At 39.5% G+C, this 288,358-nt stretch overlaps 1 protein-coding gene across 2 annotated transcripts; it reads left to right on the plus strand.

Annotated features, from left to right (window-relative positions):
- Positions 1-5,587: 5,587 nt before the first annotated feature.
- Positions 5,588-165,291, plus strand: LOC149244628 (uncharacterized). Of its 2 annotated transcripts, XM_089374928.1 has the most exons (7): positions 5,592-6,757; positions 55,312-55,391; positions 111,638-111,736; positions 112,096-112,194; positions 163,662-163,760; positions 163,843-163,941; positions 164,974-165,291. In XM_089374928.1, exons 1-7 carry the CDS (start codon positions 6,388-6,390, stop codon positions 165,073-165,075), a joined length of 948 nt encoding a protein of 315 aa, XP_089231054.1. In that variant the 5' UTR covers positions 5,592-6,387; the 3' UTR covers positions 165,076-165,291. The 2 variants fall into 2 exon arrangements, with proteins under 2 accessions (XP_089231055.1, XP_089231054.1); XM_089374929.1 differs by lacking the exon at positions 163,662-163,760 and having other exon boundaries at positions 5,588-6,757.
- Positions 165,292-288,358: the final 123,067 nt, after the last annotated feature.

The following is a 288,358-nucleotide window of genomic DNA, read 5'->3' on the forward strand; positions in this document are numbered from 1 at the left end:
ACAAGGAGAAAAGAAAACAGAATTGGAAAGCAAGGAAGGCTAACACTGCACAGAAAACCAAAGCTTCATGCACTCACTGTAAAAAGGAGGGGCATGATGATGAGCATTGTTGGATTCTGCATCCAGAGCTAAGACCTAAGAAGTCCGAGGGCAAGAAGAAGAAGACAGCCGTAGCTGTTCAGAGAGATTTGGGATCAGACTCAGGAGATGAAACAACCATAGCAGCCACAGGTATAAAAGGTTGTCTGCTTTAGAGAATGCTGAAATCAAGAAGCAGGTGTAGGAGTTGCTTGAGAAGGGCTTCATCAGGCCTAGCACATTACCATGTGGGACACCTATAGTTTTGGTGAGAAAGAAAGATGGCTCGTGGAAAATGTGCATTGATTACCGAGCACTGAATAAGATAACAATTAAGAATCGTTATCCCCTTCCTCGCATAGATGATCTCTTAGATCAATTAAAAGAAGCTGTTTATTTCACCAAGCTGGATTTGCATAGTGGATACCATCAAGTCAGAGTTGCAGAGCAAGATGCATGGAAGACTGCTTTCAAAACAAAGCAGGGATTGTATGAATGGCTAGTTATGCCTTTTGGCTTAACTAATGCTCCTGCTACTTTCATGAGATTAATGAATGATGTACTCAGACCTTTTCTTGATGATTTTGTTATTGTGTATCTGGATGACATTCTAATTTTTAGTAAAACGTGGGAATAACATTTAAAGCATGTTAAGCAGACATTAGATGTTTTGAAAAGAGAAAAACTTTATGTTCAACTCTCAAAATGTGAATTTGGCAAAACATCTTTAAACTACTTGGGTCACATAGTAGGGGGAGGTGAATTGAAAATAGATCCCTCTAAAGTGGCAGTCATTGTAAACTGGCCTAAACCCAGGTCTGCTACAGAAGTGAGAAGCTTCTTAGGAGCAGCACAATATTGGAGGAATTTCATCTCTAACTTCTCCACGATTGCAGCTCCCTTACATGCTTTAACAGGATTGAATAAGGTGTTTCAGTGGGGAGGCAAACATCAGAAAGCCTTCGACACCTTGAAAGACAAAATAAGTACAACACCTGTACTAGCACTGCCAGATTTGCAAAGACCATTTGAGATCCAAACTGATGCCAGTGACTATGCCATGGGAGCAGTGTTGACACAGCACGACAAACCCATATGTTATCATTCTGAGACTTTTAATCCTGCAGTAGTTAACTATCCTACATATGATAAAGAATTGTATGCATTAGTTCAAAGTGTGAAAAAGTGGAAACATTACTTAATGGGCAAAGAGACAGTAATACATACTAATCACCGGCCACTCCAATATCTACACTCCCAAACTAAGTTGCAACAATCAAGACATTACAGGTGGATGGGTTTTCTACAACAATTTCACTTAGTCATCAAATATAAAAAGGGCATACATAACAAGGTTGCAGACATGTTATCTAGACCCATTATAAATGCATCTACCATACTTAAGCATAATTATGTACTACATGAAAGCTACCTAGAACAATATGCTCAGGATATGGACTTTAAAGATGTATATGCAACTTTCAGTCAAGGCAAAAGAGTAGAAGAATTGTACTATCATATAAAGGACCGACTCTTATACCATTGTGGGAAACTCTGCATTCCACAAACTGAGAGGATAGAGATAATTAGGGAAGCACACACTTATTTGATATCAGGTCACTTTGGGGTAAGCAAAACAATTGTACAGCTACAAAGATTCTGCTATTGGCCGAAAATGAATGAGACAATTTATAGATATGTAAGAGGGTGTACCATGTGTGCTAAAAGCAAGCCCAACAATAGAAAACTAGGCTTGTACACTCCATTGCCAGTCCCTTCTCACCCTTGGGAAAGCGTTTCCATGGATTTTGTAGGGGGACTGCCTAAATCTAGGAAAGGTCATGATTATCTATACGTTGTTGTGGATAGGTTCAACAAAATGTGCATTTTGATACCTTGTAGTAAACAGGTCACAACCGAACAGATTGCAAAATTGTTCTTTGAACATGTATGGGTTCATTTCGGATTACCCACTTCCATTCTATCTGATCGATACACCCGATTTGTGGGGAAGTTTTGGTCTAGTTTGTGGGAACTGATGGACACCAAGTTAAAGAAAAGCACAACTTTTCATCCACAAACAGATGGCTAGACAGAAGTAGTAAACAGGACTGTGATCCAGTTACTGAGAGGATATTGCAGTAAACATCCTAAGCTTTGGGATGAACACTTGTGTTATGTGCAGCATGCTTACAACAGAGCCAAACACTCTTCTACACAGAGATCTCCTTTTGAGACCTGCTTTGGTTTCACACCAAGGTCTCCTTTGGATTTTGTCTTTGGTAAAGATACCATGGTTGATGGGCACAGTGATGTGGATAAGGCAACCAGGTTCATTGAATAGATCTAGGAGATCTATCAGGCGGTACAGGAACAACTGGAAAAGAGCCAGGCCAAGTATAAAGCTAGGCATGATAAGTATCGGATGGAGCATAGTTTTCAAGTTGGAGACCAAGTTTGGCTGTATATCAACAAGGACGGGATGCAAGGTGAAGGTAAAAAGCTAAAGCCTATCAGGAATGGACCTTTCAGGATACTTGAGAAGATTGGTGAAAATGCGTTTCGCCTTGATCTACCAGCTTACATGCACATTTACTTAGTCGTAAATGCAGATCGTTTGAGATTGTTTGAACCTTCAATGATTGAGGACCCTGAAGAGCAAAGTCAATTGCCTTCTATTGATGACCTGCTACCTGAATACCTCAATGAGTTGCAGGAAGACACAGTGCTGGACAGGAAGGTGAGGACAACGCGCAGGGGAGAAGTTGAGTACCTCAGGATTGGGCTCAAAGGTTCAAAGCCGAGCAGCGCAAAGTGGATTGAGATTGGACAAGTGAAGAAACAGTATCCTCACTTAGTTGATGCTTGAAAACCAACTTTTGGTGGTCCAAAAGCTTTTTCAGTAGGGAGGCCGTGATCCGAATTGGATCCATAGAAAGACTGTCAAGAACCATGACTGAATCAGGTTGAACAAATCTCTAATGAAATCCAAAACAGTATCAAAAACACCCTAAACCAGTGGCCATGGCAGCCGATGTGGAACGACGAGGACCTCGGTCAAAGCGCGCTAACCGAGGCCCATGGAGACCGCGCAGGAGGCCAAAGTAGCCCCTGGGAGCCCCGGAATGGAAAAAGGGCGAGGTTTTTGATGCACGAACAGGGCCAAAATGGGAAAGCCCGAGCACCCGGTCGCGTGGGGGAACCGGAGGACCACGGGCGGGAAAAGGTAAAAGCGCTAAAGTACAAAGGCGGGACCCGCGCTCTGGAAACCAACGGTTTTGATCGGGGCGCCCTTGAACGGTAAGAGGTTTTGGACAGGAGCGGAGCGATTCCATACACCGATCGACGCATGGTAGGCGGAGGTGAGAGAAAACTGATGTTGATCGCGTGCTATTGGTTGAGCAAGTCAATCGCGCGAAACATGCGTATGGCGTCAGATCTGGAGGGCCCAGATCGGACGGCTGAGATTGCGCCCGATGGAAAGAAGCGGAATCAACAGGGAATTAAGCCGCGTTCTAAAGGGATTTGGAATCTGTTTGACCGCCACGGTGGAGGAAGAACGCATCCATGGCGTAACTGAAGAAACGAACCGACGAAGCATGCTGGCACCATTTAGAGGAGGACAAGTGGCCACTCCCTGAGCGTTCATGATGACACCGAACGCAGGGAACTCCAAGCGCAGCTACAGAAGGTGAATCGACACAGGCGGAAGAGGAACCGAACAGGCATAGGGATCGAATGGCTAAAGCCATGAACAGAGACAGTCGAACCAGTAAGAGTTGATTTGGAATCAGAATTGAGAAGAGTCCAAGCGACCAAGAGAGACAGTGAACAACGAACCCTGAGAGGAGGACTGAACACAGAGAACAGTAAAGCCAAGCAGAAGAGACAGAGGGCCGAGCTGACCACAGGCAGCGTCGAGCACCAGAGAGCTTGAAGATTCAAGCCTTCCCATAGAGGAATCTGTTTGGATTGAGCATCACATTTGGCTCTTTCCACTGTAGACCAAGGGTCACAGAGCTGGTAGGAAGAAGAAGAGTCTGTGTACTCCGAGTGGCTTGGGGAATCCAAGAACCACCCTGCCAAGCAAAATCTACTTCAGGAGAACTCATATTGAGTCCCTATATTGTAATTTCTCTGCTGAAAGACACAATAAAACAAGGCCACCACTGAAGCTAGACCGGAGACGTAGCCCTGGAGAATAGGGTGAACTCCTTATTAAAATTGTTTGTGTCTTTTTGTTGCTTACTGTATTTCTCTGCTATCTTTCCATTTTATTTTCTGTGTATTGGCAATCTTATTGATCCGTTGTTTCAATAACACAGAACACACACACCGACACATGAGTCTGTAATACCTTTAGTTTAATAAATCTTTCGCTGATGGCACTCATAGGGTGAATATCAGATCACTTGAAGAGGCCAGTGAACATTGCTTCGATATCAATAAGGGTATAATATTTTGGTTCATACTGTCCATTGTGTTTACTGTTCTTTTTCTTCCTGTAATATATTTGAGTAATATTTGTAACTTTAGCTTTGAATCTCTCTGTTTGCTACATCACAAGTTCTTAATGATAGAATAATCACAAAGCCATGATTATTATGTCCAAGATGAAGAACATAGAATAGAAAGTGAAATCACAAAGTATCTGCCAATGAAGTGAGTGGACCATAAGTCCCTTATTTACAAATCAATGCATATATATGTGGAGTTTTTTCTACATCAATGACTAGTTATTGTCGCAAGTTGCAACTTGTTGTAACAAGTTTGCATGCTGGAACTCCAAACTTGTAAATTGAAATGATATGTTTAGACATCTTACACTAGATTTCCTAACTATATAACATTCCAAACTTGAAAATTAGAATCACATACTTATGCATCAAAGGTTTTGCATGATAAAAATGTGTAATTACTCTTTACCTTCTCTTGAATTTGTATATTTGCACGTTGGAACTCCAAACTTGTAAATTGAAATGATATGTTTAGACATCTTACACTAGATTTCATAACTATATAACATTCCAAACTTGAAAATTAGAATCACATACTTATACATCAAAGGTTTTGCATGATAAAAATGTGTAATTACTTTTTACCTTCTCTTGAATTTGTATATTCTTTTCATTTATTTTATTCCCTTTAATACTTTATTTCACCAAATTTCACTTTCAATTTCATCATAAATTCCAATTTCAACTAAAATATGATTTTTAAAATTAAATTCACCAAAAAATAACATAAACATATTAAAATTCACAACATAATAATAATTATGATTAAATAAATTAAAATTCTCAAACAAAATTTAACTTATTCTAGAATTAACTACTGTGATTCATTCTAAAAACAAACCATCCGAAGACAAAATAGATAACAAAAACTATAACTTTCATAACTATTATTATAGAGTAATAAAGACAGTTATCATTCAAATAGATTACTTTCTCAACGCACAACTTGGGATACCCAAAGATTAAAGAATACAAATGCTCCATTAATCAAATCTAGAACGAATACGAAAGTCGAGAATTGAACCACCGCTGGCGCCTCATCGCACCTCCCTGACAAAAACAAAGACAACGTATGGATAGAATTACTGTGAAGCTTGAACATTTTAACAAAACAGAGTTTTGGTTTAAACCAACTGAAATCACATTCCAGGCAAGAGACGGCTGGGCCTGTGGAAGCGAAATTATTGAGTTAAATCGAAGGTAACTGTATTCCCGTATAAGCGGACCATTCTGCTAAAGAGATCATCGATTCGCTGAAGAAGACGGCAGTGAAGGGCAGAAAAAGGGGTTACCAGCGTAACACAGAGAAATCAGATCTCCTGTTTGCTAGTTGCTGCGTGAGAGACTGAGTTTTAAAGCAGAACTAAATTTCCTTTTCCGTGTGAGCTGTGCGATGGATTGGGCATTGTTCTCTTAAAATCTGAGCAGCGAGATTAGTTTGTTTTCGACCGTGTGATGTGTGAGAAACTGGATGCTGTGCTATGTGTGAGACTAAGTGTTCTGAGTCTGGAGTTAAAGTATTAACACAGCACTGGATGCTTTGCTATGAAGAATTGAAATGACTCTGTATTTGTGTTTCAGTAATTTGAATTCATAAGATACAAGTAAAATTACGTTATTGTTGTCAAAAAGAATACCCCTCGTGAATTCTTAATTGCTTCCAATTTGGCACTGTGTACTCTGCATGTGATCTGTAGCGGAATCCTCTGATTCTGTTTTCTGCCCACATTAGATTTCCCCTGCCATCAATAAACACTCCGCTCAAAACAAAAGCAGAAACCTTGCAAATACAATGTTTCTGGTCATCCAAATTGCCAATCCCAACATTTTTTCTCACAAACCTTCCAGTGTCCATGTACTCAATAACCCCATTTCTTCATATTTATCCTTTCTTAGACCGAAGGGTGGATCCCAACAATATCCTCATCCCGTGTCACGCAAAGCTCAGAATAATAGCAGTCTTGGAATCATCAATTGGGTGTTGCAGAAACCCACAAATGCAGGGTCTTCACGGTCTGTTACTATTCCCTATGTCTGGGAAGAGCCTGCCGTGTATGACAGCGAAGAGGAAGGTTCAATTCAGGGTTTAAGTCCCTTAGAGTTTATTAGAGAGAATGACAACAAAACAAGGATGGCAGAAGAAAATGAGCAGCTGATGAAAGGTAAATATTCTAGTACAATATTTATGTTTTTACCGTTTAATTAAAGACGACATGAATATTACTTGCATGAACCTTTGGCTTCAGTCTGTAATTGTGATGCATTATGTTACACAAACACATATACTATTTCCGAAAGTATCTACATTATAGAAAGTCTTCACAGCAGGCCTGAGCATCCCAAAACCAGGGCTCACAGATCATAATCGCCCTTTCGGACTACGACAGTTGGTATTTTAATGAAAACAAATCGAAAGTCTAAGGCCGAAAACCAATTTTTAAAACCTAGCAGCCGCACACTGAATATAACAGACAGGTCATAGAAGTTCAAAAAAACAGTAAGCCCTATGTTCACGTCTGCTACAAGGCTGGAGGGCTCTGAAGGAAATCATGCTCCAAGAAGGTGCTTCTTCTCCTTCTCTGGGACTCGCTCTTCTTCGACAATAACACGATCCTATCGCTCAGTCACATAGTCAACATGATCCTGGCTTTATTACAGGTTTTCATGCTATTGATACTGTTAGCTTTTTCCTTTCTGCTGCCAGTAATATAAATCTGCTATTAGAACTACCTCCTACGAGTTTTTTCTGTGTCATTGCTATACCCGTGGTTGTTGGTCTATTTCCATGTATTCCGTCGGTTCAATTTTGCAACAAAATATGGGAAAACAAAAAAATGTTTCAAATAAACAGCAGCAACATCATCTGCAACAGATGTTTCTGCACCCAGAATTTGGCAACTACATCAAATACTGCAGGCTTCACAAGCATTATTACAGCCACAGGTCAGAATCACAGCAGCAGTTGCGAAAGTACCATCAACTTCGGTCCCAATTACTGTTTCAACCACAACAATTGCAACACTTGTTGGTTTGAATGTGGTTGCTGTAACAATAACAAATACGGTTGCAGCAACCGTTGGTTTGAATTTTGAGTGTGGTTGTTGCAACAAATATTATTGCAGCAACCACATTCAAACCAACAAGAGGTGCAGCACGGGCTTTGAACATCTGATAGTTTGTTACAGCAGGAGAACGCTCCTAAATATTACAATCAGTCTTCACAGCAAAGAGGGCTTCAGGAGGCTTCTTCAACCTCTAATGATTCATCTGGTCAAACTAGATGGCTAACTATTGATGTTGAGGACTGGCAAGAGAAGAATTTTCAAAAACTAGAGAGTTTAAAGGAGGTGTATTATCCTCAATTAAAAGAACTACATGACGGAATTGTGGATAAGCGTCAACACCCTTTACCACCTGAGCAACTGGAAATACTCAAATTCTGCAAGAATTCATTACCAACGCATGGGGGCATGTTGTCAAGTACCAAGGAGTGTTGCCACCTGAGCAACTGGAAATACTCAAATTCTTCAAGAATTCATTACCAACGCATGGGGGCATGTTGTCAAGTACCAAGGAGTGGTATTCCACAAGGGTTCATTGAAGAGAAATTGCTTACCTTTGAGAAACAGATGAAAGGATTTCAAAATTCTCTTAGGTTGTGAAAGCCTGACTTATATCAACAGGAGGGACAACAATGCAATCACAAACTTGCAATAAATTGCAATCTGTGCAACAGCCCTCTCTGCCCCAAATATCTCAGGTTCAGCAACTAGGAGAAGAATGCGCTTCAGCAACAACAACTACTCAGTTGACGGGTTTCTACTATCCTACAAGATCCAGAAAGGGCGCATGAAGATAAAAACAGATACACATTTTCAGGCAAAATGATTTTCTACAAGAACTGTATATTTCTTACACCTAATTCTAGGTCCAAAAAGAAGCTCTTAGCTGATTATCGTTCTTCAGTTACTGCTGGTTACAATTCTGATTTTAAAGGATCTGCTGGTCACTATCATAATTCTTTTCTTACTTATCTTACTATTTTTTGCTTTCTGAATTAAGATATGAGTTGGTATGCCATCAATCCTGTGTTTTCGTTCATGGCTGACAGTTACATTGACTTTATTACTCCTCTTGTCATCCGGGGTACATAGATTATTTCAGTGCAGCATTCATCACCATTGTAAGCCCAAGGTCACAACTTAAAATCCATATAGAAAACTATGCGAGGCCCTGTATTAGGCGTCCTAGACTTGTGTCTTGTTAGTATAAATCTGTATTTCAGTCGTTTGGTCAGACCATGCCCTATCCCTTGAAAGCTCCACTCAAGCACATTCCCTAATTGGATTGGATGGTGTTTGGTGCACTGCTCTTGATGACTCATGGTTTTCTAGTAGCATTCATTTTGTAGGGGTGATCACAGGTGTATGGGTCAGTCCAGCCCGTGTCAAGGTGCACCTATGTCATTCCACATGGTTAGAGTCTTATCAAGTCGTAGGTGACCTTGGCCTTGGTGGGGTATTCCTCATGACATCTCTCATAGCATAGTAGTCTCATTTGAACATTTTCATGTTTTTCAAGGTACTTCACAGTTTCCGATGCAAAATGGCCATGTGGTCAAAAAGTCAACCTAGTCTCAGATTGCAGAGGATGAGACTAGTGGATTCCATTCCACGTGGAAGTTTTCCGTTGAGGGAATTTGGTGAAAAGTTATGGCTTGGTTAAACCTGGTCAATAGTATAGGGAAAGTTCCCAGGGGTTTTTTTGTTGAAAATTTAGGCAGCTCAGGGAGAAATTTCGCCATAGGGAAACCATCCTTGCCCCAAAGAAAGAATAAATTATTTAATGTGGCAAATAATCTTGGGAAGTAGAAAAATATTTTTATATTATTAGAAGGGAATTTGAATTTGCATTTGCCTCCAAAGCAAATTGACTTCATATCACTCATGTCGGCCTACTCTAATGGATGCGACTGCTCACATTGAAACAACTATATAAACCCGTCAATATTCCTCCATTCAACATTCAGATCTTTGAGGTTCATTTTATTATATAATGGTCGCTCTTGTGGTTTGTTGGATTCATAACTCGCATTACATGTGATTCGTTTTGTCCTCTACTCGCATAGCATTCTATGGCACATGTTACAAATGGCTCGCACTACACTCTACTCTATGTGACTTGCATTCAATGACAGAGTCTCGCATATTCATCTCTGAGGCTTGTCGCATATCACAGTGGCTCAATGGCACAACGACTCAGTGATTTGCATATGTTTCTGTGGTTCAAATCAGGGTTGCCAGGGAGCGCCGCCCCCTCCCCCCACCTCCCTCGAACTCGCTCTTGAAGCACACTCCCTTAAAAAAGTTTCGCTCCTTGGTTTTTTGGGAGTGAACAAAGGAGCGATTGAGGAGCGTTCGCTCCTTGACCGCTCCCATTCGCTCTGGAGTAGAGCTCCCGCCTAAAAAATTTGCTCCCCATGGGCGAAAAAGACGCAGCTGCGTGGGGTTTTTTGGAGGAAGGGGAGGGGAAAAAGAAATAAAAGGCCCTCCTCCTCTCCCACAATTCACCATTTGCATATGAGAGAGCAAGGAGAGGGCTTTTGGAATTGAAGCTTGAGTTGAGGAGAAAGATTGAGATGGTTGTTTGGGAGCTTGTAAGGGAGATTGGAGCTTGGGATTTAAGGCCAAAGAGGTAGGATCTAGACTCTAATCTAGCATTTTTGTTTTTTATATATTCATTGTTAAATGATAATGTTCTCTTCTCTCTTTCAAGTTTCCCATTCCCATTCCTCCATTTTATTGCATGCAAGAAACTATAACTCCACCAAAGTTCAAAGAATCAAAACTTCAAACATCATGGCTATATGGCTTGGCATTCTCTTGATGTTAGTTCCTTTTTATGTTATTATGGTGTTGGAGAGTAGAAGGAGGAGGGTTGATGAAGAGGATGAAGAAGTGGGTAGTGGATTTGAAAACCCTGGAGAGGAGGAGTACCTTGGTGAGGAGGAGGAGGAGAGTGGAGATGATGAGGGCACAAAAACCAAATCAGACCAAACCCCATTGTGGAAATATGTTTCTAGGCCTAAAGGAGGGAAAGGGGGTGGAACCACTAAATTTACATGCCTCCATTGCAAAAACACTTACACAAGTTCATACACCTGTGCTAGAAAGCATCTTTGTGGGAAAATGCCATGGGATGGAAATAAACAAATAGGAATCAAAACTTGTGGAAGTGTGTCACAACATCAAAGAGCCAAATACATAAGGGAAGAGGAGGAAGCCCAATACAAATCTAAAAGATCAAAGGGTGACTTTGAACATGACACCACTAGCCCACATTCACATAGACTAAGAACTCCATCAGCATCCTCCCATGGTAGTGGATATGGAGGCACGCGAACAAACATCCCTTTAAGGCGTAGAACCATATCATATTTCCTTGACAAAGTGTGTAGGAATGCCATGGATTAAAAAATTTACTGGTTTCTTTATGCATGTGGGATACCATTCAATGTTCTTCGCTCACCTTATTGACATGAAATGGTTTCCGCCATTAATGATGCCCCCAAAGGATACAAGGGCCCTGGGTATGACAAGGCTGGTACTGTGGGACTTGATCATGAAAAAAGTAAAAATAGCACATGCTTTGGGTAAAATGATAAGTTCTTGGAATGACCATGGGGTATCCATTGTATTTGATGGCTGGACAAATGTAAATGACAAGCCATTGATAAGTGTTCTTGTTGTGTCTACTAGTGGTGCGGTCTTCCTTTTAGCAAATGATTACTTAAAAAAGTTCAAGACTGCCGTCAACATTGCACAACCATTACTTCAAACAATTGAAAGTATTGGGCCATACAATGTCATCCAAGTCATCACTAATAATGCTTCTAATTGTAAGGCAGTGGGAATAATTATTAAGGATAGAAACCCCAACATATTTTGGTCTGGGTGTTTGGTTCACACAATGAACCTTTTGATGCATGATATTATTAAGAACAAACACCCTTAATACAAATAGATTGGTGATTTGTACCAAAGAGGCAAGAGAATGATAAAATTTAACCTTTTGATGCATGATATTATTAAGAACAAACACCCTCAATACAAATGGATTGGTGATTTGTACAAAAGAGGCAAGAGAATGATAAAATTTATTATCAATCCTAGCAATACCCATGGGATTTTCCGCAGTCTTGGAGCTTTTGAAGATTGCGAAACTAGATTTTTAGCTATTACCTCACCTTTAGGCTCCTTTTGAAGGTAAGAGAGTCATTGGCTAGCATGGTATCAAGTCAACACTGACAGGTATTAAAGGACAGGGCTCCAACCGCAGTTGACAAGCAAGGTTTTGAAGAGGTGGAGGACACCGCTCTTGATGGTTTGTTTTGGGCACGTGTGAGGGAAGTTTTGCAATTCACCAAGCCCATTTATAACATGATTTGTTTTGCAAATACATATGCACCAATGATTGGGGAGGTGTATGAGCAGATGGATAACATGTTGGGGAAAATAAAAGATATTGTTCAGGAAAAAGATCCCAACTTGTATGATATTATTCACAAATTTGTGTGTGCATGGTGGGATAAACTTAATGTTCCACTACATGCCTTGACATATATCCTTATGCCAAAATACTACTTGTTGATTTTGGGTAGCATCAGATGTGCTATAGCCTTGAAATTTGGTGGAGAGGCTAAGTCATATGAGATCTCCAAGACCCAGAAATCATTTGGAGAAATTCCACCCGGATGAGGAGTTATTAAAATAATTATTATTTTTAATGGGTTCCTAAGTCTAAACTTAGGAAAATAAAAATATTAATGGGTATTAATAAAGATAAGGGTGAAAAGCTTCTAAGAGACGAGGATCAAGTTTGTTTTAATCTTAGCCGTTGATTAGAGACTTAATCTCGGCTGTTGATTCATCAACAGGAAAAGTATAAGAGAAGACTTGAGGATCATTTGGAGACACACCGACAGATACTCAATATCCCAAGGAAAATCGATTCTCAAAGAGAAGGAGATCGATTTCAGAGGGAGGGTTGCAGGGTGGAGGAAGAGGAGGGCATCGACAGCAGTCAGTGGGTCACCGGGGCATTGAGAGACAATGCAGAGGGAGACACAACCCTCACGTTGGTTGACGCAAAGGGATGCAGAACCACGCAAAGTGACGCAAAAGTGGGAGAAGGGTCTCCAGGGTGTCAGAAAGTTTCCAGGGGAAAGTCTTAGGTGTTTTCTCTCAGTTTCTCTGTAAAATCATTCCTTGTAAAGCGATTGTTGCTGAAGATTAATAAAACCCTCATCTGCTGCACCGGTTTTCCCACATTGGGTTTTTCTGGGGACAATTGTCCAAAAACAACTGTGTTGATGTGATTGGTTCTTGTGCATGTATATCGCTGTTATTTTCTTTGTGTAATTATGTGATAACTGCAGTAGAATTTATTTTAATGTTTGCTGAAGGGATTTCGTAAATAACTTATTGTGAAGAATAAGTAGGTGAAATAAATCAGTTGCTGCAGTAGAATTTCAGGTTAGAAATTGTCACACTACTCTCCATCTTGGTTGTGAAAACCTGCACTTGGGGGTGGGGTTAGGGCCAAACCCCATACAGATTTAGAGGTACAAAATGGGTATATGACAACATTAGACAAGCTAGTCCCTGACAGGGAGGAGTGTGCTAGATTGCGTCTTGAATTAGGCAGATACTTCACTAGCGCTATAATGTTTGGTTTTTTGCATGCAATGGAAGATAGGGACATATTTGATGCTATCACATGGTGGGGCATGTATGGCGGCCAGGGATTTTTGCCAAAATTGGCAAAAAAAGTGCTTTCACAGGTTGTAAATACTTCTTCTGCAGAGAGGTGTTGGAGCACCTATAGCTTCATCCATAATGTGAGAAGAAATAGACTCAATGAAAACCGGATAGAAAGGTTGGTTTATTTGCACTACAACTTGAGGTTGTTGAGTCATTATTGTGATTGGGCTCAAGATGATACATCATATACAACTTGGGACAACAACCCAAAGGAAGATAATTTGGAGGATGGTGCTCTACATCTAGAGGAATTGGAAACAAAACTTTTGAAAGATGATGAATAAGCAACAACAACCATGCCATCTCCATCATCCAGTAGCAGTGCTCCAGTTCCACAATCTTTGCCTTTGCTGCTGCCACCTCCATCTACATCTAGATCCTCGCGTGGAGGTCATGTGCCTTCTGGTTCTAGTCGTCCAACTACGCGGGAGGAGACTCCCAGTAGACCACCACGACCTTCTCAGAAACTAGACATTTCTCGTGGCAAGAGGCCCAAGCATTAGCAGTAGATAATGGATTTACTTGTCTTTTCTAGTTGCTAGTAGTTTTTATAACTGTTGACTCTTTCATATTTATTATGATATTTTTTGTAAACAATATATGACAATTTAAGTTTGAAGTTTGAAATGGGCAATTATAACTCATTTGTAATGAATTATGAATATATTATATGATGCTTCGTGAAAGTTGAAACATTTGATTTCACGTTAGATATTCTTTGTTATTGTTTGGTTACTTTGTAATGGTAATGGCTACAAGTACAAGTTACAACTTTAGTGATCAATGATGATAAATGTTATATATTGAATTTTGAAAGCTTGAAACTTTAAGATTGATGAATCATGAGACTTGATATGTTGTATGTTACTGACTTGTGGACGTGGTTGATGAAGATTATAACTCTTAGATGATTGATGTTATATGGTTCAATCCATGTTTTTATGCTTTTTTATATCTATTTCATCATTCTACATGCTTTTGTTGCCATATATGCATCAAAATGTATAAAAATATATATTATATAAAAATTTGCTCTCGATTCGCTTTCGAACTGGGAGCTTTTGAAAATGTCACTCCCCACTCCCCCTCCCACTTCCAAGTAACCTTGGTTCGAATTATATATTGGCTCGTATTTGTTATAGTTAGGCTCACACTTGATATATTACAAAGGCTCCATGGTAGCTCGCATTCTTCCTGTGGCACAAATTTGTAGCTCGATATCGTGCCTTGTTGGTTCACATCTTCCTCTGGTGGCTCGCTCATCGATTTTCTGTGGTTCGTAGTATCTATAGTCACTTGCTCTATGGTGTTGTGACTAGCTACACATATATTTATATACTCTATGATATAGTGACCTGGTTCGTATCTATACTCTTAGTGATACAATTATAGTGGCTCAGTTCTATTCTATGATTCACTCCTATAGTAACTCACATTGGTTACTCATTATGGACCACATTTCTTTATCTCTTTATTGGGAAACTCATCTCTATATGTGGCATTGCATTTCTATGAGACTAGACATTGACTAGGACAATGACTGGAATATATATGACACTGACTTGGACAGTGACTGGAATATATATGACATTGTCTTGGACAGTGACTTGTATAAATGACATTGGCTTGGACAATGACTTGATCTTAATTTATCTGACAATGAGGAGACATGACCATGATTTACATGCCTATGACCTAATCTTGATCTGGACACACACACACACACACACATGGCATGACAAGAACCCTCATATGGCAGTGACCTAGATGATATATGATAGTGATCTAGATAGTGACCTTGTGTGACTGTGACCCTTGATAGTGACATGTGACAGTGATCTTGTACTTATGATATACACTATGACAGTGACCATGAATGATGCATAACAAAGATCTTGATATAATAGTGTCCATGACATGAAAATATGGTTGTAACAGTGATCTTGATGATGGCATACTCTTGATGAAAATGACAACATGATGGATGGCTGATGTGACAGTGACCCTATGGCAGATGTGATATTGTAGCAATTCTCTTGGACTTGTTTCATTCAGTTCACAAACAAAGTTGTGAACTGACTTGGTTTGGCCTTAGGAGGCCTGATGTGATCATTATATCTCATGCTCATTGTACTTTGTATCTCAGCTAAACAATTGATGAATATCTAATAGAAGAAGAATTTGATTGGGTTTTCCTTGGTCTCTGACCTATATCCTGGTGTCTCTATTTGTGCATGCTTTTCTTTTGTTGTTCTTTATTTTTCTGCTGCATTGTTGATTTTTCTCTCTATATATTTGCTAATGATGTCATGATGTTATGGGGTGAATGTAATATGTAAATGATGACGAAGTTTATAAATGCAATTATCTTCAACAGAGAACAATCTAGCCCTAAAATTAACATGGTATCATAGCTGGGATGAAGAAAAGTCATTGAGAACACCCCCTTGAAGACACCAATAATGGAAGCAAATGAAGATGGTAGAGACCCTAGGGAAGCTTTGTTCTTACAAGAGAAGGTTAGGGGTTGGAGAAACCCTTGAAGTGACCTTGGATATGGCTCAGGTTTTAGAGCATTGAAACCCTAGTGTGAAGCAAAATCTTCTTGATTAGTGAGAAGCCATTGAGTTCTTCAAGTACCTATGACAAATTTAGAGAAACCCTAGTTTGACTTGTCTCCTACCTAATGGGAGATGATGTGTTGTAGTGATTATCTTGTAACTGGGCTTGAAAGGATCAGAAAGAGAATACAGGTGATACTCAAGAGGATGCATTTCTTCTGAAGACAACATTGGCATATGATCGATGGATAGTGGTGCCTCTTGAGTAAGAGGAAGACAAGATCAAGAGGGAGCTGAGAGCCTCCTACAATCTACATTAAAGATAAGTACTTTCAAGACTTATGTCATTTCTTTGTGTCACTATTCTTGTGAATTTATTATTTTCGATTATTGGTGATTCTTCCTGCATGAGTATTTTATTTGTTTCACTAACTTCTTGGATGAGGATGTGATCCATCTTGAGGATCATCAAGATGCAGAGTAGTGCAGGAAGGGTTAGCTCCAAGAGGGAGCTGGTGTAGGAAAATGAAGGAGCCACTCTTACATCTAGAAAAGAAAGACAATCCTGCCTCATCACTAGGTACACTTTCATTATGATTATTTACTTTGCTATTATTTCTTTTGGTCTTGTTCTGGGGTCACAAGTATATCTAGTGAATGTGAGGACTACGTCCTCTATATCGAGATTGAGGAAGATGTAGAACTGTGCCATTATTAGAAAGACACTCAAAAATGGACAAGAGCTCAAGACCTCAAAGGAAGGGTTGCAGTCTCCTTGGTTGATAACTATGATTGAAGAAGCTTCCTATTCAGAGGGAGTAGATTGAGTGCAATAGTCTGATATGATGTTGATAGCGATATGTCCTTCATGCAAGGACCATTCTTGATGACGAAGATGTAGCAGTGTTTGATGCTTTTGTGATATGGTTCAAACTATGATGAGATCCTAGTTCCTGTTGCCAAATGCATTATTATTAGATGTACGTGAAGTAAGCTTCCTCTATGGAGGAAGGAACATATTTGTAGTTATCTCAAAACTTCAAGGGCATGAATAGTAGACTCATGATTGCAGATTGAAGAAAGCTCCATATGGACTCTAGCAAGTCCCGTGGGCTTAACATGCTTGGAATGATATGTGAAAATTTCTAGATAGAAATCCAACTGCAATGATTGATATTATTTCTTCTACTTATTAATTCAGAAATAAGTTATTCACAGTGTTTCTACGACAAATATCGAAATAAATTCTAGTGCAACCTTCACAATTAAAATACTGTGGAAAATAAATGCAAGGAAAAATACTAGCACAAGTACAATCACAATAACACAGTTATTTTTGGACAATTGTCCCCAGAAAAGTCTAATGCAGGAAAACCAGTGCAGCAGATGAGGGTTTCTTTATTAGTCTTCAACCAAATCTCATGTACAAAATACAACTAGCGGAATAGAAGAGAAATCTTTGTGAGAAATTTACTGACAGTTCTCTCACACTTCCTGGCGAGATTTTGATTCAGGAGAGGACTTGCTGCCCCCTCTGCTTCTCACCGCGTCAGCTTCTGCGTGAGGACTGCACAGTCCCAGTGTCAGCCTCTGCGCTATCCCTCTGCGTCACAGCTTCTGCGTTGCCCCTTCTCTGCTCTGCGTCTTCTGCTCTTGCACTCCCGACTAATGCTGCTACCCTCTCTCTCCTCACTTGCAACTCTCCCTCTGAATCGATTTCCTCATGCCGAACTTCGACCAATGAGAAAATCGATTTTATTCGGGTAACTAAGAATCCGCGTGGTGTGTTTTCCAAATGCCCATCGAAGTCCTTATAATCCTCTAGTTGAGAACTTACGACCCAGATTAGATTCTAATCAATGACTCAGATCATTTGGACTCGATCTCCATCTTCTTCTAGAAGTTTCACCCACAATTTAGATTAATACCCTTTAATTGTTTTAATTCCCTAAGTTTAGACTGAGGCCTCCATTAAAAATAATTAATTATTTTAATAAAACTGTCTCCGGATGGAATTTCCCGAAATGTTTCTGGAATACATGTGTCCAAGCCTCCCTGCAAATTTTGAGGCTTAGAGCACATTCGATGCTACCATAAATCAACATGATAAACATCTGATGCAAACCCTGGTTTCTCTTCATAATTGAAGGTATGTCTTTGATATTCGGTTTTGCTAACTATTTATTTCTGACAAGATCAAGATCATCTCAGCATTCAGTACCAGAGGGAGTTGACTCCTGAAACCAAGATGATCCACTTCTTGAGATTAGAAGTGTAACAAAGAGATGATGAGGACTTCCTTGCCAAGGGAAGTATGATGTCAAAGACTTGGCATGATGATTTACACTAAGCAGTTGAGAGAGCTCCTCCGCAAATACAATCTTGATGGATTTTTGATTTGTAGTATGTTCATTGAGCCATATAGAGTCTAGATATGTATATTGGAATGTTGCAAAATTGGTATTGGGATACCTAGATAATGTTGTCATTCATGAACTGAGACAGACTACCGGGTACATGAGACTTTATGGATACACTGATGCTGAGAATGTTGTTGATTGGAAGAGCACATTTGAGTGTTGCCTTAGGTCTGCCCTGGTTTCTTGGATGATGTCTATTGAAAAATGTAACTAGTGTTGATCTTCATAATTTTATTTGAGTCATGAGGTATTGTATTTGTCAAAAGAAAGATAAATAAATTTTATTGTAAAAGAAAATGACTTATTAAAGCATGGGTTTCATGCTTGGGTCAATGGTTAATAGGTCAAAGCCTCCATTGCAGGCTTCTAGGGTTTGTGTCAAGAGTCCTTGCCCTTGTCATAATGTAATAAACCCTTCTTAGGCTTCTTGAGTCAAGAAAGAAATTTATTTTAGTGTCAAATAGATCATTTAGACCCCTCCACCAAGTCGGCCTCATCAAGGGAATTCGACCTCACGTATTCAGTATATAAAGGCAACAATTTGACCTCACTTGGAGCACCAAACAAGAAGTTCGATCTGCAGTCGCTGGAAGCAGTAATAGGGTGCGAAATTCAAGGAAGGAGGAAAGACTAGCGAAGGAGAAGGAAGTCTTTGGCAAGCAAAAGTAATTGAATTTTCTCTCTCTTTGGCTCACACGTGCGAGGGAGCTGAAGTTACAGGAGGGCAGAAATTGCAGAACTGACGCTGGGCCGAAATTCTGAAGTAGTTGGGTTGAAATTCTCAAGTAGCTGGGTTGAAATTCCGTCTTTAATGCAGTATTGATGCAATATTGTTGCATTTGATCTTTGGAGTCTAGAAGGATAGTTTGAGGGCTAACATGGTGGAGTGAGAAAAGTCTTTTGTTAGGTCTAAGGTCTTGGTCTACGGTCTACCTCAATTTTATTAGTGCAAGAGTTTGACTGGTTTTTCCCCTAGAGGGGGGTTTTAGCCCGGCCGAGTGCCTACATCTGGTGTCGTTGATCTTCTTGTTTTGATTTGATGATTGCTTGATGAAATGAAAATAAAAGAAGAACATAAAGAAATTTAATAAGAATACAAGAATATCACAAGTAATTATCAACATAAGAGCATCTTTCTGCCTTTCTAATTTTCTAACAATTTCCTAGAGTAGAAATTTGTTGCTTTGAGAGACAATGTGCATTGTCGCTAGCATGGTTGGCTGTGAGACAATATGGTTGAGAAAGCTCTTTGGAAGATACACTGTGACATATTATGGGTTCCAACATGTAGAGAATCATGTGTTCCATGACAGGTTCAAGTAGATTGAGATCATATATCACTATATCCGGGATATGGTGCAAAAAGGGGCAATGAGACTCCATCACATTTTTATTGATGAACAATAAGCCAATTGGATCCTTGTGTTGCAACATGTAAGCTTGTGGTTGACCCAATATTCCTAGGTGTCATACATTATGGCCAACACTAACAGCCGTAAGCCTAGTGAAGGCATTGATGAGAGGAAGGGGTCACAGCTGATCAAGGACACTAAGTTATGCTCCTCTCCCCTGTTTGAGCTCCCAGGGAAAGGAATTGAGTCTTAGAGCTCTTGGGGTTGAGGGAACTTTGGACAATAGGATAGGTTGTGATCCAAGGCTACGGGAGAGCGCCCCCCTCGAATTTTCTCCTGAAGTGTGCTTCGAGTGGGAGCGACCTAGGAGCGTACCCAAAATTCGCTTCAGAGTGAATTTCAGGAGTGCGTTCATGCAAAAAAAAAATGCTCCCTGCCTTTCTTCACAAAGATGTTCCAAACGCAATTTTTTTCAAAGAAACAAGAGTTTTTGAGTGGGGCGACCTAATATTCAATCCTATGGCCCTAGTATTGATATGCAATTCATGGTAATATTAAATTCTTAAAGTAAAAGTGACATTCTCCATTATCTTTCATTTTCATCCTTTTACTTAAATTTTTAAAATTACCATGAAATGACTCAGATGTTTGAGAGTGGTTCTGACCTCATTGGATTTCATATGGAGAAAGTAGAATTTTAAATCTCACTCAAAATCCAGCAGAATAATCAGTTTTCAAGATTTCAGGATTGGGGGAATTACAATGTTTCCATTGGATTTTGTCATGTACTAGGGTATGGAATTCACATTTAATCAAGAGCACCAAGCCATCTATGTACCTTGATGTTAGTGACATTGGTTGTCAAACTCCTCTATCACGACCCTACTAAAAATGTACCCATCACTCAAACAAAATCTTGACTTGACACGCTACGTTTTTTCTATTTTATGTTAATGCTTAGAGGGTGATATTAATGACAAAGATCCCAAGATAGGCAATGCTTTGATGATATGTAGGTATTTGTTGTAGGATGATTTTTTTGGATGCTAGAGGCCATCTAGAGCCTATTTGTTGATGTATTTTCAGTTCAAAGATGGATTGCACTCTATGCTATTTTGGTTATGTGCACCCTTACATGCTATATAAATGAGAACTTGTAATTTGTGGACTTGTGGTTGATGAATATTAAAGTACTAGATGAATGATGTTATATGGTTTAATCCATGTTTTCATGTTTTTTTTATCACTAATTCATCATTCTACATGCTTTTGTTGACATATATGCATCATAATATATACTATATAAAATTTGCTCCCAAAATCGCTTCCGACCTGAGAGCTTTTGAAAATGTCGCTCCCCGCTCCCGCTTCTGCTCCCGCTCCCAAGCAGCGATGGTGTGATCCTCACGCTTGTGGTAAGTAGATCTCGCTAGGGTGTGTGTGTGATCGTTGTCATTTATGACAAATGGTTATCTCCCCCTACCATCAAGCTTGGGTCTTGGCAAAGTATACCCCAGTTGGCATCCTACCCACAACCTGGTCTTGTTGGGATTGTTCCTCACCATTTGGCCAATGGGTTGAGGAGAGTTGGGTGCATGTGTGATCCTAACCTTTTATGGTAAGTGTGTGTCTCCCCCAAGTTAGAGAGGATGCAGGTGTTCTACCACTTGACTCATGAGGGTCAAGGTGGGAAGGATTAACATACAATAGGATAGAGCGTGATCCGTACCTCTTATGGTAAGTAGATCTCGCTTATTGTCACAGGTCAATAGGATAGAGTGTGATCCTTACCCTTGTGGTAAGTGGATATCGCCTATTGTCCTTGGATATAGGGTGGTAGCTGGAGCTCCCCTATGATGATTCTTCTTCTTCAGATAGAGACATCATTGTTCAACTGATGATCAAATGGGTCAAGTTAAAACAAAATCTGATGAGAGGGATGACTTGCTGATATTGCTGAGATGAAGGTCATGGAACTTGACCTAAAGACTAGTAGGGTTTGGAGGTTCTAATCAATCACCCCCCTACCATTGGTTGTGGATTGTTCTTCTTCTTTGAGACAAGACGAGTCAAGATGAGTCATGATGTAGCAAGCATGTACATCCGAGAATTGAGGCAACTCAGGGAGAAATTTCCCCATAGGGAAACCCTCCTTGCCCCAAAGAAAGAATAAATTATTTAATGTGGCAAATAATCTTGGGCAAGTAGAAAAATATTTTTTATATTATTAAAAGGGAATTTTTATATTTTTATATCACTCATGTCGGCCTAACTCTAATGGATGTGACCGCTCACATTGAAACAACTATATAAACCTGTCAATATTCCTCCATTCGACATTGGTGTTTTATTGTATAATGGTTTCTCCTTTGGTTCATTGGATTCATAACTCACATTACTTGTGATTCGTTTTATCCTTGGCTCGCATAGCATTCTATGGCACATGTTGCAAATGGCTCGCAATACACTCTACTATGTATGACTCGCATCCAATGACAAAGTCTTGCATATTCATCTTTCAGGCATGTCGCATATCATAGTGGCTCGATTGCTCAACGACTCTGTGATTTGCATATGTTTATGTGGTTCTAATTATATATTGGCTTGTATCTGTTACAGTGAGGCTCACTCTTGATATATTACGAAGGCTCCACTGTAGCTCGCATTCTTCTTGTGGCACGAATTTGTAGCTTGATATCGTGGCTTGTTGTTTCGCATCTTCCTTTGGTAGCTCGCTCATCAATTCTCTGTGGTTCGTAGTATCTATAGTGACTCGCTCTATGGTGTAGTGACTCACTACACATGTATATTTATATACTTTGATACAGTGACCTGGTTCATATCTATACTCTCTGTGATACAATTACAGTGGCTTAGTGCTATTCTATGATTCACTCCTATACTAACTCGCACTAGTTATTCATTATGGATCTCATTTCTTTCTTTGTATTGGGAATCACATCTCTATATGTGGCATCGTATTACTATACTCAGTATGCTCTGGCATCATCGCTATACTGTATACAAAATGGCATTGCATTTTTATGAGGTTGGACATTGACTGGAATATATGACATTGACTTGGATAGTGGCTAGAATATATATGATATTGTCTTGAACAATGACTTGGATAAATGACATTGACTTGATCTTAATCTATATGATAGTGAGGAGACATGACCATGATTTACATGCCTATGACCTAATCTTGACCTGGGCACACACACACACACACACACACAATGGCATGACAAGCACCTTCATATGGCAGTGACCTAGATGATATATGACAGTGATCTAGACAGTTACCTTATGTGACTATGACCCTTGATAGTGACATGTGACAATAATCTTGTTCTTATGATATACATGATGAGAGTGACCGTGAATGATGCATAACAAAGATCTTGATATAACAGTGTCCATGACATGACAATATGGCTGTAACGGTGATCTTGATGATGACATACTCTTGATGACAGTGACAACATGATGGATGGTTGATGTGATAGTGACCCCATGACAAATGTGATATTGTAGCAACTATCTTGGACTTGTTTCGTTTAGTTCACAAACAAAGTTGTGAACTGACTTGGGTTGGCCCTGTTGAAATGTGTAACTAGGTTCGGTCTTCATAATGTCTAATGTAATTATGATTATATGTATTTGATGTAAAGAGATTTTTTTATTATTATTATTATTTTGTAGCATGGGTTTCATGCTCAAGGTTATCTTATTTGTAGGTCTTGCACCCATTGAGTGCTTCTAGGGATTTGTCATAAGTCTAGGAGTAAATTGAGTCATTATAATTTTTATAAGATCCATTTGGGCATCATGTTTCAAGTCAAAGAAATTTATTGTAAAGTCAAAATGTCAAAAGATACCCTCCAAGACAAGTCAACCTTCAAGAAGAGATGTCGGCCTACAAGCAGGGATAATTCGGCCTATAGAGATGTCAAGTTGGCTTAATTAGGGCTCCAAAGAAAGCATATATATAGGAGGTATTCGACTTCATTTTTGAGACAAGTAAGAAGTTCGATCGACCATAAGAAGCACAAGAATAACCAACGAAGGAGAGGAGAATAAAAGGAGGAAGAACTGAATTGTTTTTAGGGCTACTTCACCTCACACGTGTGAAATTATTAGGGAATCTTTCATTGCAGTAAATTGAGTTGTAGAGCTGTCAAGAAATTGAGATTTGGTACCAAGGGTCCAAGTGGTGGAATGAACGCTGCCATGACATCGTACAAGTCCTGGGACACTTGCCAAGAGTGTGGGGCTCTTGTGGGGGCGTGTTGGGCATAATGTACAAAGCATATCACCATCATCCCAAAAGTGGATTGCTAGTAGTCTCTGAGTATCCATGAAGATCCATGGAGTGTTGTCTGCTGCTGTGGAAGCCCATGGCTCTCTGTGCACACCCTACATGTGCCAATGTAGACCTCTGGGGGTGAGGATCTCATATAGGGAAACCAAATGGAAACCACCTGTAATCCTGCATAAGATCCAATACATCTCCTAGGTTTCTAGTACAACCAATCATTAAAATAATCGGGTAAATGAGCATACAAATCACGGATAACAAAGTGGCACTTCATAATGGCATGCCCTTCTGTAGTGGGGTTTAGCATGTGCTAGCGTCTCCAAGCTCCAAAGAGGGTTAGCCAAGTACCTTATTAGGTGGTTTCAGGCCTTAAAGGGGATAACATGTCCAAGGTACATCCCTCTAATGGGGGTGGCAAGTGACAAATAAGTGAGATGGAATAGGGAGTGAGAAGGGCAGTCCTTGGCCACATAGTGGGGTATAGGGGTAACTAGATAAGGGGAGGCCCACACGTGGGTATGTAATGTATAGGAGGGAGCAATCATGGTACATGAGGTGCCCTTGCCTTGATTTTTCCACCATTATGTTGATTTCTAATAGCATTGGATGTGATCTTAGCCCCAAAATTTGCAGGGAGGCTAGGACACATGGATTCCACAATACCCAGAAATCGTTTTGGGAAATTCCACCCGGAGACAGTTTTATTAAAATAATTAATTATTTTTAGTGGGTGCCTAAGTCTAAACTTAGGAAATTAAAATAATTAAAGGGTATTAATCAAACTGAGGGTGAAACTTCTAGAAGAAGGATCGAGTCGAAAGGATCTGAGCCATTGATTAGAATCTTATATGGGCCATTGATTACTCAACTGGAGGATTATAAGGACTTCGATGGGCATTTGGAAAACACATCGGGGAGAGATCTAGAGATCAGATTTCTCAAAAAGGGCAGTGCAACAGTTGCTAGAGAATCGATCGAGGAGATTTCTTGCAGTGAGGGGCAGAGATAGTTTTCGGAGGGACGCTTTCCTAGTATGGAGAGTACAAGGCAGAGAGTGCAGAAAGACGTCCAGAGACGCTGACGCAGGGCCACACAGAGCTACGCTATGGCAGCGCAAAGCTTCAAAGGGAGATCGAAATTTTGCTGAGGAGCAGTCAGGATCTATTGTCGAAGCTGGGGTGTGACACTGTGAGGCCAAAGAGCTGAAGTTTCCAGCCAACAGAGGATCAGAAGGAGGTGTAGCGCAGTCCCAGCTGTAGTGACTGCGTGGGGTTGACGCAGAACTGCGTAGAGGCTCATCTCCAGTGCAGATCAATGTCGGTTCTTCTAGTCACAGGGTGAGATCATCTCACTATATTTTTTGCCTAGTTTCTCTCTGTATCGGATAGCCAGTTGGCCATCCAACAAATTGTATTCAGAAAACTACTGCTTAATAATACAAACCCTCAACTGTTGCAACGATTTTCTCGCATTGGGTTTTCCGGGGACATTTGTCCAAAAATAACGGTGTCATGTGTTGTGTATTTCTTTCTTGCTCAGTTTCTTGTTTTTGCAATTAAATTTAATTGGTGAAGGTTGCAGTATATTAGTTTCGGTATTTGTTGTAGGATGTAGTAAATAGTTCAGTAATTTAACAAATAGAAGAAACTTAATCAGTTGCTGCAACATAAATCTGGGTCTTCCAAATTTTCACATGGTATCAGAGCATAGGTGAAGCAAGAGAGCAGAGCTGGAAGAGGCCAGTGCTGAAGAGAAGGAGGGAAGTTGTTAAATTATGGTATGTTCTATGCTTAGAGCAGTTTACTTATTTTTCTTCTTGTTAGCCACAGATTAGCAATCACATATACATTAAGTAAAGTGCAGATAGAACATTAAATGATCAACAAAAAACAAGCCAAGACAAGAGACACAAGTGTGGTGGCTAGCCACGGACAAACCCCAATGCAGGGAAACCCTTTCATCAAATCTTCTTTTATCTTCAATAGTTCAGCAGAGAGAAATAGTACAAAATTTGAATTCTATAATTTTATATTAGCAGTAGCAAACCCTAGATCAGCAAAGTCAAACTTGGTCAAACTAGCTTAAATTGACCTCTAAAATACTTGGTCAATTTCTGGTCAACTTGTCCTCGAACAGCCTGAAGAAACAACCCTTGAACAACCCCAAAAGTTCAGTCAATATGCAGATTTCTGAAGTCAACTGTAGCCCTAAACTAGGGCAGTCAATACCAGTCAAACCAGAGGTCAGATCGCCTCGATTTTCGTGCCAAAAATTGCGGCTTGCTTATGAGAGGCAACCACACCCAATTTGCACTTCTGGAAGGTCAACGCTTGGTCAATGATGGTCAAAGAGATGACCTGCTTCCCTAGCGCCCTTTTTGCGTCTTCTTTGCCCTAGGACATCCTCCTTTTCATCCACACGTGTGAGAGAGAGAGAGGCTCCTTTTATGCGTAGGAGAGAGAGAGAGAGAGAAGATGAGTGAATTGAACTGTCCAAATGAGGAGAATGCTCCTTGTATTTATATGCAAACGTTGAGGTTGAATAGACATCACTGTTGGGCTTCTGAGCCTACATAAGTTTGCTGCCCGACCTTGACAATTTGTCCATAATCAAAATAAATTCATATCTCCATAAATACTTATCGGAATCGGATGATCTTTAGATCAATCCTACACCTCTCAATGAGAGGAATCTAGGAAAAATATCAGAAGCCATAAATAAGGTGATCCACATGGAGTTTGGCCCTAGTTGCCAATTTTAACACTCCCTCTCAACTAGGAAGAACTTCATCTGCAATCCGTTAGACCGTCGCTGCTATCCATCCATTAAATGCACTGTCCTGTACAGCGTAACCCCACTCTGCTCTGCTCTGCTTTGCTCGAACTATGAAGAAAAAGAAATGATCGAGGATGTATCATACCATCCTCCACTGACCCGAAGTCAGTCTCAGAGTGTGAACCACTCTCACTGATCCCAGATCAATGGAGGTCATCCTAGCATATGGAGTACGGTAGATACAATGATGCGTCCATCGATAGTACTAGTATGGTTCCTATCCTCATTTCCCTGCTCATTGATCAGATGAGAGGTACTTCCCATGAGTCCCAGACTACATGGGTAGGATGCCTCGACAAGAGAACTAATCATTTTGTCCACAGGAGAACGAATCATCTTGTCCAGTGGATGCCACGGAGAACTAATCATCCTGGCCTACAGGAGAACTAATCATCCTGCTCCACAGTCGCCATAGAGAACGAATCATCCTGGCCCACAGGAGAACTAATCATCTTGTTCCACAGTCGCCATGCGGTGTCACAGGGGAAGGTTGAACCTTTACCTTGTAGATAGTGCACCACCAAGGGATGGTGAGTCACCCTGTGGTTACATGTCGCTTCAAGAAGAAGTACCCCGCACCCCCCTAGAGCTCCCAGAGCTCAATACATCATACTCGACCCTCATAAGAGGGCCTCTGAACGACACCAAGTCGTTCTCGGAAAGTCAGGAATTTGACTTTTCCTAGGGTCTTTTTCAAAATGTCGACGACCTGTTCATCTGTACTAATATGTTGGAGCCTTATTGCTCCTCACTGCACCATATCTCGAATATAGTGGTACCTGATATTGATATGCTTGGAGCGATCATGAAATGCGAGATTCTCTAATAAACGGATCTCGCTCTAGTTGTCACACAGAATTGCGGTGGTATCCAATGTAAATCCAAACAGCTCACTGAAGAGCTTTCGCAACCAGACTGTCTCATAGGAGGCCATGCTAGTAGCACTGTACTCTGCCTCGGCGGTGCTCAAAGCCACCAACTTCTGCTTTCTGCTCATGCAGGACATTGAGGCAGATCCCAAAGAGAAACAACACTCGGAAGTACTCTTCCGGTCCACCACACTGCCTGCCCAATTAGCATACATCTTCGGTAGTGTATCTCAACCCATGAGTGATTGTGCCACGAAGATATCTCAACAGATTCTTGGCACCAATCCAATGTGAGTGGTGAGGCTCAACCATATGTTGACTCAATGTGTTGACTGCAAAGCATATATCCGGATAGGAGTTCACCAAGAACATTAATGCTCCGACGAGTTGACGATACTCGGTAGCATTTCGTAAAACAGGTCCGGCAACACTACCGCTTAACTTCTTGAAGTCAAGCTCCATCGGGGTAGTTACGGGCTTGCAGTCCACCATGCCGAATTTCTCCAATATCTTCACCACATATTTTCCTTGAGATTGGAAAATCTCCCCTGGTTTCTGCCAGACGTCCAGTCCTTGGAAATAGTGCATAAGTCCTATGTCTTTCATCTCAAACTCAGAAGCCAGTTCCCTCTTACATTCGTGAATGAGAGGGTCTGCACCTGTTAGAAAGAGGTCATCAACATATAGCACCAGTATGAGAGGCTTGTCATCTATAACCTTAAAGTAAAGGTTAGGGTCGGCTTCACTCCTAGTGAATCCCAACGTCATCAAGTAGCTATCTATTGTCTCATACCATGCTCGGGGTGCTTGCTTTAGCCCATAAAGGGCCTTCTTCAACCTGCACACATGAGATTCTCGATCATAAATCTCAAATCCTTTGGGTTGCTCCACATAGACCTCTTTTTTGATTGAACCATGTAAGAACGCAGTCTTGACATCCATCTGATGTAGGTTCCATCCTTGCGAAGCAACAAGGGCTATGATCGAGCGGATGGTGGTATATCGGGCAATAGGTGCAAATATATTGTCATAGTCTATACCTTCCTTCTGGGAGAAGCCACGAGCAACAAAACAAGCCTTATACTTTTCCGCACTTCCATCAACTGCATGCTTTATCTTGTAAAGCCATTTTGAAGTGACAACTGCTTTGTCTTGGGGTCTGGGGACCACCTCCCAAACATCGTTTTTCATAATGGACTTATATTCCTCGGTCATAGCATCCTTCCATACTTGATGCTTGACAGCATCTATGAATGACGAAGGCTCATTTTGGATGATCGTGCTCGTGATGGTCAGGTATCCCTGATACCTGTTCGGCTTCTTACTTTCACGGAAGGTTCCTCGGGGTGCAATGTGTCCTTCAGCATCATCAAGTGTCCCCCTAAGCCATGAAGGCCTCTTCCTAGAAGAGGAAGGCTCTTGCGGAGGAGGATTAATAGGATCCATAGGTTCTTCCACATCGGGCATCGTCTCATCTTCCTTTTTCTTCGGTTCCCCGATGTCAGCTTCTTTAGATCCCCTTAAAGTAGGAAGATTGTCTACTTTGCTAAGAGCCATATCTTCGTCAAAGGTGACATCATGACTAATCTCGACTTCCCTTTGACCAACTACATAGATTCTATACTATATAGCCCTTAGTATTTTTGCTATAGCCCATAAAGATTCCTTTCTTTCTAGATGCACCCAATTTATTCCTTTTCTCTTTTGGCACATGAAAATATATAGGGCTTCCAAAAATTCTAAAATGAGATATGTTAGGTTTCTTATCAGTGAACATTTCTTCGGGAGTCTTGGAACCCAATGCTTGATGAGGGCATCGGTTATATACGGCGGTATTTGTAGCTTCGACCCATAGAAACTTCAGAAGTCTTTGATCATGGAGCATAGCGCGGACAACTTCCACAATTGTACGATTCTTCCTTTCTGCCACACCATTCTGCTCAGGAGTATATGGTGTAGTAGTCTCCCTCTTGATGCCAACCTCTTTACAAAAGTCATGAAACTCATTGGATTCATATTCAGTCCCATTATCAGTCCTTAAGATATTGATCTTCTTTTCGGTTTGTTTCTCGATCAAGGCTTTGAAGTGCCAAAACCAGGAGAACACTTCATCCTTCTTTTTCAAGAAGGATATCCAAGTCTTGCGAGAATAATCATCTGTAAAAGTGAGGTAATATAACAGGAATTATACCGGATATGTCTGAGTGAACCAACTGCAATATATCGGAGGTCTTGCTTTGGCTTGAGGGGAATTTTGAGCTTTCCTTCAGCACATCCTGGACATACACCTTCTTGCTCTCATCTGAACTCGGGCATCTCGGTCACCATTTTTCTTACATTGGGTAGAGCTTTATAATGAAGGTGAGCAAACCTCTGATGCCATAGTTCGGATTGAAGAGATGTGTTACAAGACATGACACCCAGCGGACTTCCTCCGACCTGATATAATGAATCAACTCGAAACCGAAGAGTAAAAACATCTTTAAAGTTCTTTTTCCATACATGTACCTTGCCATCGCTGAAAGCCACCTTGTAGCCTTTATCTTCCATTGCCGAAATGGACACCAGGTTCTTTTTGAGATTAGGTACATATAATACATCTTGTAAGTGAATGGTATTACCCTGATTCAATTGAAGAGTGACATTTCCTACGCCTTTCATGAGTATTTTGAATTATCTCCAAGAACAATTTCCAGGTTGGTCTCCTTCTCTATCAGATTATAGAGAGCTTCTTTGTAACCAGTGAAGTGCCTTGAGGCACCACTATCAATAAGCCAATTTCCCAGCGAATCTGGGGGAGTAGTAGTAGATAGAGCAGCTGGTAGATAATATTCATCTTGCTTATTGTTAACAATGTTAGATTCATACCTGGAATTTCTTGCCTTCTTGAGTGGTTGTCCTCTTCCTTGATTTCCGACACCTTTTTTTACCTCTGCCATTTGACCTGCCATTCCTTTGATTGCTTTGAGAGGGATTTTGATCATCGTGTCGGTGTGAGTCCCCTTTATCAGAGCACTCCCTTGCATAATGACCTGTTTTATTACAATTGTAACATTGTCCTTTTCTTCCACCCTTTGGTCCAGCCTTTCCTTTGAATTTAGCTCCGGAATTGTTTCTTCTTTTAGTATGAGAAGAAAAGGCAGAGGGATCACCTTTAGGTATGGGCATTTCTTGCTCTTCCATCCTCGTTTCTTCTTGAATGCATCTGGCCATTAATTCCTCAAATCCAGGAATTACGTAATTGTTGAGAAGAGTAGTCCTGAATATATACCGTAACCATTTAGATGGCAGTCCTCCAAGAGTTGTGAGTGTCATTTCCCTGTCAAGAATTACTTCCCCAATGGATAGGAGATCGTTCTTGATATCGGTGATCCTTAAGAAATATGCTTGCATACTCTCATCTTTTCCCTTCTTAATTTACTTCAACTTATTTCTAAGAAACAAGACTTGATTTGCATTATTAACTTTAAATAAACTCACCCGTTTATCGTAGATTTCCTTGGAGGTGTTCAGCTCGGAAACATAGGCCACCAAGCGCTTGTCGATAGAGTCCCGGATGATCTTCCTTGCTTTGACTTCTCCCTTGGTCCATTTGTTCCTAGCAGTAGCGGATGCATTTGATGGAGGCTCAACAATCCCGTCTCTCACATGGTCCAACACTTCCTGCTCTTCTAATGTTAGATCAAGAGACATCTTCCATCTGTGATAGTCGGACTTCTCACGGAGTTTGTCTTCAGCAGGGAAGCGTGTTGAGGAGCCCATGATTTCCTTTTTAAGATAGCCTTGCCAACCTTCTCTTCGGTGATTGCTCTTGCTCTTGCTCTTGCTTGGGCTTTGTCTTCACCTCAGCTCTGATACCATGTTAAATTATGGTATGTTCTATGCTTAGAGCAATTTACTTATTTTTCTTCTTATTAGCCACAGATTAGCAATCATATATACATTAAGTAAAGTGCAGATAGAACATTAAATGATCAACAGAAAACAAGCCAAGACAAGAGACACAAGATGTGGTGGCTAGCTAGGGACAAACCCCAATGCGGGGAAACCCTTTGATCAAATCTTCTTTTATCTTCAATAGTTCAGCAGAGAGAAATAGTACAAAATCTGAATTCTGTAATTCTATATCAGCAGCAACAAACCCTAGATCAGCAAAGTCAAACTTGGTCAAACTAGCTGAAATTGACCTTTAAAATACTTGGTCAATTTCTGATCAACTTGTCCTCAAACAACCTGAAGAAACAACCCTTGAATAGCCCCAAAAGTTCAGTCAATATGCAGATTTCTGAAGTCAACTGCAGCCCTAAACTAGGGCAATGAATACCGGTCAAACCAGAGGTCAGATCGCCTCGATTTTCATGCCAAAAATTGCGGCCTGCCTAGGAGAGGCAACCACACCCAATCCGCACTTCTGGAAGGTCAACACTGGTCAAAGAGATGACCTGCTTCCCTACCGTTCTTCTTTCTGCGTCTTCTTTGCCCTAGGACTTCTTCCTTTTCATCCACATGTGTGTGAGAGAGAGAGGCTCCTTTTATGCGTAGGGGAGAGAGAGAGAAGATGAGTGAATTGAATTGTCCAAATGAGGAGAATGCTCCTTGTATTTATATGCAAACGTTGAGGTTGAATAGACATGACTGTTGGGCTTTTGAGCCTACATAAGTTTGCTGGCCAACCTTAACAATTTGTCCATAATCAAAATAAATTCATATCTCCATAAATACTTATCGGAATCGGATGATCTTTAGATCTATCCTACACCTCTCAATGAGAGGAATCTAGGAAAAATATCAGAAGCCACAAATAAGGTGATCCACATGGAGTTTGGCCCTAGTTTCCAATTTTAACAAAAGTTGAAGAGCTGCATAGGCAACAAATCAAATCCCTAGAGGGATTGCATAGTCTAGGACAGAAGGGAAAATTTTTCGTAGGAAAATCTTTTTTTGAGTGAGTCGACAGAGAGATAGATTTCCAGATTGAAGTTTGCAAGTGTCAGAGGGAGCAACGTAAAAGCATCAACGTAGGAGTTTTCTGCAGAAGTTGTTGGGGCAGAAAAACGTCAGAAGGAAGAAGGAAACACTGTTGATGGAATTTCTTCCTCAGAGAATTCCTAGCCATTGAATTCGATTTCTCTATTGCTGAGCAGCAACAAAGAAGTGCAGATTTGCTAACTCCAGCAGGGAGTGCGTAGGTTAGCCTAGTGTTGCGCAGAGGAGAGAGGAGGTAGTCCAACATTTCGTTGGCAGAGATGGCAACTAGTAGGTTAAGAGATCATGATCGGTTGGAAGGTGTATCCAATTATTTGACCTAGAAGGCAAGGATCTCATGCCTTCTGGATGAGCACGATCTCAAAACCTATGTCGACAGTGTTGTAGCTGTTCCTGCGGATTCAGATCCACTCAAGAAGTACAAGGCTGAAATGGCGAAGGCCAAACGATTGATCCTCGACGGAGTGAGAGATCACATAGTATGTCACATTGCTGACAAGGATACTGCTCGGGAGATGTGGGAAGCATTGGCCATGCTATACGAAGTATCTTTCGAGAAATGAAAGATGTACTTGGAGCAGAAGTTGAGATCCACGCAGATGGAGAAGGGGGAACACATTGATCCGTTCCTAACGAAGCTTTAGGAGATCCGTGACTCGTTGGCAGCTCTGGGGTCAACACCTCAACCTACTGATATGGTGAGGCTAGCCCTAAATTTAGTCTCAGAAGAATGGCAAGTGTTTGTCCAGAGTATATTGGGCAAAGAAAGATTTCCGGATTGGGAAGTAATGTGGGCCGCTCTTCAGCAGGAAGAGATGAGGAGAGACTTAGTCAAGTGCAAACTTGGTAGCATCAACAGAAGTGGGATGAAGCCCAAGGAGGACGAAGAAAATGCAGCTCTTGCATCAAAGGGGAAACAGGAGTAGCAGAGAAAGAAGAAGGACGTCTCGAAGATCAAGTGCTTCCGGTGTGGTGAATTTGGTCACTACGCTACACAATGTCCTCTCAAGAAGAAGGACAAAGACGAGAAGCATGATCCAAAGCCTGCATTCGCAAAGATTGAGGAGGAGGAGTTTGCCATGGTTACCCAGATACCTCGAGGGGAGAGGTGGGGTGATCTAGTACTGTAGTTCGGAAGAACTGTAGATGGGCGGGATCCTTGAGGAGTCCACCTCTCGGATCAATACCTTGCTATGGGAGCCCAGATTAGAAGTAGCAGGATGGACCAATGTCAGTTGGTGCATAGAAGTGTTGGAGTGACAGTTGCAGTGGCTAGAAGCGCCAGAAACTGAGCAGCGCAAAGCAAAGTTGGTAGTAGTGCAGAGTCAGCAACAGCACAGAGGCTTCAGAAGGTCAGCGTTGAGACTAGCAGTAGTCAAAACTCCAACAACAGATGCATCATGCTGAACCCTTGTTTAGTAATTTTGGATGCTTTTCCGTTGCTGATGCAGTAGTGGCAGTAGTTGGAGAAGGTTGCAGTGCAGATGCAGTGTTGGCAGTGGCAGTGCTAGCAGCAACACAAATGCAAAACTTATGAGGGTTGCAATATATGCAGTGTTGATAATGGTAGGGTTAGCAACAGTACAGATGCAACATTTGCGCAGTAGTTGGTGGGCAACGATGTCAGACATTAGCAACGCAGAGGGAGATGTTATAGAGAATGGTGATGCTTCAACGAGTTGCATTACTTGAGCACATTCCTTGTTAAGAGGGAGTCTTGATTTCTGGTAGCATCAGATGTGCTCTTAGCATCAAAATTTGCAGGGAGGCTAGGACACATGTATTCCACAATACCCATAAATCGTTTTGGGAAATTCCACCCGTAAACAGTGTTATTAAAATAATTAATTATTTTAAATGGGTGTCTAAGTCTAAACTTAGGAAATTAAAATAATTAAAGGGTATTAATCAAACTGAGGGTGAAACTTCTAGAAGAAGATGGAGATCGAGTTGAAATGATTTGAGCCATTTATTAGAATCTAATTTGGGCTGTTGATTACTCAACTGGAGGATTATAAGAAGGACTTCGATGGGCATTTGGAAAACACATTAGGGAGAGATCAAGAGATCGAAGTTCTCAGAGAAAGCATCACAACAGTTGCGAGAGAATTGGTCAAGGAGATTTCTTGTAGTGAGCAGTAGAGATAGTTTCCAGAGGGAAGTTTTTTTGGTCTGGAGAGTACAAGGAAGAGAGGGAAGAAAGACGTTTAGAGAGGCTAACGCAGGGCCACGAGAGCTACGTTGTGATAGCACAGAGCTTCAGAAGGAGATCGAAATTTTGCTGAGGAGCAATCAGGATATAGTGCCGGAGCCAGGGTGTGAGATCGGGAGGCTAGAGAGCTGAAGTTTCCGGCCAGCAGAGGATCAGAAGGAGGTGCAACGCAGTCCCAGCTGCAGTGACAGTGACTGCATGGGGTTGACACAGAACTGTGCAGAGGCTCATCTCTAGCGCAGATCAATGCTGGTTCTTACAGTGACAGTGTGAGATCATCTCACTATATTTTTTGCCTAGTTTCTCTCTGTATCAGATAGCCAGTTGGGCATCCAACGAATTGTATTCAGAAAATTACTGCTTAATAATATGAACCCTCAGCTACTGCACCAGTTTTTCCGCATTGGGTTTTTTCGGGGACATTTGTCCAAAAATAATGGTGTCATGTGTTGTGTAAATCTTTCTTGGTTAGTTTCTTGTTTCTGTAATTAAATTAAATTGGTGAAGGCTCCAGTGTATTAGTTTCAATATTTGCTATAGGATGCAGTGGATTATTTGTTCAGTGATTTAACAAATAGAAGAAACTTAATCAGTTGCTGCGGTAGAATTTTTGGTCTTCCAAATTTTCACACCTTCTTCATATACCTTTTGCCTTTTATGAATTTTCTTTAATTAACTGCTCGAGGCTCAAAGTACAAGAGCAATATGTGTAAGATATAGCAATGATTACCCCCTTTAGGTAGGGCGGTTCATTGCCCTCTAGGGGTTGGGACAATCATGGGTTCCTGAATGATAGAGGAGGCTCATCTAGGGCCTATGGAACCAAGGTGATGACCATAGATTCAGGTAGAACTCATGCAATGGATTTTGCCCACGTGCTAATTATTTTTGTCCCAACCATCTTTTGCATTTTGTGTTACAATTTCCTGTTAAATGTGGCCAATTAGGCTTTTCACTTTTTGTTTTAATTGCTTCAAGCTTTGGGGCATTATTCTAGGCCTGATCCAAGGTGGGGGCAAGGGGATAAGGGAGGCTAGCCCTATGTGGACCCAGAATGGGAATGTGGACCCAGGTGGGAGAAAAGATGAATGGGGGTATAGTGAGTGGAAAGGGAGTAATATGTGTGGGTAAAGGAGCAGGACCATGCACCTAAAGTCGGGGTTTCCCAAGTAGTACCACCCTAGAACCAAATGGTCAATAAATGAAATCCCACAGGACTAAGATCCAAGGGTAACAACCAAAAGAGATCAAGGGGACGAGCACAAACGAAGCCCACTCTTTCCGCCAAACCCCCCCATCAATCCATACCCAGAAGTATCCATGATAAGTAAACCCAATACTCAATTACCAAATGACAAGGCATACCTTTAGATCTGGGAGGCCCACCTTCAAACATATGATCAATACAGGTGGGTGAGGGACCACATGGCTGGCTCAGGTGGCAGATAAATGGCACAACGAGCTAGTAGGAGGCATCAAGGGGCTGCCAGTTGAGGCTCATCATGGAGAAAAAATTCTCTTGGAGACATCACCCACAAAGTGGTGGGTAACAGTACCCACCAGACCTACTGCTGTTATGAATATAATTCATAACAAAATAAATAAATATAAATAATATAAATACTAAGTAATCAAGTAGTGATTATGTTAAGAAGTCATTAGTTAACTGAAAAGGCATGTCTAAAAGACATGCCTAATCATGAAAGGTCACCTGCTTAGGTATAAAAGCAGGGCTTCATTGTAACATTCAAATCACTTGTACATTTTTATATACTAATAAATTATTATTAAATACCTTGTGTATTTTTACATTCAAGCCTTCAAGCTATCAGTTTTTATGCTTTAGTGGTATTAGAGCTATGGCGCACAATATAATCATGTGGGTCTTTGAACGTTGTTCGCCGCACAATGTGCCATTACGTTCGCGTCCTGAAGTCGTTGAGCAGTTTAGTAAAATTCAAGAAGCATTTTGGCGTTTAGAAAAATCATATGCAAAAGTTAAAGCATGTCGAAAGGATATCAATAATAAGGAAGATGATCGCGATGGTGAAAAGAAACAAGGTGAAGCATTAGATGATTTAAATGTTGAAAATGAAGATGTTGCAGGAAATGATCAAGATGATGATCCAAATGAAGATGTTGATGATGGTAAAATTTTAGCAATTGAGGAAGTCAAGAAGGATATTAATGCGTTAACAAAAGAGCAGCAAATGGAAGTTGTAATGAGTGATGCTCCAAAGTTAGTGGGGCTGCTATCAAAATTTAAGGTTGGACTTGATAACCTGAAAATTGTTCAGGTTCTACTGCAGAAGGTGAAATATTTAGTGAGTGGACTTAGCGAAGAAGTTGTGTTGGGTGAAGTTGTTCCTCGGCTGTGTAAATTGCCATGGAATGAAAGGCCACTTCTGAGGACATTAAACCAATCGTGGAATAATGCCCTAGAGAAGCGTTTCCCAATCTATCACCAACGTATTCACAACCCTCCAAATATTCTGTCCAATGCTCTCATTCTCTCCCATAACAAAAAACCCCAGCCAGGGGCGAGGAGGGTTCCTATAGGCTGCTAGGTATTTGGGTGTGCAAATCCGGTAACAACAATGCCAACATTAGCGAGTCTGCTATCACAATAAGGCTACCTAAACATCCACAAATTGAAGTACAGAAATACACAAAATTTGTCTGCGACAATCATCGTGTATTTTCGCTCACACCATCAGTTGTAACAGAAGAATCCAATGTCCCTCAAAATATTTACAATGTGTGGATGCTTGATTTAAGAGACTTCAACCTTCATTGGAAGAGACTTCCAGCGTTACCAAAGTTGGGGAATTGTGTGTATGCTTCCTCTTCATTAAATGGAGATTACGACAGCTATATATGGCAAAGAGGACACAGTGATTCCTTGGAGACAGAGGGCTGGAAATTGAGGCGGGGAGACAACGACATGAATTCATTGAATTGTGAATGGCATTGGGCTTATTTTAATGTTAATACTCGGCCTCCCAGAAGCTTACGTTCTGATACAATATCTGAGAGGCTCCCACATTATGTTGAGATCGAATTGCGTGTTGAACAAGAAGTTGCTAAAACACTTTTTAGGAAATGCCCGATCCCTGAATACACTCTCAATAAGTCCGATTATCGTAGTTACGTTTTCATGCTTCTTGATGACAAAAACAACGGTATTGGTGAGTGCAATTTGTGCTACATCACAGTTGAGGGCAGCAAGGTTTGCATATTGAAGGTGGGATTGGATGGGGAGAGAACCAAAATTTTGGAAGAGCAGGGATGGAATGATTTTGTGGAATATTGGAATAATCGAATGAGAGTTCGAGGTGCGTTTGAGAGGCCTGACAAATGGCAAGTCCACTCTTGAGAAAGGAGCGCAATCAAATTTTTCTTGGAGGCTAATCGACGGAGCATAAGATAAGAACTTGAACTTGTAGAATCACCACGTGATGAGGCTATAAATAAGCACTCCATTATCCGTCAACTGCTCCATTGCGTCCTCTATCCCTGTTGTCTGTGTGGTTTGCCAGACCCTTGTGTTGTCTCTCATCGACCCAACCTTCACCCATTCCAACAAGATTAAACGCTACAATCTCCGTTGTCAAACACTGTGTCCAAAGTCAAGCGCGACGTCCGTTGGTAAATCGTAACCCATTAATGAAGAAAATCGTAACCATCAGTCACATCTATATTAATTCGTTTAAAAAAAATAACATTAACATAGTTTTACATGGGTTGATAATCTTATATATATATTATTAAATATAAACTATATTAAATAATATTAATATGGTTATATATATTAATATATTTATTTATAAGATTATTTATTATTAAAAAAATGATATATAAATTATATAATTACATATTAATTATAACTTATATATTATAACTATATATATATATATATATATATATAATTTATAATATATATATATATATATATCTTTTAAAAAAATAATTATTATTTATTACAAAAAAATAAATTAGAGTTATTAAAAAAAGAAAAAATCGATAAGCCTGGACTCAAATCAGAGTTACCAGTGAATCATAGAAGATGAGCTACCAATGACACAATCGAATGAAGAAAGTATTAGCGGTCAAGTGAAGAGAAGGCATTTGTAGCAGATAAGAGATCGAATCCTTTCATCAACAAGCTTTGAGGACAAAGCTTCTGAAGGAAGGGGCTATGTTATGAATATGATTCATAACAAAATAAATAAATATAAATACTAAGTAATCAAGTAGTGATTATGTTAAGTAGTCATTAGTTAACTGAAAAGGAATGTCTAAAAGACATGCCTAATCATGAAAGGTCACCTGCTTAGGTATAAAAGCAGGGCCTCATTGTAACATTCAAATCACTTGTACATTTTTATATATTAATAAATTATTATTAAATACCTCGTGTATTTTTACATTCAAGCCTTCAAGCTATCAGTTTTTTGCTTCAATTGCCCTAGAGGGGAATTGAAACATTCGCCCCCCTTAGAGGGAGAGTGGCTGTGGCCATTTGGATGAGGAGACTAAGAGGGATCTTAGGAGGAGGAAGCTCCGTTTCATGTGCCAAGAGCCTTGAGTACAAGTGCACCAAGGATAAGGCCCATTACATTGAGGTGTATTTAGATAGTGAGTCGGATGATGAGGTTGAGCTAGGGGTAGGCTAGGGAGATGAGGGGGCATAGTCATTAGGGGGAGCACCACCACCACCCCAGGGAAGAGGACCATTCTCTCCATCTGGCAGGGTTCTAGCTTCACTTCAGGGAGTTCTAAAGTACTTGACACTCAGGATCAGAGGTATTGTATAGGGGCAACTTGTCAGTCCTAGTAGACAGTGGGGCCACCCACAACTTTATCGATGCTTAGATGGTGGGGCAGAGGGGCATTCACACAGAGACACTTGAGGGGTTCTTAGTGTTGGTGCCAGGAGACCGGATGATGCAGTGCAAGAAGTATGTTCCCAGCTTGACTCTGACAATGGGGAACTACTTCGTCACTGACATTTTCTTTGTGGTTGATGTTCCAAACACCAGCATGGTGTTGGGTGTCTAGTGGTTGTACTCATTGGGGAGGGTCACCATTGATTGGCAAAAGTTGGTGATGGAGTTTACGGGCCCAGATGGGAAGCCGGTAGTGCTGAGGGGAATGCACTCCTACCCACCCCAGACAGCCTCCGCTCATCGGATGGAGGCAAATTTGCGACATGGGGACATAAAGTGGGATGTGGAGCTTAGGATTTCCAATACAGAGACTCAAACCTGGATTTCTTAGCTTTGCTGGAGAGGCATCAACGGGTTTTTGGCGAGATTCCTCCAAGCAGACCACCAGACAGAGGATTCGAGCACATTATTGAGCTGGAGGAGGGGGTGCATGCGTTCTTTACTACTCCCTATAAGCACCCCAAAGCCTATCGGGGCGAGATTGAAAGGGCGATACCGGAGCTATTGAGATTGGGGCACATCAGGCCTAGTTCGAGTCCCTTTGCTTCTTTCGTGGTGTTGGTGAAGAAGAAAGATGGGACCCTCCACATGTGTATAGACTACAGGGCCCTCAACAAGAAGATGTTGAAGAATAGATACCCCATCCCGCGCATTGATGAGCTGATGGATGAGCTTAGAGGAGCTAAATACTTCTCTAAGATAGACTTGCGCTTCGGGTATCACTAGATCTGGGTGAAGGTGCAGGACATCCCCAAGACTGCCTTTCGCTATCACTATGGGCACTTTGAGTTTTTGGTGATGCCCTTTGGGCTAACCAATGCCCCAACCACATTTCAGTCCTGTATGAACCATGTGTTCTGTGGGTAGTTGTGACGTTATGTCCTTGTCTTCTTTGACGACATTTTGGTATATAATCGGACTTGGGAGGAGCACCTCCAAATCCTAGAGGAGGTACTGCGCATATTGGAGGAGCAACAATTGTATGTGAAGATGTCCAAGTGTGAGTTTGGACTGACTAAGATGTTGTACCTTGGGCACGTGATAGGGCAGGATGGAGTGAAGGTACACCAGGAGAAGATCAGGGCCATCTTAGATTGGCTTACGCCCAAGAATGTGACGGAGCCGAGGGTATTCTTGGGAATTTGCACATACTACAGGAGGTTTGTGAGGGGATTTTCACAGCTGGCAACACTCGTCACGGATTTGATGAAGAAGGGAGATTTTGAGTGGACTCAAGTGGCACAGAAGGCATTTGAGCGCCTCAAGAAGGTAATGAGCAACTGTCTCGTTTTTGCTTTGCCGTATTTCACGCAGTCGTTTGTGCTGGAGTGTGACGCCTCTTGTGAAGGGGTTGGGGTTGTGTTGACGCAGGAAGTCACCCCATAGCATTTGAGAGCAGGAAACTGCTACCCCATAAGCGGTTGTACTCTATTTACGACAAAGTGAAGTTGGCAGTTATGCATGCAGTGACAAGGTTTAGACAGTACCTAATGGGAAACCGGTTCAAGGTGAAGACTGACCACAACAGTCTTCGGTTTTTCCTAGAGAATCAGACCTTGCAGGATATGCAGCAAAAATGGGTGAGCAAGATTCAGGCATACGACTTTGAGATCAAGTATGTCAAGGGCAAGCAAAATGTAGTAGGGGTCGCCCTTTCCCGAAGGCTCGCGTCACTCTCTCTGATGGATATCACAGAGGACTAGAGGGCACAGTGACTAGTTGAGTACTCCAAGAATCAACATGCATGCGAGATTTTGGATGGTGCCCATGGGGATGACGAATACATGGTGATGGACGAGATCATATACTACAAGGACATGATCTATTTAGTGTCGAGGTCGCAGTCGAGGGAGAAGATCCTACGTCCTGCACATGAGTCGCCCTTGGCGGGGCACTAGGGGTTCCTTAAGACGCACAAAACTGTTAGAGAGTGTTTCACTTGGTGGGGGCTCAAGGAGGACGTCTTGAGGCATGTGCGGGAGTGCTATGCCTGCTAGAGGAACAAGCTAAAGAACTCATCCAACAGGGATTTTGCAACCTCTCCCCATTCCCGAGCGGAAGTGGGAGAGTATATCGTTGGATTTTATCATGGGGTTGCCGACAGTTCAGGGGCGAGATTGCATTTATGTGGTGGTAGACAAGTTGATGAAGTTCACTCATTTCTTTGCCATTCCAGCCAAATACTCAACTTCTCAGGTGGTCGAGTTATTTTTTCAGGGAGGTGTTTACGCTACATGGGCTGCCTAAGATTATTGTTAGCGACAGGGATAACAGGTTCATGAGTTGGTTTTGGCAGGAGATTTTTCGCTTAGTGGGCACGGAGCTTACAACCATTACGCGTTACCATCCTCAGACAGACGACCAGACAGAGATTGTGAACAAATGGTTGGAGGGCTACCTACGCAACTATGTGATTGGGCAGTAGAGAGCATGGGTGAAGTGGCTGTACCTCGGGGAGTACTGCTACAACACTACGTACCATATGTCCATAGGTATGATGCCCTTTTGGGCTCTTTACGTTTATGATGCACTAACATTTGTTTATGTGATATTTAGATACAGCAGGGCCCCAGGGGCAAAGGATTGGGTGTAGGAAAGCCAAGATATCCTTAGAGCTCTTAAGGATAATTTATAGACTGCTTAAAACCAACAAAAAATGTATGCAGACAAGGGTCGAGTGGAGAGGCAGTTTGAGGTGGGTGACATGGTATTTTTGAGGTTGCAGCCGTATAAGTTGTTGATCAGTGGTTGTCATTGATGTCAATCCAAGCAGCACCAGGGGCTACCCTGATCTTGCATGGACATTTTGACTTGAAAACTCATATTATTTTGCGTCAAAGATCTTCTCGATGGATTCTACTCGTCGAGATTGTTTCGTGGATATATGGTACGCCTCCTTGTTCTTCACGGTTTGAGAGTTATTTGCGTTTGAAGTCGGAAATCCCATTAGTGGGCTAAAACCCCAAGGGTTGAGACATCACCTTATTCCCCAACGATTGTCAATATATGACAGGGATTCTCACCATAATTTCACCACGTATAAGTTGAATGTATTGAAAATCCAAAGGCAGTGAACCAATCATTGACTTGATACATTCATGTGTCACCTACAAGCACACCAAAAAGGGTTAGTGTACAAATTCCTTAGAGCTTAAACAAACAATTTATCAAAAACTATTAAATTAAATTAATTTTATTAAAAAAAACAAATAGAAAATTAAAATGAAGCCCTATCCAATAATTATGGAGCCCATATTTGCTCTCCAACGTTCACCTTATGGACCCCTCTTATATCTATAAATATAGAGCCCTTCCTCATCTCTAAATATATTTACTTTCAACGAATAATCTTGTGAGTAGAACACTGTAATTTTCAGTCACCTCTGAGCATCTAATGCAGAAATCACAGAAGGATTAGGACTGGGTATTAGTTACTGTTTTGGGACAAGCATCTTGTTTCAAGGGCAGTGAAGGATCAAGGCACTCTTCTGGACATTCTTTGGCATCTTTAGGACAGTTTTGAGGTTCATCTATGTTAAAATTGGCAACTAGGGCCAAACTCCATGTGGGTCATCTTATTCATAGCTGATAATATTTTTATTAGATTTCTCTCGTCAAGAGGTGTAGGATTAATCTAAAGATCATCCGATTCCGATAAGTATTTATGGAGATATGAATTTATTTTGATTATGGAATAATTATCAAGCCGACCTGCAACTCGTTTACGCTCAGAATCCCAACAGACGCATCTATTCATCATTGATTTTCTTGCGATTGGAGAAATCATATCTGACAGGGAACTTACTATCACTACCCTTGGAGGACTCCCACCCGAGTGGTATATATTTAGAACCACTATTCTCAATAATGATCGAATTCCAGGGTTTGAATAATTGATATCGAAATGCATTCAAGAAGAAACAAGAATGGTGGAGCATGAAATGCCTTTTACTAAAGGCAACCCTACTGCATTCTCCGCTCATGCCAAAAGGAGAAACAATGCAGGGACTAAAGGTCATTTCCATGGAAACCCTGGATCTAAGGGAGGAAGGAAAGGCAAATTCTTTGCTTGCAATAAGTTTAGCCACTATGCAAGGGAGTGCCCAAATAGAAGGGACACATCACATGATGATGATCACAATCATTCCAAGGGCAACTTCAACAACAACGATCGAAGGAATGACAAGTACAATGGAAAAGGAAAAAGGAATGTGGGACATCAAGGAAATGGTCGACCCTCCAAGAAAGCAAAGAACTCCAGGTACGAAGAATCAAATGTTGTTAACAATAAGCAAAAGGAGTATTATCTTATATCGACCCTCTCCATTACCTCACCTCCGGACACTTTGGGGAATTTGCTTATTGATAGTGGTGCTTCAAGGCACTTCATTGGATACAAGGAAGCTCTCTCTAATTTGATAGAGAAGGAAGCAAACTTGGAGATTATTCTTAGAGACAATGCCACCTATCCCGTAAAGGGTGTAGGGAAGACAAAGGTTACAATGTGGCATTCATCTATGGTAAGGTACGTGTTTGGAAAAGAAATTTTAAAGATGCTTTTACTCTTGGGTTCAGGGTTGGTGCATTGTATCAAGTTGCAGGAAGTCCATTGGGGGCCATGTCTTGTGACACATCTCTACAATTTGAACTATGGCACTGGAGGTTTGCCCATATTCATTACAAGGCCCTACCCGATATGAGACATATGGTGACAGGGATGCTCGAGTTCAAGGAAGAGCATGAAGGTATATGTTCGGGATGTACCGAGGGAAAACTTACAAGGGTGTTCATTGGGGTAGCATCAAATGTGCTCTAGCCATGAAAATTGGTGGAGAGGCTAAAGCACATGAGATCTCCAAGACCTAGAAATGGTTTGGGCAGATTCTACTTGGTTAAGGAGACATTAAAATAATTAATATTTTTAATGGAGTTCTTAAGTCTAAACTTAGGAAAAATAAATATTAATGGGTATTAATATAAAACTGGGTTAGAAGGTTTTAAATGACATGGATCAAGCCAAATCTAATCTTAGTTGTTGATTAGAGATGTAATCTCGGCCATTGAAGGACCAACAGGAAAAGTATAAGAGGAGGCTTGAGGATTAGTTCGAGAACACACCAGAGTGATCAGTCATTCGATTTTCTAGAGCGGGGTTTGCTAAGTGAAATCGAATCAGTGATCAGTTTGCAGCAAGGGGTAGTTAGTACGAGGCAAAGATAGTGCCAAAAGACTAGCGCAGAGGCAGAGAGGTAGACGCAGAGGTAGAGGGAGCCATGCAGAGGCAACGGAGACTGCGCAGAGGCCAGAAGGGCCTGCATCATCCACATAGAGGCTGTAGGAGTGACGCAAATAGCCAAATAGGTTGCGTAGAGCCTCAGAAGGCTGACGGAGAGGGTTTCAGGTTGACATAGAGGCTAGGAGGGTTGATGCTGAGCTTCAGATTGTGCTGGAGAGGGTTTCGTGGGGCAAAATTTCAGAATATCTGCTTCCAAAGAGAGAGGTATTATTGTCAGATTATTTTCTCTGTCGGGTGAGCCAGTTTGGCACCCAGTTGTATTTAGAAAGACTGTATAATAATATAACCCTTAAAATTGCTGCACAGGTTTTCCCAATTTGGGTTTTTCTAAGGACGATTGTTGAAAAATAATGGTGTCCCTTACGTGTTTGTCTATTTCTTTCAGTTGTTGATTTGTAGATGGTCGAGACTGTATTGCGTTTATTTCAGTGTTTATATGGTTAAATAAATTGTTGGTAATTAAACAAGTAGGCGAAATAAACCAGAGAATACAAATAAAATTTCTAACGGGTAATACTTGGAAATTTCAACATGATATCAGAGCGTTGCAGATCACAGGAGAGTTGAAGGCACCAACTGAATTAGAGCATTTATAACAGAAACAACTTTCCCGAGTGATAGAAGCTGTTCCTAGCAGAAAGCAGTAGAGAAGGGTTGAAGCAGAGGGCTTGCGTCATCAATTCGAGCCAGAAAGAGGCCAGTGCAGAGGCTCACGAAGAGCCACGCAGAGACCAGGGGGGTTGACGCAGTTGGCTAGTGGAGCAATTAAGCTAGTGCCGAGATTGCACAGAGCCTAGAGGCTCAATCCTTGTAGTTGTTGGGGCATAGGGAGCTGTGGGCAGATTGCGGGGAGTGAAGCTGGTGGCGTGCTATCGCTGCTGAGACATAATAGTACCTAACGAGGCAAAACCAAGGTAGAGGGATTTGCTACCGAGGCAAATTTATAGCCAAGAAATCGAAATCAGTGTTGTAGGTGCATAGGAGATCAGAGAGGTACGATTCGACGGTTGGCAGGAGGATTTCTAGGAGGGAAATCGAGACTCAGAGGGAGTCTAGCAGAGAACTTCCAGGCAGGAAGTAGAGACTTAGAGGGAGTCGAAGAGAGAACTTCCAGAGGGAAGTAGAGACTCGGAGGAGTCGAAAAGAAGAGCAGAGAAATGGCCATGAACGGACTGAGGGATCAAGATAGGCTGGATGGGGCGTCCAACTTTGTGACTTGGAAGGCTAGGATCTTGTCCGTTCTAGATAGACATCACATCAAGGCCTTCGCCTTGAGAACTGTGGCTATCCCTGTCGACCCAGCTGATAATGAAAAGTACGAGGATGCGATGGCCAAGGCAAAATGCATAATCCTTGATGGGGTCAAGGATCATGTGGTCCAGCATATTGCCGAGAAGGAGATGGCAAAGGAAATACGTTGAAGACATTGTATCAAGGCACTTCCATGCAGAGGAAGATGCTACTGGAGAATCAACTGCAGTCGTACCATATGCAGAAGGGGGGGTAGATAGATCACTTCCTTAGCAGGTTGCAGGAGATCCGGGACCAACTGACTTCCGTAGGGGCTACGCTGGATTAGGAGTTAATGGTGAGGACCGCCCTGAACGCAGTCTCCGAGGAGTGGGAGACGTTCGTCCGAAGCATTTTGGGCAAAGCGAATCTTCTAGGATGGGAAGAATTGTGGGCAACTCTTCGCCAAGAAGAGATCAGATGGCTGACCAAGATAGGAAGTAGTAGCAATGGGGCCCGGATCAAGAAAGAGGAGGAAGAGGATGCAGCTCTGGCATCTGCGGGAGAGCATGGGAAGAGGAAGAAAAAGGATCTCTCCAAGATTAAGTGCTTCAATTGTGGGGAACTGGGGCATTGTGTGAACCAGTGTCTGAGGAAGAAAAATAAGGGAGAGGTGTCTGACTCCAAGGCAGCGCCAGCGAAGGCAGAAAAGGAGGTAGAGGAGGATGATGATTGTGCCATGAGTGCTCATGTACCTCTAGAGAAGAGGTGGGGAGACATCGAGCTGTAGTCAGAAGGACTATAGGCGATGAGAGGCAGGATCCTTGAGGTACCCAAACTCTCAGATTATACTTGGCTATGGAAGCCCCGAAGTGAGAGTTGCAGGATGGCAGATGTTGGTAGAAACGGATGCCGATGAAGCGGCAGAGAGTGCTAGAAGTGCAGAAGTCCCTAGCAGCGCAGAGAGGCTTGCAGCAGTGCGAGAGGCACAGAGGAGGTTGCAACAATGTGAGAGGCACAAAGGAGGTTGCAGCAGTGTAGGATGACACAAAGAAGTTTGCAGTGGTGCGAGAGGCAAGGGGTTGTTGCAGCATCGCAGAGGCAACAAAGGGAGCACAATATAGTGGCAGAGAGAGCTTCAACATCGGGAGTGTTTCTAGCCTGACAGGGATGTGAATTAGTTACTTACTTCTCAGTAACTAAGTTGCAGTGCAGTAGCAGTAGCAGTAGCACGATGCAACATGATGAGAGGGGGTTGCAGTGCAGATGCAGTATTGGGAGAAAGGACCAACAACAGCATGGATGCAGAGGGAGCTGCCGTACAGATGTAGCAGTGGCAGTGGCAGAGCCATGGGAAATAGTACAGGATGCAATAGTGCAGAGGATGTTGGGCAGGGAGGCCTAGCATCAGCACAAGTACCAGTGCTGTAAAATCAGGGTGATGCTTAGTATGGAGTATTACTAGAGCATAGTCCTCGCTAAGAGGGAGTGTTGATTTGGGGTAGCATCGGATGTGATCTAGCCATGAAAATTGGTGGAGAGGCTAAAGCACATGAGATCTCCAAGACCCAGAAATGGTTTGGGCAGATTCTACCCGGTTAAGGAGATATTAAAATAATTAATATTTTTAATTAGGTTCCTAAGTCTAAAATTTGGAAAAATAAAATGGGTATTAATATAAAACTGGGTTAGAAGGTTCTAAATGACATGGATCAAGCCAAATCTAATCTTAGCCGTTGATTAAAGATGTAATCTCGGTCGTTGAAGGACCAACAGAAAAAGTATAAGAGGAGGCTTGAGGGTCAGTTGGAGAACACACAGAGTGATCAGTCATTCGATTTTCTAGAGTGGGGTTTGCTAAGTGAAATTGAATCAGTGATCAGTTTGCAGCGAAGGGTAGTGAGTACAAGGCAGAGAGGCGGAGATAGAGCTGGAAGACCAACGCAGAGGCAGAGAGGCAGACGTAGAGCGAGAGGGAGCCACGTAGAGCTGCAGGAGTGACGCAAAGAGCTAGAGAGGCTACGCAGAGCCTCAGAAAGCTGACACAGAGGGTTTTAGGCTGACGCAGAGGCCAGGAGGGCTGACGCTGAGCTTCAAATTGCGCTGGAGAGGGTTTCGTGGGGCAGACTTTTAGAATATCTGCTTCCAAAGAGAGAGTTATTACTGTCAGATTATTTTCTCTGTCGGGTGAGCTAGTTTGGCACCCAGTTGTACTTAGAAAAACTGCATAATAATATAACCCTCATAATTGCTGCACTGATTTTCCCAAGTTGGGTTTTTCCGGGGACAATTGTCCAAAAATAACGGTGTCCCTTGTGTGTTTGTCTATTTCTTTCAGCTATTGATCTGTAGATTTTTGAGACTGTATTGCGTTTATTTCAGTGTTTATCTAGTTAAATAACTTGTTAGTAATTAAATAAGTAGGCGAAATAAACCAGAGAATACAGATAAAATTTCTAACGGGTAATAATTAGAAATTTCAACAAAGGGGACTATTCCCCTCAAGTAATAGCAAGACCATATATGTGGAACAACCCGAGGGGTTTGAGGTTCATGGCCAGGAATCTCATATATGCAGGTTGAAGAAAGCTATCTATGGATTGAAGCAAGCACCCCGGGCTTGGTATGAGAGGATTGATAGCTATCTGATGAAGCTGAGATTCACTAGGAGTGAAGCCGATCCAAACCTTTACTTTAAGGTTGAGGATGATAAACCTCTCATACTGGTACTTTATATGGATGACCTCTTTCTGACAGGTGTAGACCTTCTTATTCACAAATGTAAGAGGGAGTTGGCTTCCGAATTTGAGATGAAGGACCTAGGACTGATGCACTACTTCCTAGGGTTGGAGGTTTGGCAAAAGCCAGGAGAAATTTTCCTATCTCAAGGAAAATATGTTGTGAAGATATTGGAAAGATTTGGGATGGTGGACTGCAAGCCTGTGACTACCCCGATGGAGCTTAACTTCAAGAAGTTATGCGGTAGTGCTGCCGGACCTGAATTGGGAAATGCTTCTGAGTATCATCAACTCATAGGAGCACTGATGTTCTTGGTGAACTCCCGTCTAGATATATGTTTTGTAGTTAACACGTTGAGCCAATATATGGTTGAGCCTCATCACTCACATTGGATTGGTGCCAAGAATCTTCTGAGATATCTTCGGGGCACAATCACTCATGGATTGAGATACACTGCTGAAGATGTGAGGCTGCATGGTTATTCTGATACTGATTGGGCAAGTAGTGTGGTGGATCGCAATAGCACTTCTAGGTGCTGTTTCTCTTTGGGTTCTGCTTCGATATCCTGGATGAGCAGGAAGTAGAAGTCTGTTGCTTTGAGCACCGCTAAGGCCGAATACATAGCTGTGAGTATGGCCTCTTGTGAAACTGTCTGGTTGAGGAAGCTCTTCAGTGAGCTGTTTCGACATGTGCTGGATACCACCGTGATCCTCTGCGACAACCAGAGTGGAATCCGATTACCAGAGAATCCCATATTTCATGATTGCTCTAAGCACATAGACATCAGGTACCACTTTATTTGGGAGATGGTACAATGAGGAGCAATAAGGCTCCAACACATTGGGACTGATGAGCAGGTCGCCGATATTCTGACGAAGCCCCTAGGAAAGGTCAAATTCTTGACTTTCCGAGAACGTCTAGGAGTCATGGAGAGACCCTCTTATGAGGGTCCTGTATGATATGGATATTGAGCTCTGGGGGGCTTGGGGTACTTCTTGGAGCGATGACCAACCAGAGGGTGAGTGGTTCAAACTTCCCCTAATGGTTTGCTATGTAGGCAGGATGAGTGGTTCATCCTTCTCCTGCTGAGACACAATCATAGGGTGAGTGGTCCAACCTTCCCCTAGTGATTTGTTGCGTACAGGGTGAGTGGTTCAGCCTTCCCTTGTGATACCCCATGGCGACATGTAGGGAAGATGAGTGGTTCGTCCTTCTCCTGATGAGACATCCTACCCATGTAGTCTGGAACTCATGGGAAGTACCTCTCATCTGGCCAATGAGTAGGGAAATGAGGATAGGGACCATAGTACTACAAATGGATGCATTGTGTACTATCGTACTCCCTATGCTAGGATGATATTGATTTGGGATCAATTGGAACTGACTTTCGGTCAGTAAGAGTGGTATGGCACACTCTCTTTATTGGAAGACTTCAAGTTAGTATGACTGGTATGAGACACCCTCTTTTATCTGGGAGTGACTTCGGGTCAGTGGAGAATGGTATGATACATTCTTGATCACTTCTTCTTCTTCATAGTTCAGCAGAGCAGAGCAGTGTATTGATGGCAGAGATAGCATCGACTGACAGATGGATTAGCAGATGGAGTTCTCCCTAGTTGAGAGTGAGTGTTAAAATTGGCAACTAGGGTCAAACTCTATGTGGGTAATCTTATTTATGGCAGCTGATATTTTTTTTGGATTCCTCTCTTTGAGAGGTGTAGGATTGATCTAAAGATCATCCGATTCCAACATGTATTTATGGAGATATGAATTTATTCATATTATTGACAATTTGTCAAGGTCGGCCAGCGCGCTAAACAAACACTTTTACCCCCAGCTCAACCTCAACGTTGCATTTAAATAGAGGAGACCTCAAGTCATTTGAGGAGCACATCATCTCATGATCTCTCTCTCCATTTGTTTGGGTATGTCTTCTCACAAGGAGGACGTGGTGGAAAGAGAGATCTAAGGAGCCCTAGCCGCAGTCAAGTGGACATCTAGTCGCAATCAAGAGAGGAGACCTAGCCAATATCTAGGGGAGCCCTAGCTGTAGAAAAGGAGCCTTATCCGCAACCAAAGGAAGTCCCAGCCACAGCAAGGAGAGGACTGGACAACGAAGGCATTTAAGGGCTGTTTCAGGGGTCCGTTTAGAGGACAAAGCTGCTGGTTGGAGGGCCGAGGCCCTGTTCTTGGAGGCCGACACAAGGAGGTATGTTTGAGGACTTGCTGGAGGGTGGACAATCCTCCTAAGAGGCTGCCGCAGGCCCAGTTAAATTCTTGTAGGGTGCCGCAACTGTTTTAGGGAGACAAGTCTATGCGTTGGGATTGATACTACCTAAAGGAGCATCATGGAGGGCAACATCCCTTTGGAGGACAACTGCAACCAATAAGAGCAATTATGGGCCAGTTTGATGGGCTGTTAGGGACTGTGGTTAGTGCTCTAACCAGTCCCAGAATTGCAGCATTGCAGCAAGTTCAAAACAATAGTGTTGGCGTGGCTTAAATGCTGTTGCGTTAATGGTGGTTGAGCACTATTTTGAAGATGTTTGCTACAAGGGTTGCCATGTGCTAGGCCACAGGCCATCGCACCATAGCAAGGGCTGCATAGGGCAGTCTAGGATGTGCCACAACATCATAGCAAAGGAAGGAGTTACTAAAGGGTATGCTGCAGTTCTCTTACGACTGTCAAGGAAGTTTACGGCTGCTACAAGTGCCCTAACCAGAACAACAATCAAGTAGAATCAAATCAGAACTATGAGTAGTGTTTAGGCTGATTAAGCTAACTGCTAAAGGCCGAAGTTGATTGGGCTTGACCAAGTCACCTAGAGGAAGTTTTCCATCCTGTTTGATCAACATTGATATTTTTGATCTAGGCTTTTCTACTGCTGTCATAAAATATCAGATTTGTATATTTGTACTATCTCTCTCTCTCTCTCTCTCTACTGAACTATTGAAGAATATAAGAAGAATTGATCAGGGGTTTCCCCACATTGGGGTTTGTCCCTGGATGGTGCCACATCTTGTGTCCTCTTGTCTTGACTTGTTTTCTACTGTTTATGTTATGTTCTATATGCATTTTACCATCATGCTGATGTGATTACTAAACTGGATATTGATATTGGGCTAACAAGAAAATTGAAGTAAATTGCTCTTAAGCATAGAACATACCAAAAATTAATAGCAGTCTTGGGCCACATAGTGGGGCATAAGGGTAGATAGTTAAGGGGAAGCCCATACTTGGGTATGTAATGTATAGAAGGGAACAATTGTGGTACATGAGGTGCCCCGACCTTGATTTTTCCACCCTTCTTCATATACCTTTTGCCTTTTATGATTTTTCTTTAATTAACTGCTTAGGGCTCAAAGGACAAGAGCATGATGTGCAAGATATAGTAGTGATTACCGCCTTTTAGGTAGGGTGGTTTATTGCCCTCCAGGGGTTGGGACAATCATGGGTTCCTAAATGATAGAGGAGGCTCATCTAGGGCCTTTGGAACTAGGGTGATCGCCAATGTTTGGGGTAGAGTTCATGTAATAGCTTTTGCCCACATGCTAATTATTTTTGTCCCGACCATCTTTTGCTTTTTGTGGTACAATCCTGTTAAATGTGGCCATTTATGCTTTTCACTTTTTCTTTTAATTGCTTCAACCTTTGGGGCATTATTCTAGGCCTGACCCAAGGTGGGGGCAAGGGTGTAGGGAGGCTAGCCCTATGTGGACCTAAAATGGGAATGTGGACCTAGGTGGGAGAAAATATGAATGGGGGTATAGTGAATGGAAAGGGAGTGATATGTGCGGATAAAGGAGCGAGACCACGCACCCAAAATCGGGGTTTCCCAAGTAGTACCACCCTAGAACCAAATGGTCAATAAAGGAGATCCCACGGGACTAAGATCCAAGGGTAACAACCAAAAGAGATCAAGGGAACATGAGCACAAACTAAGCCCATTGTTTCTGCCAAATCCCCCCATCGTTCCATACCCAAAAATATCCATGATAAGTAAACCCAATACTCAATTACCAAATGACAAGACATACCTTTATATTTGGGAGGCCCACCTTCAAACATACAATCAATATAGGTGGATGAGGGACCACATGGCTGGCTCAAGTGGCAGAGAAATGGCACAACGAGCTAGTAGGAGGCATCAAGGGGTTGTTGGTTGCCAGTTGGGGCTTATCATGGAGAAAAATTTCTCCTAGGGATATCACCGACGAAGTGGTGGGTAACATGGACCACATGAGGAAGAGGAGAGCAACTACAGAAGGCAAAGGCAAGCTCATTTTTGGGGTTCTTTGTTCATTCATCTAACTTGAGAGTTTGCTTGTGCTAATAGCCAAGTCAACCCATACTTTGAGCACAGGGATTTCCATGGGGAAATTCCAACCTCTCTTTCGGTGGACTTCGAGTGCCATCCTAAAAAGGAATTTTTGAACTTAGTGGGAGACAATTTCGCTGGACATTGCAGGTCAGTTCAGCCTTTCCTTCAACCAGTTCGAACTTCTAGGAGGACAGAGGAGCAAAGTCGTACCATTGAGTTGAGGGAGATTCAAGGGGTATTTTGGCCGGAGAATTTAGCAGAAATTTCACTCAAGTTGGACCAGCAATTGTGGAGAATTTCAAGGCCCGGAGTTGTTGCTTTTAGGAGAGATCAACTCACCAGTTTAGGGCCTGCGCATTAGTGTTTCTGAGCAGAATTCACGGGGCTAGATTCATCCCACTTGTGCCGGATTTTGGAAGGGAATTTTCAATTCACTCAGTTCTTCCAAACGGATTTTTCAGGGGATTCTACAGCTATTTGAGGGGGGATAAGTGGCATATTTAGCAGTTGTGGTTGTGGGGGACGTAGAAACCTGCCAGGGAGGGTGTAGCACCAAAATTTGGGTAATTTTGGGAGGGTCAGAATTAGCCAAATCATTTCTGGGTTTTGTTGGAATGGTCTCAAAGAGTATAATCCTAATTTTGCAGAATTTTTGGAGGTGATTTGGGCTCTCAAACTTCAGTTCACCTATAACAGTAGTGCATAAATCTTCTGGGTAAAATGTATAGCCTTGAGGAGCCATTTTGAGAGGAGATTTGAAGCTATTCTCACCTGGGTATTTGCTTTTTTCCCTAGCAAGCCAAGGTGCACACTTTCCATTCCCATTGTAATCAAATTCCATGGTTTATAAATAGAATGGCTCAGAATCATTGTTGCTGCACAATGTAGTTTTAATTTATTGCTGCATGTGTCATTTTCAGAATTATATGGTTGTTCGTATGCTGTAGCTAGTGCATGTCTTTGGTATTCTATTGTAAATTTCTATTAGGAATATTACAATTTTTCAGAGATCCAATTCTTAATTGTGAGCTTTTTGATAAGATCAGGAGGGGGATCTGGTCTCAACCACCATACTAAAAAATCCTAGATTTAAAAGGCCTCTTCTCCACTTGGCTCCAAATGATGCCATAATTAACAAGGCATAGCTTGCTAAACATTTTTCCTAATATGTGATCAAATATCTGTGTGTGTGTGCATCTGCTGCTAAAACCTATTCTCATAGTGTTCATGACACTTCTTACTTTCCCACACTTCATTCGCATTTTTCATTTTGGTCATTCAGAATTGTTTAGAAGCTCTTTGGAACTCTTTGACAACCTTTTTTTATAGTGATCTCTCCTAATGGCTATTTTCTGTACACGATATAACTTGTTTTCCTTGTAATTCCTATTTCACACTTTTTTCCTTGTGTTTCTCCTTGTAATTCCTATTTCACATTGTTAATACACTAAACCCAAGACCTATGTGGGATTTGTATTTCATATAATGTTGGATAGGCCTACCTTGACTGCCTTTCCTGTTTATTTCTGATGTGGTTGCCAAAAGAGCAGTTCAATATTTTCATCACATGTTTCAATTGGGATCTTAAATATTTTTGACTTGCATTGTGATTTTAGAAAACTAAAAAGCAGTATTTTTTTTCCTTTAGAGCGGATAGTAGTTATGATTCTACTGTCAGTATATTTTTGAGGTATCATCTTAGCCATGTATATCTATTTTGTCTTTTATGACACTTTCCTTTAGAAATCCTTGGAGAAATTTTTAGCATTGGGAGACTAATTTTTTCCTGATACTTGTAGAAGTAGAGCAATTATTAGAACCAGAGGAAAAGGCTATTTTGCAAAAGAATGAAGTTCCTGATTTCACCAAGTTGACTTCGGTTAGTCCAAGTTCTTCCCAATTTTTTTATGATATGAATTACTGGGCTGATTTGTGCTTTATTTTCTCACATGTCATGTTATATTATATCCAAAATGGTGATGTTGTCACTTGTATGCTTGGGTGTTGATTGGTTGAGTTTGTTGATTATATCTTTCTAATTTTTTAGACAGAAGCAGACTGAGTAAAAAGAATCAAATTTCCATTTTTTTCGTACTCGTGGGTTGAAATTTGCAGCAAATTTGTACAGCCATTTGTTATTCTCTGGTTGGAATGTTCAAGTGAAACCAACTTTCTGTGTGGAATGCAACTCATCGTTATCCCAGCTGATTTTCATAAAACTTTTTACTATGAATCCAATTCTGTTGTGGATATTATTGTGGGAAGTTCATGGAATTCGGAGTTCAGAATTTTCACCTCTTAAAGAGAGATTTCCTGGATTCCAACCTTGTAAATTCAGCCTTAGTTCTGTTATTAAATACAAAACAAAACAGCAGTGGCAACAGACAATATTTCAATTATTAACAACCCCAAATTTTTAGGCAATTTAAGAGAAAAGATACCCAAAGTTCTTTCATAAGTTTCAAGCCTCTAGGGAAATATTATTATTAATAAATCAGATCTGAAAACTTTTATTTACATTAGTAAATACAGCAGTAAAACAACCCTTATCTTCCACTATTGCAATTTTAAATCACTTAATATAACTACCCTTCACTTATGTCAAATCAGCAAGACATACATCGCTGGAAACTCTAACCCGTGAAGAACATAGTTGGCTGGCTTGAAATTAAATTTGCAATTTACACAAGTCTTGGACAGCTGGGAACTTCATTAATATGCATAAGATGAAGTTCATGTATGTACGATAGCCGTATTACAAAGCTAGTACAATCCACTAGCTCTCCAAAACTTTAGCCAGGGAAAACAATGAAAAACTCCAGCTCAACCAAGGAGATCCAACAAGCATGAATCACTCAAGCAAATTCTCCATGGCAAGATGTCTCCTCCTCTTCTTCGCTTCTCCAAGTACAGCCTGGGGTTTCATCTCAATACCCTAATCTCCAAATCTCCAAGGGATGAAACCCAAACCCTAGACTTAAAAAATTCTCCAACAAGATTAAGAAACCCTAACAACTTAGAGAGAGAGAGTACATAATAAGATCTGAGCGAGAGGAGAGGTGGTGTGTGTGAAATTTTCAATTATTGCAGCAGCTGGAAATTATTCTTCTAACTGAATATTATTATGTGCAGTTTATTTGTTGTTATGACAAACAACAAATAAAATTACAACTGCAGTTTTCACCAAAAATAAAATGCACTGAAGAAATAAAACTGGAATTGAGAAAATAGAGAACATACAAAATAAAAATGACACCGGTATTTTTGGACAAAAGTCCCCGGGAAAACCCAATGTGGGAAAACCAATGCTATGGGTGAGGGTTTTATTATTATTATTCAACAACAAAAATCTGAGTATAATATCTAAATGGCCAACTGACAATCCTCTCCTGAGAAATGATTGGCAAAATTATCTGAGAGAATTTTTCTTTCTCCTGACCTGATCTGGCCTCACAAACTGGCCTGATTTGGCCCCACAATCAACTCCTAACCTGTCTTTGCATCAACCTCTGCGCAAGCATTGTGCAAGCTAAAACTCGCACTGCTTGGAATAACTGCGATCTGCTTTTGTTGACTGTCTATGCCACTGAGAAGGATTTGTTGGCCCTCTGGAAGAATTTTCCTAGCACTCTGCTACTAAATTGATCTCTCCTGTGGTTCAATCAAACTGCCTCCTTGAGGCTCTGCGCAAGCCCCTGCATAACCTCCTATGGAATAACTCAGCCTCCTTTGGCTGACTCTTCCGGAACTGGAAATCTCCTTTGGAATCTTTCTGCTGCTGCTCCTCAATTTCTGCTACTCTATCATTATCTCAAATTCTTCCCTAGCTGAATCTTTGCTCTCTAGGAAATTTGATCTGCCTTGATCTCCCTCTCACTCGATGTGTCTTCTCCATCACCATCGTCCTGCTCTTATAATTTCTTGTTGGTGAACCAACGACCATGATTAGATCCCCATCACAACTAAGATCATCTCAAACTCAATCTGTGTGAGTTTCTAAAGCATTCTTATATTTCCTTAATTAATTACTATTAATTAACCATTTTTCATAAGTTAAACTTTGGAAAAATTTAAATGATGAATAATTAATTTAATTAAGGCGTTCACAATCTTATCTCGCGAAACCTTTTCAGGGTTTTGAAGATATTGTGTTCTTAGCCTCTTTCACACAAATCGAGACTAGAACACCTATCCAATACTACAAAAACTAATACTCCCTTTTAGCGAGGAAGGTGTTCTACTGTCTTCACCTGTAACATCTTCTCTCATGTTGTTGATGCTTGACCTCTGTGACATCTTGCCACTGTCCACCAAGCCACTGCGCATACTCTGATTCATCTCCCAACTCTGTAGCTGAACTATCCTACATCTGCGCTGCTGCTGACACTGCACTGTGCCATCCTGCACTACTGTGAACACTACTCTGCGCTGCGTTGTCGCCTAAAGTGTTGATTTTGGGTAGCATCGAATGTGCTCTAGCTTCGAAATTTTGTGGAGGGGCTAGAACGCATGAGATCTCCAAGTCCCAGAAATCGTTTGGGGGAATTCCACCCGGATGAGGAGTTATTAAAATAATTGATATTTTTAATGGGTTCCTAAGTCTAAACTTTGAAAAATAAAAATATTAATGGGTATTAATAAGAATATGGGTGAGAAACATTTAAGTGACGAGGATCAAGTCTGTTTTAATCTTAGCTGTCGATTAGGGACTTAATCTCGGCCGTTGATTCATCAACAACAAAAGTATAAGAGGAGGCTTGAGGGTCAGTTGGAGACACACCAAGTGATCAATCAACTCGATTTTTCTAGGGCGAGGTTTGCTGAGAAAATCGAGTAGGTGATCTGAGTTGCAGTGAGGGGCAGTAGCAGAGAGTTGGATTGGAAGGGAGTTTCGAGCCAACGAGTACCAGGCAGAGAGGTAGCAGTGGCATCAGAGAGGCAGCGCAGAGGCCTACGCAACCCAGGAAGGGGCTCACGCAGAGCTGACATAGGCCAAAAGGGTTCTTGTAGTGGCAGTGTGAGATAATCATCGGAAGTTCAAGATTTCGCTGGGAGTTTGATGTTCTGAGGCGGGAGGGCTAAATTCGAAGCTCTTGAGAGCAAATCGATCCAACAGAGAAGTGACACAGTCTCCTAGAGGCAAGACGCTGGCCCACACAGAGCAAATTGTGTTGGGATTTTTGCAGTGCTTGCCTGGGTCAGCGATTCAGTGGATCAGTTGTGACTTAGAGAACGAGGTAAACCCTCGTATGTATCAATATTTCTCTAAAAGGTTAGCTGGTGTGAGAGGCAACCTGTTGTACTCATATTCTGCTTGCTTAATAATACAAACCCTCTATATGCTGCACTGGTTTTCCCGCATTGGGTTTTTCCAGGGACGTTTGTCTAAAAATAACGGCGTCCCTTGTGTGATTGTCTCATATCTATTTTAGTTTATGATCTATATGTCAGTGTAGTCTGCAATAGTGTTTTTCATCATTGTTTAAATAACTTGTTGAATGTAAAAACAAGTAGGAGATGATAAACAAGTGTTTGCAATAGGATTTCTGATGTGTAGATTTAGAAATTTTCACATGGTATCAGAGCATTGCAGATCATAGGACGCTGAAGACATCTGCCAGGAGATCCAGTGAATTTGCTGCAGACTAGCAGTTGCCCTGAGTGACAGTGTTGTTTTAGAGGCAAAGGAACAGCTCAAGGAGTGACACAGAGCTAGAGAAGTGACGCAGAGGCTCACACAGTGCCTGCGTTAGCATTTTGAGCTTGTAGAGGGTAACGCAGTACCTGAGAAGAGCTCACGCAGTGACTGCGTCAACTATCTGGGCTAGCGCAGAGCCTGAGAGGCTCAAATCAGTTAGTTGCCGGGGCTGGAGGAGTAGAGCAGATACAATCAATGGAGCTGGTGGGACGCTGTTGCCGTTGTTGCAGAACAACGTCTTTGGAGACAAAGACGAGGTAGAGGGAGTCATTGCCTTGACAAATTTCTAGCCAAAGAAATCTAGATCCGAGTTGCAGCAACAAAGGAGGATTGGAGAGGAGTGATTCGACATTTGGCGGGAGGATTTCCATGAAGGAAATCAGGACTCAGAGGGAGTCTAGAGGAGCTTGTTCCTTAGAGGATTTCTAGTGCCAAAGAAATCCAGATTCGAGTCTTGCTGGATTAACAACAGGAGAGGGAGAAGAGAACCAATCCTATATTTGTTGAGAAGAGACGGCTGTAAATGGATTGAGGGATTAGGACAGATTGATGGAGCATCCAATTTTGTCATTTGGAAGGCTAGGATCCTGGCAGTCCTAGACAAGAAGCACATCAAGGACTATGCCTTGAAGGTAGTTTTTGTTCTAGTCAACGTTGATCCGCCGTAGAACTACGAGGAGGCCCAGGCGAAGGCTAAATGCATGATTCTAGACGGGGTCAAAGATCATGTGGTCCCACACATTGCTAAGGACACAACAAGGGAGATGTGGGAAACACTGACCACCTTGTACCAGGGGACTTCCATTCAACGGAAGATGCTATTGGAGAATCAGCTGAGACAGTACCAGATGCAGAAGGGAGAAGGGATCGATCCCTTCTTTCTCAAGTTACAAGGGATTCGAGACCAGTTGACTTCTGTGGGGTCTACACCAGATCTTGAGTTCATGGTCAGGACTACCTTGAATGTAGTCACCGAAGACTGGGAGATATTTGTCCAGAGTATCTTGGGCAGAGCTTCTCTCCCCAGTTGGGAGGAAATGTGGGAAGCTCTTTGACAGGAAGAGATAAGGATGCTAAGGTAGGAAGCAGTGACAAAGGAGCCCTGGTCAAGAAGGAGGAGGATGCAACTCTCGCATCATCGAGACAACATGGGCAACCAAAAAGGAAGAAAAAGGATATAACCAAGGTCAGATGCTTCAGGTGTGGTGAACTAGGACATTTCGCCACTCAGTGCCCCCGGAAGAAGGGCAAGGAAGAGGCTTTTGACTCGAAGGCTGCTCCAGCAAAGGCTGACAAGGAGGATGATGACGAGGATTGTGCCATGAGTGCTCATGCACCTCTAGAGAAGAGGTGGGGTGACATCGAGCTGTAGTCAGGGTGACTACACAAAGGGGCAGGATCCTTGAGGTGCCCAAACTCTTGGATCACATACGGCTACAGGAGCCCTTAACGACAGTAGTAGAATGACGAGAGTCAGTTCGTGCGAGGGATGATGGAGCAACAATTGCAAAGCTAGAGTGCAAGAGTCTGATGCAGTGCAATGGAGGTTGCAGCAGTGCGGGAGGCACATCACAGATTGCAACAGTGCAGTAGCAGCAAAGGGTCAGCACAGATTAGCAATAGAGGTAGCTTCAGCATCATGAGGTATCTAGATTGACCAATATGTCAGCGTTTGGGTGGCTTTTCAGTTGCTTACTTCTCAACAACTGAGTTTCAGTGCAGCAATTAGCAGTGGCAGTGTTATGGGCAACATGGTGCAGCATATTGAGAGGGCGCTGTAGTACAGATGTAGCAGTGACAATGGCAGTGTCATGGGCATCAATATAGGATGCAGCAGTGCAGTGGATCAAGGGCAGCAGGTCAAGCATCAACAACACAGAGGACCAATGCAGTGGATCAGTGTAATACTATTATTGAGAATTATTGCTAGAGCACATTCCTTGCTAATAGGGAGTGTTGATTTTGGGTAGCATCGAATGTGCTCTAACTCCGAAATTTCGTGGAGGGGCTACAAAACATGAGATCTCCAAGACCCAGAAATCATTTGGAGAAATTCCACCCGGATGAGGAGTTACTAAAATAATTAATATTTTTAATGGGTTCCTAAGTCTAAACTTAGGAAAGTAAAAATATTAATGGATATTAATAAGAATATGGGTGAGAAACATCTAAGTGAGGAGGATCAAGTTTGTTTTAATCTTAACCGTCAATTAGGGACTTAATCTCAGACATTGATTCATCAACAGGAAAAGTATAAGAGGAGGCTTGAGGGTTAGTTGGAGACACACCAAGAGATCAGTCAATTCGATTTTTCTGGGGCGAGGTTTGTTGAGAAAATCAAATAGGTGATCTGAGTTGCAGTGGCAGAGTGTTGGATCGGAAGGGAGATCCAAGCCAATGAGTACCACGCAGAGAGCCAACAGTAGCATCAGAGAGGTAGCGCAGAGGCCTATGTAGCCCAAGAAGGGGCTCACGCAGAGCACGCAGGCCAAAAGGTTTCTTGCGGTGGTATTGTTGAGATAATCATTGGAAGTTTGAGATTTTGCTAGGAGTTCGATGTTCTAAGCCGGGAGGGCTGAAGTCGAAGCTCTTGAGAGCAAATCGATCCAGCAGAGAAGTGACGCAGTCTCCTAGAGGCAAGACGCTGGCCCACACAGAGTAGATTGTGCTGGGATTTTCGCAGTGCTTGCCGGAGTCAACCATTCAGTGGATCAGTTGTGACTTAGAGAACGAGGTAAACCCTCGTATGTATTTCTTGCTGCCGATATTTCTCTGAAAGGTTAGCTGGTGTGAGAGGAAACCTGTTGTACTCAGATTCTGCTTGCTTAATAATACAAACTCTCTATATGCTGCACCAGTTTTCCCGCATTGGGTTTTTCCGGAGACGTTTGTCCAAAAATAACGGTGTCCCTTGTGTGATTCTCATATCTATTTCAGTTTATGATTTGTATGTCAGTGTAGTCTGCAGTAGTGTTTTTTGACTGAAAATCTGTGTTAGAAATGAGGTCAGATCCATGTATTTATAGTGTTTTTTGCTAGTAAAATCGAAGGGACACGTCTACATAAAGTGGGCCGACATGGATGACAAGTGTAGGTCAGCTAGCCTGCAATTTCATATTTTTTACCTTAAAAATTCATTATCTCATGAACTACTGGGAGTTTTGTAGCAAGGGCTCATTGGAAAGAGGAAAAAATCCTCTTTAAGATGGTTTAGGTCCCATTGAGAAAAGATGCCTCTAAGTTGGCAAAAAATAATTTTCTTTGTGACTGTCCTTAAATTTTATGCATAAAAAGTTTAGGACAACATGAGTAATGTTTGGGACAACGGTTTCTTCATTGTTATCAATGTATGAGTGTGTCATCATGTAGGAGTGCTGCATTTATTTCATCACGAGTGTATGCAATAATGCGTGTATCATCTCGTGTCATCATATAATGGTGCAGTGATATGTTGTAGGCAGTATCATTAGGAAAGTCTCTTTCAATCATCAGTCACGTCATCACTTAGTCTTCCAACCCTCATCAAGCACCATCATTAAGTGTGGACATATAAGAGTATAACATCATCACAAGTATGGCTTCATTAAGTGTAGTTCTTCACATCAAGGGCTTGTACCTAGGGACTAGATCACCAATCAGACACTTGGCAACTTCTTAGGGCAAGACATCATCATCTAGAACTAGGCTTCTCAAGAGTATTGACACCTCAGTCAATGCCATATTGACATCAATGACAACCTAGATTAACAATCTCCCCCTTTGTCATTGATGGCAATATTCTTGCCCTTCCAACATTCTCTCCCCCTTTGACATCAATGGAAAATGGGGTGCCCAAGAACTCCCCATGTCAAGCTACTACTTTTCTTCACGATTAGTAGTTCTTCAAAGGTATGTTACTCCCCTTGTACCGGTGCTCTTCTTTCTGGCAATGTGGTCCATGATATGTTTGCATTTCTTCATTTGGTGAACCAACTCCCCCTGTTTGCACGACCTCCTCTAGCCCATGAAAGATTACTTGTTTAGTGATCAAGTGGAAGAGATCTTCAATAATAGTTCATGGATGAGTAAGGGATCATGTTCTTCGATGGATTTTCTCCCAAGAGATGATCTTTTAAAGGATGATTGTCCATGTGGCTCATCAAGGATTTCATAGGGCCCATTCATGGATAGCTTTTGCAAGAATGCCTAATCATCATAAGCTCCCCCTAACTGTATGCATGGTCTTCTTTCTGACAGAGTCTCCCCATCAAATACTTAGATTATCAAAGCTCAGGTCAACAACATGTGTTGTTGGCTGGAGAGTTCAAGAGATTTTCGAATTGTATTTGCTTCCTTCTCCATACTTGTGTAACTTTCTTCTCTGGCATAGTTCTAGCTTGAGTAGGTGCCCAAGTCAAGTTACAATCACGTGCCATATGTCCAATGTTATGACACTTGAAGCACTCTATGTTGTTCTTGAATAAGAATTCATGACTTCTTCTTGCAAAATTGCTTCTCGGAGATTGACGGGGACCATTATATTTATCTTTGTGATATGCCCTACAATCTTTTGCCATGTGCCCAAAGTTTGTACAAGAATAATAATAACCAAGAAATAAACTTTGGTACCTGGGAGATGGAGATTTCCTTGATGTACTTCTGAAGCCTTTCTGCCTTAGGATTCCTTGATAATATTCATCGCCTTTTGTATTCTTGACATTATCTGCAAGTCTTCTTGGAGCGGGATTTCTTCCATTGTTGCCTTGACTCTTCTCCTTGCCTTTGCTGGAACAGGGAGCATCATTATTTCCACCAGACTTCCTCATGTTCTTGTTGTTTGAAGTATGGTCATCCTTGCTTGAAGATTCACCTTCATAGCCAAGACCTGATTTATCAAATGGAGATCTTTGATGGCTGAGCATGTCATCCAAGGCTTGAGAGCTCTTCGAGATTTTGTCCATCCCTTCAACCTTTTTCCTAAGGGAGACATTCTCTTCTTCCAATCTTTCGCAATCATTATTCTTCTTAGCAAGTTGTTTCTCAAACTCTGCCTTGATACGTATTGCTTCATTTGCTTCTATTTTAAGGGAGATGATATCTGACTTCATTTTGAAGATTTCTTCATTTTCCTTTGCTAGACCGCTCTCCATTTCTTCCTTGATCCTTGTAGCTTTACATGTTTCAGCCTTGAGAGGGTTGATGTCAGATTTTAGTTTGAAGATTTCTTCATCCTTTGCTTTTAGTTGACATATCATGGTGTCTCTCCTTTTCTGCTTCATCAACCTGTCCTTCTATGATTGCCAATGCTTCCATTGTCTTCTCAACTCCTTGTACTAGCTTTCTTGCTTTCTCTAGTTGAGATTTAAGAGAGGAGACCTCTACCTTGTATTGATCAATCTCTGCTTCAAGTTTGTTCAATCTCTTGTGCCTTTGTTGAAGGTGACTTGACAAGGTATTTTGCCGTTTCTTTGCCTTATCCAATTGATTTGTCATGGATATGACTTCTTCATGATGCTTTCTTTTGTTTTGATGAAATTCCTCCTTGAGCTTGGCAAGCTCTTCATTTCTTTCTTGTACTTGAAGCTTGACAAGGTCAACTTCCTTCCTTGTTTGGTCTTGGTCACCAACTTGCACTTTCTTCTTGAGTTCCTCATTTTCCATTTTCAAATTGATAATCTCTCCCATGGCAGCCATAAGTTTAGTAAGGAGATTTTCTTCAAAATCGTCTTCATCCTCTTCATCTACTAGGTTTCCCTTAGTCTTATTGTCATCATTCTTATCTTCATCTATCTTGATGGTCTTTGGATTTCCTTCTTGCAATACATCATCTTCTTGATTAGTGATCAATGCTCCTTTTGAGTGAAGATCATGAAGTTTGTCCCATAAACCTTTTGCTGACGAACATTTTTCCAAATTAACCTTGATTAAGTTTGGTAGCCCATTCAAGATTGTCTTCATAGCTCTTGCATCGTACTCCTTGGATTCTTCATTCACTGGGTCATCAGTAATCACTGATTTCCATACATCAATGCCTTGAGTTACTAGGAAATTCCTCATTCTCATCTTCCATATCTCAAAATTTCCATTGAATACTGGAATCTTTTCAAATTGACATCTTGTGTCCTCTTGTCTTGGCTTGTCTTTTGCGATTTATGTTTATGTTCTATTTGCAGTTTACTTTAATGTTGATGTGATTGCTAATCTGGAAAAGATATTGAGCTAACTGTTAAAATTGAAATAAATTGCTCTAAGCATAGAACATACCTAAAATTAACAAGGTCGTTACATACATGACATGGATCTGTTGAGATTATTTATATTATACACATGCAGAAAGGGTTTACATAACATCTTGGAAGTCAAGTTGATGATGATAGTTGTATGGCACGAACACATCGATCAGGCGCTATCCCTTTTGCAAAAAATGGGGTGTACTGCTATGGGTCGTTGACACGTAGTGGTCAACAACATGTACTTACAACTCTTATGCCAGTAGATCTGCATGAACTCATCCAGATATTATTCAAGAAATGAAAAATAACATTAAATCAAATTGTACCTTTCGAGATGTCTCTTCATCATGACATCTTCCTGTAGGTATCAACATCCTGCATACATGTTGAGACATCTCCCAAAGATATCCATTGTCAAGGGTCTTCATTTTTTTCTGACTTTCATCAGAGTCTTCATATCTTTCCAGGATATTTCTTAGTCAAAACTTCTTGGTCATTTGGATGTTGATCATCTTCATCATGGTTGCATATCTCATGATCTCTCGCTTCCTCACACATTCCATTTTCAGGAGCTTTCAATCAGAGCTTCTTAGTTAACTACCTCATACTTCATATTGTTGATTTTGGGTAGCATCGGATGTGCTCTAGCTCCAAAATTTTGTGGAGGGACTAGAACAGATGAGATCTTCGAGACCCAGAATGTTGGGTTGTGTTATATTCTTTCCATGACTAACCCACGTAGTGAACGGGGGGGTTAGAGGGGGGCGGGTAGCCCCCCTCTACGGGGTCCGGGGCAGCGCCCCGGAAATTTTTTTTTTGGACCCTATATTAGGTTGGGCGAACCTACCGACGGTTTTCGGTCCATGGTTTTGGACGCGACGGTTTTCGGTCCATGGTATTGGATGCTTCGGCATGTATAAATATGTATTGTAACATTGAAAGGAATATAATGAAAAATCAAGCTGGTAGTCCCGGTTTTGGGATCCAGGGGAAAATCTCCGTGTATATGTGTTTTATGTGTTATGCTCTCGCATTGTTTATTTTTCTGTGATTTAGAATTCGTATGCAGGTAATTTCTGTACGGGGTTAAAACCTACATTTGGTATCGGAGCTGTTTTGGCTTCAAGGGGACGCCTTTGTTGCTGAGGGGTTTCGCTTGGGCCTGTGGTAGACCCTGTTCAGTGGGAGATCTGCGAGATCGATTCTGGTGGTGAAAGAAGATGGCGAGCAGCAGAAAGATAGAGATCGAGAAGTTCAATGGTCAGAGTTTTGAGTTGTGGAAACTCAAGATGGAGGATCTGTTGGTGGATAAAGATTAGTGGATCGCGGTAGATCCAAGTACTAAACCAACGGGAGTGACCGATGAAGAATGGAAGAAGTTGGATCGGAAGGCAAAGAGCACAATACGATTGTGTGTCTCAGATTCAGTATTGTTGAATGTATTAGGGGAAGCTACGGCGAAGGCTTTGTGGGACAAGTTAGGGAATTTGTACCAATCTAAGTCTCTGGTGAATAAACTGTTCCTGCGGAAAAAGCTGTATAACGTGAGGATGAAAGTTGGAGACTCGGTGACAGAGCATCTGAACGCATTTAATATTGTGGTAAGTCAGTTAGTGTCTGTTGATATTAAAATTTCAGATGAAGATAAGTGCATCAGTTTGTTGTGTTCTCTACCAGATTCGTGGGATAGTCTGGTTATTGCAATAGGTAGCAATGCAACTGCTTTGCAGTTTGATGAAATAGTCTCAGCCTTGTTGATGGAGGAGATGAGACGGAAAAATATGGAGAGCCAGAATGGTGATGCCTTGTCTGTACGAGGACGGTCCCAGAATAGAAACAAAAATAAGTCATCGAGTGGGAGATCTAAATCTAGAGGGAGATCTAAATCTCGAGGAAAACCTGTAAAGGTGGTGTGCTGGAAATGCGGAAAGGAAGGACACTTCAAAAGGGACTGTAAATCTAAAGCTCCTGATAAAGGAAAGGGATCTGATGATGCTCCTTCTACAGAGGCGAAAACCACCTCAGATGAAGGTGGGGATGTGTACTTGGCTTCTTCAAGTACACATGTAGATCATGAGGCATGGTTGATTGACTCAGGTGCATTCTTTCACTTCACTCCCCATAGAGAGTGGTTCTGCGAGTATGAGAAATACGATGGTGGTGATGTCTTCTTAGGAGATGATAGGAAGGTTAGAATCATTGGTCGCGGAAAAGTAAAGTTGAAGTTGCAAGGTGGAAGGGTTAGAACACTTCCGGGTGTTCTGCATATTCCTGCGTTGGCCAGAAATCTGATTTCTGTAAGCAAGTTGGATGATGCAGGTGTAAAAACAGTGTTCGAGAAGGATACCTGCAAGATGGTTCAGGGAGCACTGGTATTGATGCGGGGAGTTCGGACTGGAACTCTGTACAAGCTGCAAGGTAGCACTGTTGTTGATGGGTGCAACAGTTTTGTGGTCCCTGAAAGTGGAGCTGAAAATCTAGTGGTCTCTGGAGAGAAGACCATGCTGTGGCATCAAAGGCTTGGACATATTGGAGAGAAGGGCCTTCGAATACTTCATGGTAAAGGTATGGTAGAAGGTATGAGTAATAGCTCTCTAGATTTTGATTTCTGTGAAAATTGTGTATATGGGAAGCAGAATCGGGTGAGTTTCCCCTCTGGTGCTAAGAGGGTGAAACAGATATTAGAGCTTGTGCACAGTGATGTGTTTGGACCTGTGAAGGTTCCATCACTGGGTAAGTCTGTGTACTATGTATCATTTATAGATGACTTCTCAAAGAATACATGGATATATTTCCTTAAGAAGAAATCTGAAGTCTTTGACAGGTTTAAAGAATTTAAGGCTCTGGTGGAAAATCAGACAGAGAAGAAGATAAAGGTGTTGAGGACAGATAATGGTGGAGAGTTTTGCAGCAAGGAATTTGAAGAATTCTGTAAGAAGTGTGGTATAGCACGACAGAAGACTACTCCATATACACCTCAGCGAAATGGAGTCGCAGAAAGGATGAACAAGACATTGATGGAAAGGGCAAGAAGCATGCTCAGTGGTGCCGGGTTAGGACAGGAATTTTGGGCAGAGGCGGTGGATACTGCATGTTACTTGGTCAACAGGTCACCTTCATCAGTGTTGGAGGATAAGACTCCACAAGAAGTATGGACTGGTAATAAACCCTCTCTTTCACATCTGAGGGTATTTGGATGTGATGCATATGTACATGTTCCAAAGGAGAAACGAACCAAGTTGGATAGTAAATCTGAAAAGTGCATCTTTATTGGGTATAAGGATGGTTTAAAGGGTTATAAGCTTTGGAACCCAGTCACACGGAAGGTTGTGTACAACCGAGATGTGGTGTTCAGAGAGGTAAAAGATGTTATTAAGCATGAAGTCCAACCAAAGGAACTTGAGAAGATAGAGTTTGAACTAAAGGAGGAAGAATTGGACTCTGTGGCAGAGGAGGAATCAGAAGATGAAGAGCCACAAACTCCGGCTGTGAGAAGATCAGTTCGAGAAAGAAGGCAGCCAGAAAGGTATAGTCCTTCTGCTTTCTGTTCAAATTTTGCTTTGTCTGTTACTGATGATGATCCCATAACTGTGAAGGAAGCAGTAGATTCAGAGGATGGAAAACTCTGGAAAGAGGCCATGGTTGATGAAATGGCATCTTTTCACAAAAATGAGGCTTGGGATCTGGTGGAGTTGCCGGCTGGAAGGAAACCCATTGGCAGCAAATGGGTGTTTAAAAAGAAGACAAATGCAGAAGGGAAGGTGGAGAAATACAAAGCTCGGTTGGTAGCAAAAGGTTATTCCCAGGTGCCGGGAATTGATTTTGGTGATATTTTTTCTCCTGTTGCCAAGGTGACTTCTATTAGGTTACTTTTATCTGTTGCTGCTGCTTTTGATTTTGAGGTAGAACAGATGGATGTGAAGACAGCATTTCTTCACGGGGATTTGAAAGAGGAGATCTACATGAAGCAACCTGAAGGCTTTGCGGTGAAGGGTAAGAAAGAACTGGTATGCAAGTTAAAGAAGTCTTTGTATGGGTTAAAACAGTCACAAGGATGTGGTATCAGAAATTTGATACATTTATACGGGGACTTGGCTTCACCAGAAGCAAAGCAGATCACTATTTTAAATTAATTGGTGACCGTGTTATTTATTTGGTCTTGTATGTGGATGATATGTTGCTGGTTGGAAATGACAAAGAAATTATCCAGGATTTAAAGACCCAATTGTCCTCCAAATTCGACATGAAAGATCTTGGTGCTGCAAACTATATTTTGGGCATGGAAATTAAAAGAGATCGGGCAAAGAGGAAGCTTTGGTTAAACCAAAGGAAGTATGTCGAGACAATACTGCAGAGGTTTAATATGCAGGATAGTAAACTGGTGAAGGTTCCTATTCCTGTAGGTGTGAGGTTATCTACTGAACAGTGTCCCAAGACACAAGAAGAGGAAGAGGACATGTCTCGTGTTCCATATGCAAGTGCAGTCGGTAGCCTGATGTATGCAATGGTCTGTACTAGACCAGACATTGCACATGCAGTGGGAGTATTGAGCAGGTTTATGTCAAAACCAGGGAAGGAGCACTGGACAGCAGTGAAGCGGGTTTTCAAGTATTTGCGTGGCACTAGTGATTATGGTTTGTGCTACCAAGGAAGACCAGGATTGGACAGAGTGTTGGATATTCGTGGCTTTGTTGATGCAGACTGGGCTGGAGATCTGGATCAGAGAAGATCTACAAGTGGGTATGTGTTTAACCTATTTGGAGGTGCAGTCAGTTGGATGAGTAAGAAACAATCTGTAGTGGCACTATCAACTACAGAGGCAGAATACATGGCAGCCACTCATGCAAGCAAGGAAGCAGTTTGGTTGCAGAGATTGTGTTCAAGTATGGGGTTAGTATAGGGAGCTATAAAAATAGACTGTGACAGCCAAAGTGCAATTTTCTTGGCAAAGAACCCTGCTTATCATTCAAAGACAAAGCACATTGATGTTCAGTATCACTTTGTGAGGGATATGATAGAAGACAAAAAGGTGTTGCTGGTAAAGGTGGACACTTTGAAGAATACTGCAGATGCATTGACAAAATCTGTGAGCTCTGAGAAGTTCTCTTGGTGTAGAGAAACAATGGGCATTTCAGAGCTGGAAAAATGACTAAGCTCTCCTGTGGCCCCTTGTGGAAAGAAAACAACAAGTGGGAGATTATTGGGTTGTGTTATATTCTTTCCACGACTAACCCACGTAGTGAACCGGGGGGTTAGAGGGGGGGTGGAGCCCCCCTTCGTTGCGCCGATTACGCAGCAGGGGGGCGGGTAGGCCCCCTCTACGGGGTCCGGGGCAGCGCCCCGGGAATTTTTTTTTTTGGACCCTATATTAGGTTGGGCGAACCTACCTATGGTTTTCGGTCCATGGTTTTGGACGCGACAGTTTTTGGTCCATGGTATTGGATGCTTCGGCATGTATAAATATGTATTGTAACATTGAAAGGAATATAATGAAAAATCAAGCTGGTAGTTCCGGTTTTGGGATCAAGGGGAAAATCTCTGTGTATATGTGTTTTATGTGTTATGCTCTCGCATTGTTTATTTTTCTGTGCTTTAGAATTCGTATGCAGGTAATTTCTGTACGGGGTTAAAACCTACACAGAAATCGTTTGGAGAAATTCCACCTGGATGAGGAGTTATTAAAATAATTAATATTTTTAATGTGTTCTTAAGTCTAAATTTAGGAAAATAAAAATATTAATGGGTATTGTTGTCGCACAGAATGTCTAGGCACTGCAACAATGACTCAGATTGGGGGCTGTCACAGTGATCCCCAATCATTTCGTTTGAGTTGTCTTCCAATAGTAGACATAAGGGGGGTAGACCCTAAGGAAATGGAAAATTGAATGATTAGTTGAGAACCAACCAACCTGGGAGACACAACTAAGCAACCAATACCTGTTTTAGATTGCGCAAGATTTTAAGGATTCAAAATGATTTGAAGAAAGTGATACCAGTGCCTTGTGGAGTCAAATATCTTGCGAATAAAATAAGGTTCAAGTAAAGGATGGGAAACTGCTGCTAAAAAGACTCGACTGTCTCATATGCAAATGCAAAATTAAAACTATGTGAAATGCAAAGACTTGGTTAATTTTAGTTAGTGAGAGCTTAAAATTATTTCTGAAATATGTCTTAAATGTTACTTAACTTAAGGCTCAGAAAAGTAGTGATCTAAACGTGAAAGCAAATACTTATACTAACATTGCAAAATGTAAAATCTGCACAAATAATTACTGAATTGCACAATGGATTGAAATGTAAAATGATGGAATAAAACACCTTTAAATTCAAAAATTCATTTATATGAAATACCCAACCAAGATCATTAGATGCATAAGTAAAATTAGATTAGTCCTACTTGCATAAGCATGTAAAAAACAAATGAACTTCATAAATTAAACTAAATGTTTTAAACTCAGATCACATTAATGAAATATCAATCTAGTAATCTGCTCTTACATCAAATGTTAAAACCAACAATATATTCTAAAACAACAGTTCTGTAACCATGCAATATTAAGAAATTTCTATGTATAACAACAAAAATTTTTAAATGACAAACTGATAACTACAATTCAGAAAATTTTTGAGTTTAATTCTTTCTGATCTATTGATGTATTGGATTTAAAAAACTCAGAAATAAACTACTGAACAACAGTAAAACAATTTGCAGAAATTTGTTTGCAAAAGTTACTGAAACTAATTTTTATTTCTGCAATTAAACAACAGTAAAAATGTAAATTAAATTTGCTGCTAAATTCAGAATATTTATGAGTTTAATTCTTTCTGATCTATTGATGTATTTGATCTAAAAACTCGGAAAATTACTGAAAAAAAACAATGAAATAATATTCAGAAAATAACATGCAAATTTTTTTAAAAGTAATTATATTTTTGAAATGTAATGCAGTGAAAGATGACAACTAATTTGCTGCTAAATTTCAGATAACTAAAATTTTATGCCAGTATTAATCCTACTTTCTATTAGTTCAATGAAAAAGGTAACGGTTTAGAGGATGTGCACCAGTTATCCCTTAGGGGCTTGAAGACACCTGAAGATATGCTGCCCGAATCACTGAAAATCCTCAACTCATAATTTTTTTTGTGAAAAACTTCGTTAAATTTTTTTTGGGAAATTTTTAGGAAAAAATTTAGGAAAAATTAGTGAGAGAATTTTGGTGAAAGAGAGGAGGCCATAAGGCTGAAAGGGAGGCCGAGAAAGAGGCTGGAGATGGCCAGCGCAAGGCCTCAAGGACCTAAAATTTTTTTGCCCACGATCTTCTTGATATTTATCTTCAACCTGCAAACAAAATAGAGATGTCCTTTGGGGCTTAGATCTTTCTCCGGAATCCACAAAAATCACCTGCAATTTTCAGATTTGTTCCTGTACAATAAAAGATAGAAAAAACCCTAAAGCATGTATATACAAAAATATGAAATACCCAGAACCCCCAATGAATTAAAAAATTTGATATTTACAAATCTACAATAATATTCCATAGATCTAACAGATCTGCAGATCAAAGTCCTCTATTAGCTAGACTTAAACAAAGTTTTGCACAATATTTATAAATAAATTCAAAATTTTAAAGAGGCACAAGCCCAAGAAAAACCCTAAGTAAAATATTCTATAAAATGACTTCAGAAATGAAAAAAATAGTGGGCTCTTTTAGATTCCGTAAACTGAGAGTCAGTTGGTCCAGCTGAGGACTTCCCCAAATGCCCAAATTCTGAATAATAACTTCTGGACACTTAAATTTTCTTGTTAGATTAATAGAGATTTAAAAAATGATCATAAAATTATCAAGAAATAGAGATATCTGCTACTTCTAAAAAATTAAAATGATATTCTAAAAAAACCCATAAATTTGTGCAAGATACCTGTACATAGATCAATCCTCAAAGACTATTAACCAGCAAATGCAAATAAAAACAACAAAGTATTAAGAACAATATTACCACATAAATCTAAAAGAGGAACACCACGATTTGAAACCCCAAAGTCTTTGCGTTTTATTAACCAGAAAAAAGTTACAAGAGCTTTCTTAGAGCAAGTACATGATTCAAAAATCGGATGCAAATAATGGAGAGAGGCCTCTCATTTATAGGAAAATTCTCCAACGGCTAGTTGGCTTGATCCCCGTCAAAGAAATCTCAACTGTTGATGAAGATCAAATGATTTTTTAATCATCACCGTTGAAATAAAGTTACTTTTTGAGGAAATTCGAATTTCACTTTTAATTAACTCAAAATTGATTATTTTGATTTAATCGCCGCAAAAAGTTGACTTTGACTGAACTACTATGGCCCAAGGGTTCAAAATATCGTGAAATTTTCAATATTCCTTTCGCCGAGACCTCCAACAATTAAAAACTTTAAACCTACGAATTTTAAATGTTGGAGAATTTAATTTTTCTTAGGACCTAAATTAATTAAATTTCTGGCTTTAGCATTTTAATTTATTTTAGCCAGAAATTTTAATTAATTGACTCATGAGGAGATTATTAATTTTTCCAACCCTCTAATATTTAGCCATGGTGTCTAACTATGAGGGACCATGCACTAAATATTTTTTACATGAAATATTACATTTCTAACCCATGAAGGAGAAACACCCATTCGTTATAGACCCTCAATAATTATCCATTTCTGTGACACAAGATATGATCTAGTAGACTAAGTGACTTGTAATAAAATAATCTAACCAAATAGTTAGAATTATTTCCAAATCACTTTTACAAAGACTCGATAAATAACACTAGGACTCATTTAAAATCCTGACGACAAAATCCACCCTAGCTTTGGGGTGAGGCTGGAGGGAAAAACTTTGCCGATCATCCGTGTTTAGAAACACACATGAATCGGTGAGACTAAAAACCTCCTAGGATAGAAATCATCATCAGAAAAATAAATTTACCTAGGTTGTTATATGCATTTGTCTTACTAGGATCATTTACATTACAAAATGCAGAATGGGTTTACAAAACTCCAGTGTACATATCGCTGATCATAATGAATCTGTGGATCATCTGAGTGTTCGGACATGATGGAAATCCATGCGCGAAAAGATGTATAGCTATGGGGTAGTTGACATGGAGTGGTCAACAGGTATTAATAAAGATATGGGCGAGAAGCTTCTAAGAGACGAGGATCAAGTCTGTTTTAATCTTAGTCGTTGATTAGAGACTTAATCTCGGTCGTTGATTCATCAATAGGAAAAGTATAAGAGAAGACTTGAGAGTCATTTGGAGACACACCAGGCAAATACTCATTATCCTGAGGGAAACCGATTCTCAAGGAGAAGGAGTTCGATTTCAGAGGGAGAGTTGCAGGGTGAAGGAAGAGGGAGATAACTGACATAGTTACGCAGAGGGAGAGTAGTGACCTAGTGACGCAGAGGGAGAGCAATGACGTAGAAGAAGAGCTCTGATGCAGTGGCGCAGAGGGAGAGCTCTGACGCAGTGTCATAGTGAAACAACTCTTAGAGAAGGTGACTCAGTTCCAACGCAGAGCTTGGAGCAGCCATCGCTGCCCAGCGCTGGGAACAACGCAGTCACCTATTGGGTTTGTTCATCTGTCTCTGGATAAAGGTACTTTTGCCGGGTTTATTCTCTGTTGGGTGAGCCAGATTTTGTGAAAATTCTATCATTACAGCGACTGATTTACTTATCCTACTTTTTTCATCACAAGTTATTCATGAAATTACTTCAACAAACATTAAAATAAATACTACTGCAGATATCACACTGTAATACAGAGACAAACATATGCACACATTGACACAGTTATTTTGGACTAATGTCCCCGGAAAAACCCAATGTGGGAAAACCGGTGCAGCAAGGGAGGATTTTATTATTCAGCAATTTTCTAGTACAACAAGGTGCCAAACTGGCTTACCCATAAATAGACAAATTTCTAGCAGTTCTTTTGATCCAGCGTAGGCCCTATTGACCTCTGCGTCAGCCTGAAACCCTTTGCGTTAGTCTGAAACCCTTTGCGTCAGCCTACTGAGGCTCTGCGCAACCTCTTTGGCCTTCTGCTTCACTTCTGCATGGATAACGCAGGCCCTTTTGGCTCTGCGTAGTCTCTGTTGCCTCTGCGTGGCTTCCTCTGGTTCTGTGTTTGCCTCTTCTCCTCTTCCGCCTCTGCGCTGATCTCCTGTCTCTCTGTTCCGTACTTGCTGCCTCCTGACTGCTCTCCAGAGCATTGGTTCAATTTCTCAGCAAACCCTGCTCTAGAAATTGAATTGACTGGTCTCCCTCAGTGTGTTTTCCGAGTGCCCCTCAAGCCTCCTCTTATACTTTTCTTGTTGACATCTCAATGGCCAAGATTAAGTCCCTAATCAACGGCTAAGATTATATCTGGCTTGATCCATGTCTTTTGGACCATTCTAACACAGATTCATATTAATACACATTAATATTTTATTTTCCCTAAGTTTAGACTTAGGGACTCCATTAAAAATATTAATTATTTTAATATCTCCTGATTTGTTTATAATCTGCCCAAACCGTTTCTGGTTATTGGAGATCTTATGTGCCCCAACCTCTCCACCAAATTTCGTGGCTAGAACACATCCAATGCTACCGCAAATCAACACTCGCTCTTAGCGAGGACTGTGCTCTAGCAATACTCCTCACTGAGTATTACTCTGATCATCCGACATCGGTACCTGTGCTGATGCTAGGCCTTCCTGCCCAACATCCTCTGCACTGCTGCTTCCTGTACTGCTACCCATGACTGCCATTGCCACTGCTGCATCTGTACGACAGTTCCCTCTGCATTCGTGCTGCTGTTGCTCCTTTCTCCCAACACTGCATCCGCACTACAACTCCCTCTTCATTTGTGCTGCTGTTGGTCCTTTCTCCCAACACTGCATCTACACTGCAACTCCCTTTTCATTCGTGCTGCTAACACACTACTTTTGAAAGGGGTTCTTTACCATCCCCATCTTTTCCCTGAAGTAGTCAAATTTTGACTTTCCAAGGGCCTTGGTGAGGATATCTGCCACTTGTTCCCCTATAGGAGTGTAGCTCTGTTAAATTGGCAACTAGGGCCAAACTCCATGTGGGTTGGCTTATTTATGGCAGCTGATATTTTTATTGGATCCCTCTTGTCGAGAGGTGTAGGATTGATCCAAAGATCATCCGATTCCGATAAGTATTTATGGAGATATGAATTTATTTTGTTTATGTAATTATAGTCAAGCCGACCAGCTCTTATGTAGGCTCTAGAAGCCCAACCGACGTGTCTATTCATCATCCTCATTTTGGTATAAATAGATGAGGATTTGATATCATTTGCACACACGTATTCTTGAGGTGATCTCCTCTCCACGTCTTGGGTTTTTGGAGAAGGAGAGAACAAAAAGAATACGCTGGCCTACAAGTCTTGAAGAAGAAGGTATTAATCGCAGTAAAGGAAAAGGTATTAAACGCAGCCCTAAACTACAGCCATGTGATGCCCTAGCAGCAGTAAGCTGCAGGCTTATATGGAAATATAATACGCTGTCCAATAGCACTTATATGCAGTCAAAAGATGGAGGATCTAATACATTGTTATACGCTGCCAAAGAAGGAGCCTTTAACACGCTGTTTGTTGAAGCCTAAACGCAGTCCTGTCATGCAAATAAATAGAGACTTGTTTATGTTGACGTAGCTTAAGAAGATGAACACAACTCGCAAATTCTCTCTGAAATTTCACATATACTAGAAGGAGCAGAGCCGCAGGGTTTTTTGGTGAAGGGCTTGACTGCACCTCGGATGGGTATAAGGTGCAGTCAAGCTAGATCTCGGTTGGATAGAACAGAAGGAACCTCAGATGGATAGATAATCTCAGCATAAAGATATCTCTGCTCTTTCAGAGGTACAATATTGACATAATAACTAACCACAGTAATAACAATGATCCTACAGTTGCTATGACAATCTCGACATATATATATATATATATATATATATATATATTATCTTAGTCACTGTCTCGGTATACATTCTCGGCATAATCATGACAACCTCGACATTACAATGAAGGGTATTCAATCTTAGAAGCAACCTCGGATAAGAGTCTCCGCATTCAAATCTGTAATGATATTAACGTTCAAGTTAGATGCAACATATGATCACTGTATATATTGATATCAAGGAATGATCTCTGTGATATACAATCTTATGATAGTTAAAGGATCATGAGTCCTGATCTCGATACAACTCTTTGAATGGTGGTATGAAAGATGATCTCACAAATTTGATCTCAGTGGCATTAATGTGAATGTACATCAACGATGATCTCAGTGAAAGGAACAAGTAGTGAAGATGTAGCAATAAGGTGTTGTCATACGCTTGGTAGCAGTGATGATGGTGATCTCAACATTCGCAGAATAAGGGATTGATGTCTTGGTCAAGAAGGATGTATATACGCAGCTAGGACAGGCCTTCTATATGCTTCTCATACGCTGTCCTAAGCCGCAGTAAGGAGGCCTAGAAGAGGCCCTAATCTCAGACTTGAAGGTGCCCTAATCCGCTGTCACAACTACAACTATCTAAGGGAGCTTCTATACGTTGCAAATGAAGCCTAGCCGCAACATAAAGGAGACATATATCAGCGTAAAGGAGCAGCATGGAAATCGCTGTAACAACGTGTTAAATACTGCTGTTCTAAGGCATGGATAAGGTACGTTTGGGATCAACAGTCACTAGATTAGAAGACAGGGCAATGCTGCTATTTAGGATCTTGTTTAGACCCGTTGAAGGAGTCTACAGCTACAGCTAGCTGCTTTGCTAGGCTGCAAGCCATAGCAAGCAGCTAAGGCTGTGCCAAGGCAGTATTACAGTTTGCTTTGAGTTCGGATGGCAGCATGGATTAGGAGAGACTCTCCTAGGTGGACTGAAGCCCTTGAAGGGCTTAGTTATTTAATAGCTTGAAAGCATGATGTTGAATGCAGCATAATGATGGACGCAGCATGGTGAATTAGTTGAAGTATGAGGATTGAGAAGTGTGCCTTCACCTGAGTTCAGATCTGCAGTCCTTGTCATCAGAACTATCCTGTCATCTTCATGATGAAATATCTCTGATGTCTGATCTCTTATTTTGGCTAGTCAAAGTGTTGACTTCAAATGTATTTGTACCATCTCTCTCTCTGCTGAACTTTTAAGATAAAAGAAGAATTGATCAAGGGTTTCCCCACACATTGTGGGGTTTGTCCCTGGCTCGTGCCATATCTTGTGTCCTCTTGTCTTGGCTTGTCTTCTGCGATTTTATATTTATGTTCTATCTGCAGTTTATTGTAATGTTGATGTGATTGCTAACTGTGAAAATTTAAATAAATTGCTCTAGCATAGAACATACCTAAACTTAACATGGTATCAGAGCTGAGGTGAAGACAATGCCCAAGCAAGAGTGAAAGAGCAATCACCAAATACAGTTGGGACAAGACAAAAGGATCAATGGGTTCCTCATAATTCACCTAGGGTGAAGTTGAAGCAGAGAATGTTATTAGAATGGCGCAGCAAAACTTCTGATGGCATCACTTCATTGGGAAGTTTAGATCTAAGGGTAGGAAGGAAAGGTAGATGTCTTGGTTATGAGTTCGACCCTTATGCGAAGGAGTGCCCGAATGACAGAGATGCAGGTCATCAAAGACAATGGTCGACTCTTCCACGAAAGCAAGGAACCCCTAAATCTCTTTTATGTACCTGATTGAACCTGGTGTCCATCTCGGAAATGGAAGTCAAAGGTTACAAGGTGGCACTTATTGATGGAAAGGTACGTGTTTTGAAAATAGATCTTTTAGAGATGTTTTTGAGTTCAGGGTTGTATCAAGTTGCAGGAAGTCCACTGGGGACCATGTCCATTGACTCAGCACCGGAGGTCTGTGAGACAGATGGTGACTAGGATGCTTGAATTCAAAAAGAAGCATGAAGGTACATGTCTGAAATGTACCGAAGGAAAATATTATAAGGGGACCATTCCCCTCATGCAGCAGGTTCACAGGTTTGGAACAACCCAAGGAGTTTGAGAATCATGATCAAGGAATCTCATGTATACAGGTGGAAGAAAGCCCTCTATGGCTTGAAGAAAAACACCTCGGGCATAGTATGAGAGGATTGATAGCTGTCTAATGCAGCTGAGATTCACTAGGAGTGAAACCGATCCAAACCATTACTCGAAGGTTGTGGATGATAAACCTCTCGTACCAGCACCTATGTCTGACAGGTGCAAACCCTCTCATTTATAGGAGACAGAGGGAGTTGGATTCAGAATGTGGGAAGATAAGCTGCAAGCTTGTGACTGCCTCGAGGATCTTAACTTTCAGAAGTTATATGGTAATGATGTCGGACCAGATTTGGGAAATGCCTTTGAGTTTCATAAACTCATTCGCATTGATGTTCTTGGAGAACCTCCGTTCGAACATATGTGTTGCAGTTAGCATGGTGAGCTCATATTTGGTTGAGCCTCACTGGATTGGTACCAAGAATCTTCTGAGATATCTTCAGGGCACAATCTGTCATGGATTGAGATACACTGCCGGAAATATGAAACCACATGATTATGAAGGGTGGGCAGGCAGTGTGGAGGATCACTAGAGCACTTCTCAGTGCTGTTTCTCTTTGGAATCTGCCTCGTTATCCTGGATGAGCAGGAAGTAGAAGTCGGTGACTCTGAGCACCACCAAGGCAGAATACATTGCTGATAGTATGGCCTTCTGTGAGGCGGTCTGGTTGCTGAAGCTCTTCAGTGAGCTGTTTGTACACATGATGAATACCACTGTGATTCTCTGTGACAACCAGAGATGGGATTCGATTATTGAGGAATCCCGTATTTGACAATTGCTCCAGCAGATAGACATCAAATACTGCCTTATCTGGGATATGGTAAGTCGATGATCAAGGAGGCTCCATCGCATTAAGATGATGTTCAGGTTAGAGCCCCGTGGAAAGACCAAATTTGTGATTTTCCCGAATGACTTGGAGTCGTCGAGAGACCTTTGTAAAAGGGTCCTGCATACATTGAGCTCTAGGAGCTTTGGGGGGCTTGCAGTTCTATTGGAGCAACATACGACCACAGGGTGACTCACCCTCCCCTGGTGGTGCGCGCTGGAACAAGATGATTCGCTCTCTTGTGGGACAAGATGATTCGCTCTCTTGTGTAGCAGGATGATTAGTTCTCCTGTGAGGCCTGGATTGATGTGTTCTCCATGGCGATTGTAGCAGGATTGATGTGTTCTCCTGTGAGGCCTGGATTGATGTGTTCTCCATGGCGATTGTAGCAGGATTGATGTGTTCTCCTGTGAGGCCTGGATTGATGTGTTCTCCATGGCGATTGTAGTAGGATTGATGTGTTCTCCATGGCGATTGTAGCAGGATTGATGTGTTCTCCTGTGAGGCCTGGATTGATGTGTTCTCCATGGCAGCCTGGATTGATGTGTTCTCCATGGCGATTGTAGCAGGATTGATGTGTTCTCCTGTGAGGACAGGATTGATTAAGTTCTCCTGTCGAGGCATCCTACCCATGCAGTCTGGGACTCATGGGAAGTACCTCTCATCTGATCAATGAGCAGGGAAATGAAGTTAGGGACCATAGTAGTACCGATGGACGCATCGTTGTATCTACCGTACTCCCTACGCTAGGATGTACTCTATTGATCTGGGATCAATGATACTGGTCTGGGACCAGTGGTAGGAGTTGTACATACTATGACGCTGACTTCGGGTCGGCTGAGACTGGTCTGGGACCAGTGGTACATACTCCGAGACTGACTTCGTGTCAGTGCAGGACTGGTCTGGGACCAGTGAGAGTCGTACCTACTATGATGCTGACTTTGGGTCGGTTGAGACTGGTCTAGGACCAGTGTTACGCACTCTGAGTCTGACTTCGGGTCAGTGGAGAATGGTATGAGACATTCTCGATCAATTCTTCTTCTTCTTCATAGTTCAGCAGAGCTGAGCAGAGCAGAGCCAGCAGAGCTGAGCAAAGCAGAGCAGAGCTAGCAGAGCCAACAGAGCTGAGCAGAGCAGAGCCAGCAGAGCTGAGCAGAGCTAAGCAAAGCCAGCAGAGCTGAGTAGAGTAGAGCAGAGCCAGCAGAGCTGAGCAAAGATGGGTAGAGCAGTGCAGGGCACTGATGGCAGAGATAGTACAGTCAGACATATGGATCAGCAAATGGAGTTCCCCCTAGTTGAGAGGGAGTGTTAAATTGGCAACTAGGGCCAAACTCCATGTGGGTCGGCTTATTTATGGCAGCTGATATTTTTATTGGATCCCTCTCGTCGAGAGGTGTAGGATTGATCCAAAGATCATCCGATTCCGATAAGTATTTATGGAGATATGAATTTATTTTGTTTATGTAATTATAGTCAAGCCGACCAGCTCTTATGTAGGCTCTAGAAGCCCAACCGACGTGTCTATTCATCATCCTCATTTTGGTATAAATAGATGAGGATTTGATATCATTTGCACACGTATTCTTGAGGTGATCTCCTCTCCACGTCTTGGGTTTTTGGAGAAGGAGAGAACAAAAAGAATACGCTGGCCTACAAGTCTTGAAGAAGAAGGTATTAATCACAGTAAAGGAAAAGGTATTAAACGCAGCCCTAAACTACAGCCACGTGATGCCCTAGCAGCAATAAGCTGCAGGCTTATATGGAAATATAATACGCTGTCCAATAGCACTTATATGCAGTCAAAAGATGGAGGATCTAATACATTGTTATACGCTGCCAAAGAAGGAGCCTTTAACACGCTGTTTGTTGAAGCCTAAACGCAGTCCTATCATGCAAATAAATAGAGACTTGTTTATGTTGACGTAGCTTAAGAAGATGAACACAACTCGCAAATTCTCTCTGAAATTTCACATATACTAGAAGGAGCAGAGCCGCAGGGTTTTTCGGTGAAGGGCTTGACTGCACCTCGGATGGGTATAAGGTGCAGTCAAGCTAGATCTCGGTTGGATAGAACAGAAGGAACCTCAAATGGATAGATAATCTCAGCATAAAGATATCTCTGCTCTTTCAGAGGTACAGTATTGACATAATAACTAACCGCAGTAATAACAATGATCCTACAGTTGCTATGACAATCTCGACATATATATATATATATATATATATATATTATCTTAGTCACTATCTCGGTATACATTCTCGGCATAATCATGACAACCTCGACATTACAATGAAGGGTATTCAATCTCAGAAGCAACCTCGGATAAGGGTCTCGACATTCAAATATGTAATGATATTAACGTTCAAGTTAGATGCAACATATGATCACTGTATATATTGATATCAAGGAATGATCTCTGTGATATACAATCTTATGATAGTTATAGGATCATGAGTCCTGATCTCGATACAACTCTTTGAATGGTGGTATGAAAGATGATCTCACAAATTTGATCTCAGTGGCACTAATGTGAATGTACATCAACGATGATCTCAGTGAAAGGAACAACAAGTGAAGATGTAGCAATAGGGTGTTGTCATACGCTTGGTAGCAGTGATGATGGTGATCTCAACATTCGCAGAATAAGGGATTGATGTCTTGGTCAAGAAGGATGTATATACGCAGCTAGGACAGGCCTTCTATATGCTTCTCATACGCTGTCCTAAGCCGCAGTAAGGAGGCCTAGAAGAGGCCCTAATCTCAGACTTGAAGGTGCCCTAATCCGCTGTCACAACTACAACTATCTAAGGGAGCTTCTATACGTTGCAAATGAAGCCTAGCCGCAACATAAAGGAGACATATATCAGCGTAAAGGAGCAGCATGGAAATCGCTGTAACAACGTGTTAAATACTGCTGTTCTAAGGCATGGATAAGGTACGTTTGGGATCAACAGTCACTAGATTAGAAGACAGGGCAATGCTGCTATTTAGGATCTTGTTTAGGCCTGTTGAAGGAGTCTACAGCTACAGCTAGCTGCTTTGCTAGGCTGCAAGCCATAGCAAGCAGCTAAGGCTGTTCCAAGGCAGTATTACAGTTTGCTTTGAGTTCGGATGGCAGCATGGATTAGGAGAGACTCTCCTAGGTGGACTGAAGCCCTTGAAGGGCTTAGTTATTTAATAGCTTGAAAGCATGATGTTGAATGCAGCATAATGATGGACGCAGCATGGTGAATCAGTTGAAGTATGAGGATTGAGAAGTGTGCCTTCACCTGAGTTCAGATCTGCAGTCCTTGTCATCAGAACTATCCTGTCATCTTCATGATGAAATATCTCTGATGTCTGATCTCTTATTTTGGCTAGTCAAAGTGTTGACTTCAAATGTATTTGTACCATCTCTCTCTGTTGAACTTTGAAGATAAAAGAAGAATTGATCAAGGGTTCCCCACACATTGTGGGGTTTGTCCCTGGCTCGCGCCATATCTTGTGTCCTCTTGTCTTGGCTTGTCTTCTGCGATTTTATATTTATGTTCTATCTGCAGTTTATTGTAATGTTGATGTGATTGCTAACTGTGAAAATTTAAATAAATTGCTCTAGCATAGAACATACCTAAACTTAACAAGCTCAACTGTACAACTCCTCATTGGACACAATCTCTGACAAAGTGACATCGGATATCAATATGCTTCGACCTATCATGGAATACTGGATTCTCAGAGAGTTTGATGCAACTCTAATTATCACACATGATCCTGGTCACCTCCATATTTCTTCTGAATAGGTTTACCAACATCTTTCTAAGCCATATGGCCTCACACGAAGCTGTGCTTGCTGCCATATATTCTTCCTCAGACGAGTTCAGAGCCACGGACTTCTGTTTCCTACTGCACCAGGAGGTCATTCTTGATCCAATGTTGAAACAATACTCAGAGGTACTTTTCCAATCGACTGAACTTCCTGTCCAATTTGCATCTGTAAATCCACTCAACCTAATATCCTTCCCCTTGTTGTACAAGAGCCCATAATCCACTGTTCCCTGTAAATACCTTAGAACATGCGTGGCTGCTGCTCGGTGAGCCCTCTTTGGTTCCACCATGAACTGACTAAGGGTGTTGATAGCGTAGCAAATATCTGGCCTGGTATTGACTAGATACATCAGGGACCCTATGAGCTGTCGGTATAGGGTGGGATCGACATCCTTGTCTTCTGATGCATCAATCTTCTTCCAGTTGGTGATCATTGGCGTAGCCATAGGTCTACAGTCTCCCATCCCGAACCTTTTCAGGATTTCTATAGCATACCTTCCTTGCCCAAGGAAGATTTCTCCTTTTTGCTGCCAAACTTCCAACCCTAGGAAATAGTGCATTCGTCCTAGATCCTTCATATCGAACTCTGTGGCTAGATTCTTCTTGCAGTCTTCAATGATTCTGGATGATCCTGTCAAGAAGAGATCATCCACATATAATACTAATATAAGTGGCTTACTCTCTACGACCAGATAGTAGAGATTCGGATTTGCGTCACTCTTGACAAACCCCATCTTCTGCAAGTAGCCATCTATTCGACCATACCATGCTCTTGGTCCCTACTTCAGCCCATACAAGGTTTTCTTCAGTCTACATACATGAGACTGCGTCTCATGAGTTTAAAGCCCTCTGGTTGTTCAATGTATACTTCTTCTTCTATTACCCCGTTCAGAAATGTCGTCTTGACATCCATCTGATGGATTTCCCATCCCATCTGGGCTGCAAGAGATATCACGGTCCTAATAGATGTATACCTGGCTACCGGGCGAAGGTTTCTTCATAGTCAATCCCTTTCTTTTGAGCATACCCCTTAGCCACAAACCTGGCTTTGTATTTTTCAATACTGCCGTCCGCAGCATATTTGATCTTGTAGATCCATCTTGAACCTACCACAGATCTGTGTTGAGGCCTTGACACCACCTCCCAAACATCGTTTATCATTATGGAGTTATACTCCTCCACCATCGCATCTAGCCAGACTTGAAGCTGAGCTGCCTCCTTGAAGCTGGTAGGCTCTCCATCCTGAGCTACTAACGCCTGATACTTGTCTGGCTGTTTTTGCTCCCTTTTACTGTTCCTTGGCTCTCTGATGAAGTTCTCTGCATCACGCAAAATCGGACGAAGTTCTCTGCTGGTTCTTCCTCTACCAACAGGTTCTTCTGTTCACTCCTCTTCCTCATCCTGAGAATCTCCCTAATTTGAGGAAGGATTTTTCACTTCCGTTGGTTGAAGAGGCATGACCAACGGATCCTCTTTCAACTGCTCCTTGGAAGGCATTTTGTGAGATCTTCTGAAGGCTTTGTCCTCCATGAACTTTACATCTCGTCGTATTACTACCTTCCTGCTCCCTAGAAGAGATCCTGTATGCCTTAGCATTCTCGCTATAGCCTGCCAGATACCCCTTTTCAGCAGTCTGATCCAGCTTCTTCTTCTTTTCTTCGGGTATGCGACAATATGCCAAACTCTCAAATATCCTGAAATGACTGACTTCAGGTTTCTTCCCAGTGAAGACTTTCTCTGGAGTAATCTTGCCCAATGCCCGATGAGGAGTTCTATTCTGAACGTAGACAGCTGTGTTGCATGCTTCCACCCACAGGAATTTTGGCATATCTTGATCATACAGCATGGCCCTAGCTGCCTCTACAATAGTCCTGTTTTTCCTTTTTGTCACCCCACTCTACTCCATATTGTAGGGAGCTGTCCACTCTCTTTCGATGCCCTCCTTAGCGCAATAATCGGTGAAGTCCTTATTGACATACTCTCCACCATCATCTGAGCGCAAGACTTTTATTTTCTTACCTGTCAGATTCTCCACTAGAGCCTTGAATTCCTTGAATCGACAAAAAACCTCATCCTTGGTTTTCAGAAAATAGATCCAAGTTTTCCTCGAGTGGTCATCAATGAAGGTAAGGAAATACTTGGCACCACTGAGAGCTTTGATGGACATAGGTCTGCAAATATCTGAGTGTATCAATCCTAGTACACCCTTGACCTTGTGGTTGCTCGTAGGAAATGTTGCCTTGGCATACTTTCCTAGAGTGCATCCCTTGCATACATCATCTCGTTCCGTACTCAGATCTGGAACTCCTATTACAGTGCTCCTGGGAATTCTCAGAGCTCGATGGTGCAAGTGATCCATCCTTTTGTGCCATAGTTCGTTCAGGTCTTTGTCCTCATGACTGCCTATTAGTGCCATTGGAGATTCTAGTTGTAATCTATACAACCGATTACTTTTGATCCCGATCTGCACTTTCTTTTTCCAGCTTGGGTGTTTGACGTATACCTTTTCCTTGATGAAGTAGCCGTCATAGCCCTTGCCTTGTAGTTGTGACACGAAAAGTAAGTTCATCCCCAATCCTGATACATGCAGTACATTTGTGGCACAAAACCGCTCTCCCGATTTTGTCTGAAAAACTATGGTACCCTTTCCTATTGGAGTACACTTTACCTTGTTTCTCATGGTGATCTGAAAGTTCATCTTCTCTTCTCGATATTTTGAGAAACATTCCCTGATTCCCGTCATATGCCACGAGGCTTCACTGTCTATATACCATACTTCTGATGGTGCAGCACTAGTCATGCATGCCACTTCTTCTTCCAACCTGGAAGCCAACATAGAGAAATCGAAATCTCTCTATTGTGCAATCTTCTGAAAATCTGCGAGAGTCCCCTCAGGTGGATGCCTCTGCATCGTGGTCTCGACCCATAACTGATTTTCCCTTTCTGTCTCTAATTACTTCCTCTGATACCATGTGAAAATTCTATCACTGCATCAACTGATTTACTTATCCTACTTATTTTGTCATAAGTTATTCATGAAATTACTTCAACAAACATTAAAATAAATACTGCTGCAGATATCACACTGTAATACAGAAACAAACATATGCACACATTGACACAGTTATTTTGGACTAATGTCCCCGAAAAAACCCAATGTGGGAAAACTAGTGCAGCAAGGGAGGATTTTATTATTCAACAATTTTCTAGTACAACAGGGTGACAAACTGGCTTACCCACAGATAGACAAATTTCTAGTAGTTCTTTTGATCCAACGTAGGCCCTACTGACCTCTGCGTTAGTCTAAAACCATCTGCGTTAGCCTACTGAGGCTTTGCGCAACCTTTCTGGCCTTCTGTGTCACTTCTACAGCCTCTGCGTGGATGACGCAGGCCCTTCTGGCTCTGTACAGTCTTTGTTGCCTTTGCGTGGCTTCCTCTGGATCTGCGTTTGCCTCTTCTCCTCTTCTGCCTCTGTGCTGATCTCCCGTCTGTCTGTTTCGTACTTGCTACCTCCTGATCGCTCTCCTGACCACTGGTTCAATTTCTCAGCAAACCTCGCTTCAGAAATTGAATTGACTGGTCTCCCTTAGTGTGTTCTCCAAGTGCCCCTCAAGCCTCCTCTTATACTTTTCCTGTTGACATCTCAACAGTCGAGATTAAGTCCTTAATCAACGGCTAAGATTAGATTTGGCATGATCCATATCTTTTGGACCATTATAACACATATTCATATTAATACACATTAATATTTTATTTTCCCTAAGTTTAAACTTAGGGACTCCATTAAAAATATTAATTATTTTAATATCTCCTGATCTATTCAGAATCTGCCCAATCCCTTTTTGGGTATTGGAGATTTTATGTCCCCCAACCTCTCCACCAAATTTCGTGGCTAGAGCACATCCGATGCTACCCCAAATCAACAGATTTGGCACCCTAGTTGTATTTTGAAATCTATTTAATAATACAAACCCTCTATATGCTGCACCGGTTTTCCCGAATTTGGTTTTTTCGAGGGCAATTGTCCAAAAACAACTGTGTTGATGTGATTGATTCTTGTGCTTGTATATCACTGTTATTTTTTCTATGTAATTATGTGATAACTGCAGTAGAATTTATTTTAATGTTTATTGAAGGGTTTCGTAAATAACTTATTTTGGGAAATAAGTAGGAGAAATAAATCAGTTACTGCAGTAGAATTTCGTGTTAGAAAATTTCACATGGTATCAGAGCAGAGATCGGACAACAGGATTGAAGAATCTGCTATGAGTCAGGAGCATGATGTCACGGCATCAACTCAGAGGGACTCACGCAGATCTCCAGAGAAAGAAGAGAGCACGAAGAATATGGATCATGATTATTCTATGTTAGCTTCCAGACTGGAAGAAGAAGTCGCTTGCCTAGCAAGTTCTGCCTCCTCTCAGGTTTGGTATATAGATAGTGAAGCTCCCTGGCATATGACAAGAATACGAGAATGTTTTTTGAATTATCAGGAAGAAATGATGAACTTCTAGATCACCATGGGAAATAAGTCAAAATGTACCCCCGTAGGAAGAGGTACTGTAGTCTTTCAAACAAAATCAGGGGATCGGCTTCGAGCAACCAATTTGTTGCATGTGCCAGGATTGGGGATGAACTTACTGTCTGTATCTCAGCTTCAAAACAAGGGCTATGACGTTTTCTTCATTAAGAAGAAAGTATATGTCAAACACCTGAGTTGGAAAAAGAAGGCCCAGATTGGTGTCAGAAGTAACAGGGTGTATAGATTACAACTAGAATCTCTAATGGCACTGATAGGCAACAGTGGGGAAAAAGATTTGAATGAACTATGGTACAGGAGGATGGGACACTTACACCATGGGGCTCTAAGAATTCTCGGGAGAACAGTATCAGGAGTTCCAGAATTAAGTACCGAACGAGATGATGTATGCAGAGGATGTGCACTAGCCAGGTACGCCAAGGCAACATTTTCTGGAAGCAACAATAGGGCTAAGAGTGTTTTGGGATTGATACACTAAGATATTTGAAGACCCATGTCCACAAAAGCTCTTAGTGGTGTCGAATACTTCGTCACCTTCATTGATGACCATTCCAGAAAGACTTGGATCTACTTTCTTAAAAGCAAGGATGAGGTTTTCGGTCGATTCAAAGAGTTTAAGGCTCTAGTTGAGAATTTGACAGGAAAGAAGATAAAGATATTGCGCTCAGACAATGGTGGAGAATACATCGACAAGGACTTCACTGATTTTTGCGCAAGGGAAGGCATGAAAAGGGAGTGGACAACCCCCTATAATCCGGAGCATAATAGAGTAGCAGAAAGGAAGAACTGCACTATTGTTGAAGCAACCAGGGCGATGTTGTATGATCAAGATATGCCCAAGTTTCTATGGCAGAAGCATGCAACACGACAGTGTATGTCCAGAACAGGACTCCTCGCAGGGCATTAGGTAAGATTACTCCGGAGAGTGTCTTCACCGGTAAGAAGCCTGAGGTAAGTCATTTCAGGATATTTCGGAGTTTGGCATACTGCCATGTACCCAAAGAAAAGAGGGAGAAATTAGATAAGGTTGCGGAGAAAGGATATCTTGTGGGATATAGCGAGAATGCTAAGGCATATAGAGTCTATCCTACGGGAATAGGAATATCGTAATTCGACGGGATGTAAAGTTCATGGAGGACAGAGCTTTCAAGAAATCCCAAGAAATGCCTTTCGGACAGCAGTCAAAGGATGATTCATTGGGCCAACCACTTCGACCAACAGAAACTAGCACTAGTATTTCTCTTAAAGGCAAAACTCTAGAGATGGAGCCTTAGGAAGAGGAGGAGAAGATAGATATACCCACTACTAGTGGTAGAACAAGCCAGGAACTTCGACAGATACTACGAGATGCAGAGGATTTTGTCGGGGCACCCAGGAACGAGAAAAGGGAGCATAGACAGCCAGACAGATACCAAGCCTTGGTGGCTCAGGTTGGAGAACCCTCCAGTTTTCAAGAGGCCGTTCAGCATCAAGTATGGGTAGATGTTATGGTGGAGGAATACAGTTCCATAATGGTCACTGATGTCTGGGAAGTGGTACCTAGGCCTTAGGACAGGTCAGTGGTAGGGCCGAGATGGCTCTACAAAGTCAAATACGCTGCAAATGGCAGTGTGGAAAAATACAAAGCCAGGTTTGTGGCTAAGGGGTTTGCTCAGAAGGAAGGGATAGACTACGAAGAAACCTTCGCCCCAGTAGCCAGGTATACTTCTATTAGATCCGTGATATCCCTTGCAGCACAGATGGGGTGGGAGATTCACCAGATGGATGTCAAGACAACGTTCTTGAACGAGGTGATAAAAGAAGAAATATACATTGAATAACCAGATGGTTTTGAGACGCATGAGAAGAAATATCATGTATGCAGGTTGAAGAAAGCTCTGTATGGGCTTAAACAGGCACCTAAAGCATGGTATGGTCAAATTGATGGCTACTTGCAGAAGATGGGATTCGTCAAGAGTGACGCAGATCCTAACCTCTACTATCTGGTTGTAGAGAATGAGCCTTTAATTCTGGTTTTATATGTGGATGATCTCTTTTTGACAGGCTCATCCAGGTTCATCAAAGATTGCAAGGAGAACCTAGCCACATAATTCAACATGAAGGATTTGGGACGAATGCATTATTTCCTGGGGTTGGAAGTTTGGCAGTAGAAGGGTGAATTTTTCCTTGGGCAAGGGAGATACACTATAGAGATTTTGAAAAGGTTAAGAATGCAGGACTGTAGACCTATGGCTACTCCAATGATCACCAACTGGAAGAAGATTGATGCATCCGAAGATAAAGAAGTCAATCCCACCTTGTATAGGCAGCTCATAGGGTCCCTGATGTATCTGGTTAATACCAGGCCGGAAATTTGTTACGCTGTCAACACCCTCAGTCAGTTCATGGTGGAACCAAAGAGGGTGCACTGGGCAACAGTCAAGCATGTTCTCAGATATATACGAGGAACATTCGAGCATGGACTAATGTACACCCAAGGTAATGACATCAGGTTGAGTGGGTTCACTGATGTAGATTGGGCTGGAAGTTCAGTACATCGGTAAAGTACCACTGGGTACTGTTTCAACATTGGATCAAGAATGACCTCCTGGTGTAGTAGGAAACGAAAATCCGTGGTTCTAAGCTCAGTTGAAGCTGAATATATGGCAGCAAGCACAGCTTCGTGCGAAGCCATATGGCTTAGGAAATTGCTTGTCAATCTATTCAAGAGAAAGATGCAAGAAACCAATATTTTGTGTGATAATCAAAGTTGCATCAAGCTCTCTGAGAATCCAGTCTTTCATGATCGGTCAAAGCACATTGATATCAGGTGTCACTTTATCAGAGACTGTGTCCAACGAGGGGCAGTACAGTTGAGGTACACCCCAACAAGAGAACATGTGGCAGGCATTCTCACCAAGGCTCTAGGAAGAACAAAGTTTGTTTACTTCAGGGAGAAGATGGGGATGGTGAAGAATCCGTTCCAGTAGCAAAAGCGGATAGTATAAGGAGTTGCAATGCAATAGTTAGCAGTGGCAGTGCTATGGGCAACATGATGCAACATATTCAGAGGGAGTTGCAGTACAGATGTAGCAGTGACAGTTGCAGTGTCATGGGCAGCAGTACAGGTTGCAATGGATGATGGGCAGTTGGCCAAGCATCAACAACATAGAGGACCGATGTCGTGGGTCAGTGTGATGCTTCTATTGGGAAGTATTGCTAGAGCACATTCCTCGCTAAGAGGGAGTGTTGATTTTAGGTAGCATCGGATGTGCTCTAGCTTCGAAATTTTGTGGAGAAACTAGAACACATGAGATCTCCAAGACCCATAAATCATTTGGAGAAATTCTACACGGATGAGGAGTTATTAAAATAATTAATATTTTTAATGTGTTCCTAAGTCTAAACTTAGGAAAATAAAAATATTAATGGGTATTAATAAAGATATGGGTGAGAAGCTTCTAAGAGACGAGGATCAAGTCTGTTTTAATCTTAACCTTTGATTAGAGACTTAATCTCGGTCGTTGATTCATCAACAGGGAAAGTATAAGAGAAGACTTGAGAGTCATTTGGAGACACACCAGGCAAATACTTAGTATCCCGAGGGAAATCGATTCTCAAGGAGGAGTTCGATTTCAGAGGGAGAGTTGTAGGGTGAGGGAAGAGGGAGAACAGTGATGCAGTGTTGCAGTGATGCAGAGGGAGAGCTTTGACGCAGTGTCGCGGCTCCTAGAGGAGGTGATGCAGTTCCAACGCAGAGCTTGGAGCAACCATCGTTGCCCAGCATTGGGAACAACGTAGTCACCTGTGGGGTTTGTTCATCTATCTCTGGATAGAGGTACTTCTGCCGGGTTTATTCTCTGTTGGGTGAGCCGGATTTGGCACCCTAGTTGTATTCAGAAATCTGCTTAATAATACAAACCCTCTATATGTTGCACAAGTTTCCCTGATTTGGGTTTTTCCGAGGACAATTGTCCAAAAACAATTGTGTTGATGTGATTGATTCTTGTGCTTGTATATCGCTGCTATTTTCTCTATGTAATTATGTGATAACTGTAGTATAATTTATTTTAATGTTTACTGAAGGGTTTCGTATATAACTTATTGTGGGAAATAAGTAGGAGAAATAAATCAGTTACTATAGTAGAATTTTGTATTAGAAATTTTCACACATATGGGGACATATTATGTTGATTTCATCTAGTGTGCCTTATGCCTTCTTGCATTCTTTCAGAAGAGAAGATCCTTTTTCTCTTGATCATGCTTCTCAAGATAGAAGTAATGATCCATGTTACTTGCAACCATATGACATGACATTATAATACTAAATACAAGCATACATACCTCATTTTACCTTTAGGTCATCTAGGCTTCTTCCAACAGCTTCCTTGATTGAAAAGATCTTCAATCCCTTGATCTGCTTCATGTCATCACACCATCATCCCATGAATTCCATAAGTTGGAGTTCTTGATGAAACACTTGCTTCCTCTCTAGATTAGTGAACCCTCTGATGAGGATTCCATTAGAGAACCTTGAGGATCTTGCATATCCCCATCTGGTAGATGTTTCCTTTTTGCCTTGATGTATGATGAGCCTTGTTCTGGATGACATCTGTCTTTCCTTCAATGTTCAATGAGATTCCCAAGAGTTATATCCTTCATGTTTGACTGCCATGGATTTTTGATCCGGACTTAAATAGGAACGCAACAAATTACAGAGATAACCATAAACACAGATATGCAACAGAAATAATAGTTCATTTCATTAATGTAAAACACTGAAATATGCTTACAAACAATAATAGAAATAAACTAGCTAGGGCGATGGTAGCTTATCTTTGAGAAGAGATGTGGTGGCTACATGCCTCTGAACTATGTTACAATGAGGCTTGAAGGCCTATTTATTGTTGAGAAACAATGGAAAACCCTTAACATTCCAAAACCTAACCCTAGAAGATGAAACGCCAAACTGTGGGCCCTGTTTGGGTAAATTGGTACACCAACTTCCCGGGGTCGTAATTTTGGCATACGATCTCCGTTTGACGCGTACAATAGCTCGTTAGAAAGATCTATCCGAGCACTACCACTTTGGGAGGCCCATGTTGCTCCAGAATTCCCAAAAAACGTCGTTTAGGGCCTCAAAACGGCTCTGGAAGTTCAAGACCCGAAAAACTGCTAAAAAATAGTAAGTTGTGCTACAATTAAGGAAACTGAAAATGTTGAGAGAGACAATGGTGGGGGTCCAGGTGGACTTGGCAGGTGGCCACCAATATCCACCTGGATCATTCCTCCCCCCTTAGGAAGCAATGGTCCCCATTGCGTTGAGTTCCTCCATGACATGAGGAAACTTTTGCTGAACTTGTTCCTTGGTGAGCCACTTGCCCTGGTGAAGGAGTTGGCTTGCTTTGACAACTCGATACAGTTGGATATTTTGTTGGCGAGTGTTCTTGATCTGTGTGTCCATGATCCGATTAGTTGCAGCTTGTTCCATGCAATCTGGATTTAATTCTGTGGGTGTGAGCTGTTCTGCAATGTCGAATGTGTCTAGCAATGGTGGAAAGTATGGCCGAAGGCGGTCCACATTGAACACTAGGTGCAGGCCAAGGAATGGGGGAATGCTAAGCTCAAATGCATTGTCTCCCATAGCCTTAGTAATGGTGTAAGGACCATATCGGAGTGGTCTCAGTTTCCGATAGGCTCCAGTAAGGCGTTCCTTTTGCAAATGCAACCAGACTTTGTCGCCCACCTGAAACTTGTGTGGCACCCGATGTTGATCATGTCGCTGCTTGTACTTGGCATTTGATTTCTCCAGAATGTCATGGACCTGCTGGCGAATATGTTGGATGCGCTCAATGAAGCTGGTGGGCTTATCTGTTTCGGACTGGACATGTGCTGAATTTATGTGAGTAGCTGCAAGTGGCATGGCCACATCAATGGGGCATAGTGGCTGGAATCCCAAACCCACCTGAAAAGGGCTATGGCCAGTGGAGCTGTGAAGAGCTCGGTTGTAGCTGTGCTGAACTAGGGGAGGCTCTCGTCCCATGTGCGTGGATGCTTTGAGTTATACATGCGCAGAATGTGCACAATCATCCTATTGACAACCTCTGTCTGGCCATCAGTTTGAGGATGGAAGGCTATGGACTTCGTGAGTTTGGTGTCCAACATTGACTAGAGACTGGACCAAAATGTGCTGAGGAACTGACTGTCCCGATCTGAGATGATAGACTGTGGGATCCCAAAGTGCACCCACACTCGTTCAAAGAAGAGTTTAGCAGTGGCTTCTGCTGTGATATTCTTCTTGCAGGCCGCCATAATGGCCATCTTCGAGAACCTGTCGACGACCACAAAAACGCAGTCATTTCCATGCTTAGTGGAAGGAAGGCTTGACATGTAATCCATGGAGATGGATTCCCAAGGTCGACTAGGGGTAGGCAACGGGGTATAGAGGCCGTGCTTCTTGATGGTCGGTTTGGCAACGACACAGGCAGTACATGATCTGATGTACTTCCCAACATCCTGTCGAAGATTCGGCCAATAGAAATAATTTTGCAGTACTGCCACTGTTTTCTCGACCTCGAAATGCCCAGTAGCCCGACTGTAGTGTGCTTCCCAAATCATCTTGGCACGCTCGCTTGAAGGAACACAAAGGTGACCCAGGTGGCATAACAGGGCATCCTGGAGGTGAAAATCTGGAACATGCCGACCCTCCAAGAGTGTCTGGTATGTGTGGCCGAATTCTGGGTCGCTTTTGTAGAGAAGTGGCCAATCAGAAGTCTCGTGCCCACAAGAGTTGAGCACGGTGGTTAACACCATGATCGGTGGTCGACTGAGACAATCTGCAACATTATTAATGTTGCCCTTCTTATACTTGATATTCAAGTGGAATTGTTGCAGGTATGTAGACCACTTCTGATGGCGATCGTTCTGCAATTTCCCTTGGGTCTGTATGAACTGCAGGGGTCGGTGGTCTGTGTGGATGACCGTTTCCTTCCCCAAAATGTAATGCTTCCATTGTCGGCAGGCCTGCACAATGGAATACATCTCTTTATCATAAGTGGGGTACTTCCGGACTGTGTCTGAAAGTGTTTCACTGTGATCATAGTTTTAAAACTCCGACTCCGACTCCAACTCGGCCGAGGATCAACTTCGACTCCGACTCCGAAATGGTAATGACTCGGCCGGCTCGATTTCAATGACTCGGTCGTTGTAAAAAATACATTAAATAATTTTTTTTTATAAAAAAACATAATTTTAAAGATTTTAAACATAATTTTAAAGATTTTCATTCATGTTTCCAAACACACAGCATTATAATATAGATGGAAGACAACATATGATCAAAGTAGGCTCATGAACCAATCCATTATATCAAAATGGTACCCAATGGCAATACATAGTCAACTGTCATACATGATCAAAGACTCAAAACAAAAAACACATAACCAAGGAGGCTAGAAATGGCCTCTACAACAAAAGTAAACTATGACCAGACTCCAATACTAGTACTACAGCTACTGGCTAGTAGCTACTGCCAAAGGAGCCAAGATCATGTCGATCAATCTCTGGATCATCATCAGAGTCAAATAGGGGGCCCCATGGCTCCTCCTCATCATCATCATCTCCAAATGCAGTTGTAGAAGTGGTACCACTAGCAGGCTGTGCAACTGCAGCAGATGCAAGCTGAGATAGAGTAGATATGCGGCTGCGCTTCTGTCGTGGCTGAGCAGAGGAAGCACCTACAACTGGAGTCCTTGCTGGCTGTGAGACTGAGGCTGGTGGATTGGGATCTGCATTCAACTGAACAGCATGTTCAAGTTCAACTGATGCCTCAATATCTAAATCTAAATCAAGATCCTCATCAGGATCAAACTCTGCTGGACGACTCTCCACTACCCAATCTGATGTTGGATCAATGTCTTCCAACACAATGGGATCTGAATCAGGTCTTTTGTTCAGCAAATGGTTTCGTCTGAGCCGGAGGTTGTATTGGATATAAACTAGATCATTTAACCGTTTTTGATCCAAACGGTTTCTCTTCTTTGTGTTACTTGGGAGCAGGAGCGAAAACGGGAGCGAGAGCGACATTTTCAGAAGCTCCTGGTTTGGGAGCGAATCCTAGAGTTCGACAACCAATGTCACTAACATCAAGGTACATAGAGGGATTGGTGCTCTTGATTAAATACGAGTTCCATACCCTAATACATGACAAAATTCAATGGAAACATTGCAATCCCCCAATCCCGAAATCCTGAAAAACTGATAAGTCTGCTGGATTTTGAATGAAATCTAAAATTCTACTTTCTCCATATGAAATCCAATGAGGCCGAAACCACTCTCAAACATCCTGAGTCATTTCATGGTAATGTTAAAAATTTAAGTAAAAAGATGAAAATGAAGATTAAGGAGAATGTCACTTTTACTTTAAGAATTTAACATTACCATGAAATTTGAATAGCATATCAATAGTAGAGAGCATTTGAGTGTGTTAAATAGGGTTTGGGAGGGGGAAATGGACCCCAAATAACATTTAACTAATTTATAAAACACATTGGAGTTCAAACCAATCAGCAAACACTTCAAAATGTCATTAAAAAAATGTCAAATCGCTGTTTTGATGGGGTTACAGGCCACTGGTTATGACTCGACCGAGTCAATACAGAAACGGCCGAGTTGGCCGAGTCAGCCATGACTTGGCCGAGTCATCGCTGACTCGGCCTACTGAACCGTTTCCTCCACCGAGTCACATTTTTGGTCAATGAAACGGATCAACTCGGCCGTTTCCGTTTCGAATCGGCCGAATTTTAAAACTATGACTGTGATATGCCCCTGGATGTCCATGTTGAGTAAGGACTGCCCCAATAGCATAGTCAGAGGCATCTGTCTCGACCTCAAATGGTTGTTGTAAATCTGGTAACGCGAGCACTGGTGCCGTGCAGAGGCGATCCTTCAACTCTATGAATGCCTTCTGTTGAGATTTAGACCAAAAGAATTTTGCTTTCGCCCCTACCTTGGTGACTTGACTCAAGGGCCAAGTAATATGAGAAAACCCCAACACGAACCTGCGGTAGAAGTTGGCAAGACCTAGAAAGTTGCGGAGCTCTGTTAGAGTGGTTGGAGATGGCCAATCCTGAATGACTTGGATCTTGGCTGGATCCACATGCACCGGGGGTTCATCAATGATGTATCCCAGATACTAAACCTGGGTCATGCCAAAAGTGCATTTCTCCAAATTGGCACATAGCTTGTGTTGCCGCAGTGTTTGGAGAACTTGTCAGATGTGGTGGAGGTGCTCTTCCCAACTCTGGCTGAAGATTAGAATGTCATCCAAGTATACTACTACAAATGAGTTGGTGAATGGCCGCAAGATGTCATCCATTAGCCTCATGAAGGTTGCAGGAGCATTCGTCAATCCGAAAGGCATAACCAACCATTCGAAAAGGCCCTCCTTGGATTTGAAGGCAGTGTTCCACACATCAGAGGGTTCAATTGGTACCTGGTGATATCATGACTTCAGATCGATCTTGCTGAAATATTTCGCCCCCTTTAGTTGGTCCAGGAGGTCATAAATCCGCGGGATCGGGTACCTATTACGGACAATGATCTTGTTCAGCGCCCGATAGTCAATACAGAGTCTCCACGTCCCATCCTTCTTCTGTACCAACACGATCGGGTTCCCACAAGGCGATGAACTCGGACGGATGTGACCTTTCTGCAGGAGCTCCTGAATCTGCCTCTTGATTTCATCGTTCTCCAGAACGGAGCGCCGATAAATTGGTCCATTAGGTAGCGGCGCACCTGGGGTCAAATCGATGGAGTGCTTGACCTGATAGTGCAGAGGAACCCCTGCGGGGGAGGTGAAGATGTCCTCGTACTCCTCCACGACCTTGTCCATCTGTAGTTGTCGTGCGGAGGGGCCCTGTCTGGAGGCCGCGACCACCGTCTTCTTCTTTCCTTGAGGGCGTATCATCAGGAAAACAAATTTCCCAGTTTTGGAAATGAGCTTACTGCATTGTTTTGCAGTAATCAAAGAGATGGCGGTAGGTGGTGCTACCTCTGGTATCCTGTACAACTTATTTCCCAATGTAATGATAACAGCACGGGGCCTTGATTCATACACAGCATGTCGTTTCCACAAGTATGGTTGTCCTAATAATACATCACAAACTTCAAGGGGAGCAATGTCACACAATACCTCATCCGTGAAGGGCTTGATGTTGTATGGAAGGCGACATTGCTAGTTCATGCGAAGATCTCGTCCTTGGTGAAGCCACCCGATGGTGTACGGTTGTGGATGTGCTGTGGTCGGTAAGCCCAACCGCTTCACGACCTCTGTCGAAATGAGGTTCTTTTGGCTCCCGCTATCAACAATGAACTGTATCGGGGAGCCCTTTACCCACATTTGGGAGTGGAAGAGATGCTACTCCTCCTCTGGATCTTCGGGTTCATTTTTCTGGATCTTGGCGGTAGCAACAGTGGCGTTGGGATCCGCATCAATGATTTGCTTCCCTTTGTCATTTCCCTTGTCGGGTTCTGACTCAGAGTCGGAACATGCATCTGATTCTGAAACCTTTAGCTCAGCCACCAGTGACTGCTTGGCCCGACACTCACTTGTGTTGTGAGTGGAGCTCTTATGGAACTCACACCATTTTCCCTTGTCCTTTTTCGGCTTCGCGGCACTGTTCTTTGCTTGCAGCTTCGGCGGGTTGTCTTGGGCTGCCCCGCCTTGGCTTTGTCCTTTGTTCTGTGGTTTAGGGGCACCTTTCCCCTGCTTTGGATTCATAGATCCAAAGTCTCACTTATTTTGTTTAAACTTCTGCTCGACCTTGACGGCATATCGATATGCTGTTCCAAGCGAGGTGATGTTCAGGAATTGTATTTCTTCCTGGATGTACTTTGCAGGCAGCCGCGGTATTTGAGTATCAAATGCTGCTCCGAATCCTTGATACCCAACTTTGTGCGAAGGGTATGGAAAAGATTGGTGAACTCCGGCACGTCTTGGTCCCTTCCCTGCTGCAACGTGGTCCACCTTATGTATTCATCCTCATAGCTTCCGACAGGGTAGTATTGCTCCTTGATGGCATCCCGGAATGAATTCCAGGTGGGTGCGGCTGAAAATAGTGAGCCAGTACTTTCATCCTTCTGCTCGCAGCAGGTTTCCCACCAGTCCTTGACGTGGGGGGCTGCTTTGAGAAGAGCAAAAACAATCTTTTCCCGACTCGAAAATTCATGAACAGAAAAATAACCCTCTAGCAGATTTAACCATTTATCTACAGCATCTGCATCTATCTGACCCTCGAATATGGGGATTTCAAAATTAACTTGTACCTTAAAGGGCGTGGCGTTTCCAGAGTAGCTGCTGGAAGCCGATGCGTCACTTTTGGGTAGCCGCTGAAGGATCTGGGCAAAGCTGTCCATCATCGCGTTCCGTTGTCGCTCGAGGGCTTCTTCGAGCAAGATTTTGATAGGATCTCCTGCCCCCTTGTCTTTCTTCTCATCCGCCATGGGAGGCCGTCGGGATTTGCGAGGCTGGTCTTGCAAAGGTTCGACCAGTTCAAGCCCTAACTCTTTATATCCCAACCTTGTTGGGGACATGCAAAGAAAAACAGAGAAAAAGCAGACCGCTCTGATACCACTGATCCGGACTTAAACAGGAACGCAACAAATTACAGAGATAACCATAAACACAGATATGCAGCGGAAATAATACTTCATTTCATTAATGTAAAATACTGAAATATGCTTACAAACAATAATGGAAATAAACTAGCTAGGGCGATGGTAGCTTATCTCTGAGAAGAGATGTGGTGGCTACATGCCTCTGAACTGTGTTATAATGAGGCTCGAAGGCCTATTTATTGTTGAAAAACAATGGAAAACCCTTAACATTCCAAAACCTAACCCTAGAAGATGAAACACCAAACTGTGGGCCCCGTTTGGGTAAATTGGTACACCAACTTCCCGGGGTCGTAACTTTGGCATACGATCTCCATTTGACGCGTACAATAGCTCGTTAGAAAGATCTATCCGAGCACTACCACTTTGGGAGGCAACATGGATCCATGGACCCATGTTGCCCCATAACTCCCAAAAAACGTCGTTTAGGACCTCAAAACGGCTCCGGAAGTTCAGGACCCGACAAACTGCTAAAAATAGTAAGTTGTGCTACAATTAAGGAAACTGAAAATGCTGAGAGAGACAATGGTGGGGGTCCAGGTGGACTTGGCAGGTGGCCACCAATATCCACATGGATCAATTTTGTCCCTTTTGTCCTTCATGATTCCCATGGTGATGTCACAAGCTCTTACTTCTAATGCTTCCATGATGCGTCTTATCATCAATGTCATATCTTATAACACAAGATCTAGGAGCTTATGATAGGACCTTTTTGTGAGGGATACTATCTGACTCATAGGAGAGATTTGTTACTCCCTCTTTCCTTGGCCCTTTTCTTCAGCTTCCTCCATCTTTCAGTGATATGAGCTTCCAAAATCTTTCTATAGCATTGAATCTTAACTATACTTATTTTGTTTTGCTTGAGGACCAACCTTGCCTTCCTTTTCTGCACATGGTTGGGTTCTTTTAACCTTCAATGTTTTTCCCATCAACTTGTCCTTCTATATCTTGCATATCGACTACAAGTTGCTGAATGAGGTAACCTTCTTGTTCATGGATATTCGTTACCTTTCCAGTGCATCAATGATGGTTGTCTTCATTCCTAGATCTTATATATAAGACCTTGTGAAGATATCCTACATCTTTTGATGCCTTTTTACTTTCATATAGATCAGATTTCATTTGACCTTCTTTATTGCATCTTAAGAGAATGAGTTTATCATCTACATCACTTTGATGTCTCCAATTTTGCTATGTGAGGGAATCTTTCATAAATATCCCTTTTCATAAATTCAGAGGAGACCTTTTAATGACTTCAACTACTTAGACGATTATGTCTATTCTCCTTCTTCATGCAAGGAATCTTGATAACCCATCCAATTCATAGATGTCCTTGCAATCATGAAGTCATTTAACCAAACTTGAATATAGAATGAAAAGATACTAGTCACATGAAGATGAATTCTTCACCTTGATGCTTTCTTGAATCATCTCCTTCAATGAGATTCTTGCTTGAGCTGCCTGGTACAATAGAGTTCCAAAATCTTTCTTGAGACTTCCTTGCATTGTTCATCACCAAGCACTATTGCCTTTTATGATATGTTGAGATTATTTGATTCCTTGACTGTGAGGGTATGGAATCGAAATCAAGAATTTTGAGAGCACTGTCATTTTGTCCACCCGAGATGTGGCATTGTGTTCTCCTTCTAAAGTGACATTGTTATAATGTATGTTGTGACTGTATATCTTTGTAACCTTGTTGCAATGCTCCTTGCTGGAGTAGAACCTTGCTTGAGTTGACTAGCATGAGCAAAGATTTTTGTGGCCTTCGAGCATTGTTCAATAGCAGTCATCGAAACTGCTTAAGCCATTAAGATTTTTGTGGTATGACATGGGTTGTAATGATACCCAAATTTCGAGGCTAGCACCGAGACTGTGAAAAGTACTGTGTTTGCCTTTTGTTGTAGTGTAGATTACAACTGCTTCTCGTATTTTCGACCTTCTCCAAGATGATAATCTTTGACTTTGAGTTATCTTGCTTTGTAGTCATATTGATAAGGTTCTTAGTGACCTTTTTGATGATGACTGTGGAGAAAAGGTTATTCGCTGATGTAGACTTGATCCTTTATTCTTGACAAAACCCTTAACCTTACTTTGATGCCCTTCTTGAGGACTAGTCCTTGTATATCTCTTTTGCTGCCCTTCCTTTGACTTCTGCACCTTAGCTCTGATCCCATGTTGAAGAATCTAGGGCAATTAGTATTAGTAGGATTCTTCTAGGCTGGATAACAATTTGTGAAGCGCTTTTACAATTTATCGTAGCTTGATCTTCTTCTTATTATTAGTGTGTGTGTTTACTTCATCAAACTGCTACCAAAAACAAAGAGACAAGAACGCAAGATGTTTGGCTTTCTGCATGGGCCAAAACCTTTCTCTCTTGGAGAGGAAAACCCGCACAAAATTCTTCTTATAGAGATTCTAATTGACAAACACCAAGACCATAACCCTTGACCTACTAGGCCACTCCAAGACCAAGTCACCAATCCTTCTTAGTATTGAGATTATCATCAACACTGCTGCTTCACCGAGTTCATCATTCATGCACCTTCACTGAGATATTCATTACAATAAGAACATAGCTGCTGCACCATATCTCCATCTTCTCTTAGATCATTACTTCACTTCTCACTGAGATCATCATCATGTTGATGAGACTTCCATATTGAGATATGTGAATGCTTCAATGATGTCTAGTGTGTATAGCTGAGAGCTTCCTGTACTAGGATACTTATCATGATATATATGCCAAGACTGTCCTAGTATGCCGAAACTGTAACCATGATGATCTTCCGAAATGCTCAACCAAAACTGTAATTATGATGCTCAACCGAGATGCTATACCCCTGTACCCTGTGCGAGATATTGTGCTTTCTGGGCCATTCAAGATTTTGTACCACACCTTCGAAATTTCAGACAAGTTCGAGATTCTATCTGAGTTTTTGCAGATACCCCAACTGGGTATAAATAGTGGTTATGTCTCCATTTTTGAGCCGACTTTGAACCGTTGTGTCTTTTATATGAGCCGACATGACATTTGTATATATAGTTGAGGTCAACATGATGTTCTCCTTATCGGTTTGCTTGCAGACTTCTTTGTGCTTATTTTGGAGGATTGTGCTTGGTCTTGGAGGGTTGCTCTAGGCTTATATACATTTTACGTAGGCTCATGAAGAGCTCCTTTTTCATGACTTTGACTCTTTGACCTTAAATATAAATCCTAAGGCTCTTAATGGGAGCCATCTATAAAACCTCTTGCTCATGAAACCCATGTAGCAAGGAATAATAAATTTATTTTCTTGTTTTACAAAAATCATAATTACAATGTCCTGAAAACTGAACTTAGTTACATTTTCTTCAACAGGGATTCCGGTTTAGGAATTTCCACATGGTATTAGAGCTGCAAGTGAAACAAGAAGAGTAGTGCCAGAGAACCCAACACTGAGCAGAGAAGGAGGTCAAATAGCTGCAGGAGGAAACAGTTCGAATCCCCAGAGGGATTGCACAGTCCAAGCCAGGAGGGCTGAATTTTCAAGGAAAGTCTCTCTTTGAGTGAGTCGACAGAGAGGAAGGACTTCTAGACCAAACTTTTGCCATGCTAGAGGGAGCAAAGCAGAGCTTCATCGTGAGGAAAGAGTTGGTGGGACGCAGTTTTTAGCAGGCAGATTGCTGGGATGAAAGATGTCAGAAGAGAGTGAAGAAGCACTTTGAGGGAATTTTTCCCTCAGTAGACTTCCCGCCAAGAAGTCTGTTTTCTTATTCCTTGAGCAGCAGCAGTAAGAGACAGAGAGGATCAGTTCAACATTTTCGTGGCAGAGATGGCAGCCAGTGGGTTGAGAGATCAGGACAGGTTGGATGGGGCATCCAACTATGTGATCTGGAAGGCAAGGAAGTCGTGCCTTCTAGATGTGCATTTTCTCAAGACCTAGGTCGACAGCGTGGTGGTTGAGCCTACAAATCCAGATCCGCTGAAGAAGTATAGGGGAGAAATGGCAAAGACCAAGAGGATGATCCTTGATGGAGTAAAGAATCATGTGGTCTGTCACATCGCTAGCAAAAGAACTGCTAAGGAGATGTGGGATGTCTTGGCAATGTTGTATCAAGGATCTTCCAAGCAACGGAAGTTGTACTTAGAGCAGAAACTGAGATCTGCACAGATGCATAAGGGGGAGCGCATTGATTCGTTCCTCACGAAGCTTTAGGAGACCCGGGACGAGTTAGTAGCTATGGGGTCTACACCTCAAGGTTCCGAGATGGTGAAACTAGCCCTAAATTCAGTCTCAGAAGAGTGGCAAGTCTTTGTCCAGAGCATCCTGGGCAGGGCAGTTTTGCCAGACTGGGATAGTATGTGGGAAACTCTCAAGCAGGAAGAGCTGAGGAGAGATCTAGTCAAGTGTAAGCTTGATAGAAGTAGTAGCAGTGGGTTGAAGCCTAAGGAGGAGGAAGAGAATGCAACCGTTGCATCCAAGGGGCAACAAGAGCAGCGGAGGCGGAAGAAGGACGTTTCGAAGATTAAATGCTTCAAGTGTGGTGAAATGGGTCACTACGCAACACAATGTCCTCTGAGAAAGAAGGACAAAGATGAGAAGCATGATCCGAAAGTTGCAGCCGTGAAGATCGAGGAGGATGAGTTTTCGTTCAAAAAATCACTTGAAAAATATTTTGAAAAAAGATAAGGCAAGAGGGAGATGTAATAAATTGTATATCGGAATCAGAAATACAAAGGAAACAAGTGTTAAATTGTTAACACTGGACCCGAAATACTATAAGTTATGTTTTATGAAGTTCGGTGGGTCCGCAGTTATATATATGTATATGGATCCGCCGATTGCGATTCGTGATGGCGGACCTGAAACATATATATGTTATGTTTTATAAACCTCGGCGGGTCCGCGATATCGCATAACTCTTAATATATATATATATGTGTGTGTGTGGGGCTATGTCGATTGCGATATGGGTGGGCCAGACCCGAAATGATATATAATGTGTTTAATAACTCCGGCGGGTTTATATAGCGCCTTATGTATATGTTTGCGCCGATTCCGATTTGCGATAAAGTTTCTGGATCCAATAGATTTATTAAATTGGGTTAATTCCTTTTCAGTTCCGCTTTATGTGTTTTGCATCGATTTTGCTGTGTAAACAGAAAGATTAGTGTGAAAGCCGAATTCAAAGAAAAGGCGGATTTAAAGTTACAAGGCAGGTTTTTGGGCGGAGCAAAAATGGTAAATGGTTTTATTTGTAACTCACCTGATCCCACTTATCATTCAAATGTAGCAGCCGGGTGGAGAGAGGAAACCGCCCATTTCGGGCGGGTATTCTTTGAGCTTATGTCCTACCCGAAACCTTTACAGACCGTCTAATCTGAAAAGCGCAGATCTACAGTGGGGATGTATCAGCAGGAAAGTATACTTCGAAAATTGTGCGAAGCCCATATTGAAAGCAGAAAAAGCATGTTTTATAATATATTTTCATTATAAAAGGTTTACAATAGAAAAGCGCAGGTATAAAGGATTTACGCATAAGTCCAACACTTCCATAGTTATGCGACCTAAGGGTGCATAAGTTAAGTTTTACAGTGATTATCGGGCCGATTGCGATTTGCGATGGAAGTCAACACAGCACTGAGTGGACGGATTTGACAGGTTTATAAAGCAAGATTAACTCTTTTTGAGTTTCGTATTAATCAAAGGTTCGCGTTAATTTCGTTGTGTAAAGCGGAAAATCAGGGTTAGAGCCGAAGCTAAAGAGGAAGACAATCTGGTATGTTTCTTTGCATTTTGGCCAATCAGAATGCCCATGTAAGCCCAGGATTACACAAACTAAATGTATTTCATTACGGCTAAAGCGAATTAAGCATCATTAGGGAATTTACAGAGGAATTCGGCAGCGGATCAACAAAGCAAGCCAACAGTTATCATCCCCTTCTAAATTCAGTTATGTTTTTGTTATTTCATGTTCTTTGAGGTGTCTTTTACCCTCTGTAAAATTCTGTAATAGTTTTTACTTCATATAGTTAGAAAAGCAGTTAGATAATTTGGGCAGTTTCAGAAATCAACAACTGTTCCACAATGTATAAAAAGAGGAAAATTTACTAAGAAAGGGTTCGAACTTTGGAGAACCCGGAGACTAGGCCACTGTATTCCTGATATCATTGTTGATTAATGAAAGAATCAGAAGTTTCCATCAGTTGTTGCATATAATTTTGTAAGCTTCTCTGTCATGTGTCATGCTATGTTTTCTTCTTTTCAAGTATAGTAATGAAGCTGCAGGTCTTTATTTGCTTATGTAGATAAAGTTAAAATTCCTTAAAAGAGCGCTCCTATACTTGAAGTCCTCACTTCCTTTCTAAATTATAGATAATAGTTTCTGTGAAATACCAGCATATTGTCTATGATTCAGTTTTCATTATCATAGTTCCTCTAAGTTACAGATAGTAGTTTCTGTGAAAGATCAACATATTATCTTTAACTTCTCCTTCAAACTTTCTTCGTTCACCATTTATATCTAGTAACAAATGGCATTTTGAGATGTTCTGGTCGTACATGTATTAAGAGTTAAAGACCAAGTTTTCCAGGTCCTTCATTTGAGAACACAACAAACAATAAGTGACGGTAAATAATATTTATTAATGCCTTAAGCACAATTTCCCCACAACTAGGAAATTGGTTTCCTAAGGAACAACAATACGGATGCAGTGTTGATAGTGGCAGGGTCAGTAGCAATACATATGCAACAGTAGTTGGTGGACATGATGTCAGACATCAGCAACGCAGAAGGAGATGTTATAGAACAGGGTGATGCTCCAGTAGGGTGCATTGCTAGAGCACATTCCTCGCTAAGAGGGAGTGTTGATTTCTGGTAGCATCGGATGTGCTCTAAGTCTCAAATTTTGCAAGGAGGCTTAGATACATGCATTCTCCAATACCCAGAAATCGTTTTGGGAAATTCCACCCGGATATAGTTTTATTAAAATAATTAATGGGACCCTAAGTCTAAACTTAGAAAATTAAAATAATTAAAGGGTATTAATCTAAACTGTGGGTGAAACTTCTAGAAGAAGGTGGAGATCAAGTCAATATGATCCTAGCCGTTGATTAGAATCTAATTTGGGCCGTTGATTGATCAATGAGAAAATTATAAGAGAAGACTTGATGGGCACTTGGAGAACACACGGAGAGAAGATCAGAAGTTCAATTTTCTGAAGCAGAGCAGCTGCCGGAGAGATTTTCGATAGTGATCTTTTGCAGAAAGGGGCAGGGATAATATCTAGTGAGGAGTCTTTTCCTGGGCCAGAGAGTACAAGGAAGAGAGGACAGAACGACGTCCAGAGAGAGGCTGATGCTGGCCCATGCTGTGGCAGCGTAGAGCCTAGAGGGAGATCGAATTTCCTGCTAAGGAAATCGAGTTTCAGAAGCCGGGAGCCGGGGTGTGAGACTGGGAGGCTGGAAATCGAAGTTTCTGAGTATTAGAGGATCAAAAGGAAGAGCAACGCAGTCCCCAGCAGAGGTGACACAAATATTGCGTAGGGTTGACGCAGTTCTGCGCAGAGGGTGACGCAAAAGGGACGCAAAGCCTCTTTCCAGCGAGATCAAGGTCGAATCTTCCAGTGACAGGGTGAGATCATCTCACTACTCGTTTTGTCCAGTTTCTCTCTGTATCAGATAGCCAGTTGGGCATCCAACAAATTGTACTTAGAATTACTACTACATAATAATAAAACCCTCATATCTGCTGCACCAATTTTCCTGCATTGGGTTTTTCCGGGGACATTTGTCCAAAAATAACGGTGTCATTGTGTTGTATTTTCTTTCTTGCTTAGTTTCTTGTTTCCTCATTATATTTAATTAAGTAAAGGCTGCAGTGCATGTATTTCGATATTTGCAGTAGGACACTACAAGTAATTTGTTTAAAGGAATCTAACAAAGAGGAGAAATATCATCAGTTTCCACAGTAAGGATTCCGGTTTAGCAATTTTCACAGATCCAAGACTTTATTCTTCTCGTGGATGAGATCTATCCTCTTTTTCCATGCCTGTAATTGGATGCTCCTTCTAATTTGTTTTCTCCCTTCATTGAGTTAGACATTGTTCTTGAAGATAGTAAGCTTGACTTCTTATATAATCCTTTTCCTTGAGGATCCTTATACAAACTTCTTAAAACTCCTTTCAATAGATCTCTAGGTTGCCTTTTTCCTTCTTCTTCACCTTAGCTTTGATACCATGTTGGAAAATCGGAAAGGCATAAATATTTTCTTTATGTTGATAATTACTTGTGAAATTCTTATGTTCTTATTAACTTTCTTATGTTCTTCTTTTATTTTAGTTCATCAAGCAATTACTAAAACCATAACATGAAGATCAAAGACACCAGATGTAGGCGGACAGCCAAGGCAAAACCCCTATCTAGGGGAAAACCTAGCCAACAACTCTCCCTTTAATAGTTTCACAAGATGATCCAAGACTCCTTGACCTAGACACAAACTTCTTCCAATCACCAAGTCATCCCTTCCTTTCTTTTGCAGATGATAACCTTCTAGCAGCAACTTTGAACTAGTACTTCGATCTTGCAACAAGAGAATTTCGACTTCCCCAACAATTGAACTTCGACCCAGCAGCAAAATCCAAAATTTAGTTCCTAGCGACCCAGTAAATTCACACATGTGAGAGATAGATAGCCCAAAAACATGATTGTCTTTCCCAACAATTCTCCTTCTGCAATTTCGTACTTTTTCTACTCCTATATCGAACTTGTGTGAGTGAGTGCTTCAAATGAATCGAACTGCACTGTATATATAGCCTCTTCTGGAGTTCGAATTACCCTCATGTAGGCCGACTTAATTAGGTAAGGGCTGACATGATCAAGTAAGGACTGACTTGGTGTGGAGGTGACATATGACTTATTTTACTCAATAATAATTCTTTTTACATGATTCAAAAGCGCAAGAAGGGTCTCATTAAATGGACAGTGACTCTAATGACTCAAGAGAAAGCCTAGAAGTCCTCAATGGGGACTTTGACCTAAAACATGATGACCCAAGCATGAAACCCATGCTTTAATAAGTCATAACAATAACAATAACAATTTCTTTTTCTTTCTTTTGATAAATACATTTCATTATGACTCAAATACAATTATGAAGACTGAACCTAGTTACATTCTTCAACAAGGCGATATCTAATCTCAATTGTCAGTCAATCACCTAGGAGATTAGGGTTAGGGTTTTGGCTTAATGAAGTTATAAAGGAAGCCTAATGGAGAGGTGAAGACACAACACAACTACACAACATTGGGAGAACAATTTTCTTAAGGGGAGGACGCGGTTTTCTCCAGAGTAAGAGGCTTAGCTAGAATGGAGAGAAGGGAGGAAGAGTGTAGGAAAATTTCAGGAGTATTTCCAGAAGGCCAAGTTCAAGGAATCGAAAGGCCGAGTAGCTGAAGTGTAGAGGAGGCCGATTTATCTAGTGATTCGAATTCCTTGAGTGCATAGGGACGGTACGATGAGGAAAAGAGAGGGCCGATTTGCTGGTGTTGGGGGGCAAGTTTCTACAGGTCTAAATTGTTAAGAGTTCAATCTTCTAGTGGGCTGATTTTCCTAGTGGAGCCGAGTTGTAGGTTCCAACAGTGCATTTTTCAAGTGTATTTTTACTTTGTGGGTCTAGGCCTAGATTTTCATGAGAATTGAATGAGGGAAATTTCTTATGGCTGTATACTTACTGTTGTGATGTTATTGATCTCTCTGTTTTTTATTTTTCAGTTGCAAATTATTTTTCTAGAAGTTAAATACTAGTGACTTTACTTTCCAGCAATGTAGAATTTTATTTAATAATTTCTGGGAATAAAAATTGTTGAGGTATAAATAAATCTGGATTGGTATTGAAAATTTAACATATGGTATTGTATTAGAGATGATGGCCATAAGTAACAAAGGCCTATTCGGCATATTTATTATAAAGTGATATAAAGTATCCTATTAGGGTCCACCTAGACCAATTTGGCATGTTGGACATGTGTTAAGCCCTATTGAGGATGAAGGGAAGCCAACTTTGGGAGGTCAAAACACCTCACCTCACACACAAAGGGTTTTGCACCTGTCAAGGTTTGAACCTATGCTGTTTACATAGCGTTTCTCTGTCACAACCACTAAGACATAACCTGATGTAATCATGAGTTAATTAATATAGTCACTAAAAGATACAGGTATTCTAACTAATGGCATGGTGCAAAGAGTTGAGCTGTCACATGTGCTTTCTTGTAGTTTTTCCATTTTAGATATTTGTGACCATTATGTTAACGTGTTAAGAGATAATGGTCATGAATAACAAAGTCCTATTTAAGGTTTTTATTATAAGGTGATGTAAAGTATTCTCATAGGGTCCACCTAGAACAATTTGGCGTGTTGGACATGTGTTAAATCCCATTGATGATGAAGGGAAGCCAACTCTGGGAGGTCAAAGACTCAAAACACTTTCCCTCACACACGCGCACACACAAGGGCTTTACACCTGTCAAGGTTTGAACCTGTTTTGTTTACATAGTGGTGCCCTGTCACAACCACTAAGGCAATCTGATGTAATCATGAGTTAATTAATGTATTCATTAAAAGATACAGATATTCTGACTAATGGCACAGTAAATGATTGAGATATGTCTTGAAATTTCAGAAAGTTGAGCTGTTGCATGTTCTTTTTTGTAGTTTGTCCAGTTCAGATATTCCATAGATTTACCCCACTGGAACAATGTATAACATGCTTAGAAGTTAGCATGGAGAATTACTTGTATCATAACATTCATGGTTTTATTAGGTTATCTAATAGTAATTTAATAGTAACACATTGGATCTCTTGATCAACTTATTTTGTTGGAGTGGTTTGTTGTGGTTATTTTCTGATTTTCTGGTCACCATTTTGTCTAACCGCAAATTAACTACTGGTGATTATTTACGGTTTCCTAGTTTTAGTTCTTTATATGCTGTACTTTTCCTTTGGAATGACTTTTAAATCTCATTAAATCACACTTGAACCTAAGGAGTTCCAATCTCGTTTATTAGTAGAGATTAATATCACTCGTTTCTTTTCCTTTTGGTTTATTCTGTCACTTGTTGGATACATGGACATTGTAATTTTTACCTGGAACAATTTGGCTTGCTTGGACTTTGGGAGAGTTAATATCTGTGAATCATAATAGATTATAATCAAAACAGACACGAGGTTGATTTTGTATATATAAAACTGGGAATTATATGTTATAGTTTTTATTGCAACATCATTTGAATGTGCTATGCTATCACTGGTTGCAGCCAAAATGGATACCTTTTCATACGCTTGCAACATCGGGGCAGATTCTCCTTATGGATGATGTACTGAAACATGGCTTTGATGTTAATGCTGCTAACAAGGTACTTTTCTAGGTCTTTCATATGAATTTTTTTTGCAGTGTGTACTGAGAAGTTAACTAAATGAAGACAAGAAGAAATTATATTAATATCAATAGATGACAAACTCCAATCAATACTATTAAATCATTACAAGACAGGAAGGCCCATCTGGCCTTAGTTTTCCACCAGAGATTATTGTAACTTGTAAGACAGGAACACATAGAAACAACTATGATAAATGCTTTTTGTTTGACCAGCTGTTGGATTTCCACATTCATTTTTCTCTGGATATTTACCTGTAAATCATTTCTTGCTTTCTGCTCTTGTGAAAAAATTATTACAGGATCTGCTGATAAATGGTTAGTGCAACAACTATGTAGGATGGTTTGACTGCTATTCATAAGGCAGTGCTATGCAAAAGGGAGGCTGTGGTCAGCCGTCTTCTCAAAAGAGGAGCAGATCCTCATGTTCGAGATAAGGTAACAAATTGTGTAAACCTTCATTTATTGCTGTTGACTACACTTTTATGGTGGCCTACAATGTGTTATTAACTTTTCTTCAAGCAGGTTCTTTTGTGGCTCCAACTAGTGGAAAAATGATGGATTCAAATTTCAAAACTATTGTTTGTAGTAATCTGTTATGCCGTGAGACAAGAGGTTAGGCAGTTTGAAATATTTGTAAAGGGTGATGCAGTGACCTGATTTATTATGAAAATGACAGTTTGCACATGATCACAACTGGGCCAGGGATGCTCCTGCAGCACATAGAAAGGAATCATAATGCCTTCTGGAATCACCCCTTTTTTTTTGCTTGAACTATGGTTTTGACTGTTCATATGAATCTTGCTGATGACAGACTTCACAGTGATCCTTTTAATAGTTCGGTCTCCAAACTCAGCATTGACTTCAGGGGAGACTTCTTTACTACGTGCTACAAGTTGCCAAAACAAAGGTAAACAGTGTTTTAGTTGTGGTTGACCAACAGAAGCAATCTATTTGACCTCTCAACAATCTCCCATTGGTTTGACATCAGTGACAATATATCAACAATCTCCCCCTTTGTCATTGATGACAACACACCTGTCACTGATGCTCCCCCTGTTTTCATGCTTCTTCTCTTTCTCTCCCCCCTTCGACATCAAGGACAACGGATAACTCCCCCTGTCATCTATTTCTCCTGTCTTCTCTTGTGTACAATGTTTAATAGTGTGGTTTGCAATGTTTAGTCTCAGTTATTGTAAGACTGCTACTGAAGAAAGAGAAGAGATCACATTCTACAGCAAAAGGCCTCTGTTTTGGGTCAAGCATTTATTTTGTAAATTGTTCAGCAACTTAGACTCATTCCTCCCATTGAGATGTCCAATACTCCATACATCAATTTTAACCTCATGAATAACCCTGAAATTCCTGTATATAAACAAAAGAGTGTGCAAAGAGACCAATGCCTTGGTCACAGATTTGAGAGCTTTAACCTGCAGGTTTATGGATATATTCAACATGGGAAATTCTGTTGTCTATAAAATTATAGATTTTTTTGACAAGAGCCCATTTCCTTCTACTTGGAATACCCTGTGTGACTCTTTCTTTACCATCATCTTTGTGTACTCTAGTTCTGGTTCAGCGGACACAAAGCCAGAGTCTCCATAAAGTTTTTGTAGTTTTCCCAAAGACTCTTAGCTGAAGAGCATTGACCCACTTTGACTTTTATAGAATCTGATAGACTACTTAAGATTGTTTTTATCGCTTTTGTATTGTATTCTTTTGACCCTTCTGTAGTTGTGTTTGCAGTAACACTTGATTCCCATGCTTCACAACCAAGAGCCATAAAAAAAGATTGTAAAAATTTCTCATTTCCCACCCCGGTTTTCAGTTTCACCTTATTTCTCTAAAATAGTTAAATGCCTTTTCCCATATCCATACATTCAACAACTGAAAAAATAAATTTTGCTGAAAACACAAATTCTGGAAAAATTACAGAATGCTGGAAAATGCAGAAATATAAAAATCAACACATAACAACAGCCATTTAATACATTTAAACACAGTGATTTTTGGTCAAGGTGACCCTGGAAAAACCCCCTACAACTCTTGGGGAAAACCAGTTCGAAACCTCTTTCTTATTTCTGGAAAATGCCTTTTATAGTGAGAAATATTCAGCAAAAGTCAACAAGCAAACTTTTACAACTTATCTCGTTTTCCGTGCCTCAGCCAACTGGAAAAACTTGCAAACAACAAAACAGAACAGCAATAAATGCTGTACGGCCTCCTTGATTTTTGTGTCCAATTTTCAGCCTTAAATGCTGTTGTACGACCTGCCTAGAAAAGCGTGCAAGCTGCCATAAACACGCTGTACGGATTTTCTCGATTTGCGTGCAGAAAAACCAGCAGTACAGCTGAACAAATTTGCCTCGATTTGCATGCCAAGGTACAGCCACTTGCTGTACGGATTTGTGCTCCTCGATTTTTGTGCACTTGCTGTACGGATTTCTAGAAAATCGTGCCCAATATCTGCCTTTAACTGTGTGCTAACTCAGCGGTACGGATTTGCTAAACTGCTGCCTTGGAATGTGTGTCAAGATGCTGCCTCCTTCTCCTCCCTGTCCAGAAATCTCCCTTGCTCTTTTGCTCTCCTTCTTTCAATCTGCTCATGAAAGAATGAATGACCTTTTCCTTCTTTAATCTAACCCTAAGTGACTTTTGGGGAATCCCTAAATCCAATGGCTGAAATAGATTGAGATCTAGGGCTGAGATTAAATGCTCATTTAAATCTCACTTTCTATTTTTTAATTCACCCCACTTTAATAAAGACCCACTTAGTCATTTATTTCCAAAGTCACTTTTCCTTTCTAATTTTACATTGACTTTATTAAAGTCACTTTAAAATTAGACTTTAGTAACTTTATCACTTAAAGTCACTTTTAAATTAGATTTGAGTTTATAAAAATTATAAAGTCACTTTAGGAGAAAAATTAAATTCTTTTGGACACTTTTCCGTAGGCCAAAGATCAAAGCCTTAGGGAACCACTTGTCCTCCGGTACCAAATTTCAACAAGGATCACATTCTTGAGTTCCATAATACATAGTTTGTTTCATCAAACAAGGGAGAACCTCATTGACTTCCGATTTCATGACTAAGGAGGAGATAACTTCAGAGGCTTTGGAGGCTTTCCTTCTTGACCTTGCTATTTGTTCTAGGGGATCTTCCTTCCAGCTATTAGGCTGAGACTGAAGGAACGGGCTCTGATACCAATTGTTGGAAATACTTGGGGGGGTGAATAAATATTTCTTACAATCGTTCTATAATGTCAGTTAAGATTTTTCCACAATTAAATCTGTCAGGCCAGGTAGTAACTCCATAAGGCAAAAATGATTCGACTGTTCTATTCCATCAGGTAGGTCTTCATTATATACATGAGGGAGACACTGTTCAGTTCGTCTCCCGATGACTGTTCATATTTCCTATTTATCTATTTACATAAATTCACCCAATCACAAGGATTAGGTGTCAACATTCCCCCCCTTAATCTGAAGGGATGTTGGTGAGTCCAAGCATCATTCTGAATCGTTCAAGCTTTTCTCTTCCAAGCGCTTTGGTGAAGATGTCTGCAATTTGCTCATTTGTGGAACAATGACGGAGATGGATTGTTTTGGCCTCAACATGATGTCGAATCGGATGATATTTAGTATTGATGTGCTTCGTTCGATCATGGAATTTTGGGTTCTTGGCCAACTTTATTGCAGAGATATTGTCAATCATGAGTGGAGTTGATTGTACTTGTTTTACCTGCAAATCTTCAAGAATTTTCCTGAGCCACACAATTTCTTTTGTTGCTTCAGCGGCTGCCACGTATTCTGCTTCTGTTGTGGAATCTGCTGTAACTGATTATTTGCGTGATCTCTAGGAGACAGCTCCTGATCCAAGACTCATAGCATATCTTGGAGTTGATACCCCAGTTTCTTTGTCTCCATCGAAGTTTGAATCAGAGTATCCAATCAAGCTGAAGTCGTCCACCTGTGTATACTTGATTCCAAAGTCTTGAGTTCCCTTCAAGTACCTTAGAACTCTTTTTGCAGCAGACCAATGTCCCTCACAAGGTTTTTGCATAAACCTGGAGAGGATTCCAATAGCAAACGAAATGTCTGGTCTGGTAGTAGTTAGGTAGTTGAGACTTCCTACAAGCTGTCTATACTTTGTTGCATCCTCAAATTCTTTTCCTTCAATAGATGTGAGCTTTAAGTTTTGTTCCATTGGAGTAGCAAGAGGATTGCACTCTGCCATGCCAAACCTGTTCAACAGATCTCCAATGTATTTCTTTTGAGAAAGAAATATGGACTTTGGATGTTGGGTTACTTCAATGCCAAGATAGTAATGAACATAGCCCAAATCAGTCATTTCAAAACTTTTCCCCAATTCCTTCTTTATGGATGCAATGTAGCTTTCATTGTTCCCTGTCATCAAAAGATCATCTACATATACCACAAGATATACAACTGTTTTGCCAACTTTCTTGACAAATAAAGTTGCATCATCAAGATCAAAATGTTTGAAATTGAGTTTCAGAAGATGCTCAGTTAGTTTTTCATACCAGGCTCGCGGTGCTTGTTTGAGGCCATACAAGGACTTCACAAGTTTGCATACTTTATGTTCATGTCCTTTCACAGCAAATCCTTCAAGCTGGGACATAAAAACATTCTCTTTTAGATCTCCATTCAAGAAAACAGTTTTTACATCCATTTGATGGACTTTCCAACCGTTCTGAGCTGCTAATGCAAAGAGTGTCCGGATGGTAGCCCATTTTGCTGTGGGGGCAAAAGTCTCCTCATAATTGACCCCTTCCTTCTGTGCAAAACCTTTTGCCACAAGCCTAGCTTTGTGCTTGTCAAGTGAGCCATCAACTTTATACTTGTTCTTGTAGACCCACTTGCAGCCAATTGGTTTGGTTCCTAATGGAGGATCAACCAGCTTCCAAGTGCCGTTCTTTATGAGGGCATCATACTCCTTTTGCATTGCTTCTTTCCATTCATCATGAGAAGCAATTTCTTTGAAGGAAGTTGGTTCAAAATCTGTAGACAAGTTCAATTCACAATCATAAGAAACGTCCATATCAACAGGTGAATTAGAGTCATCTACATCACCTCCATTTTGCCGGTTTGAATTTCTGGTTCTTGTCTTTCCAACTTCATCAGGATGAACACTTTCAAGTGTCTTTGTCACCCACCTTGGGGGACCCTTTTTAGATGGTCTAGGTTGCTCCATTGATTGTGTTGGGACTGAATCAAGATTGAGTCTCCCAATTCTATCAATCACATCACTTAAAGCATCATCCGTTGTTGGAGTTTCATGCGGGGGAGATTGTTCTTCAGAAGAAGATTCCACATGTTGATCTAGTATAGGAATCCCCCCTTCTAGATGTGGAATCTGATTATCAAATTCTTGAAATGATTTTGTTTTTGCGAATCTATCCAAGCGATCAAGTTGCCGCTCAACAACATTGTCAGTTTTGGATGATTCAAGAAAAATTACATCTCTAGATACAACAAACTTTTTATTTACTTCATCATAGAGACGGTATGTTTTGGAGGTGTTTGAATATCCCAGAAAGATACACTTACGACTTCTAGCACCAAGTTTGTTTCTATGTACCTTTGGTATCAAGGCATAACAGGTGGAACCAAAGACCTTGAGATGCTTTACCGAAGGAACATGTCCATACCACATTTCATATGGAGTCTTGTTTCTTATAGCATTAGATGGACATCTATTCTTTATATATGCAGCACATAGAACAGCATCAGCCCAAAACATTATCTTTACATTTTTGAAGAAGAGCATGGATCGTACCATATTTAAGATTGTCATATTCATTCTTTCAGCTACACCATTCTGTTGGGGATTATAAGGCAGAGTTGTTTGATGTTTGATCCCATGTTGGTGAAGATAGTTTTCAAATTCATTTGATGTGTATTCTTTTCCATTATCAGTGCGAATAGACCCAATACGAGACTGTGCATCATTTTCAATCCATTTATGAAAATTCTTGAATGCTTGAAAAGTATCAGATTTGTTCTTCAATAAATAAACCCAACACATTCTGGTGTAGTCATCAATAAATGTCTTGATATATTTATTTCCATTTGCAAAAGGAACATGCATTGGACCACATAAATCTGAATGAATGAGTTCAAGTTTTCTATGTGCTCTTGAATGTGAATCATGAAAAGACTGTTTGCTATGCTTTCCTAGAATGCAAGCATCACATTGCTTAAGTTTCCTAGGAATTGTAGGCAAACCAGCAACACCATTTTTCTTCAACAAGCGGAGACTGTCATAGTTCAAATGTCCAAATCTAGCATGCCATAATAAACTTGATGGAAGTGTACCTTCTTCATGATGAGAATTGTATGAGAAATGTTGTGCATGAGCAGAGGTTCCTTGCAGCTTGATAAGTCTTTTTTCTTCTATTCCCCTCATGACAAGTGAGTGGTCAGAGGCTTTTCTTACCTCAAGCTTGCCACAAACATATGAATGGAGTGACCTTGTTGGCGGATGTGGACCAAGGACAACAAGTTTCTCTTGAGCTGTGGGAGATATAGAACATGATGCAGAAGAAACTCTGGAAGACCAGGCAGTTTAAGCCTGATTGTGCCAAGCCCTGATGGCTTGATTTTTGATTGATCTGCAAAGTATACTGCTCCATCAACATTGTCAGTGAAATTTTCAAAAAAATATTTTCGATGAGTCATGTGGCAGGTTGCTCCTGAATCAAGCAACCAATCATTTTTCCAAGAAGCAAGTGAAGCATTAAATAAATCTTCATTTACTCCAATGCTACATTGTGCCACAACATAGTGAGCGGATTCAGGTGCTTTACCTTTGTCTGTATCATCAGTTTTACCTTTCTGCTGGTTTCTTTTCTGCTCAATTTTGTCCCATGGTAGCTTGCATGTAGAGGCATCATGTGATCCATTTCTTTTGCAGCGTATGTAGTGCAAATCTGCCTTTTCTCCTTGAGAATGTCTGCCCCCCTGCCTCTAAAATATCTTCCTCTTCCTCTTGTAGAATCTTGAGTAGGATGCTTTTCTTTATGAGCAAGGCACACAACGTCTTCAGAAGATTCAGGGGCTGTCTTCTTTCCAAAAGCTTTCTCTCTTTCAGCAAACTTTTTCACAAGAGAGTCAAAGGTTATATCTTTGAGATTTCTATTTGATTGCAATGGTTCAAGATAATTAGAGTAAGTAGGATAAAGTGCCTTGAGAAAAGCGATAAGAGGAATATCCAATTCAACCTTAGTGGATTTGATATCATGCATTATAGGCTTTACTTCAGATGCAAGAGCAAGAGGATCATTATTTTGCAGTTCAAGAGTGAAGAGTTTAATCATGAGTTGAACAACTTCAAGTGCAGAATGTGAGTCATAGAGTTCTTTCAGCTTTTGTAAGGCTTCAAAGGCAGTTGAATATGACGAAATATGGTGACTCACCTCTTCGTTTACAGATGCTGCGATTAATGCATAAGCTTTGCTGTTCTTGTTTTCCCAAATGACGAGCTCTTTGTCTGAGGTAGGTTGTACTGATTCATTGTCTCCGTCTCTGACACACACTCCTTTCCACAACTCATTGAAAATGAGGGTGTGTTTTATCATCCGGGACCATTCAGGATAGTTCTCCTTGCCAGTGAGAACTATTCCCACCATGGATATGATTGAATGCATATTGTAGCAAAAAAAACTTCTGCTGCAAAACTTTTACTCTTAATGGAAAAAAAATATACTTCTGATGTGACTGGACAACAAACTCAAATGTCAATTCACATTCATCTGCACTAAGTCCAAAAAAAATACCCTCAACAACATAAAGCACTGCGTCCACTAAAAGGCCGAAGAACGTAGTCCAGACGTATTTGGACTCTCAATATCACAAGTTACAAACCCTCTTAGAAATATATGAAGTCATCCCTTTGTCCATATCCATGCGGTTATACCACAAAAAATGTTGGTTTTCAAATAAGACTTTACTAGTCGACTTTCAATTGTTGACTGTGCTAAAACTAGTCTATTAACATTTTTTTCAAACTTCTCATGCTTTGCAAAATGACCTTTGCCAGCAAGAAGTCCGCTTTAAAAATTACGAATGCCAACTTCCATACAAAAACATTAAAAAAAATGCGCTTCATGTGTTAGTTGCTCCCATAACCGAAGTTCGCGATGTCCAGGTCGGGGACAAGCATGCGGTCATATGGCAATGAAGAAGCGGAACTTCTCGTATGCAAATCCTCAGGACGCTTTGTATTGAAGCCGACACTTTTGTATTTGAACCGTCATAGCAGGGATGATGATTTCCCACGGGAGAGGAGCAGCGGTGCGTGGTATCTTAAGATCATGCAGCGGCAGGGCTTCTTCCGTCGGGAGCTCGACCTCTTTTGGATGCACCTTGTCTCGTTTGCCAGATTTTGAATGGTAAATCTTGATAGGTTAAAATGGCAGAGCTAGATAATGAACAACAGAGATAAAAAAATTGGAGGGGAATTAATAAACAAGCAGCCCGCACGCTCAATACATCATTTAACAAATGCCACGAGCAGTAGTGTCAAGAACAGCGTTCAAAACAGTGTTCAAAACAGCGTTCACAAGGAGCAGCGTTCCTCGTTGTTCCCAATCAGCTCGATCTCTCAGGCGAAGCCACTCGAATCCCAGTAGCCACACCATTACAAAGTTTTACATGCAGCAGAGGTTCATGCGAGAGGCACGAGGTTTTACACGCAGCAGAGGTTCAAAATGGATATGGAAAGCTGCAGAAACGCAAAGAAGTGGTGCATCGATGTCATCAATAGCAGGACGCAAGGGTTTCAAAAATTTTAACGCACAGGACAACGCTTCTTTTATGTCAGGTTTATGGACAGTTAGGACAATGCTTTTTTGTGAAACGTTTATGGACAGTCAGGACAACATGGATAGTGCTGGACAGTGTGGACAGTATGGAGGGGGCAGCTACCATGTCAGGAGCAGCTAATTATATGGAGGAGAAGCTCAGCTATATGGAGAGCAGACTGGGAGTTACAAGGGACATAAAAGCTAAAAAGGAGCTGGCTCTGATACCATGTTAGGCCAGGCAGTAACTCCATAAGGCAAAAATGATTCGACTGTTCTATTCCATCAGGTAGGTCTTCATTATATACATGAGGGAGAGACTGTTCAGTTCGTCTCCCGATGACTGTTCATATTTCCTATTTATCTATTTACATAAATTCACCCAATCACAAGGATTAGGTGTCAACAAAATCAAAACATAAGAAGTAGAACAAAAGAAATTCTATTAATGAAAATAATGAGGACTCAAATCCTCTTTTACAAATATTCAGGCTCCAACTTGTACAACAAAATCTCCAACTTCTTCAAGGCTCCAATACTGAATGAGGACTCCAATCATCTTAGGCTCCAATGTAAACAAACACTTCCAATATACTTCAAAAACTTTACCACAACACTGCGTCAAGATGTCATCCAAAAAGCTCTCCAAAGTTTGCTCCAAAGATGCTTCAAAAATGCTCCAAGAAGTCTTCAAGAATCTTCTCAAGGTTTGTCTACAACTGCCTTCAAGTCTACACAACGATGTCTTCAAGTCTGCTTCAAAGATTACCAAGGTTTGTCCACTTCAGGTTTGCTTCAAAGATAATCATGTTGTTGATTTTTGTAGCATTGGATGTGCTCCAGCCTTGAAACTTTGCAGGGAGGCTTAGACACATGCATTCTCCAAGACCCAGAAATCGTTCGGGAAATTTCTACCTAGAGATGGTTTAATTAAAATAATTAATCATTTTTAATGTATTCCTAAGTCTAAACTTAGGAAATGTGATTAATTAAATCTGGTGCGAACCTTTTAGAAGAAGACGAGGATCAACTCCCAGTTAATCTTTACCTTTGATTATGTTTTAATATTGGCCTTTGGTGCTCCAACGAGAGATTATAAGAAGGAGCTTGATGGGCACTTGGAGAACACACTGAGATAGTGAAATCTAGAGATCGAATTTCTCAAGAGTAGTAGCGCTGAGTTGCCGGAGAGAGATTGAGTGATCTTCTTGTAGTGAGGGGCAGGGATAATAGACCAGAGGGGATTTTGACAGTTCTAGAGAGTGCAAGGTAGAGAAGACAACGAGAGGTTCACAAAGGCAACGCAGTGCTTCAGAGGGAGTTCGTAATTTTGTTGGGAGCAGTCGAGATCTAGTGCCAGAAGCCGGGGTGTGAGACCGGAGGGCCAAAGAGTCGAGTTCCAGTTAGCAAATCGATCAGCTGGAAGGGTGACGTAGCTCCTAGAATCTGTGATGCAGTGACTGCGTGAGCCCACACAGAGACAACGCAGAGGCAGCATGGGGCTAACCATCCAGAGCCTGGATCAGAGTCGGATCGCTAGTGACAGTGTGAGAATATTTCTCACTACCTCTTTGCCAGTTTATTCTCTGTATTAGATTGTCAGTTTGGGCATCTAAAGATTTGTACTCAGATTACTACAGTGTAATAATTAAAACCCTCAGCTGTTGCACCAGTGTTCCCACATTGGGTTTTTCTGGGGACGTTTGTCCAAAAACAACGGTGTATTTGTGTGTATGTTTTGTTTCCGCAGTATTTGATGTTGTGAAGGCTGCAGTAGATTTTATTTTGATGTTTACTGTGTAACACTATAAATAACTTGATTCAGAAATTAACAAGTAGGAGAAAATTTAATCAGTTTCTACAATAGGGAATCGGGGCACCGATTTTTCACACAAGTGTGTTCCAAAAAAACTGCTTCAGGATACTACAAGGATAGTACATGTTAGTGTCAGTCAGTTTTACCTGCCACCAGTGATCAAATGTTCTATTTCAGAATGTCCATTAGGGTTTAAGGTCAAGTTTTTACCATTTCACTAGGTCTTCCATTCAAAAACTTTGGTCATTGGTTAGTGCGTCTTGGTTGTCAATTACTCCTTTACAAATTGCCATGTTTTGGTCACTGTCATCATACATTTGGATGTGCCATCTCTGAAAAGTTTTATGGTCATCTTAGTTTCATTATCATGGTCTTCATCTAGCTCACTATCATCCATTAGGTCACTAGGGTTTTAGTCATTGAATTTCTCATTCCATTCATAAATTTGGCATTTAAAGGAGCAGTGATACAAATTGGTTCAAAAAGGTTTTATTTCAAATGAATATTTTGTAATAAGTTTCTGATAATCTCAAGCTGTATTCAAAGGTTCCTAAGCTACATGGTTTCCAATGCAAAAGTGAGAAAGGCATAGTGTGGGCCACCCCATTACTATGAAAGGAATCAACTTTACAAGCTATACAAGACCATCATTGTTCCATTTCTCTCATTTATTTCATTGCTAAAGAAACTCTCTCTCATCATCAATCACTTCCTCACCATTTATAGGGCCGAAGACATTCCAAAAATTGAGTTCCAGCTCTTTCGCTGTGTTTTTAAGCCATTTCGCTGCACTTTTCACTGGGCACATTGCACTTTTTAGTGAATGATGCGCTTTTCCCTATGAATGCTGCACTTTTATTTCGATGTGTACTGTGTAACACTGTAAATAGCTTGATTCAGAAATTAACAAGTAGGAGAAATTTAATTAGTGTCTGCAATAGGGAATCGGGGAACCGATTTTTCACACAAGTGTGTTCCAAATGAACTACTTCAGGATACTACAAGGATAGTACATGTTAGTGTCAGTCAATTTTGCCTGCCACCAGTGATCAAATGTTTTATTTCAGAATGTCCATTAGGGTTTAAGGTCAAGTTTTTATCATTTCACTAGGTCTTCCATTCAAAAACTTTGGTCATTGGTTAGTGCGTTTAGGTTGTCAATTACTCCTTTACAAATTGCCATGTTTTGGTCATTGTCATCATACATTTGGATGTGCCATCTCTAAAAAGCTTTATGGTCATCTTAGTTTCATTATCATGGTCTTCATCCAGCTCACTATCATCCATTAGGTCACTAGGGTTTCAGTGATTGAATTTCTCGTTCCATTCATAAATTTGGCATTTAAAGGAGCAACGATACAAATTGGTTCAAAAAGGTTTTATTTCAAATGAATATTTTGTAATAAGTTTTTGATAATCTCAAGCTGTATTCAAAGTTTCCTAAGCTACATGGTTTCCAATGCAAAAGTGAGAAAGGCATAGTGTGGGCCACCCCATTACTATGAAAGGAATCAACTTTACAAGCTATACGTGACCATCATTGTTCCATTTCTCTCATTTATTTCATTGCTAAAGAAACTCTCTCTCATCATCAATCATTTCCTCACCATTTATAGGGCCAAAGACATTCCAAAAATTGAGTTCTAGCTCTTTCGCTGCGTTTTTAAGCCATTTCGCTGCACTTTTCACTGGGCACGCTGCACTTTTTAGTGAATGATGCGCTTTTCCTTGTGAATGCTGCACTTTTCTTCAGGGGTCATCAAGTGAATTTCCAAGGGTTTTCAAGGGCAAATCAAGTCTCCAAAAGGGTTAATCAAGTAAGTTGAAAGCTCACATCCTTTCCAATCAGTTTATTTCATATTTTCTATGGTGCAAACTTCCTCTTTTGCCCCTATGCTACCCGTTTATGTAGCACTCTTCATTCTTGGTTTTTAAACCCTCAAACCCCTGCTTTCCTCTCATTTTCATCTCCCTCCCCTCTTACACACTCATATCTATTCCCTAAAGACCCTAATACCCCACACTCATACTCGCTAAATTCCTAAAACCAAACCCTACCCCTATGTTGCATTTCTAGTAGCCTAATACCTTGGGCCTGTGTATAAGTTCTACAGCCCGTCTCCCCCACTCATTTCACTCCCTATCACTTCCTAACACTCCCTCACACCCTTCCCTATCTCCCTAAATTTTTCCACACTTAATTCCCCTCCCTAACCCCATCATCCTATTTCCTCTTTCCCTTCCCTTGTTTTGCCCCTTAAGATTTGTATTCACAATTTGCTATGGAGGAGGAGATTATGGAGGAGGAGAAGAAAACTTATAACAAGGATGGAAAGGTGTCAAGGTATGAACCTCTAAATACTCGAGAGCTGATGTCTTCACCACTTCCAAAGCAATGTTTTCAGCATGTAGGGTGTCTTGAGTTTTGTGAGTTGGTGCAAAAAGTCCAATATCATGCTGAATTAACCAGACCGTTTGTTACAAACCTCAAAAAGGATAAAGTCATAATTGCAGGGGTAACTTTTGTCATGTCAATGTTGATTTTTGGTAGCATCGGATGTGCTGTAGCCATGAAAATTGGTGGAGAGGCTAAAGCACATGAGATCTCCAATACCCATAAATGGTTTGGGCAGATTCTAAACAGTGTGGGAGATATTAAAATAATTAATATTTTTAATGGAGTACCTAAGTCTAAACTTAGGGAAAATAAAATATTAATGTGAATTAATATAAAACTGTGTTAGAAGGGTCACAAAGTCATGGATCAAGCCAGAATAATCTTAGCTGTTGATTAGGGACTTAATCTCGGCCGTTGAATTGTCGACGAGAAAAGTATAAGAGGAGGCTTGAGGGTCACTTGGAGAATACACCGAGTTGATCAAGATTTCGATTTTCTGGGGCAGGGTTTGCTAAGGAAGTCGAAAGAGTGATCAGAGTTATAGTTGAGGGGCAGTGAATACAAAAGCAAAGAGGCAAAGATAGTACCAGGAGGATCAGCGCAGAAGCCAGGTGAGAGGGACGTAGAGCCAGCCAGAGGTTCACGCAGAGCTAGCCAGGACTCATGCAGAGGCAGCCAAGAGCTGCATAGTGCCTCAGAGAGCCAGTGTGGGTGATGCAGAGGCTCTAAGGGCTGATGCAATGCCTCTAGAGGCTGCCGCAAGGCGAGCTGGGGTGACGCTGGACCAGAAAGCGCTAACGTTGGGGTTTTCGTGGGGTAGATTGGAGTTAGGAGTTGTCCGAGTGTTTATTCGGGGTTTCAGCTGGAACATCGGTCTCCGACTGAGGTACTACTGTCAAGATTATTCTCTGTTGGGTGAGTCGGTTTTGGCACCCAGATTGCATTCTAAAATTGCTTAATAATTAGAACCCTCAAATAGTTGCATCGGTTTTCCCGCATTGGGTTTTTCCGAGGACATTGGTCCAAAAACAACGGTGTCACTTGTGTGCTTGTTTTGTTTCCTTTAGTTGATGATCTGTAATGTGTTGAGCATGTACTTGTATTTATTTTCAGTATTTACATGGTAAATAACTTGTTAATTAATCAGAACAAGTAGGCAGAAATAAATCAGAAAAAGTACATGAAGGGTTTCTAACAGTTAGACTTAGAAATTCCAACATGGTAGCAGAGCGTGGTTGCAGATCACAGGAGAACTGAGGACATCACTTAAGCAGAGCAACAACAACAAAAAACAACTGCCCTGAGTGACAAAAGCTATTCCTAGCAGAGAAGCAACAAGGAAAGGGTGATGCAGTGCTTGCGTCATCAAGTTTGAGCCGGGAAGAGGATCAACGCAGTGGCAGAGGGGAGCAGACTCGACCTACGCAGTGCCCGATCATCTTTCTCAGTCAGGAAGGATTGACGCTCGTGGCCAGGAGGTGCGGATTTTGCTGGTGCCGGGATTGCGCAGAGCCTAGAAGCTCTAACCTTCAGTTTCTGGGGCTTAGGAGGCTATGGGTAAGTTGCAGAGTGAAGCTGGTGGGGTATTGTGGTCTGAACAGTACCTAACAGGGCAAGACCAAGGAGGAGGGAGTTGCTGCCAAGGATTTCTAGCCAAGAAATCCAGATTAGTGGTGCAGCTGCACTAACGATCGGAGTGGGGGCATCTCGACATTGGCAGAAGGGTTTCTAGGAGGGAAATCGAAGCTCAGAGGGAGTCACACCAAGAACTTCCAGAAGGGAAGTGGAGGAGCAGCGAGATGGCAGTGAACAGGGTAAGAGACCAGGACAGACTGGACGGAGCCTCAAACTTCATAGTCTGGAAGGCTAGAATCTTATCCGTTCTAAACAGAAACCGTCTCAAGCAATTTGCCTTAAGGACAGTAGCAGTCCCAATTGACCTGACTGATAATGATAAGTATGAATATGCAATGGCAAGGGCCAAGGGCATCATCCTTGATGGGGTCAAGGACCATGTAGTACCACACATTGCCGAGAAGAATATAGCAAATGAGATGTGGGAGGCCCTAAAGAAGTTGTATCAACATACTTCCGTGCAGAGGAAGATGCTACTAGAAAATCCGCTGCGGTCATACCAGATGTAGAAGGGAGAACAAATCGACCCCTTTCTCGGTCGATTGAAGGAGATCTGGGATCAACTGACTTCCATAGGAGCCACACCGGATCAAGAATTGATGGTGAGAACAGCCCTGAACGCAGTCTTAGAAGACTGGGAGGTGTTTGTCCAGAGCATACTGAGAAGGGTGACCCTTCTAGATTGGGAGGAAATGTGGGTGGCTTTTCGCCAAGAAGAGATCAGAAGGCTAAGCAAGGCGGGAAACAGTGGCAAGGGGATCAAAATCATGAAGGAGGAAGAGGAGGATGTTGCCCTAGAATCTGAGGGAAAGCAAGAGAAAAGGAAGGAGGACCTCTCCAAGGTCAAATGCTTCAACTGTGGGGCACTGGGTCACTATGCGAGCTAGTGTCCAAGGAAGAAGAACAAGGGAGAGGCTTCCGAGATGAAGGCTGCGCCAACAAGGGCAGAGAAGCAATTGGAGATAGATGATGACTGTTCCATGAGTACTCACACGTCACTTGAGTGGAAGTGGGGAGACATCGAGCTGTAGTCAAACGGACTACAGGCGATAAGGGGCAGGAACCTCGAGGTACCCAACCTCTTGGATTATACCTTGCTACGGGAACCCCGAGAGGAGTAGCAGGACTAGCGAATGTCGGTAGAGACGGATGCGAATGAAGTGAGAGAGGGAGATAAAGTGCAGGAGTCCCAGGACAATGTGAGGCAACAATGCGAGATGTACAACATTGTGGCAGCAACACAGAGGTCAGAGAGGGAGCACTTGTCAGTGATAGAGGGAGCTTCTGCATCGGGAGTGTTTCTAGCCTGACGGAGATGTCAGAGTTGGGAGATCAGTTACTTACTTCTCAGTAACTGAGTTGCAGTGTAGCAGTTAGTAGTGGCAGTGCTATGGGCAACACGATGCAGCGTGATGAGAGGGGTTGCAGTGCAGATGCAGCAGTGGTAGTGACAAGGCCATGGGCTGCAACACAGATGCAGAGGGAGTTGCCGTACAGATGCAGCAGTGGCAGTGGCAGGGCCATGGGTAGCAGTACATGATGCAGCAGTGTAGAGGATGTTGGGTAGCAGGCCTAGCATCAGCACAGGGACCGATGCCTGATGATCAGGGTGATGCTCAGTGAGGACTTAGGAGTATTACTAGAACATAGTCCTCGCTAAAAGGGAGTGTTGATTTGGGGTAGCATCGGATGTGCTCTAGCCATGAAAATTGGTGGTGAGGCTAAAGCACATGAGATCTCCAATACCCAGAAATGGTTTGGGCAAATTCTAAATAGTTTGGGAGACATTAAAATAATTAATATTTTTAATGGAGTCCCTAAGTCTAAACTTAGGGAAAATAAAATATTAATGTGAATTAATATAAAATTGTGTTAGAAGGGTCTAAAAGTCATGGATCAAGCCAGAATTAATCTTAGCCGTTGATTAGGGACTTAATCTTGTTCGTTGAATTGTCAACAAGAAAAGTATAAGAGGAGGCTTGAGGATCACTTGGAGAATACACCAAGTTGATCAAGATTCCGATTTTCTGGGGCAGGGTTTGCTGAGGAAGTCGAAAGAGTGATTAGAGTTGCAGTTGAGGGGCAATGAATACAAAAGCAGAGAGGGAGAGATAGTACCAGGAGGATCAACACAGAAGCCGGGAGAGAGGGACGTAGAGCCAGCCAGAGGTTCACGCAGAGGCAGCAAGGAGTTGCGCAGTGCCTCAGAGAGCCATCGTGGGTGACGCAGAGGCTCTAAGGGCTGATGTAGTGCATCTAGAGGTTGACGCAGGGCAAGCTAGGGTGATGCTGGGCCAGAAAGGGCTGATGCAATCCCTAGAGGTTGACACTGGGGTTTTCGTGGGGTAGATTGGAGCTGGTACCTGTTGGAGTGTTTATCCGGGGTTTCAGACGAAACATCTATATCCCACTGAGAGGTACTACTGTCGAGATTATTCTCAGCTGGGTGAGTCGGTTTTGGAACCCAGATTGTATTATGAAACTGCTTAATAATTAAAACCCTCAGATAGCTGCACCGGTTTTCCAGCATTGGGTTTTTCCGTGGCATTGGTCCAAAAACAACAACGTCACTTGTGTGCTTGTTTTGTTTCCTTCAGTTGATGATCTGTAATGTGTTGAGCATGTACTTGTATTTATTTTCAGTATTTACATGGTAAATAACTTGTTAATTAATCAGAACAAGTAGGCATAAATAAATTAAAAAAAGTACATGAAGGGTTTTTAATAGTTAGACTTAGAAATTCCAACATGGTATTAGAGCGTGGTTGCAGATCACAGGAGAATTGAGGACACCAGCTGACCAGAGCAGCGGCAGTAGAAAACAACTGTGCTAAGTGACAGAAGCTGTTCCTAGTAGAGAAGCAACAAGGAAGGGGTGACGCAGTGCCTGCGTCATCAAGTTTGAGCTAGGAAGAGGATTAGCGTAGTGGCAGAGGGGAGCAGACTCGACCTACGCAGTGCTCGGTCATCTTTCTCAGTCAGGAAGGATTGACGCCCGTGGCCAGGAGGTGTGGATTTTGCTAGTGCCGGGATTGCGCAGAGCCTAGAAGCTCTAACCTTCAGTTTGCTGGGGCTTAGGAGGCTGTGGGTAAGTTGCAGAGTGAAGTTGGTGGGGTACTGTGGTCAAAACAGTACCTAACAGGGCAAGACCAAGGAGGGAGTTGCTGCCAAGGATTTCTAGCCAAGAAATCCGGATTTGTGGTGCAGGTGCACTAACGATCGGAGTGGGGGCATCTCGACATTGGTAGAAGAATTTCCAGGAGGGAAATCGAGGCTCAGAGGGAGTCACACCAAGAACTTCCAGAAGGGAAGTAGAGGAGCAGCAAGATGGCAGTGAACGGGGTAAGAGACCAGGACATACTAGACAGAGCCTCAAACTTCGTAGTCTGGAAGGCCAGGATCTTATCCGTTCTAGACAGAAACCGTCTCAAGAAATTCGCCTTGAGGACAGTAGTGGTCCCAATTGACCCGACTAATAACGATAAGTACGAGGATGCAATGGTGAGGGCCAAGAGCATCATCCTTGACGGGGTCAAGGACCATGTAGTACCTCACTTTGCCGAGAAGAATACGACAAATGAGATGTGGGAAGCCCTAAAGAAGTTGTATCAGCATACTTCCGTGCAGAGGAAGATGCTACTAGAAAATCAGCTGCGGTCATACCAGATGCAGAAGGGAGAACAGATCGACCCCTTCCTCGGTCGATTGAAGGAGATCTAGGATCAGTTGACTTCCATAGGAGCCACGCCGGATCAAGAATTAATGGTGAGAATAGCCCTGAACACAGTCTCAGAAGACTGGGAGGTGTTTGTCCAGAGCAACTGGGCAGGGTGACCGTTTCAGATTGGGAGGAAATGTGGGCAGCTCTTTGCCAAGAAGAGATAAAAAGGCTAAGCAAGGCGGGAAGTAGTGGCAAGGGGATTAGAATCAAGAAGGAGGAAGAGGAGGATGTTTCCCTAGCATTTGAGGGAAAGCAGGAGAAACAGAAGAAGGACCTCTCCAAGGTCAAATGCTTCAACTGTGGGGAAATGGGTCACTATGCGAGCTAGTGTCCAAGGAAGAAGAACAAGGGAGAGGCTTCCGAGACCAAGGCTGTGCCAACAAGGGTGGACAAGGAATTGGAGACAGATGATGATTGTGCCATGAGTGCTCACACGCCACTTGAGCGGAAGTGGGGAGACATCGAGCTGTAGTTAGACAGACTACAGGCGATGTGGGGTAGGATCCTTGAGGTACCCAACCTCTTGGATTATACCTTGCTACGGGAGCCCCGAAGAGGAGTAGCAGGACTAGCGGATGTCGGTAGAGACGGATGCGGATGAAGTGAGAGATGGAGCTACAGTGTAGGAGTCCCAGGACAGTGTGAGGCAGCAGTGCGAGATGCACAACATTGTGGCAGCATCGCAGAGTTCAGAGAGGGAGCACTTGTCAGTGACAGAGGGAGCTTCAACATCGAGAGTGTTTCTAGCCTGACGGAGATGTCAAAGTTGGGAGATCAGTTACTTACTTGTTAGTAACTGAGTTGCAGTGCAACAGTTGGCAGAGGCACTGCCATGGGCAACACGATGCAACATGATGAGAGGGGTTGCAGTGCTGATGCAGTAGTGGCAGTGACAGGGCTATGGGCGGCAACACGGATGCAAAGGGAGTTGCCGTACAGATGCAACAGTGGCAGTGGCAGGGCCATGGGTAGCAGTGCATGATGCAGCAGTGCAGAGGTGTTGGGAAGCAGGGCTAGCATCAGCACAAGGACCGATGCCAGATGATCAGGGTGATGCTAAGTTAGGAGTATTACTAGAGCACAGTGCTCACTAAGAGGGAGTGTTGATTTGGGGTAGCATTGGATGTGCTCTAGCCTCGAAAATTGGTGGAGAGGCTAAAGCACATGAGATATCCAATACCCAGAAATGGTTTGGCAGATTCTAAACAGTTTGAGAGATATTAAAATAATTAATATTTTTAATGGAGTCCCTAAGTCTAAACTTAGGGAAAATAAAATATTAATGTGAATTAATACAAAATTGTGTTAGAAGGGTCCAAAAGTCATGGATCAAGCCATAATAGACTTAGGGAAAATAAAATATTAATGTGAATTAATACAAAATTGTGTTAGAAGGGTCCAAAAGTCATGGATCAAGCCATAATTAATCTTAGCCATTGATTAGGGACTTAATCTTGGCCGCTGATTAGGGACTTAATCTTGGCTGTTGAATTGTCAACGAGAAAAGTATAAGAGGAGGCTTGAGGGTCACTTGGTGAATACACTGAGTTGATCAAGATTTCGATTTTTTGAGGTAGGGTTTGCTGAGGAAGTCAAAAGAGTGATTAGAGTTGTAGCTGAGGGGCAATGAATACATAAGCAGAGAGGGAGAGATAGTATCGGGAGGATCAGTGCAGACGCTGGGAGAGAGAGACGCAAAGCTAGCCAGAGGTTCACGCAGAGCCAGCCGGGAGCTGCGCAGTGCCTCAGAAAGCCACCGTGGGTGATACAAAGGCTCTAAGGGTTGACGCAGTGCCTCTAGAGGCTGACGCAGGGCGAGTAGGGTGACGTTGGGTAGACGCTGGGCCAGAAAGGGCTGGCGTAGTCCCTAGAGGCTGACGTTGGGGTTTTTGTGGGGCATATTATAGTTGGGAGCTGTCGCAGTGTTTATCCGGGGTTTCAGCCGGAACATCTGTCTCCGATTGAGAGGTACTACTGCTGAGATTATTCTCTGTTGGGTGAGCTGGTTTTGGCACCCAAATTGTATTCTGGAACTGCTTAATCATTAAAACCCTCAGATAGCTGCACTGATTTTCTCGCATTGGGTTTTTCCGGGGACATTGGTCCAAAAACAACGGTGTCACTTGTGTGCTTGTTTTGTTTCCTTTAGTTGATGATCTGTAATGTGTTGAGCATTATTTATTTTCAGTATTTACATGGTAAATAACTTGTTAATTAATCAGAACAAGTAGGCAAAAATAAATCATAAAAAGTACATGAAGGGTTTCTAACAATTAGACTTAGAAATTCCAACATCCAGCTGACATCATAGCAACAACTATAGGAATACCAAACATTGGTGAAATGTGGTTTAAGACTCAAGAATTGGATGCTCAACTGTATAAACCCTACCTCAAAGCTCCATACAAAGACAACATCAAGAAAATCTTTCCTTTTGGCCATCTCCTTGACAAGTTTGCACCTTCAATGAAGATCATAATGAAATATTTCGCTTGTGAGGGGAGCTTCTCTAGGCTCTACAACTATCACAGCAGAATGCATTTTACTAGGGTGAAACTGCTCAACATACCCTACTACCTGTATAGAAGCCTAGACAAGATGGCATACAAAGTGCAACATAGAAATAGCGAGCTACAATGAAACAACCTCTTTCATCATTCCCTCATCAAGATTATTTTCCTTCATCATCTTAAGCAGCTAAACATTGCTTGGGAGACATTCATTGAAGGAGAGGTCTTTTTGCCTTCTTTCAACCAGCCTACTAGACCTATTTCATCATTAACACCCCCTACTCAAACAGAAATTGGTTCATCTAGTAGGTCTATAGTGAAGAAGAAGAAAGGTGGGGATAAAGTGGCCAAAACTTATCAAAGAGGGAACAGGTTGGTGTTTGCTCCACAGATTATGGAAGGGGCCAAGCCTTCCACATCAGCACAACAAGGATCACCTTTACATCATGAGACACTTTTCCAAGATTATGACTCTTTTCATCTTGATGTTGATGAGAATACTTTGAAGGCTAATGAGGAGCCTAGGACAGTTGAGCAGCCTATGGTGGACAAGGAGAATGAACTCAAAAGGTTGCAGGACAAATTGATAGAGGCAAATGCTTTCATAGCATGCCTACAACAGGAAAACATGTAGCTGAAAGTTGATAGAATGCTTCAAGAGAAACACATTATGAAATTGCAAAAGGAGACTAAAGGTAAATCAGTGATAGAGGCAGAGGACCCAGTTGAAACTCAAGAGCAAGTGGCAAGACAAAAACCAAAGACAAAAGGCCTTAAAAAGGCACTTCAGCAACAAAGGAAGCAAATCATGGTGAATGAGCTTATTGACAGGGAAATCAATGAAGACAAGGAATATTGGCTAGGCAAAGTCAATGATCATTTAGAGAAGCTTCTCAAGAGGGCTAACAAGGACAAGAGGCTTCAAAAACACATGGCTGCCCATTATTACACAAGGAACTTGATTTTGAGAGCAAAGGTCAAACAGTTAAAGAGAAGGCTCAATAAAACCTTAATCAAGCAAAAAGGGAAGGAAAAGTTAGATTTTCTTGCTGATGCCTCCCTTATAGCATAGCATACAACTTGGTGACCTTACATACCAATTTTAAAGAAACTTGGAGGGAATTTTTTTTTTTGAGAATTTTTGTAACTTTTGGCACAGTGACCCTGCCACAGGAGTAGTGTGGGCCACGCTACACTTTTTCTGGAGGGCTCTAAATGACAAAAGCTCTACATGGTTGCATAGCTCTTGACTTATACATTAGCTTTGGACACTTGGCAGCCCAATAATCAACCTTTGCAGGGTGAAAATGGCCAAAAACCACCTAAAAACAACTTTCTGCCCTGTTTTTGGAGGCCACGCTGCGCTTTCCCCAGGAGGGCGATTTTCTTCATTAGTTTAACCTAGTTTGACTTTTTACCTATGTAAATGATGTAATTAAGTATGTAAATGATGTAATAGTGGGTAATTAGTATTGTTGAGTTGTTTTGATGTAAATTTGGCATCATTTATGAGTGGTTAGAGTCAAAGTTAAATGGAGAAGTTGTTTTTAAACCTCCCTAAACATTAGGGTTTGGTTAGAACACCTCATGGAGCAATTCCTAGAGTCATGGATTCGACCCCTGAGAGTGGAGAGATGTTGTTTTAGTCTTTATGTATCATTTTCTGTGATAGAACAGGTTGGACAGCTGAGGAGAGAACTATTGTAGCTTGTCCTTGGATATTTTCTGGAAATCAAAGGATACAGTTTGCAACTATTATCTAGGAATTCATGTGCAGTAAGTTTGTGATGTTGTTTTTTCTTTGTTATAACTTTTTATGAAATATATTCATCTTCTCTTTCCATTTATCAATTCTTCAATGGTTTTCCTTACAATTTATAAACATAATTCTTTGCATTAAGCTTTGTTTTGATGGAAAAATCATTATGTGTTTCTTTCTTGCTTAATGAATTCATGTTTCATGCTCATTATGACCTTTAGTTTCTTCTGAACACTGCACTACACTGACAAACCCTAAGATCCATCACAAAAGTATTGCTACCTTGCTCCTCTATATCTTTGCTACTATAACCCTTTGATCCTGTTGACCTAGCTACCTAGTTTTTCTCTCTTATCCAGCAACAAAACCCTAAATTTTCAATACCTACCTGAGCCTAGCTATCCAGCCTAAAATCCTTTACATTCCAGTCATCTCTTGGCTGTGATTTCATAGAGAGAGCTCTCTTTGGTTTGGTAGGGCTAGCTACCAAACTAAAAGCTTGGTCTGTAGTTACCTTCGTTGATCTCCTTATTAGCCTAGGACATTGTGGAGGATAACAGTACAAAGAGGTATGTAAGGATCCCTTCACTTCTGCTCCAAGTCTGGTCTTAATACTCCATAGACTTCTTCAAGTGCTGGACTAAAATCTGCTTCAAATATGGTTTTAAGAGCTCCTCCAAAAAGGTCTCCAAAAACTGCTTTAAAGTCACTTCAATGTCTGGTTCTAGGTTTGCTTCAAGAGATTTCAAGAATGCTTCAAAAGGCCTAGCCAAGTGTACCTCAAAATGTATTTAGTTTTGTTCCAAAAATCTCCATGTCTGCTTCAGATTAAACCTCAAAAACGATGCCAATATAGAGTCAATTATGCTCCTTAAAGCTCTGTTTAAAAGGTCCAAATTTTCTCACAGACGAGGTTTGTATTCTTCCATAGAGGGGCCAAATTTTTGTCACAGATGAGAGGCCAAGTTTGTACTTCCTCAGCAGCGAAATCTATTTGTCTCAGGGCCGCAGTCTTCCTAACCTCAAGGTCGAGGTTTGAGCCAAGCAACTAGTTTCCATAGGCCGAATTGTGTCTTAAAAGGACCGAGTTCTTGTGCCGAAAAAGAACGAATTCTCACCAAAGAATAGCTCCAAGAATTCTCCAAAGGTAAATCATAAAGCCTTTGAAAAACTCTTAATCCAAAAACATATTAGAAACCATGCTTTCTCCCTTCAATTATGTTCGTTAAGATTTTTCCACAATTAAACTAGAACACAATAAGTAGAACAAAATTAATTTTATTAATGAAAATAGTGAGGACTGTTACCCACCATTTTGTGGTTCATATCCATAGGAGAATTTTTTCTCGAAAATGGTCATTAGTTGGCAACCAACAGCCCCTTGCAACCACCAACTAGCTTTTTGTGCCACTTCTCCACCACCTGAGCCAACCATGTGGTCCCTCATCCATTTGTCATGATCGTATGTTAGAAGGTGGGTCTTCCGAACCTAAAGGTATGCCTTGTCATTTGGTAATTGAGTATTGTAGTTTTCTTGTCATGGACACTTCTGGGCATGGATTAATTGGGGGATTCGGCGGAAAGAAGGGGCTAAGTCTGTGCTCTTGTCCCCTAGACCCCCTTTTGGACATAAACTTGAATTTGTGAAAATTCCTAAGTCGGAATCCCTACTGCAGCAAACTGATGATACTTCTCCTACTTGTTAATTCATGCAAGTTATTTACTATATTCTACGGTAAATATCGAAGCAAATACATCTGCAGCATTCACTTAATTAACATATATGCAGAAACAAAATACTGAGGAAGAAAGAAAAATACAACACATAGGCCAGTTATTTTTGGACAAAACATCCCTGGAAAAACCCAATGCGGCAAAACCGGTGCAACAGCTCCGAGGGTTTATTATTATGCAGGAGAAAATTTTGAGTACAATTCTTGGATGCTCAAATAGCAATCTGATACAGAGAGAATACTTAACAAAAGACTAAATGACCTCACCTTGTCACTAGAGAATCAGTGACTGATCCTGCTGCTTTGGAGGCTCTGCGTCACCCTCTACGCAAAACTGCGTCACCCTAGGCAGTTTCTGCGTCACCCCTCCTGGGTATTACGTTGCCTCTCCTCTGGATCCTCTGCTGGCTTAGAAATCGACTTTCTGCCTCCCAGACTCGCACCCTGGCTTTTGGAAACTGAACTTCGATTTCCCTTCCAGGACTGAGCTGCCTCTGCGTCAGCACTGTGTAGGCTAGCATCAACCTTCCTTTAGATGTCTTACTATTCTCCCTTTGCCTCGTACTCTCCGAAAATTCCTTCTCCTAGATTCTCACTGCCCCTTTGCTGTAACATCTCCTCAATTGATTGTTGATTTGGAGTAGCATCGGATGTGCTCTAGCCATGAAAATTGGTGGAGAGGCTAAAGCACATGGGATATCCAAGACCCAAAAATGGTTTGGACAGATTGTACTTGGTTTAGGAGATATTAAAATAATTAATATTTTTAATGGAGTTCCTAAGTCTAAACTTAGGAAAAATACCACACAGAATCCAGTAGCAGTAGCTGTTGACCTTGTACAGTTGGCAGAGTTTAACAAAAAGAATGCTAAGGCAAAAATATTGATTTTGGAAGGAATCAAAGATCATGTCATTCCTCACGTGAGAGGAAAGACCTATGCACATGAGATGTGGACAGCCTTGACCAGTCTTTACCAGAGCTCAAATGAAAACAGAAAAATGGTCCTGTTGTAGCGACTACACCAACCTCCAAAATTTCGGCCTGCACCAATTTTGGAGCCTCCCTTGAAGAGTTTCACTTGATGACTGCACACACTCGAGTTCACTCCGTGAGCTCGTGTGAGTCCTTACGTCTGCCTTGCTTGTTCATTGCATTCAAGTCTCCGCATGCTGATGTCTAAGTCATGCTTGCGACCATGTTCTGGTTATGCTCAAAGTCTTCGCTTCGTATGTGCTTGTTGCTTTCACTATGAAAGCATCTGTCGCACTCACACATGGAGTCACATTCACTGTCGCGTAAGCGTCGTCTCGATCATGAATGATCAATCACGAGTGTTGCGCTTGTCATTTGCACTGTCGGTCAGTCTGTTAGGCCCCTATACTACTAGTGTAACCCATTATTGTTATTAGTACAACCCCTTTATTATATTGATGTACCCATGTAGTGCCCATATTGTTACTATTGTGCCCCATAGAAGCCTACTATTGTTATTATTGTGCCCTTACATTATTATTGTTATGTCGGCTCTGATTATATTATGACCCCTTAGACTCCTATATATATGAAGGAGGTCTTGTCATTTGTATCATCCAAGAATTGTTCATTTGTGTAATGTAAAAGAGGTTGCCCCCTCGAAGAGGCTAAATTCTAAGGTGTTCAACTATCTTTTCTATCTTTTTGTGAGCTGGTTTCATAACATTTGGTATCAGAGCTTTGGATTCTAGGGTTTCGCTGCTCCAAATAGGTCATCGTGGCATTTTCACTATCATTTTTTTTTTGCGACATTTCAGAAGCGAAAAAAAAACCCATTTGAGATGAAACCGCACTGAATGTTGGGTCCGAATTTCAGAGCTTTTCGCATTATATTTGCGGAGATATGATCTGAGGAAGTTGGTCTTTTTGTAGACTCCTGAATTACATTCCAAACAGGTGACCTGGGGAAAATCGTTATAACTTTCTCTTTGAGCATCAGATTGAAATTTCGTCAAAAGGTATAGAAAGAGGAAGCACTGTAGTTTCTTGTATATATTTTTCAAAGCCAAAGGTCAAAACAGTGACACGTGGCATGTCGTACAAGTTCGCTCTACTGAACTAATCTATAATCAGGTCACTGTGGGAGATTTGGCATAACTCTTTCTTGGAGAATCCAATTTGGATAAGACTGGTGGCATTGGAAAGAGGACGCAGAGGGCTACTGCAGGTTGCAATTTCAGAACTGGAAGAATCGAAATTACAGAGTTATAGTCATTTCAAGATCGAGCTCCTAAAATCAAGAAAAGGCGATATGAGGAAGTTTGATGGCAAGGATCCGGTAAATTGGATACTTCAGATGGAGCAATATTTTGATCTACATGGTGTACCACTATTACAAAAGATATGTATTGCATCTTCATATTTAGAACCGGATCAATTTTTATGGTATAAAGGGCTTTGTTCTCGTAAACAACTTGTTACGTGGTCAATTTTCACGGAGGAAATGATAGCACATTATGAGGATACAAAGAGCAACACCACAACAATTGGAAAGATTGAAAGGGCTTTGTTACATAGTGGAAAGTAAAATTATGGCAACAAGGAAGTCTACCCCTCACAACTATAAAGATGGAAGTGTTGTTTCTCCTAGCCTTCCACAACCTACAAGGGTTACACCACAACAATTGGAAGAAAAAAGAGAAAAAGGGCTTTGTTACAATTGTGATAGAAAATGCATTAAAGGTCATAAGTGTGCTGAGAAGAAATTATTTTACATAGAGTATGAAGAGGAGGAAGAAAAGGATCAAGAAACATCAAAAGAAGAGGATATATGCCAGGACCCAACCCCAGAGAAAGAAGAAGTGAATCCAACCATATCTTGTAAAGCATTGCCAAGAATTACCACTCAAAATCTCAAGATAGAAGGACATATGAAGGAGAAAAAGGTTCAAGAAGTGAAAGATCACATCGAGAAAGAAGAAATGAATCCAACCATATCTTGTAATGCATTGGCTGGAATTACTACTCCTCAAACTATCAATATAGAAGGACATATCAAGAAAAAAAATGTTCAAGAAGTGAAAGATCACATCGAGCATCAAGAAATGAATCCGACCATATCTTGTAAAACATTGGAAGAAATTACCACTCCTCAAACTCTCAAGATAGAAGAAAATATCAAGAAGAAAAAAGTTCAGGCAGTGAAAGATCACATCGAGCATCAACAACAAGTTCTCCAACTTTTAATGGATAACGCCACTTTGGTGCAGAATCAAATGAAAAAACAAGTAGATCAACATCGCAGTGAAAAATGTTTTGATGTAGGTGATTGGGTATTTTTACGGTTACATCTCAAGAAAGCTATTTATGAGAAGGAAATGTTGGCAATACCACATGCACTTAAGAAATGGCAACCTTACCCAATGGGAAGACACTTCAAGGTAAAAATGGATCATGATAGCCTTAAATACATTTTAGAATAAATATTATCATTAGAAGAACATAAAAAATGGGTCACAAATATGTTGGGTTATGACTTTACATCATCTACAGAAAATGGAAGAAATTTTTTGTTGCAAATGCACTCGCAAGAAAGGATGAGGATGTGGAAGCATTGTTTTGTGCTATTTATATTATCCAACCAAATTGGATAAACGAAGCAAGGGATGAATGGAAGAAGGACAAACAAGTGTGGCCACTCATTTAAAAGTTGCAGAATATCCCAATTAAAACAATATTGCCAGAAATTGAAGAGGAAGGAAAAATCATATTGGAACCTAGAGCAGTCACAGAAACAAGAACCCGACAACTACGAAATCGATCAATTTAGAGTATCTCATCAAGTGGAAGAACTTACCCGCTGAAGATTCCACATGGAAGGACAAGAATTTTATACAGAAGCATCAAGAACTACTCAAGCGTTGAGGACAACACTTTTTGAAGGAGAGGGGCATGTTAAGCCCCTATACTACTAGTGTAACCCCTTATTGTTATTAGTACAACCCCCTTATTATATTGATGTACCCATGTAGTGCCCATATTGTTACTATTGTGCCCCATAAAAGCCTACTATTGTTATTATTGTGCCCCATAGAAGCTTACTATTGTTATTATTGTGCCCTTACATTATTATTGTTATGTTGGCTCTGATTATATTATGACCCCTTAGACTCCTATATATATGAAGGAGGTCTTGTCATTTGTATCATCCAAGAATTGTTCATTTGTGTAATGTAAAGGAGGTTGCCCCCTTAAAGAGGCTGAATTCTAAGGCGTTCAACTATCTTTTCTATCTTTTTGTGAGTTGGTTTCATAACACAGTCATGTTGAACGTGTGTCTGGATGGTTTGGGTCGTTTTGTCGTCAAGTCATGTGAGTGTGTGTTCGTATGATCACCTATGCATCTTTCGATTGTTCACACACTTAGTCATTTTTGCTGAAGTTCTGACGACCAGACTCCACTCTGACAGCTAGACCATCACCCCGCCATCAACTCGATTGACTGTCAACCAGAACAACGCAGAAGCACCAAGCTAGCTTGTTCAAGCTGTGCTGCCTGCAAGCAATGCAATCAACTCTCATGTTGGCCACCTGGACAGTCGGACCCGACAGTCACCCCAAACTGACTCCCTTCAAAATTTGTGCAGAAGCCACTGACTTCACTCGCTTAACTGACTGAGGAAATTGCGTAGATAGGCTGGACACACACCAAGTGCCCGCCCCTGTCTTCTTTAGAAAATTGCGCAGTTTTCCCAGTCAGTCATCCGGACAGTCGACTGGTTGTTCATCTCGGAAATTGCGCAGTATCATGAGCAGGCCTTCCACTGCCCATCAGTCAGCTTAGCTCAGAAATTGCGCAGAGATGATCAGCAGGCTGGCCTCCCGACCTCAGTGTATTTCCTTGCCAATAGCGCCTAACAACAGACTAGCAGTTCCCTCTGGGAATTGCGCAGTTTCTGCTGCTAGTGACTGAGAAGTCAACTGGCAGTTCCCTCTGGGAATTGCGCAATTCTGGCTGGCAGTGGCCCCAGCAGTAGACTAGCAGTTCCCTTTGGGAATTCCGCAGTTTCGGCTGCCAGTGACTCATCATGCATCCAAACCTGCTCCTCTGGAAAATTGCGCAAATTTGGCAGTCTAGCCCCCGCGGACTGTTCATTCCGAAAAATGCATAGAGCATGCCTGCCTTGCCTTCATGCAGCTCGAACTGTCGCTCCCAAAATTTGCTCAATTTTTCCTCCTAGTCAAGCCAGACCTCGCAGACAGTCATTGTTGACTCAGATTGCCCATCTCCATCTCTTAGTGACTCTTGTGCAATTTTCATCAGCAGTGCTCAGAGCCATCATCTCGCTTCATAACCTTGCTGCCTCTCTTGGTCACCTGCATCCGAAACGATCATGTGTCATGGTAGATTAGGAGGTTTTTGGATTTGATGTCGTCTTGTCATGAGTGACTGCAGGTACAGGTACACCAACAAACATGGCAAGATGACGAACAGAATGAATGAAGGGAGCACATGCAGAAGGACATGTTCACCAATAGACGAACAAACAGAGCATGCAAAGCGGACGAATGTGATGAACATGCACCTTCGTGAACAGATGAACCTGTCAAGCCTTCCAGCATGCAAGCAAGGAACAACATGCTAGAGTCAGGCACGCGAACCTCACTTCCCAAAGACAAAGGAGACCACTCTCCTGTGCTGACAAGCAAGAGTTGAGGCAAATCCTTAAGACAATGGCAATCGGGCCATCATACCGAATGGGACTCCCACACCAAATAGTGTGAGGTCTAGTTGGGACTTCATACCAGGGTGATCCCTAGAATGTTGGCGGGTCTAGCATCGTCAACAGGTCCTAAAGGAGAAACTGAAGGCCATTAAAATGGCTAACACTGACAGTGCTACATCATACCTCACAAAGATCACTTCAATGAGAGATGAGTTGGCAGCCGTAGGTGAGATCATTGCACCCATTGAGTTGGTGAGGATTGCTTTGAATGGTCTTCCCAAACTTGGGAGAATTTTGTGGATGGCATTGTTGCACGGGAAAGCCTTCCAGATTGGGAGAGGTTGTGGGATGATTGCATTCAGAATGAGATCAGAAAAAACCATCTTGGGGCAGCCAAACAGGTGGAGGAGGATGACAATGTGGTATTGTTAGCAAGAGGCAAGAAGGGTAGAGCAAAGAAGCAAGCTTCCAACAGTGGAGGCAAAAGCAAAGTAAAGGCAAGCCGTAAAACAAGGAGAAGGACTATTCCAAAGTCAAATGTTGGAATTGTCAAAAGTTGGGACACTATGCTGTTGTGTGTTCGGAGAAGAAGAACAAGAAAGGGAGAGACAAACCCATGGCAACTTCTGTAGAGATAGAGAGCTTCTTAGAGAGCTTTGATCGAGAGTTTGGGTTCATAGCTTGTGATGCCACTAGTGCAGGATCACCTGCCATACTGGTTCAGAGGGAGTGTGCACTCCTCACTACTAGCAGAGCATCTTCTAGCATTTGGTATGTTGATAGTGGCGCTTCCCGCCACATGACAGGAGTCAGAGAGTACTTCTCAGAGCTTTTAGAGGATGATATTGATATGGAGGTAGTTTGGTGATGACAACATTGTTAGAGAAGTCGATGTGGGGACATTGACATTTGATAGGGGACCCAAACCTCCCTTGAAAGTGACAGATGTTCTATATGTGCCTGGAATGAAGAAGAACTTGATATCCATCTTAGCACTTGAGGACAAAGGATATGATGTGTTGTTCAGGAGAGAATAGGTGCTTATATATCTTAGGGGAACTCCAGCTTCTTTAGCTAGAGTGATTGGTGTGCGCCATGCCAAGGTGTACAAGTTCTCATTCTAGCCCCTGATAGCATTGAGTAGCAGCACTCGAGACAGGACCGACAACAGATCTAGTAGTTCAAAGTTGTGTGAGATTTGGCACCGCATGATGGGGCACATGTATCATGGGGCCTTGAGTACATTGCGGGAGATTACCACTGGTGTGCTAGATTTCAGTTCTGATCACCTTGATGTATGAAGAGGATGTGCTATGGGGAAGTTTGCCAGATCCCCTTTTCCCAACAGTGACAATAGAGCGACCGGGATCCTTGACTTGATTCATACCGATGTGAGTGGTCGGATGTCTCATGTATCCTTCAGTGGCTATGATTACTATATTTTATTCATTGATGACCACTCTAGGAAGACTTGGATTTATTTCTTGAAGACCAAGAGTGAGGTGTTCAAGCAGTTTCAAGAGTTCAAAGCTCTTGTGGAGACCCAGACAGGTAGATCAAGGTCCTCAGGTTGGACAATGGAGGGGTGTATACCCTTGGTGAGTTTGTTGATTTTTGTGCTGAGGTAGGCATTAGGAGGGACTTCACAGTTCCTTACAACCCCCAGCAGAATAGGGTTGCGGAGAGGAAGAACAAATCCATTGTAGGGGCTGCCAAAGCCATCCTTCATGATCAGGGGTTACCTTTATTTTTGTGGGCAGAGGCCTGCAACACTGCTGTGTACTTGCAAAATAGGAGTCCACATCGTGTCTTGGGGAATGTGACTCCGGAGGAGGCTTTTTTTGGGAAGAAGCCTGATGTTGGGCACTTTCGTATCTTTGGGTGCCTTACATATTCCTATATCCCCAAGGAGAATAGGACCAAGCTAGAGCCCATTGTAGACAAGGGCATCTTTGTGGGTTATAGCGAGACTTCGAAAGCTTATCGGATTTATATTCCTGCGCAGAGGAAAGTGGTTGTCAGGTGGGATGTGAAGTTCGAGGAGGAGAGAGCTTTCAGGAGGTCACGGGAGTTAGAGTATCTAGAGTTGTTGATTTGGGGTAGCATTGGATGTGCTCTAGCCACGAAAATTGGTGGAGAGGCTAAGGCACATGAGATCTCCAATACCTAGAAAGGGTTTCAACAGATTCTAAGAAGTTTGGGAGATATTAAAATAATTAATGTTTTTAATGGAGTCCCTAAGTCTAAACTTAGGGAAATTAAAATATTAATGTGAATTAATATAAAACTATGTTAGAATGGTCCAAAAGTCATGGATCAAGCCAGATCTAATCTTAGCCATTGATTAGGGACTTAATCTCTGTTGTTGATTTGTCAACGAGAAAAGTATAAGAGGAGGCTTGAGAGTCACTTGGAGAACACACCAAGAGATCAAGATTTCGACTTTCTGGGGTTGGGTTTGTTGAGAAAGTTGAGAGAGTGATTTGGAGTTGTAGTTGAGGGGTAGTGAATATAGAAGCAGAGAGGCAGAGATAGTGTCGAGAGGATCAGCACAGTAGCCGGGAAAGCTGACGCAGAGGGCAGAAGCCGAAACTTCCGGGAAGGCTGACACAGAGGGCGGAAGCCGGAACTGGAGTTGAGGAGTTGCCGGAGTGTTTATCCAGGGTTTCAGCTGGAGCATCTGTCTCCGAAGGAGAGGTACTACTGCCGAGATTTTTCTCTGTTGGGTGAGCCGGATTTGGCACCCAGATTGTATTCTGAAACTGCTTAATAAATCAAACTCTTAGATAGCTGCATCGGTTTTCCCGCATTGGGTTTTTTCGGGGACATTAGTCCAAAAATAACAGTGTCATTTGTGTGCTTGTTTCTGTTTCCTTCAGTTGATGATCTGTAATGTGTTGAGCATGTAATTGTGTTTATTTTCAGTATTTACATGGTAAATAACTTGTTAATTAATCAGAGCAAGTAGGAAGGAATAAATCAGAAAGTACATGGAGGGTTTCTAATGGGTTAGACTTAGAAATTCCAACATGGTATCAAAGCGCGATTACAGATCACAAGAGAACTGAGGCAATAAGCCAGTAGAGCAGCAACAACAGAAAACAACTGTCCCGAGTGACAAAAGTTGTTCCTAGCAGAGAAGCAGCAAGGAAGGGGTGACGCAGTGCCTATGTCATCAAGTTTGAGCCAAGAAGAGGCAGCGCAGAGGCTAAGGGAGGCAAAGACAAGCTCATGTAGAGCCACACAAAGGCTAGGAGGGCTAACGCAGTTGGCTAAGGAAGTTGATTTGCCGGTGCTGGGATTGCGCAGAGCCTAGGAGCTCTAACCTTCAGGTTGCTGGGGTTTAGGAGGCTGTGGGTAAGTTGCAGAGTGGAGCTGGTGGGGTACTATAGTCAGAACAATACCTAACAGTGCAAGGCCAAGGTAGAGGGAGTTGCTGCCGAGGTGGATTTCTAGCCAAGGAATCTGGATCAGTGTTGTTGTTGCACAGACAATCAGAGAGGGGCAACTTGACATTGGCAGAAGGATTTCTAGGTGGGAAATCGGGACTCAGAGGGAGTCCAGAAGAGAACTTCCAGACGGGAAGTAGAGAGACTTAGCAAGAGTCAAACCGAGAACTTCCAGACGGGAAGTGGAGAGACTCAGCAGGAGTCAAACCGAGAACTTCCAGACGGGAAGTGGAGAGACTCAGCAGGAGTCGAACTGAGAACTTCCAGACGGGAAGTGGAGAGACTCAACAAGAGTCGTACCTAGAACTTCTAGGTGGGAAGTAGAGAGACTCGGAGGAGTCATCAAAAGGAGCAGGGAGATGGCCATGAATGGGCTGAGGGATCAGGACAGGTTGGATGAAGCATCCAACTTTGTCATCTAGAAGGCCAGGATCCTTTATGTTCTGTGTGCCATGAGTTCACACACACCACTTGAGCGAAAGTGGGGAGACATCAAGCTGTAGTCAGACGGACTATAAGCAATGAGGGATCCTCGACGTACCCAACCTCTTGGATTAGACCTTGCTACGGGAGCCCCGAAGAGGAGTAGCAGTACTGGCAATGTCAGTAGAGACAGATGTGGGTGGAGCGACAGAGGGAGCTACAGTGCAAGATTCTCAGGGCAATGCGAGGCTAGCAGGCTGCAACAATGCGAGAGGCACGGGAGTGTTGCACCAGTGTAGAATGGCATAGAGAGGTGTGCAACGGTGCGAGATGCATGGAGTTGTTGTAGCAGTGCAGAGGTCAGAGAGGGAGCACTTGTCAGTGACAGAGGGAGCTTCAGCGTCAGGAGTGTTTCTAGCCTGACAGAGATGTCAGAGTTGGGAGATTAGTTACTTACTTCTCAGTAACTGAGTTGCAGTGCAACAGTTAGCAGTGGTAGTGCTATGGGCAGCACGATGCAGCATGATGAGAGGGGTTGCAGTGCAGCAGCGGCAGTGGCAGGGCCATGGGCAGCAGCACAGATGCAGAGGGAGTTGCAGTACGGATGCAACAGTGGCAGTGGCAGGGCCATGGGTAGCAGTACAGGATGCAACAGTGCAGAGGATGTTGGGCAGCAGGCCTAGCATCAACACAGGGACCGATGCCGGATGATCAGGGTGATGCTCAGTGAGGAGTATTATTAGAGCACAATCCTTGCTAAGAGGGAGTATTGATTTGGGGTAGCATCGGATGTGCTCTAGCCACGAAAATTGATAAAGAGGCTAAAGCACATGAGATCTCCAATACCCAAAAAGGGTTTGGGCAGATTCTAAGCAGTTTGGGAGATATTAAAATAATTAATATTTTTAATGGAGTCCCTAAGTCTAAACTTAGGGAAATTAAAATATTAATGTGAATTAATATAAAACTGTGTTAGAATGGCCCAAAAGTCATGGATCAAACCAGATCTATTCTTAGCCATTGATTAGGGACTTAATCTCATCCTTTGATTTGTCAACGAGAAAAGTATAAGAGGAGGCTCGAGGGTCACTTGGAGAACACACCAAGAGATCAAGATTTCGACTTTCTAGGGCTGGGTTTGCTGAGAAAGTTGAGAGTGTGATCTGGAGTTGCAACTAAGGAGCAGCGAATATAGAAGCAGAGATAGTGCCGGGAGGATCAGTGCAGCAGCCGGGAAAGTTGACGCAGAGGGCAGAAGTCGGAACTGTCGAGAAAGATGATGCAGAGGGAAGAAGCCGGAACTGCTGGGAACAGACGAAACTACCGAGACTGTCGGGAAAACTGACGGAGAGGGCAGAAGCTGGAACTGCCGAGAACAGTCAGAACTGCCGGGAACGCTGACGAAGAAGGCAGACGTCGGAACTGCTGGGAACAACCAGAACTGCTGGGAAAGCTGACACAGAGGGCATAAGAGGCTAGCACTGGGATTTTTCGTGGGGCAGATTGGAGCTGAGGAGTTGTCGGAGTGTTTATCTGGGGTTTCAGCCGAAGCATTTGTCTTCGAAGGAGAGGTACTACTGTTGAGATTTTTCTCTGTTGGGTGAGCCGGATTTGGCACCCAGATTGTATTATGAAACTGCTTAATAAATCAAACCCTCAGATAGCTTGTCAACGAGAAAAGTATAAGAGGAGGCTTGAGGGTCACTTGGAGAACACACCAAGAGATCAAGATTTCGACTTTCTGGGGCTGGGTTTATTTCGACTTTCTAGGGCTGGGTTTGCTGAGAAAGTTGAGAGAGTGATCTGGAGTTGCAACTGAGGGGCAGTGAATATAGAAGCAGAGAGGCAGAGATAGTGCCGGGAGGATCAGCGCAACAGCCAGGAAAGTTGACGCAGAGGGTAGAAGTCGGAACTGTCGGGAATTGCCGGGAAAGCTAACGCAGAGGGCAGAAGCCAAAACTGCCGGGCACAGCCAGAACTGTCGAGAAAGCTGACGCAGAGGGCAGAAGCCGGAACTGCCGGGAACAACTGGAATTGTCGAGAAAGCTGACGTAGAGGGCAGAAGCCGAAACTGCTGGGAACAACCGAAACTGCCAGAACTGCCGGGAAAGCTAACGGAGAGGGCAGAAGAGGCTGGCGCTGGGGTTTTTCATGGGGCAGATTGGAGCTAAGGAGTTGTCGGAGTGTTTACCTGGGGTTTTAGCCCGGAGCATCTGTCTCTGAAGGAGAGGTACTATTGCTGAGATTTTTCTCTGTTGGGTGAGCCGGATTTGGCACCCAGATTGTATTATGAAACTGCTTAATAAATCAAACCCTCGGATAGCTGCACCCGTTTTCTTGCATTGGGTTTTTCGGGGACATTAGTCCAAAAATAACGGTGTCATTTGTGTGCTTGTTTCTGTTTCCTTCAGTTGATGATCTGTAATGTGTTGAGCATGTACTTGTGTTTATTTTCAGTATTTACATGGTAAATAACTTGTTAATTAATTAGAACAAGTAGGAAGGAATAAATCAGAAAGTACATGGAGGGTTTCTAATGGGTTAGACTTAGAAATTCCAACAAGAGTCACCAGACCCTCAGGAGCAGCTGAGTCAGTCATAGGGATCTAGTGGTCAGGGATCAGGAGGTACATCGATTACAGTGTCAGGTCCATCAGTGAGCAGTGGCTCTCAGAGTCAGGTGGGTGGTTCTTCGGGCAGCATGTAGGGTAGTTTGCAGAGCAGTTCACAAGGTAGTCCACTAATGGACAGTTCGCATGGTACTTCAACATCTCTAGGCACAGATTCAGGCATGAGGTCAGTTAGCAAGCCTTTAGGAGTTCAGGCTTCTGATGATGATGAGGATTCTTTCACTCCGGTGGGAGAAGTATGCTCAGGGAAGAGGAAGTCCAAGTGGCTTCAAGATACCTTGCGCGAGGCCACATCAGTTGCTGGGCCAAAGAGACAGGTTAGAGAGAGTAAACCACCTGAGCAATTCTGTAGTTACATGGCATTGGTAACAAACATTGTTGACTTCGAGCCTTCTTGTTATGAGGAGTGAAGTGAACAAAGTTCCTTCTTCAGATTAATTACTCCAGAAGACTTGGAATATAAAGATATCCATGAGGATACAAATATTATATATTAAATGTGTGAATAAGAATGATTCCACTGAGAGCGAGAGGCTTGCTTATATATCAAGCGTCTCTTCAGGGAGAGTCATGTCCCATTTAGACATGACTCTTCAACCTAATTACTAATTAACTAATCATTGTTTATGATTATTATCATTTACATGATTTTACTTTATTTCCTATATATTTATTCATAACATTGCCTTCCTCCTCAAAAAGCTTTGTCCTCAAAGCTTGTCGATGAAAAAGGCTTGATCTCTTTTTCGGGTTCGACTGTCTTCTTGTCTCGGAACAATCATCTTTGTTAATACAAGTTGATATGATCTACTAATTGACAAACAAAATTGTCACACTAAGAAGGGATCAGACCATCCTAGATTAATCTTCTGTGGAATATTCTGATCACTGCAATTTTGTAACGACTTCTCATCATAGGACTGGATTGAGGCTACATCACTATTATCTGGAACATAAGTTTGTTGTTTCGATTCTGAAAGGTACATATGCATAGCTTGATTGAGTTGTATACTCTCGTGATTCGGATGTCGATATGGAACTTTTTTGGTTTGACTTTCCCTTATTGGGCATGTGGCAATTTTTATATTTTCTTCTGGCGAAGATGTTGAGTTGGTTATGGAACATTCACTTGGGATGTTCATTATCTGAACTGCAACATCTAAGTGCGTCGTTTCTTCAACTGACTTGTCTTCTTGAGTTGTCATATTCATTGGATCGGTATTCGTTCCTTTACCTTCAACTTGCACTGTTACGACTGGGGATTTCGATACTTCTTCTTGAGTGAATTGTTCCAACTTGTCTTTAAATGCTTTCTTATCATCCTTAAGCTTCTTAATTTGAGCGAGTAGACTTTGATTATGGTTTCTCAGATGTAAAAGTTCTTTGATTTCTGATTTATCAACTTTATTTTCAGTGTTTTGAAATTTAAGCTTTTCATCTTTTAGATCTCTGATTTGTTCTAATAATTTTTTATTAAGGTTCTTTAAACGCAAGGTTTCCTTTTCTTGTTTTGATAAGTGCTTCTTGAGTTCTTTCTTTGTGACCTTAGTCTTCTTCACTTGTGCTAGTAATTTTCCGACGTGGTCCTTGAGACGAGAAATTTCTTCGTCTTTTTCCATTATTTCTTTGTAATGCATATCCACAAGATTTTTATGTTCGCGTTCTAATGCTTTCTTGTTTTGCTGAATTTTGGCTATTTTGCCATTTTCTTGATCTTTTAGCTGCACTTTCTCGGTACATTGGATTACATCATTCTGTGGGAGTGATGATGGACGTTCAACATGGAATAGGGATTTCATTTTCTTCCTCTCCTCAGCATGTTGTCCCTCAAGTATTGTGATTAATTGTTCTATATCCCTTGCGAATGATTGTTTTTGTTCATTACTTAGAGATTCCATATTTTTTTCATTTTTTCTTTTTGCTTCACTTCTTTTAACTTCATATGGAATATTATTTATTTATTTATTTTTTCGTTATTCTTTTTTCCTTTTATTTTTAATAATACTTGCCCTTTTATTTCCTAGTATTAAATTACTCAAAGCCTTTATAAATAAGCTTAATACTCTTATCTCTTTATAAGCTCAATACTCTTATGTCTCTTTTTTTTTTGCCAAAGATTACTATATCTCGATTTACTTCTCCTTATGAATATAGAGTTAACCTCTTTATAACATTTACTTGTGTTGGAACTTCCTATCCTTTTTTTAAAACTTAATTTTCTTTAATATTGATTGAAATTCAATAATTTATAAATTTAATACATTCTATAAACTTTTAAAGTTCACTTTAATAATTTTCACTATAAAGTGCCCCCTTATAAATTTAGATAACCCTTTTTAAAATCACCTTTTATATCTGTTAAAATTCCCTTAAAATATATTTAAAGATCACCTTTATGGGTTATGCCAACATTTTCACTCAGGCTCAATATAATACTCATATTATATTATATATAACCTCACAGAATCAATTTTTGTTGAGTTAATTAAATAATTTCTTTTATGAAGGGTCGTGCCAAGTCACAGGAACAGTTGCAACGTATCTTCCCAACTAATCCGTGATGAAAGTGAATGATGGATATTATTCATCCCAATATCGACGATGCTTGTTGTTATGACAACAAGACAAAGCTCAGGCACGGTTCAAATTGGATTGTAGCGGACCAAGAATTGCGGTTTACAGCGAATAGAGGCAATGCGATGGTAAACAAGGGAATGACAGAAACAGTCATAGTGAGTTGGGGAAATGACAACATTGGAAACACAGATTGTCGGGGCGAAGGATAAAATGCCGAATTGTGGAGGTTGACCAACCACTGGACTGCAACGATGGGGTTTACCACTTGACAACAGCGGCGATGGCTGGGAGCAGGTGAAGCAGGTTGTTCGTTGCTGTGTATTTAGGGTTACGGTGACCGTAGGTAAGTGGTTTTTTTTTTAGTTTCCTGCAGATTGTCACTGAAATCGATGGTGTCTACTTGTTGAGCGACATTCACTGTAAGTAATGGTCAACGGTATGATGACTTGAACTTGTGTGCATAAATATATATATTTATATATAATTGAATTCCTCCCTTTTTTTTTCATTTTTTTTCTTAAATTCTTTTTATTTTTATTTTTTTTCTCAATAATTTGTTTCTTTTATATATGATTTCGTATATATATTTTTTTCAATTTTTTTTCTCAATATTTTTTTTCTTTTTTTTAATAGATATATATATATATATATATATATATATATATATATATATATATTTTAAACAAATGGCCAAAGACCTGAAAAATGGAGAATCTCCCAATGTGTAGCAAAACGCTTCAATTATGACAACAACAAGATTGATGACGATTGATGGCCAAGGGTCGGTGACCAGAGAACGAGCTTTGTGCAATAGTGAAGCGGCCAAAGGATTGACTGCTCTGATACCAAATGAAGCAAACAAAGTTTCTTCTTCAGATTAATTACTCCAGAAGACTTGGAATATAAAGATATCCATGAGGATACAAATATTATATATTAAATGTGTGAATAAGAATGATTCCACTGAGAGCGAGAGGCTTGCTTATATATCAAACAAGTGTCTCTTCATGGAGAGTCATGTCTCATTTAGACATGACTCTTCAACCTAATTACTAATTAACTAATCATATTTATGATTATTATCATTTACATGATTTTACATTATTACCTATATATTTATTCATAACAAGGAGGCAGCTAGCCAGCAGGTCTGGAGAGAGGCCATGATGGAGAAGTATTCTTCTATTATGAAGAATGATGTTTGGGAGGTAGTGTTGAGGTCTGAACATAAATCAGTTGTTATTTCTAGATGGCTCTACGCATGTTGCAGATGGCAACATCGAGAAGTTCAAGGCTCAATTTGTGGCGAGAGGGTTCTCACAGGTAAAGGGAGTTGACTATGAGGAGACCTTCGCTCCGTAGCTTGGTATACATCTATTCGCTCCATTATATCGATTGCAATAGAGATGGGTTGGAAGATCCACCAGATGCATGTGAAGATCGCATTTCTCAATGGCTTCATTCAGGAGGAGGTTTATATTGAGCAACCGCAGGGATTTGAGGTGCATGGGAAGGATCCCCATGTATGCAGATTGAAAAAGGCACTTTATGGCATGAAGCAAGCTCCTAGAACTTGGTACTCGAGGATTGATACATACTTGCGACAGTTGGGTTTCACAAAGAGTGAGGCTGATCCAAACCTCTACTTCATTGTGGTGGGTGAGGAGCCTCTCATTCTGGTGTTGTATCTTGATGACTTGATCATCACTGGTGCAGAGAGACTCATTGAGGGCTGCAAGAGAGATCTTGCTTCAGAGTTTGAGATGAAGGATATCGACTTGATGCATTATTTTCTGGGATTGGAGGTGTGGCAGGAGGAGGGGCATTTCCTCCTGGGACAAGGGAAGTACATTGTGGATATTCTTAGCAGATTTCACATGGAGGATTGCAAACCCATGTCTACACCTATGATCACTAATTGGAAGAAGCTTCACGTTTATGATTCCGAGTTTGGTGGATCCTACTCTATACAGACAATTGATTGGTAAATTGATGTATTTGGTCAACACTCAACCAGATATATGTTTTGCAGTTAACACTATGAGTCAGTTCATGTGTGAGCCCAGGAGAGTGCTCTGGGTGGCTGCAAAACACATTCTTCGTTACTTGCAGGGGACTGTGGATTTTGGTCTAGATTATAGAGAGGGTGATGAAGTGAGACTGGCAGGGTACATGGATTCAGATTGGGCAGGTTGTGCTTCAGATAGGAAGAGTACTTCCGGGTGCTATTTTGGGTTGGGTTCGGCAGTTGTGTCATGGATCAACCGGAAACAATAGTCAGTTGCATTGAGCTCAGCTGAGGCAGAGTATATGGTTGCTAGTTTGGCTAGTTGTGAGGCCATATGGCTTCGCAAGATGTTTGGTCTATTTGGTCAGGGATTGAGACCTTCAGTAATTTACTGTGATAATCAGAGTTGCATAAAATTCACGGAGAATCCAGTTTTTCATGACAAGTCAAAGCATATTGAGATCAAGTATCACTTCATTAGAGACTATGTCCAAAAGGGAGCTGTCAAGCTTAAGTACATTTCCACAAATGAGCAGGTAGCGGACATTTTCACCAAAGCCTTACCACGGGGCAAGCATGTCTACTTCAGAGACAAGATGAGAGTGGTGAGGAACACTTTTCTTGGTAAGAGGGAGTGTTAAACTTTGGGTACCAGAGGACAAGTGGTTCCCTAAGGCTTTGATCTTTAACCTAGGGAAAAGTGTCCAAATTTATTTGTACTTTCCTCCCAAAGTGACTTTATAAGTGGTAAAGTCAATTTAATTTAAAAGTGACTTTATAAGTGGTAAAGTTAATTTAAAAGTGACTTTATAAGGGGTAAAGTTACATTATAATTTAAAGGTGACTTTATTAAAGTCAATGAAGAATTAGAAAGTGAAAAAAGTGACTATTAGAAAGTGAAAAAAGTGACTATGGAAATAAAATGCTAAGTGGGTCTTTATTTAAGTGGGTGAGTTAAAAAATAAAAAGTGAGAATTAAATGCACATTTATTTTCATCCCTAGATCTAAATGAATCTCATTCATTAGATCTTAGGGTAACCCAAAAGGTCATTTAGAGAGTAAAAGGAGAAGAGAAGAAAAAAAAAAGGATCAATTCATTCTTTCATGAGCATTTGAGAGAAAGAGAAGAGAGAGCAAGGAGAAAATTTATGAGCAGTGAGGAAGTGAAGGAGAGCAGTAAGAAGACATTTCAACAAATGTGGGCAGCGACATTTATTGGCACGCATCCCAATGCAAAACCGTACAGCAGGAGAAAGGCACAGAAACTGAGGAAGAGGGATAGCAGCAAGGGCACGAATTCGAGGTATGTTTGGGCATGATTTTCGAGGCAGCCATACTGCTGAAATTTGTAGTCTGTACAACAGGTTTTGGACACATTTTTCAAGGCAACTCGTACAACATTTAATGTTGTTTTATTGCTGGAAATTTTTTTGTTTTGGTTGTTTGCTAATTGGCACGATTTTCGAGGAGTTCAAGCACCGAAATTGAGATAAGTTGTAATTTGTGGTCGTTGGAATTTTTACTGTGTATTTCAGTTTTTCTATAAAAGCATTTTCAGAAATATAGAAGAGCTCTCAAATTGGTTTTCCCCAAGAGTTGTAGGGGGTTTTTCCAGGGTCACATTGACCAAAAATAACTGTTATTTTCTGTGTGGTTGTCATAATTTTGCTGTGTTTTATTTTTGCAATTTCAACAGTTGTGAAATATTTAAATTTGTGTTTTTCAAAAAATATTGTCATTTCTAGATTTTAGAATTTTTTATCATGCTTGGATTTAAAACTAAATGTCTGGAGTGATAAAGAAAATTGATAACCAGAGTGGGGGTTGAAATTCTTCAATAAAACCATCATCTGCAAAAATGGTTTACCTACATTGGGGATTTTCCAGGGACAATTTGTCCAAAAAGTCTCAGTGTCTATTTTATGTGTGTGTTTTCTCAGTTCTTGTGGTTTATTTAATTGGTGAAATTTGTAGTTGTGTTTTTATTTAGTATTTGCAGTAAATTAATTTGTTGGGACAAATAATCGTTAAAATATAGGTGAATAATTATCAGATCAACTGCAATAGAATTTTCACATACCATTATCCTTCACTTGCAGGGATCAAGGAACAAAAGTGCAGCCTCTCAAGAACCGGATCTGGGTTATTAACACTACAAAATATGGCCACTAGGGGCATGCACAACACAAAGGCAGATCCCTTCACCGCTTCCTATGGTTCCCTGTGATCCTCCCTCTTTCAAGTGCTTCTCGTGCACGATACAACCAAACAATTGAATCCCTCAGTGTAGCTGACTTAGTCTGAGGGCTTCTTCTTACTGGTCTCCGATCATAATTGGACAAAGACTCCCTCACAGGTTTGTCGTGACTCCAAGGGTGAATTCCATCTCCCTTTCCAGAGTCACTCTCTCACAGCCTCTGCGGTCCCTAATACACAAACGGGTTTTATAGGTCTCTAGTTTCACAATGGGTTCAGAGGGATTTTTACGTTCACAATTACTTAATCTCCTGTTTGTCACAATGGCAATTCCTCCTTTTTCCTAGCGTTGTGTCACACATGAGAGCTTCAAGCCCCCCTCCTCGGGCTGTAGAGTCAATCAGAACTGTGACACAATATGCAGTCCATGCTTGGGTAGTCTGATACCTCCTCCACCACTCCACCCAAATTGCCTGGCAGTAGGGTGGTTTAACTAGAACATCAAGGGTCAAAAACATTAAATTCATGAAAGATAGGAAACTTCCCAATCTCCCTTACTGACTTTCTCAAGCAACCTCTCCTTTCAAACATTGGGATCCCTATAAGCTATTCCTCTTCAGCTTTGGCAATTTATTATTTACTTAAATAGGGCAAGACATCCATGCTGGACCTCCAGCATTATCATCCTTTAATTACATTACAAAAGTTGGGGATTAGAAAAGGGATACTACATTATTATATTTATTACATGTGTATTAATTATATCGAGTAGTTGAAAATCATTCTATACTACATCAAGCAAATTTCCACAGTAAAATGATAAAGATAAATCATTATATGAGTTGAAGGGAACCGTGCCGTAGCTTAACCTGCATCACCTGTCCAAAATTGAGAACACAAACAAAATTAAAGTGGCTACAAGGAAGAGCAAGGGTATCCTATGGCATGGAATGAAAGCTGAAATTTGTTCAAAGAGACAGTAAACTCAGTAAAACTTTCATTCCGCTTTCATTTGATAAAAATGGCAATGTTTGTATTAATAAAATAAAACCCACTGGTCAGCTCTACGAAAGAGAGTCTGAACCAGGAGAGTCTGGCTCTGCAGAACGCTTTACATTGTTCATGCACATTACACATTAAATAGAAAACATGGTTTTAGGGAAGTTAGAACAACTTCCTAAGAAATAGAAACTAATTCCTATCCTGAGGTTACGTGAACCAACTCAACCTATTCTAAGATATTCTCCATTATCTTCAACACTCCCCTTTAATGGAGAATGGGTTCACAAATATGCCTAACATCTCCTTAAACATTTGAAACTTAACTTTTCCAAGAGGCTTAGTGAAAATGTCTGCAACATTATCACATGTATTACAATATTCCAAATGGATTTCTTTAGATTGCACTTTCTCCCTGACAAAGTGGAATTGTGTATCAATATGTTTAGTGTTTTTGTGAAACACCGGATTATTGGCCAGTTTGATTGAACTCTGATTGTCGCATCTGATTGTTGTTGCGTCTATCTGTTCTTCCCCAACATCCTGGAGAAGTCTCTGCAACCAAACTGCCTCACACGTTGCTGCACACATGGCTTGATACTCTGCTTCCGCTGAGGACAAGGAGACTATGTTCTGCTTCTTGCTGCTCCATGTGATCACCTCGGATCCAAGGCTGAATGCATAACCTGTTATAGATCTGCGATCATCTACATTTCTAGCCCAATTTGAATCTGCAAATCCTGCCAATCTAACATCAGAAGAGTCAGTGTAAATAATACCGTAATCTACAGTACCTTGTAGATACCTCAAAACACTCTTCGCTGCATTCCAGTGGCTTTCAAGTGGCTTAGACATAAATTGGCTTAGCACACTGACTGCATAAGCCAAATCAGGTCTAGTGGTGGTTAGGTAGATTAGACTCCCAACCAGCTGTCTGTAAAGTGTTGCATCCGCCGCTTTTGAGCCATCCTCACATTGCAATTTGATGTTCTGCTGTAATGGTACCGCTGCAAGCTTACACTAATCCATTCTAAACTTTTCTAACAGGCTTTTAACATACTTTGCTTGGGACAGAAATGTTTGACCTGAATCTCTCCAGATCTCAAGACCTAAATAGTATCTGAGTTCACCGAGGTGCTTCATTTCAAACACCTGTGACATCTGTTGCTTGATTTCATCGATTAGATATGTAGCATCACCTGTAATTATCAAATCATCTACATATAATGAAATCAACACTACGCACCCTTGTTCATCTTTCATGGTGTAAAGATTAGGGTCATTCTTACTTCTATTGTAGCCAGCTTGCAGAAAAAATGAATCAATCTTTTCATACCACGACCTGGGAGCTTGTTTTAGTCCATAAAGTGCTTTCTTCAACCTACAGACTAAATGTTCTTTTCCTTTCTGGACAAACCCTTCCAGTTGCTCTAGATAAACCTCTTCTTTTAGTTCTCCATTCAAAAATGCAGAGTTTACATCTAGTTGGTGCATCATCCAATGTTTCTTAGTAGCTAAAGCAATTAACATTTTGATAGTGTTCAATTTAGCTACAGGGGCGAAGGTTTCTTCATAGTCTATCCCTTCTTTTTGTGAGTACCCCTTTGCTACCAACCTAGCTTTTAGTTTTTCTATGGTTCCATCTGCATTAATCTTCAGTTTATATAACCATTTACAACCTATGGTCTGTTTTCCTCTAGGAAGTTCAACCAATTCCCATGTGTTATTTCTGATTATTGAATCATATTTCTGTTCCATGGCCGTTTTCCATTCACTACATTCGTTTGCTTCTTTATAACTAGACAGTTCAACCACATTCATCATACTAGTTATAAAAGCATTTTCCCTATATCTTGCAGGCATTTGAGCTTTCCTACCTGATCTCCTAAGTGGTGGGGTGGTGGTTTCAAACCTTATTTGATCATCATTTATTTCTTCTTGCTGCTGCTGTTGTTGTTGTTCATCCTTTGCCTTTGTCTGTTGCTGACCCTGATTGTTTTCTGCTTCTTCTTCCACAAAGTACGGAATGTCCCATTCCTCATAGTGCTCATCAGGTTCTTCATGATCCTGCTCATGGAATTTAACATCTCTACTAACAAAAATCTTGTGAGTAGAGGGATTAAATAATCTGTATGCTTTATATGACGAACAATACCCTATAAAAGTACATCTGATGGCTTTTGAATCTAATTTTCTTCTATCTTCCTTTGGAATGTGGGCAAATGCTTTAGATCCAAATATTCTTAAGTGTTTTACTGCAGGCTTATATCCATATAATGCTTCAAAAGGAGTTTTAGACTCAAGACTTTTTGTAGGACTCCTATTTTTCAAATAAACTGCAGTATTCACTGCTTCAGCCCAAAAACCATTCGAAAGATTCTTACCTTTCAGCATACTTCTAGCACATTCCACCAGTGTTCTATTCTTTCTTTCTGTTACTCCATTTTGCTGTGGAGTATGGGGTACTATGAACTGCTGCAAAATTCCATGATCTTTACAATATCTGATAAGCTCATCCTTCGTGTATTCTCCCCCTTGATTAGAACAAAGAATTTTTATCTGTTTCCCTGTTTGTCTTTCAATCATATTTTTAAACTGCTTAAAGAATTCGAATGTATGGCTCTTCTTACTTAAGAAATACACCCAAGAAAACTTTGTACAATCTGTTAGTGTCAGTCTTTCCAGCCTTCCTCCAGTGATCAAATATGCTCTTACAAAGTGGTCTCAGAGTTTCCAGGTCAAATTTTGTCATTTCAAAGAGTTTTTAAGCAAAATTTGGTCACTAGGCATTGGGTCTAGGGTTTGCTTTAACTCCTTCTAAAGTTGTCCAAATGTCAGTCCATGTCATCATTCAAAAGGTTGTCATCATCATATTAGGTTCCATTGGGTCATGTTACACCTTGTTCATGCTTCAGTTGTGCCTTGGCAAGGTCATTTCCCTCTCCTAAGGTTTTGAAGGCAATTTCTCTTGGACGGTCAAATCATCGGCAAAACTTGTATCCTGATGTTCATACACCTTCCCCTATCCTTAAAGTACCTTATCAAACACTTCCCATCCCTTAGATCCGCCAAATTCCTCATTTTTGCACAAACCCTAGTTTCTAGCTACAACCTGGCAATTTTCTAGGTTTGGCCTGTGTTTTGCCCTTTTGGACCCCTTCCCCTCACTCAATCTCTAAGATTCCACTTTCCCCTGCTTCCTAACATCCCTCCCTACTTCCAAAAATTTCCCAAGAATTTAGAAGCCCCCTATCCCCTTCATTTCGCTCCATTTCGACAAAGGTCCTTGTTTCACACATCGGGACAAGTCACACTCAAATGATGTTCCAGAGCAATCAAAGATGAATTTTGGAAAACTGAGAGAGGTTTTTGTCCACAATATGCCAAAGAAGAAAAACCTCCTTCACTTTTTGCACAGGTGTCATGGTTTTAGAGAAATGTCAAAATTACAATCGCCGGATCCAAGGAGGTTGGCCAAGGCACTAAAACGACGGAAAAGGCCCGATCCACTCCAAATTTTGGCCAAAGCCTCTTTGACTTTATTGGGGACTCTCAGCTCAAATTTCAAGACATTTGGAGAAAATTTTGTCAATTGTGAATTTTTTGTGCCATTTACAGGTTTTCTCCATTAACGGGTCTCACCCCCCGCGCGACCCTTCATCATGGCAACTCCATTTGGCAAAAACTCAGCATTTCCAGATTTGTCATGCAAAGTTACACATGCTCATGGATGGACTTGAGATTTGGTGAAGTTTTGGGCCTCCAGAAAGTCAAAAAGCTAGCAAAAAATGACTTTCTGCCACTTTTTTGAGTTACAAAAAGCAGTCTTGGGAGATTTGATTTTTGACAGGGCAAATGAACTCCAAATTCAAAAATTCCAGTTGGGTTGGAAAGTAGACTCACATACCTTTCCAACAAGCCTACTCTTGCCCAATTTGGACACCTGCAAGTGCCCCAAAAGTGGCTCCAAAGGCGTGCGATCCGTCAGGCAGGGGCGCGCGACCCGTCAGGCAGATTTTTCCAAAATGCACTGTACAGCTCAGAAAAACGCAGTTTGACCCAGTTTGACTTTTTGGGGTGAATTATGATTCTCTTTGATGTAATTATTGTACTTTTAAGACACTTTTACTCTTATGTAACACTTCTAGAAGATTCATTCATGAAAAGGGTAAATATTAAATGAATGAATTGGTTTCCTAGCTTATAGAGGCAAGTTGTTTTGACTGCCTAGTTTGTAGTGCTTAGTTTAGAAGTGGTTGAAACAGCTCCTAGTATAGTGAGCTCGACCCATGGAGGCAGGGAAACAGGTTAGATCATCTATATTATGTACTTTCTTGCTCATTTTCATGGTTGGACTCTTGAGGGATAAGCTATCATTGTATTATTCACTGTATCTCTGCAATTTTTGGCTAAGGAAGACCAGGGTTTTGCAGTCCTCTTTGGGATTCTTGTGGACTCATGTGTTGATGGTGTGTTTCCCAATGTACTTGTAAGCTTGTTATGTGACTCATTTCCTTTCTTTTACTTCTGCACATTAAACAAATGAAGTGTTAAAGTAAGAATTCATGCTTGCTATGCTCTGCTTTTAAGTTTGTTTAATTTCAATGTTTTCTACTGTCTAAAGAGAATTCAAAGTTATTGTTTGCTCTCTTTAGCTCCTCACCTTTCATTCCTGACCATCCACCTCAATCAAAGGCATCAATACTGTCTCCTACCTCGCCCCAAAGAACCCCCTGCAGAAACTGAGTCCAATCCCCGCACCCAAAATTGCCATCCCCTCAATTTGCCACCAAAACCCTAAAAACCCCAAATCAACCTTTTTGATCAGTTTACTAGCCTAAAATCAGTGTTACCCTATTGGTCATCTCATCTATTGAAGATTTTACCGAGATAGACCGGAGAGAGCCTTCTCCTGCCCCGTAGGGCTAGCTACGAGGCTAAATGGTTTGATGTTGCCTTGAGGTTTACCTTTCTCAGCCTGAGGTGAAATTTCAAGCGCTAACACAATCATCAATAAACAGTAGGAAATACAGTGCACCTCCTAATGATTTTGTCTGCATGGGTCCACAAAGATCTGTGTGCACTAATTCAAGAATATCCCTCTGTTTCTTTTCTACTCGAACAAGGAATTCTTCTCTATGCATTTTTCCTAATGTACAAGCATCACAATCATTATGTACTTGATTTAGCATAGGAAGATCTCTTTACCATTTCCTTCTTTTGTAGTAACAACCAATCATTGTAGTTGATGTGGCCAAACCTTTGATGCCAAAGCTCTTCTGTAGTCAGGCTCGTTGTTGTCAATGCTCGAACTGGTGCAGGTCTCACATCCAACTTGTACAGACCTCCTGTTCGGATTCCTGTAGCAATTGTCTTCATGCCATCTAGCAGATCTTTAATATAACAGTTAGATTTTAAAAATTCAACTTTCAAATCTTGATCTGTAATCATGGATACAGAAATCAAGTTCTTTGTTATACCAGGCACATACATAACATTATAAATTTGTTTGATATTACCATTAGGTAGAATGACAGAAACTTTCCCACATCCTTTGATTTGATGACTTCTGTCATCACCTAGGTAAATCTGTGCGCCTTCATTGATTTCTTTAAAATCTTCGAGCCAGTGCTTATTCCCTGTCATGTGTGTTGACGCTCCTGAGTCTACATACCAGATGTCTGCATCAACATTTTCATCACGATCTGCCATGAACAATCTGAAATTCTGCACCTGATCACCATTCGCGAGATGACCTGCATGTCTTTTCGACTTCTGCTGTTCTTCATGATATTTATTTTTCCTACACTCCCTGGCAATATGACCCAATTTTCCGTAATAAAAACATTTAGTTTCAGAGTAGATTTTATTCGGATGCATACCTTGGGTCTGATTTGGCCATTTCTGTGAACTTGCTCTGTTTTGTTGTTGTGAACTTCCTTTCCCTTTGAAGAATTTTTTCTTTGCCATCAATGCAAGATCGACACTCTGGGGCTTCAGATTCGATCTTCTTTCTTCTTCCTGCATCAGTATTCCTGTCAGCTCTTCAAATTTCGGGATCTTCTCTCTGGCATTTATCCCAGTGATGAACATTTGGTAATCATCAGTGACACCATTCATTGTAATGGTTACAAGATCTGTATCGTCAACTGTATGACCAATGTCTGCTAATTTGTTCTTCAGATCCTTGATCCTTGCTACGAATGAAGCAATTGTTTCATTCTCCTCCATCTTCAGGGATAGGATCTTACTCTTGAGGAACAGAAGACGATTTGAATTCCTGATCTCATACAACTCCTTCAGAATTCCCCAGATCTCGTTAGCTGTCTTACATTCTCTAATGTGAGGTATGATGCAGTCTTTCACTGACATCTTCAACAGTGTCCTTGCTCTACCTTCTCGCTTCTCCCAATCTGGGATCGATGCTGATCCAGCCACGAGCCTCGGCTCATCCCCATTCGCAATCATCCAAGCACTCTACACTTCTAGCAGAGTCTGCATCTTGAATTTCCAATTTGCATAATTGGAACCATCGAGCTTGTTATTTTCATTCAAGCATGCTTCAAACATATTGTTATTCATCTTGGAGATTTAAAAAAAACAAATTGACAGGTAAAAGATGTCAAATTTACCCCAGATCTGTGACAGACACAGATCGCTGTTCTTCAATGTTGTTTGATCTCGCAGCACACCCGTAGATCACCGGTCTGTCTTTTCTGCGACGTCGTTGCAGCTGTACCCGAAATACCTGGGACGGAAAAAGTTAAAAATATGCGCGAAGGAGCTACAGTGCACTCGTCGCAGAGGTACATTCACAACCAATGACAATTGCGGATTCGTCGCAGTTATCCTCCTCACAACTGCGATGATCCCACTTCAAAGAACCACCCACCAGCTAGCATACAGGTTCCTCAGCCCTGACGCTCTGATACCATGATAAAAATGGCAATGTTTGTATTAATAAAATAAAACCCATTGGTCAGCTCTACGAAAGAGAGTCTGAACCAGGAGAGTCTGGCTCTGCAGAACGCTCTACATTGTTCATGCACATTACACATTAAATAGAAAACATGGTTTTAGGGAAGTTAGAACAACATCCTAGGAAATAGAAACTAATTCCTATCCTGAGGTTATGTAAACCAACTCAACCTATTCTAAGATATTCTCCATTATCTTCAACATCATTGTGGATAAATGACCTTATATTTTATGAAGTTACGAAGGAGAAAAAATATCCAGCTTAATAAAAAATTAGAACTTTTCTGGACTTTGCAAATGCACTATCGTGAAAGCTTACTGATTTAATACGAGATTCCACTCTTACTTGGAATGATTACCTGTGTCTTATAATTTATTCTTATTTACTATTTCGAGTAGTACTAAGTAAAAGTAATGGAAAAAAGGGAAAAATGAGGAAAATAGAGTTATCTTTATGAGGTTTACTTGTGCAAAATAAAATTAAGCTCCCCATTGGGTTGCCATGCTTTGTCTCATTGCTGGAAAATATCTGGTTGTCTTATTTCAGGATGGCGCTACATTGCTACATTATGCTGTTCTAGTTGCTGCAATTCAGACATTAAAACTGTTAATCAAGCACGGTGTTGATGTAAATTTGGCCGACAATGTAAGTCAGAGTGCACAAGTCATATTTGGCTCTGATATCTGATATTTTATATTCTTTACTAAATCTTTATTTGATTGTACAGGAAGGGTGGACACCGCTGCATCTTGCAGTGCAAAGCAGGACAAGAGATGTGGCCAAAATTTTGTTGGTCAATGGTGCTGATAAAACAATGAAAAATAAGGTATTCAAATATTCTACTAGACTGCACAGCTAGTGTCTATGAAAGTGTGGGAAATTGAAAGTTGCTCCAATCTCCCTATTACACGTGTTCAGTCAAGCATCTTCATTCCTCGATCTCGTTACGGTTGAATGAGCTCGTTCCTTGATCTCCTTATAGTCAATCGAGCTTGAGGTTAAGCTCCATGGGTACTAGACAGTAATCAACCACTATTGCATCCATCTTTGAATCCTACGCTTATCTATTTTACCTAGTTGCATGGCAGTTTATTTCTCACATACAAGCAAGTATTTTTTTTTAAAGTAAATTATTTTGAATTTATTAATGCTGTCTCGATGCATCTTACAACAAGCATTCAGATGCTCGGTTCCTCAATTCCATATTTTCAATTCGTTTTTTATTGTTGCATGTCTGAATTTCTGAACAACTTAATACAATTTCATTAAATGTGAAAAACAGCATGCAGTTAAAATATGAAAGTGTGTTGTTGAAGCACACAACATGCTTCAGATATGTTGCCTTTGAAGGAGGAGATGTGAAGAAAAACATTACAGGCTGAGCAAAGTTCAGCTGAGACTATAACAAGGACAGTTTACTAAATGCATGGGATTTGAGTAGCGTTAACTAGCACTACGATTGAAAACTAAAATTTTTGAGAGTTAATCCAAGTTATTTCTGCATTTTTATTTTGTCTTTGTTATCATGATCAAATCGAAATTTAGTTAAACTAGAAACTTTATTTCAAGTGAAACATGTCAAAACTGAAAAAAAGAAGAAGAGAGAGCCCATCCCTTTTTTTTTTGTTGACTTACATTTCGTCTTTTTTATCATTGTTTGAAGCCATCTATGATGACGAGGTTGCAATCTATGTTGACACCCCTGAATTGGGAAGTGTCATCCAATTACTTGCTTTTATTTGCTTCTTGTTTAGTTATAATATGACTCACTGTTTTTCATATATATATATATATATATATATATTTGCCGATCTTTTTTGTTCTCTTACTAACTTGTCTTTTTTCCTTGCTTCTTCAGGATGGGAATACGCCTTTTGATGTAGCTATAAGTTTAGGAAAAGGGTTTAAGACGTATGAAATTACGAAGTTATTAAAACTTGTACCAGCAACAGGGGTGTAAGAGAACTTTGTGGAGATCTTGGTGAAGTTAAGTTGATGATTCACACGTGTAAGAAAGAATTTTGTGGAGATCTCGATGAAACTGTTTGGTTCAGTCAATCATCATCTTCTACATAGGGTTTTCTGATAAAGCCATTCAATCATCCAGTATAACTACATTAAGCAATTATGTATGATCATTTGAATCTCATTTCTGGGCAGAAACTTTTGGCATTTATATTGACACTTTTGCTCTGTTTCAAGTCTGAATAGCATAGGACGTCTCTATATTTTCTAATGACATGATATTGTCCATCTATGTCAGGATACAAATGTATTTCCATTTTTTCACTGAAAGGGCCCAGTGAAGGTTGTACCATAATATCAAATGGAATTTGAGTACTGTGATGCCTCTTTTTACTCATCTTTACTATTTCCGCCGTCCATGTAGCAGCCTATATTGTATATGTTCTAATACTTGGAACTTTCTTCAAGCCTAGTGAACTATTTCCTAAATATTTGATATAAATACATTGCAATAAAAACATTTAATGTAAATGTGTTATATATTCATTTTCGGAATTGCATGCTTTCCCCACTAATATTCCCCAAGGTTTATCCTTTGCCTTTATTTTGCTTTTTGAATTTCTTGATCCCGTTGTGCCTTTTTTAAGTCACGGGTCTCCATCAGCGTCAATTGATGTGCCTGTTACGGAATATCCGGCATTATGCTTGACAATAACCCATGGGACCCAACAGTCCTTACCTTCTAACTAATGAGCCTTCTTAACATGTTCAATCTTACTTGATCTACTGGCATATGATTCAGGCTATAAAGAAAAGTGTCAGCTACCTAGATTTTTGACACGGTGCAATAAAACCCTGTAATGTTTATTGACATAGTCTTTCATTTGTGAACCTCCCTAGCCCACTGAAGTGCAGATTTGTTATGCCTTTATCTATTGCTAAGTTTTACCTGGCTATATTTCCTCACTTAGGGATTTCTTTCTGTCTAAATTATATTATAGAAATAATCTGTACAAATATATGAAAGTAAGCAGTAACATATTTACACGTTTATGCTCCTCCTTTTCCTTTTTTTCTTCTTCTAGGAATGGCATTCTTGCATGGTATTAGTATTGTTCTTATAACTACGATGCAATCATATCATCGAAAGGAAATTCCACTGACACATTCTCTCTACGTTATATACATGTAATACTACTTTACTTGTTGGTTGGGCTTTTCTCTTACAGTAATTTGGATTGATTGGGGTCACATTTTGATTGGTATGTTCTTTCTTGATGTGTGGTTTGCTAGACTTGATTATTGATTATATCAAATATATTGTTAAAATGATTTTTGATAAAATATTGTGTAATATTAGTAGGGTATTTTTGCCACAAAATCTAGCAAGCCTAGTGCAAAGCCCCACTAGGTAGAACCAGACCTTATGGCAACAAGAAAAAAGGCTGCCACTGTCACATCAACAACCTTTCTCTTGCGCTTTAGTGGTATTTGACCACAAGGAAAGCTTCCCTAAATCACCTAAAATATATTTAATTACTATTGTTCAAGGTGATAGATATAATGTCTAATAAATGGAATAAAGTACCGGCAAAGCTTGGAAAGGCCTAGATATTCTATGTCAAGGTTAAAATACTCTATTTCTAGACCAAAAAGATGGCTATTCTAAGTTGTTAGAGTAATGATCATTTGTCATATTCTAGAATTATTTATGTTAAGTATTTGTTATGTCTCAAAGGTTAATTTGAGGTAGAGAATTATCAGTTGGGAGATTTGTGGAGAGATTGTAGAGGGATTGTTGAGAGATTGTATGAATGATTGAATCAAACATTTGTTTATGAGCATGTAGAAATATTGGTCTTCTAATGAAAATGTGTGAGCTTGTCTTCTAATTACTAAATTTGTTCATTGCTCCATTTTTTGTTGGTGTAATAATCTTCATTTGGTATTAGAGCAAGTTGAAAGAATTTGTGAAACCTAGTGAGATGTTTAAGTTTGAAACTCCATGAATAATGTTTTTCTGTTGATCTTAGATTTCCCCACATGGAGCTTAGAGTGTGAAGAGATCTACATGGAAAAACAAGTTATATGAAAAAACTTGTGAGAAGAAACCTTCATGGATGAGTATGTTGTGTGTATTCTTGTGGAGAAGAATGTGGACAAAGTCGTGGCAAGCTATTGTGTGGGGATGCCCAAATTTGTGCATTGAAGAGCTTGAACAATGTGGAAAGTACACGAACCTGCAACATGTAGCATGGACCTGCATGTAGCATGGACTTGCATGTAGCATGAACCTTGAACCTGTGTGGAGCAATGTGTACCTTGAACAAAGCATGGAGTAACATTCGACAGGACCCAAGGCAGGACCAATGGAGCAGCGTTCAATGAGCCCAAAGGCAGTGTGCAGTGTGTTAGATTTTGTAGCATCGGACATGTGTTATAGTCTCGATTTGTGTCTAAGAGGCTAAGGAACACGAGATCTCCAAAACCCAGAAAAGGTTTCGCGAGATAAGCTTGCAAAACGCCTCAATTAAATTAATTAGACATCATTTAAATTTGTCCTAAGTCTAACTTAGGAAAACTGGTTAACTAATGGGAATTAATTAAAGAAGATTGAGAATGCTCTAGAAACTCACATGGATCGAGTTTGAGATGATCTTAATCGTTGATGAGGATTCAATCATGGTCGTTGAAGCTCCAACGAGATTATAAGAACAAGTCGATGGGATGGAGGTAGATACAGTTGTGAGAGTAAGCCCTAGGCAGATTGAGCTACCCAGTGCGCTGAAATTCAGCGAGAGATGAGTTCGAGCCAGAGGGAAAAGCATCAATGATTGAGAGAGTAGTAGAGAGTTTCGTAGGATTTTTCCAGTGTCGGAGAGCCAACATAAGGGAGGCAAAATAGCGAGTACGAGCAACTAGAAACCTTAGTGCGAGTGTCAGAAAAGGAGTCATTTCAGTTGTTAAAGGCCGGGAGACCACCTAAAAGGCAGAGCGAGTCATTTCTAGAGGTAGAGGGAGGCTAGACGGCTCAGTTGGAGTTGAATTGTAGGTAGTAGGAATTTCCTAGGCCAGTAGTGCAAGTTTCAGGCAGGCCGTGTTGCTAGGGAGAGAGAATGAGCAGGCTAGAGGGAGGTCGAGTTTGTCTGTAGAGGAAGATTTTTTCTCCATATTATTTTTGCCAGATAATTTGTTGGAGGATTGTCAATTGGACATCAAGATATTGTACTCAAATTTTTACTGCTGCATAATAATAAAATAAACCCTCATCTGTTGCACCGATTTTCCCTTCCCATGGGCGTTAGTCCAAAAATCATTGTGTTGATTTTATTGTGGGTGTGCATTATTTTCTCATCTTCCATTTTATTTTCCGCAACGAATTTTATTTTTGGTAAAGATTGCAATTGTGAGTTTATCAATATTTGTCGTAATAACAAATAAACTACAAAACAATTAGGAGATAAATTTCTAGTCAATTGCAATCAAGGAATTTTCACATGATATCAGAGCATTGAAGATCAAATCAAAGGCACATAAGCGAGAGGAGAAAAATTGTGCAGATTCAGAGGGAGATATGGGTACAATTTATCCTGATCTGTGCAAGCCAGCTAGGGGTGCGAATTGCAGAGGTAGTGAGGTTCAATTTCCTGTTGCAAGTGTTGGAAAAATTTGAATAGCCTCATAAGCAAAATTGACAGGCAGTGTGGTTGCCGGAAAGCAGTTTCGATGAGCAGATCAGTTCCTTGAGCGGATTTGGGTACAAAATTTTCGCAGCATGAATTTTTCGCTGTAGATTTGTGCAAGGACAAGAAGAGAAAAGCACACACTGAAGAGAAATTTCTAGAATTTCTCATAGGGTTTCTAAATCCAGATTCAGGAGGAAATCTAAGATTTCCATTGTAATGGGTTGTAGTAGTTTTTCCAGTCAGTGAGTGCAAGCTTTAGGAGTAGCAGATCGTCTGCCAGATTCCTGAGGACTCTCAAAGGTTGAGTAGGTTACCCAATTAAGGTGTTGCAGGCAGTGTGAGAGTCAGAGAAGGATTTCCGAAGGCAAACATGAGCAGATCTGCACATTCCAAAGGGAGTGTGAGTAGCAGAAGACATGCCAAGCGAGGAAGAGGAGATTTCCAGGTTCAGTCTCCATATTATTTGAGTTTCACAGAGATGGTCACAATAGGTCTTAGCAATCAGGATAGACCTGACGAAGCATCAAACTTTGGTGTCTGGAAGGCTATAATGCAATTCCTTTTGGATGAGAATGGCTTGAAGGAGTTTGTGACAACATGCATAGTTGTACCGATAGATCCTATCCATTTTCACAAGTATAAGAAGGATATGGCCAAAGCAAAGAGGATGGTCTTGGATGGAGTCCGAGATCATATTGTTCCACATATTGTAGATAAGGAAACAACAAAGGAAATGTAGGATGTTGTTGTGAAGTTATACCAGGATCCATCAGAGAATCGTAAGACAATTCTCAAGGAGAAGTTGAGGACCACGAAGATACAGAAGGGTGAAGGTGTGACTCCTTATCTCACCAGAATTTAGAATGTCCGAGATGAGCTAACAACTATGGGAGAGAAAGCAGAGGACAAAAAGCTCATGTGAATTGCTCTGAATGGGTTCACCAAAGAGTGGGCAACGTTTGTCAAAGGGATTACTAGACAAGACAAATTGCTAGACTGGGAATGTCTTTGGAGTGATTTCACTCAGGAGGAACTTAGTTTCAGTTTGGTCTAGGGCACTACCAATAGCAGTAGCAAAGTCTCAAAATTTTAGAAGGAAGAGGAGAATGTAGCCCTTTCCGGTAAAGGAAAGGTGAAGAAGGGTCCCAATTAGGGACATAGCTCAAAGGGAGGTGAAAAGAAGAAGAAGGATATGTCAAAGATCAAATGCTTCAGATGTGGTAAGTTTGGTCACTACAACACCCAATGTCCCAAGAAGAAAAAGGACAAGAACGGGGAGAAACAAACTGCTGCTTCGGTAGAGATAGATGAGTTAACCTCCAGATTAGAGGAGTTTTCATTTATAGCAGTTATACCTCCAAATGGAGGAGCGTAGTGCTTCAAAGTTGCAAGTTTGGGCAGGGTCCAAGGAGGACAACATCAAACAGGTGTGTCCTCATGGATCAATACCCTTGCAACAGGGGGGCCACAATGTTCAGTAGTAGGAGGATCAAGATGTCAGTGTGAAAAATCGATTACCCGATTCCTGTTGCAGCAAATTGATAATATTTCACCTACTTGTTAAATTACTTGAACAAGTTACTTGTAGTTTTCTACGACAAATACTGAAATACATACACTGCAGCGTACACAAAATAAAATATTGCGGAAACTAAACCCTGCACTAGAGAGAAATAAACACACACATCAACACAGTTGTTTTTGGACAATGTCCCCATAAAAACCCAATGCGGGAAAACCAGTGCAACAACTGAGGGTTTTATTTGTTATGCAGTAGTAAATTTGAGTACAAATCATTGGATGCCCAAACTAGCTATCCGATACAGAGAAATGTTGGCAAAGAGTTAGTGAGAAAAATCTCACCCTGATTCGGGAGATTCGACTCTAATCAAGGACCTTCTAACAGGCCCCATGCTGCATCTACGTAGCTTTTGCATCAACCCTACGCAGATCTGCATCACACTAGTTGGGCTCCGCGTCAATCCCACTGCTGACCTCCTGTTGTTTGGAAATTCGACCTCTTGGCCCTCCAGTCTCACACCCCGGCTTCTAGCACTGAATCTCGTCTCTCTTAGCTGCAATTTGAACTCCCTCTAAAGCTCTACACTACCTCTGTGTGGCACTACGCTGCCTCACTGAACTGCTCTCTACCTTCTCTACCTTGCACTCCTCGGATCTGGAAAACTTCCTCTGGTCTACTATCCCTACCCCTCTCTCACTGCTTCGACTTTACTTAATCACTTCTGGCAACTCACAGTTTCTACTCAGGAAATCAATTCTCTAGTAAAATCGAACTGCTCAAGTGTATTTATCCCACCACATCGAACTCCTTATAATCTCTCGTTAGAGATCCAATGACCAGTATTAAAACATAATTGATGGCTAAGATTAACTTGGAGTTGATCTCATCTTCTTCTAGAATATTCACACCTCATTTAATTAATACCCTTTAATTAACTAGATTTCCTAAGTTTAGGCTTAGGGAACCATTTAAAAAAGTTAATTATTTTAATTAAATCATCTCTATGTGGAATTTCCAAAAACGATTTCTGGGTTTTAGGGAATGCATGTGTCTTAGCCTCTCTACAAAGTTTCAAGGCTAGAGCACATCTGATGCTACAAAAATCAACACTCCCTCTTAGCGAGGAAAGTGCTCTAGTGTTGCAACCCACTGAAGCATCAATTTGAATTTGCAACACCTCCTATTGCGCTGCTAATGTCTGGATCTACTGCCCACCAACTACTGCGCAACTTTGATTTGAGTTGCATCTGTGTTGCTATTGACCCTACTGAACCACTGTCAACTACTGCATCTACATTGCAACCCTCTCTCCATCTGTTGTTGCTACAACTGCAACATTTGCAACGAAAAAAACATCCAAAATACTGAACTAACTGTGTTTAGTATGATGCATCTATCATCCAAGTTCTGAGTGCTGCTAGCCTATGCGCTGTTGCTGACTCTGCTCTGTGCCAACTGCACTACTGCCAACTCTAGCTTTGCATTGCTCAGTATCTGACCGCTACTAGCCACTGCATCTGTCACTCTAGCACTTGACTACACCAACGTCACTGGTCCATCCTGCTACTGCTGACTATGGGCTCCTGTAGCAAGGTCTTGATCCAAGAGGTGGGCTCCGTAAGGATCATGCCTATCTTATAGCTCTCTGATGCTACAACTTTAGATCACCCCACCCCACCCTTGGAGGCATCTCAACAATCATGGCAAACTCTTCCTCCAGCCTAGAGGAAAGCCTTTCAATATTAGCGGATGGAGCTTGTTGATCATGCTTCTCCTCCTTGCCCCTCTTTCTAAGAGGGCACTGAGTGTTGTAGTGGCCCATCTCACCACACCTGAAGCACTTGATCTTTGAAACGTCATTTTTCCTCTTGTTGCCCCTTTGATGCAAGGGCCACGTCTTCCTCTTCCTTTACGGCCTTCATCCTAGTATTGCTACTGCCACTGATTGTGGCCTTCACCAGATCAACCCATACACGTTCTCAATCTGGCAAGTATTCTCTGCTCAGGATGCTCTGTACAAACACTTGTCAATCTTAAAAAATGTTATCCAACGGTAATCGAACAAACTCTCTAGGTTGGGGCCCTCGCCCTACTAAAGCTAGTTGATCCCAGACTTCCTGAAGCCTCTTAAGGAAGGGGTCTATTCGCTCCCCTTTTCGCATCCTCGTGCATCTCAACTTCTCTTCTAAGTACATCTTTTGTTGCTCAGAAGATCCTTGATATAGCGTAGCCAAGGCATCCCACATCTCTTTGGTCATCTGTTTTCCAAAAATGTGACGTACAACGTGATCCCTCACCCCATCGAGGATCAACCACTTGGCCTTCGACATCTCAGCCCTGTACTTCTTGAGTGGATCTGCATCACTGGGTACAACTACCACACTGTCGACATACATCTTGAGATCATGCTCATCTAGAAGGCATGAGATCCTTGCCTTCCAAATCACCTAGTTGGATGCACCATCCAACTGATCTTGATCTCTCAGCCCTGCTGATGCCATCTCTCCAGAAAAAGTCGAACTACTCCCTCTTCTTCTTTGCGAAACTATTGCCTAGCTATTCGCACTCCCTTTTGGAGTGAGAAATCTCGCACACAACTACTGCTGCTCTGCTAGAAAAATTCGGACTTCTTGGTTGGAAGTCCTCTGAGGAAGAAATTCCCTCAGTATGTGTTATTCTCTCCCTTTGACGCTATTCTGCCAGCAACTGCTGCAAAATATCTGTGTCCCAGCTGAAGATGTGCTCTGCAAGGAAACAACATTACTCTTGTCTGCCTCTGGAAAGCTTCGATCTGGAGAATCGAAATTCTTTGTCGACTCACTCATAGAAATCGGTCTCACTCAAAACTTCGACCTCTTTGGCCCAAGGACTACGCTGCCTTATAGGATTTCGAGTTGTTGCATCTGCAATAAATTCGAACTCCCTCTTCCTTTTTGCTCTGAGCTCTCCTGCTCACAATCTGTGCTCTGATACCATGTGAAAAATAGGTTACTCGAACCCTGCTACAAGAAACTAATAATATTTCACCTACTTGTTAAATTACTTGAACAAGTTACTTGCAATTTTCTATGCCAAATACTGAAATACATACACTGTAGCCTACACAAAATAAAATACCGCGGAAACTAAATACTACATTAGAGAGAAATAAACACACACTCGACATAGTTGTTTTTGGACAATGTCCTTGGAAAATCCTAATGTGGGAAAATCGGTGCAACAACTGAGGGTTTTAATTATTATGTTGTAGTAAATATGAGTACAAATCATTGGATGCTCAAACTAGCTATCCAATACAGAGAAATGCTGGCAAAGAGTTAGTGAGAAAAATCTCACACTGATTCGAGAGATCCGACTCTAGCCAGGGGCTTTCTGACTAACCCCACGCTACCTCTGCGTCAACCCTATACAAATCTGTGTCACATTGGTTGGGCTCTACGTCAATCCCACAGCTGACCTCCTGATGTCTGGAAATTCGACCTCTTGGCCCTCTGGTCTCACACCCCGACTTCTGGCACTGAATCTTGTCTCTCCCAGCGGGAATTCAAACTCCCTCTGAAGCTCTGCGTTGCCTCACTGATTTCTCTCTGCCTTCTCTGCCTTGCACTCCCCATATTTGGAAAACTTCCTCTAGTCTACTATCCCTGCCCCTCTCTCACTGCTTTGACTTTACTTAATCACTTCCGGCAACTCACAACTGCTACTCAGGAAATCAATTCTCTAACAAAATTGAATTGCTCAAGTGTATTTCTCCCACCACATCGAACTCCTTATAATCTCTCATTGGAGCTCCAACGGCCCGGATTAAAACATAATCAGTAAGATTAACTTGGAGTTGATCCTTGTCTTCTTCTAGAATATTCACACTTGATTTAATTAATACCCTTTAATTAACCAGATTTCCTAAGTTTCGAGGGAACCATTTTAAAAAGTTAATTATTTTAATTAAATCTTCTCTAGGTGGAATTTCCATAAACGATTTCTAGGTTTTGGAGAATGAATGTGTCTTAACCTCTTTGCAAAGTTTCAAGGCTAGAGCACATTTGATGCTACAAAAATCAACAGTCAGCAGATGCATTTAGATCTTGAGAGGCAGTGTAAAACTAGTTGTAGTCAGATACTAGAGGGGCTTAGACAGTTACTAAGTAGACAGAGTAGAGCTAGTGCAATTAGAGACTCAAGAGACAGTTGTTTAAGCAAATTGCAGGGATAGTAGTTAAGTACTCAGTTGTAGTAGTTGAAGCATCATGAGATCAGATGCAGCGCATGAAGCATTGGCAGTAGTGCAGATGCAAAGTGGTTCAGCTATAGGGATAACAGGTGAATCAGAGTATGCGCAGTATCTTGGTGGACAATGACAGGTTGTTGCAGATGTCAGACACTAGCAGCGTGGTCCAACTACAGAGAAAAGATGTTGGTATAAGAGAGAACACCCTCCTCGCTAAGAGGGAGTGTTAGATTTTATAGCATTGGAGCATGAGATAATTTGTGAAATTTAAAATGCGAGATAAGCTTGTGGAATTTAAATCGCAAGATAAGCTTGTGAAACGCCTTAATTGAATTAATAAGCCATCATTTATATTTTTCCTAAGTTAATTCGTTAATTAATGGGAATTAATTAAGGAAGATCGAGAATGCTCTAGAAACTCACATGGATCAAGTTTGAGATGATCTTAATTGTTGATGAGGATTTAATCATGGTTGTTAAATCTCCAACGAGAGATTATAAGAGCAAATTGATGGTATGGAGATAGACATAGTTGCGAGAGCAAGAGCTAGGCAAATCGAGCTACCTAGTGCATAGAAATTCAGCGAGGGAGGAGTTCGAGCTAGAGGGAGAAGCATTAGTGATTGAGGGAAAAACAATAGAGGGTTCTGGAGGATTTTTCCAGTGTCGGAAAGCCAACAAAAGGGAAGTTGAATAACTAATGCGAGCAACTAGAAACCCCAGTGCAAGTGTTGGAAAGGGAGCCATTTCTGTTGTTGGAGTTCGGGAGACCACCCAGTATGTAGAGAGAGTCATTTCTAGAGGCAGAGGGAGGTTGGATGGCTCAGTTGCGTTGAAAATGTAACTATTTTCAGTCTTCATAATGGTTGTTGTATTCATTTCAATATGTATCCTATGTAACAAACAAAAGAAGAAAATAAAAATTTATTATTATTAAAGCATGAGTTTCATGCTTCTTTTGATGGTATTCAAGGTAAAAGCATGTTCTTCGTGCTTCTAGGGTTTCTTAGGTCTTAGGATTTATTGTCACGAGTCAAAGGATTCAACATCATGTTTATAAGACCCTTCAGGGCAAAATGTCATTAGAAAAAGAATTATTTTCAAGTCTAAAATGTCCTGGAAACTCCAAAAGTACAAGTTGGCCATAATAGCTTCAAGTCGGCCTAAAGGAGGGAATTCGACCCCTTAGAAAGGCTATATAAAGCAGCAGTTTGACCTCATTTGTCACTCACTCACCAAGAAGTTCAATCTCAAGGAAAAAATTTGATCTATATCTAGGAAGCAAAAGAAGAAGCTAATGAAGTCTAGAAGAAGAAAGGAAGGACAAAAGTCTCGTTTTTGGGCTTTATCTCTCTCGCAAGTGTGAAGGATTAGGGTTTCTGTAGCTCCCAAGAAGGTTGAAATTGCAGATCCGAGTTGCAATAGGACAAATTGCAGTCTCTCGTTGTTGGAAGGGAGAATACTCTATCTTGACCTCGTTGATCTTGGCAGGAGTTGTCTTACTTAAGGAAGATCTTAAGAGGAGGCTAAGTTACAGTTTATGCAGCTACTACAGGACTGAAGTTGTAGGTCAAAGTTGGAGTTTAATGTTGGTTAGTGCTAGATCAAGGAAGGACCTGTTGAAAGGGATGACTTGGTACTTGGAGTAGGACTTGGTCTAGGGTTTGGGTCTTTGTTGTCTCACTGAAAGCAGATTCTACAAGAAGAGAAGAGTTTTTTGGGTTTTCCCCTTGGAGGGGTTTTTCCCTCGCTGAGAGCATAATTTCTATGTCCTTTGTTGTTACTGTTTTTGTTTTTGATATTTGTTTGATGAAAAGATCTAAATAAAGAACATGAGAAGACTAAGTTCACAAGCAAATATTAAGGTTAAAGGAAAATTGATTTAATAAGTTTCCACATTGAATTTTCCAACATGGTATCAGAGCTAAGGTGAACAAGAAGGCTGCTGGAAGGATCATCTTGTGGACACAAATAAGGGTTTGTTTTTCAAGGGAAATCATATGTGTAAGTAAAGAAGTAGAATACCTATTGATTTGAAAGGAGAATTTCTACACTGGAGAAGATCAATATTACATCAAGCTCTCATCAAAGGAAGGCTTGAGAGGAAGACTACAAGAAAGGTTGTCTCTCAAGAGAAGGAGATCTATTTAAAGGCTCATTGAAAGGCTATTTGAAGAAATCATCAAAAGGATCTTGGTATCATTCATCATTCTTGAAAGTTGTTGTTGGAGGAATCTTAGGAAACATCTTTCAAGGACATTATTAAAGTTTCTTTAAGGTCTTGAGGGAATCAAGAAAGGTTGAAGAAATCATCGAGGAAGAGGAGAATCTTGGTTATCAAGTAAGTATCATATTACTCTATGTCTGAATCTACAAATAATAACACTTCTTTCTGCAAGGAGAGAAATAAGCTCGTTGGAGCCTCAAATTTACAATCATGGAAGAAAAGGATTGACCTGGCACTTATAGAACATGACATAATGGAATATGTAACTGGGGAAATTACTAAACCTAGCAAAGACAAGACTCAAGAACTAGCAAAGTACAAGAAAGGGGAAGTAAGGGCACAAATGATTATTGTTGAATCCATTAAGAATCCTCTTGTTCCATTTGTTACAAATTTGAAAACTTCCAAGGTTATGTACGACAAGCTAGTAAACTTATACTTTGTAAGTACATCAAGACAAAAGATGTATTTGTGGAATAAACTATACAAGATGAAGAAATCAAAGGATAAGGACAAGGCATCCTTTCTAATGAAGATATCTCAATTAAGATATCACTTATAGGGGCTTGGAGAAACAATTTCTGATTCAGAAATGACCATCTATGTATTAAATTCATTGCCACCATAATGGAGCAGCTTTGCAACAAGCATCTACTATAAGAAAGATTCAACTCCTTTTGATGAGTTGTGGGCTCAATGCATTTTGGAAGAATTTAGGATCAAGGTAAAAGATGACATTGGATTAGATGAACAGTCTCAAGCCTTTCTAGCTAGAGTCAAGAAGTTGAAGAAGGGAAACTTCAGAAAGTCCAAGAAGAAAGATATGTCCAAGGTTCAATGCTTTAAGTACAATGAATATGGACACTTTAAGAGGGATTGTCCAAGCCAATAGAACAAAAAGAGAAAGGAAAGAAGTGAGGCTCACATAGTCGAGGAAACAAGAGAACTTGAGAAGAAGCCGAAAAAAGAAGATGTGAAAGATCTCTACTATTAAAACAAGGCATCTTGTTCGTCATGTTGTTTGTAAAATTGGTCTTTCCTTTAGGATAGTATCCATTATTGTTTACTTTAGAAGAATCTTGTTTTTGGTATAGCATCATAGAGAGAAGCATGTGATAGTAGCATACTTAGAGTCTACTTAGTTAATTTGCTTTGAAGAAATCATCCAATCTTTAAAGATAAATAGATAGACCATTTTGCATATTGTTCATCCAAGCATTATCTAACATTATGTTAGAGGAAGTCATCTTGCTAAGATGGATCATTATGATCCTGTAAGAACCATCACCTTGGAAATTTCTCGGAAGAAAAATTGTTGAGATTTGTAGCTTGGGGGGTACTCCAAACCCTAGGCTAGAGGGTTGTGGAGGAATGGGCACACAAATATGTTTGTGGGCTTAAAACCCAAGCCTGTGGGATTTTCACCCAAGCATGTGGGTGTGACACTGGGGCGAGGTTTGATGACAAGAGTGATGGAGATGATAGAGGGAATTTGAGAGCAACCAAAGGCAACGAAAATCATTGAAATTTGTGTAGAAATTGAGTTATGAATTTTTTTTGTTGAGTGTGGGTGAAGAGGTCTACTAAGTCAAGTCGGGTAGCATGTTAGGGTGTCCTTTTAGGGATGATTGTTGACACCCACATAAAGCTATAAAAGGAGGATTTGTTGAGGCGTTTTAGACACATCCTAAGTGCATCATCTATCAAGAATAGATTTGAATTTGGTACAGATCTGAGGCAAGACGCAGGGGAGGCAAGAAGGACGAGTTTGGTACCAAGTTGGAAGTGGTTCTCTTATGTTTTGGGTGTTGAATTCTTGTAGAGATAGGCCACAGTGTCTTATGCCTGAACCGACCATCGAGGAAGCTTGAAAGGGAAATGTAAGATAACGGGTTCCCTAACAAAGAAGGTCGCAAGTCTGAGGTAAGTTATGGTGTGTTTCTATGCATGGTTTGAGGTGTATTTTGTCTATGTTCAAGCTACAAAAGAAGGTTGCTACACAAACGAGTTGCGAGGGTTCTCTTGTGGGATGAGAGTCCTAGTTTAGGTTCTCTTCCCTATTCGCAGATGACCCAGACGTAGCGTAGTTGAAACATAGGTATTATCCTTGTCTTAGGAGGTTGGGGCCCTTGTTGTAGCTATCCAATCTGTTGCAAGAGTTCTAAGGAAAAGCCTTGAGGCCTACAATAGTGCAGGAAGAAAGGTAGAAGGCAACGAAGAAGGGCAACCAGTTGGAGAAGGCAAAGCAGAGAATTAGGGTTGTTGATGTGCCCTAACCATACTGCTAGATGCATAGATCCCAAAGTAGGAGGCAACAACGGTATGTTGTAGATGTCATATTGTTGACGATATATGCTAAGTGGATGAGTTCCTAGGAGAGGACAAACTGTAAAATGTTGTTAACAACTAAGAGGAAGGGTAAACAGAGTGGTTGGATGCCCTAACCAGTGATCATATGCTACTACAATTTGTTGAGCCCAGATTTTTGCAATAAATCCTTTATTGTAGAACAAAGGGCAGTATTCTCAAAGATCTAGATCAGTCAAGTTTGGATGATGTGTGATCAGATCTGAAGGACAATGTATTGGGCATTTGTGGTCTATTGGAGGGAAGTGTGAGAGTGGACCAAGTTGGTAGGGTTGGAGAAACCTAAAGAACAATTGGTGGAGGATTATAGAGGCTTGCTTCGAGCCCAAAGAAACAAGTCTCTTGAATGACTAAGAGATTGTTAGATGCGGCAGAAGGAGAGCTCATAGGTTTGATCAGCTAGGAGCAGTGTGTAGCCCTAGACTTGCCTTGTGGAGAAGGACATCTACAACAGAAGTTGGGCAATCATCCTAGCTTGTGTTCATTGTTGGAGAAGGAATTCTAGCAGTGATAGGTGGCATCCCTCTGTGCCCTATGTTAGTCTTCATTGGAGCAGCACAGGAAGACTATGGTGGGCTGAAGTCCCTAAGTAGTTGAGGAGTAGCAGTGGGCAGATGAGAGTTGTTCACAAACAGATTTGTGAATAACTCGACAGGAGTGTCGATGTGTTGATGCTGAAGGATGAATGGTCAGCTAGAGATCAGATTGGATCCAAGATTCAGTGACCAGATGGACTTGGTGCATTGATAGAGGCAGGTGTTGCAGATCGGGATCTGAAGGACCAGACAGGTGTGTTAGGGTACAATCGAGAGTAGCTGAGAAAGTGAACTACATCCAGATGGTCAGAGTATCTTTATCACCGTAGATTGGTGGTCATCACGACAAACACCAATCCCTAGTTGTTGTCTTGTATCGGTGGATGTATCAGGGCCATTATCCCTAGTACAGGAGCCCTAGACTATTGTATTATCAGTTTGATAAATATAACGAAGTTGGTTTGTTGTATAAATTTGTAGAAAGTTGTGTATATTTTGTGCACTAGTAGATTTTGTTGTTGTATATTATTCCGTTGTCCAAAGTAGTCTTGTTGTGATACTTGGATTGGTAGCGTCAGTGATTTAAGATTATATCCTAGACTCTAGAATCATGGAAAAAAAACATGGTATTAGAGCTACTTTGAAGGGTAAATAAATCAGAGTGTGCACAACCAAACAACTTAGAGGGAGTTGGGATTGTCTAGATCACGGAGCAGAGGGTTCAGCTGAAGACATGGAGGTGTGGTCTTGACTGGCTTAGTAGATAGATTGGTTGGGAGTTATGGTGGATTGGTGGTGAACCTGGTGAACAAGAGTTTGTTATAGGACAGGTTGTTAATCATGGAATTCCTATGGCTTGCCAGGGATTGTTGGGATGGCTCGAGTATTTCTTTGGCATGGACGAGATTGGTTTGATGGAGATCTCTTCATGTGGTGGGCAAGAGATTGGCAAGCTAGCTTCTTCATCGGATCTAGTGGAATATCAATGACATCTTACATATCATAGTTACTCCATTGGATAGATCCCATGGCTTGATCTAAGGAAAAATATTATGTTTAACACCCATATGGTTATTGTAAATTGAATTCAAGGTCTCATCTTAGACCACATTTAGCTCAAACTCGACCTTTCGATGCCTTACCCCTAGTGACGTGATTGGAACTTAGGCACAACGACAACTTTCATGCATTACAATTAAATTATGGCATCCAGGGGCATTTGTCCCTAGCCTTGATAGTAAATTTAATAAAGTTTGATGCAAATCCAAAGAAAAAATATTGGTTAATTCACATCAAAAGTATTTAGAAACTTGTTATTGAACCTAAAACATAATTCTTTACTTGGAGCTTGGTGATGGGGACTCTCTGTATTATTAAGAGATTGACTTACTTAAGGTTATAGAACCAAAGGGTCAGTAATATGGCCATTTTTGAAACCTTGAAACATCTCCTCTAGTCACTATCTACTTGCTAAGAAGGCTTGGGCCTGGGTAGAAGCTCCCTATTAATAGTTTTTGTTGACCTCCCTATCCTACCTAACTTCCTTATTAGGTGATTATTTTCCATGGGCTCTAGATTTGCAATACACTGGGATGCTTTTCAAAGCTCAAGTGCTCTTTTTGATTTAGAAACAACACAATCTCTCCTATGATGTGGTGTCTCACTAATTCTCTTATATAATGTTGCACTAGCATGTGCTAACTTGATTATACGGATAGATGTACAATGCTTCAATGTATGGTTAGATATGGATCACCTACAAAAGTTATTGGATTCTTAGCTTGAAGCCCCATGCAACATGAGTAGGGTGCCTCTAGACCTACCTATTATGTACCTTCCTAGAGATTCATTTTTTTTAATATCGTTGAGATCTCTCTCTTAGCTAGGCTCAATGCAATCTAGATTTGTTAGTTTAACTGGGTTTGTCGACAATGGGGCTCAACATAGAGTGGGATGCTAGGTTCAAAAGTGATAGGATCTAGCATGCAACTAGATACTTAGACCCTTGTGGATGGGAAAGTAGCTTCTTATAATGGCAGTAGGATTTATGCAAGACCTGTTAATCTATCTTGTCATTGATGTCAATATGGCACTAAACGAGATGGAAAATATTCTTGAGATGCCTAGTTCCAAATGATGTCATAACTCTTGTTTGAAGAAGATGTCAAGCCATGAAGATGTCAATCAACTAATGAAGACGTCTTGCCCGAACAATTCCTTGAACTAACTATAATGTTTTTGAGTGCCAATCATGTGCCTTGATTAGTGATCTAGACCTTAGGTGCCAAAATACAAGCCTTTGAAGTGGAGGACTATAATTGATGAAATTGTACATGTGATAATGTCATACTCTTTAAAGAATGACCACACTGACATAATTGGATGACTACTTTGGTGTCTATGACAAATCAATGAAGGATGCACTATGACATATTACTGCATTATCATTGAATACATGATGTTATACCTTCATAATGATTCTATATACTATCATGATGACATCTTTGGTGCAAAACAATGGAGAAGCCACGTTGTCCCAAAACATTCCTCATACTGTTGCAAATATTTTTTGCACAGAAATTTAAGGATAGTCACAAGGAAATTAATTTTCACTACCTTAGAGGTAGCCTCTCAATGTGATTCCTATACCATCTTTTAGAGCATAATTTTTTCATTCCAACATGCCCTCACATGCCTCCAAACTCCTAGTAGTTTGTGAGCTATCGAATTTTCAAGTTAAAAATATATATTTCTGCGAGTAAGCCAACCTATGCCTAAACAAAACTCATGTAGGCTTAACTAAAAGACATGTTTGTTTGTTTCATGCACAATATATATATATATATATATATGAGGTCCTCAATGCCTTTAGAGCTTAGAGCAGTTCAGATTATATAAGGAAGAAGATACAACAGTTCACATCTCATGAACAGCAAGAGCACATACTTCTGAAAGCATACATTTATCTTTGTGGAAAATTGTGGATTAGGGCTTGGTGAGTCAACATCCCGTAAACAATATGAGGCGCACATTTTCTAAAGGATCTGTCTTTGTGAGAACTACGGATTAAGGGCTCTCGGATTGTGCACCAATCAACACGGAACTGTGCACCAATCAACACCAAACTGTGCACCGAACAAGGATACACCAACCTCGCATTGTTGGTTCACTTTGCGGACTGAACATGATTACATGGTACTGACTGTGTGTTGGATTATTAGCCCTCGGATTGTGTTGGATTTCAAACTGTGGTAAAGTTTTTAGTTAAGATATATTACTGTTGTCTTGGTGATTTGGTTTGGATCTGTAGCAGCCCTCTCCTCGACCTATGGCAGAGACTCTTTTGATGGTATAGCAGCCCTCCTTCAGAGACCTCTTTTGGTGATATAAAAGCATATTAATTCGGACCTGAGGTATCATATTCGGGCCTGTAGCAACATATCAAAATTTGGATTAGTAAATTGGTGCAGCATGGTGCCAAAATATTATTGCTGAAGTTTTGGTGCAGTAAGGACATTGGTGAAGCTGTGGTGCAGAAGTCTTGGTGCAGTACTAAAATCTTGGTGCAGTGTTGAAGTCTTAGTGCAAGAACATTGGTGCAGAATTGATGAAGAAGTGTGGTGCAGAATAGATGGTGTAGTATGGTGTATAAATCCTTGTGTAGAAGTATTGGAACAATTTGAACAATGGTCTAGTGCAGTGTGGTGCAAGGACATTTGTAAAGAAGAATTGTCACAATCTAGTGCTGAAGTCTTGGTGCAGCAATGGTCCAGTAGTCTTGAGATAATCTGGTGTTGAAATATTGGTGTAGTGCAGAAGTCATGGTGCAAAATTTGGTGCAGACCTTTGCAGGTAACTTGAAGTAATATTTGGGACTAACCTTGGACCAGATTTGATGAAGGTGCAGAACTTGGTACAGTTCATTGAAGTCATGTTGAAGTGTTGTATTGAAGATCATAATGCATTGTTGATTGCATGATGAGGTAACTTGACGATATTGATTGGGTATTATGAAGAACGGTGGTGACACTTTCTGTATGACAAGGTTGTCATTGATGATGTGACGTGGAGACTAAGTGAAGGGATCATTGAAGATTGACAGGGCTAGGTGGAGGAGACTTTGGGAGTCGTGAAACCAAACATATCTTGATAAAGAAAAGCTATAGGATTGGTGTCCTTGGAGTTGGTGCTCCTAAGCTCAAGGTTGGTGCCTTGGATAAGATAGGTTCGAAGCCCTAGGGGTCGGAGCCTCACTAAAGTCCAAGTAGGTGCTTGGCACATCCCAGGTTGGAGCCTAGGTGTCTTCTTCTAGGGTTGGAACCCTACCTATATTGTACATGATTCATTGTAAATATTATATTAATAAAACTATTTATTTCTATTGTTCATTTTGTGTTCTAAATATAAGTGATCTAATTGGTAAAATTAACAATTGAAAAGAAATACCAATTCACCCCCCCTCTTAGTGTTTCCAATAAGACCTAACTGTTCTAAGTCCTCATTAATGGGCAGGACCCTTTTAAACCCATTGACATTGATTCTTCATATATTTAATAGGAGACCCATGATGACCACAACTAACTTCTTGTTATAGTTGGCATGGTCTCCCCTTAGTATGTTTATGCTTGGGGCCTTTGTGGTTTTGATTATGACACTTTGTTGGGATGTTTTGGCATAATCCATCACCTTGTTTTTGCAGTAGCTCATGAAATTAACTCTAGGATAAGGTTTTTTGGCTTGTTCCAAGTCCACCTTTTGAGTTTTTTTTGTGCTTTTGGAGGCTATGTGGACAACCTATCTTTTTATATTAAAGATTGTGCATATTGCATATTCATATGGTTTAAAGGAATCTTTATTCAAAAATAAATAAATTGATGTGTGATTATTTTGGCAAAGTAGACATTGAAAAATTTGGTGCAATAAAAGAATGTAGGATTTGAAACATGGAAAACTCACCAAAAGGAAAGCACATATTTTGGATAAGGAAGAAATTGAGGGACTATATTGTGTACCCTTTGTTCCTTCATAGGTAGAAGGCAAATTAAATTTTTTATCTTGTGATTCTCATGTGTCAAAATACATGAGTAAGATAATTGAATGGTTTGTTGAATTTGTTGAGAACAAGTAACGACCAGATATGTTCATTATGGGTAGTGATAGAATGTTATGAAACCAACTCACAAAAAGATAGAAAAGATAGATCAACGCCATAGAATTTAGCCTCTTCGAGGGGGAAACCTCATTTACATTACACAAATGAAAAATTCTTGGATGATACAAATGACAAGACCTCCTTTCTATATATAGGAGTCTAAGGGGTCATAATATAATCAGAGCCGACATAACAATGATAATGTAAGGGCACAATAATAACAATAGTGGGCTTCTATGGGGCACAATAATAACATTATGGGGACTACATGGGCACAACAACATAATAAGGGGGTTGTACTAATAACAATAAGGGGTTACACTAGTAGTCTAGGGACCTAACATGCCCCTCTCCTTCAAAAAGTGTTGTCCTCAATGCTTGAGTAGTTCTTGATGCTTCTGTATAAAATTCTTGTCCTCCCATGTGGAATATTCAGCGGATAAGTTCTTCCACTTGATGAGATACTCTGAAATTGATCGATTTCATAGTTGTCGGGTTCTTGTTTCTGTGACTGCTCTAGGTTCCAATATGATTTTTCCTTCCTTGTCAAGTTCTGGAAATATTGTTTGAACTGGGATCTTCTGTAACTTTTGAATGAGTGGCCACACTTCTTCGTCCTTCTTCCATTCATCCCTTGATTCATTTATCCAATCTGGGTGGATAATAGAAATAACACAAAACAATGCTTCCACATCCTCATCCTTTCTTAAGAGTGCATCTGCAACAACATTTTGCTTCCCTTTTTTGTAGATGATTTCAAAGTCATAACCCAACATATTTGTGACCCATTTTTTGGTTCTTCTAAAGATAATCTTTGTTTTAAAAAGTATTTAATACTGTCATGATCCATTTTTACCTTGAAGTGTCTTCGCATTAGGTAAGGTCGCTATTTCTTAAGTGCATGCAGTATTGCCAACATTTCCTTCTCATAAATAGCTTTCTTGAGGGACATTTGTTTGTATGGATGTAACCATAAAAATACCCAATCGCCTACATCAAAACTTCTTTCATTGCGATGTTGATATTCATGTTGTTTCGTTCGATTCTGCACCAAAGTGGCGTTATCCTTTAAAAGTTGGAGAACTTGTTGTTGATGCTCGATGTGAACTTTCATTGCTTGAATCTTTTTCTTCTTGATATGTCCTTCTATCTTGAGAGTTTTAGGAGTGGTAAGTTCTTCCAATGCATTACAAGATATGGTCATATTCATTTCTTGATGCTTGATATAATCTTTCACTTCTTGAACGTTTTTCTTCTTGATATGTCCTTCCATCTTGATAGTTTGAGGAGTGGTAATTCTGGCCAATGCATTACAATATATGGCCGGATTCATTTCTTCTTTCTTGATGTGATCTTTCACCTCTTGAACCTTTTTCTTCTTGATATGTCCTTCTATCCTAAGAGTTTGAGGAGTGGTAATTCTTTCCAATCCTTTACAAGATATGGTCAGATTCATTTCTTCTTTCTCTGGGGTTGGTTCTTGGTGTATATCCTCTTCTTTTGACATTTCTTGATCCTTTTCTTCCTCCTCTCCATAATCAATGTAAAATAATTTCTTCTCAACACACTTATGACTTTTAATGTATTTGTTATCACAATTGTAACAAAGCCCTTTTGTTATTTTTTCTTCCAATTGTTGTGGTGTCAACCTTGTAGGTTGTGGAAGGCTAGGAGAAACAACACTTCCATCTTTATAGTTGTGAGGGATAGACTTCCTTGTTTCCATAATTTTTCTTTCCACTTTTCTTGCCAACCTGAATGCCTTCTCCAATGAATCAGGTTCCCAAAGACGAACCTCATGTTGAATGTTATCCTTTAAAGTCCCTATGGAGACATCAATCCTCTACTTCTCTGGAATATCATTTTCCCTTATATTCAATTTTTGAAAGTCCTCAATAGGCTCTGCCATTGAACACTTTTGTTTGAGATTTATCAATTGGCTAAAGAAGGTGTTTCTCTTTGTATCCTCATAATGTGCTATCATTTCCTTCGTGAAAATTGACCACATAACAAGCGGTTAACGAGAACAAAGCCCTTTATACCATAAAAATGGATCTGGTTCTAAATATGAAGATGCAATATGTACCTTTTGTAACAGTTGCACCTCATGTAGATCAAAATATTTCTCCATCTGTAGTATCCAATTTACTGGATCCTTGCCATTAAACTTCCTCATATCACCTTTTTTGATTTTAGGAGCTCGGTCTTGAAACGATTGTAACTCTGTAATTTCAGATCTCCAAGTAATGAAATTGTGTCTTGTAGTAGCCCTCTGAGTCCTCTTTCTAACCCCACAATTATGATTAAGATTGGATTCTGCAAGGAAGAGTTATGTCAAATATCCCACGATGACCTGATTATAGGCTAGTTCAGTAGAGCTAACTTGTACGAAGTGCCACGTGTCACTGTTTCAATATTAGGACCTCAAACCGATACAAAGAAAACTACAGTCTATCCTCTTTCCGCAACTTCTTACGAAATTTCAATTTGATGCTCAGAGAGAATGCTATGATGCTTTTCCCAAGGCCACTTGTTTAGGATTTAATTCGGAGTCTAGAAAAACCCTAACTTCCTTAGATCATATATTCGAAAATATAGTGAGACAAGATCTGAAATTCGGACCTGGGGTTAAGATCGATTTCTTCTCAAATGGTTTTTGGTTTAGCTTATAAAACTTCGTAGCAAAAAAGTTACAGCGAAAATTCCACGATGCCCTGTTTTAGATGAAATTATGGAGCTTGCAAAAATCCTAAATTCCTTTGATCATATCTCCGAAAATATAGCGAGACAAGATTTGAAATTCAAACCCGAACTTCACCAATATTTCGGCTCAAATGGGTTTTAATTTTAGAGTCTGAACCTTCGTAGAAAAACAATTATAGTGAAACTTCCACGATGACCTATTGGAGATGAAATTATGGAGCTTGCAACAACCCTAACTTCCTCAAATCATATCTCCGAAGATATAACGATAAAATATCTAAAATTTGGACCCAAGGTTCAGATCGATTTCTTCTCAAATGGGTTTTATTTGTAGCGTTTGAAACTTCGTATAGAAAGCATTATAGCAAAAGTTCCACAATGACCTGTTTGGATCAACGAAACCCTAAAATCCAAAGCTCTGATACCAAATGTTATGAAACCAGCTCACAAAAAGATAGAAAAGATAGATCAACGCCATAGAATTCAGCCTCTTCGAGGGTGAAACCTCCTTTACATTACACAAATGAACAATTCTTGGATGATACAAATGATAAGACATCATTTCTATATATAGGAGTCTAAGGGGTCATAATATAATCAGAGCTCACATAACAATAATAATGTAAGGGCACAATAATAACAATAGTGGGCTTCTATGGGGCACAATAATAACAATATGGGGACTACATGGGCACAACAACATAATAAGGGGGTTGTACTAATAACAATAAGGGGTTACACTAGTAGTATAGGGACCTAACATAGAACACATTGTTTGGAAGGAAGAGGCATTGTTTAGATCAAGTTAGGAGGTGATACATTTGTGTTTAACAATGTCCTTTATAATCGACACTTGAAAACTAATCATAAAATTTGGTAAGTTAAAATAACCAATGGAAGTCCACATTCGCATGTAATTTTCAAAGGAAGAGATAATTCTCTTGTGGTGGAAAACAATAAATCAAAAGTGCTTGTATTAGGTGTGCAGGAACATGACCTTTCAATTTTTTGGCTAGCAAGGTAAAAATATTACATGTTTTGGTGACTAGAAGAAAAAAGAACAATAACAACAATAGTTCATTATTAATAGAGGTAAGAGCATGACAATTTCAATGTCTTTCCTTATTAACAAAATGAAAAATGGTGCCTAAACTAAGTTTTGAATATGATAAAGCTTGTAGGGTTAAAGTGGTGTTGGATTTAGTGCATTTTGACATTTGGAAATCCATAAATATTTCCATATTTTCATATGCATGGAACTTTCTTTTGTTAATGATTTCTATGGAATATGTGAGTTTTTTTTTAAAGGATAAATTTGATGCATTTTATGGAGATATGGTATTTAAGGTGACAATAGAAAATTAGTCTCAGCCCATTGTTGTAATAAAGGAGGAGAATTATGTTTAAATAAATTAGCAAAACAAAAACAAATTTTTTTTGAGAGTATTTCATTTTTAACCTCATAATTCTGTAAATAGGATGTAAGTGCACACAAGTTATGAGCTTTAAATTTGCGTAAGGAAGAAAGATATATTTAATGTAATTTGTTTTTTATTTTCCATATCAAACCCTTGTTTGAAAAAAGGTTCGAAAAAGTAAGGGCATTATAAATGAGACTAGGATGAAAGTGTTTGAAATACATCATAGATTTTATTATTGCAAGAAATGTTGGTTTTAACCCTGTATAGTTAATTGCTACAAACAAATTCTTAATAAACAAAAAAAAAGTGTACACACCCACACACATTTAACATATATATTTTACCCTGAAAACCTAAATTGGGAAAACCAAAAAGATTTTTAAGTATATATTATCTCCTTATAATGTTACGATAAATATGTATATCCCAAAACATTCATAAACCCCCAATCTATTACCCTTGGATTTTTGGTCAAGTTAATTGCTTAATAATTCCAACGTATATTATTGTCCAAAAGTTTGTAGACTTTGAGATGCTACACTAAATGTGCAAAGTTTGGAGTATCAATATGTTTTTAAAACTATGCTATGGGAAGGGAACATAAGTGCATTAATACATAAAATAAATCTAGGAGATGTCTAATATACGGTGCTTCAGTACAGGGTCCCTTCAGAAACCAATCCCACTTCTACCAAACAACAATTTAAACACGATAAACGAAAGGGAAAAGCAATGAGATATGGTGATCATTAGGGTTGCGAACAAAGCCCCTGCTTGACAAGACATAGGTCTGTCACACTAATTGAACCAGACAATTACGTAACCAAGAGGGTTGCAGTGTATATCATTTCCCTTCAATGATCGATCTCGCTCTAGAAATTAAGCAATAGTTGCAAGCAACAAAACATTCAATAATAAGGAAAGGGTACATTCAAGCAAGCTATGATCTATGAAAGAAAAGCAACTAAGTTATACTACATCACAAAAAGGAAAGGGGTGGGGCAGCATGACCCGAGTTGGTGGGCCCTCCCAACTGGTGCCACACTGCCTATGAAGTTATGGAATCAAAGTTGATTTACACCACCAATTATCTCAACACCAACAATCAACATTTCCATTAATCCAACAATGATTTCAAAGTTACATATTTGTCATCAACAATTTTCCAAATGGTCAGATTTTCAACTACAAATATTTGGCAGCATCCTCTCTGTAATCTACTTTATTATAGATCCTACAATTATCCTCTATTAGTTTTTGGTAGCATTGGAAGTGCTCTAGCCTTGAAAATTAGTGGAGAGGCTAAGGGACATGAGTTCTAAAGCCTACCCAGAAATCGTTTGGTGAAATTCTACTCGGATTGTATTTTATTAAAATAATTAATATTTTTAATGGAGTTCCTAAGTCTAAACTTAGGGAAATTAAAATATTAATGGGTATTAATAAAAATATGGGTGAGAATGATATAGAAGGCAGATCAAGTCATGTTTTAATCTTAGCATTGATTAGAGACTAAATTTCGACCATTGAAGACTCAACAGGAAAAGTAGAAAATGGAGGCTTAGGGTTCATTTGGAAACAGAGAGAGAGAGAGAGAGAGAGAGAGAGAATTGATCTAGAGTTCGATTTCTAGGGCTAGGAAGCTGAGAAATTCGAAATAAGTGATCATTCAGTAGCAGAGGGGCAGTGAGAATCGGAAGAAGGACTTTCTGGAGAAATTTGATAGAGAGGTAGAGAGATCTTGCAGAGAGGCAACTCAATAGCCAGGAGAGCTGACGTTGGCCCAGTCTGGGCCCCCGTAGTCCTAACGCAGAGCCAGAAGGGCCGGCGTAGAGTAGAAAAGTTGCATGTCAAGCAGAATCCAGAACTTCCGGAACAACCAGAATTTCCGGAACTGTCGGAACTACCGGGAACTTCTGGAACTGCCAGAACGGCCAGGAGAGATAATGTGGAGGGTAGAGAAGGTGACGCAGGGCCAATGCAAAAATAGCCGGGGTTAGCCAGTCTTGTGCCAGATCATACAGAATACTGTTGGGTGAAGTGAGGTAAAACTCACTCATATTTTCCACTAGTATTTTCTTTGTAAAGGATTGCTAGATGAGCATCCTAGATTTGTATTCAGATATTTCTTTTGCATAATAATAAACCCTCAGAGCTGCTGCACTAATTTTCCCGCATTAGGTTTTTCCGGGGACTATTGTGTCCAAAAATAAGTGTGCCCTATGTATCTTGTTCTTTGCTCTATTTTTTGTTTCATGAGATCAAATATTTAATTAGTGTAGGTTTCCAAAGTAATTTTCTTAAGTATTCATAAGAATAACTTGGTTAATGTATATTAAAAATCAAGTAGATGAAGCAGATTCAGATTTGCTATAGTAGGGGTTCCTTCAGTAGTTGGAATTTTCACATCCTCCCCACAACAACCACAACCCCCCAACCTTCCCTTAGTCCATACATTTATACAAAAGAGCAAGGGGGTGAATTTGAACCAAATCCCCCAATTATGGATTGTCAAATCATGGGAAAATTGCAAGATATTGTCTTTTATGCATCCTTGGCGGATCTTAGTTGAAGAACAACTAAATATATGATTACGTATGATTAATTTAACATATAAGAATATAAGAATAGGCCTGATTTGGTTCCTTTGATGGTTGATTGCTTTGTTTAGGATGCGGTATGACAACGATCGATGCCATAAAGATACCCTTGAAAGAACCATGTGTATCTCCCGATCCATGCACTTTTTGGGGAAATCGCTTATGAGTCACCTAATTTGGGGTGCTCTAAACAAAATGCATGTCCTGGAATTTTGAAATTCTTCTTCATTTCTCTAGAAATCGCGTTGAAGTTTGTTAATCGTTTCTTCCTACACATTCACTAAGACATTGATTGTGAGTTTGAGGCATGTGGAATCAATCTAGGTACAATCTAGATAACATGAAACCATGTCATCAACTCTAGGAACAAAACCCATGTCCCATAATTCCTCTTGGATCTACGTGGATATGCCAACCTTGGAGGTAAACTACATGATTGCATAGGAGTTATGAGAACCAAATTAGGAAAAACCTTCATTAATAAAACCAAGCATAATCCTCTTTAATTCATTAAAAATAAAAGAAATAATGATAATTAACTATATCAAACCTTGTTGTGGTATATTCATAAAAAAACATGGTAAGAAGGGCAATGAGTGTGTTGAAAAATGCAGCAAGAAATTCTCAAATTGATTTCTCCTTGATTAAATTGAGAAAATTCAAATTTACACATCAACAAACAACTTGGATGATGTTAACTTGTGTGACATGGCTTGTGTCACCCAGTTTACTTAGTAAATTCAAGTTGGAGGAGTTAGAGTTCATTTCAGCATCTGTGATTGTTAATTTATAGCGATCAAGGTCAGTTATCTAAAGTTGTTTTCAGTTAAACTAGTTCCATTTGTTGGAGGAACTAGTGGAAGGTCAATTAAGCAGTGGGACTTCATTCAAACTCAATTATCATCTAGTTAACTGATCAATCGACCCAAAATAGCTAGTGCATTCAGAGAAGTCGAGTTACCCAGTTGAGGTGGATATTCCAAGGCAATGTAACATCAATTGTAGACTAGTCTTGAGTGTACATGTGTTACATGCCGTAAGATGATCAGCATAAGGAATTGCACAATTCAATTTGAGGAATTTCCTAAATAATAGGGACTTGATTCCTCAAGCAACAATGCAAGGAAATAGGAGCTCAAGCAGAGAAAAAAATTGACGAAGTCTAGGTCAGAGGCCTTCAGTGAGCAGATACATAGGCTATGCACTTGCAAGGTTTGCTCAGTTTAGAAAAGCAATTGTAATACATTTGTATTCATTTGATTAATGTAAGAAGGCATTGAGGTTTTTAGCATATTACTTTCCTAAGATAAAAATACTTGTTGCATGTGTGTTATTTCTTCTTTCATGACTGAGATTTTTGTTCTAAATTATGAATTAATGTCCATAGAGCAGTAGAGTAGGTTTTTGTCTTATGATTTTGATTAAAACTTCATGAGCAGTTGCAAATCTATAGCCTAATTTCTACATGGTATCAAAGTAGATTCACAATAGAGTAGGAAATTCTTAGTTGTTTCTCAAAGGTTCAAATTTGAAGAACATTGTAGTAGGATTTCTTCAGAGCTGAGAAGATGGCCTTCAATGGACTAAGGCTAGAGTATGCTTTGGAAATCACCTCAAATTTTGTTGCATGGAAGGATCACGTGGAGGCAATATTGGATGACAATGGATTGCTTGAACATGTCAAGACATATATTCCATGACCACCAACAACTAATATCTAGGACCTTGCACAGTGGAAGAAAGATGTAGCCAATGCAAGGAGAATAAACTTGGAGGGAGTATGGGATCATATTGTCTCAAATATCCATGGAAAAGAAACTTCCTTCGCAATGTGGAAAGCATTGACAAAATTGTTCGAGAATAGTAGTGAGCACAAGAAGTTGGCACTCATGGATAAACTTTGAAGTATCAAGATGCAAAAGAATGGCACTTTACCGCAGTATCTGAGCATGTTCACACAATGTCATGATGAACTGGGTGGGGTCGGTGTTATTGTCCCTGAAGATGACTTGGTAAGCCTAGCCCTTCTGGGCCTTCCCAAGAGTTGGCATAGCTATCAAGATTCGGTGAATGAGAGGGAGAAAATACCGAATTTGGATTGCAGGAAATAAGGCATAATACCAGTGATGGGACTTCATCCAAGGGAAAGGATGAAGAAAACTTTCCATTGGCTAGAAAGGCAAAGAAGGGAAAAGGGAATAAATCCCAATCCAAACCAGAATCTAGTCAATGGGGCAAGAAGAAAGATTTGTCCAACATTAAATGCTTCCATTGTCATGAATTCGAGCATTATGCCACGAAGTGTCCACAAAAGAAGACGAGCAAGAAGACCTCAGGAGGAATAGAAGGTAAATCTTTGGCTTCATATTTGGAGCTTGACTTTACCCTCATTGCATACATGGCCAGTACAATGATGGGGAGCATGTGGTACTTGGACTCAAGTGCATCATTCCATATGATAGGGTGCAAAGACTTTTTCAGTGACCTGGAGGAAAAATATTTACAGATGCACATCGAGATGGGGGATGACAAAAGGTATAACACGACTAGGATTGGTACAATCACCTTTAAAAGGGAGTCGGTCTCTCCCCTCAGGCTCAAGGATGTCATGTTCGTTCCTGACCTAAAGAAAAATCTCATCTCTATTGTAGTTTTGGAAGACCATGGTTATAATGTGATCTTCAGCAAAGCAAAGGCATTCTTGAGACACATAGACATGGAATAGGTGAAGCATATTGGGGTTCATGTGAAGAACCTGCACAAGCTAGAGGTGGAGGATTATGCTGCAATGAACACAAAGGCGGAGAAGGTGCAGAGTCGCGATGTTGGTGAACTTTGGCATAGAAGACTTGTCCATTTGCATCATGGCACATTGAAGATCATGCATCAGATAACTAGAATTCTCCCCAAAGGAACATTTGAGCAGCATGATGTATGCAAAGTATGTACTTTGGGGAAGTACACAAAATCCACATTCCATGATTGGGACAATAAAGCACATGCAGTCCTGAAAAGGATCCTCTCTGATTTCTGTGGATATTTCTCGATAGCCTCCAATTCTAGGCACAAATATTTTGTAATTTTTATTGATGACTTATCATGGAAGTGTTGGATCTTCTTCATGAGGAAGAAGGATGAGACATTATCCAAGTTCGTAGAATTCAAGGCATTAGTTGAGAAAGAAATCAGTGAGGAGGTGAAGGCTCTCAGGAGCGATAATAGAGGTGAGTACATGTTGAATGAATTTTTAAAAAAATGTGCAAAAGAAGGCATTCAATGAGAATTTAGTTGATGGTATGAGGGAACCATGGTAATGACCCATGGTATTGTATGTATGAGGCCTATATAGAGGCTAGAGACTCCACTTGGGAGATAGTCAAGGATTATTGTATGAATAGGCATATGGCTTGTGGAGTGTTCTCCTTCCTTAAGGAGTGAATGTATGGTGTTGCCCTACCTTAAGGGTTTTGATAATAAAGAATCATTTCTATCTATTTGATCTTGTTCTTATTGGGTATATTTGTATTTTCATATCAGATCTATAATATCTCTGGGTTAGATTTACAACAATTGGTATCAGAGCTACAACAATTGGTATCAGAGCTTCAACACCCCACAACCCACATAAGAATGGGGTGGCTGAGAGAAATAACCGTAGCATTATGGGAGCAGCGAGGGAAATTTTGCATGATCAAGACCTACCTCTACATTTGTGGGCCTAGGCATGCAACACAACAGTCCATTTGCAGAACCAGAGTCCTCATTAGATATTGGGCATGATTACCCTAGAGGAGGCTTTCTTGGGGAGAAATTCATATGTGTCGCACTTCAAGATTTTTGGAGCCTCTATTTACTTCCATGTCTCTAAAGAATCAAGGAAGAAACTAGAGCCGACAACAGAATTGGGGGTATTTGTGGGTTACATAAAAATTCCGCACAACTACCGTGTGTACTAACCATCCCTCAAAATGATAATTGTGCATAGGGATGTAAAATTTGAGGAGGGGAAAGTCATATGATTCTCTCTTGAGAGGGAGCTTCAAATCCCACCAAAGGAAGAGTTTTTAGCTCCAAAGGAGGAACCTCAAGAAGTTGTGGAGTACCCACAACTTGGGGAGCATAGAGTGGAAACAACTACTCAAGCATAACAATCCAGAGAAGGTAGAAAAAGGATCAGGGAAGCTGAGAGATTTGTGCAGGATGTGAGGGAGAATGTGGGTGCTCCTTCAAATTAGCGCGGGCAGAGAAGGTCACCAGATTGGTACATTGGCTATGTGGATTATTGAGCTTGTAGAGATCAAGCCATCCTATTTCGAGGAAGTAGTAGATCAACCTGTATGGGTTGATGCAATGGAGGAGGAATATGAATCCATTAAAGAACAATGTTTGGGAAGTGGTTCCAAGACCAACAGACAAATCAGTTGTGGGTTCAAGATGGATCTTCAAGGTAAAGCATGCAATAAACGAAAGCATAGAAAATTTCAAGGCTATATTTGTGGCCAAGGGGTACTCTCAAGTTTAGGGGATTGACTATGATGATACCTTTTCTCTTATATCAAGGTACTCATCCATTAGATCAATTATTGCTCTGGTTGCACATATGGTGTGGAAGATCCACTAGATGGATGTAAAAACAACATTCCTCAATGGATTTATTAAGGATGATGTGTACATTGAGAAACCAGAAGGTTTCGAGATTTTTGATTGAAATTCTCATGTCTGCAAACTCAATAAGCGTTGTACAGCCTCAAACAAGCACCTTGTGCATGGTACACTAAGATCGATAGCTATCTCGTCGGTTTTGGATTCACCAAAAGTGAAGCGGATGCAAACCTCTATCATATCTTGGTAGAAGGTAAATTGTTGATTATTGTTTTATATGTTGATGATTTGATTTTAACAGGTGATGAGTAGTTGATTAGATCTTACAAGGAGGACCTTGCAATAGATTTTGAAATAAAGGACATGGGTCTCACGCACTACTTCCTTGGATTGGAAGTATGGCAAGGCAATGGGGAATTGTTTGTCTCTTAGGGCAAGTATGCCAACGAGATACTTCGGAGGTTCTGCATCGATAGTTGCAAACCCATGGAGACACCTCTAGCGACCAACTAGAAGAAAGAGGGTGCCACTTCAGGTGAGGAAGTGGATGCTACTGTTTATCAGCAGTTGGTGGGTTCACTAATGTATCTTATGAACACATGACCATATATGTTCTATGAAGTCAACCAGTTGAGCCAACCTATGGTTAGGCCAACCAAATTATTTTGGAAGGCAACTAAGCATGTTCTATGGTACCTCAGAGGCACTACCCAGTTTGGACTATGGTACAAACGAATAGAGGGAGTGAAGCTATGTGGCTTCACAAATATAGATTGGGTAGGGTGTCCATTATACTGAAAGAGTACATCAGGTGGAATTTGCAGTCTTTCTTGGTATAGGAGGAAGCAAAGATTTGTGGCACTCAACTCAGCAGAAGCAGGATACATGGCTTCTAGCGAAGAAAAATATGAGGAGATTTGGATGAGAAATATACTTGTTGGATTGTTTTTTCAGATGATGGATCCAACTGTGGTCTGTTGTGAAAATCCTATTTTTCATGATCGATTCAAGCATATAGATATCTGGTATCATGATTTGTGGCATTTTGTGCAGAGGTGGATAATGTTGTTGCAATACATTCTGACAAAGGAACAAGATGCTGACATTTTGACAAAGGCCTTGACAAGAGGGAAGTTTGAGTTCCACAGGTGAATGATAGGGGTGGTTGATAATTCCTTTCTTGCTGAGAAGGAGTGAGAAAAATGCAGCAAGAAATTCTCAATTTGATTTTGCCTTGATTAAATTGAGAAAATTCGAATTTTCACATTAGCATACAACTTGGATGATGTTTACTTGTGTGACATGGCTTGTGTCACCCAGTTTACTTAGTAAATTCTAGTTGGAGGAGTTTGGGTTCATTTCATCATGTGCGATTGCTAATTTATAGCAATCAAGGTCAGTTATCTAAGGTTGTTTCCTGTTAAAGTAGTTCCAACTGTTGGAGGAACTAGTGGAAGGTCAGTTAAGTAGTGGGACTTTAGTCAAACTTAGTGATCATCCAGTTAAATGATTAATCATCCAAAAATAACTAGTGCATGCAGAGAATTTGAGTTACCCAGTTGAGGTGGAGATTCCAAGGCAGTGTAACATCAGTTGTAGACTAGTCTTGAGTGTACAATGTTTCATGCTGTCAGATGATCATCCTAAGGAATTGCGCAATTCAATTTGAGGAATTTCTCAAATAATAGGGGCCTAATTCTTTAAGGAACAACACAATGAAATAGGAGCCCAAGCAGAGGAAAATTTTGACTAAGTGTGGGTCAAAGGCCTTCAGTGAGAAGAGAGATAGGTTATGCACTTGTAGGGTGTGCTCAGTTGAGCAAAGAAATTGCAATACATCTCTATTCATTTGATTAATGCAAGTAGGCATTGGGGTTTTTATAATATTGCTTTCCCCTGTTAAAAATAGGTGTTTCATGTGTGTTATTTCTTTTTGCATGTCAGAATTTTTGTTCAAAATTGTGAATTAATGTCTGCAGAGCAGTAGAGTAGGTTTGTGTCTTCTGATTTTCATTAAAATTTCATGAGCAGTTGAAAATCTACAACCTAATTTCTATAGAGTGGGTGGTAGGACACGATGAAATGATCCAGAAAAGATGACAAATTGATGTAACTTAGGTCATAAGTTATGGATCTATTCCATCATATATATCTCTATATATCTCTATATATATATATATATATATATATATATATATAGAAGAACTTTTCCATTTTTTAATCAATTTATCTATTATCAAGTAATCAAAACATATCGCGCTTTTTTATTACTATTTTTGGAGATGTCTTCCTCCAACTTTTAAGAATCACATGTGCATTCCAACTTGGCTATTTAGGTTCCCTCAATCCTACTATGCCTATTATTAGTAGTTCTTCATACCTTCTCTAAAATAATGTTTATTTTGGGTTACCATAGTATTTGATGTAGTTTTCGTGTACAAATTAGTCATAGGGACTTCATATGTGATATCATAACATGGTTCAAATCTCTATGGCACAAAAATACCTATGCCTAGTAGAGCATCTTTCTTTTTATTGGAGAGTTAAATTGAGGTTCTCTTTTTTCTACTAATAGTAGACTCGGACACACTTCTAATGAGTACTTGGTCATAATTTTTGAAGAAATATGGAGGGATATACAACAACCACAATTTTACCTTTCAAGATGACTTTAAAAAGTCTATTTGTGTAACATATCTTCAATCTAATATAATTTTCAACTAGTGTTTGATGAAGGTTTCATTGTTTTTTGCTAGAAAATACATTCATAATAATTTCAATTGATGGCTCTTATGAGATATTTCATCAATTAGTGAAAAAAAAAATACAATTTGAGTTTTTCATTTTTAACCTCAAAATTTAGCCAAAACAAGACAATCATCAATAGTTTCAGTCAGGGTAAAAAAAAATGTTGTTTTTATTATTTGTAGAAAAAATATATGATGTAATTGCATGCAAACTATGAGCTTTAAATTTGCATAAGAAAGAAAAATGTATTTAACACAATTTGTCTTGTATTTTCCATATCAAACCCTTATTTGAGAAAAATGGTTCAAAAAGATAAGGATATTTTTAAATGAGACTAGGATGGAAGTGGTTTAAATACAGGATAGATTTTATTATTGCAATAGATATAAAAGGTGATCATATAAATATTGGTTCTAACCCTATATATTTAATTGCTATAAACAAATTCTTAATTAGGAAAAAAAACGATGCAATGGTGTACACACACACACACACATTTAACATAGATATTTTACACTGGAAACCTAAATCAGGAAAACCAAAAAGATTCTTAAGTATATATTATCTCCTTACAATGTTACAATATGATATGTATATCCCACAACATTCATAAAACCCCATTCTCTTAACCTTGGATTATATTACAAATGTATTTCTTTAACTTGAATTACAAAACCATGGGTTGAACCACTATGCACCGTGAAACCATCAAAAGAGAAAATTGCGTGTTGAAAACCATAAAAAATGGACGCAAAAAACTGTCCAATATTTTTTTGGGGCAGATTTTCCCCCCTTTGGAAACCCCCATTGTGCCCAATGTATACAAATAGTACATGGGGATAATCATGTAAAGAATATAATGCATACACGTGATCCTTCCACTTGTTGTTTTCTTTGCATACAAGGGGTCAAAAGAGTACATGATTAATAATCTAGGGCACCAATGCCTATTATTTCTCTACACCAAGAGAACTTCTAAGTGTTCATCGACTTTGTTGGTGAATCTAAAACATTATTCAAGGTGTGCATATTCACCAATAACACCTTCTTGTTTTCAACCATCTCTCTTACTGAGTGACAATGAACATCAATATGCTTTGTCATAGAATTATAAGCATGAGTGGTTTCCATGTATAAGGATTTTGTAGTTGAGAGTGCCACTACAAAATGTCACTTGCTCATCCAGCTGATTGCTCCTCCAAATAGGTAAAACACATACCCACTTGTAGGTCTTCTATTATCTAGATATTAAACCCATTATACATCAACAAAGACATGTATGTCCAACACTTTGTCCAGTCTTGGTCTTCCTTGGTAGCACAATCCATAACTAGTAGTTCCACACAAATACCTAAAAATTCTACACATCTTCATACATCTACTCAATACTCACATTGCATGTGCAATATTTGGTCTAGTACAAATCATTCCATACATCAAACTGTCAACCACACTAGCATATGGAACATGGGACATGTCATGTTCTTCTTCCTATGTCATGGGCAATCGATTTGCAGATAACTTTACACCTACATGAATAGAGGCCTTTATCAATTTACATTCCTACATATTAAACCTTTGTAATATTGTCTCATAATAATTCATTTGATTTAACCAAAGTTTCATATTTGGTTGATCTCTATTAATTTCCATGCTCAAAATGAAATTTTCAACACCAATATCCTTTATGTCAAATTTAGAGGGCATCTTATTTTTTACATCCCGTATTATTTCCTTGTCATTCCTAATCAGCAACATGTCATCCACTTACAAGACCAAATAAATAGACAAACACTAAGTAATTTTAAATACAAACAGTGATTTTCTTTGCTCCTTATGAATATAAGTCCTAATATATAAGTAAGAATTTTTTTATACCACATCCTTGGTTATTGTTTTAACCCATAAAAATATTTTTTCAACGTACATACTAGTTCTTTCTTTCCCTTCACTGCAAATCCTTCTTGTTGCTACATGTAAATTTCTTATTCCAAATCCCCATGTAGGAATGTTGTCTTCACATCCATCTATTCTGATTCAAAATCAAAAGCAACTGCAATAGATAAAAGAAATCTAATAGAAGTTAACTTGGAAACAAGAGAAAAAATCTCACCAAATTCAATGCCCTCTACTTGGCAATAACATTTTGCTACTAATCAAGCTTTGTATTTCTCCACATTTCCTTTTGCATTCAACTTCTTAAACATACATTTTCTATCAATGGGATTTCTTCTAGCTCACAACTCCACTAAATCCCAAGCTTCATTCTTTTCTGGAGCTACCCTTTCTTCAACCATGACCTTTTTCCAAAATTTTCCATGCTCTAAATTCACTACCTCACAAGTGTTTCTAGGATCATAATTAGTAACAAACAAAGCAAAATTGTAATAGAAATCAAGTGGAGTCTACCTTTCAATATGCCTTCTTTCCCAAACTGATCTCCTCAATATCAAAGTATGAGGTTCTTCTTCTTCTAATTCCTATTCTTTTGTAGAGTTTGATTCATCATCCTTCAATTCAAATTCTATTTTCTCTAGATCTTTCTCTCTTGGTAAGACTTCGTGTTTGACATCTTTAATTTTTCTAACTACCACATCTAAACTATACACAAATTTCTTAGCTTCTAGGTTCCAAAGCTTAAAACCTTTCAAACCATATTTATATCCAATAAATATAAACAATTTAAGTTATATCATCTAGACTACTCCTATTTTCCTTTGGAACATGTACATAAGCATTATAACCAAATACCTTGATATTTTAAGAGAGTATTTCTTACCAATCCATACCTCATGTGGATTCTTGTCATCTAGTAGTGAGGAGGGTGATATATTTACCAGGTAACATATAGTACCCACTGCCTCTATCTAGTGTTCTTGTCCTAACTCTACATCACTAAGCATGCCCCTCACTTTATCCATCAATGTCTTATTCATCCTTTTTTCAACCATATTATACAAAGGTTTGTATTGTGTATTTTTATACCTTTCTATACTACACTAATTACATAATTCCTCGAACTTATTCCCATAGAATTCCCCACCATGGTCTATCCTCAACACCTTGATTTTCTTCTATGTCTGATTTTCCACAAGAGCCTTAAACTCTTTAAATTTGTCAAAGATTTTAGATTTCTTCTCGAGGAAATAAATCCATATATTCCTTGATAATTCATATATAAATTATACATATTACACAAATCTACCCAATGATGGAACTAATATGAGTGTAGACACATCATTATGCACCATGATAATATTCCCTCTGGCCTCTTAGCACCAAAGGAGAACCTTCCCTTATTCTACTTCCAATTTAAGAAAATTCCATAGAAATCAAAATACAAAAGGAAATAAAAAATACCTTCAACCATACATTTACTGCATAATACTTGAAGGCTCTTCTCTCCAATATCTCCTAATCTTTGATGCCATAGCATATCCTTTTCTCCAGAGATTGCAGGACTTTTCCTTCTTCTGCTCCACCTTCAAGAAAAATGGAACTATTGCACCTGTCACTAATGATTATTCATAGTAAATTAGATAGAGTTCCAATATGAAACCCCCTCGCTAATAATTATTCATATTAAATTAGATAGATTTCCAATATGAAACCCCCTCGGAAATATTGTTGGTCCTCAAACCATCCTACAAGATTCCTTTTGAACATTTTTTTGCAGTTGTGTCGCTCATCTCACTTACAAAAATAAAATTTTCTTCCCAATCCCAGGATGTGAAAAAAATCAAGTGTTGTAATCCTTTCATCCATGAATTTCAACTTGAATTTTCATCTTCCTATAATTCTAGTTGTTGAGTCATCTCCTATGAAAGAATCATCTCCAACATACCTTTTATACTAAAAAAAACATGACCTGTAGGAGCCATGTGAAAAGATGCACCTAAGTTGACCAATCATGCCTCGTGATCTGCACATGTGCTTGAATAAGGAAAGTACACCTCCCCTCGTTCATATGAGGATGATTTTGCTTCTGTAGAAGGAGCATCATCAAATCCCTTCCCCTTCTCAATACTTTTAGATCTACAAGGTTTCTCGTAATGCCATTCTTTTCCGCATCTCCAATATACCTTTATGAATTTTCCTGTAAATTTAGATCTCTCACTTGAGGATTTATTTTTATTTCTACCATGGGAGCTACCTCTTATAGATAAGGCATATGAATTTTGAATTCCTGTGTTTTTCCATCTCTTCTCTTTTGATAACAAGGATTAGACTATTCAAAACTTAAAATAGTTGTATTACTACCTATAGCAACAACTAGACTATCCCACATGTTTAGTAGGGGAAAAAAATGATACACTTATATTCGTCTAAAAAAATAATATCAATAGATAATAGTTAACTTACCACAGTATTGAAGGCATTCAGATGCTTTGTCACCAAGTCTTCATCCTTCATCCTAAGGTTATATAACTTTTATATAGGAACAATTAGTTCACCAAAGACTTAGATTAATACACATCCCATAACTTGTTCCATAATTCCTTCGTTGTAACTTCTCCTAAAATAGTCAATAATATTGAATATGGGAGACACAACCATGTTATAATATTTAGCTTCTTATCTAACTTGTCCCATTCTTTTATTAACATCCACATCAGTACAATACCTGAATTCACAGTGATCCATTGATCTGTGTCCACCAAAATATCTCTCATTTTGATTTTCCACAGCTCAAAACACCACCAATTGATTTTTTCAATCTATATCTTTGAATTGTTCACCATTTCCTTTCGCCACAAGAATCCATACTATGGATCTCTCATTGTAACAAGGTTTTCTACAAGCCTGAGCAAAAACCCTCAGCCACAAAGGTGTCCCCTTGAAGCCAAATTGCTATGATACCAAATTTTGGTTTTAACCCTATATCGTTAATTGTTGCAAACAAATTCTTAATAATAATAATAAAATGCAATTGTGCACATACACATTCCACATAGATATTTTACCTTAGAAACCCAAACTAGGAAAATTAGAAATATTTTTCAAAATATATTCTCTTTCCAATGTTATAATACAATATGTATATCTTATGGCATCCATAAACCCCCATTCCACTAACATTGGATTAGAATACAGTTGTAACTCCTTAATCATAATTGAAAAACCATGGGTTGAACCACTATGTGCCACAAAATTGCTAAAAGTGAAAATGTGTGATAAGAACAACCAAACTTATGGACACAACAAACTGCCTAGGGTTGAACCACTATGTGCCACAAAATTGCTAAAAGTGAAAATGTGTGATAAGAACGACCAAACTTATGGACACAACAAACTTCCTAGAAAATTTCAGGGTTTATCGTCCCCTTGTGACCCTCCTGCTATGCCTAACACATACCAACTGCGTCTGGAGATAATTTTGCAAAGAATATAACACACACACACATCAAGAAGAGAAATAGATGCATGGTTGGATTTAGAAGACTATTGTGAAAACGATATTTAGATATTTCTAAAATTTCACAGAGTGAAATGAATCTATTTTGAGGAACATATATTATACTCATTATCCTTGTCATTGAACCACATTGGGATTCGTCATATCAATTAAATTCATAATTTGAACTTCTTTGTCATGGTATTATTCCCAAAAGAAACAAATTGATATGGTAAGCTATTTCACATAAAATCTATTTCGTGGATAAAAAAAAACAATAAACTCTCCCAAAAACCATTGGTACTTGTGTAAGCAAGGTCTCTACCTTATTGAGATATAGCCCTTTTTATCTTCCCGATACACTACTATACTAACCATATGGATCACTTTCTATCATGGTAGATATTTCATGATATGATATAATAATCTAAATATTTCCAATAAGTTTGAAAAATGCTAGGGACACATTATTTATATGTTCAATTCCACTTAGAACCATTTATAGATCCAATTTCACTTGAAAGAATAAATGACCCACTTAACTCAATGGTTATAGGATCTCTTTCATACAACAAGAATCATTGGTTAAAATCCAATAATAGGAAATCTTATCAGATACCATTGAAGATTTAGTGGAATCTATTAAGTTTTACACCACTTGTTTGGACTGAAATGGAACATTAAAATCTAGTTTTTAAGATCATTATAGGAAATGCTTACTTAGAGATGGTTGTTTGGGGAGGGGGGTGTGGGAGGTGTTGGTGGTGTTGTCTCTAATAGCCTTTAATTATGTTCTAGTTATTTTTGGAACTACATCAACCTCAATTGCTTGTCTTTTACCTTCAATTTGAGCTAATTTATCTTTAGCTATTCTAAAAAAAAATTGGGTCTCTTGGGGATCAATGTCAACATTTCCTATGCATTATTACCAACATGGGTATTCTATCATTGTCCATCTTGGTGAAATCCCTAATAAAAAACATAGTTGACCACTCCCCATTGAGATATGTTTTCATAACCCCCATATAGATAGCTGCCATAGTGAAGCATGATTAGGATAATACACCATTTTGACCACCTATTAGTAGATAGGATTATTTATTTAACTTTTGAGTACTAAATGACTCAATTAGAGACAATACATAAACGTTTAGGGTCATTTTTAGAACTAGCTTTCAACTTTGGAGTTAATAGATTTCATTATGGTGTCATCAATGCTACCCATCAAATAAAAGGGCATTTGATAAGGCCCTCTAATTCTCTAGAAAGGATCATTTGAGATCCACCATTTGAAAACATCATTAGATAATACCATTTAGTTCTTTGGAAATGATCATTTGCAACTCTCTAATTGTTTCATCATGCCAACATATCTTCTCAGTCAATCTATAAATACCTCTAATACAAAAAAGGATTGTCATAGGAAATTTTCAATTTTTCCTGCTTTTGCTATATTTAAACAATCTTCCTCTATTAATTCATCTAGCTTAGGAATAGTTGTATTGTATTAAATTTCTTTATAAGATTCTAAATTTTCTTAATCCCCTGTGTATTTATGTAATCTTATTCACCTACAATCCATGATTGGAGCATATTCAATCTTGAATCTAAATGATCCGTTGTTTCACAGATACCCTTGGTAGCCAATCCTCTCGATGGTGAAAATTCTCTTCACTAGTGTACCCATTCTAAATCATTGATCTAGAAAGGGACTATGTTTTATGCACATATGCATGCAAGGAAGGATTCAATGGATTTATCATGCAAGATAACCATGCGGCATGTTACAAGTTGTGAAAGCTAAAGAAACATGAGGGAAATTGTTTTATTTATGACCTAAAACTTATTGTTGTAGTACATGCATTGAAGATGTGCCAAGCCTGATTGATGTGAAACGAGTTTATGCTAATGACAAATCATAATGCATTGAAATATTTATTCGAACAACAAAAACTGAATGTTAGGAAAACCACATCGTGGGAATTTCTCTCTGAGTTTAATTTTGAAATAAAACATATAAAGGGAAAGGAAAATATCATTCTAGTTGCACTCAACAAGAATATGTGTATGGAAGCTATTAAAGTTTGCCAATCTAATTTTAAGATCGAAGTGATAAACCTCCTTGCCATTGAGGAACATTATGTCCAAGTGAAATATCAATTGCAACAAGAGAAAGCAAGAAGAAGCATGAAAGTTACCAAGTGATGGTTGACTCTTTATGTCTGTCTTAGAATTAAGAAGGATGTTGAGGAATACAGTACAAGGTGTATGGAATAATAGTAGGTTAAGGTTGAGCTTCAACATCCAACAAGGTTTCTACAACCTTTCCCACTTCCAAAATGGAATTGGTAGGTAATAACAATGGAATTTATTATAGGATTGTCAAATAGAATGAAGAAACATGACACAATCATGGTTGTGGTTGATAATTTAAGCAAGAATTCTCACTTTATTCCCATAAGATCTACTCATAAGGTAGTAGAAATTGCGAAAATTTTCATGAGAGAAAATTTTAAACTGCATGGAATGCTCACTAGAATTGTATCATACAAGGATTCAAAGTTTAATTCAAATTTTTGGAAATGAATTTTTGAATGCTTGGGCATCAAACTAAATTTCAATATTTCCCACTATCCACAAATATATGGGTGGAGTGAAAGAGTAAATCAAGACATAATTAGGATGTATGTGATCGATAAACATCAAAGTGGGAGGATTATTTACACCTTTTGTAGTTTTCTTACAACAATGAGCATAGAGCATGAAGATGAGTCCATTGAGACTTTTTATGGTAGAAGATATAGTGGTCCACTAAGTTGGGATGATCCATTGGACATATTCATACTTAGATTGAAAAAGATCAAGGAAATGGTATAAAAGGTTCTATGATTTCGTAGAATTTGAAGGTAGCATAGGACAAGTAGATAATATATTGAGATAAGAATAAGATGCACAATGAATTTAAAGTCAGGGATCATGGGTTTTTCTTTATTTCTTTTGGGTTAACCATTTTGCACTAAGGCTTTTGATTTGACCTTATATAATTTTTTCTCAATTTATATTCTTAAATCAATTATTTGTGATTACATTATCTCATTATATAACATCAAGGCACATGATTATTTGTGACTTTTATTTTATTGTATGCAAATATTAGTATAAATGTGATATGTATATTTGAAATAAAACTCCATGGAAATAGAGATGCATTTCTTACCCAAACAAATATAGAATTACTTGATAATGAAAGTGGAAAATTCTGACTAATCAGAGATGTGTCATAGATGAATAATTTTGAACTTTTTTATTGTTAAGCATATTTTCCCTTTGGGAAAGATTGTATCTTTTTATTAGTATAATAAAAGGAATGCATTCTAAATATGCTTGTATAACATTCTCTTACACTTATGTGTATTCAAAAAAAAATTATATCTTCATGATATCCATGGCTAATAGTCATCTACGATATCTATCCAAAAACCCCACAATTCTCATTATAAAGATATTTCAAATAGAAAATTGAACTATGTAAACATTAGTTTATCTATCTCACCCAATCAATTACAAAAAGGACCTTAACAAGCTATCATGAATTATCATCTTATAACCATCATTAAAACTACACTTGGTAATATAGGTATAATAAGTTCAACAAAAACTATATCAGCAAATAAACTAAAATACAATGCATCTTACAATAGTTTGTATGAAATTTTTAATAATAAAATTGTTAGTCATTTAATTTCCCAGTCCATCAAATTTCAGAATTTATTATGAAAATAAAAATAGTTCAACAAAAACATTTAAAAACTTGAAAAAATGTCTAGAAACCTAGTCCACAAAGCACCACTTCAAGCATATCCTCGTGTGGCTTCGCTTCATATTTATCCATGTGCTCCTTATTATCAAGGTTGAAGAAAAAGTGGGCCTCTACTATGCCAGGTACTAATTTTATGATATGAATATTCCAACTTCCCTTTTAACTCTTTGATGTTGAGTGACCACTAAGAGTAAATTGAATCCATAGAAGAAATGGGGGAATTCCTTCTGAAGGAATTCCTTAATGAGTGGAAATTCTTCCTATCATCTACTACAAAGATGTTAATTAGAAATTGACTTCTTTATAATTACTTCAATGAATTGTCATAAAGGCATCTAGTATCATTTATCATTCAATAACTGCTAGGATGTGCTTGCTAGAGTCCACTACACACCTATCATCCTTGCCATTATCCTTTTGTATATGACTAGAGAAGTTGTCCTTCCATTTTTTCCATTTAATTGTCTAATTTTTTATGCTACAATCGGATTTTAAAATGTCCTCACTCCTTTTCAAAGCTCTCTTCACATCCTTGAGTTTGCAACGCACAAAAAACCACTTCGATAGTGGAAATGTACCATTTTAATTGATAAAAGTAGAACTAAATATGGAACCACACCTAGATCCTAAGCCTAAGCCAAAACCATATCAAGTATCTTAAAAATATTAGAGCCACAACTATAGGAATTATTTATAGAATGTCGACCAAATTTCCACCAAAAAATACCAAAACCTCCAAGTAGAATTTAGACTAGTGTAAACCCAATTTAAATTCTCTCCATTCCCATATGAGAATATCATGCTCTATATCAAAATCCATATACTTTAAACCAAAGTTGTACAATACACATCACGATCCAAACATTACTAAGGTAAATTCCTTTCCAAACACTCAAGCTTGCACGAAGGACCTTTTTTTAGAGAAGTTTATAATATTCCCAATACTTTACCAGTTAAACTTGTTAGCACTTTGTAAATTTCCCTCGGCTGAGGAGAGAAATGCTAGAGGTAACCACAAAACCACTCGAAGCTAGAATCTAGCCCTTCTAGCTTTGGAGAGGGCTCTCTCACTTAGGTTGTTCATCTAATCTGATATTAGGCTAGGTGTAGTGCTCAAGAAAGTCTAATTTTCAATAGTTTGCTGGTAAGAAAGGAGACAAATCCATTAGGCATGGAGTCATGTCAAATTTATTATTTGTCCAGAGATAGGATGAGAAAAGAGAAGGAGTCTTCTACATGGGCAAGGTAGTCAGTCTTGATAATGGAATTAATTCGTTGTAGGAGGGTGAGTGTGAGAAAAAAATGGAAAAAACACAAAGAGTATCAAACTACAGATAAATTCTAAATGTTGTTTGAAGAAGAAAACATAGATTGCTCGGGAAACCAAATCAAAGAAAAATTTAAATGAATTCTGAATTTATTTTCTGGTTCATCCAAGCATGAATACATACATTTAAGGCATGCAAATAACATAAGGTAAACTTACAACAAGAAGGAAGCACAACACCATCAATATCTGACACAAGAATCCATGCAAGTCACCTTCAGTCTTTAATTCATTGGTGAGGAATCAGAAAATTTACAACATACACAAGTCTCTTCCCCTCTAATCTTACCAACCCTTTGTTCATGTAGATTCATGAATTATATACAATCAACTCATCCTGAGACTTAGGGGGACGAAATCCATCCTTTTCCCAAAGATAGCAATAGGTTTCAATGCTTTAGGAATAAAATATTTGGAAAATCTGCCCATATCCTACTACCTAGGGTTTGGTTTTTGACTAACCAAAAATATGCTAACTGAAGAGAAAATCATGGCATTGGGTAGAAAAATATTCAAAATTCATCATCCAAATCAGCTTGTAATCAATTATGCCAAGTTGGAGGTCCACAAATTCGAATTTCAAAAATTATAGAACTTTGTCAACAAATTTGGCTTGGCAAAATTGTGAAAAATGGGTCTCAAAGTGACACATGTAATTCCCAAACTGTCATGCTTGTGCAACAAATGAGAGAGGTTTTTGTAATTTATCTAGTTTTTTATAATAAAAAACCTCTTTCACTTTTTCAAAATTAATCTCCCTTAGGTTAGAAACCGATTTTGAAATGAAACTGTCAAAAATGCAGCGCCTCCCCTACCTCCTTTGTGCAACGATTTTTTTTCTTGAATATCTCCCAAATGGTGAGTTTGATGGAGCTGAAATTTTTACATCAAGATACTATCATCATACCTCATCTCAAAAAAAAATTGAGTCAAATCCGACTTATGGATCTTGAGAAAATACAAAAATGGTTGTAGGTGACAATAACTTGTTTCTCGAAGACTGTGAAGCATTTTGGGCTTAAATTAAATGATTTTATTCATCTCAACCCCATGCATCTATTGTAAAAATTTCAGGGAATTGGGTACAAGATTTAAGAGATATGGTGAAAATACGTTTGCACAACACACTTTCACAATGAGTTGTCTTATCATGGGTTTAATCACATGCTTGAACTTTGGCTGAGAAAAAATGGATGATTGATGTTGTTGCAACCCTTGTAAACCTTTTTTTAATTCCCACACACAAAAATAATGCCAAAAAATTGATTTTCAGTTAAACCCTAATGCTTCTGAAAGTTTCACAACAACTTGTGCAGCATTCCAAGTTTTCTATACTTGTAGCCTATCTCTTACAAAATGAAACTGATGGGTCATCTTGGAATGTCCCTGTGAAGCTTATGAACCAATGAAACAACCTTGAAACTCAAATCAAGCCTCCAAAACACTATTTCCCTTTGTTATCAGATTTGCAGAAACTTCCCCAACACCTGTGACTAGGATTCTTTAAGAGAGACAACCAACAAGGGGTTGATCAATGATACTCAACTGAAGTTCCAAACAGAGATATGTAGGATTCAAGGCACACGTTGCCACCGACTTGATGATTTCTTGAGATGCGCAACGGGTTCCTCAGTTGCACAGCAGATTCCAACTTTCGTAGTAGTTTCTAACTTTCACAGTAGTTTCCAAATTTCACATCAACTTGAACTTGTAGATATGTAGTGTTCTTCCTTTCAACCTTCCAAGTGCTTTAGAGCATTTGTTTCGAATGAGAGAGATGACGGTGAGGAAGCACATTTAGGACTTTCATATTTTTCTAAGATTTTCTTTAGGACAACGATTACTCACTTCTTGATATGAAAAATAGATAAGTGATATTTTTGTAATGACGACAACATGACATGACGGACCATAGATTCCCATAACTAACATGACTCAGCTGACTAACTCACAATGACCAAAACCTTTCATGACATGACCTTTTAATACTCTTTTATGGTGACCAATGACCCCTTATGTTTACCCTTTTAATGATGATCCTTCATGACATTACTCTTTGTATTTTTAGCAAATAGACCTTTTTTAATCAAAAACTTTACATGACACTCAATCCAAATCTACACCTCTTATTCACAACAAACCCCTTTAGACCCTAACACTCATGAAATCAAAACTAACATTTACAAATTTTCCTCAAATGAATAGAAAGACCGAAATGACAAAGATTCCTATAATATAGGACCCTAAAATTAGCTCTAATGGGGATGGCATCCTCCATGAGAGGTGCCAAGAACACCATAGACCATGTTCCTTATGTAGGAATTTACAGGGTAAGTTCCTCAGACAGAACACCAAAGGACACCGCTCACAACCAGATCGCAGATCAATACACCAGTATTTTTGACGTGGTTAAAACCCTCAAAGAGGGAAACAGTCCACGGCCTGAGCCAACGCGGCCACTTCAGGCAATTTATTAATAAAAGAATGAAAATTTACATATGTTTCTCTCATGCACGGATTACCCTACAAATGACCCTCCATGCGCTTTAAATAGAAATCATGGAACAATCGGGTGTCAAGCCACGGATCAACTGTCGATAATACCGAGGAGAGAATGAACCGTCGGATCACTACATATCGTGACCGTCGGATTGTAAGTTACAAAATGTACAACGGTAAAGAAACACACTTTACCTAACTCTATACCTAACTCTATACTAGACCAAGTTGTACTTAACTATTTCCTATGTGTTGGAATATCCTAACATCCCCCCTTAAGAACAACTTGGGATAGGATTGAAGGATTTACAAATATGACACAATAGGAGAAGGAAGGAGGCTCTAGAGCCTATCCCCCCTTAGTGACAACTTCCTGAACTCCAACCATAAATCGAAATTTAGTGAACTTCGCCTCTGTGAGAGCCTTTGTAAAGATGTCTGCAACTTGATCATCTGTTGAACAATATTGCACTTCAAGAACATGGTCGTGAATGAGCTTTCTGATGAAGTGCATGTGCAGTTCAATGTGTTTGCTGCGCTGATGTTGGACTGGATCTTTGCATAGCTGAATGGCACTTTGATTATCACACCAAAGTGTAGTCGGATGCTGCTGCTCAAAGCCAAACTCTGACAGGATCTGACGAAGCCACAAGGCTTCCTTACTAGCTTCTACGGCACCACGATACTCTGCTTCTGTTGATGAAAGAGAAATGGCACCTTGTTTCTTGCAAGCCCATGTAATAGGTCCTGAACCAAGAGTGAACACATAACCGGCAATAGACTTCCGATCATCAGGGTCACCAGCCCAATCGGAATCAGTGAAACCAACCAATAGAGGAGATGCTTCGGCACTGTAATGAATCCCAAACTGAACTGTACTTCGAACATAACGAAGTATTCTTTTAGCTGCTTTATAATGACTTTCACGGGGGTTTTGCATGAACCGAGCAACAAGGCCAACAGCAAAGGAAAGGTCAGGACGAGTATGGGTTAGATACAAAAGTTTTCCTACAAGTTGACGGTATAAGGTAGCATCAACTTCAGGAGAAGTACAAGTGACTGAAAGTTTGACTCCAGACTGGAAGGGAGAAGGGGCTGGCTTACAGTCTTCCATGTGAAATTGGCGTAGAATATCACAGGCATACTTGGACTGAGAAAGGGAAATACCTTCCTTGGATTGCAAGACTTGAAGACTGAGAAAATAATGTAAGTGTCCTAAGTCTGTCATTTCAAATTTATTTTTAAGGCTGGACTTCACATGGTTTATAAGGTTGGGATCACTACCGGTAAGGATAAGATCATCAACATAAATAACAGGAATGATAAGAGACTTGCCCACTTTCTTGGTGTAGATAGTATTGTCAGAATGACACCTAGAAAAGCCAGATTCTAAAAGAAAGCTATCCATTTTGGCATACCAAGCTCGAGGAGCTTGCTTGAGACCATAAAGGGATTTCTTAAGCCGACATACAAGGTTGGATTCTGTTTTTATGAAGCCAATGGGTTGTTCCATGTAGATTTCTTCATGCAAGTCCCCATGCAAGAAGGCAGATTTAACATCCATCTGATGGACTTCCCATTTGAACGAGGCAGCAAGGGAAAGAACAAGGCGGATAGAGTTCATTTTGACAACAGGGGAGAAGGTTTCAGTGTAGTCAATGCCTTCAACCTGTGAAAAACCTTTAGCAACAAGACGAGCTTTATGTTTATCAACTTTCCCATCTGGTCCATACTTGGTTCTGTAAACCCATTTGCATTTAACAAGTTTTCGTCCCTTTGGTAGAGGAACAAGATCCCATGTATCATTTGCCAATAATGAATGATATTCTTCATTCATAGCTGCTTCCCAATCTGGATGACCTGAAGCTTCTGCAAAGGTGTCAGGATCATAATTTACTGGAGCTTGAGCCAGTAAAGAAGAGGCTCTCTCAAACTGAGAACGTGTGCGTCGTTGATCTGTAGGATCACCGACAAGATCACCTGTTGCATCTCGAGTAGCACGAACCCATTTTGGAAGCTGAGGAGCTGAAGGAGAATCCTGAGATGGTGGGGAAGGATTGTCATCCTCACTTTCATCATCTGAAGAAGAAATGTTTTCAAAAGTAGAAGAGATAGGGAGAGGTGGCACATCCGCCGGACTAGGCTCGCAGGCCGATATATTTTCATCAAATTTTACATCTCTTCTAATGATAACACTTTTGGACTTAAATGGAATAAGTCTATAGCCTTTGACATCTTCAGAATATCCAACAAAAGTACATTTTTCACTCTTAGGTTCTAAAGCTTTATGCTTTTCATCTGGAATATGGGCCCACGCTTCACTTCCAAAAACACGAAAGTGACATACATCTAGTTTGATTGAGCTCCATGCTTCTTCTGGAGTGATATTCTTTAAAGCCTTAGTAGGAGTGCGATTTATTATGTAATTTGCACAGTTAATTGCTTCTGCCCAAAAACTAAGACCAAGTCCATTAGATTGTAGCATACAATTAGCCATTTCCTTTAAGGTGCGATTCTTCCTTTCAGCTACACCATTTTGTTGTGGAGTATATGGAACAGTATGTTGCATTTGAATTCCATTCTCAGTGCAAAAGTTGATGAATGTGTTTTTAACATATTCACCGCCATTATCAGATCTTAGCTTAAGAATTTGATGTCCAGATTGTTTTTCAACAAAGGCTTTGAAGGCCAAAAATGTGTTAAATACTTCACTCTTGAGTTTTAAGAAGTATACCCAAGTGCGTCTGGAGAAATCATCAATGAAAGTTAAGAAATACTTGCAGCCAGAGAATGAAACAACAGGAAGTGGACCACATAAATCACTATGCACAAGCTGTAAAGGGGCTGAGGCGTGCCAAGAGGCACGTTTTTCAAAACTGTCCCGATGATGTTTTCCGAGTACACATCCGGAACAAACACCATCTCTGCAAGATACCATAGGAAGACCTGTCACCATATTTTCTTTACATAGATGCTGAAGGGAGCGATAGTTTAAGTGACCAAATCGCTCATGCCAAAGTTTGCTCACTTCATCGTTATGAGCAACAAATACTGAGGGAAGATTTGATGACCCAAAGTTGTGAAACTTATACAACCTTGTAGAATCATCAGCAATGCCACTAGCCAAAATCTATTTAGGATCTTTTAAGTCCTTGATTACAACATCATGAGGTGAAAATTCAACGATTTTACCTTCACCTGAATGAGTTATCTGATATACAGATAGAAGGTTGGAGGATAAGGTTGGAACACATAATACATCATTAAACTGACCATTGTCTAGATGAACAGTTCCAGTCCCTACAACACTAAGAGATCTATCATCACCAACATATATATTTTTGGTGTTACAATCATTTAAAGAAGAAAACATGGCTTTGTTTTTGGCCATGTGATAAGAAGCTCCAGAATCAATGAGCCACTCATGAGAATGAGAAGAAGAAGATACATTTAATGCATAGCCAGACCGAGATGCTTGACAACCATATGCAGAAAGTGCCATTCCTGAAGATGAAGTTGAAGTTGAAGTTGAAGATTGCCCCAAATGGATGTTATGCTTCTTCATTGTTGCTTCCAAGGCTTCCATCTTCTTAAAGCATTTTGATTCTAAGTGGCCATCTCGATTACAAAAATTGCAATGTCTATCAGTCTTCTTCCCTTTGTTTTTATTTGTCTTATCATTTTGTTGAAATGATTTTTCATTTTGGGGCTGAAATTGCTTAGGACCCTTGTTTGGTTTAGGACCATTCTTTTTAGGATATGACTTCTTAGGATTCTTTGAATTTGGTTGCTATTGGGTGGCTAATGCTTTCTTGGAAGAGTTTCCAAGATTAAGAAGACCAAGGTGTAAGAGTTTTTCTTGTTCTCTTATTAAAGAATCACAAAAAGAATCAAAGGAAGGGGACTTGTAGTCTGTTCCTTAAGAAATGAAGGCTTCTCTTGTAGAATGGAAGGTGGAAACAAACACAGAGTAGGTTGGTCCCAACTTAGTAAGAATGGAATAGATAAGGTTACTATCTTCTTTCTTAACCTTAACACCTTCCAAGAGATCTCTAAGGGTCTTGAACTTGGACAAGAAATCTTCAATACAAGAAAAATTATTAGGGTCCAATGTAAACAACTCATTTTCAAGTTGATGGGCTCTAAGTTCATTTTTAATCCCTAAAACTTTATTGATTTGTTTCATTGCTTCATCAGGAGTATCAAGTTCTGCAATATGGAATCTAAGATCTGGAGAAATAGACATCCCTATCAATCCACGTGCTTGATCTTGCCTATTTTCCCATTTAGCAGCCTTATCTTCATCCTTCGGTTTCTTTTCTTGGCCTGAGGCTATTCTGTAGAGACCTTTACTTCTAAGTAAATCCTCAATGTAGGAAAATCATTGGAAGTAGTTGGTGCTGTCAAGGGTAACTTGGTATTGACTTTCCATTTCAACAGAAACTGAAGCTAAAGATGCTAAAAATAAGTGTTCCAATGGATAGATCTCGAAAAATTAGGCTGGTTTAAAAAAAACGGCTCTGAAAACGGCTTCCGGATGAAGAAGTTATGGCTTTTTGAAAAAAAGTTGTTGAAGTTGCCGACGAAGTGCGGGAATGTGCGGAAATGAAAAAAGTCCGCCCCCACAAAATGGAGACTTGAACCCAAGACCTCTACTCTCTTAAAATAGCTTTGAACCAATTGAGCTATACAAAAAATTTGAGAGAGAGAGAGAGAGAGAGAGAGAGAAAACAAAAAACACAAAACCCAACACGGACATGCAAAGAAAATGAACCTTACGGCTCGAAGTTAGCTTTAAAAAATATTTTTAAAAATGAACCTTGCGGCTCAAAGTTAGCTTTAGCCAGAAACTAAATATTTTCCTCAATGTTTCTGATTTTCCGAGATCACCCTAAGGCACAGGGAAAAGAGCATACGCATGAGAAAAATCCTTCCTTTCTGTTTCTGATTTGCCCAGATCGCACAGAGTCGCAGGGCAAAGAGCATACGCAGAAATGAAAGGTATAGATCCAGTAATAAAAAAAAACTAAATAAACCGAAACCGAAATAAACAGAGAGAAAATAACTGTAAACTGCAAGTAAACACTGTATACCTCCAGATCTTAAAAATGACGCAGCTAGGGCTACCAGAAACCTTTTCGCGTGAAACGAAAGGGGTTCCTCACTGGAACAGATGCTCCCAACACAACAGAGCAGTCCTCTCGGCCCGAAAGCAGTCAGAAACAGCAGATCTAGGAAACGGCAGTCGGATGCAGTTCTACCGGCTTCAGATTTGGATCACCAACGGACGCGGCCCTCAAATAGCTCTGATACCATGTAGGAATTTACAGGGTAAGTTCCTCAGACATAACACCAAAGGACACCGCTCACAACCAGATCGCAGATCAATACACCAGTATTTTTGACGTGGTTAAAACCCTCAAAGAGGGAAACAGTCCACGGCCTGAGCCAACGCGGCCACTTCAGGCAATTTATTAATAAAAGAATGAAAATTTACATATGTTTCTCTCATGCACGGATTACCCTACAAATGACCCTCCATGCGCTTTAAATAGAAATCATGGACCAATCGGGTGTCAAGCCACAGATCAACTGTCGGTAATACCGAGGAGAGAAAGAACCGTCGGATCACTACATATCATGACCGTCGGATTGTAAGTTACAAAATGTACAACGGTAAAGAAACACACTTTACCTAACTCTATACTAGACCAAGTTGTACTTAACTATTTCCTATGTGTCGGAATATCCTAACACCTTATCCATTGGGCTGATCCAAAACTCAATTTTCCAACTATAGAATGTAACCTGCTCTCTTCCAAATATTCAACACACAACTACAAACTGAAAATGAATGCTAAAAAGAAATACCAATCTGCCAAAACAAACTACTAGAAACTGGAACACTACTGAAATGGAAATCTGAAAATTACTGAAGAAGATGCTCAAACCATTGAGCTTATTCACACTGCTATCCACACTAAACTGTTGAATAACTTTCTCACTCAAATGATACGAAATTTCCATTGAATCCAAGCAAGGAGATGGCCACTCACTGGAATTATTTTCACACCCTCCATAAGTAAACCTAAAATTATACATAATTGTTAGGTCCCTATAATACTAGTGATTGCCCCATTACTATTGTAGGTGTATCCCTTATTAATATTGTTGTGCCCCTATTGTCCCCATATTGTTATTACTGTGCCCCATAGAATCCCTTTATTGTTATTTTTGTGCCTTTATATTATTATTGTTAAGTCGGCTGGGTTATATTGTGACTCCTTAGACTCCTATATATAGAAAGGAGGTTTTGTCATTTGAATCATCAAGGAATCATTAATTTGTGTAATGTAAAGGAGGTTGCCCCCTCGAAGAGGCTGAATTCTAAGGCGTTGATCTATCTTTTCTATCTTTTTACGAGCTGGTTTCATAACATTTGGTATCAGAGCTTTTGGATTCTAGGGTTTTGCTGCTCCAAATAGGCCATCGTGGAATTTTTGCTATAACTTTTTTTTGCGACGTTTCAGAAGCGAAAAAAAAAAAAAACAAAACCCATTTGAGATTAAATCGCGTTGAACCTCGGCTCCGTATTTCAAAGCTTTTCGCACTATATTTGCTGAGATATGATCTGAGGAAGTTGGTCTTTTTTCAGACTCCTGAATTACATTCCAAACAAGTGACCTGGGGAAAATCATCATAACTTTCTCTCTAAGCATTGGATTGAAATTTCATAAGAAGGTATAGAAAGAGGACGGACTGTAGTTTCTTGTATATATTTTTCAGAGCCAAAGGTCGAAACAAGGATATGTGGCATGTCGTACAAGTTCGCTCTACTGAACTAGTCTATAATTAGGTCACTGTGGGAGATTTGGCATAACTCTTCCTTGGAGAATCCAATTTGGATCAAGCTGGTGGCATTGGAAAGAGGACCCAGAGGGCTATTGCAAGTTGCAATTTCAAAATTGGATGATCCAAAATTACAGAGATACATCAGAGGCAATATCGAGCTCCTACAAAGTGAAAAAAGGTGTGTAGATTTTTTTAAATTCTTGTTTAAGCTTGGTTTGAAAAATTATTTTGAGGGAATTAAAAGGGCATATTAGAGCATTATTATCGGTAACTGATGCCCCGAGGAAAGAAAATGCAAACACCTAGTAAGCAACCTAAAAGCTCTAGCATGACTCATGAAGAAGAGGAAGAAATGTTACATGATATATCAAAATTACAAGACCAAGTGCAACAAATGTCACTCTCACAAAAGCTAACAGAAGCTAAGATAAATAGCGTGGAAGCTAAGATGAATGGCATGGAAGCTAAGATGGACAATTTGAAGATAGATTTGAACACAAATTTGAAGACAGGCATGGCAGATTTGAAGACAAATTTGACAAATTTTCTACAAGAAATACTTACTAATGGTGAAAGGTAGTAAAGGAAACTCATGATGGGAACAAAAGAAATAATGAATCCATACAGGTGATGAAGGTTTTAGATAGAGAGGAGGAATGACCTGTTACAGAGTTTTTTTGAACCCAACGTTTCAGACTGCCAAGCGAGTCCATCATCAGGGGATGTGACAATAGATATTCTTCAACATTAATGATGAATCCAAGAGCTATGTTAGGGTATATATATAGGTTATTAAGGAATGATGTGAGGAATTAGGTCGGCCATTTATTTGCTTATTATTTATTTATTAATTATTGTTATTAATTAATTTATTATTATTATTATTATTATTATTATTATTTTTTAATTATTATTATTTATTTATTTTTTATTATTATTATTATTATTATAATATATTTATTATTATTATTATTATTATTATTTTATCTCCTAAAATACCCTATATTATTATTTCTATTCATATTACTATTATTATTATTAATTAATTAATAATTATTTTTAATTTTTAATTTTATTATTGTGTTTAATTGCTATTATTAAGTTAGGTAGGTGGATTAATTCCTTTAATAAATAGGCCAAAAAGATAAATAGATTAATTAATTAATTTTATATTTTATAGTTTTAATTATTATGTTTAGTAATTTCTTTATATCAAATTAATTATTTTGAACAATGATTTACTTAATTTATTAATGTGTTTTAAATTAATTATTTATTTATGTAATTGTTTTGATTTATTTATTTATTTATTATTGTTATTATTTATCTATTTATTTATTTTATTTTATTTTATTTTATTTTATTTATTATATTTTATGATATATATATATATATATATAATAAAATCTATATATATATATATAGATATATAAAATAAAATCTAAATATATATATATATATATATATAGATTTTATTATTATTATATATATATATATATATTATTATTAAAATAGTTGATTAAATAATATTTATATTTTTTATTATGCTTACTGATTTATTAATTTGGTTAAATAAATAATTAATTGATGAGATATAAATTAATTACTTAATTTTATTATTTCTTGATTTAATTATTATATTAATTACTTAATTTAATTATTTAATTATTATTTTTATATAACTTATTTTAATATTTACTAATATTTATTTATTTTCTTACCAATTAAAATATTTATATTTGGTTAGCTGGTTTTATTTAATTTATTTATTCAATTAATTAATCTAATCAAATAATTAATCCTATAGGATTGGTGAGATATTTTTGTAGTATTATCTATAATTCCTAGGGTTAATTTTTAATTGTTTATATTTACAACTATATGAATTTTATTGGTTGAGTTTTTATGTTATCAAGTTTTATGGGAAGTAATCTATTACTGATTTATGTTTAAATTAGTCCAATGATTTAATGTTTAAGGAGGATGATTAAGGTAAATTTCTTACTGATTTTTAAGAGAGGAGGGAAGGTTAATATAAGGGATAAGAGCTGATTATTGTTTTTTTAAGATTTCAAGTAAAGGTTTCCAAGTGTTACTTAGTTTTAATCCATCATCCCGGTTAAAGTTGTTTTTCCTTTTTTCTATTTCAATGGCTTCTTTAATTTTCCTTTTAAGATAGTGTTCTTCTTTTTTAACAAGTTTGGCTTCTTCCATGCAGATGTAATGAGAGGAAGAGTGAACATGTTCTGCTAAGGCTGATTTAGAAATTCTTTCTCTTCTTAAGTCAGCAATGTGTTCTTTAATTCTAATATTAAGAGACGTACTTGTTTCACCTATGTATTCCTTACCGCATGAGCAAGGAATCACATAAACACCTTTCTGAAGGTTAGGGTTTATGGGATCTTTAACAGAGTTGAATAATTGTCTGATGGTGTTAGCAGGGGTGAATGCTACATTAATGTTATGTTTATTGAGAACTTTAGTAATTTTATCAGTGGTACCTTTTATGTATGGAAGGGAGACCTTAGGAGTTGATAAATTTTGATCATTAATATTATTGATATTTTTCTTTAGGGATAGTTGCATAGCTTTCTTGATGGTATTTCTATTATATCCATTTAGCTCAAACACTTTGTGAAGATGGCTGAGTTCATCATCTAGATGGTCATGATCAGATATTCTGATGGCCCTAGTGGTTAAGGTCCTAATGGTACCTATCTTCTGCTTAGGGTGGTGATGGGAATTTGCATGAAGATATCTTTCTGTATGAGTTTTCTTTCTATAGACCTGGAAACCAAGCGACCCTTCTCTTTTAGTTAGAAGGACATCAAGAAAGGGAAGCTGGTTGTTGCTTTCAATTTCAATGGTGAATTTTATATGGTCAGAGAGGCTATTTAAGTGATTGAGGAATATCTTATGATATATGGTCAGAGAGGCTATTTAAGTGATTGAGGCTAAGTGCACAAGTAATGAATATCTTATGAAGTGTTAGATCAAAAGCAAATATGCATGTTATGGGTTTCTGATGCTTTACTTGATCTGGACTAAGTATGCACCTGAGTGTTTTGATGATGGATGAGATCTAATGATGGATCAGGATCATAATGACTTACTATTATGAGATATGATAATGGATAGGCTAGATCTAAGTGCTAACAAATGTTATGTATATCTGAAGACTCCAATAGCTACGAAGTTATAAGTTTTTATTTGCAGATCTATATGCTGGTTCACCTTGGTGAAGGCGCGTATACATGCTAGTTCGACACTTTCCAGTAGCGTATGAAAAAGAAAAGCTTGATGTTCAGAGATGACTAATCTATCTTATCAGTGATGTTGTTTTACTGTTGTTTTTCAATGATGTCTTCATTAGATCTGAAAGTAGAACTGAATGTAAAAGGAGATTGAGTCTGATTGATTGATTAATTAAGTGAGAAGGGTGATCTTTGTTGTTGTATGTTTAGATCTTTGTAATTTGACAGTGGATCTTAAGAATTTCACTGATTAGTATAGTTTGTGGTTCAAAGGTTTTATGATTCGGTATCTTTAGAGGTATATGCATGTTGGGCTAAAGGAAGTAGCGTATACACACAGGTTGGCTTCATTGAAGGAGCGTATACATTCTGACACATGCCTTTTGATGTTACAGTTAGTTCTGGTTGTTGATGCATTGTTCTGGGTTCAGATCTATGCACTACTTACAGTGGTTTGTCTATTCCAGTTGACTGGTTGAATTTGATTAAGTTTGAATGAATGGTTGACTCAGTTGTGTCAGAGGTTTCAGTGTTTGATTGATTCAGTTATGGTTGATTCATAGATTGATGATTGAGTTTCAGTGATTGGTTGATGCATATATATTTGATGAATGTATTGCAGGGGTGATTGTTTTTTAGCTTCAATGTTACTGATGGGTCCAGTGTGAAAATTTGATGAAACATGGCCTATATATTGTGTTGTTATGTACCACAAGAATCCAGTCTAAAAATTCATGAAACATGGTCCTTGGAGGATACTGGGGGTTGGAGCCTTTAGTGAGGAAGTTGAGGCTTCCTGCCAGTAGTGGTTGGTGATTAGATCAGGGGGTTGGAGCTCCCTTCCAGTAGCAGTTGGAGAATTAGTGAAGGTTGTAGCCTTCTGTAGGTCACAGCCTACGTACTAGTAAACATATCAGCTAGTACAAGAGCTAGGGGTTTGTAGCTCCCTTCTAGTAGAAGCTAGAGAACGAGATAAGGTTGTAGCCTTCTGCAGGTGGGTGCCTGCATATTGGTATGAGTATGCACCAGTACAATATTGTAAACAGATTATTCTTTATATTGAAAGAAGACAAAGACAACATCAGCAGGTGGTTTTTCTACTGCATTAGGTTTCCACCTTAAATCTTGGTGTTCATGTGTGTTGCTTATGTGCGATGGTTTATTCTGTTATTACTGCACATGGTTACTATTTAATGTTTAATAAAGTATTAATGCATTGATTAAAGATCAATATATGATAAATTAATTGAATCATAAGTTCACTGGATATACGCTAGTTGCCTTAAGAATAGTTGCGTTCACACGCGAGTTCCCTTCACTGAAGTAGTGTATATAAATTTGACTATGGAAATGAAAAATTTATTGATTTGTAAATACTGATTCACCCCCCCACCCAGTATTATTCCCAAAAGTTCATGAGAGTCGGAGAAAATCGTTGAGTGCATCAATTTCCACCTACACATATATTTCGCTTCCTAGCTGGCACCTTGGAACCTGTCAAACCACGGACTTGGCTGCAAAATCATATACTAGTTGCAGAATCATTGCAATTCAATTTCTGAACTAAAAATTAAACTAAATAATAAAGAACCTTATCAATTTATGAAATACAAGACAATTGTATACCTGTCATGTCATAATTCTTTTGATTTGTTGCACAATGTGTGATTATGAAGGTCAAAAAGAAATAGATAGAGTGAAAAAGGGTGTCAAAAAGAAGCAATTGTGAGGCTCAACATGACATATAAAAATTTTGTGCCTGGTTTGTCCTTAGAGATGCTTTAGCCTGCCCAACATGGCGTCGCAACTCAAAAGAAAGTATATTTGCCCAATTAAAGATTTTTCCACAGGTAACAACCAAGTTGAGCATAAATATCCAATTCTCTTCAAATACTTCAATGTTCTTCCACCCATGAAGCCTACAACACATGGAAATAAGGTACTGATACACCTCCCTAAGAATCCTAGTTGGGTAAACTGCAGATGGGCAGTGTCGGAACTTAGCAGGCTCTCGACACCAAGACTTGATGATATCACTTATGTTGAGATTGACCCATCTAGTGTAGAAGTTGTTATTGGCATATTTTGTGGGATTCAACATCTTGTAATAAGTTTGCATGTCCTCTCCATAGTAGGTGGCAAGATGACCACCACTTTCACTACGAAGCACCAGATCTGAATCATCCATGTGTGATAAAATCCATTCAATTACCTTTGCACAAGGTATGATTGGGAACCTGCATAAAATCATGTGTATCAGGGACCATTTAATGTTGATGTGTACTTCCTTGTCTTCCAAATCTTCAGGGAACTGCTTCTACATGAGTGTGATTTTAATGTCTTTCCGCGTGACCTTGGTAGATTTATCTATGAATCATTGTGTATCTACAACAATAGGAATGTTAGGCTTTGTAACTTCTATTGCTTCTTAAATGCTTGCTTCTGAAGCTCCTTTTGAGTTCACTCGATGTGTAATGGGAGGCGTCGTTCCAACAGACGATGATAAAGTAATAATAATAGTAGTTGGAATACTTGTACGTGGAAGCACACTCATGGAAACAAAGATTAGATTTATGAAATCCCATATCTATTACAAGCAAATAACTTTTCAAATCATATTCAAAAATCCATCAAATGTATTTGAGATTTTAAGCCTATCAATGGCAGGACATGGTTACTTGTACAGGTAAGGAATCTACATTAAATAAGGAGTGCACATTGTCAGAGCACGAAGGAAGATCAAGACTCACAAGAGGTCTTCAAGATGTGATCATCTACTCAAGCAAGAGACAAAGATCATCAAGGGCACAGGGTGCACTATTGAAGCATGAAGGAAATCATTCGTGGGTTTGTGATGTGCTCATGCACTCAAGGAGGCTAAGGAGGGCGCAATGGTGCACACCAAAGGGATGAAAGGGTCAAGCTTCAAGCCTTCAAGGTGCACTCATGCACTCAATAGGAACATGGAGGGTGCAGGGTGCACTGTCGAAGCACAAAGGAGAAAGCATGCATGGGTTCAAGGTGTGCTCATGCACTCAAGGAGGGCACAATTCTTCTTGTTGAAGGAGTGTGCTCAAAGGGAAAACTTGTCTTTTTAGACGTAGTTTTCTGAGACAATCAGAGCTTTTCTTCTCGAAGTACACTTTGGCTTGGAATGGCTCAAGAACAAGTTTAATAACAAGATAAAATTATTGAAATGTTGAGAGGAAGTATCTACAAGTTCTTATAGATTTTGTCGTAATCATGTCTAGAATATGAAAACTTGCAGAATGTGAAGAGTCACAACCTGTGACAATAAATTCACACTTATAGTAGAAAGAATGAACCAAAACGCTAACAAATACACTGAAAAGAATTGAAATGGTAGCAAGGAAAGCTAGATCGACAAAAAAATATCAAAGGCAAGCAATAGATTTGACATGAAAATTTGTCATATGCTTATTCTTTGCCTGTATAAATAATATATCCAATGTGAAGGTGATATGATTTGGAATCCCCTTTTAATATATACTTAAGAATCAGGCTTTGATTTGATGTTTTTAATAGTCTCTCAACTAAAGTGTTTTAACCATAAGCTTTTGAGCTACTAGTGCTACAACGCTTCGTGGACATTGGTTTTACTTAACTTTATACTAAATTTGACACAATGTATTATTTGCTTCTAATTTCGAGGTTCTTTGTGAGTCTTACAGGTGTGAAGCAATACGCAACTTCATCCACCCATATGTGTCCATGCCATCCCTACCCATGTGGGTACCTTCACCCTTCACATGCTTGCACAGGGATTTATGTACTACAATAGATCAAGGGTAAGGTGTGGGTTTGGATCTACAGTGGATCTTTGTTCCGTCATAAACCCTACACTCCTCCCTATGCCAACTATCTCTCATGTGGTTTCCCTTCCTTCGTACTTGCCTTTACTCCGCAGTGGTGCAATGTGGCCTCTAGAATGCTTATCTCCGTGGCTATTTAGCCCTCACTGGCTTGAACTAAGGTTACTCATGAATCTTCTTATGAGACTTAGGTATAGAGAAATAAATTAATAACTCTTCCATTGATTTCCTCCATTATATACTCCCTGTTTTTTTAAGAAGTGTCTCATTTCAGGTTCAAAAGAGTGTTAATAGCGGTAATCCTCTCACCTGCGCAGTTTAGTGCCTATTTTACTCAGGTTCGTGGTTTAATTTTTTATTTTTTTTTAATAATTGTTTCCCACTTCAATTCGTCAATTTGCAAGATTTCAGGTTCTCATTTTTTCATTTTTGAATATGCAAGGTGCATATGTTGCTCTTTCTTCTGTCAAATAGTCACCCCAAGAGGCTAAGATGAATATCCGGCAACGACATCACTGGGATGAGGGTTTCTAGGTAAGGTTTTGTGGGTATAATGTTTCCCCTTTTGTTATTTGAATTTCCAGTTCCTTCTGGTATTTGGCTTACTCATCATTTCTGGTGTTTTTATTAAGTGGAGATGACCCAACACCCATTCCACCACTGGTCCAGGTATACTTTGTCCCATTCCAACGTTATATCCTCTCTGTAGTTATATCTTTCACCAGATATGACATTAATTTATCGTTTCATTTATTATTATTTTATTTTCCTGTGACAGGTACATCCGTCGCACTCTTACAATTCCAGTTGGTCTCGTTTAATTTTGCTACGAAATGGTTAACGCGCCTCCCCTTCACTATAGGTGGGTATACTACGCATCTTCTATGGTTAACTTAGTGACATGTTGGTACTTGGGTTTAAGATACCTCTTTGCGAATTTTCCTATTGTTTTTTACAAAGGGTTTCTAGTGTTAGAGTGTGCCTATGTACACCCTTACGGCTAATAGTCGTCGAGTAGGAATAATAGGGTTTAATTGTATTTTCTTTGTTAGACTTGTAAAAGGTAATCCTGACTTAGATACGTTATCTTGCAGCCTTTGTTTTCAACATCAGCTTTCCACTTCGAACACTCCTATATGTATGCTTGTTCAGTTATGCTAATTCATAACTGTTATAATGAATTTTATTGCTATTTTAGCCCTACTAGGTGATACTTGAGTATTAAATTTTAGCCATGATATTTCAAGTTCATCGTAATTCAAAATGTTTCGAGTTCATCGTGATTCATAATGTTTCGAGTTCATCATATTGCTTAGTTGTGAATCAAGTGTTTTAATTTTAGTTTAAATTGAATTTATGGAAAAATTTTAATGTTTTCTGATTCTGTGTCGACTTTGTCTATTAGCAATTGTTTCCTTAAATTTTAAGAACATTCCTCGATAGTTGTTTCGCTAGTATAGTAGTAATCTATCATAAAATTTGTGGTTTATTATGGACAATTTTGTTTACATTTATTGAATTGAATTTTCTCAGGAATGTGTAATCCAGAATCATTACGATTTCTTGGGTGAATTATTTACTTACATCCTTACTATTACTTGTACATCTTCTCGGTTACTCAAGTTTATAGATTTTCTATATGACTATTACCTCTTCAAGCCAATATTCATGGCATAAAATGTTAATTACTACACGACCAGAATCACGTTGGTCCTAAAATCCTTTGGGATTTGTTTCTGTGAATTCTGACAACCCATATTTTGCAGAACTGGAGTCCTCAAGATTATGTTGAGTAACTATTTGAGTAATACTTCCTTGTTTTAAAAAAATCTAACTAATAGTTGCTTAGTACCTACCCCTTTTATTCTCAAGACTGGGATAAGTATATGCACTCGTTACTAGTTTAGAAGTGAAGTCTTCCCTAAAAATAATTTGATAACTTAACAGGGGATCCTACATGACAGTGCATGTTATTCACTGGTCATTGTTGTATGAACTCCTACGAGAATTCCAAGGGCTTGTAAAGGTTAATGTGTTTTTTGTTTTTTTTTTATTCTGAGTCACTTCTAGAATCTGTAATTTAACTTATAGCTTGGCACTATTTTACCAAAGTATAAACATCTCATCTTTTTGGTTCAAATAGGTGTTTAAATAGAGATATCCCCTTGCGTATTGTGCTTAACCTTACATTTCTTCAAGAGCCTGAACTAAGAAAGTTATACCTAGTGCTAATGCTCTTGTGTATCTATGGATTCTCAAAGGAGACTTCCTTTCCTTAGTCGAGACCCAGAAAATCACATTAATGCTTTTACTGGATAGATTCTAACCACGAATATGTTACTGTCTAATTATTAATCCAATTTTGTCTGTCTAATTATCAATCCAATTCTGGTTACATATAGTTGACATGCATCACACCCAATCTATAACTATAGTTTGAGGACTCTTTAACACTTCTCACATACATAATTAATACATCTTATCTGGTATATCTATTTCTTCCCAATAATAATTTTTCGATCCTCTACATTAGATCAACCAAATTTATATAAACATAACGATATAATTTAAATCAGGTTAAATAACTTATTCTTATATATTTTGGTTATTAACTCATACATGTGTAGTCATATCCACTTAATCCTTTTTCACAATCATTCATTTCACCAATCTTTTCTAATTTCCTGTGCATGCTATTATCTAGATTATCATGACCAACATTTCATGATAGACCTCTCAAATTATCAATTTTCCTTATACAGAAATTTATTCATGGCAATAGTAAATAGAAAAACCTCTAACTGAAGTCCTAGCTGGAAAATGCTCTTGAGAAGACACTTTTCCTCCCAACCTTGAAACAAGATCCCCTAGTTCCCCTTGAGCAAAGAAGTCTTGCCTGGAATCAACCACCTCTTGATGATCCCAATCATGTATTCTATACATTAATCTTCAACAGATTTTTCTTTGGCAGCGTCCCGCCTTTCAGGGTTATGCCAACCCATTAGCATAGGTTTTTTTCTCTTTTCTTTTTTTTTCTTCCTTTAAAGCCTTCTTTTCTCTCCCGCAATTTTTTTCTCAGTATTTTTCTTAAACTTAGTATTTTAAGGAACTTATCATAATCTAATCCACCCCATTGGTTTTTTCAGATTTTGCAAGAATCTCTTATACAAATTTATTCAAGTGTTCTTTCCCATCATTTTTCCAGCTTTATTTATCAAATTTATTTATTTATTACGTCATCATTTCAAAATCCAGTTTATCATGGCTTACTGGCCAACATACTAAAAATATTCCAATGCAAAACAAAAGATATTTCCATAACAGCAGAGGGGTATTACATCTTTGTTGAAAATAGCAACAAGAAATGCTAAATATAGAAATGTTAAAAGTAACATTGCTATAAATAGCATTTCGGGATACATTCCAATTTTAGTTAGTCCTTGAATTAAAATTCGAATTTGATCTCAGCAGTTGTTTGTAAAATAATTAATTAATTCATCTTGAGTTAATTAGTTGGAGAAAATCAAACATGAAGTCTATGTGAAGACATGCAACAATTATCCCTTTGATTGAGGAATTTATCCCTTAATTAAGGATATCAGGATGAGTTGTACTTTGAGTTGTAATTAGTTAGCTCAGTTAACTGAGTTAAGTCCAGTTAGATTAGTTCCAACAATTTTTGGAACTGATTGTGAGTTCGGTTAGTCAATGCATGCATGCATGTAACTAGTGTACTTCAGATAACTGAATATTCTCTCATAAATAACTCATGCATGTCAATTCAGACAGAGACCCAGTTGAGATCAAAGGATGGGACAGAGTACTATCAATTGCAGGAATATTCCCATGAGGATATCTCTTGCATGCAGAAGGAATTATTTCCTTGAGGATTGTGCAGTTATTTCAGAGGTTAGTGAGCAGTGTGTGAGGTAATTACACACAGGTGGCAGCTTGAGGACCTAGGAGAAACTGCGCAAGGAAATAAGAGGCTTGGAGTACTGAAGGAAGGCATATGTGTTGTCTATTCTGTCTATGAGCTGCAGTGAGGGATTGTAGAGCGAGCTGGATAGCTTGTGAGCTAAAGCTTTGTGTAATCTTGAGATATTTCCACTTGTATGATAATACAAAGATCGGGGTTTTTAGCTGAGGCTTTCCCTAGAGTATTCTTCTGTGTTCATGTGTGTTTGATTTCTACTTCTCTATTATATGTGTTCTATTTGATCTTGCTCAAAATCGATTAAGCTTCCGCAAGTTTGTTTGTAGAAGTAGATCAAGTATTTTTCTTTAGTATATTGCATTATCAGGTGATCTACAATGAAAAATTCTACATGGTATCAGAGCATAGGTGATCAATGTTAGAAAATTATATATTACGGAGCAATGGAACACATAAAATATTGCAGAAATATAAACACAGAAAACACATAAAACAAGAGAGACACAGATATACGTGGTTCACCCAGTTTGGGCTACGTCCATGGAGAAACAACCAGTCCTTCCTTTTATATTATCCAGCAAACTGAAGAGATACAACCTACAGCAGATCCGCTGTAATACCCTCTTCGCTCTCAATCTCCTCTCTCTTTCTCACTCAGAATACAAATCTACATAGACGCAATACAATTCCATCATATATAGTGAGGGATTGCCTTCTAGGGCAAAAAACCCTAAATTAAACATAACTTCTACCGTCAGATCTCTGCCTAATGAATGGCCAGATTGACTAGAAATTACTATACTTTTACAAGGCAATTTTACATCTATTCTTAGCTTGGGGGGCGCTACCCCCGAAACCCCCTACCAGGGGGGGGGCTCCCCAAAGGTCGCAGTCGCCCCCCCTTGGACCCCCCTTGCAGCGAATATTTTACAGGTGGTGTTGCCGCCCCATTTCGAACTGGGGTCCAATGTGGCAATACCTTTGAATACAGAAGATAATCAGGCTCCACACCCAACAATCTCCCACTTAGAGACTGGTTATAGCAACTCCACCGCTGCTTCATTTGCTGGACAATGACTCCTCTTTGGACTTGCCTGTTTCTCATCTTCTTCATCATACTTGAAGACCAATTGAAACTGAACATATTCTCAGTTTCTCCCTGGTTACAACTTTTGTTAGCATATCTGCAGGATTCTGGCTAATGTGTATCTTTTCCAACTTCAACTCTCCATCTTCCAACACTGATCGTATGAAATGGTACTTGAGCTGTATGTGTTTAGTCCTAGAATGAAATGATGAGTTCTTTGCAAGATGAATGGCACTTTGGCTATCACTGTATAACGTGCCCATATCATGCTCCTTACCCAATTCACCCATAAACCTTTGTAGCCAAATCATTTATTCACTAGCCTTTGTAGCAGCAACATACTCTGCTTCTGTTGTTGAAGGTGCAACAACACTTTGAATTTTTGAAACCCAACTAACAGTTGTTCCACCTACAATAAATACATATCCTGTAGTGCTCCTCCTGTTATCTCTGTCACCTGCCATATCTGCATCAACATATCCCTGTAGAGAAATGTTTGAACCACCAAAGCATAATGCTTGATCTGTGGTACCTTTCAAATATCTAAGAATCCATTTCACTGCCATCCAATGTTCCTTTCTTGGATTGTTCATGTACCTGCTTACAACTCCCACTGTATGTGCAATATCAGGCCTTGTGCAGACCATTGCATACATTAAGCTTCCAACTGTTGATGCATATGGAACTTTAGACATATAATCCATGTCTTCTTGGGTCTTTGGGCACATTTCCTTACTAAGTTTAAAATGGCTAGAAAAAGGTGTACTGACTGGTTTTGCATTGTGCATATTAAATATTTTCAACACCTTTTGTATGTACTCATTCTGAGACAATGTTAATTTGTGATTTTTCTTGTCTCTAGTTATTCTCATACCAAGGATTTGTTTTGCAGCTCCCAAATCCTTCATTGCAAATGAATTTGCCAATTTTCTTTTGAGCACATTTATTTCCTGCATGTTAGACCCTGCAACAAGCATGTCATCCACATACAATAACAATATAATATAGCTGCCATCATTTTTCTTTTTTAGATAAACACAATGATCAGAGTGACATCTAGTATAACCTTGTTTAGACATAAACTTGTCAAATTTTAGATACCACTTCCTTGGAGCCTGTTTTAATCCATACAAGCTCTTCTTCAACCTGCACACTAGTTTCTCCTTCCCTTTTACCTCATATCCTTATGGTTGCTGCATATATATCTCTTCCTCCAAATCCCCATGGAGAAAGGTTGTCTTTACATCTAATTGCTCAAGATGCAAATCTTCAGCTGCTACTAGACTTAGAATAGTTCTGATTGAAGTCATTTTAACAACAGGAGAAAATATTTCATCAAAATCAATACCTTTCTTCTGTGCAAACCCCTTCACCACAAGTCTAGCTTTGTACCTCTGTTTTCCTCCATCTTCTTCCTTCAGCCTGTAAACCCATTTATTTTGCAATGTAGTTTTACCTGCAGGCAACCTGACTAAGTCCCAAGTCTGGTTATGCATTAAGGAGTCCATCTCTTCTTCCATGGCTAGCTCCCACTTCTTCCTGCTTTCAACCTACATTGCTTCAGGTGGGTACACTACGTGTCTTCTATGGTTCACTTGGTGATACAACTCGTCGGTACTTGGGTTTAAGAGACCTCTTTGAGAATTTGCCTGTTGTTTTTTACAAAGGGTTTCTAGTGTTAGAGCGTTCCTCTCTACATTGTTATGGCTAATAGTCGTCGAGTAGGAATAACAGGGTTTATTGTATTTTCTTTGTTAGACTTGTAAAAGGTAATCCTGACTTGAAGACATTAGCTTGCAGCCTCTACTTTCAACATTGGCTTTCCACTTTGAACACTCCTATATGTATGCTTGTTCAGTTATGCTAATTCAAAATTGTTATAATTATTTTCTATTGCTATTTTAGTCCTACTAGGCGATACCTAAGTACTAAATTTTAGCCATGATGTTCGAGTTCTTTGTACTTCATAATGTTTCGAGTTCATCATACTTATATATATATATATATATATATATATACATATATATATATATATTACTTAGTTGTGAATATATTGTGTTATTTTTAGTTTAAATTGAATTTATGGAAAAATCTTAATGTTTCGAAGTTTATGTTGACTTTGTCTGTTAACAATTTTTTCCTTAAATTTTAACAACATTCCTCTGTAGTTTTTTCGCTTGTATAGTAGTAATCTATCATAAAATCTGTGGTTTATTGTGGATAATTTTGTTTACGGTTATTGAATTGAATTCGCTTAGGACCGTGTAATCCAAAATCGTTACAATTTCCTGGTTGAATTATTTATTTACACGCTTACTACTAGTTGTACATATTCTAAGTTACTCAAGTTTATAGATTTTCTTTATGACTTTGTACCTTTTCAAGCCGATAATTGCAACATACAATGTTAATTACTACACTACAGGAATCAAGTTGGTCCTAAAATCCTTTCAGATTTGTTTCTGCAAATTCCAACTACCCATCTTTTGCAGAACTAGAGTCCTCAAGATTATGTTGAGTAATTGTTTGAGTAGTAACTCCCTGTTTTAAAAAAACCTAACTAACAGTTGCACAATACCTACCCCTTTTATTCTCGAGTTTAAGAAAAGTAAATGCTATCATTACTAGTTTAGAAGTAAAGTATTCCTAAAAAATAATTTGATAACTTAACAAGGGATGTTGTATGACAGTGCATGTTATTCACTAGTCATTGTTGTATGAACTCCTCCGAGAAATCAAAATTCTCGTAAAGGTTAATTTGTTTTCGTTATTCAGAGTCATTACCAGAATTTGCAATTTAACTTACAACTCGACACTATTTTACCAAAGTATAAACATCACATCTTTTTTATTCAAATAAGTGTTTAAATAGAGAGCTTCACTTGTGTATTGTGCTTAACCTTTGATTTCTTCAAGAATCTGAACTAAGAAAGTTCTACCCAGTACTAATGCTCTTGTGTATCTGAGGATTCTCAAATGAGACTTCCTCTCATTAATCGAGACCTAGAAAATCACATATATGCGTTTACTGCATAGATTCTAACCACGAATATGCTGCTGTCTAATTATTAATCCAAATTTTGTCTGTCTAATTGTCAATCCAATTCTGGTTACATATAGTTTACATGCATCACACCCAATCCATAACTATAGTTTGAGGACTCTTTAACACTTCTCACATACATAACTAATACATCTTATCTGGTATATCTATTTCTTCCCAACAATAATTTTCTAATCCTCTTCATTAGATCAACCAAATCTATATATAGAGAATGATAAACTTTAAAGTAGGTTAAATAACTTTTGCTTATATATTTTGGTGATTATCTCATATATGCATAGTCATATCCACTGAATCCTTTTTCAAAATCATTCGTTTCACCAATATTCTCTAATTTCTTACATATGTTATCAACTAGATTTTCAGAACCAACATTTCATGACAGACCCATCAAATTTCAGTTTTCCTTATACAGAAATTTATGAAAAACCCGTAATACAATTTCTAAATCTACATGAAGGACTGCGCTCAACAAGAGTGCAAGTCTTCATCATCTTGGAGTGCGATTTTGTCCAAGGAATGTGCTTTTCTCTTGTTTTTGTGTGTGTGTTGCATGGCGAACAAACCTAGTTGCTAAGTAAAGAAAATTTATGTCTTCACCTCTCTTTGGATAAGATAACACAAGCGCTAATCATAACGTGAAGATACTTAGAAAACATGACTAAGGAACATGTGACAATTAGAGAAAACACAAGGATAATCAAGCAAACAATGTGGCGTCACTAGATAGCTTAGAACGACAATTCATGTAGGCTCCAAAATTGAGTTAGAAAAAAAATGGAGGGTCGTTATCGCAGCGACACACTAAGATAACCACGACTTCTCTATTTTGGTTTTATTTTATGCTTGAAGTCTCAATTTTCCAAGAAGTATTGGTTCAATCAGTGACTCGCCTCAACTCCCCATTCTACCCAGTTCAAGATATAGTCTTCCTCTATTTCATTGCTCATCATAACACAACATAAAGCAAGTTATATCATTTTGATTAGAATAAGGGAAATGTATAACCATGAGTAAAAACTAATAAAAATATGAGTTTACATCTCTGGTGTTGCTCTGCTGCTAACAGGCCTAGACAGTACCCTGGCGGAGTCACTTTAGTAACACAAGCGTTGCTTCACTACCAGCGAGCCTGGACAATACCCCGATGAAGTCGCTTGCTTCACATCCCTGTGTAATAAGCATTTCTCTTCTTTCACCCTTTATTTACTTACTTAATTGAACTATGCTTAGGCACTTATTATTATTTTTTAAATGGGGTGGAAGAGGGATCCCGACTTACTGAGACCAGAAGAGGTTGCTCCTTCATAGACATGTTTATAGACCTTTGATAGTCAACTGCTAAATATTTTTTCCTTATCTTTCTCTACTCAAACAGATATATGAGAAAACACTATTAATAAATAAACCGAGTCTGGGAACAAGGATCCTAAATGGATACAGGCATCTTGGTTCTGCTTACATTTTCCCAACTGAAAGATCATATTTTCCATCCAAAAATCATTGACTTTAAAGATATAAACCAAATCAAAGAAGAGGGTAACAGATTATCCAAGGGTTGTATGTTACCACAACTTGCCTTTCACAAAAGATTATCCACGTCGTCTTGAAGCTCAAAACCAGCTCTTATGCGAGAACCAATAGAACCGAAAATACAAAGCATGAAAAATTAAAAAGGAAAAAAGATAAATGCAACCTATCCTACCCTAAACTAACAATTGCAGGGTCGGTTTAAGTGAACGGGAACTTCCAATGCAACCATAGAAATTGCTCCCGACTTTTGAGTCAAAAGATATGTGCATGTAAAATCGAATTAAGATGCAATGTAGTGAAAAATATAAACAACCAAGATATTCCCACTGACAGGTAACAGTGAAAAATGCAAGAACAATGGTGTGACACACTTTACTACTCTGTCAAACAAAAAACTCCACAACAACAGCATTGCCCAAGTTCACAACCCAACAAGACTTGATTGAAAGCATGAAAGAACAGGGCAGGAGACATGGATCTTGATTGATATGACTCTTCAAGTGAATCAACGATAGGATCATGGAAACAACCTTTAGGAAAACTTTGACAAGAAATATTAACTAAAGACAAATCCATATTATAAGAAAGATCGACAGATTGAGCACAATCTGTGTTTTCGTGCAAGTTGTAATTTTCAATGGAAGATGCAATAGAGATGTTAGATTGAAAGATGTGACAATCGTTAATATCATTCTTTGTTTCCACATCATAGATCAGATATTTGCATGAAGAGGGATGCGACCATTGAAATTCAGAAATCTAATTAAACTTTCTACCTTGAGGGTTTAAGAATTGTACATTTAAAAAGCAAGAATCCCTCAAGAGAGAATCCACATCCCATGAAATGACATTAATGAAAATATTTTGTGAGAAATATTAAACTGACCAAAATCACAAGTATCGTCGGGGTGAAAAGAACCTAACATAACCATTCGCATAGGTTGAAGTTCCCTATTCACTCAACTTGACTTTGAGCACTGAAAAGATTGAAAGTTAGACTGAGAACGCATGGTGAGTTGCTTATCTGAATACCAATCATCATCCAAATCACAAGGTTCATAAGGTAATTGAGTTTCATCATATAGATTTCCAATATTACGACAGAAATCCTCAATAATAAGCATGGCATCTTCTTGATCAAAAGGAGATATACTTGAGAGAAAATCTTCAATAATCACATTAGAATCCATTTGAAACTTCTACAAATGTGAATCTTCTTGCGAGAACAAAGATTCATCCATGAAGCTTGAACAATCAGCACCATCTGATTCCAAAAAAAGGAAATGATAAGGGTCATAGTTTTTCAAGGATTTAGCTTGATTGACGAATGCAAGATCGACAAGGAAATTATCAAGATTTGAATATGATTGATTAATAGGATCAAGCAAATCATAATCAAGGGAAATATGTGAAATAAAATTCAATTCATCATCTGCAAATTGATATTCCGGCTTATTAATCAGAATAGGCCCAACACAAGAAACACCAAAAGGAGGGGAACAAGGAACAAAAGGAATATCAAATTCTTCTTCAGGATGTTGAAATTCCTTTTGAATGGGAGTGCATGATGAATCTGATTCAAAATATTTTCTTGAAATCCTGACTAAGAAACAAAAATTTTCATCCAAAAATTTCTAGTCCACGTCCTCATCTGGAAATTCATAGCAAAGATGAAGAAATCAGTCAGCAAAATGTTTAAGATATTCCTTCAATTCCATTCTAAGCTGATTGATTTCATTAAGAACATCTTGATATTCATACTTGTCAAAAACATGACAAATATCATTAACCAATTTCTTAAAAGAAGAGATAGAAGCAACAGGTAAAGAATAACACCATTTCTTAGCACGACCATCCAATGTAAGGGTGAACAACCTTGCGAGGATATCTTCAGAATAAACTCCACTTGAAAAAAAATGAACAAACTCAATCACATAATCAAGAATGGTTTTTGTACCCTTGCCACTGAATTTTAGATGTGACAAGTTATTTAAAAATTCCATTAGGATTGAAATATCTAAAGATTCGGAAAAACACCTCGAGATTATGATCTAGGATGAATCCATTAAAGGTAAAAGATTCAAAGAGACTTCACAGGCTCAACTTGTCATCTGGCCCTCCTTCTAGCGCTAAAATGTTGCTGGTGTTGGACATCACCAACATATAGGGTATCTCCACGATGTGAGCTCCCAATTAGACCTCACACCATTTGGTATAAAAGTCCCATCTAGCTATATGGTACATCCACCATTGCAAAGGTTTTAGAGGTGCTCCTTGGTTACAACACATACACAAGAGATCAAAAACACCTCTTTGGGGCAGTAAGTATGTAAGCTTTGTGTGACACCAAATTTAGAATGTGCAGGAAACTTCCACTATCGGTAAAGGGAAATGAACCTTCGGTTAGGGAAGTAATAGTACTATCCTAAGGGTGACCTGTGAGCAAAAGAGGAAGATTTGTTGGTTTACCTGTGAATTAGTTCATAAGATAAACAACAATCGTAAGAGCATAACAACATTCATTCAAAATATCCATATCTAAGTAATGAAATAGTTCATTAGTCTTAATATTTATTATGCCAACATAAATCGCAAACATATCAAGAATATTCTTACTACATTCACGATACATGCATGAGGAAGTGTTGGCTCAAAGAACTTATTATTAATGAATATTCCAAGTACATTGTTACATAGGTGAAACACTAGATCCAATAGTGGAACATGAAGCCACAACTTGCTTCTCCAAAGAATGATTTATCTCCTATGTAATACAAGAGAATCCAAGGCAAGACTCTAAGAATCCAAGCCCCTTACTTGAGTTATGAGGAGCTATTTATAACAAATGACAATGACTTTTGAGTTTCCTCATGACTATTCAACTTCTATGACCTATGGGCTTCCATACAACCTTTCACATTCTATACATGACCTTTTACATTCCACATGTGTCTTTTCACATTCCACATGTGTCTCTTGGACTTTATTACATTAAACTTATTACATAAGACAAAATACATATAAGATGATGGCTATATAAGACAAAACTGCTAATAGGACAAAAATGCTTATAAATAGATAAGTCATTTGCTTCTTCGTGGAGCTCATTGGTAATATATGTATTTCACGCTCTGAAATTCATAGCAATGAATTTGATCCGGATTGGCAAGTCAATTGAAAACCTCATATGCACCTCCAGTGCTTCTGTAAATATGGATTTGGAGCTTGACTGTACAGTATACCATAGACATGACAGTTTCATGTGAGCCATAATTGGTGTAATGGCATATTGTAGAATAATGTCTTTAGTGATATCTAAACCTTCCTATTCTGATGTTTCCTTGATTTGCTCAATGTACTACCTCACTTATTGTGAGATGATTTCCTTGCCTCTTATCCCTCCAAGTGAGCCCACTGAAGGCATCCCATGATTCTATGCTAGAGACTCTAAACCATTGTGCAATTGACTATAGGTAGAAATAGTATTAGCCACCTATTCTCCAAGACAAATGTAATTCTAATGGTGGAGTCTTAGTTGTAATTTGTCTACTTTTGTGGAAATCCTATCCTTTCTAACCAATTGTTGTTGAACATTTGGATATTTGGAAGCCCATTCCTAGATTTGATCAATAACTTTGTTTGCCACCTTAAGGAGCTTTATAACTTCCTGTGCTTTCTTTTATATACCAAGAATGGTCACCAATACTTCATACAGAAGTATCATTTCATCATATAATTGTGCTTTGGCATCCTCCATTGGCCCCAATTCCTCTTGTATCGTTGAATAACATTCTGTTGTGTTGAAGTTGCGGGAAGATAGTCGTTGGTTTTTTGCAGCGAGATGCTTCGCTTGTTGCTTTACTACAACTAACTCTTTCCTTAATCATGCATTCCCATTCAAAAAATAATCTGAGTTATCATGTGCCACTGTAGCAAAAGCAACATTAGTTTCCATGATTTCCCGAGGATTCCTCATAGTGTTTGAATTTATCTCCTTTTCTACAGATACAAAGACTGGATTTTGAGGATCATTTGGAAAGAATATTCAGCTTTCTGCATGATCCTTTTCTTCAGCTGATCAAATGTGACCTTACACACGTCCATGACTCTGTCTTTTGGTGGATGTGTGATCCCCATCTGATCAAATGGGAGATGACCACCCGTGAGAGGAGCTTCTTCCAAGGAACCTATTTCATCATCTATGGGATGGATGGTATCATCTTCTTCCAATTCTTCTTCTATTTCATGAGTCATGTGTCCTTCCTCCACCGTTTGTCCTACGTCATCCTCCTATGACTGCCTTTTTTGTTCTTTTTCCACTCTCCTTCTTTCTTCTTATTCTCCATGTTTCCTTTTGATTAATACATCTTGCTTCCTCTTATCCTCTTCTTCTTGTTGCATCTTTACATATAATTCTTTCTTCTTTTTTTTCAGCTTCAATAGATCCCTAATTTAATGGATCAACTTTCCATTTCTTGCTACATTCTGGCGTTGGATCATGCTTGATCCTTTTCCTGGGAGCCATAGTCTTCACTTGAGAAGTTGCTTATGTTGCCTCTTATATTTGTACTTATTGAGCTAGTAGAACTTTGGGGTAACCAAATTCAATTCTTAGATGTTTCTTTCTTAGTACATTGTACCAGTTCTTCACTTTCTTATCCTCTGCATTAGTCATTGATGCATACCCCTAAGAAAAACCAATCTTGTCGCGATGTTTCTTGTGCACTCTTATGGGGTAATAGCCATGAAAGTCCTTGACTACAAAGTTCAAACAGTCTAGTTCTATATTTCTGCATCTGTCACCTTGTGATTTTTCAGCTAATACATTATAATCCTCAAAGGAAAAGTGGGGCAAGGAGCTTTCTTCGTTCTGTGAAGAACTCCCGATAACCCTTTATTCAATTGATAAGAAACGTATTTCAAGACCACCTTGTTAGTCACATATCACGGCATAAGATGAGGAGAAATCTGACATCCAAAGCATCTGATATATGTACCTTCTGGTGCAGCAAACCAATACGCAATATCATGTAGTGACTCATCCATCTGGTCAATCATGCAAGGAGGATCGATCTCATAAATCATCTGAAATATCATTGCGATGAAATGTTCTGCTAATCTGTCGTATGCCCCTCTAAAACTCAAATCTGATAAGACCCTACAATGGAAGTAAACTAGAAACTTATCCTATGGGGTCCAACTCCAATACATCCTAGGGAATGCATATTGTGCACAAATCCCATCTAACAAAAATGTTGACATATAAAAATTTGGTGTTGATTTGTCCTTAGAGATACTTTAGCCTGCCCAACATAATGTTGCAACTCAAAAGAAATTATATCTACCCAATTAAAGATTTTGCCACGGGTAACAACCAAGTTGAGCATAAATATCCAATTCTCATCAAATACATCAGCATTGTTCCTCCCATGCAACCTACAACTCATGGAAATAAGGTACAGGTACACCTCCCTAAGAATCTTAGTCGCGTAAATTGCAGAAGGGCAGTGTCAGAACTTGGCGGGCTCTCTACACCAAGGCTTGATGATATCACTTGTGTCGAGATCAACCCATCTAGTGTAGAAGTTGTTATTAGCATATTTTGCTGGATTCAACATGTAATAAGTTTTCATGTCCTCTCCATAGTAGCTGTCAATTTCACTACCACTTTGAATACAAATTTATTGATCTGAATCATCCATTTGTGATAGAATCCATTCAATTACCTATAGACAAGGTATGGCTGGCAACCTACATGCAATCTTGTGTATCTTGAACTGTTTAATGTTGATGTATACTTCCTTGTCTTCTAAATCTTCGAGGAACTGCTTCTGCATGAATGTGTCTTTAATGTCTTTCCATGTGACATTAGTAGATTTGTATATGGAGCATTATGTATCTGCAAGAATAGGAATGGTAGGCTTTGTAACTTCTACTGCTTCTTTAGTTCTTGATTCTAAAGCTTCTTTTGAGGTCACTTGACTTGAGTGGGAGACATCATTCCAACAGATGATGATAAAGTAATAATACTAGTAGTTGGAACACCTGTACGTGGAAGCACACTCATGGCAACAAATATTAGCTTTATGAAATCCTATATCTATTACAAGTAAAAAACTTTACAAATCATATTAAAAAAAGCCATCAAATGTAGTTGAGAGTTTAAGCCTATCAATGACGGGACATGGTTACTTGTACAGGCAAGAAATTCGCATTAAAACAAGGAAGGTGCATTGTCGGAGCACAAAGGAAGATCAAGACTCACAAGAGACCTTCATGAGTTAGTTAAGTGAAGTAAAGTGGGGCTCCTATTTTCTAGGAGTGCACCCACATGAAACAATAAAATCTCATGCATGAGTTGAAGAGGGTGCAAGTTTTTGTGTCGAAGGAGTGCGCTCAAGTGGAGGGAGCACTAATTGAGCATGAAGGAGTGTGCTCCACCATGGCGTAGTTGTTCAACCCGAAGGAGTGCGCTCAACAAGAGTGCAAATCTTCATCATCTTTGAGTGTGCTTTTGTCCAAGGAAAATAATTTTCTCTTCATTTTGTGTGTCTTTCATGGCAAACAAAGCTATTTGCTAAGTCAAGAAAATTTATGTCGTCACCTCTCTTTGGATAAGATAACACAATCACTCTTAAGCATAAGGTGATGACACTTAGAAAACTTGACTTAGGAGGATCTGACACTTAGGTAAAACACAAGGATAGTCAAGCAAACAACGTGACGTCACTAGATAGCTTAGAATGACAGTTCATGTAGGATCCAAAATTGAGTTAAGTAAAAAATTTAAAGGGTTGGTGTCGTAGTGACAACACTTTGTTAGCATAGTTCCATGAATTTTTTACATTGAATGCGTGTAAATGTTCTTGATTTACTTAGTTTCAATATGTGAATGAACAAATAATAAATAATATTGTTGATTTCGTTATTTTCTCATTGAATGAAGTTGTGATATACATATTTCTTGTTTCAATCAAATGCATGAAAATATGGTAAGAATAACCATTTATCTAGATATGCTTGAATAAAAAATATTTATTTTTAGAATATAAGTACTTGCACGCTTCACTACTACATGGAGTAAAGCATTTAGAAATCTTCAACGCCTTATTTCTTACAATTATGCATTCACAGTTTGTATAAATAGTGCATAGCATCTCAAAAGTTTGTACACCCCTTTGTCAATAATTAAAATGAGTTATGGAATTCAATATTTTATTGTTGTGATTTTGTAGTTTGTTAGTAAGAGGCAACAGAGTATTAAATAGGACTAAGAAGGAGAAGGAAGGGCATATCAAAATGCCATGTTTGAGGAGGAAATAGAATGAAAAATGTCAGCCACGTGCAAAAAAAAAAAATTGAAATGTTATTTCTTAGGAAGTAGAAGAGAGCTAAGTTTGAGCCATAGACAATGTTGAAGATAGAGCTAGACTCAGGGAATCTAGATTTTCTTGGCAAAATGAAATCCAAAAATTCAACATCTCAAGCATGCCATGATTGGTTCATCAATGAAATTATCTATAGATATTAAGACATTGTTGTAGCGGCTACAACACTACCCCCCCCCGACCCAAAAAAAAAAAAAAAATTAGCCTATACACCTGAATTTTTGGGTCCCCTTGCTTTTCAAGATTTTAATGGATATTCTCATTGTTTGACTTGGTCAAAATCCTTAAATAACCAAACTATCATCAAAGGCTATGGTTTCTTATATTTTCACAAAGCACATTTTCCATTCTTTCTTACCTTTCTTCATCCCCGTTCTCATTTTATGAGCGCATTATGGTTTGTTGCTTTTGCAGGCATCAATATAGTAATGGATATTTTATCCCTCCTCTCAGGTTTTATGCATTTACTATTTACAATAGGTGAAGGGTGTTTTATTTTAGGGGGGCTATGATAAATGTATTTACTCATGCCTTTACATGTACAAGGTCTAGGTGAGGTTGTGATCTATCCAGAGAATCTACCCTTGTCGGTGAATATATCAAGAAAAATTTTATCATAAGGCATTTCAACAGAACAAACTCCATTAACAGCTTAACAAGTTACAACTGCTAGTGAAATCATCAAGTAACTAAGTATATGGGAAATCCAATAGCCATTGGAAGGGTAGATGCATACCAATTTATTTTTGTTGAATATCTTCCTAATTGGAATAGGAAAAGGATTTGGAGTGTAGATCAGCTTGTTGGGACATCATACACCTATGACTATGACTCATGGTATAAGGGTTGAGTAAAGAACATGACCTTCATGCAAGGATATCTTCTTGTACCCTTTCAGACTGGCACCCCTGAAATAGGTTCATGAAAATAGAAACAAACTTCACTTGTAGCAGTAAGATCTTATAGCAACTTGGTTTACCAAGATCCCGAGCCAGTGTTTAGGGAAGATTCCAAGGGTTATCAGCTTCACACTAACCTTTTTTATAACAACCTCAATGAACTACTGTTATCTCAAGTTTCAACCCTAGTATCAATATGGGGAGGTGAGAGTGGATTTCAAATATTTATAGAAATAGACCTATCCTACACCCAATAAATTATGGAGCAAGAACAACTGACCACAACACTCCTAGCAATTCAACATAAACATATGAGGAATGTATCACATGCTCTAAGACATCCTCAAGCTGTAATGGAGTTAAATGTTATCGCAACAATTATGAAAGGACTTTGGAATGTACCAAAATCCCTCTGTCAGTATATATTAAGAAGTTAAGCCTAACAAAGATGTGCAACTTCATCACTGTCAAGTTCACAATAGAGAGAATGAGAACAAAATGTACGTGGAAGAGTCAGGAATGATAGGCACAAAAGAGTAAATGGAGAGAATAGGGGTAGAGACTACAAACAATTTGGTACTCCACATCGTGTTTCCATTGCATAAGCTCAATGTATATGGTATAGAAAAATTTGGATGAAATTCACCTCTACCTCATGCATGTTTTTCCAACATCGTAAACAAATTCACTTTTGAAACAAAATTTCCATCTCTTGGTACTGAAACCAAGCATGCTTGTTTTAATTTAAATCAAGGAAATATAGGGCAGGGGCAAGTTGGGATATCTGATTCAGGCAGACCATTATCGAGCTTGTCTATCACAGTTGATTTGTTCCTAGGCACATTAGAAAGTGAGATATCTAATATTGGAGCCAATGGACATGTTTCTTCCTTAGTTGACATTCCAATTTCAACTATGGGTTTGTCAAGAAGAAATGGTTTCTCTACTTTAGCTGAAAAGATTTCTCATTGAAGTTTGGTTTCATTCATGCAACCCGGTTCTGCATGTGTAGATCATGATAGCATGGTCTCCACTTTAGCACAAATTCTTCCTCAATTTTATGCTTCTCCTAGGGTAAATGTTGCAACCCAAATTCGGGAGGAATTGTCCCTGAAGAAGTGTAGGTAGTTAGTCCCATTTGACACGTCCTTTACCAAAGCACATGGTTTTTTTCCAATCTAAAAAGTTCAAGTGAAAATTACTTAAACACTCCCATATTGAAATTGTTTCATTTAGGCAGAGGAAATTTTTGCATCAAACCTTTTGATGTCTCAAACGCAAGGGAAGTCTATGCAAGATCTGAAAATTGTTTTCTTGAACTTAGTGGGAACATTTCCACTGTAATTATGGAAGATGCAAACTTGTCAATGGTTGTGTAACTTATTTTGTTACTTCCAAACAACGATGCACCTATTGCCAAAGGACGTTATTCCATGAGAATATATATTGGCACATAATTGGGAGTGATGCATATAATCAAGCTAGATTGAGAGACCCTCTAGATAAAGATATATTGTTAGGACCACCACATACTCATGCCTATAAACTCTAAAATAGAGTCCAAAACACAAGGTTCTCTAGTTACCTCTTACTGTGAATTTTTCCCGAATCAAGAGTCTCAAGCTACAAATTTTGGTTAATGTCTATTACTAATATGACCCCTGAGGCATTGCAAAGAGTGGCAATCTAACAAGAATTCATTTTACAACTTGGAGCAAAGGATGTGACTTAATCACATAGTCGGGAGTCATATTATGATCAATCACATAGATATGAAGTGGATAGCAATCCATCACACCAATTTGCAACTTATCACATTTTGAAATAGCAACATGTCTTGCCTTATCACATCGGAAAAATTCAGGGAAACATCCTTGCCCCTTATACAACTCATTTTTCTTTCATCGATAAATATTGTCACTTAATCGCAAAGGAGGGAATTAATTTGTGACTTGCTCAATCGCATTTTAACATCCCCATTTGTGATTTTCTCAATCACATCTTAATAGCCCAACCTACAACTCCCTAAAATCACATTCTAACTCTTCATATTGCAACTCTTCCTTCATCGCAATAGAAACTTGCATCTTTATATTGTGATTTAATGCCCCTCATTCGCATTGCATATACTATGATCTCCTATAGGTGCTATAATTGTGGTTACCTATTACAATATGCTTTGCGATTTGTTCATAAGTGAATCAAGATATGTGGGCATATATTATGAAAACTTACAGTCGAAGATGGACGTTGTAACATCATTCTAAGCCATGAATTCATTGGGAATTATTTTGTTTGCCTTCAGGGATCATAATCTTGTTTTGGAAATACAAGCTATCATACCATCTAGTCTCAAGCATCTCACCACCATAAAAATATGAAGCAGAACAAAGGTTGCCTATTTACTTGTGTCCATGTGCATGTTCCTCATTGCAATTTAGGAACATTACGCTTATGTAGATTTTATGCCTACAGAGGGGATTTCGAATTATTTTCACAAAAAGGATATTGCAAGGGGTCTTTTAGCAAAAACTTTATTTATGGTCATCTTCAATTGCCTTAGCAATTTTCAAACTTATTCCCTACCACTCTTGATAGCTTTGAAGCAAGTTACACTAGTCGGATCAATACACCATGCCCTCTTTGGGTTCACGCTAGACTTTGTGTGTTTCATAGCTTCGTTCTATCTTGATAAGGTTGGCACTTCCTTTTCTGTCCAACTTTCCGGGTATGTTAGGAGATTCAACATTACCAATGAATTTTTCATACCCTTATTTGAAATGGGGTCTTTATATACTTTTAATTCTTTTCAGTATGACACTTTCAATTGGTGAGGTATGGGGCATGGTTGAAAGTGGCTTAAAGATCAAGTTTTCAAGCCAAATTAGCATTCTCTAAAACAGCTGAATCTAAGCCAATACTTCGTGTATTTGTTACGCAATAGGATTTCTGGCTAAATGAGATTTATTTCTTGAAATAATTGGCCCAGTTGTTTCTCGAGTGCCATATGTCACTACAATTAGAAATCATGAAAGGGACTTCACAAGTTCAGGATCATAATGCTATTTTAAATTGATTAAATAGGATCTAGTTTATGTGGATTAAAAGCATACCCCATGGTTTGTTTTGTTGGGTTATCCAATCTTTGATATAATGTAATAATTGAAAATGTGTTGATTGATATGTGACAGTGATAGGCCACAATATTCCTCTCTGGAATTATCCAGTAAGGGACCATGGAGTGTTTGATAATAAAAAGTCCCATGTACTCTGCCCCAGTGCATGCCATCATTGGAATGTCTGGATTTCAGCTTGATTCCTTCACCATGATAACTAATAACTAGAGTTTAGAATGGAGATTAAAATTTGAGTATATTTGAGTACATGCTACTACTAAAAAATCCTTGTACAATTATGTTGAAGGCTCGAAAAATCGGGACTCCAACAAGGGGGATAACCACCCAGTCTGGACCTTAATGCAACTCATTTTCCATTTGGAATAGTGGCTCCGACTGGGGATGATGGGACCAGTTTCCCAATCTATTTATGATGTGTGTGTGCTAACAGGATGATGTTTTTCTTTTTGGGGTTTTATGGGGTGAATACTTGTTCTAAATCTAATCTATCTTCTAACTATCATATGCAATCTATCATAATCAAAGAAAACATCTAGCTTTAAAACTATCCCGGGAGTAACGTTTACTTATGCGATCCAAAATAATTTCTAAAAGTGATTGATAATAAAGATCATTCAATCACAATGAGAATAGAATCCATTTAAAATAATTGTTTCATATAAAAAGTTAGCCGAAACAATATGAGAAATATATCGCATAAGATTCATTCACATATTCAGCATAAAGAGTGAGTCATCACCATACAGAAGTGCAATAATGATAATTAAACATTCAAACTTTCATATATAAATAACTGAAAATGATTTATTGCTTGACACATAAGTAAAAAGCATTAGGAGATAAAAATACCATTTGTAATACGTCCTACTCATGAGCTGCAGCAATATAGATCTATCTTCAAATCACTTAACATCCACTAAGAGTACAAAATTGCAATTCAGTAGCAGATATTAAACTCATATAGAAAATAAATCTCGTTCCATTACTTTATCAAAACCTCCTCAGTGGGGGGCAAGAAGCACGTTCTGAAGAATGTTTTCGATAAAACTCTGGACCCCTCTCTAAATGCATGATAGGGGTTTAAATACTACTCTATGAAATCTAAAAATAAATATTACAAAAAAAGATGAGGATGTTTAAACGACCTACCTCATTTTAAGCAAAAATAAACTATATCTATGACTAATCCTACATCTGACTCCTTAGATTGCAAATATCCAGCATCGGTTTTAAGAGTGTCGGTTGGTCGACTTCAGCTTTTAACTGTCCTACAAATACGGCATTAGTAAGAGTTGGCACTATCTTCTCGGCAGAAGTCATCAGGCACTTCAGGGTCATCCATTGGCTATGTGATTTCACTAGGTACTGCCAGTATGCTTCCCAATTCAATATTTTCACATGTTTTATCGCCTCTGCCCTTTCCTCTACTGCTTCTTTCCACTCTACTTGCAGCTGTTGTGCTTTTGGAAGAAAACCAGGGGTAGTTTCCGCCACCAAATTTGCCTTGTGTAGATTTTCATTTACACATTCTATGACACTGTTCACTACTGTCGCTGCCTCTTCCATTGCCTGTTCTGCTTCCTTTAGCCGAGAATCCCATTTCGCAAATAAAATCTCTTTGTATGATTCATCAATTTTGGGTACGTCTGCTCTTTTCCCTTCTTCGGATTTCTGCTAGTTTAAGAAGTCTGAGACCTTCTTAAAAATTGAATCATATTCAAGTTGTAATTCTACGACTTGATTTGTAATATTATCGCTCATTTCGCAATGGGAATTCCATTGTGAAATCTTCTGGCATAATAGTTCTTTCTGTTGCAAGAGCTGGGAATTGAGACCAAGTGCCTCTGTGATAAACTCCCCAATTTTGGGATCATTTTTATGCAGTTCTATTAAGCCTTGTAACTGTTCTTCTTTACTATCCAAACTGCTTTGATGTGCCAATTGCATTTGCTGGAAGTCTTACTGAAGTTTTGCCAGCTGTGTTTCTTCTTGTTGATTGATGCTGACTTGCTGTAATTGTTGTTCCAAAAACAAAATCCTATCTTCTTTCTCTTTAAGTAGCAATTGAACCTTTGTTGCCTTATCAATAGTTGACGAAGTGTATGCACCTGCGACCTGTGAGAGCCTAGTTAGATTTTTCGATGGGTCTGTAGAGGGGTCTTTCCAAAGAACATCTAGAGGTTCATCCTCGGGGGTGAGCACAGAATCCAGCTTTATTTTCTTTCTTTGCCTTCTTACGACAGCCTTATGTTGAGGGCTATAGATACGTCTAGAGGAGGAATTTCCTCTATCCTTAGTACAATCTCAGATGAGGGAGCAATAGGAATGTGCTCCATTTCTTGAGTATTGACAGCGCTTTCTATTACCATTTCTGTGGTTGTCTCTTTTGGATTTGTTGGTGGCTCTGGATTCTATTCCTCTATGCTCAGTATCTTATTAAAACTTTCCCATTCGCCTTCTAGATCAATCACGAGTGGCTCAGCTTTCTCTATAAGGGAAGTCGAGGCTTCAACTTATTTTACTAACAAAGTCTGCTGATCAGATTTTGTTGTAGACTTAGCTATGTCTTTTATTGACTCCTCATTCTTACTGTGTTTGTTCTCAGATCGATTGCCAGACTTTTTTGCTGATTCTTTTTCAGAACTCGTTTTGGACTTCTCTTTTGAACCTTCACTTATGCTAACATTGGGAGTAGGCTCTCTTATTGGTTCGATGAGTAATTGGTCCAATGGGACCTTAGATAACCTTTATTTTCTGTAATTGTCAAAATTTTGGTGATTTTCTTGGTCAAAAACAATTCGTGTTGTATGTTGAACCTCTCTGAAGGTGTTTTTCTACAGAAAAACATCATCAAAGGGATCTTCTTCACGAGAAAACACTTTTATTTTAACCATTGTAGTAAAATCACTTACAACACCAAAGGGATAGTATTGCCTTCCCAGGAACTTTGGTAGTTGTAAAGATAATACATTATTAACTTCTTTGAAAGCATGACGTAAGTCATGAAATGCAAATGCTCTGCATACTATAGGAAATTGGGGCCAAATGGCCTTCTTGGAATCTTTCAGTGCTTTGCTCATTCCCCCATGCCACAGGTCTAATAGGCTATCTCCCTAGCCATTAATTTGTCTGGGACGTAAAAAGGTAGCACATGGGGTGCAGCAATGCTGCCAAACATTCTGATATACGTGAACAATTCTTCCCCAAACCATCTTGCCATGGGGAGAATATCCACTTCAGCTTCTGGGGAAAACCTTGGGGCCTCTCATTTGTAGAGCTTTTTATAAATCGAGAGCATAACTCCGTGACAAATTTTGAAGAAATGTGGGATGAAATTGGATTCCCACAATATTTTGTGATATATCTGAATGGGAAGTGGGCTCTGGGCAATCCATTTCCATCCCATAATAGGGAATTTGGAACCAAAACAAATTGTGTCCATAACATAGGCACTCATGAAAAATGGATGGTAAACCCTCGAAGCAAAACTTCTTTTAGTTCTGTATCCAAAAAGTGCAATGGCTAAATTGTCTGACAGGATTTGAGCCCAATTCATTATTGTGGCATTTCTGGCTGCATCCACTAGGGGTAACCATTCTGATGAAAATTTGTTGATATCTGGTTTACCAAACAGTCTACATAACATCGCGACGGCAAAACAGTAAGGGGAACAAAGAGAACCAGTGGCGTACATACCGTTTTTATCTTTCTTAAGTCTTTCCTCATTGGTAGACCAATTCTTTGTGCATTCCGCCAAGTCTTCGTTCTCTTTGACGAATTTCTCAACAAATTGCTTGTTGTAGATGGCTTGGGGTTCTAGTAAGTGGTACATAAGCCTCAGATTGTCTAGAGTAAATGACCCCAGATTGTCTAGAGTAAATGACCCCATGACCTCTTGGCTTTTCGTCTTGAACTCTCTATCGGATATGTCTGCGTGATCTATAATCCATTTCACCATGTCAGTGTAGGGGAGTATCTTCGGCCTTGCAGCAATGTGGTGTAGAAACGAGCATGCAAGTTCAGTTAGGGATGCATCAGAAGAGCTGCATCCATCTGTTGTAACTATTACTTCCATAATTCTCGGTTGCTCCTCTTCCAACAACTGATACATAGCTTCCCACATAGATGTCCCTGCATCCCGACTACAGGTAGTGTCTGTGAATAATGGGGTCATTTCTGACTTCTCAGACATGGGAGCCTTGCCTTTCTTCACCATTTCTTCGTGTATTACGCTCTGTGTGTTCTTCCTGAAAATTGCAAGCAGAGAGAAAAAATATGATAAAGATGATAGTGAATACAGGAATAATTAATAGAAGGACGAAAATAAGGTGACGGAGGTTCTTTAATTCTAAATCAAATCAAAAGATATCAACTTGCGTCAAATGGTCCTTTACATTGATCCAATTCATTTTTTGATAAATGACCACTAATGAACCGTTATGCTAAACTTTAATGTTCATAACTTTGCATCGAACGCCAGAAAGTACTGTCCTAGAACCCTGAGCCCTTCGAAATGCGATAAAAGCGATTTTGTGATTTGCTTCGCAATATTGTAGATCGCTATATCGCAAAATTTGTTTTCGTTAAAAACTACCGCCACATGAGTTGATGCGATATGTGATTTGCGAGATGCTATCGCATTTCGCGATATTTGCTTATGTTTCATCAAGTAGCATCGCGATATTGAAATTTGCGATGCGATAAGGTTATAGGACTCATGATCTCGCATTCCGCGGATCACATTTCAAGGGGTAACTTTTTATAAGGGATGTCCGCCGTAACCTTTTGCGATGCGAGAATAATCTTTTCTAAAGCGGGTTTTTTTAAGTTTTTCCTTTAATGTTCATGACTTTCCGTTATAAAGTTATTCTAAGGCTTTTTTTCATGTAGCGCTTTTTATAAGAAACTCGTAGTTTATGATTTTTATGCACTTAAAGTGTGAAAAGGTAAATTTCCATGTTTTAGCAAGTTATAATTTGACATTTTTATTTTAATCTAAAAAAAAGAAAGGGATGATTAAATGCTAAGATTTGATTTTTGGAAGGGTCCCCATTTATTAATGTTATTACTAATACTAATAAATGGGGAGGTTGTTGACAAGCACAACAAGTTCAAGCTACCATATGGGAGAATAGTAGATCAATTTTCAATTGGTGGAGTCTGATATATACAACATGTGAATTTGATGACAATAATTGTCGTATACTAGAATTTTTTTGCCAAGCTCTAGAAACCTAGTTCATAACTACGATCTTAACTTGATAGAAAAAGTGACCATATTGGATGAAGAGGTTGGGCCAAGACCAAGAATCACAAGAGTTGCACAGATTGAAAATCACCATATAAAAGTCACTTGATGAAATACATGACAAGTTTCTCAAGCTATGTAGGATAATGATAAAGTTCGCCAAGAATATAGTTCCTTAACAACTGCCATGGGAAAGAAATAAGTTGTTATACTCTCTGAATTGGATTTTGGTAAGATGCCATAATGTGACTTGATCAACCAACAAACTCATTATATTCCCACTAGTAACATAGATGGAAGAACTCAGTCGGGCCTATTGAGATGAAAAAGTTGGGTAGGTGCCTTGGGGCTTGTCAAATTCAAGAAGAAACAAACACAATGAATGACCTCATCCATCACACATATTTCATTACATTATTTTGTTTTAATTATGAAAATATTGAAATAATGTAAAAACCTAAATTAATTGCAAAGGTTATTAGGAATAGGAGAGCCATGAAGAAATTGAAAAGACATGCGGAAGGTGAAAGGTCACCTCCCCATTTGTATAAATATATCATCATGCCTCTAAGCTAGGAGGGATTTTTGCACTTGAGTTCTTTTAACACTTAGACTATTTTTTCACTTAGGTAGCTATGAGCACTCTAGCTCTTGGCAAATATTATGCGGAGTTGTGGTGAGGCAAGGAGCTTGTCTTGGAGATTATATGAGCAGCCCTCATTCCATTATTGGATTTTTATGGGCTTGTGGCGCATGTACTTGGATTTGTAGCATGGTCAATGAGAAGCTCTTCACTTTTGGCATTGATTCCTATGCATTCCTCTATTGTTTGTAATGGCTAACCAATGCTCCAATCATGCATGGATGTGCGCTTTCATGTGCATTATATGTGGATGAACTAATTCATGGCTATTTCTCATGTGTTTGCTTTGAATCTTTTCTCTCTCATTCCACGCTAATGTTGGTGACCTATTTTGGACTAATTTTTAATTAACTTCTTGTACATTTTCATTTGTATATGTCTTGGATGGTTTTAGCTCATTGATCCCTTCTTGAGGCACACTTCTTCTTATTGTTTTGTTACTATACTCGTGTACATTGTTATGCAAGTTTGTCAACTACAGGTTGATTTTGTCCCCATTCTCTAGGTATTTCATACTTGTCCTCACTTTAAGACATCTTAATTTAATATCCAAAAGGAAACAACCATGGTGGTAGTTGGGCCCACGTACTGAATGGGGCTGCTATCCCAAATGGCATGAGGTCTATTTGGGACTTCACACCCGGGAGACCCCCTTATTGTTGGCAATACATTTTGGCTCGCCAATAAACACATTGAAGGTTCATTAATGAAAATGTATTGTTGTATCATATAATGTATACATTGTGGAATTCGTTGTTGTTTTTATGGTTTTATGTTTTATCAAAAATTAAACAGTGTAAGTTAGGTGGAATTTACAAATGACATTCATGTATGTAATTAATAAGTTTTGTTCTACATTTTTTAAATTCAATTTCTCTTTTTTATCTAAATAAAAAAATAATAATAAAAATATAAAAATAAAAATAATCAAAACCATGATCCAAAATTATAATTTAAGATTTCATAGAAAACCCACAAAATGTATAATTTAAATAAATATAAAAGAAAATGACATAATGCTCATCTTATCACCCTTTTCATTTTACACGATCTTTTTACAATAATATAACCCAGGTGGGATGATAACACTCCATCCCATAAGCACTTGAGATAGAGCCAATTGATCACACTTATGCCCTTTATTGTGCTTGTTGTCAAAATTGAAACATAGTCTCTTTGATTTTATCTCATCCATTTGCTAAGGTGTGAACCTTGTAGTTTGAGTAAGATAGGAGTTGGAACATTATGTTCTTAATAGGTGTTATTGATAACCCTTTTGGTAGGCATATTTATATTTTCAGATATTTTTGTCTCGCTAAAGTCTGTATCTAAAGATTTAAGCCCCAAGAGACATGTCCCATGTTGAATCTTGTCATTTAAAATACCCATAAAGAGACCAACGAATTATGATTTGGAATATTCTTCACTCTAAGGCTTAACTTTTGAAATTGTTGAATGCAATATGTAACTAAACTTTTTTCTTTTTTTAGATTTATTAATTGGCTAAAGAAGGTGTTGTTCATATCATCCCCATAGTATGTTATCATTTCACTTATTAAAGTATACCAAGAGACAACAAGTTCCTTATTATGGTCACAAAGCCATCAATATTACACAAATTAATCAGGTTCTAAATATAATGATGCATTCATTATGCATTCATACTCCTTGAACCATTGCCACTACCCCCTTCCTTCAAGCTTACTAGATCACCTCATTATAAGAGTCATATAATGAAATAAATATCTTGTACATTGATATCAATTCTTTCCTCATCAATATATATGACTTGCGTAAAATGATCCAAAAATCCTACAACTCATTGCAGTGGTTCTAAGCTGGCACACATCTTAGGAAATTTGAACAATTTCAACAGGGAATAGCCATGAAGTGCATCATCACACTTTGTTTTGGTAAAGCATGGATATTGTTAGTTTCATGTTCTCTATCTCACCATTCTCACAAATTTATCTTACTTGTATACATGGAAAAACAATAAAGAAATCAATTATCGTTAAAACAATTATTTTAATATTTTTGGGTTTTGCTCATGCACTATTTCAATAGTAGTAGTGGGTACCCATGGCCTTTGATCAAGTATCACATTACTAAGGCCTTTTCCTTGCATGGGTGTAGAAGTTGCTCCATAGATATGTTGAGCCAAATTCGAGTGGGGTCCCACTGCTTATAAAAATATCAAATTTTGGAAAATTAGACAAAAGTAAAGAGTCAAGTGATATGGATTACGACGCAAAAGCATCTCTTCCAAGCAAGTCAATAATTGATCTCGAAAGGATCTTAGGATTTAGGAGAGGAAGTCGGGTTCCTCCTAGTCATTTAAAGTTGTAATTTTATTATTTTCCTAAGATGTAATAGTTCTAGAATGATTTGGTCTGTTTCAAGAATTTAACAAATGGCCATGTAATAATTCTTATTTTGGTAGAATTGTTTGGAAAATTAGGAGGATTTAGAGGTTTCTTTGGATATTTTTGTACTTAGAAGATTTGGATAGCTTAGTTTTATAAAAGAATGTCATCTATGATCACATAGGGAAATAGAGGAGAGAATTGAAAGAGAGAGGGTATGAATTTTAGTGTGACGTGTGGGGTAGTGAAAAGATTGTAATACTCTATAATTTCTTTGAAGATCATTTTAATAAATAATTATAATATAAATTAGCATCACCTAATTGAATGATATGTAGTTGTATTACTTAAAATAATTAGACAACCATTACGGACGTGTGAAATAAACACATGAGAAGAAGTGTTGAAAAAATCCTAACGTATCGAGACTGACGATGACTACTCGTTGACTTCCTTGTCGACAAACAAATTAGAAGAAAAGATGGAGCAATTGCAATAACCCTTTCAAATGTTCTCAATCTAACAAAATGACATTGGGTGCACCAATTGTATGAATGAAGGACATACAAAAGGCAATTGCAAATTTGAAAAATCCTTCGAGCAAGACATTCTTCGAATGCAACTCGGCTTATAATGCAAAATTTGTCAAATGCCAACAATTCACACCACCATAGATTGTCCATACGATATAAAAGAAATAAAACCAAAGTGGTGTGTAGTATGCAAAAAAGAAACACATTCCTCTTAGGAATGTCAATCGAATGGACAAAATAAACCAACTTATCATACACGCTATCACATACAACCAAGCAATCAATCGATCAACCTCAATGTGCAAGGTGGAAGAGGAAACTCTTCCCAAAGTAATGGTTATCATAATTGCAACGAATATCAAGGTGGAAGACGTTGCGAAGGATTTGGAAGAGGTCGAGGCTAGGGTTGTCATAGACCTTACTATTTTACATGTTGGCAAGCAATACATGTGGCCCCTAAATACCCATTTAAAGATGGAATGGACTTGGGGATTTGTAACATATGTGGATTGGAGTATCATGACTTAGATATTTTCCTAAAATTCTAGAAAAAGTACTAAATAAAAAAGTTGTAAACTTACTTCATTCAATGCAAAAACTTGAAGTACTAAACTAAAAAAAAATCGTGCTATAGCTAGATAAGGGACAAACCAAGAAAATTATCCTTGTACTAAGAAGCTATCGAGCCAAGGACAAACCAGTACTTCATATTTAGATGTTGGACACCACCAATAGCTAATGAAAGAAACCACCCAAATTTTTAGACATAATGATTTTGATCAATCTGTCTATCAGTATAAAGGAATGCCATATCAAGGGAACATCCTAGAAGAATTCTTTGAGTTACTTAAGGAAAAATACTTAGTGGGATGATTGATCGACTTATTGAATATATTAAGAAAATGCATGGATGAGCATTGACCAATCATACCTTCTCTAATTTAACAATGACAAGTTCTAAGAGTGTTGATTTGGGCTAGCATCAGATGTGCTCTAGCCATGAAAATTAGTGTAGAGACTAAAGAACATGAGATCTCCAATACCCAGAAATGGTTTGGGCGGATTCTAAACAGTTTGGGAGATATTAAAATATTTAATATTTTTAATGGAGTCTCTAAGTCTAAACTTAGGGAAAATAAAATATTAATGTGAATTAATATAAAACTGTGTTAGAAGGGTCCAAAAGTCATGGATCAAGCCACATTTAATCTTAGCCATTTATTAGGGACTTAATCTTTGTCGTTGAATTGTCAACGAGAAAAGTATAAGAGGAGGCTTGAGGGTCACTTGGAGAACACACCTGAGGAAATCGAAGGAGTGATCAGAGTTGCAGCTGAAGGGCAGTGAATGCAGTAGCAGAGAGGTAGAGATAGTACTGGGAGCATCATTGTAGAAGCCGAGAGAGGGTTGACACAGAGCTAGCTAGAGGCCACACAGAAGCAGCCAGAGGCCACGCAGAGCCAGCCAGTAGCTGTGCAGAGCCTGAGGAGGGCTAGCGTGGGAGACGCAGAGGCTCCAGAGGCTAACACAGAGCCCCTAGAGTGTTATGAAACCAGCTCAAGAAAATATAGAAAAGAGAGATCAATGCCTTAGAATTCAGCCTCTTCGAGGGGGCAACCTCCTTTACATTACATAAATGAACAATTCTTGGATGATACAAATGAAAAGACCTCCTTTCTATATATAGGAGTCTAAGGGGTCATAACATAATCAGAGCCGACATAACAATAATAATATAAGGGCACAATAATAACCATAGTAGGCTTCTATGGGGCACAATAGTAACAATATGGGCACTACATGGGTACATCAATATAATAAGTGGGTTATACTAATAACAATAAGGGGTTACACTAGTAGTATAGGGGCCTAACATGCCCCTCTCCTTCAAAAAGCGTTGTCCTCAACGCTTGAGTAGTTCTTGATGCTTCTGTATAAAATTCTTGTCCTCCCATGTGGAATCTTCAGCGGGTAAGTTCTTCCACTTGATGAGATACTCTGAAATTGATCGATTTTGTAGCTGTCGGGTTCTTGTTTCTGTGATTGCTCCAGGTTCCAATATGATTTTTCCTTCCTCTTCAATTTCTGGAAATATTGTTTGAATTGGGATCTTTTGCAACTTTTGAATAAGTGGCCATACTTCTTCGTCCTTCTTCCATTCATCCCTTGCTTCGTTTATCCAATCTGGTTGGATAATATAAATAGCACAAAACAATGCTTCCACATCCTCATCCTTGAAGAGTCTTCCCATTCGGTAAGGTCGCCATTTTTTAAGTGCATGTAGTATTGCCAACATTTCCTTCTCATAAATAGCTTGCTTGAGATGTAGCAGTAAAAATACCCAATCACCTACATCAAAACATTTTTCACTACAATGTTTATCTACCTGTTGTTTCGTTTGGTTTTGCATCGAAGTGGCGTTATCCTTTAAAATTTGGAGAACTTGTTGTTGATACTCGATGTGATCTTTTACTGCTTGAACCTTTTTCTTCTTGATATGTCCTTCTATCTCTAGAGTTTGAGGAGTGGTAATTTCTTCCAATCCTTTACAAGATATGGTCGGATTCATTTCTTGATGCTCGATGTGATCTTTCACTTCTTGAACATTTTTCTTCTTGATATGTCCTTCTATCTTGATAGTTTGAGGAGTGGTAATTTCGAACAATGAATTACAAGATATGGTTGGAATCATTTATTCTTTCTCGATGTGATCTTTCACTTCTTGCACCTTTTTCTTCTTGATATGTCCTTCTATCTTGAGAGTTTGAGGAGTGGTAATTCTTGCCAATGCTTTACAAGATATGGTCTGATTCATTTCTTCTTTCTCTGGGGTGGGGTCCTGGTGTATATCTTCTTCTTTTGTTGTTTCTAGATCCTTTTCTTCCTCCTCTTCATATTCTATGTAAAATAATTTCTTCTCAGCACACTTATGACCTTTAGTGCATTTGCTATCACAATTGTAACAAAGCCTTTTTTCTCTTTTTTCTTCCAATTGTTGTGGTGTAACCTTGTAGGTTGTGGAAGGCTAGGAGAAACAACACTTCCATCTTTATAGTTGTGAGGGGTACGCTTCCTGGTTTCCATAATTTTGCTTTCCACTATGTCACAAAGCCCTTTTACTCTTTCCAATTGTTGTGGTGTTGCTCTAAAGAAGGTGTTGCTCTTTGTATCCTCATAATGTGCTATCATTTCCTCCGTGAAAATTGACCACATAACAAGTTGTTTACGAGAACAAAGCCCTTTGTACCATAAAAATTGATCTGGTTCTAAATATGAAGATGCAATACATACCTTTTTTAACAGTTGTACACCATGTAGATCAAAATATTGCTCCATCTGAAGTATCCAATTTACCGGATCCTTTCCATCAAACTTCCTCATCTTGCTTTTTCTTGATTTTAGGAGCTCGACCTTGAAACGACTGTAACTCTGTACTTTTAGATCTTTAAGTTCTGAAATTGTGACCTATAGTATCCCTCTACGTCCTCTTTCCAATGCCACCAGTCTGATCGAAATTGGATTCTCCAAGAAAGAGTTATGCATAATCTCCCAAGATGACGTAATTATAGACTAGTTCAGTAGAGCGAACTTGTACGACGTGCCACAAGTCACTGTTTCAACCTTTGGATCTAAAAAATGCATACAAGAAACTACACTTTATCCTCTTTCTGTACCTTCTTACGAAATTTCAATCTGATCCCTAGAGAGAAAGTTATGATGATTTTCCCCAGGTCAACTGTTTTGAATGTAATTCAGGAGTCTGCAAAAAGACCAACTTCCTCAGATCATATCTCTGCAAATGTTGCGCAAAAAGCTCTGAAATTTGGACCCAAGGTTTAGCGCGATGTCTTCTCAAATGGGTTTTTTTTGCGACTTCTGAAACGTCACAGAAAAGAAGTTATAGCGAAAATGCCACGATGACCTGTTTGGAACAGCGAAACCCTAGAATCCAAAGCTCCGATACCAAATGTTATGAAACCAACTCAAGAAAAGATAGAAAAGAGAGATCAACGCCTTAGAATTCAGCCTCTTCGAGGGGGCAACCTCCTTTACATTACATAAATGAACAATTCTTGGATGATACAAATGAAAAGACCTCCTTTCTATATATAGGAGTCTAAGGGGTCATAACATAATCAGAGCCGACATAACAATAATAATATAAGGGCACAATAATAACCATAGTAGGCTTCTATGGGGCACAATAGTAACAATATGGGCACTACATGGGTACATCAATATAATAAGTGGGTTATACTAATAACAATAAGGGGTTACACTAGTAGTATAGGGGCCTAACATAGAGGCTGACATTGGGCCAAAAAGGCTGACGCTGGGCCAGAGAGGCTGACGTAGACCCTAGAGTTTAACTCTAGGAGATTTCACGGGGCAGATTGGGGCTGATATTTGTCTCCAACTGAGAGGTACTACTGACGAGTGAATTCACTATTGGGTGAGCCATTTATGGCACCCAAATTGTATTATGAAACTACTTAATAATAAAACCCTCAGATAGTTGCACCAGTTTTCCCGCATTGGGTTTTTCTGGGGACATTAGTCCAAAAATAACAGTGTCACTTGTGTGCTTGTTTTCCTTAAGTTGATGATCTGTATGTGTTGAGACTGTACTTGTATTTATTTTCAGTATTTACATGGTAAATAACTTGTTAATTAACAGAAAAAGTAGGAAGAAATCAATCAGCAAGTAGAAGAAGGATTTCTAACAATTAGACTTAGAAATTCCAACATGGTATCAGAGCGTGGTTGTAGATCACAGGATAACTGAGGGCATCAGCCGAGCAGAGTAGCAGTAGCAAAAATAGTTGTCCCGAGTGATAGAAGTTGTTCCTAGCGGAAAAGAAGCAACGAAGGGGTGACGCATTGCCTGCATCATCAGTTCAAGACGAAAAGAGGAACAGTGCAGTGGAAGAGAGGAGCAAACCTCACCTACATAGTGCCCGGTCACCTTTCTCAGTCAGGAAGGATTGACCCCTGTGGCTAGGAGGTGCGTATTTTGCTAGTGTCGGGATTGCGCAGAGCCTAGAGAATCTAACCTTCAGTTTGCTGGGGCATAGGAGGTTGTGGGTAAGTTGCAGAGTGAAGCTGGTGGGGTACTATAATTAGAACAGTACCTAACAGGGCAAGACCAAGGAGGAAGGAGTTGCTACCGAGGATTTCTAGCCAAGAAATTTGGATCAGTGGTGCATTTGCACTAACAATCGGAGTGGGGGCATCTCGACATTGGGTGAGGAGTTTCTAGGAGGGAAATCGAGGCTCAAAGGGAGTCACACCGAGAACTTCCAGGAGGGAAGTAGAGGAGCAACGAAATGGTAGTGAACAGGGTAAGAGACTAGGACAGACTGGATTGACCCTCAAACTTCGTATTCTGGAAGGCGAGAATCTTGTCCGTTCTAGACAGGAATCATCTCAAGCACTTCGCCTTGAAGACAATAGCGATCCCAGTTGACCTGGTTGAGAATGACAAGTACGAGGAGGCAATGGCAAGGGCCAAGAGCATCATCCTTGATGGGGTCAAGGACCATGTAGTACCACATATTGTCCAAAAGGAAACTGCAAATACTATGTGGGAGGCCCTAACGAAATTGTATCAGCATACTTCCGTGCAGAGGAAGATGCTACTAGAAAATCAGTTGCAGTCATACTAGATGTAGAAGGGAGAACAGATCGACACCTTCCTCGGTCGATTGAAGGAGATCTAGGATCAGCTGACTTCCATAGGGGCCAAGCCGGATCAAGAATTGATAGTGAGAACAACCCTGAACGCAGTCTCTGAAGACTGGGAGGTGTTTGTCTAGAGCATACTGGGTAGGGCGACCCTTCCAGATTGGGAGGAAATGTGGGCATATCTTCACCAAGAAGAGATCAGAAGGCTGATCAAGGTGGGAAGCAGTGGCAAGGGGATCAGAATCAAGAAGGAGGAAAACGAGGATGTTGCCCTAGCATCTGAGGGAAAGCAGGAGAAACGGAAGAAGAAGGACCTCTCCAAGGTCAAATGCTTCAACTGTGGGGAACTGGGTCACTATGTGAGCCAGTGTCCAAGGAAGAAGAGCAAGGGAGAGGCTTCCGAGACCAAGGTTGTGCCAGCAAGGGCGGAGAAGGAAGTGGAGACAGATGATCACTGTGCCATGAGTGCTCAGATGCCACTTGAGAGGAAATGGGAAGACATCGAGTTGTAGTCAAATGGACTGCGGGCGATGAGGGGTAGGATCCTTGAGGTACCTAGCCTCTTGGATTATACCTTGCTATGGGAGCCCCGAAGAGGAGTAGTAGTACTAGTGGATGTCAGTAGAGACAGATGCGGATGGAGCGACAGAGGGAGCTACAGTGCAGGATTCCCAGGACAGCGTGAGGCAGCAGTGCGAGATGCATGGAGTTGTTGCAACAGCGCAAAGGTCAAAGAAGGGGCACTGTCAGCAAAAGAGGGAGTTTCAGCATCGAGGGTGTCCCTATCCTCACAAAGATGTCAGAGTTCGGAGATCAATTACTTACTTCTTAGTAACTGAGTTGCAGTGCAGCAGTTAGCAGTGGCAATGCTATAGGCAGCATGATGCAACATGATGAGAGGGGCTATCATATGGATGCAACAGTGGCAATGGCAAGGCCATGGGTAGAAGTACATGATGCAGCAGTTATGTTGGGCATCAAGCCTAGCATTAGCACCAGGACCGATGCCGGATGATCAGCGTGATGCTCAATGAGGAGTATTACTAGAGCACAATCCTTGCTAAGAGGGAGTGTTGATTTAAGGTAGATCAGATGTGCTCTAGCCACGAAAATTGGTAGAGAGGCTAAAGCACATGAGATCTCCAATACCCAGAAATGGTTTGGCATATTCTAAATAGTTTGGGAGATATTAAAATAATTAATATTTTTAATGGAGTCCCTAAGTCTAAACTTAGGGAAAATAAAATATTAATGTGAATTAATATAAAACTATGTTAGAAGGGTCCAAAATTCATGGATCAAGCCACAACTAATCTTAGTCGTTGATTAGGGACTTAATCTTGGTTGTTGAATTGTCAACGAGAAAAGTATAAGAGGAGGCTTGAGGGCCACTTGGAGAACACACCGAGTTGATCAATAATTTGATTTTCTGGGGCAGGGCTTGCTGAGGAAATCGAAGGAGTGACCAGATTTGCAGCTGAGGGGAAGTGAATTCAGTAGCAAAGAGGTAGAGATAGTACCAGGAGAATCAACGCAGAATTCGGGAGAGGGTTGACGCAGAGACAGCTAGAGGCCACACAGAAGCAACCAGAGGCCACGCAGAGGCAGCTAGGAGTTGTGCAAAGCCTAAGGAGGGCCAGCATGGGAGACACAAAGGCTTCAGAGGCTGACGCAGAGCCCCGAGAGGCTGATGCTGGGCCAGAAAGGCTGACGTTGGGCCAGAGAGGCTGACGCAAACCCTAGAGGTTGATGGTGGAAGATTTTGTGGGGTAGATTAGGGTTGATATCTGTATCCGACTCAAAAGGTACTACTACCGAGGGAATTCTCTATTTGGTGAGCCATTTCTAGCACCCAGATTGTATTCTGAAACTTCTTAATAATAAAACCCTCAGATAGCTACACCAGTTTTCCCGCATTGGGTTTTTCCGGGGACATTATTCCAAAAGTAACGGTGTCACTTGTGTGCTTGTTTTCCTTCTGTTGATGATATGTATGTGTTGAGATTGTACTTGTATTTTTTTCAATATTTACATGGTAAATAACTTGTTAATTAACAGAACAAGTAGGAAGAAATAAATCAGAAAGTACAGGAAGGATTTCTAATAGTTAGACATAGAAATTCCAACAACGAGGACCACGACCCTCAAGTCGACTTGGAAATTAATGGATACATGGTAAACCAAGTTGTAGTTGAATTTGAATCTCAAGTACACATCTTACTTAGAGAAAAATGGATTAAGTTAAGTAGTTCGACATTACACAGAACATCAAATTATCTAAAGCTAGAAAACCAATGCTCCCTGGATCCTATTGGGACACTAAAGAATATCCAAATAAGCATAATGGGTATCCCGACCCTTATCGAATTCAAAGTAATTGACTTTATTGAGGGTATGCCACCATATATAGCTTTGGTTGGGCCACCATGGGGTTAGAAAATGAATTCCACTATCTCTTTCGAAAGGGATAGGATCAAGCTAAAAGGTAACAACAAAAAAATCATTGTCGCGTTGGATCCAAGAGAGATAAAACCCTAGATCGAACTATGGGATGAATTAGAGACCAGGCAATTATACCAAGTCATCAATGAAGATATGGATAATGTGAAACCTAACAGTAAAGGATAGATATTAATAGGTTCACCGCTATCCATTGGAAAAAAAATAACACTAAATTATATCAAATTGGAAAACTATGAATCAATGGCCAAAGAATGTTGATCGGTAGAATTAGATCCAACTACAAGAAGTTGATCATGCTTTTCAGTTAAGTTGGTACCAATTCTATATGAAAAAAGCTTAAATAAACCCTGAATTTGGACACTTCAAACTTAAAAGTTAGGCTAGGCACTCCTTTACATATTTGTGAACAATTTTCTTCAACAATTCGTCTTCATGAAGTATCTATGTTTCTTGGGGAACAAGGTCAAATGTAGAGCCTTGTCCAAACTTTAACTGGACAAGCAACCCATTGGTGGTACACTCATGTGCCTTGATGATCCAGGTGGCTCCAGACACGCTTAGAATTCAGTAGTGGCTATGAAGAAGCTCAAAAATCAAAGTTTACAGATTCAAGTGAAACCGGGACCAGATCATAGTGCTCGTTGTCTTAATTCCAACGACGTGAATGACACTCAAATCCGAGTTTGTATGCTCAAGATATTCAAAGTCAAAATTCTGGTCAAACTAGGCCAAGTAGCAGTCACTAACGAGGCAACAATTTGGAATTTCCTTGCGCAAAATCTGACTGCCAGAATGGGCGAATTTGTCACCTCATTAATTTTCCCAGTGACTCTTAAAATCTGGATGGAAAAAAATGGCCAGTTTGTCTTAAACATCCAAAAAAATATTAAAAAACGGGGGCGATGGGCTACCACCCCTGCCAACGGTTATGTATATATATATATATATATATATATATATATATATATTACAAAATGGGTGGGTGTGCCACCACTGGTAGACCCGCCCGACCCACCAACAATATAACATAAACATAGTGTGGAGTCAGCAGGGGTTGAACTCGCCCAGCCCGGTGGGTTGGCTTGCCACTCGGGCAGCTCCAAATGGCATTGTTCCAAACGAGCTCTGCCCAAAAACCATATTGCACCATACCAAAAAACCATAATGCGCCAACATTACCACATTCAACCAACCACCAATGTAATGATGCCAACGAATGCCAACGGTTACCAAAACAGCTGACGGCTAATAAAACACAACACGCCAAAATTGTTATGTATTGTTGGTCGCGAGCGGGATTTACCCCTGTGCCTCGCGCACCCAAGTGGACCACCACACGAATAGGCCAACGACCTTTCATTACTATGTTCCCCAAATTATTATATATAAATCAACCTTAATCATTCACCTAAGAGAGAGAGCGCCGAACGAAGGAGATGTAGCAAAACCGTGCATGCGAGGGCAGAACCAAGAGCCAGGAAAAATTTTTGAGGGAGAATATTCCTTGGAATATTCTAGCAAAATATTCCATGGAATATTCCATAGAATATTCCTTGGAATATTCCACATATTATTCCTTGGAATATTCCACATAATATTCCCTGATGTAGTGAGGAATCTAAAAGATTCCCTGGAGGGTGATTTTTCACAGTGATAGAAACATGTCAGCTTTATACTCAAAAGAACCAAAATTTCGTAGGGAACGTGATGGTGTGATTTGTTTCCCCATTTGAGCAGCAGAAATTCAGTTGTCCAATAGCAAGTAATCTTTGCAAAATCTTTTGGAATCTAACAAATTCCCTTGGACGTTGATTTTTGACAGAGGCGCAATGATGCCTACTTTATAGTCATTTTTCACGGAATTTCGTAGGGAGCGCAGTGGTGTGCTCAGAATCTTCATCCCAGCAATGGATTTTTCATCCATCTTTAGGAAGGAATATTTGGTAAAATCTTCAAGATTCCCAAGGGTCTAGTATTTGACGGTGTCAGGAAGGTTTCAAGTTTATAGCTGTTTGACATGATTTCGCGCCATGAATTCCATGGTGTAATACATTTCGTTTGTTGAGCCTTTCATTTTCCAGCATTCCCCAAAAGTGGAGGTATATGATGCAGTGATGCCATGTCTTTCTTCTGATTTGCTGAGATGATGCTTTTTTCATGAGATCCTTATTACCATTATGTTAAAGGATGATTGTATGCCATGACATGTGATAATTTATTAGCTTGTCATAATAAAGGCGGGCCCATTTGAGTGAGAGTTCCTACAAGGAGAACGTCTCGTGAAGATACATGCCACTATGATTGAGGGAATTTATCCTTGTAATGACAAAGAATGTACTATGTACTCATCATCATTTGGCAGCATTTAATTAAGTGACCTCCCCACTCTTGACACAGGACCCGGAGATGTAACTCATACTGGGTGAACTCCATTATCAATGTGTTTGTGTGCTTTGATTTGATGGTTGTCATTATGTTTCTTCTTCTTTAAATTATGCACATGTGGTTTTTCATGCTCTTTCACATGCAAATCTTCTAACATCATAGAAGTAAAATATCTTGGTTAATTCTGATAGCTCAAGAGATCTGGATCACTTGACTACGAACATTGACTATTGGAACAACATACTTCATTAAATGATTTGGCGGAAATCAACTATCTCTAGTAACCATCATACCATTATTCAAGCCACGATATGGCCCTACGAAGCACATTGAATATTGTGAGAAAGAGTGGAAAAGACTCAGTTATAAAGATTAATGTGATTGGTCCCATGTGTTGCCATCCACATTGGGTGACTTTCCAAACAAAAGGTGCAAAATTGAAGAAGCACGTTGTGAAATCTTCCAATAGAAAGACTTGAAGAACAACTTTATAAAGGACTTTGAATTCACACTACTCAAGGAGGAAGAAAAAATAAGAGAAGTAGTATAAAACATTTACAACTTAGTCAAGAAACCTGATCCAGTCAAAATTGCACAAAAAGGAAAGACAAAGGTCGAACCCACTTCAACTTCAAGTTCTAATAAAATATCTTTCCATGACTGAGTATTTGCATGACTGAATATGGAAAATATAATAGTGCTATGGTAGAGTTTCAATGGAATAAAAACCATCATGAAACACAAAAAAAAAAAGTAAAAACAATATTTAGAATAAACAAATAAGTAAGAAGATAAACAAGAAAATCTAGATTTTTCACCTACATACCACAACATCAGAATGGGAGATAGAAAATTGGACAAAGAAAGGGAGCTATAATGGATGGATGCAGAACTAAAAATCAAATAAGTTAACATTACTAATGGTGACCATCCAAAAATGGTTTGACTTGGAAAGTATTGGTCTAACAAGCAGACCATGGAATTTATTGATTTACTTAGAGCATCATGAATGTCTTCACTACAAACTACAAAGACCTCAAGGGACTAGTAAAAGAGATGGGCAAAATGAAATTTGACCTCATCAAAAGATCCAAGGTTATAAAGAAATGACCTTTAAGTTGGATAGAAAAATATAATCCCATGGTTCAAAAAGAGATAAAAGGAATGTTTGTAGCAAGAATCATTTATCCAATAGAAAAAGCAAGCTGGGCAAGCTCCATGGTCGTGTAAACCAAAAGAAATGACCCAAAGAAGCTAAGAATTGGTGTCAACTTCATAGGGTTAAATAAAGAAACTGTAAATGATCATTCCCAACTCCATTCATAAGTGAAATCATAAATGAGGTTGCAGGACATGAATGTTACTCTATTACAAACGAATTCTCTGGCTATAGTCAAGTTCCAATAAAAATCAAGAACCGGGAAAAAGCAATTTCCATGTCTGAATTTGGTTCCTTTGCATATAGAGTTGTGTCATTTGGACTAAAAAGGTGTCCCAACATTATTATCAAGCATTGTAGTTAAGGCCTCAGGAATGTATCTATGAAACAATGGCAACCTATTTCAATGACTGGACTGTGTACCTTTATTGAAGGGCCATATAAAGTGGCTTATATTAATGCTCAAACATTGTCGACAAATCCATTTATCTCTCAAGCTCAAGGAGTGTCTATTTGCCACTCCAATTGGAATACTACTTGAACATGTAGTATGTAAGGAGAGAATTAATGTCGACATGACTAAGATAAAAGTCATCCTCAATTTAAATCCTCCAGAAAACCAAAAGAAACAAAATATATTTATACCACACTAGGTACTATAGAAAATTCACTAATAATTACTCTGACACCACCTATCCAATATATTAGTTAAAAATGGATGTTAAATACATACGGACTAAACAGTGCAATGAAGCGTTTGAATTACTAAAAAGAAAATTGGTGGAAACTCTAGTAATCTTAAAGTTTCAAGACTAGGAAAAAATATTTCATGTCCACGTTGATGCATTGAATGTAGTAGTTGTGACAGTACTAGGCCAACTAGATGATGATACATTTATCATCCCAATATTTATGCCAACTAAAAATTAAATAACGTAGTGTGAAACTACTTAATAATGGAAAGAGAAGCACTTGTTATGGTATCGCTCTACAAGAATTCAAACATTATCTACTAGCTAATCCATTCACATTTTTTACTAACCACCAAGCCTAAAAATATCTAGTACACAAGCTTGTTCGACCAATTTTTTTTTTTAATTGGGTATCTTTTCGCAAATATCCAGATCTACAATTTTTTTCTTCAAATTTTGCACCAGAAGTTACAGATCTGATTTGCAAACTTGCCACCCCAAAAAATTCCTACAAAAATAATAATAATAAATTCTCTGCTTTGCCCAAAAAAGTGCTTTGATACCACTTGTAATGTATATGTCCTAAAATATATGAAATGATACCAATATACCCAATAACTTTAAATAATATCAAGAGAAATACAAACACAAAATATAGAAATGCTTCTTTATTGATATCAAAACCCTTAAGGTAGGGTAACACCATACAATCACTCCTTATGGAAGGAGAACACTCCACAAGCCATATGCTTGTCCATACAATATTCCTTGACACCTCTCAATTGGGAGCCTCTAGCCTCTATATACAGTTCATACATACAATACCATGGGTCATTACCATGGTTCTCTCAATACCATACATCTAATACCATGGGCTTATCACATTATTGCTAACTACTTGTGGTCCCTTACATGATGCAGGTTAACCACTTTATTTATTAACTATGGCCCATCCCATTATTACATTATTCCCTTGGGTACCTCCCTCTATACCCCATACTATCCCCCCTAGGTATACTACAAGCTTGTTCATCACGGCATAATTTTTTGATGGCTTCTACTATTCCAAGTGTCCAATTTTGACATCATCCTTGGACTTGAAAAGAAAAATGTTGGCCTTGATTACTTAAGCCAACTGGAAATAGGGAAAGAACTAGCTGGTATCAATGAAAATCTACCTGATGCACACATGTTAAGAGTTGAAGCCATTCTACCTAAGTCAGAAGAGATAGTTGAAATATTATATCAAGGCAAAGCACCTGAGGAACTTCCCTAAAAGAAAAAAGAAAAGACTAGCAATGACGGTTACCCCATTCACACTAATTATGAATGGTTATTTAAATTTGGGACCCAATGACATTTTGAGAAGGTGTGCCCTAGAACATGAACAAGAAAGCATAATCGACGAGGCACATAAAGTCCTAGTGGGTGATGATTATTGTATAAACAAAACAACAAGGAAGATTCTTTAGGAAGGATTATGATCGCCAACTCTGTTTAAGAATTGTTGAGAACACATTAAGCAATTTGATAGTTTCCAAATAATGGGTGGGCCATTATGGAAGGACGAAATTCCCTTAAAGTCAATTAATCCAAACCTTCCTTTTGAAATTTGAGCTATTGATTTTATCGGTTGATTCCTTGCACAAGCAAAACAAACAAATGCTAAGTATATTATTAGTGCAACTATTTAACTGAGTGGGTTGAAGGAAAGTCTGTTAAGTCATCTACCAAAGAAATTATTGCAAAATTAATTTTTGAAACATCATCACCAAAATTGGATGTCCCTTAACAATTATTAGTGATAGGCGAACCCACTTTGTAAACACAACAATTCAAATTCTATTATAGAAATTCATAGTTGAACATAGAAAGACAACATCATATTATACACAGACAAAAAATGTTGTCGAATCCTTTAATAAGAGTTGTAGAGAGGACCTACAAAAATTGTAACAGCCCTCATGAAAATTCCATGTGATAAAAGTTAGTAAAGGGAAAATAAGACCACAGTTAAGGGACACTTGTTCCAAGCTGAATGTTGAGCAAAGATATCCTAGTGGGAATCACTGGATGTGTTGATGGCTAAAGGAAACTGGCAAAGGAAAAGACATTAAAAAGGCAAAAGGCATTTTGGCACATTTATTTATGAAAATAAGAGAAAATAGGAGAAAAGGAAGGTGAAAGGTCACAGGTTGCATGTGAGGAGGAAAATGAAGGAAAATAATGGAAAGTGAAGAAAATAGAGGCCTCAGTGATAAAAAGGCTTCTAAGGATCATTTTGTAAGCTTTGGTCAATATTAATCTTTTTCTCGGGTTCAGCTTTGGAGAAAGGAAGGGAAAAGCAAGCAAAGGAAGTACAAGGAAAATAAATGAAATCAAAGATCACACAAGGAAGAGCAGGATCAAGTAGCTTTAGCAAGAATACTTGCAACTAACATATTGCATGTGTGATTTCCTAGCTAGTTTTGACATGCATAGCTATGCATGTTGGTACATGGTTTTCTTGCTATCAGTGGCATGGTTTGTTAGGTTATGACAGTGGTTTTTAGCCTAACCTTACCTTTTTCTAGATAGCCATGGTGTGATGGGATTGTTTTCTCAGTCTTGAGCTTTAGAATTGCATAATGGTTTTAGAATTTTGGGCGGAGGTGGTCTTAGGAAAATCCCAAAGGCCTAGGAATCCCTTGACCACTTTTGGCGGGATACACGATACACCTTGAGGGTGGAGTCTTGGTTTAGGGCATAATGATCCGGTGTGGATTGCGGTAAAGCCTAAGAGACTGGTGTCTCGATTTACATCCTAGTGATCCGGTTTGGATGGAAATAAAGCTTGAGAGACAAGGAGACGAAAAATTACTCAAGGATAGTGACGGAGTCCAGAGGCATTCCTGGCTCGGTTTGGTTTTGTGATTTTGGTGCCAATTTTGGTGAGATCACGGTTTAGTGAGGGTGGAGGTGGTTTAACCTCTAGATTCCCTTGGTTGTTTTTGGATTGGTTTATCCATGAGATACCACATTCATGCTTGGAATATGGCATGGGGGTGACTGACTGAATGAAAGATTTGGTTCATCCATGTCTACGATCGCATGGTACGTGGAAGTCCCAAACCTGATTGGATTTGATTATGTTTAATAAAAGCTAAGTTCTCTTGCTTTTGTACTTGTTAATATGTGGATTTAATGGTTGTTATCTCATTGTTATTTTCATGGTTTAATGCTCATTATAAGCATGGTTATATGACTGGTTATTGTCATGGTTATTTCATGTATTTACTTGTAACTGAAAGGATAATGGATGCAAGACCTAATTCATGTCAAAACAGTTGAGGGAAGAGTGTGGTGATCCTTCTTGTCAAGTCTCATATGATTTATCAGTCATTTATGCTCTTTCTTATACTCATTTCCTGTAGATTTCATTGATGTCAAGTGTTTGAAAAAATGTCACTCCCGGTCGAGGATGGTCATGCCTAGTCCTAAAGTTAGTTTTTGATTTGTAATACTTGTTATGATGTAAATCATGGATTCTAGAAATGTCATTGAATTCTGGCCAATGACCTGGGCTCTGGGCCTGAAAAAGTGGCTCAAATCCTGGGGACGCTGGCATACCATGTTGTGGGAGCATCCAAATTCTTCAGGACACTGGCATGCCCATATCATGGGAGCCTCCGAGGGTTAATTGGTATAAAAACTTAGTGGGACTCAGGGGCTGGTTACCTGAGAGGTTGGGACGGTTAATGATAATCTTGTTGCTAATGTGGAAGGTTTGTATGGTGTGTTTCCGTCGGTTCCACTTACTTAATGTGACTTAGGAGGTCGAATCATATCATAATAACTTCTTGTCACATGTTTACCCCGGTTAGCCAGTTACTTGGGTGGATGTGGGAGGAGGGCATTGCAAAGTGGTATCAGAGCATGGTTCAACTCTCGGACTAAGTGGGTGGTGTGTTGGTCATGCATTCATGTCGGTTGCATATGTGTTTCTTATGCTTGTAGTCCATGTGCTTGTTGAATTTTCATGGTGTTGATCATGGTGGTAGTGATGTCGCCATGTGAAGGTTGATGGTGTTGTCGTTATGAGTGTATGGTTGTATATGCATTTGTTATGCATGTCGGTGTCTATATGTTGTTATGCATGCATTTTCATGGTTATAGTTATGCATGTATAGTAGGTAAAACGTACATTGTGAGGTCATTGTATGCATTTTAGGTCATCATGATGCTATTGGTATGTTATGAGGCTAATATGTTGGCTGAGATAGAGCAGGAGATGCAAATCATCATAATGAGGTTGGGGCATTAGACCTTGGGGTAAGAGCAGATCGTCATACATGTATTCTATATTTGGCATTCATGTATGTTAGTTAATGGATTGTTATATACATTAGGATTATATACATGTTTTTCATTTATTGTTATTATGGTTACATGTATGATAAATGCTAGTTGATTAGTGTAGTCATATGCACGTGTCGGATAGTCCTGAATGATAGTAACTTGTTGTTATATGCATTGTTGTTGTTCTTCTATGTTAGTTAACTTGATGATTATGTTATATGTTGTTGATGAGTATGTTATAGGTTAACTTGTTGTTGTTATATGCTAGTAACTTGATGATTAGGTTTATTACATTAAGATCTTGATGTTATATATATCCTGCTAAATTGGATTGGCCTATGCAAATGGTTAGGGTTATGACATTCAAGTATGAGTCGACATATTTGTGATATTGTGTTGAACTAATCTAGATTGTCTTTGCATATGTGATCGTTATGCATGAATGATAATTATTTATGAGTTTATGATGTGAACATGTTAGCTAGTTATTATTATGGATATCATGACCTTATTTATGATTGAGTTGATATGTTGTGAAGTTATATCATGCTAATATAGCATTGATTGTGCAGACAAGATAACCTCCCCTAAGATACATTAAGGTATGAGTTTCCTTATGGCATATATTTGGTGCTTGACTGCTTGATTATGTCGTATGTTGGGTGTTTGAGTGTTCGGTGTCTATTATCTCGTCTAGTTAATTTATCTTGTTGAATATTTGATTTAATGCATGATATGAGTATTTGTCTGTAAGATTGCATCAAGAAATGTTCTTGTTTCAAGACAGTTTTACTCACACATATGTGTTGAGATAACTGACATGTACTTGAGGGTAATAGGTGACAGTTGTAGCATTATGTCTAATGACTGTAAGTTGACTATGGATTATGACATAATTGTTAGTCTTGGTAAAGGTTGGCTGCAAATTGATAGATATGATTTTCTTGGTATTTGGAACATGTGGTTGACATGTATGATCAGTTGTAGCGTAACATGCTTGCCATTAGTACGACAAGGTAAGGCAACTAGTATGTTGTTATGTTTGCTTATGCACTGACAGTTATGTGTTTATGGCGGTATGATGCAGGGTATTGCATGGAAAAAGAGATTGTCATGAAATCTTGAAGAAGGCTCGAGTTGAGATTTCCTTGGGTACCATGGGGATTGAGTCATGGTGTCTAATGTTAGTCTTTTGATTTTGGTCTTTTGTGATTTGTTGAACTTGATTTACAATTTTGTTTATGTCATGTGAAAGGCCTTGCCACATTGTTTTAATTTGTTGGGTCCATCGGTGTAAATGGACGATCGTAGGATAGTCATTAGAAAAGTAATCATGAAAGGTAAAGTAAATAGATTTGAGGCGTCAGATGACTTATCTACATTGGGAACTGTTGCTCTCGATGTTATACATGTGTTACACATGTTTTTGTTCTATATTTTTGAGGTTGAGGGAGTAAACACATAGGACAACATCAAAACCGCTTTGGAAGCTGGGATCTAGGCCCTGCCAGCTTCAGAGAGGGATATCTCTGTAAAATTTATATTTGTTTTAGTGTAAGTTTTAGGCTAGTTATGATTGTACTTGTTTTTTATGATTTGATTGGTTTGGCTGATTTAAGTGCTATAATTCCATTAGGTTATGGAGTCTATAAATTAAATTGGATTTTGCATCAATTTTTAGAGGAGTTCTCACAGGGCAAGCTAGGTTGCACTATTTGGATCTTTTCATAAATTAAATGGATTGTGAAATAGCATAAGTGTAAGGTTCAGTGTAAATTAAGGAGCAATTAAGAATTCCTTTATTTGACCTTAGTGGAAAACATTAAAATTATTAACAGCCATAACATGGTGCTCTAAATAACAAATCCTATTCGTCACAGTTTATGTTAAATAATTCAGATATTTAGAATAACAGAGAAAGAAAACAATGTTTAAACAAATAAATAGAAGATGCACATCACCATTTGGTACACCACATGAATCCTGTGAAAGGTCCTTGTATTATTGATGCTCCAATACTTGGAAAAATACAATGTGCACAGGAAATTACATTCAGAAATCAACCACTTAATACTTCAAACATTGAAGTACATATACTAATAATTACAAAATCCTTAACAAAATCGCTGCCAAATCGATAGTGTATTATTAGCCTAATTACAAACAATATGATCTAATCCGGGCAAAAGAATAGGCCACGTAGACAGCTAAAAAGAAAGGTGGCCTTGTTTTAATGGTTTCAGTTGTTGAGTCAACCTGAAACCGTGTTGCGTCTCTGAACTGACTGTCATGCTGGCCGTTGTGCTAGAAAATGTTTTACTGCTTCCAAATTACCCTTCACTCCAATAAATTGACTAGGTCTTCCCATCTCTTTTCATCTGGTATGGTCAATTTTGTTACACTACAGTAAATTTCATCTACCTCTGTGTATTTGGAAAAAGTCGGCTTCACAATAAAAATGTGTTTTACCTCATTATGTATATAGAAATAATTTGACATGGTTTCCAAAAATGCCCTTTTTTCATATTGTCATTTATTCCACTAACCTTGATACTGCTTCAAGCCATTTATTTCATTTTAAGGACATAGTCTTCCTGAGTGATTAATTTGTCATCTATTACATAAATATTGGGTAGTCCTTTCTGGATCCATGATTCAATTTTGTCAGTAAACTTGTTTACTTGCAGCTCCAAGGTTTCACATCTTTCTTCCAGCTAATTAATAAGGTTTCTCTTTGTCAATACTTTCTTGACTTCCAAAATAGTGGCAGTTATATCACTGATCCCTACTTCTTCAAGCTCATACTTGGATAGAGAATTTAGGAACCTGATAATGTTGGATGCTTCTATGGGCATCTCTCCAAGCTTCTCTCTTCCTTGCACAATAGTTTTTGTAGCCTTTTCTATCAGTTATTTATGCTCAAAGATGGTTTTGATAGAAGACTAAATCTCATTCATAGAGTCTAGTATATTCATCCAAATGGTTTCCTTGGCTTGGGCCATGATCTAACCAATTGAAGTGCCCCTTTCCACCTTCTGCAACTTCTCCAATCATCTTTGTGATTTCTGCATTTCAGTAACCCAAGCAGCTTGAGCTTTGGCCTTTTGTACTTCTAAAGCTTTGAGTTGCCCATGCAAAGTCACAATCTCCTTTGACTAGAGTGACATGTTCTGAAGTGTCTTTGCTACCTATTCAGCACTTGCAACCTGAGTAGAAGAGGTAGTTGCAGTAGCTGTTCCTGTTACTGGAAGCTGAGAAATGGGTATAGCATCTAGGGAGACAATGTCCATCCTCTGGCTCTCTTCTTTCTCCTTTATCATTTTCTCCATCTCTACCTCCATTTGTCTAATCTGTATATTCTGCTATATGATCAACTTCATCATGGTTGTATTTTGTGCTTCACATTTCAATGTCCTTAGTCAATGGATCCTTTGTGGCTGGCAGCTTAAGCTACTTTCTCAAGTTTGCATTGTCCAAATTCTTTTTTTAATAATCTCCTCAGTAGCATTGACATCTTTGGGATCATATATGTTATAGACATTTTTGTGCCTTACAGCATTGAGCATGAAATGTCCATAATCTAAGGGATCCAAAGTCCCTAAACATGTTGTTCCTACCCCTAGAGGAACAAGGCTAACAAACCACAGCAATTCACAGAAGTTCTCCACCAGAAACTGCTCAAAAACAAGTCAATTCAGGATCATTTCAGTGGCAACACTAGCTGTTTGCGCTGAATGTCAAAGCCAACACTGGCTACTTGCGTTGAATGTCAAAGGGAACACTGGCTACCTGCGCTGAACGAGAATGGACATGTGGCAGACTCATTTCTCAAGGTGTCAAAACCCAGGAAGCTTCCAAAATGACATTTGCCTCAGGGAATTCGACTGGTGATGAGTAAGAGGTTCCAAATCTCCAAGTGGAAGCAAGAACCTCCAAGTGGACTCAAGAACTCACAGAGGGAGAGGACACTAGTCAGATCTCAAGCTGACTCATCCTCTCTCCAAACATCTATATATGGATCTCTCCTCCATGAGATCTAGAGGCTGGAATTTTGTTATTGCAAAGAATTGTTGTTGGTTTGAGATTGGAATCATTGGGTGCTTAATGCTTTGAAGGGGGTGAAGATAGGAATTCCATTTGCTGGGAAGGAGATGCTGGATTGGAGCCCTCTGGGTTGTATCTCTTCTTGAACCTTGTTATTCGTCAATAAAGCTATCTTGGTTTCTCCTATATGCTGATGTATTTTTGATGTATGATTGCATTAGTGTATTTGGTTTATTTCTAATCCTAAACTAGTTATGAATGTGAATATCTGTCTTTGTGTAGTGTTCTTCTCTTGTCGCAAGTAGCTGTTCTCTTGTGATCTTGCAGGAACCCGGTGGAGCTAGACAAGCAAGAAGGCAAGTAGCTATTCTCTTGTGATCTTGCATGAACCTGTTGAAGCTGGGCGAGTGAGAAGGCAAGTAGCTGTGAACTCCCAAAGAGAAGAGAGACCGGATCGAGGGACAAACGGAAGACACCGGTAAGTCCATTTATCTCTCTTCTTTCACATTTCATAAAGGAAGAAACCAGAATAGCTGTATCTGTTTGTTGCTAAGGCACTGTCACACCTTAGGTGGATAGGATCGTCCTGCATAGGCATTTTTCCCCACAACAAATTGGCGACTCCGCTGGGGAGATCTGTTTAGTCATTTTATTTTTGTTTCTATCATTGTTTGTTTCATAGACTCGACAGCAACAATCGAACTGCATCTGCTTTTCCCGGATGCAAAGTAGACAGTTGCTGCTTTGATCCAATCACTGGACTTGTCTATGATCTGAACAATGGACTCACAAATGATTTGATGATCCTTTGTGATAGATCTTAGTACCCCCTCAAAGCATCCCTTTGATTACACCTTGCTTGTTGCTTTTATTTGGCCTGAAACAGTGAATTAAATAGCAATCTGTGACCCAGAACCTGTGGGAAACGAGAGTTTCTCCTTCAGCGCAGACCCAGTGAAGGGATTCTGCATTTCAACGCAGGTCCCGTGAAGGCTACCTACGCTGAATGTCAAAACCCCTGTGTTGAGGTTGCGCTGAACCAGTTTGCTCTTGTGCAGCTGGGGTTCTCTGCTCTGTTTTGCCTTGTTTTGATCTCTGATTTTTGCAGCCTGTAACCAGCATAGGTACCAGTCTGATAACTCCTTTTCTCTGCTTAGATTCCGCCTCCTTTTGTACAAAAATACTGTGAGTGTTTTTATGTGTTTGTGGCGTCATTTACAGTTTTCCTTTGCATGAGTGAAATAGTCATCCTGTAGCCCTTGATTCAGATCTGTTGATTGTGATCTTAGAAGAGAGTTCATTGGTTGTTTGCAGATTGATTATACATTTACTCTTGCTTGTTGGTTTGAGTTTGTCTCTTTTAAGTGTCGAAACAAGTATTCAGTTCGAAAATCGTTAAGTGTTGTAATCTCTTCTACCCTCTTTGATTTCGAAAAAGTAAACTTGTTTGTATTTGTCATTTAAAAGCAAATTCAAAGTTGTACAAAAAGCTTTCTTTGTAGGCATCAATACTAAGAAAGCGGAAAACAAACACCTGCATTGTGCATTTGCATTTTGATAAGTTTGCATGTTGGATTTAGGAAAAGTGCATTAGAGTGTGCTGATTTCTCTTTGAGAAAAGATGGTGTCTTTCTTTTCCCTTAGTAGCTAGGATTTTCAAAGTTGAAAAGATATAAAGCTTGCTTATCATCTTTAGACTGCATTTAGGAATTGTATCATACATCTCGTGGTGAACCTTGAAAGGCAAACTTCTAAAAAGATCAACCTAAAACAAATTGAATGAACTTAACAACGCTTTGCAACATAACGCACAACATAGAGGTCTAGGCTAGAGACGTGTTCCGGCGTCGTTAAGCCTGGTGACTGTCGATCTCGTGGATGGTGGGTGATTCCTCCTGAGGGACGATAGCGCCAGTACGGATTGTGCTCCCACGTACCGTCGCGTATATATTGGGAGACCCCTATAGGCATAAAACCTTTATCCTTAGGAAGCCGTGTCGGCCGCCCTACTGATCGCAATGCACTGAACACAGCATTCAGGAAGATCGACCGCCCGTACCCTAAAAAGTATTCTGCGGTTTTGCGAAAAGTTTGGCACACCCTCTGCCTAGAACTCCAGAGCAGTTCCTTTTGGCCTTTTTCAGACTCTATAACGGAAAAAGTCCATCCGAGCATTTGTCACTTCGGGCTCGTTAAAACATCGAAGGAGACTAGAGTCATCTTTAGCTTTTTCTCGACTCTTTAAAACTGAAAAAGCAAGTTGTGTCTAAAGCGTCGTTAAAATTTATTTTAAACGGAACAATCACCCCTATTCCTGCGTTGATCTTTAGGTTGAAAAAATGGAGCACACCAACCAAGGAATTCCCCTTGGTGGAAATCCTAGTCCCTTCTCCTCTTGGGGAGATGTTGGTGCGCCCCACATGGCCACATTGTCGCTTCCAGGACTGAAAATTGGCCTGCCAGTCTGGCTCTTTTCAACCAATGTCGTTCAGAACACCACCATTCCTGAACAGTCGAGTCAACAGTTAGACCAGACCAGAGTTTCCAACCAGCCTTCTACCTCATCTAACTCTTCCTCTCCTCCTTCCTCTTCGCTTGACGGAACTGGTAAAACAAAAAACCAAGTTCCTAAGGAGAAGAAGGAAAAGAAGAAGAAAGAAAAGAAGAAGAAGGAACCAAAGGCGACTGGGGGCAAACAAGTGTCGTCTGACAAAAATCCACACACAGCACTGACCAGGCCTAAATCGCCATGTGTCATATGCAAGGGAGACCATTTCCACAGAGATTGTCCCTGCATCCCTCGGATACTAAGGGACTGGTCTCCCCATTTGCACAATTCGGTAGCATCAACCTCTGATAGCCATGTTGACTGCTCACCGTCGACTAGTGAAAGTGAAGTCCCAGGACAAAGAGGGAAAGCTAGATTTCCCTGTAAACTGTGTGAAGGCGACCATGCCATCCACCGTTGTCCCTTCTTAGATGAGGCTAAAAGAGTTTTGGAAGATCGCCCGGTTTTACCAGTGCAACTTCCTCCTGGATATCAAAAACTCCTGCCAAGTCCTTCACTAGTCGAAAACCCGGCTGGCCCGCCCAGGTGGTCAGCCGAAGCACCTATCATTGAAGATGAACCGTCTGGATCCATGCCTGACGAAAGTCAAAAGGTTGAGACGGCAGTTGACCCGGTTTTGCCTTCAGAGGCTCAATCTTCGAATGATACCATCACAGAGGAGAATAAAGACGACACCGTCCAAATTCTCTTCATCAACACAGACTCCGACGAACAAGGGGGCAATTTGCCCATTCCTTTATCGCAGGAAGGAACGTCGTCAGAGTCATATCCGGCCGTCTATTCGGTCCCACCACCAAGCAACCTAGTTGTCTCGTTCGACTGGAACCAACTAGGCAGACCCCGGATGCCAGCAGGCATACCATTCAGAATTATCGTTCAAATATACAGAATGGTAATGGCTGGCACTATCATTGATGAGGGGGAATCTGTGAGTATCCTTTCCTCTATTGCTTGGAAAGCGCTTGGTTCGCCAGCGCTTTTGCCTGAAATGAGAAATCTATCAGGCTTTGATAAAGGAACCAGTCGACCTTTAGGGATCCTCCCCAATGTGCCCATCACATTGAAAGGGAAGACCGTTCAAATGAACGTGATGGTCGTTCAAGGACCCTTGGATTATAACCTACTCCTTGGACGAGACTATATATATTGCATGGGAGCTATTGTCTCCTCACTCTTTAGAGTAATGTGTTTTCCGCATGAAGGAAGAGTGGTCAAGCTCGTGGACCAACTTTCATTTCCCGGATCACGCATCGCAAATAGTCACATACCATCCCTAAATGGTCTATTCACGCAAGAAGTGTCTCAACCCACGGTCCGTCCTCCTGATGAGCGCGAGTAATCCGGGAGGATATGACTGGATCCCAGGGGGCATGCGTCCTGGTCTGCTTCGGCAGGAAAACTTTGGGTATAGGGTAGGTTTCCGCGAGAGAATATGACTAGTCCGTACCCCATCCGTGGTTGGAAGAGGGGTTGTTCTGGAATAAGATTCTCTTGTCAAAGTTATGTGAGAGGGCGGGTCTCGTCACTCACCTTTGTCTATTTCGGTAGACATTGCTGAGGAAGTGTTTTGTTTGAAAGATTAACAAGACAATCTTTGGGTAACCTGAAAGAGGTAAGCCTCTCTCTTTAAAACAATTGTTTTAAAGGAAAAGAAGTAGAGGTAACCTTGAAATCGTACTTTATACCTGGGGGCATGCAAACCTTTTGGAGTGCAAGCAAGGGGCGGCTATTTATTTTTTAAATTTTTAGGTCCTTCCCTTTAAACCTGTAGGTCTAACGCTTTAAACTCGTAGGATTAGTCGTTTCCGAACTTGCATAACGAAAGGATACGGGGCATAGCTTTGGTAAGGCGCAAGCTCCATAAAAAATGGAATCTTACATGAGACACTCTTATCATATGACTGGGTTATCGAGCAGTTTTAGCATACAGTTCATGCTCGTTAAAAAATAAACGCAAGATCCGAGCAGTTTTAGCACATAGTTCATGCTCGTTAAAAAATAAACATAAGATCGAGCAAATGTTCCCACCCGCGTTTAAGCTCGTTAAAAAATGAACTATCTCGGTAAATAACCACTGTGAATGTAATATCATCATCCATTAAAGACTTGGTCGTGTTTTCACCGTCACCTCCACTTTTCCATTGGCCGATCGTTCACCTCCATATGTTTGTTTACCCATTTTGAGGAACAGCTGCGAAGAGTGATTTCACCTAGCCATCCTTGTGACACTGCCGTGATTGGAAAATTCCAACCTGTACCTGGAATCAGCTGCTAACCCTGTTTATCACTCGTTCCTCAAAAGACGAGTCTTCTTTAAGCTCTTTTCAACTGACTCGTAAAATATGAAAAGATTGCCGAGTTTTGGCCTTCCAGCTCGTTAAAGCGACCGGAAGAGCTATCCCTCCTCTAGATTTTAATCTTTTTGGACCTGAGGGATTATTGCACAAAAAGATCGAGCGCTTGTTTTATTCGGCTCGTTAAAACTATCGAAAACTCATCCCTTCTGTATTGTTTTATACTTTTTCGGACTTAAGGGATTAGATGACGAAAAAGGACTTTTGGAGTTAACTTTATGTACCTTTTTAGACTCTCTAAAAATGAAAAGGACCGAGTTATCTTTGTCGTTAGACTCGTTAAAATCATTAAATAGTGACAAACTTGTCTTTAGACGAGAATGAGTTTCACTATCACTAGGCTCGTTAAAACATAGCGATGGGCTTGCCCGAAGGGCAGGTTATAGAACAAGCATATGTTATCCTCCTCAAGCTTGACAAAAATAAAGAGGTACTAGTCAGCAATGACTGGGGAAAAATTGGGAGAAACTAAAGAAAACTTTGATGGTAGCAAGTCGCTCTTGAACATGACACTTTTCCTCCGTACCACAATCGGGTTGGGTTGTTTCATTCACCGGTCACATCACCATGGTCTCGCCATACCATCCATATTTGGGGTAATGCTACCGATCCATCGCATCAGTGTCGCCATATGTTCAAGAGAAGTCGTTCTGAAAAGTCAACCGTGTCCCATCCACTGCCATACATTATCCTTCATCCTTTCATGACCGCCACCCTGAATCATATGTCACAGATCGTTTTCACCTCCATTAAAATCATTAGCTCCGTTCCGTGTCACTGATGTGGGATTCATTAAGGCCCTCCTTTGACGGATCGCTTCTTGTCGACATCAGCTCATTATCCAAGAAGTTGATCTAGGAACAACCCCTTCAGTACTTTGAAGCTTGCATGCCTTAATGGCAGGTTTCTCACTTCCGGCGACAGGTATACATCAATGACCTTCGACCGAAAGATTTTGCGTGGTGTTCGACGCCAAGTCCTTTATTCACACCACGTGAATTGTACTGCAGTACCTTGAGGGTCATTATCATTATCGGTGATTCCTCTCGCGCTTGTTAACGGTTTACCTCATTGACCGGTAATCAAGCGATGTCTTTCCATGTTCGACTTCAGAACAATTCTCACATGGATCGACTTGTACTTAGAGTGAAGATCGAACGAGTTTGAAGACCCCGGATCTAGTTTCATCCATCCGGGCTGCGATATATATTCAGGAAAGATAAAGACATTGACATGTACATCATTGCAGCAGATAATCATCCTACTCAAAGGATGATAATTTCATCAAAATTATCAGTCTACCATCAGACGATTGTCTGTTTTATGTACAGAAAAATGAATTTATAAATTTGAGCATGGGAATGCCCGCCTCAGCTAGATCATGAAAGCAGTATGCAAAATAATGTATTGTATTGTATTGTATTACAGGTCTCCTCCCAGCATTGGATGAACTTCGGATCCCCTGATAAAGCATTTCACCCGATAAACAGCCTCATACTTTAGGGGGCAACTGTTATAGACATTTTTGTGCCTTACAGCATTGAGCATGAAATGTCCATAATCTAAGGGATCCAAAGTCCCTAAACATGTTGTTCCTACCCCTAGAGGAACAAGGCTAACAAACCACAGCAATTCATAGAAGTTCTCCACCAGAAACTGCTCAAAAACAAGTCAATTCAGGATCATTTCAGTGGCAACACTAGCTGTTTGCGCTGAATGTCAAAGCCAACACTGGCTACCTACGTTGAATGTCAAAGGGAACACTGGCTACCTGCGCTGAACGAGAATGGACATGTGGCAGGATCATTTCTCAAGGTGTCAAAACCCAGGAAGCTTCCAAAATGACACTTGCCTCAGGGAATTCGACTGGTGATGAGTAAGAGGTTCCAAATCTCCAAGTGGAAGCAAGAACCTCCAAGTGGACTCAAGAACTGACAGAGGGAGAGGACACTAGTCAGATCTCAAGCTGACTCATCCTCTCTCCAAACATCTATATATGGATCTCTCCTCCATGAGATCTAGAGGCTGGAATTTTGTTATTGCAAAGAATTGTTGTTGGTTTGAGATTGGAATCATTGGGTGCTTAATGCTTTGAAGGGGGTGAAGATAGGAACTCCATTTGCTGGGAAGGAGATGCTGGATTGGAGCCCTCTGGGTTGTATCTCTTCCTGAACCTTGTTATTCGTCAATAAAGCTATCTTGGTTTCTCCTATATGCTGATGTTTTTTTGATGTATGATTGCATTAGTGTATTTGGTTTATTTCTAATCCTAAACTAGTTATGAATGTGAATATTTGTCTTTGTGTAGTGTTCTTCTCTTGTCGCAAGTAGTTGTTCTCTTGTGATCTTGCAGGAACCCGGTGGAGCTAGACAAGCAAGAAGGCAAGTAGTTGTTCTCTTGTGATCTTGCATGAACCTGTTGAAGCTGGGCGAGTGAGAAGGCAAGTAGCTGTGAACTCCCAAAGAGAAGAGAGACCGGATCGAGGGACAAACGGAAGACACCGGTAAGTCCATTTATCTCTCTTCTTTCACATTTCATAAAGGAAGAAACCAGAATAGCTGTATCTATTTGTTGCTAAGGCACTATCACACCTTAGGTGGATAGGATCGTCCTGCATAGGCATTTTTCCCCACAACAATATCCTATCTTAACCACCAAGTCTTCCAAAGACTTGATCCTATTATCCTTGGCTAAGGTCCTTGGCTAAGGAACACACCTTCTTCATTTTCAACTGTGACTGAACATTGGCAAATGAAACCTGCAATTTAGATAGTGACATAGCAGTGTTAGTCAAAGTGGAGGATATCATTTCACTAGTTTTCTTGTGCATCTCCATTTGATCAATGGGATGTATGTCTTTAGTGCTGAACTCAAAAGTAGTTCTCTTGTAGTCTGCTACTAATTTTGGTTGTGGAATTTGGGCCTCAAGAAAGGCCATCTACATTTTTCCATGCTCTGTGTCAAAGTCTAACAACAACCTAGTCTGTGAGATGGAGGTATGCTTCCAGAATTGATTATAGGTACTATTTTGTAAAATCTCATTTCTAAGCTTAATCTCCCTGTACCTATCGAAAACTGTCTTCTCCTATTCTGTTTGGATATTCTGTGACTCTAGCTCAGTTTCCTTGTGACCCTGTGAAGATGAGGGTCCAGTAGGAAATGTTGTAATTTTGCTAGTTGCAGGTGGTGAATCTGTGATTATGATGGTAGCTTGTTCCTCCGTCTCTTTTTCCAACTCTACTCTAGGAGTCAACTTTGTCCTCTTCTTGTAGTTGATCCTGAATTCTTTAGCTTCACTCCTAGTTGTCGTTGAAGATCCTTCCTCCCTTTGTCTTTTGCTTGATTTTTCTTGAGGAGTTGGGGTCTGCAAACTGGAAGTGGAGAAGAGTTGTTCTTCGGCTTCCTGTAAAGTGTTTTTTGTCCATTCTAGTTGATTGGCATACTGCTCTATTTTAGGTCTAGAAGCATGAATGTAAGGAGTGCTTTTATTCTCCACTCTAAGCTTTGAAATAATGCCACAAGGGTCATAAGACCATGTAAAGCTCAAAGTGAACTTCATTTCTTTAAGCATCATGTCTACTTCTTCACCTGTTGTCCTGGTGTTACACGGAAATGGGCCCACCTGTCTTTATTTTGAACTGTGATTTCTTCTTAGCCACTACAAAGTGGATGTCATCCGAATTGAGCATTCATCTAATATACTCCAGGGAACAAATCCTCATGGGGAGGTATTTGGGGAGTTTGTATGGTGACAATTCACAACCATACAGCCTGATCTCTATGTAATTTTGGTATAAATACCAATCCCCAGTTTTTGCTTGATCTGTCAAGTGCAAAATTCTCTAGATTTCTTCACTGATCCTGGGCTAAATTGCAATGTTAAGAATGTTAATGGATGGATGAACAAAATCTTCAATGAACTATTTATAAGGAAAATCATGTTGTTCTTTCATGACCAAGGATTTATAAAAGATCGTTGGTTGCTGGTTTCTTGCATCATCAAGTTTTTGCAATGCAAAATTGAATTTTCTGCCTGATAGTAGAGGAACATATAAATCAAAATGGAGGTGTAATTGAACACATGTTCTATGGGAAACTTTATGAATTGTTCATGAATATTGTCAGCCAATAATTGAATGAAATCGAACACCAAGGAAGGCTTGCTGTTTGTGGAAAATATGGAGAGGAATCCTAAAATGGGCTCATCTACCCACTGATTAGAATAATAACCTAAAATATAGGAAATGATGGATATAATTTGTTTGGCCTGATCAGGGAAGATGGAGGAAGGATATGGAAGATTCTTTTTAGGCAATTGGGCATTCTCAGGCAAGAAGATCTTAAAGATTCTGGCTCTGGTGGCGAAATCCAACTTCTAATAAAGCTGGGTGAGGGCTTCTAAGGAGAAAGGAGTATTATTTTCCACAATGGGAGCCAGCATCATTTGGTCAATGGATTGGGCAGTAATTGTGAAGAGAATGTCACCTGTAGGGGCAATGATAGCTCTTTCAGCAGGGACATAACATGCCTGACACCTTCTAGTAAACTCAAGGGCTTGGAATGTTAAGGGGAAAATGTAATGGGGAAGATTGGACTCCCAGAGCCCAATTTCATTGGTTTTATCTGCATTTTTATCTTCTAACCAGCAATATAATTCAAGAAAATCACAGTCACATTGGGTTTCATTTATCCTGTAATCCCTATCAGCCAGAGGGATATGATCTAAGTCTACTCAAAGGGGAATCAAAGGATTCACAGGTTTGTCTTGGGTTTTAATCTTTGGAGGCATGACTATAACAATGTGAAAAACACAAGGAATTGGGTGGAAAAAACAAGAAGAAATTAATCAGAGGGGCTGACCGAGAAACAATTTGGATAAGGAACTGTGAGGTGAAAGAAAAGGAACTGTCAGTTTTTTGTCGTGGTCTGGTCACGGAATGGCTCTGAGAGTGAGTGATGTGAAAAGTTGTCAGTTTATAGAGAAACAGGAGTGAAAAGGGAGGAGAGCGATAGGCTCAAAAGCTTTTAGACGTTGCAACGAACGTCCCATTGAAAATGGCGCGGGAATGTTAGGCTAAGAAAGTTTGATGGAAAGCATCAAGGTTGGTTACACTTCCTACAGGTAAACTCCTAAAGCATTTCTTGACATCACCTCCTAAACTCTGAGAAAACAATCTCATTTTTACATTAGCTTCATCTACTTCTTGAAGGTTAAACACATCATTCATCCTATCCACATGTTGTTGAGCAGTCTGAGAACCAGTATTATCAAAGGTAAGGATTTTGGACTGGTAATTTGCACGCATAGCATTTAGCTAGCTTGGTAACACCAAAGGTGCATACCTACCTTCCATAGTTGGTCTATTAGATTGACTAGAAAATGGACCTATGATAGGTGTAGTAGTGATAACTATGGGGATAGTAGGAATAACAGTCTGAGATATTACAAGAGAAGAAGTAGGGACTATGGAATGGGTAGGAATAGGGGGTTGTAGATGAACATACTAAGAAGATTTGATGGATACAGAAGCTGTTGCAACTGTTAGAGCATAAAATTCAACAAATTGTTGAATAAAAGCTTCTTCAATAGCTTGGTTCAAAATCGAAACTAGATCCTCTAATTTATCAAATTGTTGTGGTGATTCAACATCAAGTTCTGTCTCAAAAGGCTGGGTTTGGGATATATATGGTTGCAGTAGGGTTTTTCAATGATAGTCTGATATACAAAAGTTTCAGATTTAGATTTAAAAAAACTATGCTGGAAAGGCAAATCAAAGTCTATATCTTGAATATAGTTTCAAATTTTTCTAGAAGAGAGTTAGACCTTGACAAAGGACTATTCTTAGGAAGAGAATTGAATCTAGACAAAGGCCTATTACTACCTTGACTCTCTATGAAGCTTTTATTTCTCACCAATTTCTCTGGATTATCAACAAATTCAGCGGGGTTGGGATCATGGTGAGCTCTAGTGAAGATTCTTTTAGGCTCCAGGTCTATTAAAAATTCATCACAGAACTAATAAAATCAAAATTAAAAAAACACTCAAATATATACAAGATAACAACATCATATCATGTATTTCGTAATGATTTATAAGCTTTAATTTATAGAAATATTGATTAATACCAAGGAATAATGATTTTTAAATTTAAAAAGTATTTGTTCCCCAGTATGGTCGCCACTATGTTGTTGTTCTGTATTTTTGTGGTTGAGGGAGTAAACACATAGGACATCATCAAAACTGCTTTGGAAGCTAAGATCTAACCCTGTGATCTTCAGAGAGGGATCTCTCTGTAAAATTTAGCTTTGTTTTAGTGTAAGTTTTAGGCTAGTTATGATTTTACTTGTTTGTTTTCATTTAATTGGTTTGGTTGATTTAAGTGTTATAATTCCATTGGGCTATTGAGTCTATAAATTAAACTGGATTTTGCATCAAAATTTAGAGGAGTTCTCACAGGTCAAGCTAGGTTGGACTATTTGGATCTTTTCAGAAATTAAATGGATTGTGAAATGGAAGAAGTGTAAGGTTCGGTAGAAATCAAGGACAAATTAAGAATTCCTTGAATTGACCTCAATGGAAAACATTAAAATTATTAACATCCAGAATAGGGTGCTCTACATAACAAATCCTATTTGTCACAATTTCTGTTAAATAATTGAGATATTTCGAATAACAGAGAAAGAAAAACAATGTTTAAACAAATAAACAGAAAAGGCACATCACCATTTGGTACACCACATGAATCCTCTGAAAGGTTCTTGTATTATCGATGCTCTAGTACTTGGAAAAATACAATATGTAGAGGAAATTACATTCAGAAACCAACCACTTAATACTTCAAACAGTGAAGTATATATACTGATAATTAATAAAATCCTTTACAAAATCGTTATCAAACCGATAGTGTATTATTATCCTAATTACAAACAATATGATCTAATCTGGGCAAAAGAATAGGCCACGTAGGCAGCGGAAAAGAA

The sequence above is a fragment of the Pinus tabuliformis genome, chromosome 8, assembly GCF_031772625.1.
Source record: "Pinus tabuliformis cultivar Carrire ecotype Pingquan chromosome 8, CPIR1, whole genome shotgun sequence".
Taxonomy (NCBI): Eukaryota; Viridiplantae; Streptophyta; class Pinopsida; order Pinales; family Pinaceae; genus Pinus; species Pinus tabuliformis.

What these genes read in the sequence shown, in the direction of transcription:
- LOC149244628 (XM_089374928.1), top strand. Translation starts at nt 6,388, where the DNA reads ATGTTTCTGGTCATCCAAATTGCCAATCCCAACATTTTTTCTCACAAA. An exon ending in ATGTTAATGCTGCTAACAAG is followed by an intron (nt 111,737 to 112,095) that starts GTACTTTTCTAG and finishes ACAACTATGTAG; the next exon opens with GATGGTTTGACTGCTATTCA. An exon ending in ATCCTCATGTTCGAGATAAG is followed by an intron (nt 112,195 to 163,661) that starts GTAACAAATTGT and finishes GTCTTATTTCAG; the next exon opens with GATGGCGCTACATTGCTACA.